This window comes from Chionomys nivalis, chromosome 8 (assembly GCF_950005125.1).
Source record: "Chionomys nivalis chromosome 8, mChiNiv1.1, whole genome shotgun sequence".
NCBI lineage: Eukaryota > Metazoa > Chordata > Mammalia > Rodentia > Cricetidae > Chionomys > Chionomys nivalis.
The window spans coordinates 66084518-66367554 of record NC_080093.1 but is presented as its reverse complement, the minus strand read 5'-3'; the positions used below and the strand labels follow the sequence as shown (position 1 = coordinate 66367554).

The following is a 283037-nucleotide window of genomic DNA, read 5'->3' as shown; positions in this document are numbered from 1 at the left end:
ACCACCGCCCGGCCCACTTTCTTCTTTCAAACAATCTTTTCTCAGGCAGGGAAATAATGTGAAAAGAAAAAAGGTGGCGAACTAGAGATTTTAGGGGACAGGCAAGAAGCAATGTGTGTGGGTGTGAGACGCTAGGGAGTGGCAAGAACTGTGGCAAACAGGTAGGTCTGGCCTAATGGAGGTGGCCACTACCCACTCCAGCCGACTGTGGTCGTGGGTAAAAGTGGGCCCAGAGCAGCAGGATTTTATTTGTTCCAAAGAAGTCAGAAGACTATGGTTGTCGACAAAGTCTTTAGTGTTGTTTTTTTAGTGCATTTTATTTTAGTGCGTGTGTCTGTATATGTGTCTGTGTGGAAGCACACACATGTCACAGCACATGTGGGGAGGTCAAAGGACACCTTATGGGAGTCAGTTCTCTCCTTCTACCATGTGGGTCCTGGAGACCAAACTCAGGCCTTTCTTCAGTCTTAGCAAGTGTCCTTGCTTACTGAGCCATCTTTTTGGCTCTTACATTTCCCTTTAGCTTTTTAATTTAAGATAACGGTAAATCTATGTATAGTTAAAAAAAATACAGAGAGAGCTTAAAGGGTGGCATCTTACAAAATTATTATATAGTTTCACAGTCTAGACATTGAGATTCCAAGGTCAAAGAGCCCTTCCATAGCTAGATTCTTCTTTTTGCCCCTTATAGTCACACCTAATTCTCTCCTGTCTACCACCCGTAACTCTGGCAACTGACAATAGAACAGTTTTATTATTTCAAGAATATTATAGAAAGAAGGTCTGTGATAGTCTGAATGAAATTGGCCCCCATAATCTCACAGGGAGTGGCACTATTAGGAGGTATGACTTGGTTGGAGTAGGTATGCCTTGTTGGAGGAAGTGTATCACTATGGGGGTGGGAGGCTTTGAGGTTTCCTACACTCAAGATACCACCCAATGTAGAAGACCACTTCCTGTTGCCTTTAAGTCAGCACGTAGCAGCTCCTTATCCAGTACCATGTCTGCCTGCACACTGCCATGCTCCCCACCATGACGATAATGAACTAAACCTTTGGAGCTGTAAACTGCCACCTCAATTAAATGTTTTCCTTTATAAAACTTGCCATGGTCATGGTGTCTCTTCACAGCAATAGAAACCCTAGCTAAGACAGGGTCAGAGAGCATGTTATCTTTTAGAACTGACTTTTTTCAGTGGGCAGAATGCTCTTGACGTACGCCCACGCTGTTGTGCAGCAGAGTCTGCTCCCTCCCTGTCACTATGGAGTTGTAGTCCATGGAGGTGCAATACAGTTAGTTTTCAGGTCATTCCCCCATCAAAGCATGTCTGCTTTGTTTTTAGTTTTCGGCTATTCCAAATGAAGTTGTCATGTGCATTTATGTACAGGCACAAATGCACAAGCACACACTCAAATGTGAGTGTGTGTGTGTCTGTGTGTGTTTGTGTATATTCATTTTCATTTCTCTGAGATAAGTACCCACGTGTTCAATTTCTGGCTCCCATAACGATTGCATGCTTAGTTTCATTGTCAAACTGTTTCCCAGTCTCTGTGGTCCCCAGTCACCGAGTTTCCTGGTCACTATGCCTTCTTCCCTTCTTCCCACAGTACACTATGAACAATGTTTCCCTGCATCTGAGAAGCATCAGTAGAACTCTCTTAGAATTCCTTGCTCTGACTTGCGGGGTGGGGGTGGGGGGTGGGAATCAGTCACTGAAGACACAATGCATGCTACACAGGCCACTATCCATTAGTCACTTAGTAGCAGTCTCAGGTTCCAGACCAACTGTACTGTAATGTTTGTCTTCAAGCTACCTGTCCACAGCAGCCCAAATCTACATCACAATGCCCACCATGCATCTATTTCTCTCCCATCATCCCACAGGTAATCTTACACTGTCATATGGAGGGTGCACACAGCACAATAAGATGTTTGAGGCCTGGAGAGAGGCAAAGAACACTTGCTGCTCTTAAAGAGGATGAGAACTTAGTTCTCAGTACCCATGTCTAGTGGTTTACAAATGCCTTGTAATTCCATCTCCAGGGTATCCCAGTGCCCTCTTCTGGCTTCTTTGGACATCTGCACCCACATTTACAGATAGAGACATACAGACATACACATACACACTCACACACACACACACACACATACATACAAGTAAATTTTTTAAAAGATACTTGAAGGAGAAAAAGAAATCAGTCATAACATTTACTACAGTATACTGTCTTTTTTTTATTAGTTATTGTTGATATTTTTTTAGTTGACCACTTTGTAAGCAAACTTCATCAGAGGTCTGTATATACAGCAAAAAGCAGAATCAGTGCAGGTTCAGAGCCGCCCACCATTTCTTCCCACCTTGTGGCCTTCAGGGTCTAGGAGGGAATATGGATAAGAGACAACAAATCTCTTTGGTAAAATATCTTTTGCTCATTTTCTGTTATTATCATTAGTGTTGTATTTTGGGAGTTCTTTACATAGTCTGGGAGTCAGACTGTAATTTGTAGATGACTTCTTGCCCTGCAACTTATCTTTCCATCCTCTGAACAATGTCTTGTGTAAAACAGAATATTTTAATTTTAGTGAGGTATAGTATATTCGTTTTTCTTATGCATACTTCTACTGTTAAATCTACCTAGCTCCACATCCTGGAGATTTTCTTTTTTTCCTAAAATCTTTAAAGTTTGACATTTTATATTTAAGTCCATGATCCATGAATCAACTTTTATATGATACAAGGTCTAGGTTTGAGGCTCATCCGTTTTTCCTTTTTTCCTCTCTATCTGTCTCTGTCTCTCTATCTCTCTGTTCTCTGTCTCTATCTCTGTCTCTGTCTGTCTCTCTGTGTCGCTCTCTCTCTCTCTCTCTCTCTCTCTCTCACACACACACACACACACACACACACAGACAACAGGGTCTCATGTACCCAGGCTGGCCTCGAGCTCCCTATGTTGCTGAGGTTGGCCTTGAACTTTTGATCTTCCTGTCTTGTCTTTATTTTCCAAGTGCTACAATTACAGGTTTCTGCCGCCACACCTGACTTTTGATTTCTTAGGCTAGTTCTAGTTTCATAGTCATCCTCATTATCAGCTTCCTCCACCACAGTGGTGCATTTGATAGAACTGACGCAGACTCAGATTGACACATTTTATCCCTCACTGTCCATACATTATGTGAAGATTCATTCTTGATGGCGTGCATTCTGCGCACTTTGACCTACGTAATCACATGCAATTTACACAATAGTATCCTATTCCTAAAATCCTCTATGCTTGACTTCTCCCCATCCTTCAGGCACTGATAACCACAGCTCTTCAAAAAAAAACCGTATTTTCATATGTTAACGTCATGTGTGTGTGTGTGTGTGTGTGTGTTTGAGTCCATGTGCCACAGGATGCCTCTGTGGAGTCAGTTCACACATTCCACCATTGTATGGATTCTGGGGATAGAATCCAGGCTGCCAGGCATGCATGACAGGTATCTTTACCTCAGAGCCATCTTGCTGATCCAACCACAGATCTCTGTATTGTTTCTCCACAATGTCTTATGATTAGAATTACATAGTGTGCAGTCTTTTCTGCTTAACTTCTTTGATTTAGCAAAATCTATCTGAAACTCCTCTTTCTTTTTGTGGATTGATAGTTCATCTTTTTTTTTTTTCCTGAATAACATCCTATTTTCTAGATAAAGTTTGCTTAACTACCCAGCACCATCCTGGATGCTCCCAAGTGTTGCACAAAATTGCAGTGGATATCCATGATTATGTCTTGTGTGAACATAAGCTGTAGCCTCTTTGAATAGATATGAAGGGGTGTGGTTCCCTATCCTGTGTCCTGTGGTAAAAGAAGGTTTAGCTTTGTAAGAACCCATCCAGCTACCTGCTCCGACTGTTCCTCCACCTCACGCTCCTCCTGTTGACAAATGGACTTCCTCTTGGTTCCCATCCTCCCCGGGGCTGGGTATTGGCAGTGATCTGGATCGTACTCATCCTCACAGGGACATAGTGGTGTCCCACTGTTCCTTTAGCTTGCTTTTCCCAGATGATATGTGGTAAGGAGCATTCTGTCCTGTGCTATTTACCTCTGCTTGTCTCCTTTGCTGAGTCTTCAAAGACTTGGGCCCATTTTTTAATAAGCTTGTTGACTTTTTTTTTTTGACATGGTATGTAGCGTTGGCTGATCTGGGCCTTCCTATGTAGATCATGCTGGTCTCAAACTTGCAAAGTGTTGGGATTAAAGGCACACCCCCCACCACGGTCTGTATCTTACTACTGAATGTTAAGGGTTCATTTTAAATATATTTTGAATAGCAGTTATCTTTTAGATGTTTCTTTTGCAAATACTGTCTTCCAATTTCTGGTTTATGTTCTTATTCTCTTGAAGATGAAGGATTGTTTGTTTGTTATTTTGACATTTATTGTTTTGGCCATGAATGCCCATGTCCCAGCTTTATTGTTGAAAAGAGACTCTTTTTATTCTCATCGAATGGATCTTGCACCTTTTTCACAAATCAGTTAGGTATATTTGTGTAGGTTTAGCCTAGGTCCTCTGTTCTACAACACTGATTCTCTTTATAGTTAGATTTTTAAAAAAAGAATTTATAGACTTTATTTTTAAAAATCTTGCAAATAAATTAAAAAAAAATCACACCAACATAAACCAGATCCAAAGTCTAGAACCTCAATGAACATCTATACACTTAGAATAGGCACACAGAACGGAAGCTGTGATGGCTCTCTTGGTCGTGGCAGTTGTGTGTTAAGTCCTAAGGTCAAATAGAGTGAGTCTTCGCCATGATCTGTGAGTTTTCCATATAAATGCTAGAATAAACCTATGTCTACAAAAGAGTTGCTGGGATTTTGATAAGAATCACATTAAGGAGGAGATAAAGTAGAGAAGAATTGATTTCCTTGGTCATTTGAGATGTCTCCTGGCTCCATTTATAGGGCCATTTCTTTTCTTTCTTTTCTTTCTTTCTTTCTTTCTTTCTTTCTTTCTTTCTTTCTTTCTTTCTTTCTTTCTTTCTTTTTAAAATCATTTGATAATCCTTAGCAAACAGATCCTGCCTATGTATTGTCAAGTTTTTACCTAAGTACTACATTTTTCTTTAGAGTGACTATAGATAGAGAATCAGCTGGGTGGCACTCAGGAGGTAGAGGCAGGAGGATCTCTGTGAGGTTGAGGCCAGCCTGGTCTACAAGAGCTAGTTCCAGGACAGACTCCAAAGCTACAGAGAAACCCTGTCTCAAAAAAACCAAAAAAAGAAAAAGGGTTCACATATTTGTATTTAGGGAGTTGGATTTTGTATGCTGTTGTATTCTGTGCTTAACTCAGTTATTAGTTCCAATGATTTTTTGGTGTTGCTGTTTTTATTATTTCTTTGAGATTTACTATGAAATTATGTAATTTGTAAATAGAGACAGTTTTACTCCCTCCACAACCTCTGAGCAGTTTTAATTTCTTTTTCTTTATCCTTTCTCTTCTTTTTCATATTTTATAGTGACAGGGATGCCCATTGCTTTGTTAACTAAGGGTAGAAAGAATGAATATTTTGCCCTTATTCCTAATTTCAAGGGAAGATCATTGAGTTTTCTAATGTTAAGGAAGGTAATAGCTATAAGGTTTGTTTTGTTGGTTTGTATGGTTTTGGTTTTGAAAGACAGGGTTTCTCTGTGAAACCTTGGCTGTCCTGGAACTTGCTCTATAGACCAGGCTTGCCTCAGACTCATAGTGATTTGCCTGCCTCTGCTTCCCAAGTGCTGGGATTAAAGACATGCGTCACCACTGCCTGGTTAGGTTTGTTTTTTAAACAAACATGGTTTATCAAGTTGAGACATCTAGTTTATTTAGGATGTTTTAAAATCATTCAGTTGGGTTTTGTTAGGAATTTCTCTGTATCGATTGATATAATTATATTATTTTCTTCTTGCATAACTGGAATAAATCTCATGTGGCCATTGCATCTAAATATTTTGATACTATGTTACAGTGTTTTGGTTTTTGTTTTGTTGTTAATATATTGTTTGGACTTTTGTGTCCAAGCTCATTAGGAAGATACTCTGGGGGTCCGGTTTATTATTAACCCCACAAAATGTGTCGGGAACTGGTTACACCTGTGATTCTCAAAGATCGTAGAAAGAAGGCTTACATTTAAAAACATGCTCACAGCTGGGCATGGTAGCACACAACTTTAATAGGAAGCAGAGGCACGTGGATCTCCTCAGAGTTCAAGGCCAGGCTGGTGTATGAAGCAGAAGACTCCGTCTCAAAAGCAAAACATACAAACAAACAAAAACACCCTCAAAACCATAAAAACATGTTAACAGCTTAATTTCAATTATTTTAAAATACCCTGGGAGTCAATAAAGGTGCCTGTTGGCTGGTCAGCCTTCTTGTATTTGTCCGTTATGGGAACATTCCATCGTGAGGTTGAGTGGAGGAGGGCATGGCCATCAACTGAGAGCCCTTGAGGGGCACTAGACATACTTTGGCCCCTATTCCTCCTTATACACCAGCTAGCTTCCCTTCCCTTCTGAGGTTTACAGATCTGTATAAACTCCAACTTATAGGCCCTATTGCTAGCTACAAACAGAATGGAACAGTAGTTCTTACCCGGGGGCCATGCTGTCTTCCATGGGAAAGGGTCATGTGGCAATATCTAGCAATAGTCTTGGTTGTCACCACAGTGACAAAGGGTGTTATTGGTCTGTAGTTGGAAGAAGCCATAATTCTGCAAAATATTCTACAGTCTCCAAAAGAATTATCTAACACAAGCCATCAGCATTGAGGAACATCCCTAGACTAGAGGAATATTTGCTTTAGCCACTTTAGCACAACCCTAGGGATGATGAGCAAACCTGCTGTGACAAAACACCATGGTCAAGGCAACCTGTAGAAGAAAGGATTTATTTGAGACTTATGGATTCATTAAACAGTCCATGGCCATCATGGTGGGGATCCTGGCATCAGGTAGACAGGCACAGTACTGGAGCAGTAGCTGAGAGCTCACATCTTGAGACACAACCACAAGGCATACACACACACACACAGAGAGATACATTTGAAGCCTTAACCCCACCCCCCCAATGACATACCTCCTCCAACAAGTCACACCTCCTAATCCTTAATAAATAGTACCACAAACCACAGACCACATGTTCAAACACCCACCTGTGGAGGCCTTTCTCATTCAAACTACCACACCTGCCTTGTTCAAGATGAACTTCAACCTGAATATCGACAGTTTAGGATGGCTTACATTTTCTCCCCATTATTCTTACAAATCATGCTGTCCAGAATGAGATACTTATTATTTACTAAGCACAGATTCCATTGAGATGGAACTTCTGGGTCCTAAGGCAAGGACTTTTGCAAGGCTCTTACTATATATGTTGCAAAATGCTTTCCAAAAAGATGCTATCTTGTTCTTTGGTCATCTCGCTGTATTCTCACCAGCAATGTCTATTTTAATGCTTCAAGGCTTTGCTAGTTCAAAGTAAAGATGTTCTAGAAGTGAAATACCTTCCTCCCGCTCCTTCCCTCCGTTCCCACCTCCTAGCAGCTCCAATCCCATCCACTATCCTCTAGCTCTGCCTTCTGAGAGTACACAGGGAATCCTTCATGGAGTTTCCACATCTCTAGTCAAACCAGGCACAAGCCGGTGGGCCTTTGTAGAGTTGTCTTAGGATTCCAGAAGCAGGATGAGATTTGCCTTCCACAGAGAAGCAGAGGGATAAAGTGTGGGAGTGTTCGGCTGCAGGTTGGGGTTCCTCCTGGAGATGAAGCCCTGGGCTTGTCTTTCTACATCTTCTAGATACCTCTACAACCACACCCTCCTGAGTTCCTCAAACCCAACTCAACCTCTCTCATCATTCTGATTCTCCTCCTGGGTAGCACAAACTCTCCTGCCATCTAAAAACCACAATCTGAAGGTCGCCCTGACTCTACCTGCTGTCTCTTTACACGCCTAATACAACATCCTATGGTTGGTCAGTGCGTTAGCGGGTGGTCTGGCCGTTTAGCCTTGTAAATTTCTATTTAGGCCTTTAGAGGATTCTAAGAGACAGGTACCCCATTTCTACAAATGATCACAAGCAGAGAAGGGGGGCTGGCTTACAGACTGGAGATGGCCACGGCTCTAGTTACAGTGTTGACTGAGTATAGGGCTTCAGTAGATAATGTAGGATCTTTCCCTTTTGGATCTTGCTCTATTTCCCCCTTTCTAAATGTTCAGGAGATACCTCTAGTGTAGTGGGGTGAAAAGAGGTGCCCACGGCAGATAAGTGGCCATCTTTTTCCCAGCTAGTGGTCCAGCCTGACCTGACCCCTGCAAAGAATCAGACCCATTCTAAGTGTGTCGTATTCCCACTCTGGGATCAGATACTGTGTCTACATGTGAAGTGGTCCACCCCAAGTCTTATATCCACCCTGCAGGGCACAATGACAGTTTGTCAGCATTGCTTGGAGCCATTTCTTAAAGGAGAAGGGAAGACAGAGCCATCCTATTCTCTTGTCCAACCACTTTCTCCCTTGACAAGTCCATGTCCCTTTTATTTCACACCTGCCGCATTGGTAATGCTTCTCACTGGGTTCTCTGCCTCCCACACTCTCCTGCCCTGCCCAAGTGTCTGTTTCTTAGATTCTTCATTTATGAAGATACACTTGGCAGAGGTCCCTCTATAGTCTGCCTAAAAGTGGGTCCTTAGAAGAAAGGACGTGAGTTTTGGTGATCCTCCTCTCCCTAGATTAAAGATCAGCTTTGTCACCAGTGCAAAGGATGAGGGGAAAGTGTGTTGAGTCCTGGCCCTGGCTGTCTCCCACATCTTCATGCTATAGATTCCCCTCCCTCTGGTGTCTGACTTCCCTTGGGTACTGGCTAGTTTTACGTCAATTTGAGACAAGCTAGAGTCATTTTGAAAGAGAAAACCTCAATTGAAAGTCCCCACCAGACTGGCCTGTGAGCAAGCCTGTGGGGTTATTATTATTATTATTATTGACGAGGGAGGGCCCAGGCCATAGTAGGTGATGTCACCCTGGGCTACAGCAACCACAAGCTGGGCAGGTGTTGAAACTGAAAGTCCCGGAAGATGCTTCTTTCTCACCCTGTGTCCTGCTTTCAACAGGAGGACACTGACTCCCACAACACCGGCTTGTGGCCTCCAAGCCCTGCCCCTCCACAGGTACAGATGTGTGTACTTTGCATGCCTGGCCTCTCAGCTATCATCTAGGTGGCTACTGACAACGGGCATAGCATGGGCATAGAAATATTTAGCTCGTCCCTCCCTCTCTAATGCCTAGTCCTATCCATCCCTGTTAAGGTGCAAACCACACTAGAAATAGGCAACATAGCCTTAGAATTTTAGAAATATTGTGTTGAATGTGGCTCTTTGAGAACTGGCTTGCCTGATGGGCTGTGAGCCACTGAATAAGGTCTGTGTTGTCAGCAAGAGAGAATGCAGACACTGGGAACCAGCGCTAATCCTTCCAAAGGCTTCGACTTTGATGCCTTTTGTCCTCAACGGAGGCTGGGGAATGGCATGGTGGCCCCACCTTCCATGCCAGTGGGCAGAATGATTTGTCATTATAAAGAGTCAGTTCAGCGTCGGCTGTGGGTGTCATCGCACGGTAATGTAGTTAGCTGAGCTCATAGCCTCAGCTTGGGGTGTTTGCAGCGGAAAGAAAGGGGAGCTTTCTGGAGGGGTTGTGGGGGGGGTGTGCCTCTGGGTGTGGTCGTGGTGAGGGCCTGTTCTACAATCCCGATCCTGCCTGCACAGGTGCGTCTGTCATCAGGTGATGTTATGATTTGCTTTTAAAAGCCACTCCACCCTGAAGGCGGCTGCCAGGTAGGCGCGCCCCAGGCATTTGTCTCACACAGCCTGGCAGTTCTGAAGTCGCGTGGTATCACAGCTCACCCATGGTGAAGGCTGTTTGCATGAGCTGTGTCCTTTGGCTTCTTCACAGTCCCGTGAGTGAGCAGCCCGTGTGCATTGCTCACATTTTGCAGAAAATGGGAGATTTGGCTGTTAAGCAGTTTGGCCATTTGAATGAGTGCAGGAGTGAGAATTACCACCCTGGCCTCCAGCAAGTTGCAGAGTTCTTGAGGACTGGCTCAAGGTCAAAGAGGAAGTTGCTGTGGAGAATCCAGGTCACCAGCCAGCGCAGCTTGTCTGTCTCTAAGGCTCGGGGTCAAGGCTGGAAGAAAGCCCCCACTTCACATGCCCATCTCCATTGTTTTTCAGTTTTACGTGTTTGATCAGAAGGTCAAGGCATTTGCCCACTTCCATAAATCTGTGACAGATTCATGACAAACAGGCTGTCCTGGGGTCCCAGGTCTAGGCTCCTAAGGGTACCTCTGCCAGGCTAAGAGCAGTATGGTCTTCTGGCTTAGGACGCTTTGCAATGATTCATCGCAGAACCCAAGACCTAGGCACAGACTCCTATTCAATGACCATTAGTGGAGACCATCCCCACCCCCACGCATTCCAAAGGAGGGAAAAGTGGAGCATACCTGCAAACCAGGCAAGTGAGTGAACAAATAAATCAGCGGTGAATGAGCGAAAAGAACTTGTCCGCTTCTGGATAACAGACGTGAGCCAGGCGCACAAAGACAGTGCCTTGTGATATTACTCTCATGGGCTCAGCAAAGGTTGATATCACAGAAATCAAGAGTCTACCGGAGGTTACCAGAGACCGAGGAGGCTGGGGGAGGGGGCAGGGGAGACTAGGGTGGCCAGTGAGCCAGGTTCCAGCGAAGCCGGAGTGAGCAGCTCTGTGACCATAGGTAACTATTACGTACTGTAACTGTTGACAAGTCAGAAGGAAGGGTGCCTAAAGGTTTTCACTGGGATTGGAGAGGTGTCTCCATTGTCAGGAGCACATCCTGCTCTTGCAGGGGATCAGAGTTCAGCTCTCAGCACCCACATCAGGCAACTCACCAATGGCCTATACCTCTGGCTTCAGGGGACCCAACCTCCACTTCTGGTCTCCTCATGTACCTACACGTATGCAACATATACACAGATAGACACACATATACATAAATAAAAGTTAAAAATAAATCCTTCTATAAAAAGAAATGCCTTTAAATTTTTTTATTAATATCTATTAATTACATATAATAATGGCTTTGATTTTATTTTCATATATATATATATATATATATATATATATATATATAGTATTTTTATGTTTACCCATTATTACCCTTTGTTTTCCCCCTCCTACTCCTACTGATTCCCTTTCTCTCCCCAACTAGTCCCCTCCCATTCTTTTGGTGAGCCTCTGGGTTTAGAGTTACTTAACAGAAGCGTAGATGAGGTATAGTTTACAGGCACTTGAGTACCCTACCCTTACAGCTTATAGCACTCAAGAAAATGTTTCTCCCTTCCTCCTCAACCATTAGCTGCCCAGAGATCCTCAGGAAAGCACTGGGCTCCAGGAGTCCCGCTCCTGCTCCACGTGGAATGTTTATAGGTCAAATCTTGCGTCTACTTATTAATTATCTATCTTAAGACAGGGTCTCAGTAAATAGCCGTGGCTGGCCTGGAACTGGTACACCAAGCTGTCTTGAATCCACAGAGATCTGTTTGTCTCTGCCTTCTAAGTCCCAGGATTAAAGGTGGATACCACCACACCCAGCCTTATGTCCTTTTTAAATTAATTTTTAGAGTACTTCAGACTTATTGAAAAGTTTCAGATACACCTGGTCTACAGAGCTAGTTCCAGGACAGGCTCCAAAGCCACAGAGAAACCCTGTCTCGAAAAACCAAAAAAAAAAAAAAAAAAAAAAAAAAAAAAAAAAAAAAAAGAAAAGTTTCAGATAATGTAGTCTCTCTCTCTTTTTTTTTTTTTTTAAAGATTTATTTATTACATCTACAACATTCTTTCCATGTATACTTGCAGGCCAGAAGAGGGCACCATGTGGTTGCTGGGAATTGAACTCAGGACCTCTGGAAGAGCAGTCAGTGCTCTTAACCTCTGAGCCATCTCTCCAGCCCAATGTAGTCTCTTGTGTGGCAACTCTACCAGCTTCTACAACAACTATCACCTCACCTGATACTTTTCATTTATAGCTACTGAGAACCTGGGCTCTTGCTGCCCAACAGGTGTGTGCGTGCACACACACATGCACACATACACACGTACACATACACACGTACACATGCATGTTCACACGTACACATACACACATACACAAGCACACACATGCATACGTACACACATGCACACACGTGCACGCACACATGTACATGCAGGCGCTTTACATTTATGCTCACCATCAATTCAAGGAAGGGCAAGGACGCAGACCTCTTCGCTATCCCCAGAGCTTGTGAATCCCTCCTGGGCCATCATGCTGATCCACACTAGAGACTAGCGTCTAATGGGCTGAGACCCCACCCTGAGGGCTTCTCCCTTGCCAACCTAACTGAAGTGTCTCCTGCCTGACTTTGGGGTATCCTCTCAGCCTGTGTTGGGGAATCTTCTTTCCTGTGTTCCCCTTCGGGGGAAGGACTCAGCTGATCAGAACTGGTGTGAGCAGCTGCCTTTGTTTGACAAGCAGACGGGCAGCCTCCTGACTAGAGCATGGACGTGTGTTCATCTCCCATATTTGGCCAGCCTGGCAGTTATTTCTGAAATCTGACTCTTAGCACCATGGGGATGACCTATGATCTACTTCCCAGCATTCACCTGCACTTATCCTGCTCCCTAGACACTCATCCAAGGAGCGGACGGCGTAGGTAGACACTCTGGGATGATCTAGCCTTGTTGATTAAGCATGCTTTAATTAATTTTATTGGCATGGTCTAGAGAGATGGAGCACATTTAAAAGGTAAGAGTGGTGAAAAAATGTTTAATGGTAACCGCTTTACTCTTGACGGAGGATGCTTTTAGGACTGGAAAGTTGCTGTCATTGTCTAAAGACTGATTTAAGATATACGGAGGGCTCTGAGTATTTCCGGGCCAAGGAAGGCTGTTTCTTTACTCAAGCAGTGACAGCTCAGAGGGGATGTGAAGAAGCAACTGGGCAGCTGGCTTGTCACGTGAGTGCTGCTTCCGACCTTTCCTGCCTGCAGTTTGGAAGCAAAGGGAGGGTAACGTTAGAAGGACATAGGGTTTTACAGTGATGTCTGTTGACACAGCAGGAATCCCGCACACAGGTCGTCTTAGGACCATTGCTAAGAAAGGGAAACTGGAAAGGGGGATTCAAAGGCGCCGTCAGAAACGCAACAAAGGCATCTTGTGGAAGTAGCTACCATTCTGAATAGCTATAAGATGTGTGTGCTTCATGTATTTAGCAAATAATCTGAACGGCCTCTTCCATGCCAGGTGCGACTCTAGGCATCAGATCTAGGTCTTGGGCTGCATCAGTCATGATGGTCCAGTTGTTCTGGAGCGTGATGGAGCATGGCGACATGGCAGAGACCGTAAAGCAGCTGTTCCCACTGCGTGGTAAAACTGAGTTCATTATGGCAGTACAGGCCTTTAATCCCAGCACTTGGGGTGGAGGTAGACGGATCTCTGTGCATTCCAGGCCAATCAGGGCTACGGAGAGACCCTGTCTCTAAAATAAAAAAGAGCACAGACCAGCCAGGTCCAAATCCAGCACTTCCATGGTGATCTTTGGCAAGTGACTTAACCTCTCGGTTTATCTGTGTGTTTATTTACCAAGATTACATGATTTTAAATATGTGGAATAGTTAAGAGGACATATCTAATAATGCTTTGCTGTTTTCCACCATAGCATGGTGTTCTCAAAGTGGCATTTGTTAATACTGTTGGGGAAAGAGCAGACTTCCAGTCAGAAGACCTGGACAAGCCCCTTAGTTCCCCATTTCTTATCTAGAAAATGGAAAACATTTTTTACTGTCTGTTTATTAAATAGGGATCCCGAAGAGTCACGGGGGTGTCATTGAAAAGCTTGTATACCATGTGTGTGGATTGCTTTGTTGCTTTTATTTTATGACGACAACAGTGAGGACCATGACAGCAATTACTGCTATTTTGATAAAGGGAGAGTTAAACCCACGTCAGCCTGTGCGCCATCACTGAGCTATGCCTCTGTCCTGCGGCTTTTCTTTGAATCCTGACCAGACCAGTTTCTGCTATGAGAGCTGGACTGTGCCAGGGGAAAAGCTGGGCTGATGAAATGGGCCCAACCCTTTGATTCCTCCAGAGACTGAGCCCTTGTTCTGCCCACTTTGCCTCTAGCTAGAACAGAGATCTGTGATCAGCCTCCTTTTCTTTCTGGCAGTTGTATCTGTCCGAGCTGCTAGATAAACTGATGTATTTCCAGAGTTACTTGATCAAGGACCCTGGCGTAGGGGATTTATCTGACAATTACTTGCAGAGTATTCAGCACGGGTCCCATAGTAATGAGAAGAAGCTGGCTGTGGGTGTTAAAGGTTGACACTTGTACGACAGACCAGCAAAAACTACATAGTGATTTTAAAAATTTAAGACCCTGGAGCCCGAGCCGGCTCGGCTTTAATCCCAGCACTCGGGAGGCAGTGGTAGGCGGATGTCTGTAAGTTTGAGGCCAGCCTGGTCTAGAAGAGCTAGTTACAGGACAGGCTCCAAAAAGCTACAGAGAAACCCTGTCTCGAAAAATTAAAAAAAAAAAAAAAAAAAGACCCTGGAGCCAGATAGATGGCTCAGCAGTTAAGAGTGCTCTTCTAGAGGGCCTGAGTTTAGTCTCCAGCAACCACATTGGCTGACTCACAATTACCTGTAACTCCAACTCCAGAGGGATCAGATCCCTCCATGGGTACCCATACACACATGCGTGTGTGCACACACACAATTAAAAGTAATAAAATAAATCATCATAAATTCAAGACCCTGGTATAAAAATGTCACTCCTTTTGAACTGTGATTCTTGAGTTACTGTAGAAAACCACTCATGAAAGCGTAGAGATATCAAATGGATGAGGAGCCTTCCTCTGAAGAGTACAGGGTGCACTGTCTTGCTACTGCCCTAGGGATGGGTGCTCTAGGTGCTCAAATTGGGAGGCTGAGCCCTACAAGCAGGGTAGGGGACTCTGTCAACTCCCAGCACTGCAGCAGGGACCTCCGCTAAGGTGGGGACCAGGTTGCAGCTTTCTCTGCTTCCTTCTTCACTCCCTTGTTGAGGTGACCAGGAAAAGAAATGCCCCTGTCCCAGCTCCAGGATCAGAGAGATGCAGGTCCACTTGGGCCCCTGTAGTTGGACTTTCTTTGGGCTGCCAGTCCCCCAGGAATGACGCGGAGATAATAGTCTACATTATAGGCAGGAATGACGCGGAGATAATAGTCCACATTATAGGCAGGCATTCCTTCCTCATCCTACCATCTGTCAGCCAAAGCGAAGGGAGATTTCACATTGTAGTGTTCACGTTCACCCAAGACCATCCAGGCTCTTGGCTAGTGACGTATTCTTTATGATTTATCTTTGGACACAATCGAATAAACCCAGATAAGGAAGCAGGCAAAGTCAGGGAAAGGCAATGGCCATATAACAGGAGATTCGATAACTCAAAAAGAGCCGCAGGTTCAGAGAGGGTAGAAGGTTCATGTTCTTTCCTTCAAAACTCCAAAATTCACTTTCAAAATCCCATGCCTAGAGGTTGTTTCTTGTTTTGTTTTTTAGGAGGAGAGGGACTGGGGGGGAAATCCCCCACCTAAAGGTTGTTTCTTGTTTTTATTTAGGGGGGAGAGGGGTTGGGGGGAAATGCACATGCGTATGTGTCACAAGAGTGATCCCCCCTTGAGAGCCTAGAGATTGTGTGCCATTGCTACAGTGGGAGCCATTCTTTGGCATCCCTCATATTACACCCTCCAACCATGCTTTTGGTGTGTGTCATCCTAACCTGTGAGCAGCTCAGGAGAGACACAGGCATTCCCCTGCCCACTTTCTAGCCCACTTTCTAGGCAGGGTTTTGACAAATGTTTTTTGGGGTGGTTGAATAAATCAGCAACCAGCAAAAACAATTCTTCCCCAAGAATATTTGAGAGGAGATGCTCGTCACATGTTCTGCTACAGCAGGGTCCATGGTTTGAATTGATGAATTTATTGGTCCATGAGAGGACTTCTGTGTCTCCAGTTGTCCCAGAGAAGTCCAGGGACAGAGGAAGTCTCTCTATCTGAGCCATGTGAAGGAACAGTGCCACCGAGATGAGAAAGATGGTCGGCAGTCAGAATCAGGGACTATAGTATTTTTTCTTGTCCGGATTCTAGTGCCCGTCCTCACCACTCCCTCATGATGGTGAGAACACCTCAAAGAGGCATATCCCGCTCTCAAACCATTCCTCTGACCCTGAAGAATGCCACCTTCCCAGTCATAAAGGCAAAGGCACCAGGACATCTTATTCTGAGGATTTGGATCATTTTCTAGATTGAACAAGCAAGGGCAGAATGAAGGAGGCCGTGTGCTAACAGCCTTCTAAAGTATCTGCTGGGCCAGGCTGTGGTGGCACATGCCTTTCATCCCAGCACTTGGGAGGCAGAGGCAGGCGGATCTCTGTGAGTTTGAGACCAGCCTGGTCTACAAGAGCTAGTTCCAGGACAGGCTCCAAAAACCACAGAGAAACCCTGTCTCGAAAAACCAAAAAAAAAAAAAAAAAAGAAAAAAGAAAGAAAGAAAGTATCTGCTGGTAACATCAGTTCTATGAGACATTACCAGGTGGGTCACAAACACGGGGTAGTCAGGCAGTTTTGGGTACTCTGAGTCAAAAACTCAGAGAATTAATCTGGTCATGGTGGTACATGCCTGTAAACCTAGCATTGGGGAGACAGAGACAGAAAATCACAAATTTCAGGCCTCCCTGGCTTATATAAGAAGATTGCCTCAAAAAAAAAAAAAAGTACAATCCAGTAAGTTATTTCATGTGGGACCCCCCCCCCGAACCTTTAAGATGTTAACACGCTCTGTGGATTTCTGAAAGAGGGCTATGAAATATAGCACCTCAGATTCATTTGTCCACAGAAAGCATTGCTTCCTTCCAAGATGACCAAGTAACAGATGTGTGGAAAATGTCCAACTTGTACCAGAAAGGTAAAATATTGCATTCAACACCTTTTCCAATCACCTCGAGTTAAGTGGGTCAGTAAGCATGGATCCATGGGTCCAGCTACACCAGAGTACTCTCCTTGGCGTTACTCCAGTCTTGCTCTACATGGTCTTCCCTCCCTTGCTTGTAGGATGCCTTCTCCACCATGACTAAGCTCAAGGTGCTCAGAAATCCATCCACCACCAGACCCGAACATCTCTGTTCCGTCAAGGAGTCCTGTGGAAGGACCAGGCCATACCTATGCCTGTTCACACTCTAGTGGGTGGGCAAGGGGCATCGTGCTTTATAATTTTCTAAGAGACCCTGAGGGTCAGAGGGCATAGGTAAAACACTTAACAGAGGCAGACTATTCCCCAAAGAGTGTGCTGTTTAGTGGGGAGATGGGGGTGCAAGGCCATTCCTGGGAAGACAAAACACAATGACTACCTTTGGAAGTATGGCTTGGGGTTTACAGGAGCCTCTTGCCATCTCCTGATTTCTGAATTATGTCTCAGCAAGTATCACTTAAATCAAGTGTTGGGAAAAACATTTCATTGTTCTGTTCTGTGACTTCAATTCTTAACCTGATACTTGTATGATTTGGTTTTAAAAACTAATAGTGACTGGGAACAGAGATATGGCAATAGAGGTAGAGCATTTGCCTAGCATACACATGGTCCTGGGCTCAACCCCTAGTACTGGGGGAGAGAGAGAGAGAGAGAGAGAGAGAGAGAGAGAGAGAGAGAGAGAGAGAGAGAGAGAGAAATCAACAAGGCAGTGGTGGCACGCATCTTTAGTCCCAGTAGTACTGGGGATGCAGAGGAAGGCAGATCTCTGAGTTCGAGGCCAACCCAGTCTACAGAGTAAGTTGCAGGATAGCCAGGTCTACACAGAGAAACCCTGCCAAAAAAAAAAAAAAAAAAAAAAGGAAGAAAGAAAAGAAAAGTAAAGAAAGCACACCTTCTTTCTCCAGGAACCCTCCAGAATTTCATAGCTATCACCAGTCTTGGCTTGCTTTCATTTCTTCCTTCCTTCCTTTCATGTCTACATGTATGTACATACATCATGTGCATGCCTAGTGCCCACAAGGCCAAAAGAGGATATTGGAGTTACAAATGGTTGTGAGCTTCCCTGTGGATGCTGGGAACTGAACCTGGATAACTGGAAGAGTAGCCAGTGCTCCTAACCACTGAGCCATCTCTCCAGCCCCCACTCTTGGTTTCATACTGAAGCAGTTATCCTGTTACACTGGAACTGTGTGTCTGAAGACAGCTACACCACCTCATCTCAGCTTTCCACGTGGCCTCTATATCCTCTCAGCCTTGCTCACTTGCCTGGCTGCTGGCAGCGCTCCTGTGGACCACAGGCTATTACCGTGCATGTCTTGGGTTAGTGGCTCATTGAAAAGTATTGCTGTGGTTTGGCAGATTCCTGACTTCATTCCTAATATCTTTTCCTTCTGGTTCAGAGGACTTCACCAGTTCAGAGTCCAAGATCATTGCAACCACCTGGGAAGAGTCAGTCTCTACAGAAGAAGCAAGGGGACTTGCCTGGAACCGGGGCTCGCAGGTAGGGAATTGCCTCTGGAGCATGGGGAGATGCAGCCTGCAGCATGATCCCCTCACTGCTTGTCCCAGCCCCTGCTTTACTGCATCTGTGCTGGGAGATTCAGACACGTGAGAAGTCTAAGGGGTGCACTTTCAGACCAATGATTCATGAAACGCTCTGAGTTTGACTTAAGCCTGCAGGGATTGGAAAAGTCATAGTTTTTCTGCCCAAAGATGAAGTTAGTAACCAGACATTTTTAGTCCAGCAACGTTTCAAGTAGTTTAGCTTCATGATCAGAGCAAAAAATGAGGAAGAGTGAGGCTTCCAAGGGGCTTAATATGTGGTTATGCGCAGTCTGTAATCCAGGGTGGAGGCCGTAGAGGTGTGGCACTGGGCCACAGACACAAGATCCAGAAAGCCCTTCCTCAGGCCACCCAGGGAGGCTGGTGGATAGATTCCAGAAGCCAACACGGCCACATTGTGGCCATGGCATGTGGCCAGTTCAAGTGTAGCCCGTTGGTCAGTGGCCCCTCGTTGTGACCACGGCCAAGCCTGGTTTTCATGCCTCCCTACAAAACCTTTTTCTACCCAGTGTTCTGCACCCTCAATTCTAGAGGTATTCACAAGCTGAAAGCCAGTGGAGGTGAATACTTGGTCCCCAGCAGGGACACAGGCCGAGCACAGTGGAGTCCATTGGGGACCACTTGTGGGTTCAAGTCATGAACTGGCCTTGGATCTGGTTGGTGTAACTCTCTCGGACAGCTCCCAGAGCCTGTAATTTCAGGCTTTGATGGAAAAAAACTGGAGTTCCTAGGATCAAGACTTCAAAATCAAGTAATCAGTCCCTGTCACAGACAGTGAAACTAGGTCACGGCATGTTTCGTCATAGGCATTGTTAAGCCTCCATGTAAAAAGTGACAATGTTTTACTTCGGATATGTGAAAGTGGCCCCTGGTGGCAGGAATTGCCATGCTGAGAAAGTGAATGTTTTCTGGGTAGCTTGGGTAGTGGTGCCCAGAGGAAATTCTTGCTTCTTCTTGGTATGAATATTCGCTCCTTTAGGGGAATAGTCAGACGGGGCATAGTATTTTATTGGGTCACAGGGGTGATTTTTTTTTTTTTTTTTGATACATGAGTCTCACTATGTAGCCTTGACTGGCCTAGAACTCTATATTAGACCAGACAGCCCTTAAACTCGGAATCCACCAATCTCTGCTTCTGGGGAACTGGGATTAAAGGCATACACCTCTAGGCTAGGCACAGGAGTGATACTTTGCACTGCACCTCTGACCTTTGTTGTCTCAGCATGGGGTTCTCTTTGTCCCCCCAGATCTCTATCAGCTGCTCCATGTTCACAAACTTTTTATCCAAGTAACAGGGCAAAGCTTCTAGTAGTTGGAGCTATCCAGACTTCTAGGTTGACTCCAATGACACGAGACTAATAGAGTTATTTTTTTGTGGGATCCCACACCCGGGAACTCACTGCTGGCTGAGACTCAAGGCCCAGGTCTTCCTGTCTCATGCTCAGGGAGTCCTGGGGTCTCTAAGGAGACTAGGGGACAGGTTCCCTTCGGGCATCACAGATGGATTTCCGAGTAACTGTACCTCAAGGCTCTCCTGTTGCCTGCTCCTCGGTGTTAGTCAACTGTTATTTTTCCCTTGAAGAACTGTCTCTCGTGGGCACGTGACCTGGGCATGAAAAAGACGGTGGGTGTCTAGGAACAGGCAACATCCTAGTCACAAGTAAAAACAGGGCAGACCTCATTAAATGAATGCTTGTCCCCACGCAGAGCTGGGACTCATCCCAAAGCCACCCTGCCCCTGTATCCTTCATACACTCAGGATGTTTATAGGAGACAAGAAGAGGTTAGGCTCTGTGTGGGTCACAGCAGCCTTGGCATCACTCAGAAGGATGGCAGTGTGATACTCACTTGCACACGGGTGCCAGACACCACGCCAAATGAGCTATGGCTACAAAATGAAATTTTGCTCTCTTTATACCAATTCAGCTTTGATTCTGAATCCTTAATTCTGCCAGGCTGGCAGGGATTCCCACAACTGCTGTCCTTGGGACACTCCTTTTCCATTGTATTTATTTATTTATCTGTTGAGATACAGCCTCTCTCTACATAGACCTGGTTGTCCAAGCCAGGCTGGCCTTGAACATACAGAGATTCAACTGCCTCTGCCTCTAAGTGCTGGGATTAAGGGTATGCACCACCACACCCAGACGGATATCCCTTTTCTAAAGTCTAGTGTATTGAGGGTGCCACATGATCTCCACTCCCCCATACCACCACTAAGATACCTATGGTCCAGCCACATTATCCACCGACCCCATGATTATGCTGTCTCCCTGTAACCTTTGCCACATGACCATTCTCTTGGGGCTGCTTCCTCAATGTTCATCCACCTTTGCAGTAAGCTTTCTTGTTAAGACTATCTTTGGATTGCCAGCCCCCAAATAATGACACAGAGACTTATTATTAATTATTAAAACTTGACCTTTAGGTTAGACTTGTTTCCAACTAGCTCTTATAACTTAATTAACCCGTATTTTTAATCTAATTCTGCCACATGGCTCAGCTACCTCTCCTCAGGACGGTGTGTCCAACTTGCTCTGCTGAAATCCGTGTGCCTAGAATCCTCCTCCTCTTCTCTCTCTCTCCCTGGAAATCCTGCCTATCCTCTCCTGCCTTGCTATTGGCCATTCAACTCTCTCTATTATGCCAGTTATAGCAATACATCTTCACACAGTATAAAAATATCCCACAAAACACCTCTGAGCCTCAGAACATGGTCAGGAAGCCAGGGGAGGGATCCTCACCATTATCCCCCCCACGCCTACCAAGCTACCCCACCCCATCCCACCTCCATCCCCACCCCTATCCAGGACTTTGCTATCTCATCTTTAAATCCATTTGCCTTCGTTGATGGCCCTAACTGAACAACCGGCATCCACCCTGAAAGGATACAGGGTTTTACAGAAGCTAGGAACAGCCATGAACGTAACGTCGGACTGTGTTTTCTCTTTGCCAAAGCTGCAGAGATGAGAAATGCAGGAAGATCTGCAGTGGCTGGGGTGTGGGAGGGAAACAGTTGCCCTCCTTATGCTTTGGCCTCTGCATCTATGAATACAGTGCCCTGCGGACAGGGGAAATGCAATCATAATGAACATACACAGATTTAAAAATTGTTTCCTAAACAATATAGTGTGATATCTATTTTTATTGTTAGATATAAGTAATCTAGCAAGTCATAGTGGAGTGGAACTCACTCTGAACCCAGCACTTGGAGCCAAGGCAGAAAGATAACCATGAGTTAGAGACCAGTGTAGGCTACAACAGATCATACATCCAGACATTGTCCAAAAACAACAGCCAGACAGATTTTTAAAAGAATCAAGATGATTTAAAGTATTTGGGATAATATACCATGGATTTGGGTAGGGGGAACTTGAGCACCCTTTGATTTGGGGGTACCTAGAGCCAGCAAATATTCTCCATATTCCCATATCCTCAGCGAATATGGAAAATGTAGAAAGAAAAAGATACAAATTAATATCACCAAAGAGTCTGTCAGCTCAGACTTTATTGCGACACCACAGACAAGGACACAGACATGGAGCACTGCCTGATCTTCGTTAACAGTAGAAAGTCTAGTGATTTGCCTCAAGAACGGCCCCTCTCAGCCCTGGCAGTGGCACCTCCGGGCACATGAACTGGCATTTTGGATCCCATTCCCTGCTGTGGGATACCTTGCTCAGCCTTGATACTGGGGGAGGGGCTTGGCCCTGCCTCAATCTGGTATCCCAGACCTTGACAACTCCCCAAGGAAGGCCTTACCTCTTCTGAGGAGTGGATGGGGGGGGATGAAAAACGGGAATGAGGGTGGGAAAAGGGGAGGGAGGGGGAACTGGGGTTGGTATGTAAAATGAAAAGTAATTTTTTTTAACAAAATAATATGAAAACAAAGACCCACTCCCCTCTTGGAATTGTGGTAGATCCAGGGGCTTACATGGCCTCCGGGGGTAGGTTTGCTCATCTAGAGAGGAGCTTGTCCAACTGCCTTCTTCCTGATTGCCACATGGTGTCACTGTTATAACTTGACCTTACATAGTCCAAACTCATTAAGTGTCCGTCCCAGCCTGGATTTGGGTTCTTGAGGGAAGTCAGTCCTGGGCCCCCCAGAGTAAAGCTATCTTAATCCAGGTAACACCCCTGCCTGCTTCCCATGTCTACCTAATACAGCCGGCCCAGATGTCTGCATCTGGACTGGTACCAACAACTAAGAGTGGTAGCCCTACAAAATGCAGCTGACCCTGTCACATAACCGTCATAGAAGAGTAGAGCTATGGGGCCTCAGTGGAGGAGGCAGGGCAGGAGTCCCGGAGCTTTTCTGGAGAAACTTCCACTCAGGTGAAGCCAGGATCTTTGACTATGCCACAGAAAATACAATATGATTTCAAAGTCAGAGTTTAGTGAGAAAGGATTTTAAAATGTATTCAAGGGGCTGGAGAGGTGACTCGGCAGTTAGATGTGCTTACTGCTCTCGCAGAGGACCAGAGTTCAGGTCCCAGCATCCAGATCAGGTGTCTCACAACTGCCTGTATCTCTAGCTCCAAGGTATCCAGCACTCCAGTGTGTCTTCTGAAGATACACACGTTCACATGCATATACATACATACATACATATACAAATAAGTAAAAATAAATAGTTTTAAAGATTAAATAAACTAGATTGAAGCATGTGTGTTATAGATCAGAAAGATGCTCGTGAGAGAAACAACACACACACTCAAGACACAAAGACAGGATCCTCAGGAAGGACAGGTATATATATATATATGTGACTATCTTAATACTAGTTATATAGCTAGTTATATGGTGTGATATTGGTGGCTCCTGAAGTCATTTTTCAGTGTTTCTTTTACAATGGCACTTATTTATAGGGGTATAGCCATGCCATGGTGCACTTAGGAAGGCCTGAGGACAATTTGTGATAGTTGGTTCTCTCTGACCATGTGGTTCTCAAGGATCAAATTCACTCATGGCATTGGGCTTGGTGGTAAGTGCCTTTACCTGCTGCACCACCTTGCTGGCTCTGTTCATAGCATCATAGCATTCATAAGGAGCTTCTTCTTCTTCTTCTTCTTCTTCTTCTTCTTCTTCTTCTTCTTCTTCTTCTTCTTCTTCTTCTTCTTCTTCTTCTTCTTCTTCTTCTAGAATGAGATTGTAGGGTAGCTTCTCAGATACATTGGCCAAGATTATAGTCTGGTTAAAAAAATAAGTCAAAAGGTCAAAGGACTCTGTTGTAAGAAGGCCACTAGGAAGGTAAAGTGTTTGTTTTGACTGTAGACAAGGCTCATAATCTCAACAAATTACTGTTTACAGCTGGCAAGGGTGGGGTTATCTGTGCTCAGGCCTCAAGTATGATTGATTGCTAATTTCACATTCTCATTTGAGAGCCCTATAAAACAAATTATTGCGGACGTGTGATGGCACGTGCCTTTAATGCCATCAGTGGGCAGAGACTCTGAGCATCTGTGAATCTGAAGCCAGCCTGGTCTGTGTGACATAAGTTCTGGGCCAGTCTATAATTCTGTCCAACGTATCTGAGAAACAACCCTATGATCTCATAGTGCTCCCTAGGGGTGGGTGGAAATGGTGAGTCAAAGATGCTAAGGTTTGGGACCAAGAATCCCCAAAGCAACCCTGCATTACGCTTGCAAACAAGGGGGAGGAACAAATCAACTTAGACGTGGTGGAGGAAAGATTATGAGGACACAGTAGCTGGGAAGATTCCTGGGCTGGTCTTTATATAAGCAGGCCCCTGGCAGTAGGGAAGAGTGTAAGCAGAGGCTGCATGTTGGTTTCCTGGCCACCCAGAACTGAATAATCACACAGAAACTATATTAATTACAACACTGTTTGGCCAATGGCTCAGGCATATTCCTATTAGCTTTTACATCTTAAATTAACCCATTCATTTCTATTCATCTGTGTATTGCCACAAGGCCGTGGCTTCCTGGTGAGGTTCTGACATTCTTCTCCTTAGGCAGCTACATGGCATCTCCCTGACTACTTCTTTCTCCCTGCATTCATTTAGTCCCCTGTGCCCCCCAACCTAGCTCTATTCTGCCCTGCCATAGGCCGAAGCAGTTTTTTTTTTTATTAACCAATGGTAATAAAACATTTTCTTAGCATACAGAGGGGAATTCCATATCAGAAGAATGACAATTTAATGGGGTAATTAAGGCCCAAATCCTATGAGGTCCTTGCTGTGGTTTCTATAATTTATATAGCTATTGCCAGATAGGCCAGCTCATCCCAACATTCTTATTCCAGTGACTTTAAACCACATTGTAGAGCAGAGGAATGGAGCAGGGAGTGCTGGGATGGGCCACAGTAGACGGGCTCACAGGGCGGGGGGTGGTAGTCTCCAGTCTCCCTGATTATAAGATTTACCTGTGTGTTGGGTAAGTGGAGCAACACCCATGCCCCCGTCAGTTCTGCAGCATCAGCACCTAGGTGCTTCCTCTGAGCAGGACAGAATCATATGGGCACTGGATAAACCATCCTTTTCCTGGCTGCTTTTCATAAGACAGTCTCCTGCTTCAAGTGAAAATCCTTCGTGTTTGAGTAAAGCAGTGTAGAGATAGGTGGCCAGGAGTTTTTTAAAAAGTAAAATTAATGGGCTTCACTGAAAGGCAAGGGTGTGTCCCATTGCTCTCTGCAAACATGGCTGCTGTGTGCTAGACATGAGGTCCAAGGCTGAACACATCTCCATGCAAAGCAGTTCTGTATACATGTTTATAGATGACCCGAGGGAACCCTGGAAAACAAGGCTCAGAGAGGCTGGACAGCCTACCCAGGCTCACACAGACAGGAGGGAACATGACGGAATTAGAAGCCTTCCTGTTCGATGCCACCCTAAACCCAGACCCATAACCACAGACTTGGGCCTGAAAGTGTATTTTGGTTTTCGTAATTAGAGCAGAAGACCCAGTCAACCCTTCGTGTCTAATTTTCCTGTAAACAGTAGGGTCTTAGAGAAAACTTAAGGAGATTTGATCTGAGTTATGAGCAGCTGCGTGGTCGGTCAGTTCTTCAGGTCCCAGGTACCCGGCAGCACACTGCACTCTCTTGCCAGCCTCCTTTTGCAACCTCCTGGCTTCTGCCTGAGGGGAAGAGTCAGCCAATCTAGGTCTTCTGACTCATTGTTTACCTCTGGCCAGAAGGCACTCTGAGGGGAGTGGAAGGGAGGCTAGAAACCTGGAGGCGCCTTAGATGCTGGCTGGAAGTAGCTAAACGAGTGGAGAGCAGAAAACCTCTCCTGTTTTTCCTATCTACAGATAATGACACTCAAAATGCTAGTGTCTCCCGTGCTTTTCTGGGTGTGCTTTCTAGCTCTTTTCTCAACTGTGAGAAAGCTACATTTTTTGCATATATATGTAGATATAAATACACTTCACATGTATACAAATACATATACACACACATATATACTTTTAAAATAATAGGCTATTTTAGAAATAGTTTTAGATGTACAGAAAAGTTTTGAAGACAATGTAAGGACTGAAGAGATGGACCAGCAGTTAAGAGCAAAAGACTGTGTTCGGTACAGTGCTCTCATGTGCACCCCCATACACACACACACATACACACACACACACATATATATATATACACACACATATACATAATACACACAATACATACATACACACATACACACACATACATACATACAAACAATATTTTTAAAATTATAGGCATGGGCCAACAGTGTCTGGTTTTAAAAACTAAAAAAAGAAAAAAAAAAAGGAGGATAAAGAGGAAGACAAGGAAGAAGAGGAGGAGAAAGACTGAATAGAAAGTGCCCAGGCACCTTGCTCTCCCTCTATATGGTTTCTGCTTTTGTGAATATCTTGAATTAACTGGTATGTTTGTTCTCGTCATGGAGTCCATGCTGGAGCCCTGTTGTTTCCTGCAGTTCAGCACACACACTAAGGCTCACTGTGATGCATGTGCTACGGGTTTGACAGGCCTGTCATGTCACATGCCCTTCATGGCGATGTCATATAGAATAATTCCCTGCCTTGACAGTCCCCTGGGCTCCGCCTAGTCATCGCTCCCTTCTCTGTCCCCATCCCAGACCCTGACAATTGCTAATCCTCTTTCAGGAACTCCTAAAGTTTCTTTTTGTATAATTTTTAAATTGGTAGCCAGTTGTGGTAGGACACACCTTTAATCCCAGCACTTGGAGACTGGTGGATCTCTGTGCATTCAAGACCAGCTTGGGTTTACACAGTGGGATCCAGGCTAGCCAGCTAGATTGCACAGTGAAACCCTGTCTCAAAAAAAAAAAAAAAAAAAAAAAAAAAAGATTTGGTATAGAATGCATACTGGCAGATATCTAGCTCTGAGAATTTGGTGAACACATACACCGCTCCATACCTGTGTAATCACATCCAAACCTAGGCTGATATCTTTTTATTTTTTTAAATATTTATTTACTATGTATACAATATTCTGTCTGTGTGTATGCCTGCTGGCCAGAAGAGGGCACCAGACCCCATTACAGATGGTTGTGAGCCACCATGTGGTTGCTGGGAATTGAACTCAGGACCTTTGGTAGAGCAGGCAATGCTCTTAACCTCTGAGCCATCTCTCCAGCCCCCTAGGCTGATATCTTGCCTGTCACCGGAATGTTCTCTCTTTCATTCCCAGTTAGTTTCCTGCCCAAGAGTGGCAGCTCTCCTGGCTTTGTAATCACTGACTGGTTGATTGGTTTTGCTAATTCTTTTTTTTTTGGGGGGGGGGTGTTCAAGACAGGGTTTCTCAGTGTAGCTTTGCTTGTCCTGGAACTCACTCTGTAGACCAGGCTGGCTTCGAACTCACACAAATCTGCCTTCTTCCCAAGCTGGGATTAAAGGAGTGTACCACCACTGCCTGGCGGTTTTGCTAATTCTTAACATCCTAGTAATGGGATTAAATGGTGTGTGTGGGGGGTGACTTGGTACTTGATTTTTGTGCTCTGCTATTTTTTGATTAGTTTTTAAATATTATTTCATTGTGGTAAGAACACAGGTACTATTTAAGCCGTTGTAGTAGCACATGCCCTAGGATATCCTGAAGAGACACAGGCAAGAGGACCATGAATTCAGAGCCAGCTTGGGCTACATTTGGGCTAGTGCAGTGCCTCAGAGGGTAACAGCTCTTGCTGCCCAGCTTGACAATCTGAGCTGAATCCTCAGAACCCACATGGTAGAAAGAACTGACCCTTCCATACCATCCTCTGGCATACACATCCACACAAACAAAGAAATACAGATATTATAATAATCATACTATAATAATCAGTGCTGATTGGGTCAGGCAGGATGATGGTGATATCAGGGCCTGAACAGGCAGAACGATTTTCCACCTACTTGTTCACTCGGCTATTGAGAAAGTGGGCAGAGTAGACACATCAGACTACAATACACCCTTGTCCGTTTCTCCATCACCCCACCCTGTTTTTCGTTTCCTCACTTTTTTTTTTTTAGTCTTGAGACAGTCTCAACTAGCCCAGGCTGGTTTTGAGCTCAGTGCTCAGCCAAGAATGAACTTGAACTCCTGGTGCTCCTACTTCACCTCCAAGTGCTGCGATTACAGGCGGCACAATTGCCACAAGAGGCAACTTCTCCTTTTCTTTCTTCTAGAACATTTATTTTATTTTTATCTGTGTGTGTGTATGTGTGTGTGCACGTGTGAGTGTGCATGCATGCATTTGGGTATGTGGGTGCCCACAAAGCCCAGAAGAGGGGGTCCAGACACAGTTACAGGTCGTGGTGAGCTTCCTGACGTGGGTTCTGGAAACCAAACTCAGGTCTTCTGCAGGAGCAGCAAGGGCTCTTAACCATTAAGCCATTGCTCTGGTACCCCATTTCTCCTTTCTGTTCTGTCAATTTTTGATTTTTCTTTTCTTTTCTTTTTTTTTTGTATTTTGAAGCTCTGTTGTTATTAGGTACACAGAGTTTTAGAAAATTTTATTATCTTCTTGATGAATTGAACCATTTTACTTTTTTTTTTTTTTTTTTTGGTTTTTCAAGACAGGGTTTCTCTGTAGCTTTGGAGCCTGTCCTGGAACTCCCTTTGTAGCCCAGGCTGGCCTCGAACTCACAGAGATCCACCTGCCTCTGCCTCCCGAGTGCTGGGATTAAAGGCGTGCGCCACCACCACCCAGCACTTTAACATTTCTTAAAAGATAAATCTGGCATGGGGAGGTAGAGCTCCCCTTTAACCCCAGGCAGATCTCTGAACTCCAGGTCAGTCAGGGCTACATAGTACCCACTCTCAACAATAAAAATAACAGTAAATCTATTGGTCCTCCTCCTCCTCATCCTCCTCGTCCTCCTCCTCCTTCTGCGACAGGATCTCATTGTGTAGCTCTGGCTATCCTGGACTCACAGAGATCCACCTGCTTCTGCCTCCTGATTGCTGGAACTAAAAACATTGTACCACCGTACTTGGCTGGTTAATTCTTTTAACTTTAACTTGTCTAAAAAAATATCTTTATCCCGTTTATATTTCAGAAAGATATTTCTCTGAGCAAAGAAGTCTCAGTAGACAGGTTTATCGCTGGGGTTGTGGCTGTTTCTCTGTCAAACGTTACCCCACTCTATTTCCGCCTACCTTATTCTGATACTAAATCTGCTATCATCCATCGTTCTTTTATTTTCTCTATAAATATTTTCTTTGCTTTTCTTATTTAATTTCTCACTAGCGCTAAGCAACTTATACCTTGGTGCGGTTTCTCGTTGTTTTCTGTACATATAACAGGTATTCTTGGCTGTGACATGGATTTACAGTTTAAGTGAATTCTGAAACTTTTTGGCCTTTATTTCTTCAAAAATGTCTTCTATGTACTGTCTTCCTCTGAGGACTCCAGTGACACACGTACTGACCCATGGGCAGCCACGCCACACCTCACCCATGATTCTGTGCATCTCCTTTAGTCTCTATCCTCTGTTTGGACATTTCTATTGCAGCCCCAGCAAGGACACTGGCCTTGGCCTCTGAGCATCGAATCCACCATTCTCAACCAGTGCATTCTTCATTCATGTGACTGCTTTTGCTCCTGAAAATCAGAGCTGGGTCTTTTTTTTTTTTTTTTTTTTTTTTTATATATATATACCTTTCGTGTCTGTGTTTGAGAGGTTCAGGCTTTCCTCTAACCCAGTGGACATATCAAATACAGTTTTCTTATTTCCATGCAGCTGAAGATTAACCCCAGGCCCTGTACATGCTAAGCAAGCACTCCTACTAGGCTATGCCCCAGCCCTGTGATAGCTTTTGTGAACTCTGGGTCAGTTTTGACAAGTTGCGTTTTCTTTTCATTGTGGCTCATCTGTCCCTGATTCTTTGCATGCCAGGCATTGCGAGCTTTAAGCTTTTGGGGAGTAGATATTTTTATATTTCTATAAATATTCTTGAACTCTGCTGTGGGACAGTTATTTGGAATAGCTCAATCTTTTCAAATCTCGCTTTGGAAGGTGGGGCCCCTGCCTTGTTTATGTGCGGGTTCATTTCCCACCATGGAGACCAAGCTCTTCTTGGTCCCCTGACAGATGCCCTGTGAGCTGTAGACATTTTCCACTCTGGAGGGTGGGAACCAGAACCATTCCCAGCTCTGTGTGACTCTGAGGTCTGTTCCATGTATCTCCTTTCAGATGATCTCGGTATGGGCACATGCCAGTCGGGACCTCTCTATTTCTAGAACTTTCTCTCTGTCCAGCCTTCTCCGTGCTAGTATTCGCTCTGGCCTGGGAATTCTAGCTGCCTTGGTGTCCCTAGACACCTACGTCCATCTCCTCACGGAAGGGAGACTGTCAGTCTTCACTCACCCCCTAGCTCCACGTCACAATCTCCAGCCCTAGGCTGGGGACAGCAGGACAGGTTTTCCTTCTCCGCAGGGCTTGCCGTCTCTCTTCCCCATCACCTTTAGCAGCCCCGTTCCTGTGACTGGGAACTCTTATTTATTTATCTATTTATTTTGTCAGTGAACTTCAGAGCTTTGTTGTGCAGAGAGAACTCTTTCCTAATTCGTAATTCTTGCTATGACATTTTGCAGCAGCTCAGGCACTCTGAAAACATTGAAACAGCCTGTCCAGTTTCTAAGACAGAAAGAAACTTGGTTTGTAACTAGAGATGAGCAAAACCCCTGGCACTTGTTCTGGAAAGAGTGAGGAGATCCTTCTAGGCCAAAAAAAAAAAAAAAGAAAGAAAGAAAAGAAAAAGAAAGAAAGAAAGAAAGAAAGAAAGAAAGAAAGAAAGAAAGAAAGAAAGAAAGAACAAGGGTGGTTTGGGTTTGGAGTGCAAAGGTTGTCTCTCTCTTCCCTCTAAAAGGTCCTGTGTCACAGGCATGTGCAGTCCCCTGGGTCTGTTTACAGTCTCAGATGCCAACCCCAACAGCAGTTAATCTTTCCAAGATCAGCCCCGCAGCTGTGGCAGCCCCGGAAGGAGGCTGGGATGTCTTTATGACTTTGATATCAAAGCAGCTTGGCTCCCAGTGATGTGGACTCGTGGCCTCCCACTATCCCACCACATAGTACAAGGTGGTGAATAGCGCAATAGATGGTACTGAGGTTTAGTGTAAAGAGGAATCCCTTCGTCACATTTTGAGCTCAGTAAACAAGTACACAAGTGCCGTCTGCTTTGGAGAAGGCAGCGAATTCTCTGAATACTCAGTGGACGAGCACCTGCCTGGGTTTGAGCCCTACCTCTATAAAAACAAACAAACACACACAGAGCACAGTTGGCAAGTTATTTGCCAAGCGAGCATGAAGACCCAAGTTCTACCCCAGAATGCACACTGGAAAAAACCGGGTGGAGTGGTACATGCTTTTAATTCCAGTACCAAGACCAGAGGATCTCTGGGACTCACCGGCCACTCGGCCAGCCTGCTTTGTGAGTTCCAGGACACTGAGAGAGCCTATCTCAGAACAACAACTGAAGCAAGCAACTCTCTCCAAGAAAACCAAACCAAACCCCAAGCCAAAACAACATGGAAGGCACCTGGAGAAAGTACTTGTGGTCCTCTCTGGCTTCCACACAAACCTGTGCACACACGTATGTCCTCATCTGTAGCCATATACACATAAACACACATGCACACAAGATTTTCAGTCACTGAGGGATGCTTCTGTTACGTTCCCTGCTTTGCACTGCATTTCCTACAGTACACAAATTGTTTTTTTTTTTTTTGTTTTTTTTTTTTTTGTTTTTTGTTTTTTTTTTTTTATTTTTCGAGACAGGGTTTCTCCATAGCTTTTGGTTCCTGTCCTGGAACTAGCTCTTGTAGACCAGGCTGGCCTCGAACTCACAGAGATCCGCCTACCTCTGCCTCCCGAGTGCTGGGATTAAAGGCGTGCGCCACCACTAACCGGCCACAAATTGTTTTAATACACCCTGAAAGTTCTATCAAAAGGCACAGGGCAACAATGCACTCACCAGAATTTCTATCCTTGAGGTAACAAGATAAAAAAAAAAAATCCAATTCTAGGAGCAAATCACACTTTTCCATGAATGACTGGCCGGTTTACCTTTGAATGGTTGACATGCTCACATTTAGATGAATATTCTGCCACATTCCTTGATTTGGGTTTATCTGACCTTTAAGAACTTTTCTTTGATATGAATAAAAATGGATGCTGTGGGCTGCCAAAGGCCAAGGCTCATAACCCAAAACAGATGGCTTCTCTAAGGGGGGGGTCATTTTGTTTCTTGATTCGATCCCTGAAAGTCTGGCTCTAGATGCATGTGAAGAACAGTATGTGAGAGATGGGAGAGACATGAGGTGACCCCAGCAGTGAGTAGTGAGTAGCTTTATTTATTAATGATTTCTGCCTCCCCCCCCACCGCCTCCCATTTCCCTCCCCCTCCCCCAATCAAGTCCCCCTCCCTCATCAGTCCTAAGAGCAATCAGGGTTCCCTGCCCTGTGGGAAGTCCAAGGACCACCCACCTCCATCCAGGTCTAGTAAGGTGAGCATCCAAACTGCCTAGGCTCCCACAAAGCCAGTACATGCAGTAGGATCAAAACCCAGTGCCATTGTTCTTGAGTTAGTGAGTAGCTCTTGTGTGCAACAATTCAGCCTCTTTGAAGTTCTAGTCCGAGTCATGAAACTGGGTCACTCTTCTATCTTTTAGGTGCCCGTGGGAGAGTTGCTGAGAAACTTGGCTAAGTTGTAGTTTTAAATTTTTCTTTTCTTCTTTCCCTCCTCTGCATGAAGCTAGCTGGTGGATGAGTTAAATGACACCTTGATCTCGACATGATATAAAAGTTTACTTTGATATAAATGGTGGTACTCACCCATGATCCAAGAACTAGGGAGACTAAACAGAAGGACTGCAAGTTCGAGGCCAACCTGAGCTACACATTTGACTTTGTAAGAAAGAACTGATAAGAGGTGGTGTCTAGTTGATGATCAATGCAGGAATGCGGGACCTGGGCAATAGCCCTCATGCCCGCCTCACTATGGCACTCAATCTCTGGAAAAGAATCAGGGCTGTTAACTCTCAGGCCTGTTCTAACTCATTTGCTTCCACTCTGCCCCTGGCTTCTCTTTTCCAGAGAGAGCATTGGAATGCCATGAGTAATGGTAATGATGCTATATGGGGAAATCTTTTAATCTTTTGAATTAGGTTGATTTATGAATAGAAGTCATTCACAGACATCTGGGTTGTATAGTTGCTAATAAGTTATTTGCTATACACCTATAACCGATGGAACCTGCCGGGAGACACAGGGCCTGGGGCTCAGGCATACCGCCTCACCAGGACTTTCCCAAGAAGCATTTAAAAAAATATTTTGCCTTTGTGCCTTCCCCATTTGTAAAACAAGGGGCTTAGACTAGTAGGTTATAGAAATACTGTGGCTCTAAGGGAGAAAAACACTTCCCTAATCTTCAAGTAAAACACTGATTTGAGAACATTATTAAATATTTACTATCCTTGATTTGAGTTCACTCATATCCATCCATCCATCTGTCCATCTGTCTACCTATCCATCTTCCCATTTATCCACTTATCCCTCTATCCACCCATATGTCTATCCATCTGCCCATTCATCTATCTGTCCATCTACCCATCATCTATATCCATCCATCCATCCATCCATCCATCCATCCATCCGTTTATCCATCTGTCTGTCCATCCACTCATATGTCCATCTATTTCACAGTATTATCTACTGAGTGTGGCCATATGCCAGGCATTGTAAGTACAGTGTTAAAAGCAGGCAAAGGTCCACACAGCTTCCAGGGAGGGAAATTATCAATCCCAGGGATGGTTACTGTGTCTAATACTAGGTGACCCTGTAAAAGAGCTGTTATTTGGGAGTCAAGGCCAGAGGGACTTCACGGAGATTTCTGGGGAGGGGCAGAAAGGCTCCAGGTTCCAGGTAGCTTTGTATAGGATAGAGCAGGAGATGAAGGCCAGGCCACAGATGTCAGAAAAATCCACACAGATGACATCTCTAAGCCGTTGCTTTGTCTGCTACTTGGAGTTTAGAAAGAAGGGGACTAGGGTGCCTGGGAAAAAGAGAGCTTTACCTGTCCAGGCGAGAGGCTGGTGTAGACAGCACACAAAGAAACAGCTCTGGAGGCAGGCAGTACCAGGGCCTTGATCTTGCCTTACATCTGCAGTTCATCCCCTTCTTCTGGGCTAGACCTTTCCTGGGAACAATTTTTCATGTATACCATGGGGGGGCATCCCCTCTGCCTAGCTGCTGTGTGGGTTAAATGAAATTGTAACTCAGAGTTGTTAACATGGACTTGGCCCAAGTAAACGCTCAGCGTGTGGCCACTCTCCCCCACTGCTATTTTGCTTTGCAGTTTGTTGGTCTTAATGGCCAGGGATACAACAGTCACATTTACATCTTCCAGTGGAGAAGCATTGCTGTGTGTCTTCAGACCTGTGCGCATTTATGAACCTACATTGATAGGTTTGTTTGTACCAAGATCGTGGGGGACACCTTTTCTGTGCCCCACAACACTTGCTTAGCAGATTGCTGCTGCTCTTGGGCCAACACCCTTAGGTTGCTCCTTCAGGGTGCTGTAGGCAGAGTCTGCCTCGGAAAGAAGCTGGGGTCCTTTGTCCTTCAGACCTCACCCCAGATCTTCTCTAAGGACACTTGAGGCTCCAACTGATTGCGAGCACAGCCGTGTTCCACACATTTCTACTCAATTCTGAAGCATAAAAGGACTTTTGTCAGCTTAATTAACGTAGAGCCCTCAGCAGACCAGTTCCTAAAATTTCTCCGGCCCTTAGGCAAATCTGCTTCTGGTGAGTGCCTGTCATCTGACGTTAAGAATTGCTTCTGATGGGTCATCAAAGAGATCCCTGGTTCTGGCCTTCTGCAGAAGAGACCAACCTCTGGTCTCGGATTCAGAGGGAGTTGCTGTGTGTCCCCCACTCCGTGGAAGATTCATTCCTAGTTGCTCTCTGATAAGAATGAGCAAGTTTAGAGGGTGCCAAAATGGTACATTTAGTAGTCTGTCTCAGATAGCAATGACTTCCATCAGCCTAAGGGAAGCCATGGGCTATGCTTCACTGGCCATTGCTGTTGGAAGGCAGCTGCGGAAATGGCTTTGTTTGTGTCATTTCCAGTGGGATAGAGGGGACACGAAGGGGCTGCTCCTGCAGTTCTCAAGCCAGACGACATATATAGGAACGCTCTAGTAATCTCATCCTCCGCTAAACTTTTTGACCCTGTTCACGGATGGAACACACCAATATATAAAGTCCTTGCTGAAAGGAAGAGCCTCCAGGTGGAATCACAGCAGTGCTGGGAACAGGCCATCTGGCTGAGAGATCATCACAGTTCTGGATCCCTGCTGCGTACTTTCTGGAAGGCCAAGTGCACATGTTTTACTCAAATTCTAGGCAGTTTTGCACATACCTGCCAGGGCTGGGCTGGGTGTCTCCGTGGCCGTCTGGGTGACCACATGGACACTGGAGTGATGTATATATCTCTCACACCCTCATTTTTCTCTACTCTGCCTTTGCCCACATTGCTTTTGGGTGAGAAAATGCTGAGTTGCTTGAAACTGTAGCCAGCTCCCTCATGGGTCCTCAGGTACCCATCCCTCCTCTTATGTGCAGGAACTGGCATTTAGGCAGAGACGGCTGTCATGGCAATGGGATGTATATAACTCCCTAAAGGCTTTAGATGATGTCCCATGCAGGGGTGACGGGCTTGGCAGAAAGGCTGCCCTGGGTGGAGGACAGAGCCTCCTCTCTCCCTGGGAGGTTTTGTTCTTCCAGGCGGTGTGCCGAGAGAGTAGGAAGATGTCCAAGAAGATCCAAGCTCAGCCTCCCTGTTCTGTGTTCTCATCTGCAAATAGCAGCGGTAACACCCATCACATCTACTGCTTACTGGGTTTAATGAGATGGCCTACGCCAAGCTCTGACACCATTGTATCCATTTTCAATTCTCAGCTTGTTATGTGGGAAAGACTGAAACCTCAAAACATTAAAAAGAAAGGACGATAGATGCCCGTTCATACAATAGATGCCCATACATACAATAGATGCCCATACATACAATAGATGCCCATACATACAATAGATGCCCATACATACAATAGATGCCCATACGTACAACAGATAGATGCCCGTACGTGCAATAGGTGCCCGTACATGCAATAGGTGCCCGTACGTGCAATAGGTGCCCCGTACGTGCAATAGATGCCCGTACGTGCAATAGATGCCCGTACGTGCAATAGATGCCCGTACGTACAATAGATGCCCGTACATGCAATAGATGCCCACACGTACAATAGATGCCCATATGCTTGTTTTATTCATGCTTGGGTTGCCATCAAAGACCACCACAGACTGCCAATTTAAACGACAGACATGTTGTTTTTCTCACAGTGCTGGCTGCTGAAAGTCCAGGGCAAGGTGCCGTAGGACTGGCTTCTGGGGAGGTCTCTCTTCTTGGCTTGCAGAACTCATCTGCTCAATGTGTCCTCATATGACCCTCCTCTGCATGTGCACCCCTGCTGTCTGTCTTTCTACATACGGACACCAGTCCTTCTGGATTAGGCACACATCCCATGATCTCATTTAACTTTTCCTCCTAATCTCCAAAGAGTTATTCTGGAGCCTAGGGCTTCAATGCAGATATGGGGAGACATACGGATCAGTCTAGAGCATGTATTTATAACTGGGGGAGCTGGTGAGTAGTGTGTTTGTTGTATGTGCACATGTATGTGTGTGCATATGCATGTGTGTGTGTGTATGTGTATGTCCACCTAGATAAGTGTGGAGGGTAGATGTTGGCATTGAGAGTCTTTTTTTCTATTGATTTCCACCTCATTTCTTTTCATTTAATTTATTTTATTAAAATAACATAATTGAAGAACAATTAGATAACTATCTATCTTATCAGATACATTAAAAACAAAATTAACACTCCAAATCATTACAAAACTTGCATGCCTGGCTTTCTTCCAGATGATGATGTGTATGGAGAGCAGATAGGGCCCACCTTGTTTGGGGGGACCAGCTCTCTCATTGGACTTGGAATGGCTGTTTTGACTAGACTGGTCAGCTTGGACTTGGAATGGCTGTTTTGACTAGACTGGTCAGCCAGTGAGCCCCTCTTCCAGTGTTGGGGTTGCACCACAACATGTGGCTCCATGTGGATGCTGAGGATCCAGACTTGGGCCCTTAGGCTTGCTTAGCAAGCAAGCTCCCCACTGAGCCCCATCTCTGATCTCATCATGCTTAATAGAAATACACTCCACTTCTCTTTCCATCCTAGGCTTCCTGCAAGTATGAAAGCAAGCGTGGGAGATTTTTTTGGTGGGTATGGAGACCAGAAACCACCCTCTGAATACAGTGGGTCTATAGATGTGTGTATGTAACAGTTATCAACAGTTCTAGAAGCTTCCTTTGCTATTTTTGCCATAAAATATCTTAAAAGAAAATGACTTTTTAAAGTCCTAGATGGAGCTGGAAAGATAGCTCAGCAATCAAATGTGCATACGGATTTTGCAGAGGACCTGAATTTGATTCCCTACACCCATAACAGGTGGCTCACAACCACCTGCTGCTCCAGCTCAGAACATCCAGCAACTTCTTTCAGCCTCCATGAGCACTACATACATATACACCCCCACCCCCACACACCTAATTAAAAAGAAAATAAAACATTGACAATAAAAATATAAAGCTTTAGAAAAATTGTATTTCTGTTAATTTTGACTTACGTCATAACTTCTCTTGATACTAGAAAATACAGAGTCATGGCAAGTACATAGAATCACAGCTATATAAAAAACAAAGCCCACATCCTACAGCATAGCACAGGAAACCAGGAGACTGAACTACTGCAAGGGAAAGCACACAAGCATGTTTTCACGGTTCTGTGTCAGTCATACTTGGGTTATAAAATTAAAAGGCAGCTGGGTGTAGTGGTGCGCACCTGCAATCCCAGTGTTTGGGAGGTGGAGGCAGGAAGATCAGAAATTTAATGTCAGCCTTAAGGTATCAAGTTCCAACCCAGCTAGACTACATGAGACCCTGCCTCAAAATCGTAAAAATAAAATTTAAAAATGCACTTAAAACAGTAGAGAACTGGACTGGAGAGTTGGCTCAATGGTTAAGAGCATTGCCTGCTCTTCCAGAGGTCCTGAGTTCAATTCCCAACAACCACATGGTGGCTTACAACCATCTGTAATGAGGTTTGGTGCCATCCTCTGGCCTGTAGACACACACAGAGACAGAATATTGTATACATAATAAATAAATAAATATTTAAAAAAAACAGTAGAGAACTGAGCAACATATTCAAATATAGCATCAGTGGTCTGTGTTAGAAGAGCGGGAGGGTTGGTAAGTGCTCTAACTCTGAGCCAAGGTCCTCCCAGTTCTCTGAGTGTGTCACACGTTCTCTAGGTAAGCATATTCAAGTCAGGACATGGGTGTGAAGGGATTTCAGCTCTCGGGGGATATCTGCTGGCCAGTGGAGAAATTCCATTGAAACGACAAGTGACTTGGATTATCCTCTCACTGTACCACCATACAGTGAAGCACCAGCTATCTTCAAGAATATATTCAAGGGGACGGTGGCGCACGCCTTTAATCCCAGCACTCGGGAGTCAGAGGCAGGCAGTTCTCTGAGTTCGAGGCCAGCCTGGTCTACAGAGTGAGTTCCAGGACAACCAGAGCTACATATTAAGACCCTGTCTCAAAAAAACCATCCAAACAAACAAAAGAATAGCCCTCAATTTCAAAATTACAGCTTTTCTAATTTATGCCCTTTCCCCAAATGCAAAATGATCCAAGGAATGCTTGAGACCATCTTGTAATTATCTAGAACTTGTTCAACCCACCCTACTGTACTTTACATTTTGAGGGAGGTGATGGTTTAGATTTTGGTTTCTCAAGACCGGGTTGCTCTGTAGCTTTGGAGCCTGTCCTGGAGCTAGCTCTTATAAACCAGGCTGGCCTCGAACTCACAGAGATCTGCTTGCCTCTGCCTCCTGAGTACCCCTGCCCAGCCCTACTGTACATTTTGATTGATTGATTGATTGATTGATTGATTGATTCAAAGGCTCCCTGGGAAGCCAAGGAAAGTGTTTGCCTGTCAAGAATGAGGGCCTGAATTAAATTCCCAGAATCTACATTTTAAAAAGCTAGGATTATGGAGTATGTTTATAATCCAAAGTGATAGGCTCCTGGAGAGAGACAGATCCCTGGGGCTCCATGGCCAGCCAGCCTAGCCTGCTTAGCAAGCTACAGGCCTGTGATATTCTGTTTCAGGAAAATGAGACACTGGAGCTAGAGAGATGGTTCAGCAGATAGAAGTACTTGCTGATCGAGCATGAGGATTTGAGTTCAAACCTCCAAGCCCCCACAAAAGCATCCACAAGTCCATGCTAAAACGGAATATGGGAAACAAAGACAGGAGATTCCTCCTGGTGTACACTGCAGAAAAACTGTCAAAAGATTCTGGATCGACTCTCAAGGTTGTCCTCTGGCCTCCACATGTGTGCACCTACAAACACACACACACACACACACACACACACAATTTTCCTGGGTTGCCTGCATTCTTTATTATTTTTCAATGAGTTTTCGTATTTCCCTGCTTACTACTGACCCGCACGGAAAGCCCCACACCTGGATGTCTGAGACTTTCTGCATTGGCTTTTGAAGAACCAAGGGCACGTATAATGATTATGGGAGGAGGGAGATGGGGCTCCCTGTGGTGCTCCATGCATGGGGGTCAGTATGTTTTTGGTAGAGGCTCCTGGTAGCTTTCTGTGGGGGTCAGGTTGGGAGTCATTCTGCCTGTATATGGCTCTGCTTTGGGCATCTGTGAGGACCAATGAGACAACTCATGTTTTCATTGTTGGCAGCACTGGGCTAGGAGGCTCCTGCTCTGCTTCTGAGAGTGCAGCCAGTCTGGATCCATGTAGTGTGTCCCCAGAGGTGACTGATCCAGGGAAGCACCCCCAGGAATCCAGGGGGCCAGAAGGTTCTCCAGTGCCCAGCTCATCACTGTCCTGGGAACAGGCGTGCCCCTCGGCCCCCATGCCCTTCACCGAGTGTCCCCCAGAAGGTTGCTTGGCAAGCTCAGAAGCAGCACCTGAAGATGGTACCCTTACCCATCACCCTAGAAAGGAAGCTTCCTCTAGTATCCAAGGGGACGCCTTAGCAACGTTTACTCCTAAAGAGGATGGCTCCACACAGCACACAATGGTCACCACAACCCCCAGTGCTGCAGAAGACACAGAACCGAAGGGAGAGGAACCGAACTCACCCTCCAGAGGCACTGGCCAATTGCCAGGAATTTCCCTAGTGCCTCCCCTGGAGGCAAGGACAGAGCTGCTGTGTGGAGAGAGTGACTGGCCTGGCGGTTTTGAGTCCCAAGAGAAAGCGGATATAGATGACTTCTTGCCCCCAGCGTCTGCCACTAAGGCCCCTGCTGCCACTGGGCTGGGGATGGAGAGCTCAGATGTCCCAGAGGAGTCCCCTGCAAAACTCGAGACCATGTTCCCACAAGATCCAGTCCTAAGATCATCTGATAAAGAAAGAGGGGGAGAGGAGGTGCTACCTACATATTCAGTCAAGAACTTGGAGTCTCTTGGAGGTCACCATCCTTCTAAAAGCAACTTGGGGGCTGAGCCTGGAGTTGGAGCGATCACTGCCGCCCAGGAAAGCTGCCAGCAGAAGGTGGAAAAGCAGCTGCCACAGGCAGAACGGCCCTCAGACCCACTAGATTTTGCCATAGCACCAGGAGATAGTGGCCTCTGGAAGGAGACTCGAGGAGACACCAGAGATGTTCAAAGCCAACCACAGACAGGGACGTCAGGACCTGGGCCCCAGCAGGTTGTCTGTGTGGCATCAGGTAACCAGCCGGATGGTAGCTTGCTTGGGAATGCTAAGGCCCTGCCATTTCCTAGAACAGAGGAAACACATACAGCCTCCAGTCCCGCTGCACAGCCTGCTGCTTGGAATTCTGTCACCGCAGAGGAGCTCAGCTTGTCCAAGGAGACAGATTCTGAGGCTGAGATGCCACTTTCTACAGTTCTGGCCACAGAACAGGTAGATACTGGGGTGGTGGAACTGAAGCCAGCATCAGATCTGGGAAGAACACCAGAAGAACAGCCGGAAGGCAGCCTCCAAGGGGCCCTTGCCCCTTTCTTGAAGGGGCAAAATGATACAGTCCTAGAAGGGCTATTGCTGCCAACTTTCTCCCACGGGGCTTCAAATGAAAGTTCTAGAAAGTCAGTGGGATCAAGTGATGGTCCTAAGGCCCCCGAGAATACTGAAACCAGAGTTGTGGCTAGAGAAGAAAGCAGATCACCGGGAGACAACCCTAAGGGACAAGAAGCCATCAGCGTTCTTGATGGTGCGGAGTCTGGGAATCATGGGGAAGAGAGGTCCCAAGCCTTTCACAGCAAGCTCCATCTGGAGTCTGACAAAGATGAGGTTGCAAAGCCACACAGTGACTCTCCCAACTTAGGCTCAACACAGCCACCCAGACAGGTGGTTGCTGACCGCAAGGATGGGCCCTTCTCTGGGTCAGCAGAGGCAGTGAGGCAGGTAGGTGCTGAATCCCATGTAACTGGCGCACCCACCCCACTGCACAAACACCATGAGGAGGACCCCATCCTGTCCTCAGCTTCGGCTGGAAATGCTGAGCACTCTCCTCCCCAAGAAGCCACCTGGGCAAGTTTAGGATCTCAGACCAAAAGCCCCAGCATGCTTCAGGGCAGTGCAGGATTGGGAACAACAGAGTCACTTCCCACTTTAGACTCTGAGAAATCAGGTTTCCTATCTGCTCCAGCAGTGGAGAAGGTACCCAAAGCTGGAGAGGCGGAGAACATATTGGAAATAAGAAAGAGCCACTCACCCTTGCAGAGGCTGGAGAAGGCCGAACCTGGACAGGAAGTCCATACTGAGGTGTCACCTCCCCTCAGTGGGAAGAACTCAGTAGTGGGACATGGACACACTATGCTTGGTTTGGAACTAGACTGTCAGGGAAGACTGTCCTGCCCAGAGGACAGCCTCCCACCACCTCCAGAGAACCCGCTCCAGCCATCTAAACTGGACCCAGAAACATCTGTCTTTGCTATTCTCTGTGAGAAGGCCCAATCATCTACAAACATGCAAGGGGCTTGTCCAAGTGACCCAGGTCTGAAGAAGGAGGGTACAAATCCTTCTTCCCCAATCCTAGTACCCACGGAAGGGGAGCCTTGCGTAGGTGCAAGCTTGCCCACTCATGAAGGAAAGGAGCAGGCTTCAGAACTTCCCCCCAAAGGCAGTCCCTGCAATACTCCAAGTTCAGCACTCAAGGATACAGATCTGGGAAAGGCACCATCAGAGCAGTCAGAACCGCCAACTCCACTGGGACAGAAGCTGCCTGCATTAGGAGAAAAAGAGCAAGGGGGCGTGGGCAGTGGCGGTCAGCCCTCGGAGATCCTGCATCCTGCAGAAGACACCGCTCTTACAGGAAACTTGGGTGGAAAAGAGAGTTGCTGTATCGGGCAGGGGCTGAGCAAGTCCCAACAGGAGCTGGGTGATATTTTGAAAGCAGGCAGCCAGCATGAAGAAGCACGTTGTGGGGACTTGGGTATTTCTGAAGCAAGTGATGGACTGCCCCTGCCTCAAGGCTTGGGTAAGACAGAGGTGGCAAGTACAAACATAGTGGAGGCCCCGCCTTGTCCACCTGACTCAGTAGCTCTCCTGGATACAGCGCACTGTGCTCCGGTTTCAGTGCCTACCAGAGTCACGCCCACCCAGGATGCCCTAGAGAGTGAGGCCTGTGATGAGAGTCAGGAAGAGTCGGCCCCACAGCTGGAAATGGAGCAGCTGGCCACCTTTGGTGCAGAAGCACAGGGGCCTCTTGGCAGTTTCCCCAGAGGGGCAGAGCAAGATGGTATTGGTGGATCTGTGGAGGCGAATGTTGATGCCGGGGAAGGAGACCCTGGGATGCAGCAGGCTTCCCAGGGACCAGACGCGGCTCCGCATGGTGGCTTCTTTCAGACTGATCAGCGCCTCACGTCTGGGAAAGAAGGTTACACCTCCACCCTGACTGAGCCATGCCAACTTGAACAGCTTGAGCCCAGCTGTGGGGATTGCTTGGGGCCAGCTGGAGAATCAGATAGCATTCCCGGAAGTACAGTGGATGTTCTGGCACATGGCACTGTTTCAGATCCACAGAGGCTCCTGCCGGCTCGACCACCTGAAGAGTCTGTGCCTGGTGTCCCTTACCTACATATCAATGGCACTGCCGGGGAGGATGCAGGAGATGGTAGCCTGAGATCCGTTTCCTCTGAAGGCCCCAGAGCACCTCAAGAACACTCCTGTCCCACAAAGGAGTTCCCACCTGCTTTGGAAAATGACACTCCTGGAAAGGTATCAGCTGTCTCCTTCACCACACTCTTGCAACCAGGAACTGCAGGTGAGGAAATCTCTGCAGGCGGGGCTGGTAGTGGTGGCCCTCCAGCTGGAACTGCTGAGGGACTGGTGAGTCTCATGCCCTACCTGGACAGGGTGACATCCCTGGCCAAAGATGAGCAGACGACAAAAGAGTTGCATGTGACTGCAGCTCCAGAAGCAAATGCCAGGCCCTCTGAGGTTGCAGCACCCACTGCCAGTGAGGATGCAGCAGGAGAGACAGGTGGTCACAGGGAGAGCGCAGTAGAACTTACCCCAGATCTGAGGGTTGGTGCATCGGGTAGCGAGGGTGCAAGCTCCAAACAGACCAGCATAATTACGGGTCTTCCTGACTTCAGAGAGCACATCACCAAGATCTTTGAGCAGTCTGTGCTCGGAGTCCTGGCTGCCGATCGGCCCCAGAGTTTACCTGGTGAAAAGGCAGGAGCATCAAAGAATTTTCTGGTTGAGGGACCCGGCATATCACCGAACCCGGAGAAGCTTCTAGATGGGGCTCAAGGAGTGGCTGCTGCCCATCTTCCTGTACCTCCTGCTGAACTCCAGGTGGAGAAGAAGCCAGAGTCAACCATGGAGGCTGAGATTTCTCATCTGCTTCCCCAGGATCCAGCATCCGAGAAGCTGGGGGGTCTGGCCAAGACAGCCTTGGAGGAGGACCTTCCAGGTGCCAGGGTTGAGGGGGAAGTGACCTGTGACCCATTGATGGTGACCAGGGAGAGGCTAGAAGGGACTGGGGAGTCTGACCAGGGAGCTCAGGCTCATTTGCAGCAGGGAAGAAGCAGGCAGGAGTCAGCATTGGGTCTTCGCTCCTCTGCAGCTGTTCAGGGGGTACCAGCAGAAAGAGCTCCTGGCTTCCCTGTGGCTCCTCAGAGCCACACAGAGGAGGCTTCTGTTCGAGGGGACAGCAGTCCTTCTGGAAAAGAAAACTTAAAAACACTGGCCAGCGATAGTCAGCCCAGAGGAGCCGGTACCGGGGCCTCTGTTCACACCGAGTGTTCAGGTAATCTACAAGGATCCACCGGTGCCCTGGAGGGCTCTTCCCCTCATGGAAGTCTTTTGACTGTGCCTGAATCTAACAGTGAGCCGTGGATCCCTGCCACACCTGGGGGTGAAAGAAGCCCCAGAGCTGCTGTCGGTACTGCAGAAATGCAAAATGTGCTGGCCTACCAGGATACCCCCAAACCCCTAGCCGGAGAAGCGTTGGATACTCCTCTGGGGCCTAGCAAAATGGCGGGAGCTGCTGAGGCAGCAGAAGGTGACATCACACCAAGCACAGCTGAGACGTGGGCATGTGTGTCTGGTGACCTCCTTGAAACAGGTACTGCAAGGATGCTTCCCGCTGTGGCGGGTGACTCAGCACTGCCTGGGAGCTGTCACAACCCAGGATGTGCCAACAGGACTCAGACAATGGAAGGCACAGCCACCCTTCAGGGGGACAACCAGGCCAGACACCAGCAGGACCAGGAAGGGCATGGGAAGACGAGTGTCTCTTCACCTCCAGAGCCCGATGGAAGCAAAGACGTGAAGCTGGACCTGTTAGCTCCAGAAGAACTCTACACTGGCAGGTACTTAGATGCAATGCCCCAATAGGTTCAGATCCGGTACTATCCTGACCCTGATGTCAGGGAATCTAATAGGAGGCTAGCTTCGTCTCTGTCTCAAAGGTTAAGTGGCCCTGCTTACCCTCTCTGGATGTGCTGGGATTCTGAGAGGCAGGAGAGGGAGGTCGGAGGCACAGGATCTATGTAGTCGACATGTCTTGTTCCTTTTCTTGTGTGCTTTAATTCTTCTAAAACCGCTGGAAAAGCGTGAAGCGTTGGTTGGCTATGTGTGATTGGGCGAAAGGCTCCGGGCAGTCATGTTCTCTGGAGTGCAGACACGACTGCTTTCAATTGTGGAATTGTTTAGGTGAAGGGGCCTTGTGTGATTCAAAACAGCTCCCAGCCTATTGCTGCCTAAGGATCTCTTCTCCCTGGGGATATTGGTATGGTGGCCACTTAGTGTTTACTGGGCAATGTGCTTTTGAAAATAGGATTTGGGGAAGAGACAACACTCTCCAACTCTCTGATCCTAGCCATCAATTTCTTTCCTCATATCAGAAAGAGCCCAGGGCCCGGCTCAGCCACCTTACCTTCAGTTCCTGAGACATGTGCTCCGCAAGCCTTTTCAACAGAGGCCAGAGAGTCAGGAAGACCAGAAAGGTCAGTGACCCATAGGCTTTTTTGAGTCTATGGCACCTTCCTCAGAAGCCTTGTTGATTTCACAAAGGACATCAGTGTTTGCCTATTTGAGAGTGTCTCAAGTAGCCCATGCTAGCCCAAATCCAATCTGAAGTCGAGGACGTGTTTGAATTCCTAATCCTCTGCCTCCACTGCCTGAGTGCTGGGCTTGTTGACATACACCACCATGCCAGGCTGAGAGCAGTTGTTTATGTGTGAGCTGTCATATGTGAGAGGCAGCCAGGGCTGGTGTGACACACCTGTAGTCCCAACATTTAGGAAGCTGAGGCAGGAGAATCATGAGTTGGGTCTGAGCTTCATTTAAAATGCTGCCTCAGGTGTGTGTGGGGAGATGGGGCAGATACCATTTCTCTGCTGTGTGCACTTCAGTCGTGGGCGGTGACACAGGGCAGCATTGTTGCCCAAAGGGGTGTTTGCTACACACACACACACACACACACGGGGGGGGGGGGGAAGAGAGCAAGACTTAGTGTGCTTAGAGATCTATGGTGAAGGCCATAATCAATTTCAGTACTCTGTCATACACACACCCCAGATAGCCCCTAGATGTCACACCCTAGTCCCCTAAAGCCTTGGCATAGACACTCACTAATCTAGCTGATGCCTTTGGAGGCCAAGCCTGGTCAACACTGCTTTCATCTATGAAGCAAGAGCAGCTCATCATAGCGGAAGCCACACTACAGAGATCGTCAGATTAGGAGGGTGGATGACAGATGGAACCATGTCACTCAGACCTTACCCCCTGCTCTACCCCAAGTGAGTGTCAACCTGTGGTCCTGCAGAAGCTGCTGCTTAAATTTATCCTTAGTGGATAGGGAGGCACTGTGGACATGACTTCGTGCATAAGCTTTGCTGAATACTTAGACCTTTGGTTGTTGTTGACGTGCTGTGTGTGTGTGGGGGGGAAGGGGGAGTGTGTCTTAAGAGTCTAAATTAGTACCTGTGCTATGCCTCTTATCAACAGCTGTGGGTGTTTTGCAAATTATTTGATTCATATTTTCACATGCTGGAAGAATGCATGGTCACCTGTTTTTCGAGTCTCAACACTTCCCCCAGCTGCCTCTGCTGCCCCACAAGGACAACTCCCATGACTCTGGGCCAGCACATGTGGTCTGAGCCACCCAAACAGATCTTCCGCGAACATTTGCCTGCGGCACTCACTGGCATGTATCGCTTGCATTCCAACTTTAGGTATAGGAAAAATAACTGTAGCCAGAAAATCTCTTCTGCCCCTCGAAAAACAGCATCAACACCTTCCTTCTCAGCATCCAGAGGCATGTAATCGTCTTCCTGGGCAAGCTCGGGGCCAGATGTAGAGTAGTCCCATAAATAGTTCATGGCTCATTGCTTTTCATCACTTTAGAATTAAAAATTGTATTTTCTAAGTAAATATAAGAAATTAGGATTTCTTTTCTACCACATCTGTAAAGCACAGGAAAAAGAGCTGGAGAGGTGTTAGAGCCCATCCTCTGCTCTTACACAGGATCTAAATTCTGTTCCCAGAACACAACCTGGAGAGCCCTGTGTGGCTCACAACCACCTGTAAACCCAGCTCTAAGAGCTCTACCTCCCTCTGCTGGCCTCCAAGTGTACCTGCACTCATATACACACCCACCCCATACTCAAAACACCCCACATATACATAATTAGAAGTAAAAATAAATCTTAAGAAAAATTATAATTGCTGGGCATTGGTAGCTCATGATTTTAATCCCAGCACTCGGGAGGCAGAGGCAGGCAAAGCTCCGTGAGTTTGAGGCCAGCCTGGTCTATAGGGCAAGTTCCAGGACAGTTCAGGCTACACAGAGAGGCCCTGTCTCAAAAACCCAGAAAAATAGAAAGAAAAAGAGGGGCTAGAGAGATGGCTCAGGGGTTAAGAGCACTAACTACTTTTCCAGAGGCCCTGAGTTCAATTCCCAGCAACCACAGGGTGGCTCACAACCATCTATAATAAAATCAGGTGTCCTCTTCTGGTGTGCAGGTATATGTGCAGGCAGAACACTGTGTGCATCATAAAAAATTTAAAAAAGAAAGAAAAAGAAAAAAGAATAATTATAATCACACCACTTGTTACTGTTATTTAAGGTTGTAGAATAATTTCACCTATTGAAATATTTAAGTTTCCCTCCCATCCATCTTATCACAACTCTTTGCAGACCTAGGCCCTTGTAGTCAGCACAGGATGATCAATTCCAGTCTTCACAGCCATGAATCTCAGATGTTGTTGTCCTCCCATTAAAGACTTCTACATGCTCTGGACCTTCTTGATCCAATGTGGCAGCTGCCATCTACCATGTGTTGTGTGTGTGTATGTGTGCATGCATGTTTAAGGTAGCACACATGTTGATGATTTAGTATTTTTAAAAGAGAGTGCAAAATATGTCATTAATAATTGCTTTTATGCCGGGCGGTGGTGGCGCACGCCTTTAATCCCAGCACTTGGGAGGCAGAGGTAGGCGGATCTCTGTGAGTTCGAGACCAGCCTGGTCTACAAGAGCTAGTTCCAGGACAGGCTCCAAAGCCACAGAGAAACCCTGTCTCGAAAAACCAAAAAAAAAAAAAAAAAAAAAAAAAATTGCTTTTATGCTGCTTATCTGTGAAATAATAATATCTAGAATTTGGGGGCATGTCAAGATCTATTATCAAAATTAGTTTCATTTCTTTTTTGCATCTTTTATGAGGTTCTCCAAATTTTAAAAGTCACATGTGTAGGAGGCCTGGAGAGAGATGGTTCAGTGGCTGAGAGCATTTGCTGCTCTTGCAGAGGACCCAGCTTTGACTCCTAGCACCTGCATGATGTCTTCCAGCTGACTGTCACTCCAGTTCCAGGGCATCTGGCACCCTCTTCTGACTTCTTCAAGCACACAGGCAGTACACACACATAGATGCAGACAAAACACTCACACATATAAAATAAAATATTAAACTAAAATGAAGTGATTACATTGTGGACTTTGCATGCATGGAGTACATCCCTTTGCAGATCATTAGGCTTCCTGACCCTCTTTGGCCCTTGAAAGAAGACAGGATGGTAGAGAGTTAGCCTGATCTGTACTTTGTTCTCTTGGGGGGAAAGATTCCAGTACAGCCCGCTATCAGCTGAAGCCCCCTGGAAAGAACTCTCCAGCCTGCCAGGGTGTGTGTGTGGCTTTTGACACCTCTTGAAGAGAATTTTAGGGAAGACATCATTTGAGTAAAAAGACCCTATAGGCTTAGGGGACAAGCAGAGGTCTCTGGAAGGACACGGACCAGCTCTGCCCAATAGAAATGTGACACAAACTTCAAAGGTAATCTTAAATTTCCCAATAGCCACATTAAAAAAACTAAATACACACAGGGGACACTTACCTTACTATTTTATTGATATGCTGGATTCTGATTTTGTTTTGGATTTTTGGTTTTTTGAGACAGGGTTTCTCTGTAGCTTTGGAACCTGTGCTGAAACTAGCTCTTGTAGACCAGGCTGGCCTCGAATTCACAGAGATCCGCCTGCCTCTGCCTCCTGAGTGCTGGAATTAAAGGTGTGCGCCACCACCACCGGGCTCTCTTGTTTTTTCATATTGAGCTTTTACTTAGTAGATGCTCACAGAATATCTCAATAGGGACCTGAAACTGTCCACTCTGAGGAGTCACAGAGGTCCAGTGGCTGCAGTCTTGGATGCTCTTAGATGCCATTCTAACAGTTTTCATGCTTGATCCAGAAGGCTGCACATTTCACCACAACCCTAAAAGCCCCCGTCTCTCTGCCTAGCAAACTCATGCCTATGGATCTACCACAAATGAGGAGGATGCTTATTCCTGAGAAAGTGTGTACCTCAGGGAATATATATGACTCTGACAAACTTCTGTCAAGGCAACAGGCATTGACTGGGGCAATAGGAATTGACTGGAGCAATAGGCATTGACTGGGGCAATAGGCATTGCATGTAAAGGTCCAAAAGGGCAGCTGTCTCTGGGAGATGGTGGATGGATGCTGACAGAAGCTGTGTGCTAAAAGTCATGGCCAAAACTCTGAATCCACACCCTCCTCTGCTCCTCATGGCTTACATAGGAAACCTCAGTTTGTCTGTAGGATAGTAATGGCAGCAAGTGCACCTGCTTCGCCAGAGGGTTGAAGGAGCTCACTGGCTCAAGTGCCATACTGGTGTATCCTGTGTGGGTTAAGCTCCTGCAGCTTTGTGACTAGCTTTCCTAGTATGATGAGCTCAGCCACCAAACATCTCTCTCCAGTGTGGAAATGATTTCTGGGATCTCCGTATATGCACCCGAGTTGAGGCTCCAACCTGCCAATTTCTGTTTCTCAGAAATGAAATGTTTGCAAGCTAAAATATTTTGGAAAGCAGCAGTGCTCACTACTATACCATCAACACCATGCCATCCAAAAATACACCACCACACACCACCCTAAAATATGATATGGGCTGAGAAAGACCCCTTTCTTACTCCCACCCTATAAAAGGAATGGCAGGCTGCGTTCCTGCTGCCCTACTCGCGGCCGCCTGGCTAGCTTGTGCCCCGAAATAACAACACACAAACTGTATTCTTTTAAACACTGCCTGGCCCATTAGCTCTAGCCTCTTACTGGCTAATTCTCACATCTTGATTAACCCATTTCTAATAATGTGTGTAGCACCACGAGATGGTCACTTACCGGGAAAGAGTCTAGCCTACTTCCATCTTGGGCCAGAGCTTCATCGTGTCTGACCTCACTTCCCTTCTTCCCAGCATTCTGTTCTGTCTACTCCGCCCACCTAAGGGCTGGCCTATCAACTGGGCCAAGGCAGTTTCTTTATTAACCAATGAAATCAACACAAAAAGAAGACCCTCCCACATCACCACCCAGAGCCCACAGATCTTGCCTGGCATAAGCTAATATTTCTTGAGATGGTTTTTTACTGGGATGCTTTATGTATCTTTGTTTTTGTGTGTGCCCCATTATATTCCGGCATCAAAATAATGGTTCAAGATGCACATCCAGTCACAAATTTCTACTCTCTTGTTAGTCGGTGGTGGGGAGCTGCTCCCATGGAATCTAGTGAATTCAGAAATCTTGCTGACTTGGGATGGCAGCACCTGTCATCTTCAGTATCTTAGACAAGTGCTCTTCCCTTCAGCTACAGCCCTAGTCCTTCCTTCAGTGTCTTAGAAGTGACACTTTTATCTTTTTTTGTAACAAAAGGACAAGTTGATAGTCTGATCTCCCACACTCATGTAGAAGTGGGTGCTACCTACCTACATCTACCTACCTACCTACCTACCTATCTATCTATCTATCTATCTATCTATCTATCTATCTATCTATCTGATGGAGGTGGTTCTTGTATTTTATCTGTTGCTTTCATTGGTTAACTAATAAAGAAAACTGCCTTAGCCCATTTGATAGGCCAAACCTTAGGTGGGTGGAGTAAACAGAACAGAATGCTGGGAGAAAGAAGCCGAGTCAGGGAGTCGCCATGATTCTCCCACTCCAGACAGACGCAGGTTAAGATCTTTCCTGGTAAGCCAGCTCGTGGTACTACACAGAATATTAGAAATGGGTTAGATCAATATGTAGGAGCTAGCCAATAAGAGGCTGTAGCTAATGGGCCAGGCAGTGATTAAAAGAATACAGTTTCCGTGTAATTATTTCGGGGTATAAGCTAACCATGCGGGCGGCTGGGTGCCGGGGACGCAGCCCCGCCGCTCTTAATACAACATCTATCTATCTATCTATCTATCTATCTATCTATCTATCTATCTATCTATCTACCTACCTACCTACCTACCTACCTACCTACCTTCCAGCTTACACTATTTGACTGGCACTACTGGTGACAAGCCACAGCTTGCATCTCTTCACCCATTCTGAGAAGTCAGCTCAGATAGATCATTTGCAGAATATTTCTGTACTCAGTGCAATCCTGATACGAATAGAAGTCATGGAGTCAAGATATTTTATGTAGAGCACTGATTTGATCTCACTATTGTTAGATCATTTTCTGTGTTGGTAGAATAGCTTGGGTTTGGCATTTTGATTGTGAATGTTTAGGCAAGAGGCTCTGAGTAAGTCTTGGACACTGAATTTTTACTTAATGTAAGGGAGGTGTCTTCAATTCAACATGGGAAAATGGTTGGCAAGGCATCTTGCCCAATTATTAGTGCATTTGCTTGTTGAGACAGGGTCTCATTGTGTAGCCCTGGCTGACCTGGAACTAACGTGTAGACTGGTATGTCCTTGAACTCAGAGATCCACTTGTCTCAGGCTCTGGAGTGCTGAGACTAAAGGTGTGTGCCACCATGCCTGACTCGATTATTAGTGTGTTTTAAAATAATCTAAGCGTGTTTCCAGATGCTTAGGCCCTGCATAGACCAAGGCTAACCACAAAGGGCAGTGGGTTGAAAAGCTGATGGAAGAGATAAGAGAGACAGCTGACTGCTTACCACGGAAGCCCTGGCGGGACCTAAAAGGCCACACCACGCATTTGCTCTTCTCCCACACTATGTTCCCACATGGTCTCTGATTCTTCCTTCTCTCCCCGTCCCTTCTAAAATTACCAGTGGTACAGTGACACCAGGTTTTCAAGTTTAAGAATACGGTTAGAGGAGGCCACAGCTGTGCAAATTAAGGAAAAAGAAAACCGCTTCCCAGCACCGTTTGCTCAGCTGAGAGCAAGGACAGCAGCGCACGTGTGCACACGCAGCCTCCTGGCTTTGATTTTATAGCAGTATCACGTTCTTCTAACCTGATGAACTGCTCGGAAGACACACCTACTCACGTCTCTGCTGTCAGCCTTAGATGAGCTTCCTTACTTTGTAACCGCTCCCATTTCCAAAGCTCTAAGGTAGGGCAATGAAAATCATACCTTTCTGATTGGAGTGGGGTGGTCTTGGGACCAGGCCTGGTATGCAGCAGGAACCTTCTTACAAAAGGCAGCTGCTGCTCCCCTGGAGGAACGGGGCCCACAAGAGTAGAAACTGAATCTGTGTGTAGTCATAAGCCCCATTGCTGTCTGCCCAGTGGGCCTCCACTCACCCCATTCTGCCCATAAGGAGTTCCTTCATGAACTTAGAACACAGATCAAAATGTCCTTAGAAGCCGGGAGGTGGTGGCGCATGCCTTTAATCCCAGCACTCGGGAGGCAGAGGCAGGCGGATCTCTGTGAGTTTGAGACCAGCCTGGTCTACAAGAGCTAGTTCCAGGACAGGCTCCAAAACCACAGAGAAACCCTGTCTCGAAAAACCAAAAAAAAAAAAAAAAAAAAAAAAAAATTGTCCTTAGGAAACTAAAGAGAATAGTCAGGATGGATTGGTGTTACAGCAGCCCCTCAGATACTGCGAACAGCCCTATGAAAGAGGCCAGAAGCCCTTTAACATGTAGCCTTCACGTTCTGTAGCTTTTGTGTTTCACAATGGAGACCAATTTCCTAAGAGATGAATGTGTCCTTTGAAAAGGTGCCAAGTTTCTTTATGAGGTGCCCAGTCTCCTCAGAGACTGGCTTCTGTCCGTGCGGGCTGTAATGGGAACACAATTACCTTGACTAACAGCTGTTCCCTCTTGGTAGCCCCTCTGCTCTGGCCTCTGCCCACACTCTCTCTGAACCCAGCTCCTCCATTGGAATGGCCAGGGCTGGTCCCAGAACAAGGTGGTCATTTTCCAAATTGCATGAGGCCAGGCTGACATAGCTCCTTTCGCAGCCTTTCATTATCATCAACAGGGAAGCTACACTCAGGCTGGAACTCGGGCCTGACTCAGGACGAAGGTCGGGGGAATCGACATCTTACATACCACCTGGAGTAAAACTCAGTGACTTCATGTCAGGCCTCAGATTAATAGAAACTGAGGCTCCAAATAGGGAGAGCCTGTGGCATAGGGCTAGAACTGGCCTCTGGTCACTTTAGCGCTTAACACGGTGTTTCTCCTGCATGCAGGGGCTGAACTTACTCTTCCTGCTAATACCAGTCACCTCGACACCCCCTTCTAGACTTTCCAGAAGAAGACTGCATGAGTAAGGTCAAGATTAGGACACACAGAGACAGACATCGGCTGAATTCAAGTTCTAGGTCAGGTTCAAGCTCTGTGGCCATAGGAGCTGTTGTCACCCGTTCTGAACCTGTTTAGTGACTGTGCCACCGGGCCACACAGTGAGATCTGTGATGTGGTTAGGATGAAGCGAGACACCGTATCAATGACAGCTGACGCTAAGTTCTCTATGTCAAATCTATTCCTTTATTTCCGTGCCTTCAAACCTAGCTTTGCCCTGTGTGTCTTCTCAACCCACAGTGAGGTTCTGTGTGTCCCTCTGTTTTTTTTAGAGGAAAAATGGAGGCTCCAATAGGTAACCTGGTCAGAGAGCTCAGACTAGAACCTTTCTTCTAGGAAAGCTCTTTATATCTCGAGAGTGTATTTTAAAATGCTGGCCATCAACCCAGTGGATTCTTGAGGTGAGAGTCTTAGAATCAGCATGTCCATTGAAGACGTCTGTAGTGATCGAATGTTCTATATCTCCCTACCCAATACAGTAGCCACTAGCCTTGTGTGGTTTTGTGTACTTGTAATGAAGCTACTGTTGGGAGCTAGAGAGCTGCCTCAGTGACTAAGAGAACTTGCTGGGTTGGTTTCCCACAGCCATGAGGTGGCTCACAACCACCCGTAACTCCTGTTCCATGGGATTTGACTCCTCCTTCTAGCTCCAATGGGGTACCAAGCATGGACATAGTGCTCATACATACACCCTGATAAAACACTCATCCACACAAAATAGAAATAAATAAACCGTCAAAACTGAGGCTAGTGCTGGGCAGTAGTGGCACAAATTTTTAATCCCAGCACTCAGGAGGCAGAGGTAGGTAGATCTCTGTGAGTTCAAGGCCAGCCTGGTCTACAAAATGAATTCCAGGACAGCCAGTTACACAGAGAAATCCTGTCTCAAAAAAAAAAAAAAAAAACAAAAGAAAAAAATTGAGGGTAGTGCCACTGAGGACCCAAATTGCTAGCTTAGTTTAATGGGGCTGGAGGCTTCTGTCTGAGGCAGCCTGCAGTCCATTGTTTTGCAACAGCTATATAAAGAGCTCAGTCTTCACCACTGGAGCTAGATGGGTTCTGTGAGTGACGTTCTGGAACTTTCTAACACACCTGCTGGTGATCAGGTATTAGATCCTTCTTCCTCACTACCCCTCACTACTATTTCCCTCCTGTTGCCTAGTTCTGTGAGCCGTGAAGACCAGGGCCTCCTCATGAATGCTAGGCAGGCGACCTCCCTCTGAGCCACATCTCACCCTATGCTAGTGATGTGTGGCTATGAGGTAGAGCCTGAGGTGTGTTTATGGTACTGCTGCCCAGTCCTGCAGGCCAGCAGGAAGGGTGCTAGTGCACTCATCTAAGAAATATGCCGGTCCCGAGATCTTGGCTTTGCTTGCTGACTACACACTCAGCCTGCAGACCTGTTTGTCTCTGGATTGTCTGCATTGTAGGGCAGCCCCAGGTCATTGGGGGCAGTTAGCGCACTCAGAAGGAACCCTCTCTGCCTACACATCTCCAGGGGCTGCATCCGCCAGGGCTCTTCTTGCTCGTTTCTGGGAGAGCCAGGCAACGGTGCTGACTTTGAGTTACTATTTCTGTGTTGTTCTTGTCCTGAGAACCTGGAAGGGTCCAGAAAAGGCTTAAAAGGCCTGATGTGCAGTATCAATAGACCTCAGATCACTGCATCTTCATTTTGACTCTTTTGTTTCCTTTTTTCTCATTCCCTCCTTCCCCCCCCTACACCCTTCCGGTTCTCCCTCCCTCCCTCCCTCCCTCCCTCCCTCCCTCCCTCCCTCCCGCCTTCCTTTTCCTCCTTCTCTCTCTCTGTCTCTCCCTCTTTCTTTCTCCCTTCCCTTTCTTTTCCTTCCTTCCTTCCTTCCTTTCTTCCTTCCTTCCTTCCTTTCTGACAGATCTCATTCTCTCAGGACTCACTGCATATCCCAGGCTATTCTCAAACTCATGGGACTCCTACCACCTCAGCAATCTAAGTGCTTGCATTCCAAAAATGATCAGCCATGCCCTTTCTTTCTTAATGCTTCTTGGTTATTTGGTGTTAAATACTTTAGCAGTCCATTGAGTTGCACATAGATGCTGAACACATTTGCAGAGAAGGTGCTGGAATGGGTCTGGTTACTGCTTTGCTTAATGTCTCTCATTTTGTAAGGTCAGTATGAGGGGGTTGGGATAAAAATATCAGGAGAAGGGTGCAGCCATCCTCTACAGAGGTGCATGGTGGCTTGGGTCAGCACTGGCTTCTTGGGCCAGATTCCCCATCTCTGAGGAGCACAGTGAGATAATGCAGGTGCTCCAGGTAGCAGCAAGAGTGCAGGGGAAGGTCCAGGACATGAAGCTATGGAGGACGTCAGACTCAGAGGCAAGCTCAGCTCCCACTCTCAGCTTCCAGCCCTCATGTTGGGAGGTAACAAGAATGCACCAAATCACAATGATTGTGCAGGTGAACAGGACTGGTTGTCTCTCTTGGTAAGAAAGGAGTGTCGAAATACGAAGCAAGTGAGCAAGATACAAAGCACACTGTCCAGTATCAGCTCACAGCAAACGGCGACTGTAGCTATAACAGAACAGAGGCCATCAGCTCCTGCAGGCTGTGTGGACAAGAACCCTCGGCTTTGAGCATCTGTGGACAGCAGCATTCCCAGAGCTGACTCAGCAGTTACCTAGTGAGTGTGCACATTGGGCACAGTCTCCTCCCCTTAGAAGGATGTGGGATCAAACACATAGGCAAGTGTTGTAAGTTTTCCGGCCACCTAGACTCTCAAAGTAATCACACAGAAACTGTATTATTTAAATCACTGCTTGGTCCATTAGCCCTAGCTTCTTATTTGCTAACTCTTACATCTAGAATTTAACCCATCCCCATCAATCTGTGCATCACCACGAGGTTGTGGCCTATCAGCAAAGTTTCAGTGCATCTGTCTCTGGTGGCTCCATGGCTTCTCTCTGACTCTGCCTTCTTCCTCCCAGCATTCAGTTTAGTTTTCCCTGCCTAGCTAAGTTCTACCCTACAGGCCAAGGCAGTTCTTTATTAACCAATGGTATTCACAGCATACAGAGGGGAATCCCACATCAGACAAGTTGTCTTGCCTGACATGGTGCATGTGTTTTGCTGGTGCCTAGCCTAGGGTTCAGCTGAGAAGTCAGGCTATCCCTGGGAATCTGTCTGTTCTCCAGGTGCCCTCTAAAAATGATAACATACCTGCTACCTGCCTGAGCTGCAGGTTGACCTTCTGCACAGGTTGGGAAGATGGATGTCAGGGTCCTTAGTTCTTGGACTAGCCATGATAACATTGACAGATAGTGGGTGTTGGCCTCTAGCCAAAAGGATATCCCACATCCATGTTTCTTCAGGAAATTAGGCTTGGGGGGCCTAGCTCTTGATTACCTAGTACCTGATACTATGTGACTCCCTAAGTGTCTACTGAATAATTAAATGTAACCAGCTCTCTGGTGAGTTTAAAGGCAGCCACGCCTGCTGCTGGTCTCTTCAGCCTTACACACGCTCTAGATGGTTTCCTCATCTAGAGCCATGTTTAACACTTGCAGCCTCGGAGAACTACTATGGGGGTTATATAAAAATAGACAAGTACTGGGGCTAGTGAGCTGGACCAGGGCAAAGGCACCTGCTGCCAAACCTACTCACCTGGACCTACATGGTTTAAGGGAAGAATGACACCTGCAGACTGACCTGTGATCTTCACACATGCACACATACATACACACACACACACAAAATGAATAAAACAGAATGAAAAACAGCATGTATAAAAAGTCTATCAGAGTCCCTGTGTGAACTGCAATAAGCACCTAAATATTAGGGGTTATTTTCATTGATACTATTCTTTTTATCGTCGTCATCATTTGGATCAACGCTAATACTATCCAGGCACACGAACGAAGCAGTAAAGACTGTTTTTACACAGCGGGCACTGGGAACTTGTTGACATTGACGCGAGTCTGCTCTGCATTCCCTGGAATGTGCCAGTTCCCTTTCACTCCCCCTACTCCTCCACCCTGCAGCCGCAACCCTCAGTGTTGCAATATTGTATTGGAGGCAAGGTCAAGTCTGCCGGCACTCACAGAGAAAGCATTCTCTTCCTTGTGGAAACCAGGGCTTTGGGGTTAACCTCTCACCAAGGGTGGCTGCAAAAGGCTACAAGCTAACATTAGTGGGTGAGCCAGGGCATAGCATTGGGAAGTGAGCCCTGAGCGCCTTAACTGTCTTGGCAGGATGTTCAGGGCTGCCAACCCACCCAGGCCTCCTAGAGAGGGGGAAGTGGAAAGTATCTGGCCCTGCCTGCTGGACACCTGGCAGATGATCAAGCAATGGGTAGTAAATACATCTGGAGCTGGCAGACAGGATTTGGGGGAGGGTGGGAGTGCCAAGCCTGGGCTTGACTGCCTTACCAGGCCACCTATGGAGGAGATCTTGAGGATTCCTCTCTGTCTCCTGCATCTGGCAGTAAGGATGCTGGCCTTCGTGATGGAAACTACTCTGTGACTGGCTCAACCATTCACAGTAGAGCTAGAAGGATCTCCAGGGACCTTCGGCCTCCTCATTTTGCAGATAAAAGACCTGAAACCCAGAGAGGGTATGTGACTTCTCTGAGCCTTTCAGGGTACCACGGCTGTTGAACGTGGTTCATTAGCTTCAGCCCTGCAGGCCTTGCAGCAAGCAAGCAGGCTGCCCCTCTGCAGCAGAAGGAGCACCCCCGGGGAGCATCTTAGAAGCTGGTATTCTGGATTGTTTTATGAACGGACTGGTAGTTTATCCAAGGTAATCTCGACCTTGGGTTGTTTCCAAGGAAGCTGCTCCTGCAGGTTCACTCTGGCCTTTTTGTAAACTAAGTAGGCTGGAGTCTCCATGCCCCAGCAGCTGGCTCTAGGAGCTTTTGTGGGAGAGGGTTGACACGCATGCAGATCCTCTAATTTACAGTGACGTGGGGAATATGTGGAATGTTAACAGGGGAGGCGAATCTCGCTTAGAGCTCACCAGGGAAAAGATCTGCCGAAACCTGAGCTTTCTCTCCCGGGCTGCGAGTCGGCAAGCAGCCCATTGAGGAAACCTCAGAGGACAGGACTGGCTGGCTCAAGTTTCCCTGTGAGCAGCGGGGCCATGGATCCCTCGGAGATACTGTGCTGTTTCTCAAAGGTCATTGCAGGGCTTGATTTGGTTTTGCCTGAAGATGAGAAATACGTCTGTGAGAAACCACCAAGCCCCACCCCAACCTGGAACCAGCGTTCACACCTATTAGTTTCATGCCAGTGGCTGGGACTCTGGACAAATGAGGTCTAGAAATGGCCCCAGATGGAGGAAGTCTTTGCTTTTGGAAATTGTTTTTCCGTTGCATTTTTGTATGCGGGATCTAGGGATGATGCAAATAGGAAAATGGGCCACTGGGTTTAAAGCCTATCCAAGGTCATGCAGGTCCTTCTAAGTCTCTCTCCCTTTGTTATAACCGTGTAGAGAAATGTGCAAACGCAGAGGTAGGCTCAGACTTGAAGACACTTAGAAGCAGCTCTAGCGGGTCTGAGATGCTGGCCAGAGCTACACACTTTCATCGAGTGTGTGTGTGTGTGTGTATTTAGAGAGACAGACATATACACAGATTGTGGTGTTTGCATGTAGTGTATATGCATATGTGGAAGCCAGAGGAAGGCACTGAGTGTTCTCTGTCATTCTACCCTATTCCTTTGAGACAGGGTCTCTCTCTGACCCTGGAGCTCACAGGCAGCAAGCCCTAGAAATCTTCCTGTCTTTGCCTCCCACAGTGCTGGGGTTATAGATACATGTGTGCCTACTCCTGGCTTGTTACATGGGTGCTGGGATGCACGCTGGTCCTTACGGTTGTACAGCAAATGCTCTAAGCCATCAAACCATCTCTCCATCCCTCTGCTCTCAGATTCTGCTGACCCTTTAGCCTGCCTTGTCCCTCCCACTACTCCTGGGCCTGATTTAAGAGAGGTGAGGCTCCCATGCAGCCTTCCCATTTCTCCAACTACCCAGAAATCCCTTCAGTCTTTGTCCAAGTAGAGATAGTCTTTTCTGCAGCTTGGCTCCATTTTGAGGGCAAGAACAAGGGTGCCCTGGTTTGTTGACTGGCATTTCATCCTCTGCCAAAGAGCTGGGGTGATCTGAGCTGGACAGATATGGGTTCATGTCTGTCGCTTAGTCACAGTAGGGCAGTTGTCTCTTACTCAGTCTCTTCTGGTCAGTTTCCTCAACTCCAAAATGGGTATAACATTGGTCCCTACCTTGTGAGGATTCAGTGTTATGGCGCATGGGAAGGGCTTGCTCAGGGCTGACCCGGGCACAGGTTCTGGGGATGTATGTTAGTGTGGGAGAGTGAGCCTTGCAGGGGCAAGGGCCATGCTGGACCCCTAACCTTGAGTACAATTAATTACACACAACTGACCCTCAACAGATGCTTTTAGGATGGTGTGTCTCGCCTAGCAGACACAGGTGTGTCTGGATCTTCCATCAAGAAGAAAACTGGGGGGGTGGCTGGAGAGATGGCTCAGCGGTTAAGAGCACTCCCTGCTCTTCCAAAGGTCCTGAGTTCAATTCCCAGCAACCACACGGTGGCTCACAACCATCTGTAATGAGGTCTGGTGCCCTCTTCTGGCCTGCAGGCATACAAGCAGACAGAATACTGTATAATAAACAAACAAACAAATAAATAAATAATTTTTTTTTAAAAAAGAAGAAAACGGGGGTTGGAGAGATGGCTCAGTGGTTAAGAGCATTACCTGCTCTTCCAAAGGTCCTGAGTTCAATTCCCAGCAACCACATGGTGGCTCACAACCATCTGAAATGAGATCTGATGCCCTCTTCTAGCCTGCAGGCAGACACACAGACAGAATATTGTATACATAATAAATAAATAAATATTTAAAAAAAAAGAAGAAGAAAACGGTTGACCAAGCTAGTTTATCAAACAGCAAGGTCATTATCAATAGAAGTTGTTCACTCATTCATTGTCTAACCGTTTACACTGGAGGCTTCCTACACAAAGGGCTTAGTCCGAGCCCTCTGGGCTAAGTCTCTCACCTTTAACACTGCTGACATTTTGGACTGGCTAACTGTGGCGAGAGGCGCTCTTAGGCATAGAAGGGTGGCCGCAGTATTAGATGTCAGTACCATCCCCCAAATCACGACACGCAAAATGTTTCCAAGGGCGGGAGCAAACTGTGAAAGCCTGAAGACCTAAGTCAGGTCCCCAGCTCCCATGTGAAAACACTGTGATCCCAGCAGTGGAAAGGCCGAGAGAGTCTAATTAACACTGATTCCTAGAGCTAATTGGCAGCCAACCTGGACTAATTGGTGATCTCCAGGCCCCAAAGCAAAATGGGCAGGATTAGAAAGATGGCCAAGTGGCTAAAACACTTAATATTCTTCTAGGGAACCTAAGTTCAGTTCCTAACACCCACATCAGGCGGCTCACAATCACCTATGTTTTAGGGATTTTTATTGCTGTGAAGAGACACCACGATCACAGCAACGCTTAGAAATGAAAACATTTACTTGGGACTCATTTACAGTTTTAGAGGTTTAGTTAGTTCATTATTACCATGGTAGGGAGCATGGCAGCATGCAGGCAGACATGGTACAGGAGAGAGAACGGAGAGTCCTACATCATCTTACAGGAAGTCAACTGAGACATGAACAGTATTCTCAGCATGGGAAACCTCAAAGTCTGCCCCCACAGTGACACCTTTCTCCCAACAAGGCCATACCCACTCCAAAAAAGCCACACCTCCTAATTGTGCACTCCCTATGAGATTATGGGGGCCAATTACATTCAAACTACCATAACCTATAACTCCAGGTCTGCTGCCTCTGGCTTTCAAGGTCACCTGCACTCATGTGAATATTCAGGCACTGATAGCACACGCCTTTAATCCCAGCACTTGGGAAGCAGAGGCAGGTGAATCTTTGAGTTCAAGACCAGCCTGGTCTGCAGAGCAAGCTCTCGGACAGTCAAGGCTACACAAAGAAACCTGCCAAGGCTATACAAAGAAACCTGTCTTGAAAAAATAAAATGATGATAATAATAAATTTAAAACATACAAAGCGAACAGCACTTAGGGAATGAGGAGACCTTTGGTCTCCACATGCACATACCTGTACATATGTGTGCATATCCCCCCAAAAGGCCCTGCAGAGCCACAGGTCAGGATTCTGATGCCCGAGACATGGCTCCTTAGATTAGGAACATCTCCTGGGAGCTTGTACAAATTCAGTGTTTCAGGCGTCACCTCAGGCCTGCTTAGTGGGCATCTGTATTTTAGCAACATACTCCGTGACTTTTCACCCACAGAACACTGCTACTCATGTGCTACCCCTATCTTGGCTGCACACTGAGATATTCTCAGGAACTCTGAAAATGTGGATGGCAGAGTTCTATGATACAGTATTTGCCTAGCAAGCTCAAAGCCCTAGTGTCAATTCCCAATACAAAAGAAAAAGTCTTGCCGGGCGGTGGTGGTGCACGCCTTTAATCCCAGCACTCGGGAGGCAGAGGCAGGTGGATCTCTGGGAGTTCGAGGCCAGCCTGGTCTACAAGAGCTAGTTCCGGGACGGGCACCAAAACTACAGAGAAACCCTGTCTCAAAAAAAACCAAAAAAAAAAAAAAAAGTCTTTAGATGTTTATTGTTTAGTTGAAGATGACATATACGCATTACCACTATGGAGAACACATCGGAACCTCCCTCACCTCAGTCCTGCCAGACCCGGAAGCACTGCCATCGCTGCTCCTCAGATGTTTTATTTTCCACCTGATACCACGTGAACATATGAATCTGTTTCTGGAGAAAGCCTTTTGCCTGCCAAGGCAGACAGTATGGCTTCTGCCTTCTATTTACTCAAGATATAGTTAAAGTTTACACTGGGCTGAGTTCAAGAATAAGAGCACCTTGACCTTGTGGGAGCTGGATCAATACCTTGGTACCATACACATGTTGGAGCAATACAGGTCTGAAGCGTGTGGGGTGCACTTCACGTGCCTATGAGGAAAACCCAGTGACCACACCTAGAACATTTGGACAGAAAGCTGCCTTTGAGGGTGTCGCTCCTTGTGTACTTTGGGTTCAAGGCTGATATTTCATCTTATCGTGGGTGGAGGCAATGGCTAAATGCCTTAGAAAGCCTGAAGAAATATGTCTTTCTGCCCTACAACCGTGTGTTTCTGGGTAGCAGTTGAAGAATGTGTCTTACGGCTTAACAACATTGCACAGACTGTGAGGAGTTAGCTCACAGAAGTTCTTTCTAGGGAAAATAGTAAAAAAGTTCCCTCAAGTGCACCAGAGACGGATGCTGTGTTGTGAGTGTGAGGGCTGAGGCAGAGCACTCTGGTGCTGGGTGTGCTATGATGTCTTCTCCAGGTCTGCAGAATATACAGAAAACTTACTAATGTCCTTCATTCCTGTGGGCTGCGGAGGAATTTGGGCTCTGCAGACACCCAGCCTTGTAATGTCATCACCCTAAGCCTGGGTCCTCCTGTGTCAAGTAGGGGTTTCTGCCATGCCTACCACAAGGTTCACTGTGAGGATTAAAGGAAGAAAGAAGTGGCATAGCGACCCCCACAGAGCGCTGGCCACACATCAGTGCTCACAGAGCTCACCTGGGATCAGGGCCCGGAAGATGTCTCAGTCAGTGGAGTTCTGGCTGTGTAGGCATGAAGACCTAAGTTGGAACCTCCATTACTCATGTGGAAGTCAGACAAGGTGGAGTAACCTGGTACTGGTGGGTGGAGACAGGCCAATTCCTGAAGGTGGCTAGCCAGCCATTCTAGCAAAATCCATGAAGTTCAAGTCCAGTGAGAAATCCTGACTCAGAAAACAAAGTAGAGAGACTAAGGAAGATGCTTGAATTTCTGACCTCCATACATAAGTGCACACACATGCGCACGTGCACACACACACACAGAGGCACGCATGCGCACACATACATGCACGCAAGCTTACCTGATATACAGTGCACTTCTGAAGGGAGAAAAGGTGTGCTTTGGTTCCATCGTGGTGGGGAATAGATAACAGCAGGCAGAGAAGGCCCGGCGGCAGGAGCTTAGGAAACAGAGGGTGAACAGGAAGTGGGGCCCAGCTATAAAGCCTCCCATTCTCAATGACTGACTTCTCCCAAAGGAACTTCACCTCCTGAAGATCAACCTGTCCAGATGGTCCCCCAGCCTTTGAAGCTTCAATCTGTGATTGTCGGGCTCCGTACTTTCAGGCCTCCAGCGAGGGAGTAGAGTATAGTGAAAACACACGACAGAGCAAAACTGCTCGCTTCACGGCTAAGAAGTTACTTGTTTGTTAGAAACGATGCTGCAGAGGGTTGACGGACAGCTGGTGCTGGTGAAGCCTGGCCCTGAAAGGCTCTCACCCCTTCACAATGTAACATGCATTCAGTTTGCCTGTCTGAGCTGCCAAAGTCTTAAGGGTTCCAGCACTGCTCAAAACCCATGTTCAAAGTCTCCTTTAAGACCCAAGGCAAACCCTTAGCTGTAAGCAGTGGCTTCAAAGACTTCTCGACTTCATGGTTATCGGTGGCCGTATCACTGCCCTATTTCTTGGTTCCTGTGTTAGTCAGTTCCTGTTGGTATGGAACGTAGAGTTCCAGAGAGCGAGGCCACGATGGTGGGAAGGTACGGTGGCAGGCGGCAGGAGCCGGACACTGACTGTTCATTTTTTTTTTTCTGTACACAGGAAGCAGAGAAAGCCAAACACCGTTTCAAAAACAAGAACTTCTATTGTGTTTTTAGTTTTCTTTAACTGATTATTAGTGGGGGGAGCTCGGAGATGTCTTCAAGTAATTCCAGTCAGTTATCTGAAACTCAGCCAATGTCTCCCCTCTTCTGGAAAATCTCCCAATACCCAACACTGGGTTAAAGATTCTCTTTCCATCTGTGTTGGGTGGCAGCCATCCTCTCCTGGAGGCAGGATTGAGCACAGAGGCCTCCACGCATATAACTTCAATCCTAGTGCCTTTTCAGGCCCTAGTGTTACACCTAGTCTGCTATGCGCTACGAGGAAAGAGAGAGACAGCGCTTACGTGTTCCAAAGGTTTAGTAAGTCGCCACCTAAGCAGGGCTGCAGGGCAGGGACTCGGGAGACTTTTTCCCCGACAGCCCCAAGCAGGGGCAAAAGTGGGGTTCATAACATAAAATTCACAAACATTTGTTGCCAAGTTGTCGCGGCCCCCCTCGTCCAGCAAGGATGACGCGACCACCGGAGCTCTTCTCACTGCAGTTTTATTCAGGACCTTTTGACAATTGTAAAATCTCTCTCTCTCTCTCCTCCCTTTCTCCTCTCCTCTCTCCCCTGGGCAAACCTCTCCCAGCCCTTAAGTAGGCCTGGGCCGCCAACCTCAGATTGCCAGGTGGGCACTGCCCATAGGTTCACGCATATGCAAGCAGCTGACAGTCGTTGTGTGATAATAGCATAAGTCAGGCTTAGTTGATATTAGAAGTTGATTATCACAGAGAGCACTCGCTTTTGGGATTGCGGAGGGCGGGAGCCAGCACCATCAGGTGCGACTCCACGCAGCTCTCTACATTGCCATCAGGTGTGGCTTCACGCAGCTCGCTACAGTTCCCCCTTTTTGTTTTGTAAAGCTACAGGCAAGAGTAGAGGTCTGATCTCTGTTAAAAATGGAACATGTGCTAGTGTCCGTCCAGGTGTCATTCACCCAGAGAACACTAGACCTGTCCGGTGTCTTTTTACAGAGGTGGAAGTTAGACACCAACCCACATGCAATCAGACTTGCTCTTCTTGAGGTTGATGTATGCTTACCTCAAGTGCAGTGCGCAAGCCTCGCATCCTGTGCTCGCTTCTATCTCTTTTAAGATAGCCAAACTTGGGGAGACTGTCCTGCTTCAATGACCGTGAAGGCCTGAATGATCATAACTGCATTGCAATGCTGTGAAACCCTTACGTGACAGACGCACCACAGGCATACCAGGGAGGCAAGCACCATTAAGCCTGTTAGGGCTCCTACTCCCGCCCACTCCTTCAGATGATCCATGGAGTGATCCAGGAGGATAGTCCTTCTGCCAGGCTGGTATCCATGTGTGTGGAATCTGCAGTCGCAATCGTCATCCGCAGCTTTTCCAGTTGTTTTTGAATTCACCAGACCAATTACCTAAAAGATATCTAGACAATTCTTTAGACAGATTAGCTGCATGGGTTAATGTTTCATACTGAATGCTGGTCACACACAGCCCTGGATGGATAGAAATGTCTGACAGACTAGGGTATGGACTTGCCTCTCTTAACATACCCCAGCTGCCATACCCCCGTGGCACATTCATTCTTGTCAGCTGAGTGCATGGAAGACACCTTCTCCTCGTGCACCTCTTTGGCTTCCCTAGCAGCTCAGCTGATCCTGCTTCTGCTAAGTGACCATATGCTGTATTCTCATGGGTTGTCTGATCTTACACAGGATTTAAAGATAAATGCCCATGACAACAGGCATTGAGATTGCCAGCAGTAGGGTTCCCAATCACCACTAGACCCAACCTCCCATTTGGGCTATGGTATTCTACCAACCCTTTGGCTAAAACAGTACACACAGGTACCTGCTCTTACAATAGGGCAGTCTCTTGATTTAAATTCGCTCTGTCGCAGACTCTTCAGCAGCGTGCAGAGCCTAAAACTGCCATTACCTTTTCCTTGCCCTGCAGCTACGCTGCGTTCTCGGGCAGCCCTGTGGGGTCTGTGCTCCAGCTTGTCTCAGCTCTAGCACTTGTTGCGTTTGCTGATACTCTTAGCACTGCTGTGGCATCCGCCAGGCTAGGCACCGACTGCTGAGGCAATGTGCCTTCCACCACAGCCACCTAGCAAAACTCTGCTCCAGCTGCCTTCTAACCCCAGCTGCATTCGTTCTGGGTCCAGACTGGTGCATGGAGTGGAGCAGAACTCAGGGAAGCAGGCTTGCTGCTCTGCAACCATTGAAGGGTCCCCACTTACACGTTTTAGGGAATTTGGGCGTTGTCAGTCTGTCTGGCTACTTCCTGCTGAGCGGGGACGTTGCATTCTTACTGCCATTTTCAGCTGCGCTTGGACACAGGTCGCGGCAGCGACTGGGGAGAGGCGGAGACTCTACCTCCCCACCAAGCTGGAAGGTGGAGGCATGGCAGCGCAGAACAGCCCTGGTTGGCTGCGCTTCTATGCCCTGAGGCACACGCTGGGAGTGGCCTAGCGTTCTGGCCTTGTTGGTCCTCAAGGCAGGTCCTGGATGTTTGCAGGTTTGCAGACCCTCAGCGCTGCTTGGCCTTGGAGCCGCAGCTGCTCACACTCCACTGCAAACTCAGGAGGTCTCGGTAATTCAAACCACATGAATCTAACTCCCTTCCTTAGTGTACCTTGTTCGGCGGCAAAATTCAGATCTCTACCAAGCTTGTCCCAGGATGACACGTTAAGATTGCCAGAGACGGCAAACCAAGGAGCAATTGTGTCACATTTAGTCAAACTTTTCCAGTGCGCTCCGTAACAGCTCATTAAGAGTCAGAAAAATCAGGTGTGATGTTGAAGCGCCCATTCTAAAATCCCATTCTTCCTTTTAGTTTTACTTTAAACCGTCCACTTTGGTCGTGGCTCTCATTACCCCCACTCTCCCTTCTACCGGCGAGAGTGGAAAACCCGCTTTTTTTGCGGATCCCCAGTCTTTACCTGAGGATTATCCGGTGCACCCCCTGACTGCAGCAAGTTCTGGGCTCCACGGAGAGAGGTTTGGAGGATCCCTGTACGCGGCACCACTTGTCTTGTCCCCGTACGGGCCACCAACTGTCGCGGCCCCCCTCGTCCAGCAAGGATGACGCGACCACCGGAGCTCTTCTCACTGCAGTTTTATTCAGGACCTTTTGACAATTGTAAAATCTCTCTCTCTCTCTCTCTCTCTCTCTCTCTCTCTCTCTCTCTCTCTCTCTCTCTCTCTCTCCCTCCCTCCCTCCCTCTCTCCCTCTCTCCCTCTCTCCCTCTCTCCCTCTCTCTCTCCTCCCTTTCTCCTCTCCTCTCTCCCCTGGGCAAACCTCTCCCAGCCCTTAAGTAGGCCTGGGCCGCCAACCTCAGATTGCCAGGTGGGCACTGCCCATAGGTTCACGCATATGCAAGCAGCTGACAGTCGTTGCGTGATAATAGCATAAGTCAGGCTTAGTTGATATTAGAAGTTGATTATCACAGAGAGCACTCGCTTTTGGGATCGCGGAGGGCGGGAGCCAGCACCATCAGGTGCGACTCCACGCAGCTCTCTACATTGCCATCAGGGTGTGGCTTCACGCAGCTCGCTACACCAAGTTACAATTTTCACCAATCAGAAATCAAAGATGAGGGACAGTCACTGTCAGCTGACATACAATGCAAGTCTTTCAGTCCAGCCAATCAGATTCATTTGTTCCTTCTGCTGTTAGGAACAGCCATAAGGTTGCTAGAGAAGGCTAAAGATGCACAATAACACTTTCTACGGTTTAGGGAGGAGGTTGATCAGCCATTGGAGAGTTCTCAGCCTCCCTAGGGCTTGGGGACCTGAACTTTAGTTCAGCCTGCTGGTAAAATGGAGTCTGAAGTCAAAATGGCAGTACTCGGGCCAAAGCGCTTTTGCCTGCTCCCTTCACAAAGGACGCTGAGGCTCCATCAGAGCTCCTTTGGTGGAGCAGAGCTTATGATAGCTGGCATGTCTGTATGCCCAACTCTGAGGCCTGTGAGTCTCTGAAAATAATGGGCTGAAACTTTGGGTCCCTGTGCCTAAGAGTTCCTTTGTGTTCATTAACATATCAAAAAGATAGACTTTGTGAATGCTCAGCCCTCTAGCAAGGAGTGAGTGTCTTCTTTGTCTAGGGAGGCTTGGCCTCTGTCCTGCATTGTGTCTTTCCTGTCAGTTATAGCTGGCCTTCCATGTTTGCTGATGTAGTCCTCATTACAAGGGTTTCTCGACATATAAAACTGTGGCATTGCTAGCTCAGGAGTACTGTAACCAACGAGGGGCCCTTGGTCCAATGGGAAGAAGCAAGTCCTTGGATAGAGTGGAAATTCTTTCCAGCTTCTCGCAGATTCTAATGTTGCTCACAGGGCAATGCCGGGCACTGATGTCCATTGGTATTCCGGGTATCACACTCCTGCTTCCTGTCTTTCCACTTGGGATAGAGCTTGTCTTTCCAGGCAGGGTCCTGCCTTTGACATCTTTAGGTCCGAACGGGCACTTGGGGTGGTGACTGCAGATATTCAGTGATTTCATCGGTTAATGGTGACTTCTCTGTTGGCTTAGTCTGAGTGCAGCTTTCCAGCCTGCCTCCTGTCTGCGTCCTCAGTCCATCAGATTTGTTCCTTCTCTGCACTGTTGCCACAGCAGGGTATTAACAGAAGCTGTAAACAGAGCAAAGCCTCCTTGGTAGACAGGACCAGGCCTTGTATTTCAGAAGACTCTGCCCCCTCTCAGTCTGTCTCCCTCTTGCATTTAGAAGGACCTCTGCGGTTTAACTGGGTTCACTGGGACACCCAGATTACCCAAATGAATCTCCTTATTGTAAGGTCAGATGATTAGCAGCTTAATTCCACCTGCCAAAAGTAACTCAGGGGAGGAGGGGTTTGTTTTAGTTGACCGTTCCAGGTCACGCTCCATCGTGGGGTGACGCTAAGGCCGAAATTCAAGGAGCTAGTCACGCCACATCCACAGTTGGGGGGAAGAGAGGAAACGAATGCGGCCTGTTTCGGCAGTAGTCAGTGAGCCACCCTACTCTTAACTGTCCAGTACCTCAAACAAGGAAATGGTGCCGCCCATGGCGGCCTGGATCTTTTTACACAAATTAACTGTCAAGATAATCCCCCATATACATGCCCACAGGCCAACCTGAGCTAGATAATTTCTGGGTTGAGGCGCTTCCTAGGTGATTTCAGGTCCTGTCAGGTGGACAGTTAAAACTAGCCAGCACATCCTGGTTCACAGAATATAGTCACAGACTGGGGTGGGGAACGGGACTAGGATAGGGACATCCTTGGCAGGGTGGGGGCTTGGGAGGTGGGGGCATGGGTAGCAGAGGAACCTTCCTCTATGATGAAGCAGCAGAAACTTGAACTAGGATCCTTCAGAAATAGCTGATGGCTCATTTAAGCAAATCAGTGGATTGGGGTCCTAGTTTGTGAAATGAGCACAATAATACAATACCAGCTGGGCGGTGGTGGCACACACCTTTAATTCCAGCACTCAGGAGGCCGAGGCAGGTGGATCTCCGTGAGTTTGGTGTACACAGTGAGTTCCAGGACAGCCAAGACTACACAGAGAAACCCTGTCTCAAAAAAAAAAAAAAAAAAAAAAACAAAAAACCGGTACCAATACACTCACAACAAGGGAGTGAACCCAGAATCTATTAAATGGTCCTCAAAATGTGACTCTTAGTAATAGTGCTTTGTTTGTTTGTTTGTTTTTGTGTGTGTGTGTAGCTTTGGGTTCCTCTGTGTAGCTTTGTTCCTGTCCTGGAACTCGCTGATCTCAAACAGAGATCCACCTGCCTCTGCCTCCCAAGTGCTGGGATTAAAGGCGTGTGCCACCACTGCCTGGCCAGGAGTAGTAGTGTTTTTTAAAATACAGAAAATATTTTTGTGGCTGCAAAATCTACAAATCCTACCAGGGAATTCCCACCTGGGCGCTCCATCCTAGGGCGTCTGTTTCTTTAAGGGGAGGAAAGGAAGTGTTGAGTCACAGCGAGTCTTCTGCCCTTTGGTCCCTGGGTCTATAAAATAGAGCAATGGTTTCTTTGACACAAACCTTAAAATAGGAAGCCTAACACCCACATACAGCCACATTCTCTTCTAAGTGGGGTCTAGAGGCAGTCATTTCCAGAGAAAAGGTATGGTGTGGGCAGGGAAGTACCACTTCTGTGTGTAAAGGGGATGCAAGCGAAAGAGTTCGCTTCAGACTCTAAAAGGAAAAACAAAACAACAAAAAAGCAAATAGAAACGTACACAGTCCCTAGAAATAAGCCTGCTTTTGAAGCTGCAACAGCCAACAAGCAAGCAGGGCAGCAGCTGTTCAAGGTTTACTTAAAGTTTCTGTGGCTAAGCATCCGGAAGGCAGGCAGAAGACAAGGCCAGAGTGTGGTTCCAGGTAGTGTCTTCACCCCACCCACTTCCAACTTCTTGCTAAGGTTTTTCCCGCTAGCAGGCAGGAACCAACTCCGCCCCAGCTCTGAACTCCAATCCTTCCTTCACACAGGGGAAAGCGCCGTGGAAAAAAGACTAACAGTAACAAGTTGTTGTGACTCAAAACCTCCTGGAAGAAGTCGGCAGGGCGTTCGGAAGCGGGCCTGTCCCTGGGTCCCTTGCCTGCCGGTGCGCTTCGGGCGGGTCCCTGGGTGCGTGTGGGCGCGCCGGGCTGCACATTCCTGGCCGGGGAGGAGAGCGCGGCGGGCGCCCCTGCGAGCAGCTGGCTGCGCTGGCCCCGAGCGCTCGGAGCTGGGGGAGGAGCCTGGCCCGGTCGCCGGAGCTCTCCCAGTCATTGGCCTTTTGTGCTGCAACTTTTCCCGAGCCCTTCGGGGAGCCTGCGCCCGCCCCGCGCCGTTGCCCCGGGAAAGTTTGCGTTTCCTGGGTTCACCCGGTGGGGACCGCGCCAGGCTCGGAGGACTCAGCCTGTCTGGGGGACTCTTTGAGAGTTGCGTCCACGGAGGAAGGCAGCTACGCGAGGGCCAGCCCCGATCGTCCGGGTAAGTGCGCAGTGGCCACGGCGGGCGCACGTGGGGTCAGGGAGGAGACAGACGACCCTAGGACCTTGGCCGCCAGACAAAGCCGTGCTAGAAGGGGCTGCGAAGTTTCTTTCAGCTTTCCTAAGAGGGACTTGTGTAGGAGCTGAAAGTAGCAAAGTACACATTGTGTTCCCTGCCGGCTGAGGCGTGTGTCTGTCAGAGAACTAGCGGGACCCAAGCGTCAGTCCCAGAGGTTGGTTCCCCTGAGTGGGCCACCAGGAGTCAACGTGTTGGGGTCCTCCAGGTTTGGAGCGGGGGTGGGGTGTCCTTGTCCAGGGGCTGCCTCTATGCCGTCTCCGCTGGCCTCTTTTTTTCCTATTCGTGTTGGCCACACCGGGTCTCTTGGGGGCACCTTTGGCAGCCACTTAGATGCGTGTGTATGAGTCTTAAAGATCTGCACAGGATTTCCTCCGAGTTTGAGACTTTTAAATTCTCGAACAGTTACGTCAGCACAGCCGAGTGCACTTCTGGGCTCCAGCGCGGCACGTGACCCAGCCTCGCTTCCCCCTAGGCGTCCTTTGGCTCAGCTGGGCTGCCACAGGGTTCTCTGACTCTGGGTGTCTTGCACACGCAGCCTCAGGAGTGTTGTGATTGTCTCGGAACACCCCTCTGTTTGCCTGCTGTTCTCCTAACTTTGTCCAGCCTTGGTCTTTTCTTAAAAATCGGCGACGGGGCACTGCTGCCTTCTGGGGTCAGATACAGAGACAGAAGTTTGTGGTAGCTGCTTGAAACAGAACTGAACATTATGGGAGGTGGTAGAAGCCTACTGAAGAGGAGATAGGGAGGGGCTTGCTGAATGGGCTTACATGTGCACCTGTGACCACCGGAGGTCCCCACTGAACAGCACATGGAAAACTGAGGGTCCCAGGGCAGACTGCTGCCTGTTTTAGCCCAGAGAAAAGTACAGTTCTCTTAGGAAGCAGAGAGGACTTCCCCATTCATTTCTCTGATCTCCTTGTGGAGGCCAAGTTTCAAAAGTACCTTCTTTCATAGGAAGCAATGACTTTGACTTCCATTCAGAACCACATGTAGCTGTCAGAGGTGAGTCTTCTCTCATGCTTTTAGGCTGACAGTTGGAAATTGGGAGACAGGCTGGGCTGGGCTGGGCAGTGAGTGGAAGGATTCCCATGGGTCTCCTCTTCACAGACCCAGCCCTGTCCTAGGCATTTCCCTGTAAGGAAACTTGGAGCAGGAAATAGGCCAGCAGCTGCCCCCTTATACAGTCACCAGAGTGGATTCGGTCACCGGCCTCCTCCTCCTTCGGCTCTCTCTCAGATGTTAGGTCCCGAGTTGAGTGCATTGCTGTGTGCCTGTAATCACAGCTATTTGGGATGGCGTGTTGGACGTTGGCCGGCAAGGCATAACAAGACCCGTCTTAAAAAGAACTCTGAGGTTAGCTCAAGCCTCAGACTAGGTCTGTGGAATACGGCCTGCGTGTATTCCAGTCATTCATATACAGGCATTTTTGCTTACGGGAGTCTGCAGGTCAAATGTTGGGCCCCTGTGAGACCTAGACAGAATTAGTCCACCTCATCCCTGTCTCTGGTGCTTGAATGCTTGGACTATTTAAACTGGAAGGAAGCTTGAAGATCAAAGTTTCCCGTAACAGTTTTGAAAAAGAATTGTCAAGGAGTCCAGGGTCTTATCCAGGGTCACACTTCAAAGTTGGGTTACAGTGCAGGACCCCGGACACCTGACCTGGTGCTGTTGGTGCTAGGTCCCGCAGGCAGCCTCACTGGTTTTATTTGGTATTGCATTGGTGTTATTTGTTTGTTGTTTCCATGGAGACAGACTCCGAATGAGGAAAGACACATCCAGTTCACAGAACCACTCCAATAAAGTGACAGGGCCCTGGGTGGTTGATGGCAGTTGAATTAAATAAGATGCTAATTTGGCCTTCAAGACTCCAAGGGTGTGTATAATGGGGTGGGGTGGCAAGCGTGTCTGTATCTGATGGGCAGACTTTGGTTGAGGCTGAAGCTCCCTGGAAGGGATATCTAGCAACACAGAAGGCTATATCTGGTTGTCGTGGTGACTGAGTGCACTGCAGGCATCTGGTGGGTGAGAGTCGGGGGCCTGCACAACCTGGAATTGCTACTCAGAGTACCAGTCGTGACCTACATAGAGGGCTCTGCCAAGGTCACAGGAATTCGAGAGAGAATCTTTAGGAGGGCGAGGAAAGGAGCCTATGGTTGCCAGGCTTCAAGTCATAGGTGCGGACGAGGGCAGCCTGCAAGGAGAGCTTGGTGGAGAGCATTTGCATGCGGATATATACCTGATTGTGTGTGTGTTTCCTGGGATTTGGTCCTTGGGTGGTTGGGGTTCGTCTGGCAGACTCTTGTTCATGTGCACGGATTATCAGAAGGTTTGAGAAGCCGGCAGCGCCAATGGTTGAGGCTGTCCAGTGGAGCACACCTAAGAAAGAGAAGGCTTCAGGGCCAGATCCCCTGATCTCTCCCATTGAGATCCAGGTCTGTGAAATCCAACCGGGTGACAGAGATTTTTCTGCCTCTGCCCCATTGAGGCCACAGTCCTTGGTTTATAACCTTAATAATCACTGCCACAGCAACTCCCTGGGATGACAAAACATCCCACAGATTATGAAATCATTTGAGAGAAATGAGAGGCGTGAAAACAAAGACCCAAGGAAACAAAAGTTTGCAAGGCAAAGCCTCTAAAAATAGAGCAATGACCTCAAGAAAATACTGCGATTGACTGCAGTGGAGGTTCCACTCCAGATATGGGGATGCTCAGCACCGCCCCCCTCTCTGCCGCCCCTGTGTACTGTGTTATAGGGTTTCAGCTTCTCATTTAGCTAATGGATTCAGTACTGCCAGTTAAGAGAGAGCAATGTTCCCAAGACTCGTTACCCCTGGGCTGGGGAGGGGCAGTGTAGAGACTCTAGGATTTAGAGATGTAGACCCAATCTTATGAGCCCTGTCTCTCCTCTTACAAGCTCTGTGACCTTGAAGGAGTCATCTAGGAGTCTTTTTTTCTTCTCTTTAATTAATGGTAGGGGTATTGTGAAGTAGGTCCCTCTGCTTCACAGAGCTGTGGATGCTGGTGAAGCCATGTATGTGAAGATACTGACAAACCGTAGAGTGCTTTGCAAAGGTATAGCCATTTGTGTTAGTATTTTTACCTTATAGTTAAAGGTACCTGTTTATTGGAGATTTCCTGGTGTCTCCTGTACTCTGTTCTTCTTCTTCTTCTTCTTCTTCTTCTTCTTCTTCTTCTTCTTCTTCTTCTTCTTCTTCTTCTTCTTCTTCTTCTTCTTCTTCGTTATTACTGAAAATGTAAGCAAGGGGTGTAACTGAAGGTCTCTCTCCTGCCTGCCAATTCCTGAATAATCACTCTGAGGCTTACTATTAATTACAAACTGTTTGGCCTATTAGCACAGGCTTATTCTTAACTAGCTCTTACAACTAAATTAACTCATTTCTATTCATCTGTGTATTGCCACATGGCCGTGGCATTACCTCACATCTTGCTTCTTCTGGAGGCTGCTGGCATCTCTCTGACTCTGCCCTCTTTTTCCCTATCTCTCTGCTTGGATTTCCTGCCTAGCTAAGGGCCAGATCAGCTTCTTTATTAACCAATGGTAATAAAACACATTCACAGCATACAGAGAGCCATCCCACATCAAAGGGGGCTACACACATTAGAAGCTACTAACTAACCTTACTATCTAGGCCCAAATTATTATGGGGACTCCCTCATGTTTTCCCTGGATCTGGCACAAGTAAAGGGTGTGTAACCTGATTCTGCTCACAGAGGGCGAATCTAGGCAGAAGGAGCTGGGAAGAGAAAGCCATTGCTCCCCTGGCTCACGTCTCTGCTGTCTTCAGCTCCATCGTTTCTCTCATTTGGGGTCTTGTCCAGTCCCAAATGAGAATACTAAATCCCCCTAAATACTAAATCCCCCAAGGTCTATGAGCCATCGCCGTGTCTGTGCCATTTAGACTTAAAAGCACCCACTCACCATTCTTACATTTAAGGCCCTTGAGAGCATGGGGGCATCAATCATACCTGTTCCTGGGGAGCACACAGTAAGAAGATCTGTCTAGTCAGCTTGGTAGCATCTTCTCCCTGCTTCCTGGTATTGTGCACATGGCCCTTTCTTAACCTCAGGCTTCCTGTGGCTTTTGGTGTCCAGCTCCCTTTTCCCCATGCTAGCTAGCTCTTCTACCTTGACTGAATTGTGTTCATCCCTTGAGGTTTCTGGCCTAGGAGTGTTTCTAGACAAACCTGCTCATGTTACCTAAACCCTAAGTCGAATCTGGTTCTGGGAGGTTCTGCTGACTCTGGGGAGACTCCTATGTGGGGTGGGGAAAAGTTCAGTTTTGGAAGGGATGATTGCTTGTCCTTGAGGGGGGCATTTCAGTTTATCATGGAGTGATTGCCTTCCAGGCTTGCTGTTCTGGCATTTGGAAAAGGTTGTATGTCTTTCTTGGTGTCTTCAGCACCGAAAGAGGCCAGGAAAGGGTCGATAAACTTAGGACCAATCAACTTTGTATTTAGTAAATTTCAGACAGGTGCCCCTTAAGTGAGTCGCTGTTTACCTGCAGAGTTGAACAGGAATATGATCCAGAGGTCACAGCAGCCAAGACAGACAGCTGTAGGCCCAAGCAAAAAGTCAGTGCTTTTAGCCGAAGCTGCTTCTAAGTCTCCGTTCCTCTTCCCAGGTTGTCCTGTGGTCTGCCATGTTTCAAAGTCTGTTTCCTTGAGGTCTGACAAGACCCTGCCTCATTTTTTTCTGTGCTCAGCACTCAGAGCTGTGTAGAATGTTTCTCTAGAAGTTCCTCACTGGCGCAGGGGCTAGATCCTCTCCCCTCTTGACTCGTGAGGGAAGGATTTACTTCAGTCAAGAACTCAGCCTTCTTGTGTGCCAGAGAAAATACTGAGTAATTTTACTGCTTGTGTGATTTTGGACCCAGAGAAAAATCTGTGATTCTGATACATTTTTATTTTGTTGTTAATTTCAAAGTTGTCTCCTGTCTGCATAAAAATACTGGAGGCCTCTGCCCTGCCTTCAGCTCATTGCTTATGAGTTGAATGCCTGTTCTCAGTTCAAACATGTTAGGGGGTGTTGGTTCTAGCCTGAATAAAGTGGCAGCCAGAAAGAGCCAGAGCAGACAGTTATGAACATCATCTCGCTTGGGCCACTTCCCTGAATCCGTATGATATTTATGACCCAATACTGCTTCCTGAAGACCCATGGTGAGGAGAGTGTCATCCCTTACTTGGGGATTTTATTGCATAGACCAGGCTAGCCTGGAACTCAGTATGTAGTCCTGTAGTCCAGGCTGGCCTCTGACTCACAGTCTTCCTGTTTCTAACTTCCTAATGCTAAGGTTACTGGTGTAAGCTCCCACACCTGGCTAACCTATGCTTTTAAACCGCGCTTAAACAAATCACTTGTCGTAAAGTTTTGCATCTTAACTATACAGCTAAGTGTTCAGCTCAACAGTGTTGATGTGGTGATATTGTTGTGTGGTCAGATCCCCAGTACTCACTGTATCAGTCTAATCTCTCTCTCTCTCTCTCTCTCTCTCTCTCTCTCTCTGTTAGACAATCATGTTATCACTACGTGGTAGCCACTATTCTATTTTTGCTTCTATCAATTTTAATATTTTTGTTATTTCTTTTTCCTTTTTTTTTTTGAGGTAGAGTCAAGTAGCTCAGACTGGCCTCTAACCTCTAACTCACTGTGTGGCAGAGGCTGACTCTGAGCCCTTCTTCCTCCTGCTCCATCTCCTGAGGGCTAGCCTGCACCACTGGTTTGTTTTCTTCTGTGCTGGGATGGATCCCGCAGCCTATGCGAGCTAGGCGGACACTCTCACAGCTGAGCTCCATGCTCAGTGCCCTTTCATGATTTTTCAGGTAATGCATTTTGTCCTTAGGTCGCAGCTTCAAAAACAGGGTCATAATAGTTTAATGAGCTTGCTTAAGATTACAAATGGCTAGTAAACTGTCCAGCTGGGTCAGAGCTTTACTCTGGGCTCCACTTGAGGTCCTTGCCAACTCTACCCAATTCCCAGCGACTCCTCCGTTTGATTTCCATGCTGTATCCTGGGAGAAGCAATGCACCTGTGTATTTGGTGCTGTGGGACAGCAGCCCCCAGCTGCGGGGGTGGGGAATCCTAACTTGAAGGACCTGCAGGTGCTAAATGAGCCTTGGCTCTGTGCTGCGCTTCTTTGATTAGGGAACAACTGTGTCATTATCCGCCTGACCTAGAAGGGTTTATGTCTTAGTCTTTTGAGAAACGTGGCGGCTGCTCTCTGCTCGTCCTGAGAATATCTCCTCCCCTGAGCTCCTCGTGAAACCCAGGCCTGAGTTCATTAACCAGGAAGACATGGGAACAAAAACAGCTTGGTTTGGAGGGATGGTTAAGTTGTAGATTCGGAGGCTTCCTGCCTTCTGCTGTCCCGCCTTCCTTTTCAGGGTCTCCTGGGTGGCCAAAGGCTGGGGTCAGCAGGTCACACTCTGTCTCCCATTCTTAGTCCTCACCCTTGAGGTTACTCCAAAATGTGGACCTGCTCCCCTGTCATTTTTCAGCCCAACCAGGGGGCTATCCCTCTAGAGCTTTTGGTTTCTGATCAGCTTTCTTTGGATTAGGTGGGATCCGTAACACCAAACAAGCCAAATCTTCATATTGTGGGGCGATGCCTGGGGTCCTGGAGAGGAAGGCCTCCGTGGCTCACTGCTCAGACTTCCTGGAGGTAGCTCCCCATTGGCTCTTTTGCACTTCCTGTTACTAGATGCTGCCGAGACCACCATAACCTGCATGGGATCTGAGATCTCAGGTCTGGAGCTGGAACAGCTCGGATGGAGTGTTCTGTCGAGCGTCTAGGGTGGAGGGATACCTTAAGTTCATTTTATGTTGGTGACACAGTAATGTGTCACAGTTAATGACACACACCGAGTTACACAGGAAAAAAAAAAGTTTGTTTTGATTGGTGGCTCTATCCGAGGTCAAAGGGATGCATCAGGTGATAGCCTCGTCGCCACGGCAACAAACCAGTGCAGGGCATCCCATGACAAGAGACTGGGAGTATGTGAGAGGCCTAGCCAGACTGACTTTTATAACAGATCCACTCTCAAGATAATCCACTAATCCATTAGAGGCCTAAATGGGTTAATCCACTCCTGAGGGCAGAGCCTTAATTACCTTACAGGTGCCATCTGGTGCCACCTTTTAACATGCCTGGGTGGGGACTGCACTCCAGCTGAGGTTGGCAGAGGCAAACCATATTCAAGTCACTGCGAGTATACGCTGTTGCTCTTTGTGAAGACAGGTCTGCACTGCGTTGAGCATGTCCTGTGTGCCTGTGAGCCTTAGTCCCATCGCTTGCTGCCATCTGTCTGCTGTCCATTCTTGATCCTCACTCTCCTGGTGCTCACACAGCCTGGGAGAAGGAGGAGTGTGTCCACCGGAGGAGGCGCACCTGGGCAGGGAAGGCAGGAGTGAAGGAGGACCCGCTGTGTTTGTGCCAACGGCACCTTTCTCTTTGAAACACATCCCACTGGCCAGGCACCCTGCTGGAGAGATAGATGCTTTCAGGACTGGCGCTATGAGTCTGTCCACTGCTGTTGCCGGGGTAACAGATGGGGAGACTGAGCTTCGGGCAAACCCGCTCTTCATTGCAGAGGGATGGTTCTGACTGAGGTAGTCTGCCCTTACAGTCTTTGCGGTCACTTGCTTCTCAAGAGGAGTTTTATTTCTTCATCAGCCAAGGCCCAGTACTAAAGCCCAGGGCTTTTCAGAAGTAGGCAAAAATAAATTTGAGGCTTAAAAAAAAAATTGAGTCCTTACAAGATGTGAAAAGCACAGGTCATAGTTGAATTGAGCAGAAGTTCAGCTTGAAATGAGACGCTGCAGTATATATCATCCTCTGTGGCTATGGCTCCTTATGGCTGTACAGCCGTCGCTGGTTGGTTCATTTGTTCTCTCATTCACACGTTCCCATAAACTTGCTTTTGAGCTCCAAGCTGAGGTTTGTCAGCAAAGAGAAATATTCTTGCTTTTGTCGCTTCGGGTTCCAAGTTCCCCTCTGGACCTGCGGTTTCTTCCTGTCTCCTGGGAAGTCTCATGACTGCTTGTGCCCCTCCTGAGCCCTCCCTGACTGTGCTCCAGTCAGGGCTGTGTGCCTTTCAGGGCTCCTGAAGGATGTCGGTGGTGGGAGGCCCAGATTCTCACTGGTATTCCCTTGCCAAATCATTGCATTCCCAAGACCTGGTCTCCACCCCTGTAAAGCAATATGGCTGCCCTCTTGTCGGGAGTCCTGAGGGATCACAGACAGCAGTTAGCAAAGCCCTGAGACATTGTGCAAATTTTCTCCTAAAAAAAAAAAAAAAAAAAAAAGTGGGTTTTTTTTTCTTTTTCTTTTTTTTTTTAAACAAAGGCCAAGTCTTCACCTTGCTAGACTTGCTTATCTGTTTGTCTGTCTCTGCCTCAGAATCATTCCCACAAACCCCTTTCCTTAGAGCCCTGTAGGAGGCATCTTCCTGGTCCCTCCCTCCTGGCTGGCTGTGAGATTTCCTGACTCCCATGCCCTTGGCCTCAGCTTGATCGTATTCTACAGGCTTGCCAAGGGAGGATGATGCCCTTCACACAGGCCTAGTGACTAGCTGTTCTTCTCAATGAAGCTGTTATGTTTATGTCGGTTTCTTTCCAAGTTCATGTACATCAGAGTGTTAGAAACAATAAAGCAAGCGTTCCTAGATTATGGTCAAAGACCATCACAGCCTTGAGTTTCACGCCTGACCCTAGGCAAGTTGATCTTGCTGGTCTAGGAATCTTAGTTCCGCTTCTGCCTGGCCTACAGGAATGCCAGGCCAAACTTGTCCCAATTTCACCTGCCAGATCTGGACAAAGAAAGCCCAGCTTGGTTTGCCCAGAGTCGTACATTAATGATACCGGCAGAAGCAGAGCAAGGGTTCTGTCCTCTTCACTCCCCAGAGGACAGATATTTGCCCAGGATGCTCAGGAGCGATGCTCTGGGAAGGCCACGCCCTGCATGTGCTCCAGGTGTCACGCAGCCTCCCCTCCCCCTCCTCTATCATACTAGCTCACAACTGGCCTATGGCTTCGGCAGGAGATTCGCAATCAGAGAAGCTTCCATTCTGCCAATCTTTGGCATGCCTTCTGAAACCCAGGCAGCAGAGAAGAGCTGCCCCGAGCTGCTAGGCTCTGACTGCGAGAACTCTTCCAGTTCTCTTCAGTGCAACCCAGTTTCTGGGGAGCCCAGCCCTGAGGTTAGTGTTCTACCTTAGCTGACTCTGTGATGCACGCCCACAGTCCCAGCTAGTCGAGAGGCCTTGGCATGAGAATGGACTGGTGTGGGCAACATGATGAGACCCCACTGCAAGAACGAAGTAAGATTCTCAACTTATGTTAGGAGAAAGAAGAAGGAACAGCCAGGGAAGAGCAGCGCTCAGTTGGTGCTTGCCTGGTGTACACAAAGACCTCAGTTAAATCCCCAGCTTTGGAAACCTGGCTCCATAGTACCTAAACTGTAATCCCAGCATACTGGGGGCGGAGGCAGGAGTTTGGGAGTTCAAGATAAGATCATTCTCGCCCACATGGGCAATTTAAGGCCAGCCTGGGCTACATGAGATCCTCAAAATAGAAAGAAAAAATTTAAAATATAGCAATGTCAACAACAAAGTGAAAAACTCCAGGGAAGCATGCTATTAGTCAGAATGATGTAAACTTATTTAAGTTGAACCGGACTTCCTTTAGAGCTAAGTAAATAATCTTTAACCCTTGTTAGAGATAAGTCCCTAATGACACAGGAAGTCCTAAGTTTTTATGTCTGAGGCTTGCAGTTAGGAACTTGCCAAGTCATTAGATGCTCAGATCACAAATAGTCCCTGATTGTTCCCTCTGCCACTCCCCCAACCCTAGGACATCTTGAGCCCCTTCCTCTGCAGTGGCTTGTGTCCTCTCCAGCCTGACCTGGCTCCTGGATAGTCCAGAGCTCATTCTGGGCTCCCTCGCTTCTTCTCTTTGTTATCTCTACAGCAGCATGACCGTCAGTTTTCAAACGTCCCGCCATTTGCCTGCAAATAGCTCTGTGACGCATCCGTCACCCTGAGACTAGAGGTTCCTGTCCTGCTCTCCTGACACTCTGAGGCTGCTCGGAGCTGGCTCTAGCCCCAGCCATCCAGTGTAGGCCCCCATCTTGCCCTCCCCACAGCCTGTGCTGCCCTCCAGAGCCAGACAGACCTCTGGGCGGCTGTCTGCAGGCCTTACTCAGGAAGGCTTTGTTTAAGTGCTGCTGCACACACTGCCGTTCCAAGAAAACTGTGAGAATAGTGCAAAGAACGCCCACACTCTATTCACCCGAATTCTCCAATTGCTGATCGCTTCCCATGCAGGCTCTGCCCGTCACCCCCTCGCTCTATGTGTATCTTTTACAATACCTGGCAAGGCTGGAACCTACCCGACATCTCCACCATGAAGCTGTCACTTTTCGTCTTGTGATCAGTTGGCATTTGGTAGAGGAGCCGTAGAGACCATGCTACCATTTGCTTCTTTGCGCCACCTACCTTAGTATTCTTCCATGTCCCCTGCCTGGCCTGTACTCACCTCTTCCATGATGGGCCCTTAGTGGTGGCATCTTTATTTCCACCATTCCTCATACAAATAAGACGCCTTCCTTCCTCCTTGTTCATTCATCTGTTCCTTGTTATCATTTCAGTCCATATGGATGCATGGGTTATTACTTTAATTCAATGGGTTGCGATCCAACACTTTCTGTATTTTCTATCTTTTATTAATTCTTTAACCTTTATTTTTATTCTGTGTGTATGGGTGTTTTCCCTGCGTGTATGTCTGTGCACTGTGTATATGCAGTGCCCTCAGAAGTCTTTGGATCCTACGAGACTAGAGTTCATTGTGAGCTGCCATGTGGGTGCTGGGAATCGAACCCCACTTTCCAGAAGGAACAATCGGTGCTCTTAACTGATGAGCCATCTCTCTAGTCCCTTATTTTCCTTTTTGAGGCCCTCTGTCCACACACAGGCGCACACATGCACACACATGCATACACATCTCTCTGCCTCGATCCCTGATTAGTGGATAATCTCCGATTGCGGGAGATTGCAGCTGCCTAATCCCGTGTCTCTTTTTTTCTCCAGCCCTATCACATTTAGTACTTGTAGATCCTCTTCTCACGAGAGCCTGGCTTGTCCTGCCTTGGATCTTGCTGTTGCTGTTTCTTGACTGTCCTCCCTGTGCTGGTGACTTCCTTAGAACCCTGGTCTTCCCTATGCCATTGCTACCCTTGCCCTCGCTCCTCCACATCACTCTTGTCCACTAAAGGAAGGGGAAGGAAAGCCAGTGGTTTTAGAACCAAACAGTAGGGAGAAGGGAGGGAGCTTTCATTTTGTTGTATTGTGCTGAGGATGGAACCTGACACGGAGCTGTGCTCCAGCCTGAGGAACCGTCTTTAATTTGCAAGGCTCTTTGCACACATTGGACCAATGAAGCCCTTTCCGTGTTTCAGCTGCTCCTAGAGTGTTCCGAGATCCTCACCAGATCCTTTTGGCCTGGAAGAATCCTGGGTTTCTGTGACGACAGCTTGTTCATCGGGTACCCCTTGTTAGGGTCTAACAGTGTCCTCCCAAATTCATACGCTAAGACCTTGTTTTAGTAAGTATTATCATTGCTTTGATGAAACACTATGTCCAAAAGCAACTTGGGAGGAAAAGGTTAATGTGTCTTACATATCTGAAGTCATAGTCCTTTTAGGGAAGCCATGACAGGAGCTCAAACCAGGAGGGAACCTGGAGAAAGGAGCTGACGCAGAGGCTGTGTGTGGAGTGCTGCTTATTGGCTTGCTCTCTGTGTTCTGTTTGTTTGTTTGTTTTTGTCAACCCAGGACCATCAGCCCAGGGGTGCCCCATCCATAAAGGTCTGAGCCCTCCCACATCAATCACTGATTAAGAAAAGCCCTACAGGCTTGCCTACTGTCTTATCCTATGCAGGCATTTTTTTCCGATTGAGACTCCTTCCTCTCCCTGACTCTAGCTTGGGTCATGATGACATAAAACTAGCTAGAACCAACGTGAAGGCTCAGGTGGAGATGTTAAGCGGTGGGGACTTGGGGACGTGGCTAGGTGTGAGGGCAAGCTTTCATGGATGGGATTAGTGTTCTGTGCAGGGAACCAGAGAAAGCTCCCTGTGCCCTTCCACCAGAAGAGGACCTAGTGAAACAGCACAGGCTGTGAGCCTGGGGGAGGACTCCCAGCAGCCCGCAGACCTGCTGGCTTTGATTATGAAATCCCAGCCTCCAGAAAGTCGAGAGATGCAGAGCAGTGGTTTCTAGGCCATCAGTCTTGTGACATCTGCTACATCGCCCTGATGCACTAAGATACCACACCTGAGAAACTATCCCTTGGATTTTGAATTTACCTTAGTCTGGATTAGCTTACCAGCTTGCAGTGTATGGCTGCATGCTATTCACTCAGGTGCCCCCAGGATGCTGATGGGGCACGGGTGTACTACGTGTGTGGAGCCTGCGGTGTCATTTGGCCTTTTCGCACTAGCACGTGGACACCGTCCTGTTGGGGATATTATTGGAATGTTAATCTCAGGTGTGTGACTTTTGTTTATGCCATTTGTTTAACTCTGTGAAACTGGTTCTTTGCCTGTCTAAAACACCTGATGGTCCTAATAAAGAGCTGGATGCCCAATAGCCAGACAGGCACGAAGATAGGCGGGACTGGGAGGCAGAGAGAATAAATAGAAGGAGAAATCTGGGAGGAGAAAGAGGAGCCAGAGACCAGAGAGAGGAAGACGTCAGGGGGCAGCCACCCCGTCACCCAGCCAGCCATGGGGAAAGAAGGAAAGAAGCCCAGCGGCAAAAGGCAGTCGAGATAATTTAAGGTAAGAAAAGCTGGCAAGAAACAAGCCAAAATAAGGCCAGGCATTTGTAACTATGAATTAGCCTCCATCTGTGATTTATTTGGAAACTGGGTGGTGGGCCCCCAAAAGAGTAAATATCTCACAATACCTTCCTCTTGAAAGGAGGGCCCTTGCTGCCTTGGTCTGTCGTAGTGATGCACAGACTTGTGGAAAAGCACTTGTTGGCACAAGCTTCCCACACATGCCAGCGACCACTCAACCTCCGCTACCTAGGTTTGCAGGAGGCTCGGCAGCTGATGGTAACAGCTGGTGGTTGAAATCTCTAACCAAAATTTGCCCCCTGAAAAATGTTTCAGTCATTCTAGATTCAGTGTTATCTACTAGCAGAATTTAGAAAGCTTTTATCGTTTCAGTCAGTAGATCTGTGAAGAAATGTGGGGCTTTTTTAATAAATAAATTTTTTAAAATAGTTTTTGAAACAGGATCTCCTTATGTAGTCCCGACTCTCCTGGAACTCACTGTATAGTCCAGGTTGGCCTTTTATGATTTTACTTTTATGTGTGTGAGTGTTCTGTCTGCATGCATGTGTGTGTACCACATTTGTGCCTGGTGCCCATAGAAGTCAGAAAAGGGTATTGAATTCCCCAGAATTGGAATTACAGATGGTTGCAAGCCACTAGGCAGGTACTGGGAACCAAACCCAGATCCTCTGCAAGAGCAGCTGGTGTGCTGAACCACTGAGCCATCTCTTCAGCCCCTGAAGAAATGTTTCATAAGAAGTTCTAACTGTCCAGAAATCAGGAAGGTCTCCGAGCTGGTGGTACAGTGTGAGTTTGATATATATACACCTCTATATAAGCACAGATATTTAGCAATTAGTTCAGCTTACTCGAGATGCACATACATGTGTATTTCAAATCATAATTTTGTTTTTTATACAAGGGGTTGCCAGACCATTACTGGAAGCTTATTAATACTCCAGCCTGTAGCCTGTCAATGCAGAGAGCTATGTAAGCAGCAGAAGGAGGGAGGTAAGTTAGTTTGTTTTGGTTTTTCGAGACAGGGTTTCTCTGTGGTTTTGGAGCCTGTCCTGGAACTAGCTCTTGTAGACCAGGCTGGTCTCGAACTCACAGAGATCCGCCTGCCTCTGCCTCCCAAGTGCTGGGATTAAAGGCGTGCGCCACCACCGCCCGGCTGGGAGGTAAGTTAGTAAGCGGAGTAAGGGGCTTGACTGGAGCAAGGAACCCCGCAGTTACGGCGCAGCCCAGGCCTTCACTCTTACATATGGAAAAGCTAAAGTCCCAAGCAGTCACCTGGCAGACATCCCAAGGTGGGGCTGCTCTGGAAGCCAACCCTCCTGACATCATCGACAGTTTTCGAATGTAATAGCATGCTTGCGCACTAATGTCATAACTGATCAGGATATTAGTCAAACTGTCACCCAGAAACTATTTCTGTTCAGAAAACTTAGGGAAGTGTCAGTGGTCTTTGAAAAGTGCCATTCCATCCTCTGGGTGGGTGGATGTATGTTTTTGGAAACGTCTCTCTGTGCCTTCATTTTCTCGGACGATGCCTAATGAATGAGTGTGGGTGTGTTTCTGTCTCAGAATGAGGTGGGCAAGTCTTCACGACGTTGGCGTGAACTCGGAAGTGGTGTTGCTCTGATGGTACCCATGTCACAAAGCAGTCACTAGGACAGGGAGCCAAGTTGTTCCCTGACACCTAAAATTTCTCTTAAATATATTTTCTTGTTTATGTTGACTATACTAGTGGTATTCATTCAGCATAGAACCAGAAAACAGGGCTCATGGGATGGCTCAGCCACAAATGGTATCAGCTGCCAAGCCCGGGGACCTGAGTTCAATCCCCAAGACCCATATTGGAAGTTGTGTTCTGACTACCACATGCACACACACACATGCACACGTGAGCACACACACAATAAGTTAGAATATAATTAAATTATCTTTTGAAGAATTAGAAAATAGATACCAAATCTATGAAGAAAAATACTTAGCTTGAGCCAAAGAATTCTGCTGTTAACACCTTGGTGTAGGTTTTACCTTGCTTGCTGGCCCATTTGTACTGTTGCTGTTTGCTTCATTGCTGCACACAGCCACACGAGGCTCGATTATGTGACCCATAGTTTACGTTTCCGGTTTTCAGTTAATCATGAAAATATTTTCACCTAGATGCCCCAAGCTCTACCAACATTCTTAAACCGCTGCAAATGAATCTGTTGTGTGGCTGTGCCTTAATCTGATGAACCGTTCCCCACCGTTGGACATTTTGGTCACCTTCAGTTGCTTTTGCTACTGTGACCACCGTCTCCTTACTCCCAGCCGTTATCTCCTAAAATAGTATCTTGGAAAGCCCATGGTGTGTTGAAGGAAGCTGAATCTTCTATGATGTGCTGCGTGTGCTGCCAAAACTCCAGGGCTGTTTTTCTCCTCTGACTCGGTGATATTTAGAAAGTCGATCATGTCCATAATTTTGGAGTCTCCAAGTTGTAATCCACCAAAGACCTATCCTGGCCATTCCTCCCCCTCCCAGCTGGCTCCTTTCCCTCCTTTTCCTTGTATGACCTCCCTGACCCCTATGTGTAGCCATGGGGCTCCAGTGGCTGCCCCAGAGGAATTGGAATTGTGGGTAGGACCCACAGGGAATAGTAATTCATGGGCATTCATATGGGCCTGCCCACTGGTATTTAGAATGTAGTTTAGGAAGTTTCCTGGGCCCACCCACTCTCACTCATACACACGCCAGGGGCCCTGTTGGTGCCTGACCATTTAGAAGCTTCAGGTCAATCCCTTGGCTTATGACCAAGTTCTGGTTTCTCCACCTGATCTTGTGTCCTACCCCATCCCCTTCTCCCCTCCGTAGCCCCCACTTTGTCTAAGCTCTAATTACAGTGACATTTTCCTGTTCTGCAGAATGTCAAACTCCTTCCTAATCGTGGTTTTCAAAGATAGGAATGGCCTTGCACTGGGGGCTACTTACCTTTCTCCTAATCCTCCATCTTGAGGGCCCAGCCAGGTGTGGTGATGGACAAGGTGGCTGCTGAGGTCAGGCTTGAGTTATTCAACCTGCCTGTGCCTTTATTTCTAAGTGGTAATAAAAACAACGTCCCAAAGGGGTTGCTTGACTACTGTGTGTGGAATCTGTAAATGCTAACCCTCCTCCTACAGGTTTCTGTACTTGCTTGTGCTTAGCCATGGATAGAGCACTCTTCCTGGACCAGCATATCTTTGGACTATCTGTATGAAGCCCAGATATCTCCTTCCTGTTATAGAGAGGGAGTGTGAGCCCTGCCTAGGGCCAGATGTTAATACATCTGCATCTCCTGGGAACTTCCTGAGTTTCTTGATTCTTTTTTTTTTTTTCCCTCCATAGCGCCCCTGGAACTGATGATGTCATCCAGCCAGCTGCTCCTGCAGACCTGGGACACCCACCCTTAGCTGACTCTTCCCATCATGGTGACAGTGCCAGCTCAGTCTCTACACATCTGACAGTCCAGAGGTACAGTAGAAACATGGCTGGGACTGCCTGAGCCAAGGTCGCATGAGTTCTCCCTCCATCTCTTCCTTCATCCCTCCACCCGTTTCTCACAGTGTCTGTCTACCTGTTCTAAGCTCAGTAGGTTGTGGCAGGGCTTAGCTTCTTCTGGCCTCAGTTTTACTCTGAAAGGACACTGGAAGCCCTCCAGAGAGTGTATTGCTGTTTCAGGGCCTGGTTTAGGGAGCTGGCTACCTGCTGACTGCTGGGACATCAGCTTGTCCAGCTGCTTGTTTTCTTCTGTCTTTGGGCGATGATCAGAGAACAGAGGAGTCAGCAGGGCGTGGGAAGAGGAGCCAGGTTCTTGGGCCTTTGCCCGGCACAGAGACCTGGACTCTCGGCTCTGTCTTCTGTCCTGTTGCCTCCTACAGTCCTTCCGTCTTCCTTGTCCTTCACACCCAGTTCTTTGCTACCCCCTACTTGGCATAGATTCAGCTTCACCTCCCCTTTTCCTGCAGCCTTTGCATTTAGACAAGACTTGGTTTGCAGCGGCCTTGAGACTGGGCTAACACACACACGCATACACACACACACACACACACACACACACACACGTACGTCTATATAAATAATTTCACAGAACACATTCACATCAACACTTGGGTCTCTGGATTAGTTACTTTTCTTGTTGCCATGACAAATGCCCAACAAAAGCAACTTGTGGGACAGAGGATTTGTCTTGGCTCACAGTTTGAGGGTCCATCCATCATGGCACAGAAGGCACAGTCACAGGACTGTACAGCAGCTGGCTACTTAGTGCCCATAGCCAGGAAGCAGAGAGGGATGAACCCCAGCACTCTGCTGCTTCCTCTAATGGCACAGGACCACCCAGTTAGGGTCGGCCTTCCCTTCTCAGTTAACCCATCTAGAAAGTCCCTCCTAGATCTGCCCAGAGACTTGTCTCCTCCATGGTTCTAGATTCTGCCAAGTTGACAATATTAACTGACATAGTCTCTGGCTCTCCACATCTTAGTTTATAGCCATAGTCTCCATCTGTACACATTTTTGATGTGGGATTCCTCTCTGTATGCTGTGAATGTTTTATTACCATTGGTTAATAAAGAAGCTGCTTCGGCCTATAGCAAGACAGAATAAAGCCAGGCAGGAAATAAAAACAGACATGGAGAGAGAGTAGGTGGAGTAAAAAAGATGTCATGAAGCTGTTGAAGGAGACAGATGCCGGAACCTTACCAGGAGGTCACAGCCCCGTGGTGATACATAGATTAATAGAAATGGGTTAACTTAAGATATAAGAACCAGCTAGGGATACACCTAAGCTATTGGCCAAACAGTGTTGTAATTAATATAGTTTTATCTGAGTGATTATTTAGGTCGGAGCAGCTGAGAAGCCAATGTGCAGTCTCTGTTTACACATTTTAACTTACACTTATGTCAGAAAAGCTACTGGGTTCTGCCAGATCTTGTGCAGCACTGGGGTAGCCTAGGTGAGCAGGACAGAAAAGGAACTTTTCATCCTGGAGCGTGTGCCTCAGGTCTCTTACTCTAAGGAGCCTTCCTTTAAACTCAGCTGACACTGCCCCCTGTGTCACTGCCCTCACCTGAAGTCTATCTCCCCCACTAGTCTGGGGGTCTTCATGACTCCTGGAACTGCAGTCCCTGATCTGGAATGGGAGAGGGGTGTGCTGGAGCTCGAACATAGATTAAAGGACAAGGACGCTCCTTGCCTCCTGACCTGTGTCATGTTTGCACTGACCCTTCCCTGGCTACTTCTCTTAGGTTACTGGTGATGGGCAGGCAGCTGGCAGCAGTAGAGAAGCCCTCTCCTCGGGGAGTCTGCCTGGTGTAGGTAAAACAGGAGTGGAGGGAGATGACAGGAAACCATAGCCCAGAACCAGAGATGCCCTGGCAGGTGAGCACCAGCCAGGGATTTCAATGTTCCCCTCTTCATGGGACTCAGCTGAGGTTCTTACTTACATAGAATTTAACTCAAGTGTGTGGAAGGTGCCTGTGAGTAACAGGTCACCTTCTTCTTACCCTCCTCCACTTCCTTGTCTCAGTGATGCTCCAACTTTCTGACCCCCAGAGTTTTTGGAAGACCTAGGGTCCTCTAACCATGAGTGCAATTACCTCTCTTGAGAAGCCAGGAAAGGATTTTCCTTACTCTGTTGGTGTTTCTGTCTTACAGTTGGGACAAGGGGATATGGGACCACCGAGGTCAGAAGGTGAACAAGGACATGGCTAGATAGCATACAGGAGGACTGAAGTCCAGCTGGGGGTATGGTCTGCCCTTCTGAGGTCCCCTCTCTCTACCCTGGGACCATCCTTTTGAACAGTTGTCCTGGGACACAGTAGGATGACTCTGTGCACCATCTTGAGTGGATCTGTGGATCCTCACAGGGCCCATGGATGATGATGGAGTGCTCTTCTGGCTGCATCTCACAGATGCACTGACTCAGGCCATACAGCAGCCATGTTGAGGCAGGTGCATTGGGCTGCTCAGCCGCCCTCCTAACCTCATTCCTGGCAGATGTCACCTACATCATTACCCAGGAGTGACCACAGAATGCAGGATGAGAAGGGAGGCCAGCATAGATACTCTTAGTACTGAGGACTAGGTCAGCTTCCTGACTGTCCTTCCTCTGGGAGGCAAAGCTAAGACTGAGGCAGGAGCCAAAATCAGGGAAGCATTCGACTAAAGAGAAGCCAGCGGGAACCGGAACATTTGTGCAGGAGGGTATCACTAGGTTGGTGGGAACAAGGCAGTCCCTTTTCAAACTGCCATTGGTTGGTTTCACTTTGGTCACCCAAGGTGATTAAAATTGTATTGTCATAAAATGTAACCAAGTCTCATTATTCAGCCCATATTTGTGAATTTGATTCTTCTACAAGACTTGCTGATAACCCCAGAGTCAATTTTTATGGCTCCTCCCCAGTCCTTTGCAGATGTATTCAGAGCAGTGAAAACATGGCAGTCACTCAACGTGAGCGTTCGCAGCTGGAAGATGCAGTGACACTATGCTTTCTTGACATTTCGTCTCTCGTGCTGTGAACATGGGACCTTTTCATGGTGCACTGGAAACATTTGGTGCTTTTGTTGATGATCTTGCTGTTGGGAACAACCCCTATGTACAATGTTGAAGTTCAGAGGAGCCTGATGTGCTCAGTGAAGAAAATATGGGGGTTCACTGAAAGTTTGTCTGGCAGGAGTTAATGCCATTGTGTGAGGAGGGTGCTAGTAGATCAGGGTGTGACCTTGGATGCTTTTAGATAGGAATACACACACACTGACGGTTGCATTTTGATAGATTGACTGATCAAAGTCTTCCCAGGGGCTCTCGGGAACCTAGAGCATATCCCCAACCCCACCCAAGTGGTTTGGTGTTGGCTGACTCATATCTGTGAATTTCATGGACCATTGCTGTGAATGGCAAGCAGCAAATGGACTCATCCCTGCCCACCTGTTGGAGTGACTAAGAAGCGTATCCTGGAGGGTGCAGTAGTGACTTTAACCTCAAAAGTGACTGTCTTCCCCTTCCGGCTTAGAGTAGGAAGGAGATAGAGGAAGATGTGGGGTGGGGCATGGCTTGCCTTCCTGCAGAAACAAGGCTTGCTGTTTGTCCAATTTGTGTGACGATATTTGTGGAGAGATACGAGCAAACTTTTCTGTCCTCAGATAGAGTGCCAGTGACAGACCGAAGTAAGGATACAATCAGAGTCCAAACTGGTGAATCACTGAGTTTTACTGGGTTACTTTCAGGAGTATGGGTGAGGGGCTACAGGATCAGAAATGACTCAAAGACAGCGGTGTCACCAGCGCCCACCCCAGCGTGGGTGACAGCTCATGAAAGCTGGGACCCTGGAGTACACTGCACAGCCCGCAGGCTGCTCAGCGGGTTGGAAAATGTCTCTTCTGAGCATCTTTCAGCTGTCCTTTCGGCTGTGGGTACTAGAGGACCGAGGAGCCTAGTGAATTCTGGTCAGTTTCAGGGGCTTCTGAAGCTTTTGAGTCGTTTACTTCCTGAGTTTTAAGGCGCTTCCCTGCAGAATGGAATGTTTCATCTTCCTTTGGAAGGACAGTTCTCAACCTGTGGGGGGCGATCCCTTTGGGAGTTAAATGACCCTTCCTTAGGGGTCACATATCAGATATCCTGCATATGAAATATTTATATTACTATTTATAACTGTAGAGAAACTATAGTTATGAAGACCAACAAGAATAACTTTACAGTTGGGATCACAACATGAGGAACTGTGTTAAAGGGTCACAGCGTTAGAAGGGTGAGAACTACGGCTCTAGAATATCCCAGTCACAATTGTTTTATCTTTGAGGAGATTGCTAAACAACAGAATTTAAAATAAAAAACTTTTTTAAAGTGTATTTTGTATTTTGGGAGAAGATCTCACTGTGTAGCCCTGGCTATCCTGGAACTATTGATTTAGACCAGGCTGTCCTTAAGCTCAGAGATCTAACTGCCTCTGCCTCCTGAGTGCTGGGATTAAAGGGTGTACACCACCATGCTCAGCTGGAAAAAAAAGTTCCTTTTAACTTGCAACTACTTTTTTAGATTTTTAATTTTAAAAAATTATTTGTGTGTATCTGTGTTTGTGCCACATGTGTGCAGGTTCCCTCGGAGACCTGAAGAAAGTTTTGGATCCCCTAGAGCTGGGGTTACAGGAAGTTGTCAGCCACCTGATATGGATGCTGGGAACTAAACTTAAGTCCTTTGCAAAAGCAGCAAGCACTCTTAGCTGTCAGTCACCTCTCCAATTCAAGTCAGATTTTAAAAAATGTCTTTATAAAGGTAAAGGATCAGCAAGATGGCTCAGTAAAGTGTGACTCCTACAAATTGTCCTTAGACTTCCACACTCATGCCATGCCATATGTGTGCATCTGCTTGCAGATCTGTGTGCATGCATGCACACACACACACACACACACACAAATGTAATAAAAATTTAGGAAAAAGTAAAAAGGGTATTTAAAGAAAATGGAGCCAGGCACTGTGGCTCATGTCTGAGGTCCCAGCACTAGGGAGGCAGAACAAATCAGTCTTGCCTATACTGCAAGGGATGCCTGCCTGCTCTGTGAGGCTGTCTCAAAGATTTAACAACGAAGTAATAAAAATCAGAGTAGGAGCTTGTGTAAACCTCCAGAGAGAGAAGAGAACCCCACTCAGGATTGCTTGCCGATGGTCTGGTATCTAATCCTCAAGTTTCTTGTGCTCTTCATGGGAAGGGAGCTGTTGCTCTCTCGGAGGTATTCCTCAGATGAAAGGAAGGCGACCTCTTCATGTCCTCTGTGCGGGTAGCACACTTGCTCCTGTGGTTTCAGTTCTGTTTTGGTTTTGACATCTCTGGGTGACCCAGAAACCTGGGTTCAAGTCCTCTAGAACATTTTACAAATGACTAGATTGCCCGCAGCCATTTGCGTTCTCGTTTGTTCCATATTTTCCCAAATAAATAAATAAGTAAGCCAGGATGGTTTTCCAAGTGAAGCCTTCTGGCTATGTCACTTATCAGGCAGTGGAACTGGCTATTAAGGTCACGGCAGGAATTGCTGGACTGTGTTCTTCCTGGTCTGGAACCCAGGCAGATCCCGAGAAGTCCTTGGATACCGTCGGAAAACTACTCACCTACCTGCTTCACGCCAGACTTTAGGTTGCATCAGAAGCGCCGGTGGGAGTCAGACTTGCCCCACCCAAATCTCTACTTAGAAATCTGAAGGGTTCCCTCCACAGAGATGTCCCTGCTGCTGTGCCGGGGCCCACATGTGGTACACACTAGGTGGAGACAGTCTTGTCCTGGTCACAGCAACTCAGGCCTGGAGACTCCTGGGCCAGCAGTTGGTGACTGAAGCTGCCTCTGACTTCTGTCCAAAGCATCTGGCATTGGGGAGGCATGGTGGTCTCAGTAGAATGTCTGCAGACATCTCTGTGGAGCTTAGGCGGAAACCCAGGATCCTGCTTCTCTTATTCCTTTTGTTCCCAAATCTTGTAGTGATTTTGTTCTTATCTGTTTGCACAATACAATTTTTTGTCTTGAGTGGATTCACCTGTCTCCCAAGGTAATCTTTAATAATCAGGCAGTTGCCAGGCAGTGGTGGCGCATGCCTTTAATCCCTGCACTTGGAAGACAGAGGCAGTGCTGTCTGTGAATTCAAGGATAATAATAATCAGATAGTTAATAACTGAATCAGAAAGTGGAGGAAGTATTTTTTTTTTTAATTTAGAAAAGGCATTACCAGTTGAACAGAATTCCGTTAACAGCTCCTTTGACTTTCGGGTCCACATGCTCTCTGCCTGTTGCACTAGGTGAGGTCCGCTTGTGTGTTTGTTTAGAATCTTTGTGTTCCCATCTCCCAGCTGGTGACCATGATATCACGAGATACCATGATATTGGCAATTGTCAAATAACGACCGTTTTGAATGGTTTATACTAGCAGTTTTTTTTAAAGAATATTTATATGTATACAATATTCTGTCTGTGTGTATGCCTGAAGGCCAGAAGAGGGCGCCAGACCTCTTTACAGATGGTTGTGAGCCACCGTGTGGTTGCTGGGAATTGAACTCAGGACCTTTGGAAGAGCAGGCAATGCTCTTAACCACTGAACCATCTCTCCAGTCCAAATTATTTATTATTATGTATACAACATTCTGTCTGTGTGTATGCTTGCAGGCCAGAAGAGGGCACCAGACCCCATTACAGATGGTTGTAAGCCACCATGTGGTTGCTGGGAATTGAACTCGGGACCTTTGGAAGAGCAGGCAATGCTCTTAATCTCTGTATACTAACAGTTTTGAGGTTAGTGAGCCACTTCAATCTGGGTTGGTACCCTTGGGCTTTGTGCTCCAATGCCTTTGACATCGGAGACCAGCCTCTCTTTGTTCTCTGCATCTCATCTGTGTCTTCTGTGTCAGGTGCTCGAGGCATAGAAGGAAACGTCACACATGAACAGGCGCCACCAAGGTGAGACTCGGAGACCTCTTCCGGCACGGCTCAAAGTCTCTCCTGTAGTTTGCACATGATTGTTGTTGATGACTTTTCACCCAGTTAATATTATCTTTCTGCTGAAGTTGTGCTTGGGTCAAGCTTGAAGATACCACCCTTCCTCCTGGGCTCCAATTTAGCTCTGTGAAGGGGGTATGGCTAAAACGAAGCCTGCTCTACCTCCCGCTCTCCGAAATCCACAGCTCAGCATGTTGGGGCTGTTTACACACGCGCCTGGGGGACTGGTGTTCATGTGCTGGTAGCTCTCATTAGCGGCTGGAAATATCTGGATATGTGGCCTTTCTCAGTACCTTTTTTTTTTTTTTTTTTTTTTTTTTTTTTGGTTTTTTGAGACAGGGTTTCTCTGTAGCTTTGGAGCCTGTCCTGGAACTAGCTCTGTAGACCAGGCTGGTCTTGAACTCACAGAGATCCACCTGCCTCTGCTTCCCAAGTGCTGGGATTAAAGGCGTGCGCCACCACCGCCCGGCCCTCTCAGTACCTTTTGAGTTGGGCTTTGGACATTTCCAGAAGTCGCAGCCCAGAATCACACTCCCCACCCCACACAGTTCCCATTCCGTCCGTCACACCACAGGCAGACTGTCCAGTGTTTACCGCAGCAGCAATTTCAGAGCCGTTTCCTTTGGGTCGCTCGGTCCCCACTTTCAGTCTGAGCTGAGTCTTTGGCCTTCAGGAATGCCTGCCCGGGTCTGGGAGTGATCATGTGTGCTTGGGGATTCGAGGATGAAAAAAGAGCCAAGCGCCTGTAAGGAAGGGCTGCGTGCTAAATGTGTTCCAGATGGTGATGTGGACTGGGAGATAAGATGCCCATCTGGCGCAATAGGACATGATGTGTTCAGCTCGCACCTTGGGAAATGTTATCACCCTCTTGTGACAGCTGGAGTCATTCTGGTCTTTGTCCTTGGACAGGGGCTTCATTTGGCAGCCCCAGCTGATTTTTGAAATGAAATTTGCTATCAGTTCCGTAGGAACTCTGCCAAGACGGACTCAAAAGCCCTGAACAGGGAATCAAAGGATAACTGTTGTGAACTGCCTCTCTCTCTGTAGCTGGGCTCTCTGACTGCGGGACTGCATGCCAGGTTGAATTCTCTGTTGTGGGTGGGTGGACACTGACTGCTGCCGAACCTCTAAACGAACCAAACATTGCATGGGACCTTGGCTAAGAACCAGTTCTGGGACCGCAAACCAACCTGTAGGCAGTGGATCCTAGCCAGGCAAAGATCTTGTCCGGCTGGGCTTAGCAGCACCTAGTTTGATAAAATCCTCTCTGTCTACTAAATCATGGTGGTTTAGGTCTTCTCTAGTTGTCAGTTAATTAAAAAAAAAAGATTAAATGAAAGTTGCTTCCAAAATTTAAACACCCTTCACGAATCTGAATTTGGCTTCGTTATTACTCTACTAGGGTTTGGAAAACACTAATGAATCCCTTACACAGGAAGGAAGGGGTCATGGATATTTACAAGCAGAAGGGACTCTGCATGCCTCCACCCACTCACTGGTTTTCAGAGGACAGTGGGACTGCTCTAGAGGTGACATGAGTCCATTTTGAATTTGCTCTGCCCTTCTTGTGCTGAATTTGGCAGGCACCCCATGGGACCCAGCACAGGCTGGGAGTGGTCCTGGGCAGCTACTCTCAGCTATGAAGTCCTTGCCTTCCTGAGAATAATGTCTTTAAGATGGTCACTGCTGGTCATATGGGACTAACAGAGACAGGAGCTGGCCAAGGCTGCTGACCAGGAACTCCTACGTCCTTCCTGTCCCTGATGTGGCAGCCAAAGTTCTCTGCAGGAAGCGGGGAGGGGAGCAGGACATGCACTTAAGGTCTAGATCTAGATCCAGGGAAGGCTCTCTAGGTGTGAGACTTGAGTTGTCATTCACAGTGCCACATGTAGAAGGCCCTGTGCCTGGCTGTTTCTCAAATCCCTGATGCTTGTTGGAACATGGTGGGATGTTCATGCTGCCTTGGGTTTCATTCATTTTGCCTGCAGATTCCATGGTCTGCTCTGCCGTTCCCAGAACGTAGAGTACTTGTCCTACTTTCAATGGTCCGAGACGTTGGGAAGCCAGGCGAGGGAGCGGAGGACCTGCTGCTTGTAGAATGTTCTTGAGTGTGTCCCACCCATGGTGGCAGAGACTCCTGCCTCCTCTGGGTTCCTGACCTAGCAGGACCATTCTCAGAAGGCCTGGTGGCCACTGTCTCCTCTTCAAGTGAGGACGTCATTGCTTGGTGACTACGTAAAGGCGCAAGGGCCTTCTAGATGCAGGGCCTAGACAAGCAAAGGCACTGCTTGGGAGACTCAAGGGACTTACCTGCGGTGTGGAACAGGGAGCTGTGGAGTTGGCCTGAGAGTGGTATTAGGTAAGGCTTGAGTTGGGTCATTCTGGTAGCTGTGAACCCAAGGGGATAAACCCAGAGGCACACACCCTTGGATACCCCAGGAGTTCTGCTCTGAGAGGAGGAAGGGTGACCTGACAGAAAGGACTGATCCGGAAGAAGGAGGTGACTCAGTGGGAAGAGGTGATCAGGGGTCCCGAGTCTCTGAGAACAGGAAAAATCCCATAGTCCTGACTTCCGGTGGGTAGGGTGCCAAGAGCACACAGAGAGAAGCTAGGGGCTCACAGTGCCCGCCCATATGTGGTAGTGAGTCAGCGGTTTCCCTGCTGGGGCCTGACTGTCTCAGTCACTGGACGGGCCAAGAACTAGCTTCAGTGGGAGGGAAGCCCCAGTCTTAATTGAGCTGTTGAGTCATTTGTTTGGTGCCTTTAGCTAATGGGAACTGGCCAGGCCAGGAAGGGTGTGGCTATGGAGGATGGGACCAGTGGGGGGAAGAGAGGAGGGAGCTGCCTGGTGACCCTTTGGGAACATGGCTGGCTTAAAGACAAGTGGGTTGTGCAGGCCACTGAGCAGAGGGAAACTTGGTATTGGGTGACCCTGGAAAATGCTCCGTGACATTCTTGGGAGGGACAGTTTTAGTTATAATCTAAGAACATCCTTGTTAGATCCTCGGCCGTGAGCTGTCCTGGAACCACAGATCTGAGGCCATCTTCCCTACCCTTCTAGTAACTTTCCTCCTAATCCAACAGAGTACCCATAGAGTAACAGAATTGCAGGCAGCACCCCTTTCTCAGTGTGCCTTTAATTAAATATTCTTAGGATGCGTGAAATGGAGGAAGCCGGGGCTGGAGAGATGGCTCAGTGGTTAAGAGCATTGCCTGCTCTTCCAGGGGTCCTGAGTTCAATTCCCAGCAACCACATGGTGGCTCACAACCATCTGTAATAGGGTCTGGTGCCCTCTTCTGGCTTGCAGACATACATGCAAACAGACTATTGTATACATAATAAATAAATAAATAAATATAAAAAAAAAAAGAAAGAAATGGAGGAAGCCCAGCCAGCGGAGTCTCTTGAGAAAGCTAAAATTTAGACTAGCAGTTTGCTTTTTTGTTTTTCTTTGAGACGGAATCTCTCAATGTAGCCCTGGCTGTCCTAGAACTCTTTGTGGACCAGCCTAGCCTCACACTCAAAGTTCCTCCTGCCTTACCTGAATGCTGGAATTTAAGCTGTATGCCATCATGCCCAATAGCAGTTGACTTTTTACTGATTGTGAGCATGGATAAATGCTGTCCAGAGCCAAACTCCCTGAAGGAGATAAACGGCCCCCAGCAGCTTGCTTTGCTCCTTTGCAGACATTCTTTTGTATTTTGTTTGAAGACCCAGTTCTTACTATGTAGCCTAGGTTGGCTTAGACATCATGATTCTTAGACCTCCACTTCCCAAGTACTGGGGTTACAGGTGTTTCCCCCAGGCCTGGCTTACCTCTCAATCAGCCTGCAGGGGATCATAAACTTTCTGGGCCCTTGTTTTTTTCTCCTGACCTCTGTGAGGCGCTTGAGTAACTGGCAATGTGGTTCAGCTCAGACTGAACTCCTGACATTCTGCCGTAGCCACTGGTCACCTGTGTGGCGGCCGATGCCTCCTGTTGGCATCTAGACTGGGTAATGGGTCACTGTGGAACACGGGGCAGATGGCTGCTTCTAATGTGGAAACACAGATCTTGGGGCTGAAGAGATGGGTGACACTTTCTGTCAAGCCTGGCCATCTGAGTTAGCTGTCCACTGACATCCACAATGTGTGCCATCACACACACACACACACACACACACACACACACACACCAAGATAAAACAGCATAGCTCTCACATCAAAGGGAATAAGAGACAGTTTATTTAGGTTCCCCCAAATTCCATGTTTCAGCATTGATGTAGTTTTATGATATTTCTATATAGTAACAGAACAAAGAAAGTCATGATACGTTGATGGAAACATCAGATAGTTTCCCCAGCAAACTAGGGAAATATGTTATAGGTCTCGGATGCTATCTAAGCTTCCGATTGGTGGAAGGAATCTGAGGGGGTCTGTTTATATATTCCAACAAGATTTATTTACCTCACAGTTCAAAGGATGTTAGGTCACACATAGAAGTCGGCAGTGAATGTCTATTTAGGAGGCTAAGATAGCTCAAGATAGTTTGGTTCTGGACCTGAAATATTCTAACCCTCCATAATTACTGTAGACTCTGTATATGGGTGGGGCTTCTTTCTGGGGACTTTAGTTAGCACCGCTGTCTTTACTCCCGGTGCTCATGGCCCATCTCCCCAGGGTAGAGAGACGGTACAAGTGCAGCCACAGTAAGGCATGGAGGTGCTTATATGAGCCTGTTAGGAAGTGGGCGAGGTGCTGCTGCCACACCAAGGATGGAGCTGCCCGCCCAGGAGGAAGGCCTCTTATGGGAACAGAAGAGGGTGGGCAGAGCCATGAAGGGAGGGAGGGGCACAGCTGGGGTTGCTTCTGGGGAGCCTACTAAACCTCCACAGATCTTTAAGTGCGAGTGAGAATTCCCTTACCTGGGCCTGAGGGTCAGGCACCTCACGCGGTGGCTGCTGTCTTTCAGGGCCAGGTCTCATCTGGAGGCAGAGCCCGCGAGGCTGGCACTTAGAGAGGGGCATGGTGACTCAGAAACCCATGCTCCTATGGCTGTTTGTCCCCCAGAGAAGATGTCCTGCACCGTAGACTACAAACCCTCAAACCCCAGCTCCACTGCAGGCTGGGTCTCAGGCCCTGTCTGAGTCATGAATTCCAGCCTGGCTCTGAGAGGCCCTCAGCCAATCAGCTCCCCACTGACAGCAGTGCGGCTAGCTGCAGAGGATGGAGGGTCCCTTGATTTGAAAACTGCTTCCCAGGCTGTAGATGCCATGCCTTTTGCCAATGGGGGATAGTTAGAACCTCTTAGGCTCCAAGCTTTTGGCTTTGGGCTTGTGGTTCTAGGTACATCCTACGAGACCCCTACATACTGGCAGGTTCTCTGGCCGTCCAGGAGGGGGCGACATCTACCAAATGACGACTACTTGGCTTTGTAATCCTGGCACTAGACAGGGACGTCACACAGGTTCCTGGGTGACCCAACAGCTTTTTCATTCCTCCCTCTCTCTCTCTCTCGAAATTTGGGGACAAATTGTGAAGAACTTGCAGAATTGTGTTTTAGTTTTCAACTCAGGATGTCAATGTGTGCCCCTTATGTTAGAATCCCCTCTCTATAAAAATCTTCAAGCAAACCTCAGGCAAGAAAAGTCCCTAACACTTGAGCAGTTAACGAATCCCCAGTTTCTCTGGAGTCAAATGAGGAAGGAACCAGAAAGTACTAGAGACTGTGGCCCCAACCGTGGTGGTGGCGGTGGCAGCCCGGGGAACAGTATGCTACGTCTTTAAATAGTCCACTCCACAAGTGTGGGTGGGCTGGGTGGGGTAAGAAAGGACTGATGAATGTACCATTAATGAGCCGAGTTCCATTTGGAATAATTGGCCCATTGTTTCCCCCGTGCCTCCCCATCTGCTGCCCATGCAAGTCTTGCTCCTCCGGCCTCAGAACTTAGTCTTATCTTCCGCCACAGCTAGCCATGGAGTCAAAGCCCCCACGACCTCCTGCCAACGCCTGGCCGAGAACATAAGCAGGTAATCTGCAGGAACCCCTCTGCCGCTACTGCCCAGAGAGAGCAAAGCTGGTGGTCTCTCCCCCTGCCCTGGGGTGAGCTGCGTTTAGGATGGCGCCCCGCAAGGCACTGACGCCATGTCTGTAATTGCTTGGCTTCAAGCTTGTCTTCCCGAAGCAGCTCGTTCTTCCGTAGCAGGGGGCACAGTGTGTCAGGCAGGGACTTCTAAGCGGCAGAACCGATAGCCTGTGAGGGAGGACGTTCCCTCGGCAGGTTTCCACAGGACCGTGGGAAATGCAGAACTGCGAGGAATGGCGAGTGTGGTGGCCAAGGAGGGAGCTGGAAGATCTCGGCTCTAAGATCATAGCCTGTCTTGTGTCTCTGTTGCCGTGGTGGTTATGTGACTATGTCAAGCTTATCCTAGGGTGACTGCTCTCTGATGCACAGTCTGAAGGTCGTAGAGCTTGCCTTCTGCTTCCTGGGTCCAGTGGGTATCTGTGAGTGCTACCTGCTTGTTCCACATAGGAGGCTCCCAAGCCTCTCATCAAGTCATGCTAAGCTGACTGTGCCGGTCCCCCGCCTGGTTATTTTCTGGATACTCCATTCCAGCACTTGTTAAGTCTTCATGCATCTGAGGGCCAGCGGCATGGACTAGAGCTGCTTTGACCAGGTACCATGCCAGAGACAGGACACAAATCTAGAAGACATGCTGCCTGGCCCTTGTGGAGCCTTGAGTTTTCTGGAGACAGAATGAGCCTTTAGATTAAGATGCTCTCCTGGGACATGAAAGCCCAGCAGGTTTAATTCTGTGTGGGCTGAGGTTACTAGGGAAGGAATAGACATTGCCTGGGGAGTATCTGCATGTGTGAGGACCCTGGGGGCAGAGAAGGCCAGACAAGGGAGCCCAACCAAAAGAGTAGAGCTGTAGTGGCGGAGCTTCTGCGGGGGCGGGTAGGTGGGAAGGGGAGTGCCTTGTGTCTCAGTGGGCAGGCCATAACTGGGGTCTTTTTCTTTGCTTCCTTTGGTAATGAGAGTTTTATTTTTAGTACAGTTTTGATTTGCAGAAAAATCTAGAAGATATAAAGAGACATTCCTTTTAGCTAACCCAGCTCCATAATCCTCTCTGCTACATCCTAACAGCAGTGTGCTAACGTGGCCATCACTGACCCTATGTTGATGCGGTCTTGTTAGCTGAGGACTTCCTTATTCAGAGTTCTGTAGTTTTTCTTTAACGCCCTTTCTTGGTCCCAGAGACCACTCAGAGCAATGTTGCCTTCAGTCTCCCTGGGTGCCCCTTAGCTGTGGCAGCTATCAGGCCTGTCTGTTTTGGTGACCTTGGCCGCTATCTTTCTTACACTTAGACTGTAGCCATGAGTTTTGGAGGAAGAAGATGGAGTTGAAGTATCATTTTCTCTTTTCTCTCTCTCTCTCTCTCTCTCTCTCTCTCTTTCTTTCTTCTTTCTTTCACTGAGGCTGGAGAGATGGCTGAGCAGTTAAGAGCACTGGCTGCTTCTGCAGAATTCTGCAGTTCAGCTCCCTGCAACCCACGTGCTGGGCTATAACTGTAACACTAGTTCCAAGACACCCACAGCCCTCCTCTGGCCTCTCTTGGCATTGCATGCACACGGTTCATTTGCATGCTGGCAAAACACTCACACAAAAAGAAAAATAAATCTTTTGTTTTTATTATTTAAAAGATTGATGTTTTTATTATGTATACATTGTTCTGCATGCATGTATGCCTGCAGGCCAGAAGAGGGCACCTGATCCCATTACAGATGGTTGTGAGCCACCATGTGGTTGCTGGGAAGTGAACTCAGGACCTCTGGAAGAGCAACCAGGACTCAACCTCTGAGCCATCTCTCCAGCCCCTTATTTTTATTTTTATAAGATAAAGCTGTGCCACCGTGTTTCCTTGGAAGTCAGAGGACAGCTTTGTGACACTGGTTTTCTCTCTCTACCTTCGCATGGGTTCCAGGGATTAAAGTCAGTCGCTGGATTTATGCCATCGGCACATTTGCTTGTTGAGCCAACACTCTGTCCTAAAGGTATCATTTTTTATAAAATGGTGGGTCCCAGCGTCAGCTGACTTGGCTACTTGGCTGAATGGCTTGCCTCGTCTATCCTGTAGCTTCTGCAAAGAAGTCATTCTGTGCAGCCCCCTCTGTAGTGTAGGGAGCTGGGCTCCCTTCTGTCAAGAGAGGAGGGTGCATAAGTTATTTATAACCCTTTTGTTCGAGAGGTTACTCTCTTCTCCCCCATTTCCTAATGTAGTCAATCACTTATTAATGTCAGTGTGGACTCGTGGGTATTTATTTTATACTTTGGGCTCTAATCCAAGGCTGCTATATTTTGTTGCACACAGCTTTAGCCCTGGGCTTCCTTGCCTTTCTTTAAAGTGTCTCCAGAAGCCCCCAGGCAGGACAGTGATGTGATCATATTTGCATTTTTAAAAGGCCTTGGTAGCTGCCTGTCAAGGCAGCAGTCACTCGAGGACTGATGGCTGATGTGCCCTGAGGCTCCATATCCTGGCTCAGCTGCACCAGATATGGCCGCCTGTGTAAGTGTGTCCTCCATCTCTCTTGTCTCCAAGAGACACAAGGCCAGGACCAGGATTCAGGGGTCCATGTAAATCACGTCTTTCCCCATCGGATGGGATTTCGAATGGCTCAACTCTGGTTTCAACAATACACAAATTAGCCCTTCATCTCACTGAAATGCAAGTCTTGATTCACCAGCCTGGCCAGAGTCTGAGGTTCCCTGGGCCACAGTGTGGGGGTTGTACCCCTGTTCTACATTTTTCATATAGCGTCTTCTGCTAGAGCCGGCTGCCTCCTGTGTCTTCATGATGCACAGGCAGCCACAGGCCTCACATCTGTGGCTTTGTTCCTCTATGTCAGGGCCTGGAAAGGTGCGTCTCCTTTGCTCTGTGGATGTTCTGTTCTTGCAAGCCTTCCAGGCACCTTCTGCAGCCTCCCGCTTCTGGGGGCATGCTGTCACAATCCCACACTCCGGGCTAAATGGCTTCCTACAGGAGCTTCCCCACTCCCTCGTGCCCACTGCTAATCATCTGGCTACATGTTTGTGCAGACCAGATGTGCCCTGAAGAGAGAGGAAGGGAAAACCATGTAGAGAGGACTTGGCGTTCTGCTGAGCAAACCCTCCCAAAGCCACAAGCTTCTCCTGGGAAAGAGATGACGGGCGATTGTTACGTCACAATTCTAGCCACGCTCCTGTCTGTTCCGACATTGACTTCTTGAGGCTTTCCCCTCATCTTTCATGCTGTTGGTAAAGCCACTAGAAACTGAGGCTAGGTTGGGAGCCTGACCGTCAGAATCTTCAGGAATGCAAGTTGGAAGCCCTCGCTCAGGCTAGCGCCGCCTGAGCCAGCCTTGCAGAACGTGAGGCCAAGAGCTTAGTGTGCTGGCACATAGGCCCCGCTGAGGTCGTCCCTGACCTCAGACCTGACCGCTCACTGTCCCTTCTAGGGACAGCTATCTCTTAAGAATTGGTGTCTTGAAAACCTGCGCCTAGGGCTGCCTTTGTGAACAGGCCTAGAGATAGCAGTCTGGGAAGGCAGCTTGGCTCTCCCAGTGAAGAAGCTGATTTCTTGGTGTCAATGCAGGAGGCCCAGAGAGCAGCAGACATGGGAAACACTGCCCTGAAGCACGGCCTATGGGCTTGCCAAGCTTTCTGATAAACTGTTCCCACATGGCCCAGATAGCTTCCATCCCTCTACCAAAGCTCCTCCAAGACCTAAGAGCTTTTCCGGGGCAAGAGGAGAGCAGGAACATCTTAGCTTCTCTCCTAAGCTGATGCTGGAGTTCCCTGGGAAGCACTCACTGCATGGCACGGTTTCACGCTCAGCCCTTCGCCAGCTCCCCACATCAGCAATCCAATTTTGTAGGCAGAGTCTTGATTAGGTTTTGTTGCTGGTTATTATAATGAAATGCACAAGGCAGGGTAACTGTGTAAAGAGGAGACGTGTATTTCATTAACCGTTTGGGAGGCTGACTGTCCAAATACTGTGTAAAGGATTCAAAAGAAGTGGATCTCCCACCCCCTTGCTGCTTCCCCACAGAGCATTGCATGCAAGAGACATGGAACCTGTTTGTCTGTCTGTCTCTGTCCCTCTTATAAAGCTACCTAGACTTATTCAGAATGAATGAATACACACACACACTATTATCCGAACCTAAGTACCTCCCAAAGGCCTCACCTCTCATTCCGTTTTCACTTTGTTCATGCCATTAACTCGTGACTTCGGGGATTAAACTCCTGTGCGGCTTTGTGGGGATGGACCAGACAAACCATAGCACAGCTACATGATGCTCTCATGCCAGGGGGAAGGGATGAATTGTTGGGGATGAGAGTCTCTGTAGGCTAGACCCTGTAGACCAGCCTGAGGTTTACTCCAGTGTTTTGTAAGCCAGGTTCCAGCCACTGCAATGTGGTATAGGGATGGGGGGTATAAAGGTAGGGAGACATGTCACTTGGCCTGTTTCTGAGCTATGTGACATTGGACTCGTGACCTGACCACTCAGCCTCAGTTCACTTGTCTTTGCAATGAGGATAGTAGCAACCACCTCGTGGGGATTAATGTGATCAGTGAATATATATGAGCCAAATAGCTCAGAGAGGTTTGCAGTGTGTATAGGTTCTTGGTGATGGCAAAGAGTAGAAAAAGGTCAACTCACATGCCAGCCCTGAGGGCATGGAGCAGTCCTCAGACCCAGGCATCAGATTAGGGAGACCAGAGAGGCGTGAGTGAGGGTACCTAGGCCATGAGCATAGTTGCAGGTTAGTTCCAGAATGGCAGGAGACTTGCAGCTGGGCCTGGTGGGTCACTGGGATCCAAGGCATTGAAAAAGGAAACCCATCTATTCTCTTCAAGCAAGGGAGAGTTCAGATGGAATTTAATTTGGGGTGATTTCTGGTAGGAGGGGAGGGTGGGGGCAAGGGGGAGGCCAGAGGTCTGAGGATCATATGGCTGTCGTCATGGTCCAGGCAGGAGACAGTGGCAGCCTGAACTGCTGTGATAACCGTGTGCCAGGGAATCCAAGTCTGCCTTATGGCTTGGCTTTTCATCTGTCTTCATCCACTCTTATGTCTGGGGACTGTTTCCTCTGGCCGAGCCTGCATCCAGGTGCTGGTGAAGTCATGGTAATCCTGCCAATGGTGGCTGTGCACTCCTGAGACTCTGCAGACCGTTAGTTAGTCATGTCTATGCCCCAGGGTCTCTCCCAACATCTCTGTAAGGCCAGCAAGATAGGTCAAGACTCAAGTCAGTCTGAGGTCACAGGACAATTGTCTGCATGTGTACAAATCAATCCCTAAGGAGCTAAGTATTCGAGAGGGCAAATCTGCATCTCCAGACAGCTGTGTGCTGGTGCGGCTAGGACATGGGGCATGGGGAGAATTACAGATTGAACTTCTGGGATGTTTTATGTAAAGAAGGTGATATTTTTAGGGCTTGGTAACACACACACACCCACACACACCACAGACACACATGCTGACACGCTCATTCACTCACTCTGCCCGCAGACATGCTCTCTCTCCGTCGGTTCTCATGGCTATTTCTGGCCCAGTGCTCTGGGTTTCTGCCTTGAGTCAGCAGTTCTGAGCTGCTTTGCCTGGTTTCTGCGGCGGCACTGCTCACGGGAGGGGGCGGGAGAGGGGAGTGCAGTGTGCCGGGCTGTGTTGATAGCTGGTGGGGCTTGGAAAGGAATCTACCTCAGGGTGAACAGGCTGCCTTGTCTTTGCTCTCACTGGAGACTTGGGGCTTCTGGATTGGCTGTTTACTGTGCCTTTCTATCCCGAGTGGCTTCCTCGCAGCCCCTAAGAATTCCTAGAGCCGGGCAGGTGATCATGCTCAGCCTGTTTTTCCAGTCTGGCTGGGGAAACCAGCCTTGCATCCATCCCGGCAGTATCCAGTCTCATCTGTTTACACCCTAATGTTTTCCTTAAAAGGCCTTTTATTCCTAATACAAAGTAGTCTCACAGACCAGGAGGCATCAGCGCCAGAGAAACTCAGAGGAGCCAGACACACAGCAGACATACTAAAACTCTCTTGAGAACCCAGACCTTCTTAGCGTGCCTATGAAACTTTCCGTTCTTTCTGTAAAAGGCTACCAAGGAGAAAGATGGCCAGCACTGGTTGCCTGTTTGATCCTAGACAGAAGCAATCACCTGGCCCAGGTGAGTCCATTGGCACAGAGAGAAACTTGACTTTATTTCTAACTAGGAGCCTGGACTTTGGAGGGTGGGGTTTTACTGAGCCAAACGCCCATCTTGGGACATCATGTTTGTTTGTCATTTGTGATCAGATGGGTAAAGTTAGTTCTAGCAAGGGTGTCTGGCAAAGCCTGAAGAAGATTGTTACCTGAGAGAAGCTGCTTAAGATGAATCCGCTGAAGCAATCAGATTCTACCCTCAGGAGTTAGGGAAATGTCTGAAACTTTACTTTGAAAAAGGAAGTGAAAAGACCGCCAGAGACTCAGTTTAACACACTCTAGAGCAGTGGTCCTCAGCCTTCCTAACGCTGTGACCCTTTGATAAGGTTCCTCATTTGGTGACCCCCAACCATAAAATTATTTTGTAGCTTCTTCACAACTGTAAATTTTGCTACTGCTATGAGTTGTAATGTAAGCATCTGATATGCAGGATATATGATATGCGACCCCTGTGGGCCCACAGGTTGAGAACCACTGCTGTGGCTTTTGCTGATGTCCATCTGTTAGTGCTGACAGTGGATGGAGATTTGGACCGTGTCTTTCTGCTGGTGTCAGAGCTGCCTGTCCCTTACTTTATCCTGACTTTTGCTGTGCACGTAGGTGATTTTTTACAGTTTCCTGGAAGTCTTTGGTTCTTTCATGCTCCTGTCTTCTCTCTGAAGCTGCCTTTGGTCGTCACCCTAGCCAGGTTCCACTCTTCACACAAGGCCTGCTTGTGCCAGTTGCTTTTTCTCAGGGACATTGGTAAGCTTTGAATCTTTGGCTAGGCTTTCTTCTGTGTACTTCACAACATAATGTCTCTTGGGCCAGCCTGTGGCTCTGCCTTGTGGTCGGTGGCATTGAGCATCTCCCTGACAGTCAGCAAGAGGCTAATAGAAAGACTGAGTAGTTGAGAAGTGATCATGTTTATTAGGGGCTTTGCAGACAAAAATGTGGTCCTGGTGGTACCCTTTGCTTCCTTGTATCTAACCTTGTTGCCATGGAGACATGGTGGCGCAACTAGTCAAACATCATCCCTTGTTGCTATGGAGACATGACAGGTGGGGCTCTCAGTAGAGGATGGAGCAACCAGACCTACCTCCCTAGGAAACTTCCTAGTTTTCTGATGTTGGTTTCCAGGGGGCAGCTCAGTAGCTCCTGGTGTGCCTGCTGAATACCGGATTGGTGGTAGACTATTGTAGAAGCCATTGTCCACCGTATACATTCAGTTCCCTGTAGAGGACATAGGAGAGACTATGTCAGTGATGTCATAACAAGAAAAGCTCTTCTCCCATGGAATGTTTTTTTTTGTTACTATTTAAATTTTTTACATATTAATTGTATATGTTGGTGTGTGTGGCATGCATGCATGCGCTGTGTATGTGTGTGTTCATGTGTGTGTGGGGTGGGTCTGAGGCTGATCTTGAGTGTCTTCCCCAGTTCCTCTCCACCTGTTGTATTGAGACTGAAACTCCAATGAGCTAAGAGCTCACCATTTGGGCTAGTTTGTTGGATGTTGCAGGTTGTGCTAAAAGAAACAGAACCTTGCCTAGCCTGTTCTGTAGCTGTGTTTACATCCTTAGCATTCTCTGGGCTCTTCTGTGATCTGACCTACTTTCCTTTCCCACGTGCTTGGGCAATTAGCAGCTCAGGGGTCCACAGCACGGCTGGGTAGGGAATGCTGTTAGGACAGATGTAGTCTTCCACTTAGGTTTATTTCTCAAAGTGTCAGAGGTACTTCAAACAGTCTTTGAAAACAAACAAATAATGTTTGAGACAGGGCCTCCTATAGTCCAGACTGGCCTTGAACGTGATGTGCAGATGAAGCTGATGTTGAATTCCTAATCCTTACTCCTCTACCACATGTGAGTGCTGAGATGATAGGCACTGGATAGCCTGACTTAGCTGTCTTTTTTAAAAAAATTATTTATTTTGGGCATGTTGGTGCACAGCTTTAATCCCCACATTTGGGAGGCAGAGGCAGGTGGATCCCTGAGTTCTAGATCAGCCTGATCTACAAAGCAAGTTCTAAGAGAGCCAGGGCTACACAGAGAAACCCTATCTTGAAAAACAAATAGGGGCTGGAGAGATGGTTCAGAGGTTAAGAGCATTGCCTGCTCTTCCAAAGGTCCTGAGTTCAATTCTCAGCAATCACATGGTGGCTCACAACCATCTGTGATGGGGTCTGGTGCCCTCTTCTGGTCTGCAGGCATATACACAGAATATTGTATACATAATAAATAAATAAATATTAAAAAAAGAAAAACAAACAAATATATTTGTATGTATACATACATGTATATGTGTGATATATAAATATATACATATATAAACACACACATCTGTTATTTTATATGTATGTGTGTCTGCCTGAGTCTGTGTACCACATGTGTGCAGGAGCCCAAGGAAGCCAATAGAGCACCAGATTTCCTAGAACTGTAGTTATAATTGGTTGTGAGCTGCCATGTGGATGTTAGGAATTAAACCCTAGTCTTCTGCACAAGTAGAAGGACCACCAAGCCGTCTCTCTAGCCCTAACGGGGTCCCAGACCCTTGCTGTGGACTGTGGAGCCTGGATCACATGGTTCATCTTGCGATTACAGATCTTTGTCTGGCTTACTGACAATTAGTAACGTGAGAATGAATTATCTGAATTACTATACATAGACCAGGCCTATAATATTGCAGGGGTGTTAGTACACAGTAGATTGCTAATTATTTTAGAAATGACAGAGGCATTTCCTGGTTTATCTGGCTTTCTAGACTCTCGTGGGACATCAGTAGGCTAGGTGGCAGTGAAGCCTGCCTATGTGGGTTTGGCTTACCTTCAGGGCCTTGGTCGCTGCATGTGGATAAGGGTCAAAGCCCTGTGCAAGGGCTGTTTGAGGTCGGCACTTATCAGTGTTTGAAAGTGATTGGCAGGGCTGGAGAGATGGCTTAGTGGTTAAGAGCATTACCTGTTCTTCCAAAGGTCCTGGGTTCAATTCCCAGCAACCACATGGTGGCTCACAGCCATCTGTAATGAGGTCTGGTGCCCTCTTCTGGCTTGCAGACATACATGCAAACAGACTATTGTATACATAATAAATAAATAAATAAACAAATAAATATATTTAGAAAAAAAAAGAAAGTGATGTGTCCTAGAGGGGAGATGCTCTGCTGTTCTTCAGAGGGAGGCCAGGATGGAGACTGTACCTGTGTCAGGGTGGGAAGGATGGGAGGAATAGCCAGCATGTGAAAGTCAGGAAAGCAGAGTGCTGAGTCACGTGTGCATTTTCTGAATAACTGAAGGTACAGGGAAGGACTAGGAACTCCACTGCAGCCTCGGCATTGACCTGGGCCTGGCCTGGGCCTCGGTGCATGCTTGAATAAATGAGGGAACAAGTGACTGGGAGACTGTCTGTGGCGTTTTAATGCTTCTTGGTAAGCCCTGGTGAATTTCCTACCATGCAAAAACATACGGATCTGTGATTTGACCTTGTGTGATTTGGGGAAGATGAGGGAGGTAGGAAGGGGAACAGGAGTAGAGTATGGAGTCACAGCCATTGAGGGAACTGGACCTGGGTCCAGCCTGTGTCTACAGGCCTCTGGATGCCCGTGTCTAGTCATCGTAGACTGCCGTTGGAGTTTCCTTGTGTGAGTCCAGGCTCTCTGTCGTTGCTGTTTGTGTTACCTATTCTTGGTCCCATCCATGGCTGCTGTAACAAAGGCAACATGGACTCAAGATCAAACAGCTAACATCTTTTTCTCATAGTCCAGGGCGCTGGGTGTCCCAGATCAGGGTGTGCACATGAGCAAACTCTTTGAGGCTTTGTATGGCTTACAAATAGCCGCTTTCTTGCAATATTTTTATGGGGGTGTAGGAGATTACATGACTCTCTTCTTCTAAGGGCACTAATCCCATTATGAGGGGCCCCGTAATGATGTTATCTAACCCTATTTACCTCCCATAGACCCCTTCCTCTGAGTTCCAGTATAACAGGGCTTAGGGCTTCTGAGGGAATTTCAAGAGACACCTGGAGGCCATTGCACAACGTTTTCCCTCCCCATTTCTTCAGCTTTGCATTCCCTGTGGGCTAAATTACCAAAGAATCAAGTTTAGTTCAAATGGCGGGCATGGTCAGCATCAGAAATCAATTACAGGTCTGAGTAGCTCTTCAATAGGGAAGCACACAGCACAAGTTTAGCTGTCAGTAACTTCCAAGGTTCCCAGCGCTCTCTGTTTCTACCATGGTTTGGGGGCATAGTTTTAATATCAGCGAGATGATATTATCCACTATATAATATGTTACTATATTGTAGCTGTGGGGTTGTTAGGAGTCAAACTAGAAGCACTTGACTGTAATGATGCCTTATTGTTATTCTACGCAGGGAAAGGAGGACCTGGTCCCAAGAGTCTATGGATTTTATTTAGCATAATTTCTCCAAAGCCCTTCCAGAATATGTTCATTTTTCTGTGTCAGTACTCACGGGCTGCTTGCCTAGGTATTTGGCTCAAGGGTGGTTAGCCAGTGAGGGGAGAAAGCAGGATTTGAACTCTGGTTTATTTCAAAGGCTTTGGGGCGTTCTGACAGCCCTGTGACTCTGCATGCCTTGCACAAACCAGGTTCTGGTTGTGGTTCTGTCACCCCAGCCCTGGGAGTCCCGGTAAACCAGTCAGACAAGGAGTGGCATAGGGAGGAGTTAATCAATGTGACTGTGTTGGGAAGAACAGATAAAGGGTTCAGTGACTTCAGGTCTGTCTTCCATGTGCTGACAGAAACTTTGATATTTTATAAGGAAAAAAATGAGTGGGCAGAAGTGGGGGGCTGGGTTTGCCTCACTGAGAGAGCCTGTGATCCTGGCCAGGCCAAGAGACCATTATTTCAGTTCTGCTTTTGCCTGAGGGTCTGAAGAAGTTGCTGTCACTGGCATCCCTTGAGGGGGACAGTCTGGCTCCCACGGGGTGCTTCCCTGCCACTCTGAAGGGGACTTTAGGTCCCATGAGGTGATTTCCTCCCCCTTTGAGAGGACAGTCTGAGTCCCATGAGGTGGTTCTCCCATTCCTGATGAACCTCACCACTATATGGACAGTCTCCTCCTTTAGAAGGGGATGTGTTCTGCATGCCACACCACTGCTTGGTGGCCCTTCCTGTTGGTCCTTTGTCGTTAAGGTGTTTACCAGTCAGTCAGCCCAGAATCCAAGGCCACTGTGGAAGAGGGATTTTAGAAGCAGAAAGTTAGAGGCAAAATAAAGCCGTTGAGGGTCAAATGGCGCTAGTGCATGCTGAGCATGACTCATTTTACCACTGTGTAATCTAACTGAAGTCTGTCTGTCACACACTTCTTCTCAGAAGAATCTGCATTAGCTACACACTGTAAGGTTCTTTTGGCTCCTTAACTGCAGAAAGAACCAAAAAGATTTTTTTTTTTTTTTGGTTTTTCGAGATAGGGTTTCTCTGTGGCTTTGGAGCCTGTCCTGGAACTAGCTCTTGTAGACCAGGCTGGTCTCGAACTCACAGAGATCCGCCTACCTCTGCCTCCCAAGTGCTGGGATTAAAGGCGTGCGCCACCACCGCCCGGCAAAAAGATTTTTTTTAAATAAAGATCCCCTTCCCCCTCCCTATGAATATGATTGGATAAATAAGTTGCAGGATCCCTGTCACCAGATGACATCACTGTTGACAATGAGTGATGGCCTCCCTGGGAGGTGCTGCCCTGCTGAGAGTCACCTACCCCACAAGACTGGCATCCTTGTTCGCTATTTTCATTTAAATACAGAAGGAAACCTCGGTGTTTCCTGGACATTTCATGTCACTGATTCCTGGAAGCAGTTTTGATGGGTGTTTTGACACAGGGAAGAAATGTGAGCCAGGGAATTCCGCTGGCCTGGAGCTGCGGAGCTTGTAGCAAGTAGCAAATTCTGTATGTGCTGACCTGTGCCGACATCTTTAGCCACACTTGAGGAAAACAGTATATTGGAGGAAATCTTAAGATGCTTTGGGTAGCTTTATTTTGGTTTTATTGTATGGTTGATTGGTTTTACGTTCATCTCATTATTTTGGGCCATAATGCATATATTTCTTAATAACAACTGCCTTGTAAGCAGAGGAATTATGGGAAAAGTCACATGAGTCTTTCCGCTTTCCCATAATTAGTTGTGTTTGAATTCAGTTGTTCAGGGCTCAGAATGCCAGCCCACCAAATGTGAGGCAGACAGGGGTGAAGGGGGTCCCCAAACCACTTACAGGGAAAGAGAATGTTTTTCAAGTAGCCTCCAGTGAGAAGGTCCAGAGATCAATCAAACGTTCAGAGCTAGAGACCTGGCTGCTTCCCAACAGGCAAATGGGGTCTGGCACTGGGTGTCGCCAGCACCTAAGCCAGCCTGTGTTTCTGGTCAGAGGTGAACCCACAGCCACCTTTCGCCTGTAAATTCTTGTTATATGGAGGTCCTGACTCCGGAGCACAGCCTCCATGGCATAGGGCTTGTCTGTAGAAAATTCTTCTGGTAACCAAAGACCAGACTACAGACCCAGTCCCTGAAGGTGGCCCTATATGCCTCTTTCTCTCCAATTTGCCTCAACCTCCGCAGACTTTGGTCAAACTAAGAAAGTGTACCTGGAGGAAGGCCTGGTCTTGGTGAGCTGGGAGCCAGAAAGCCATGCCAGGTCGCTGCCCCTGGGACAGACTTTGGTTCTTCCCCAGCTGTGCTATCTGAAGAAAGTTCATTCAGGTGTGCAGTCCTCAGTTTCCACTGTAGCCAGTTTTACTGGTTCCTGAAGCCCTCCTCCAGTCTGGGGGTGGGAGCCAGAGCAAGAAGGGACCTGTCCCCAACTCTGTCTGTTGCTAGACAGGGCCTCAAGTTGCCTGTGAGCAGTGCATTTACATCTCAAAAGACACACTACACTAGCAGGCGTTCTGGGCTAGTCCTGGAGGCTGCCGCTTGGTGTGTGAGTAGAGGGAGGGTCTTCGCCTCCTCCCGGCGTTTTCCGGAGCCAATGTCGGAGCTTTGTGAAGATGCGGCGTCTGGCCACTTGGTGGTGGTGACATCATCAAGTCCCAACACACAAGCTGAGCAGGGTCTTTAAGAGGGGAAGATCCTTTCCGATCACGCCAGTGCTTGGGCTCACACTGCCTCCTCTCAGGCAGTTCCACGCACACCGGCCACGCTCACGCGCACACCTAGGCGCGTGCCCGCCAGCTGCACTTGCGCGTGCACACTTCCTCGGTGCTCGCCCCCTGGGCCGGCTCCGGCCTCGAGCCGCAGCTCCTAGTCGCCGCCACCACCACGGATGCCAGCAGCTGCTCCCATCTGCAGTGCAAGCAGCCCCGGCCGCCCGCCGGCCCGCCCCGGGCTGGAGGAACCGCACCAGGACGCTGGCCCTGCCCGCGGCTAGCCTGCACGCCAGGGCTCAGCGAGGATGGGAGGGTCGCAGTCCCTGCAGCCAGCCCCAGCCAGTGACCTGAACCTGGAGGTTTCTGAGGCCATGTAAGTGCAGTGCTCTGCTTCCCGGAGCCCCCCCCCTGGGGTGGGGGGGAGGCTGCCCGGCTTTGTTAATGCTTCTCTCCCCCATGCGGTGCAGTGTGCAGCGTGAAGCCTAGGCTGGCCTGGGTAGCCTTACAAAGCTTTACCTGGTGGCTGCTGTTTGTAGTGTTTTGTGTCCTAGCTGAACTGAGTGTCTTGCAGCCCCAGGAAGCAGAAATAGCCGTCTGGAATTCGGTTTTGGTTGTTCAGCAGCAGGGTGCATGGTGGGGGCTTCTGCGCTATCGGCATCTTTTTCTCTGCACTCACTCCCCCTGGTATTTCCTGCTAGGGAAAGGGAGGCGTCAAGGAGAGAGGGCCTCCTCCTAGGAGAAATATTGTGCATGCTGGCATCTTTCTCCCCTGGGAACAGGTCTGGGTTAGCTATTGGCGTGGCAGGACAGATGGTGTGGAGCTTAGAGTGCGTGCACAGCTGGTCTAGTCCAGGCATCACCCTGTACTCCTGCTAACACTGAGGACAAGGCCGCTTGCTATTATTAGTATAGACAGCCAAACAGCCTTGTCATTGGTGGAGGCTATGCCTGACTATGCATCGATCCATGAATCCGATCTTTTCTCTAAGCCACAGTGCTAATGTGATCACAAGTGGCCTTTATGCCGATATGCGTCTATTACAGTTGCTGTTTCTGTTATGGTTTGCTTCATTGTGAACCCAGGCTTGTTTGGAGGTCGGCCTGCCAGGTCCCAATTCGACAAGTAAGGCTGCTGTCCAAAGTGGGCCTGCCAGTTCACTCCAAGGTCTGCTCCTCTTTTCCAAAGAGGAGACTATTTCTAGAGGCTTGAGGGGTGGGGGTGGCAGATTACTGTGGGTTCTTATAGTTGATATGTATATTAAAAGATAGCAGGGACCAGTATGCTTTGTGGAGTAGGGTTTGGGCCCCATGATGGGTGAGTGGGGGGATTCCACCCTTCACTGGTCTTCATGAGAAGCTGGACCCATGTGGTGATGTCATGCTAGGATAAACCGCGTGGTTTTCCAGGCCCTGCCTTTTGAGCAGCTAGTCACTCCGAGGAGCAGGTGTGGAAGCATCGTTTGTCCTTATCCGTAACTCGAGAATGCAGAATCTTACAGTGGAGGTGTGTTGGCCTTGGGAGTTTTATCATGCGAACCCGCGCCCTGCTGTCCTGTCCATTCAGGGGCGGTTGTTAGGTGACTGGTGGGACTCAAGAGGGGCCCAGTGCAGCCTCAGTTTTCGAAGTCCCTGAACTGGAAATTGGCGAAGGACACCAGCTCTGTCGCTGGCACAGCTGACACCCACCAGAGCACCGGAGTGACCAAAAAGGATAATGCGACTCCAGATTTGAGTGCTCTTCAGCCATCAAGTCCCCTGGTCGCTGCTGTCCCTACCTTCTTTCCTGGTTGAGTTACTGCCTTGTGTTCTGGAAAGCTGAGGGCTGAGTCTGGAGAGTCTCTGTTAGGTAGATGTAGTCCTTTTAGACAACAGGCTTTAAGAGTTTGTCCCAAGGGGACAGTGCCAGTAGAGTAAGACTTGAGGCCCAGTGGCCGCTTTCGGAGGGAAGCTGCTCCTCCAGTGTTTCCATGGTCCACTCAGTCTTGTTTTTATCACGGGAGACTTCAGAAATCTCTCCGGGTACAGTTGTTAAGAGGGTATATTTACTCATTCACGACAGTCCCACCCTCCATTCCCCAGCATATGTGTAATGGGGGAGGCTGTTCCTTTGCAACCCATCTGAGTAATGGGGACGCTTGTTTCCCCTACAGTTGTGCTCTGTCCAACCAGAAAAAAAAAAAAAAAGAAAGGAAAGAAAGAATGAAAACTATGCTAAGAAAGCAGCCCTTCCCTGTACAGACATGGCCTTTTCGTAGTACTTAGTGTGTATGAGAACCCATGCCCACGAATAATACAGAAGCGGCAGAGACGGGCCTCCACTGTGAGATGATGGGTCGGGTGTGCAGGGTGTGCTCCCCGCTGCCAGTCGCAGGCCGTGGCGGCAGGAGTCTAGAGCCAACATTCCTACCTAGGTGAGAGCGGGGTTCACAGGGGACCGCACATAAAGGTGAGAGTGAGAGAGAACTGGGACGTGACCCACGGACTTTCTCTTAGTGTGGGTGCCTGTAGGTGGTTTCCAGTCGACAGGTTTGTCTGTCTTAGAGAGCAGTGGGGCCAGGGTGGGGGAGGGAAACTGGGGAACCCGAAGGCATGTGTGAAACCGAGAGCTAAGGTTTAAGGTAACCCATGCAGTCCCACAGTGGGACACACACTGGCGGAGCTGCAGGATCTCAGGCTCCACCCAGATCCCAATCTCGTTTTTTAACCAGTGCTTATTAAAGATTCCTGCGAGGTTTGGGGTAGAGTTTGAGAAGCTCTGAGCCACTCATATCCCCTCTGTCCAGGTCTTTGTGAAACCCGTGGCTGCTGCTTTAGATGCTCCTCTCTGGGAAGGACTCACGGCAGCAATAACTGCTTCCAAATGGGAAATGGGTTGTGAGGAGGGGGAGACTCCCACCCTGAAGTACTTATTTCTCATCAAAGATGAATGAGGTCTGTTGATGAGCCCCATATTCCTCCTCCTCCTCCAAGGGGAACCCCTGGGGATGTGACTTCCTCTAAGTGAAGCAGCACCAAGCACTTTGTCATCAGTTCCAGGGACTTCCCCAGCTTAGCCCCCTGCCCCCAATCAACCGAGGCACCAGTGCAACCTGAGACAGTGGGCAGGGTTCTCTTACAGGACAGGCTGTTGGCGGACTCTAGAAAACAGGCTGCAAATGTGGGAAGCCATGGGACTCTGGCCCCCAGGAGCCACAGGAGCAAGAAGGAGTGAGGCTGTTACAAAAATTGGCAGAGGAAGGGGTACAGAGGGACAAATGAGGTTTAGGGGCTGTCAAAATGCTCCCACCAAGCCTGCAGACTTGAGTTGGATCCCTAGAGCCTACATGTTGAAGTAGATTTTACTTTGGATATTATTACTGGGCACACTAGGAGTCGTTCCCGCCCCCCCCCCCCCCCCAGTTCCCACACATTGAATAAGCTGCAAGTTATCTGTTGAGTGGCGTGTAAGCTTAAGTCCCAAAGGCTCCTTGTGGGTGTCATCTCTTCTGGCATGATTCCTAGATAGCTGCACCTTGGCTCTATGGCCTTGTGCCCAGATCCACAGGATTCTGGCCCTCCCCCATCTTGGAGGCTTGCTCCTTGGGGGCCCTAAAGGCAGTAACGTTCCAAAGCCTTCCCAGTAACTCCTGGGCTTGCAAGGGGTCATGCGAGCCCCTTCTGCTGGGGTCTTGGGTTGGGGTACCATGTTGCTCAGAGCCTAGGGTTTTAGGTATTGATCCAGTATGAACGACTCGGCAGGCGAGCGTTACATCAAAGTCAGGAGATTATGGGTCAGTGCCTCTCCAAGCTCTGTGTTTCTTTCTACTATCTTACAGTCTGTTTCTGTGACTATATTGTTCGTTGCCTAGGAAACTACATTAGCCTGAAATATGATTGGCTCCTCTTGTCAGATGGATTACTGGAGCCTGGGCAGCACTGCAGGTCAGCAGAGGGTGTGGAGCAATTCCGTCCTTGCTCCTAAAGCTTCACAGGGTGGACTTGGCATTGAGAACCTTTGTCCCTTGAAATCCAATTGTCCACAGGCTCCTGCTTTTGTTTCAGAAAGGGGAGAGACCCATTGAACACAAAGCACCGACTAAGTCAGACCTGCTCTCACACGCCCATCCTGTGTCGGTTGCGCTTGCTCAGATGACTTCGCTTTATTTATATTTGTGAATTCTCTTAGCAGTTGCGTCTGCAGGGCAGGTGGGTGCAGTTTGTCGGTGCCAGACGTGGGAACAGAGCTGGATGAGGCAGACTCCATGCCAGGAGGGAAGAGCTCTTAGCTTCGCTGAGGAGACCCAGATTCAACAGAAACTTTTGTGCACTCTCTGTCTGGTCTTTTTAAAGACAGTGTCTCATGTATTCCAGACTGGCTTCCAATTTGCTACATAGCTGAGGATGACCTTGAATTTTTGATCTTCCTGGCTCTACCTTCATAGTGCTGGGATTACAGGTGTGCACCACCCTGTTTATGGAGTGCTGGGTGTTTGGTCCTTCTGCCTGCTAGGCAAGCGCTCTCCTAACTGAGCTGCATTGCCAATCTCTGCAGGGCTGTTTTGTTTGTTATATAAATATATTAACCTTGTAGGCAAATTTTCTATATAAGGAAACTGAATCCTCTGAGTGGTTAAATCACCATGTTAGAAACTGTTAGGAGTCAGATAGTAAACAGCTCTGCTCCTACAGGGCAAAAGCTGCCATAGATGATATGTAACTTACTGTTCCAATAAAACTTTATTCATAACAAGCAGGCGATGGGTTATAGTTTGCTAATGTCTCATTGTAAAGATGATTGACACAAGGCTCAGACCTGAGTTTCTTGCCTTGCCCTTGGTCCAGGATGTGCTGATGGCTCCCTCATGCACGCCCTTTCCCCTGGGCACCATCCTTGCCCAGCTTCACGTCTCCTCTTGGGTTCCTCATGGAGAGCTCAGGCTTACTGGGTCCAAGAACTTTGACTTCTTTCTCCTCTCGAGCAAGACAGGGCTGTGTCCTGCTGCTCAGAGATTGGGAACCTGCTTAGCCTGAGCACCTCCTGATACAAACAGAAAGAAAGTACTGGAGAGGGTTCTGTGGAGAAGAACCCGTAGAGTTCTTGGTCTCTGCACAGATGGGGTCGGTTGGGGCCTTAGGGAGATGACAAGGACCTGGTGGGGGTTGGGGGCTTGCGGCTTACTCCTGCAGTTGTGAGGCACATCAAGAAGTTCTGCCACTTGTGAGGCAGGCAGGGAGCCTACACCTACCCTGAGTTAGGCTTGGGTCTCCCAGGCTCCAAGGCCATGAGAAATAGCTTCAGTATTTTCACCGCTCATCTTGTGGTGTTTTGTTTTAGCATCAGGCAGACTAAGACAGAAATCCTGGGGTGAACGTCCACACCCACCATTGTGTGCTAGTGCTGTCCACCTTGGAGCTTCTTGTCACCATGACTCACAGAGAACTAAGGGTTTGGGGGCATCTCCAAGGCAGAGAAGATTCCTCATTCACTATTCAGGGCATCTGGGTGCCCTTCCTCCCTGAGTCTGGAGCTCCCAGGTGGTTTTGGAGGACCATGTCCAGTCTTGGCCACTATATGCCTTTTAACCCCACAGATCAGACAGACTCTTTTGTGAGGTATCTGCCCCGTGTGTGCCAGAGCAGATCACAGTCGCTTTGACCAGGCCTCATTGGCTCCTCCCTCTCTGGGCTACCATTATAAACTGCAGAAGGTCGTGTGCGCAATCACAGCTGTCTAGCTACATCTCCTATGGCAGGTACCTTCCTCTCTGCCCCAACTCATTTCCCCTCCCCAGCTTCTTCTAGAAGGAACCTGCTTTCTTTCACTATAATTCTGAATCCTGCTTGCTAACTTGTGTAGCTAACTTCATGTATATTTGGCAATCCAGGTCATGCTGGTCTTTTGGTTTTTAATCTCTCTCTGTCTCTCTCTCTCTCTCTGTCTCTCTCTGTGTGTGTGTGTGTGTCAAAGTGAGTGAAGGTCAGAGGCCAGCTTGTGGGAGTTGGTTCTCTTCTTTCACCCCATGGGGCCTAAGGATCAAGTTTAAGTCATCAGGCTTTGGTGGCAGCATCTTTACTCTGTTTCCAGGCTACAGTAAGTGGGACGCAGAGCAACATAATGAGACAATTACTTCTTGAGCTGGGATGAGCTGTACACATGCCATAGGCCCTTGAGTCCCCCTAGAACCACAGCCCAGCCTGCTCCAGCAAGTCCTCTGTTAGGAGGCATCTTCTGCCACCAACCACTGTCCATCTTGAAATGCAGTTCCTACCTTGTTATCTAGGGAGCTGTTGAGGGATTCAGGGATGCACAGGCAGCTCTCAAATCTATGCCCCTCCCCACCAAATCGCCCATGAGAAGAATATGGAACTCCAAATGAACAGGGGCTACTCAGTGACACTCTACAAGGCAAGGAACACTTTTAGACTCTTCCTCTCCTAGCTGATTTTTTCTTTCTTTTTGACTTGAACATAAGCCTAGATCTGGCCCTGTGCCTCGCATTGCCTCGACTCGGTCCCCTGCCATGCCTCATCCCAACCCAATGCACACATCTTGCATTCCTATTGCTTGAGCGAAGCTCAGTGCTGACCGACTTCCCTGGCCCTACAAGCCCCTTCAAGGTCCTGTCCTTATTCCTTCCTGCTGCCTCCCCTTGGCCAGCAGGGTCTGTGGACGCATCACTTCTTCCTAGCCTGCTCTAATCTGCTTTTACTGGTTGAAGACTCCATGGTCTTGGCTCTTGGCTGCTGCCCTCATCCGGCCACCCAGGGCTTCCTCTCTCACGACTGCTCCATCACCATTGCCATTGTCCCACATTTCTGGCCAGTAGCAATGCTACATCTGAAGGTAGCAGCATATTTCTCACACTTCTGACACATGGGCAACTTAAACCACCTCCAGGAAAGCCTGGATGAGCCCAGACAACCCCATGGTCTTTCCACTCCTCACCCCCACCCCACCATGGGAGGAGTTAAGCTCAGAATCTCAGAGAGCTATCCCATTTAGAGAAACAGGAGGCAAACAGTATCTAAGGAAATGCAGAGTCAGTGCCTGGGTCTGAACTGGGAGGTGTAACAGGCAAAGCCAGGCGAGGTACAAAGGACAGAATGGTACCCTGAAAGGAAGGTCGCAGGTTTATAGGGCTCAGTGCCATCCTCGCCTTCTCCACAGAAGAGTCCCCTTGTCATAGACAGCTCAGAAGAGGGACCCCCCCAATGGTGTCTTCTCCCAGTCCATCAGCAAGTCTGTGCTGCTTTCTTTCAACTGTATTAAAAGTCACCATCTCCCAGAATCCCACTCAGATAAAAATGCTGCGTTCCTTCTAGACTGGAAGATGTAAACAATACAACACACGAGTGTGTCTGAGGATGTTTAGCTCTGTTTTGTATATTTGTATGAATTTGGCAATCCCATTAATGAATTTGCACAAGCCCATTCGTGCACTAGACTTGTGTGGCTATGTGTGAGGAAGCAGTTAACCTGCAAAGGGCCGCTTTTGAGTTCTCAATGTAATACTGTAGCTTTAGGCCTGACTTTAAAAATACTCTGCGTTCTCTGCAAATTAATGTTAAGTAACGGGGAAACAGGGCTCAGAAACATGATTGCCAAGGGCTAAGAGAGAAAGGGGACAGGAGATATTGAAAGAAGGACCTAGACCTTCAGTTAGACTGGGTGATTATGTTGAGGACATCTGTTTGGCTTGGTGACTATAGACTCTTGAAAATTACTAAGAGTAAGGGCTGGAGATGGCTCAGCAGTTAAGGGCACTTGTTGCTCTTGCAGAGGACCAGGGTTTGGTTCCCATCACCTGCATAGCAGCTCACAACCATCTGTAACTCCAGTTATAGATGATACAGCTGCAGATATTGATATCATTTTTTAAAACTTATTTATTATGTACAGTGTTCTGCCTGCATACATACCTCCACCCCAGAAGAGGACACCAGATCTCATTATAGATGGTAGTGAGCCATGATGCAGTTGCTGGGAATTGAACTCAGGACCTCTGGAAGAACAATCAGTGCTCTTAACCGCTGAGCCATCTCTCCAGCCCTAGATATTTTTTAAAAAAAAATCTTTATTTTATGTATATGAGTGACCTGTCTTCATGCACACCAGAAGGAGGGAATCAGATCCTGTTACAGATGATTGTGAGCCTCCATGTGGTTGCTGGGAATTGAACTCAGCACCCCTGGAAGAGCAGCCAGTGCTCTTAACCACTGAGCCATCTCTCCAGCCCAATAGATATTATTTTAACTGCTCCCAAAGAATATAATAAAAACCACCTGTGGGACAAGATTTCCTAGATAATTTTGTCTGCTGGGTCCCCAGGTAGGAAGATCTGTCTGGAGCTAGTGTCTGCTGAGGGACTTGTCAAAGCACCACAGTGCCCCTGACAGTAGACAGACTGGGTAGTGTTCTCTGGGTGTGCTCTCCCCTCCTTGTCTTGGGAGCAGTGGGTCAGTCTGTCTGAACACCCTGGGCTCTGTACCGCCTACTGTGCTGACCCAGGGGGAACATGCAGGTCACAGATATGAACCAGAGTGGCAACTGGTTGGAGAAACGGAGAGAAAACTCAGAACTTCCAATCAGAAGGAAAGGATACCTGCGCTACCCACTGTCACACAAACATGGTGACGATAACCACACGGCCCCACACTGGGAATAGGGCCAGAGAAAACTCACTGGCTACAGCCACCACCTGGCCACGGCCTTCTGTCCTGTCTGTGGAAGCAGGCAGCTGGCAGCCCAGGGCCTTGGAGTTTGGGGGCAGCTCCAGACGGTGTAGCCAGCTGCAGAAAGAACACTTTGGAAGTAGTCAGCAAGCACCACTCAGACACCTTCCTCCCTCCCTTCCTCCCTCCCTCCCTCTTTCCTTTCTCCCTTCCTCCCTCCCTTCCTGTCTTTCTTTTCCTTTTTCCTTGCATGTCTGGACAGGAGAGACCTGGGAAACTCCTTCATCTAGCCATTGTACGGCACACCGTCATCTCTCAGCAGCTGAGCACTGAGGTGCCACCTTCCATGGAACGCCCCTTCCTTTCTTACCCTTACATGACCCTTCTGGCCTCAGAACCAGGGACTCAAAGGCTCTGGGAAACTCCTAGAAGCTCCCAGCCTCCAGGCTCTTCCTTGCTTCTCCCTGCCTCTCGCTGGCTTCTCTGAAGCTTTTCTCTGGCGCCTGAAGATGCTTACTCTGGCAGTTGTCCCAGGCTTCCTGTGGCCCTCCACTTAGGGCAGGAGACAGGTGCTGGGATGTTCGCTGGCATTTGTGGACCAAGCAGAGGCCCAAGACTTGATGCCTGCCCTCCCTAGGGTATTCCCATCTCCTACCTGGGTTCCAGGTCTTGGTGGAGCAGACAGCTCCGAAGTTGAGGCTCAGAATTCCTGCAGCAGCTAGAAGCCTGTTAAGAGAGGTCAGGGGTCACAGAGTGGGAGAGGCGACTCAGAGGAGTCAGGAAAATCAGCTCTGGAACACAAAGGCGGTTATGCTAAACACACACACAGCTCTGAAACACAAAGGCGGTGATGCTACACACACACACACACACACACACACGGCTTGAGTGTTTGGGGTTTCTGTGACATTTAATCTGGTGGAGCACCACCCACCAATCACGGAAGACCTAATTCTTTTTGCTTTTTTTTTCTAAGTCCCTTTTATTTTATCTTCTACTTGCAACCAAAGCCACAGGCGAAGCCCAGATATACCTCTTTAGACACCACCAAACCACACACTACACTTAATGCACCTGGTCATGTGGCCAGCCTTGCTTAGAGCAAATGATTAAACCACTGGAACTGATGGTTAAAGCTGAGCATGCCCAGCTACAAATACAAAAGGGTGCCTGATCCTCATACCCACCCTGCGTTACCCCCCAGGGCATGCCCTCTGTGCATTTCCTCCCGTCACAGCTCCCCAAAAGACGAATGCTTACTCTGCCAGCGTCCCTGTACCCCAGGAAAGCTTAAGGTCACTCATACACAGAAATGTGCATTCAAGGAATCTCTTCTGGAAGAATCTGCCATGGCCTACAGGTGTGCACATGTTCTCCCTGATGCAAAACTAGCCTCTGGAGGAAAGAAGTACTTTCTTCCCGACCGTTCCAGGCACCTCCCTGTAGTGCAGAACAAGGAACAGTTAGCAGTTCCCATGATGGCCCCCACAAATGACAGTGGTAGGGTGGAGCCTTTGATACAGTTGTTTCTGAAGTTGCAGAGACGCACATCTGCTCCATATTAAGGAGACCCTGCTGAAGACTGAATTCATGTCAGTGGCCGGCAGGACAGAGAGCAGCTCCTGTGGTCGCCTCCTGTTGGACGCTCTCCCTGAGCAGGGACAAAGCTCAGTCTGGGGTCTTCTAGTCTAGCTCAGCCCACACACATACACACGCCCCCGCTGACACATGCCCACCTCCCTTAGAACCTTCTGCCCCAGTATCCTGAAGAGACATACAAAGGGAAAAATAGTCTGGCAACAGCTCAAGCTAAGACTCCGTGGAGATCCTGGACCCAGGCTAGTCATCTTTAACCCCAAATAAACTACCCACTCCACGTTCTTCTAGGGTACAAATCTGTGATCTCAGCTATTTCCCTAATGGGAAGGATGTCCGCTTTAAGCTTGCCAAATGAGACAGTCTGCCCGAAACTGTGGTTTTTAGCAAATTGCATGTTGCACAGAGACGATTAAAAGGACCACCGGAGTCCCCATGAGTCAGGGTGAGAAATCTTAAGAGGTTTTTTAGACAAATGATGTGCTTCTTGTGAGATGAAAACGATTTCTGTTTTTTTAAAAAAAGTGAAAAAGGAAGTCTGTAGGAAGTCTGTAGGAGTGGGATGGAGCTGGATGACAGTGTCCTCCTAAGCCTGGCATAACCTATAGGTGTGTCCAGAGAGCTAGCCCCGGAGGGAAGATAGTTCCAGAACCTTCCAAGCACCTCCCTGGAATGCGGAGCTGGGACAATTAGCAATCTTGGGAACACAAGAGGGGGAACCCCTGCATCCTAAGGAGTGTATAACAGGGTCAGCTTCTGTCTGGTTGCCCTGGTGATTCCAGGCAGCCTGGCGACAGGGCCCCATGGGTAATGGTACCTCCCCTAAGCAAGAGACCCAGGGAGAAGATGTGACGTCTTCAAGTTGTCCTCTGATCTCTGTGTGTGAGCCACGGTATGTCCCCATACCTCACTCATAAATAAATAAATGCGAAAATAGTTGGAGCCTATTTTATGCCAGTCTACAAACAGTTCCCTTGATCAATAAGAAGCAGGAGTTAAATCCCTTTCCCCTGGCCTTCCTATTTTTGCATATAATGAAAATGAAGAGATGGCTTGCAAAAGCAGCACATGAAGTGAAGCAGCCCATGGGTTTTGCCCAATGCCTGGAAATGCACATTTCTCTTAAGGCATTGCCCGTCATGGAGTAGTTTCCACATTCTTCTCTCATACAGAATGCAGCTTAGTCAACGCAACCTCTGACCCCTTATTACAGATTCTGAACTGATAAAAGTATAAATTAAATTACTTTCCTTGTGTATATTACACATATTAATCCTGACAGCTTTAAGGAATGCAGCCGTACAATGCTTCTTAGTTATAGAATTGAGCATCTGCAGATTTGGCTCTCAATATGGACAGACTGTTACCAGCCTTGGGCCTTCGTTTCCTGTGTATCAGGGGCAGGAGAAAAAGTAATGATGCTTGGAGTGGCTGTGGCGCTGTGTTTGTAGCTTATAGTGTACTCTACACACTGCTGGGTGGAGGGCTAGTGTTCACCCACTCACACCACCAGCCCTTACAGTGTTAAAACGGTGTAATTAGAATTAGCGTATCCTTCCTGTTAACACACTGGGGATACCTAAAGCAAGCTTGTGCTTCCAGTTTCTTTAAAAACCTGGACCTATGATTCCTGAGTTTACTGAACCCCTCTCGACACACACACACGAGAGAGAGAGAGAGAGAGAGAGAGAGAGAGAGAGAGAGAGAGAGAGAGAGAGAGCGCTAAAGCAGCTGTGGGTGAAGAGTCGTAAAATTAAGCACTAAATCCCACTTGAATATTTAGTAAGAACTGTAATCAGATAATCAGATAGACGCGCTGGCACTGCTGTATATTTCTCGAGATGGGACGGCCCACTGGAGCTCAGACCTGGAGAGCAGAGGATCGGGCCATCTATCACAGAGCTAGGGGTCGGGGTTCCAGGCCGAGGGAGCTATGAAGAGCCATGGTGGTGGGATGGAGGCTGGCCAAGTGCACAGGCTGGTTCCTATACTTGGGAGAAGCAGGTAGACAGGGAGAATAAAGTCCTCCTGGAGGCTTGGGCCGTGTGTGGCAGTAATGTGGCAACTCATTTGTTGGGACAAGTGAGGAGTCATGAAGCTGCTGGAGGACTTAACCTTGTCGGGGGTGAGGGGGCTAGCCCTCAGTTCAGACAGCTTTAGGCCATTCATGCTAACTGCTCTGAGATGATCAGCAGGGACAGGAGTGGGTGCTGATGTGGGAACAGTGACCACGAAGATGAGAAACCAGTGGATTTCAGACACACGAAGGAAGTGAAGGTTAAAGGTGCCAGAGGGAGGGCAGTGATCCCAGGTTATACTTTGGGCAAGTTTTGACTATAATAATTTATTATCATTTGGTATATAATTGATACAGGAAGAACATATTTTCATAATTCTAAGATATTCTCAGTCCCTTATATGCCAGTTTGTTTTAATGCAACAAAACCATCAGCGCCTTAGCCAGTGATTTAGGTATGATGGCTGATAAGTCGCCTTGGATTTCAATTACATGTAGTAAACTCCAATAAACAAATATAATTCCTCAAGCATCACTGTCTCAAGGCCAAGGGCCTTTGTGACAGTAACCCAAGAGAGCCAGACAGACACTCCCAGCTGGCCTGCCAGCAGCACTCGGCTGCTTGAGAAAGAAGTTAAGTGTAAATCTGACAACAGGACCTGGTTCCTGTTCTCATCTGCTGTCGTGTGCTGGTCGCCAGCGCGACCTTGTCTCTTCTCATTTGATTTCAGTTCACGATCTAGATGCCAAACCTCTCAGACCTAATGTGTAAAGAAAGCTCGGTGTGTTCCCAGAGACCAGGTGAGCCTAGGGGACAGAAGCACTTTTCAGCGTGAGCTCCCTACGCATGGCTCCGCTAAGCTTAGAGGTTTTCTGGACCCAGTGACATTGTGGGTGGGTGGAAACACCTGTCTATTGGGTGGCTTCTGACCAGGTGGGACATTACTGCCTTTGTCCCTGAGAAAACTGACTGATGGTAGCCTGTGAGAAGCTTCTGTCTTCCTGAGTTCAGTGTGATATATCCATTTATTTGCTCGTGTCTTGTTTCCAGTTTTTTACTTTTTTTACTTTTTTATTTATGTGTGTGTTGTCTGCGTATGTATATACACACGTTTGTGCTGATGCCCACAGAGGCCTGAAGAGGGCACCAGATGCCCTGGAGCTAGAGTTTAGGAAGTTGGGAGCTGTCTGATGTTTGGTGTTGGGAAATGAACTCCAGGCCTCTAGAACAGGAAGCACTCCTAACCATTGAGCCATTCAGCCCCTCTGGTTAAATTTCTAGCAAATCTAAATTTAAAGTAAAAATTCTGATTGAGGTACTGGGAATATAGATCAGTGGTTGGGCATTTGCTTGATATGTACAAGGCCCTGAGTTTAATAATAGTGACTTCTTCAAGGCAAAAATAAAGATTCCAATGTAAATTTACTTCAGCAAGGAGTTCAGCAACAAAATGAGATTTCTAGACCATCATTGTACGAAGGCAAGGAAATAAAGGGCAGTCTGAGTGCCTTTTTCTTTTTTTTTTATATTAAATTGTGTGTGTGCACATGCGTGTATGTGTGTGAGTGCGTGTGTGTGTATCCACAGTGCACATGTAGAAATCAGAAGACAACTTGTAAGAGTCCGTTTTCTATTTCCACCATGTGAGTTTCAGGGATGGAACTCAGGTCTTCAGCCTTGGCGGTAAGCACCTTTACCTGCTGAGCCATCTGATAGCCCTCCTCCTCCCAAGTCTTGACTCACCATCTGGCTTTTCTGCCAGTCCTAATGAGATGCAGCTACCAATGATGGGACCATGAGCCTGGGAGCCAAACTCTTGACATTCTGTGTCTCCAGTCATGGGGCCACCAGAATGGTGGTGCCTTTTGAGAGGTCCCTAGAGTGGGTAACAAAGGAATGTCTGCAAAGGATGTTTGAGCATGTGCTCTTGTACATGCCCGCCTGTGCCCATTGCCACACGGACCTTCATTCTGGAAACACTGCCTTTCCCTGGAGGCTGAGTTGGGTTTCCCTGTCAGAAAGGCTGAGCTCCTGTGATTCAGCTTTGCCCCCATTCTACAGGACATTCTCTCCACAGTTGTCCTGCCCAAGCACTGGCCACATTTTCTCTAGCCTCCCGATTTTCTTTCAAGACCAACTGAGTAGCTTTAGCCAAATAAAATAGAAGATGTCCCCAGCTGGCTCGCACAGTACATTCCCCAAGTTCCCAGTGCTTGCAGCATCAGAGTTACAACTGCATTGCTGGGGGCTCTCGGTTACCGTCTTCCTAGAAGAAAAAAATCCAGCCCGTTCAAGCAGAAATTTATCTAGTAAAGAATGACTGTTCCAAAAGAGGGCAGCAGCATGGTGGGTGCTTCGCTGTGGAGCCTAGTGAGTTTTTAGGACTATTTATGAGGTGAATGCATGTTCATGGGGTACCCCAACTACTTCCGGAATTGTAGTTGACTGATCTCTTTAGGATATCTCTTTCTCTGCTCCTTTCAAGCCCACAAAGTCGAGTGTGTTTGTGTGTGTCGGAATTCCCGTGTAAGTGATGTCATAAGGAGGTGTTTGCAGAAGCAGATCTGTGTATGTGTAGGGAATGATCTAGTGCCCTCATTTCTGGTGAAGCGGGAATGACCTATCTGCAGTCACCACCAGGATATTTAACCTCAGGAGACAAAGTACTAAATACAGCGGTTGTTGAAATAAGAGCAGCAGGCTAAGTTCCTAGCACCCGGCCGCCCGCACGGCTAGCTTTATACCCGAAATAATTACACGGAAACTGTATTCTTTTGAACACTGCCTGGCCCATTAGTTCCAGCCTCTGATTGGCTAGCTCTTACATACTGATCTAACCCATTTCTAATATTCTATGTAGCACCACGAGCTGGCTTACCAGGAAAGATCTTAACCTGCGTCTGTCTGGAGTGGGAGAATCATGGCGACTGCCTGACTCAGCTTCTTTCTCCCAGAATTCTGTTCTGTTTACTCCACCCACCTAAGGGTTGGCCTATCAAATTGGCCTAGGCGTTTATTATTAATTAACCAATGAAAGCAACAGATTAGAAAGAAATCACTCCCACATCAAGCAGTAGCCCCCAGCTACCTCTTATCATGCCTTTGTGAGGCTGTTTAGGGTCCCATGATTCATCTTTTTTTTTTTTTTTTTTTGGTTTTTTGAGACAGGGTTTCTCTGTAGCTAGTAGGAGCCTGTCCTGGAACTAGCTCTTGTGTAGACCAGACTGGCCTTGAACTCACAGAGGTCTCCTGTCTCTGTCTCCCTGCTGGGATTAAAGGTGTGCCCCACCGCCGCCGCCCAGCCATTGTGTTATATTAAATTGAGACTTTATCATGAAAGTTGAGGCCAGGGTTTTACAATAGTATATCAGGTGCACAAGTAGGAACAGGCTTCTGGGGATCCCCCCTCCCCCTCCAACTTCCCTCTAGCTTCACCACTCCTGTCTCTAAATAGCAATTATGGGGAGACTTTTCCTTATAGTTATTACAATCCCCATTTGATGGACAGACAATTCAGAGCTTTACTTAAGGCTGCACAGTTGTTCATTGAGTCTGGGAGGGGTTGTGGGGGGGCAGTCTGTTATCCCCTCTCCTTTCTGACTGCCTTTTGAGGAATTTTGTTTTCCTCATCTCTTGGGGTTGTTTAACTAAGGTCCATTGCCTTCTCTATGCTAAGACATAGGCATACGACTGAAGATGGACCAATTGAAACTACCTTCCTAGAATGTAAGCCTTGAGTTGAGGGCTGAAACATCCAGAAAATGGCTGGAGCCCTCATTTCTCTCTGCATGAGCTCCGTAACCTTGTTATAAATTCCACTTTTGCCTTGGCCAACCCAAAGCCGAGTCTGTCTCTCAGCTGTGTTCAGTTTATCACTGGCTTGAGCCCGAGCTGAGGGATGCCCCACCCCACCTGTCTGTGCTCTCTCCCTTTTTTGAACCCTCCTGACCTCTTCAGATAGCCGCCTGCATCTGAAAATGGAACCAACTCCGTGAGCCCAACAGGCCCCCGGTGCCGGGAATCTTTTTTTTTTTTTTTTTTGGTTTTTCGAGACAGGGTTTCTCTGTGGTTTTGGAGCCTGTCCTGGAACTAGCTCTTGTAGACCAGGCTGGTCTCAAACTCACAGAGATCCGCCTGCCTCTGCCTCCCAAGTGCTGGGATTAAAGGCGTGCACCACCACCGCCTGGCTGGTGCTGGGAATCTTGAGGTACATATGCCACCATCTGCATGATTTTTCTCTGGGTGATGATAGGTGTCAGCTTGGAAAATTCTAGCAGTCCGGCCTGCCAGTGACAGCTTTTGTTCATGGACCACAGCTCCTGACCGTCTGTCCCTCAGTCACTGCACTGTCTAAGAGGGATCTCAGTATTTGGTGATGTTGGAGTCATGTCCCACCTTCACTGTCTGAGTAGGATGATGTTGCAGAGTAAATGACTTGCCCAGACTCAGACTGAAGCGAAATCTGTCAGTCATTCCCTGGAAAGTTACTCATCTGGCCCAGTTGTCTTAGGCAGGAGGAAGAGGAGTGTGCGTTCTTGCCTCTGGGTGTACCTCTATGTGTGTGTCTTTGTGTGTGCCCATATGGGTGGGTGGGTGGGTGTGTTGGCCAGGGTGGCTTTTGTTGACAGGACTGTCTAAAGTTGTCATTCAGTGGAATCCTTCGATGAATAGACTCCAGGATGCAGCAGTTTTAAAAACACACACCAACCCGTCAAACGCTTACCCACATGAGATGCAAAGGAAAGAGACTGGTCTGGTGAGGGCTCAGCTTTGCTTCTGAAAGGGTTCCCCCTCTCTCCAGGGACAGCAGATGGTCTTTTGGACTAGACTCGCCAGGCTAATCTTCCCTGAAACGGGGCTTTTGGCTAAAGCCATGGTTTTAACTTGAGCTTGGTCTTGAGGGAATAGGGAATCAGAAAAGGGAGACCTTGGGGAGCTCACGGGCTCCACGCTCGTGGTGAGCGCAGTAGTGAGATGCTAAGGTTTATGTCATGGTAGCGCTCCATTTCAAGCAGAAGGTGGGGCTGATGTGAGGATCTTTCAGCCTTGCAGATATGTGTTCCCAGGGCCCTCCATCCAGTCCCTGATCACTGTTATGTTGGGAACTGCAATCTAGTGTTCTGAGGAGTTGGCCTAGATACGTGCAGATGAACCCCCTTCCTCAAGAGCAATACTTTTTGAACTAATTCTTAGTAACCAGATGGGGGAACCTTAAGTTTCCAGGGCAGGTATTATTTGGAATCTCTTGCTGGGAGGCAGGGCTTGCTGAAGGCAAGCCCAGGTATTGCTACACCATGGCTGCTATGAACGGGCTAGGGACTGGGTTAAATAACTCAGCTCCCTGCATCTTTCTTTACCTGTTTGAGAAGACAGAGTAACTGTGTCCTGATTTTTCATTCAGATTCAGAGTTAGGGCACTGTATGGTCTGTATGGGAAATGTCAATTAAATGTCCCGTCTTTTCTATCAAAGGACTGAATGAAATAATTAGTAGGGCTGGGTGTGGTGGCACACACCTTTAATCCCACCTCTCTTCAAATTTGACGCCGGCCTGGTCTCTCAAACAGTAAAAGACTTTAATAAAGACACCACCTGCCACAAGGTCCTTCCCCAGTCTGCAGTTTTCTAAGATAGAAGTATGTCCTCCATGCTGCATCCTGGCCTCAGAAGCTACTCTTGGCTTACCTGCCAGGTGTAGAGGTAACGAACTGGAGAAGAGTGTGAGGCACAGGAAGGACCCTTTGCACTTTGACTAGAAGCCCAGCAGGACCATGGGTGTGCTCAGGTGTGCTTGCCTGGTGCATTTAAAGCAGCTGTGCAGCCTTCTGCAGAAGTAAAATGCTCTGTGTTGCTGACACATTGCATTGCACGGTTGTTTCCTTGGGACACCAGGCCCCTGTCTAACAAAGCCCCTTGGATTATCGCCAGTAAAACTCAAGCAAAACGTAAGCAGTTAATAGCATGTTGGAAAACTATAGTACCTCTTTATTTAAAAACACTTGTTTTTTGGTTATATGCATACATGTTCGTGTGTCACAGATATATTTGTAATGTTGTGTTGTGTGTGTCATGTATCTGTGGCTCCTGATATTGGACTATTTTGTTATAATTTGACAAGTGAAACCATGAGGTTGAAGCTAAGCCACAAGTGTAGGGAAACAAGCCTTTGAACTTAAGTTCACATTTTCCCCTCTACCTGACTTTGTTTGCGGGGACAGTTCCAGAAGCATGTCATTGGAGCCGCTTATTTCATCCTGTGTGGAACAGGCATCTGTAGACTGCTCAGAGCACTGTAGAGGTTCACATTTAGTACATGTGTGCGTGTGTGTGTGTGTGTACTTGTAGCTAGGACTTGAACTCCAAGCATTGAGCGTGCCAGGCAAGTAAAAGCACTACCACCGAACTACGCCCCATATGCTGAGAATTGTTTTTAAACTGTAGTAACGCACCTGGGGAGCCCTACAGGCCCCCATTTCCATGACTAGGACAACCTGTCATTTCCATCTTCTCATTTGTAAATCTCATTGTGATGTTGCTTATTCCCCAAATACTGCCTGGTACTGGTGGAGGAATTGCCTTGTGCAGTTAGATGGCTGCTCTGCCCTGTTTGCCCCTCAGAGAATCGGTGATCACAGGATAGACCCTTAAACATGCAGAGCTGTTAGTAATCCCTCCCTTGGATATATGGGACTTCCCCTAACATTGTGTAAACAGGAGAAAGATCAGCAGGGATAGTGCTGCGGCTGGTATGGCCCAATCCCCGTGTCACGTTCACAAGTTCATTTAAATGGCCTGCTTGTTCTCTAGGATAGACTTTATTTAATAAGAACATAAACATTGAGCTTGCTAAAGACATTGGGAAGCCATAGATGTAGCGAAGGCACACTTTAGGGGTCGGCAGTTTGGGATTTGAGCTTTATTCTTCTCATTTCCTAGCTGCACAGCCTTGCAAAACCGCTTGCTTCTCTAGACTGTGCTTGTGTTGTCTGTGAAACAGGCCTGTTCTCCATCAGGCCAGCTAGTTGTCCGTTGTTGTAGTTACTTTGTTTTGTTTTTTGTACACCACCTGCCTAGTATGTGCAGTGGCGGGAATTGGGAATTGGACGCAGGGCCTTATGCACGCTAGACGAGCACTCTACCAAGTGAGCTATATCTCCAGCCTGTAGTTCTGAAGATGACAGATAGATGTACGTACACAATAGACCTAGGCTGGTGCCCGACGCATAACTGAATGTTCCACAAATGCTGGCTGTTGTACTTTTCATATAGAAGTGTCTGTGTGTGCATGCATGTGTGTTATATGTATGTGTATATTACAGTCTTGATTATAGCCTTGTGCTTAATGTCTTGTATTTACACATATATTGCACATGTACATATATATAACTCTTGTATTTTCTTACATGGTAAACATTTTCACGTCTTGATAAACAAAACATATTTTCTTGAAATCTGGAGGGGTTTTAGCAAGCTGCAACACCGTTTCTGTTTCTGATACATATTTGTGACAAATTAATTTCCTCCTTTTTTTCCATTATGAAAATGTGTGGAGTCTCAGCTGTGTAATTATTTGTGCTTTGCTAGTGGGAAAAAAAAAAAAAAGCAAACAGGCACATCGCGGTGGGACTCGAGCAGTGGGACTCTACCCAGCTGCTTTATTCTTGTGCACAGACTCGTGGTGGGCGGACTGCAGAAATTCTCGCTCTTGGAAGAGTTTTTTAAGCCCCTGGGAAGCTGAACAGGGAGGAAAGAGCGAATTTTAAAAGCTGCTGTCTGCCTCCTCTAATTAACTTGCTCTCTGCTTCTGGGAGGCAGTGTGGAAATATGCAAACAAGGCCAGCAGCACCAGAAGTGGCCCACAGTGGCCCATGGTGTTTTGATGCACACAGTTCATCGTAAAAAGATGATGAGGCACAATGAGCACGGTGTCCTCATGCCCTGCCCACCCGAGGCCCCGGGTGAGTGGTGGTTCTCTGAGCAGGTGTGCAGGCTGGCGGCTGCTGCAGTAGGAACCTCACTGGAATTCACAGCTGGGATGCAAGAGCATCTGGCCCCTCCTTGTCACTTGTGCCACTGAGAAAGACCAGGGCCCTTTGTGTTCCAAAGCCTTGAGTGCCTAGAGGTGCAGAAGCAACAGGACAAGCTTTTGTTGTGTGTGTCCCCCCCATCCCGTCCCCCCCCCCCAGCTTGAGTAGGTGGCCTGGGGCCTCTGAACTCAGGAGATGCTCACGGCATATTTTGCTAGGGGACCGGGGCAGCTTCCTTTTCTGTTGATGCCATGAAAAAGGTTTAGATCCCAAGAGATGCTAGCAAGAACATTATAGGCGGGAACTGGGGCTGTTTTTCCGTGGAGATGGCTTTTGGCTCCGGGCAGATGTGGTTCCCAGTGGAATGGACCCATTGGATGTGGGCAGCGGTGAGCAACCGTGGGGATTCTAGGCTGCTAGCTGCCCAAGGAGCTCCAGAAAGAGGCATGTTAACTCTGTGTTTTGTTGTGGTTGTCCCTGATGTTTATGCTAGGGTGAGGACACTGGTTCCCAGGACTACACCCCAGGCCTAGATCAGGACATTCATTCCTCTCTGCTGTTCATTTGTGTAACCTCCCTGTGTTTCCATACTCTTGAAACCTCACCTACCAATCTGCTGCTGTGCAAGTGTGGGTGGAGCTTAAATTTTCCCCATAGACAAAAGCTAGGTCTGTTAGCATTGATATGCGAGTGGGAAAGAAATCAGTGGCCTCCCTGTTGTGTTTGTGAGAATTAAGTGTTTGCTAGTGAAATCTGATACAAAGTTGGCTTTAGCTCCTTGGGTTCCATAAAAACAGTTCTGATGTTTTTGTTGATTTCTTTGAGTCCCAAACATGATACATAGTTGAGGATGACCTTGAACTTCTGATCCTCCTGCCTCAACCTCAAGTGCTAATATTATACAGACCCCTATGCCTGTTTTGTGTTAAGAGTTAAGCCTGTGGTTTTACGCGTGTTAGACAGTAACTTCCTAGTTAGCCCCATCTCCAGCCCTGATGTAGATGAACTCATCAAACGGCTCATTTCCTAGGTCCTAATCTAATGGTCTGCAGAGAGGGGTCTGTTGCTTGCTTTGCTGACACTCTGCTGGTCAGCTGATGGTCTTTAGAAGATGGTGACCTCTTCCAAGGTAACTAATTCTGTGACCCTGTGGAGCTGAGCATTTGGGAGCCTCTCACAGTGTTGGGGGAGGCTCCTGTTCACTGATACCCATGTGATCTAGTGTGCTGTGACATGACCTGTTTATAAATCTTCAGCCGTCCTATGTGGCCACCCTCCTGGTAGTCTCCTCCTTCCTTGCCAGGGATCAGCACATTGGAACTGTTCTGAGATGGGGGCCGCATGCTGCTGCTCCCCACAGAGTCTGTCCTCCCAGGTAAGGTTGGCCTTGGTCCTGTGGCCATCCTGAGCCAGTGAACTGCTGCCCTGTGTCTTAAGAGGCAGCAAGAGAACTTATAACTGGGTTGCCCATTCCTCTGACTGAGATCAAGTAGCTTGGGGCAGAAGGAAGGGAGAAGGCTTGTCCACTGACTTGTTACCAAGAGAAACTTTCCTTGGTGGGCTTTTGGCCCAGGTCTCTGCATAAAGAGGCTTCCTTTCAGGTAGACTTTCTTAGGGACCACCAAGGGCTATCGCCACACCACTGAGGAGTGGCTGGCCATGCTTTGTGGCTTGGTCTGGCATGCCCTCCACTGGCAGGCTTCCCGACTCTCACTCATTCACTCTACAGATGGTCATTCATTGCCTTCCGTTTTAGGCCCTGGGTACTGTGCAAAACAAGGCCAACCATCTGCATGGTGATTTCAGCCCAGGAGAAGAGACCAATAAATATCTCGAAGCACAGGGAAGGCAGAGGGTAGAAAGAATGGCAGACTGGGGTGGGGAGAGAGTGAATGCAAATAGAATTTACGAGATGAGAATCCTGGAGGTGGGCTGGCGCCATCGTGGTGAACATTAAAAACTGTCCATCTTTTAGCCTGACTCGGTGTGCCAGGTAACACACACCAAAATGTATCCACAGACCCCACTGGGTGTGAATTTGCCACTAGATGGACATGTGTCTTTCAAGCTACATTCAAAGAACCTATCATTTGATCTTAATGCCAGTGGCAGAGTTCCTGGGAAAAATGCTTTGAGGTGACCTCCACACCTGTCTCAACAGTTGAATTGAGTGTCGGTCCCAAATCTACTTGTCGGAGAGTAAGAAGGCCGTGCCTTCTCAGCAGAATGTCCACTTGGCGGTCTTACCTATGTTTCTTATCTCTCTCTTCCAGGAGTTCCGACTCGGAGGAAGCCTTTGAGACCCCTGAATCAACGACCCCTGTCAAAGCACCACCAGCCCCACCCCCACCACCCCCTGAAGTCACCCCAGAGCCTGAGGTCAGCGCTCCACCGGTCCCAGAAGAATCAGGTAACCAGATAGCAGGAGCCAGTGGCTCTAGGGGACAGAGTTGACGTTTAGACAGCCCACAGTGGTTGATGCCCTTTCTCTTGGCTATGTTTTACGCTTCGCTGGTTTTTAGGGCGTCTAAGGGTAAACATAGAGTGGGTTGTGCTGGGTGCGTACTAGAAGTGTTTCTGTTGATTGAGCTCTTACGGGCTCGGGGAGGTTTGAGGGTTGAGGTAACTGGGTGATGGACATTTGAGGCAGAATCTGATAGACCCCTTCTCCCATGTGAATCTTGACACGAGACAGCTCAGTTCACTCTACACTTGCATTCCAAGGACAACCCTCCCAGGCGGGGGAGTGCTTGCGAGCCCATGAGTAAGAAGAGTCAGTCAGTAGAGGATGACCCCTTGGACATTTGGGTTTCCTGATGGCTTGACACTTGCCCACATCTCTTGTCTCCTCGTAGGAGTTAATTAGCACCTTCACGTACAATTTAGATGTGGCCATTACTGGGGTCGGAACAGATCATCTCCAATGGATGCTGTTCTGCACGCTTCCCCATTATACCAGAGAAGCTGGTGCCACCTCTAATGGGAAGTTTAAGGTCTGAAAAGAGATTTAGCCAGGTAGAAATGACCCCACGGGATCCACATGGTTCTATCCTTAGACACTGCTCTGGCCTCCTAGGCCTCAGCCCTCCTCCATGGTGAGTATACACAGAGTCAGTTCCCTGCAGACTATGCGGTAGGTTCTGTGGGCAGTCACTTCTAAGGTCCACCTCCTCTCCTGGCCTAACCCTATCTTCCTGATGGCCTACTTTGTCTTCAGAGGAACCAAGAATAGAATGTGGACCTTGAGGCTGAGCACCCGCAGCCTGGCTGGAGACATCCCTAGCAGGGATGAAGCTGGCAGTTGAGGAAGACAGGCCTAAGTCTGGGCTTACCTTTGCGCTGGTCAGGAAGCAAGTGCTTTGTAACTGAAAATAACATTTTGGTCTTGATGTTGACGTTGTTTAAAAAAAAAAAAAAAGGATGGGATTATTTTTCCTCCTGATGGTTTATACAGGCCACTGATTTAGAAAGTATTCAAGGCCCAAGGTTTGGTTGAACAACTGGGATGCCTTGTGCTGGGGAGCAGAGCAGTTTTCACCAGATGGGGGCTTCACACTGAGGGCTGACAGGACTGGCGGAGCCAGAGAGCTGCTTGCAGTTCTGAGACTTAGTGTCCCTCCCTCTGTTTTGTGTCCTAACACAAAATGAAAAGGTACTTTCCACATCATGTTTATAAATTCACCCCTAATTCTTAGTGGAAAGTGGCTGAATAACACTTTGTAGACCTATAGCTCAAACACACCATCAAGGCATGCATAGGGGGAAGTTTCTTTTGTGACCCTCGGTGCATCTTCCGGGATTTCCTGCCCAGTGCTCTGACTGCTGCTTGGAGCTATTTACCACCACTGAACATCTGTCTTGCCCCATCTGAAACTTTAGATGGTTGAGTAATTATACCACACAAAAACAGACACAGCCTCCATTCCGTCTGCTTGGAATCAGGCGTTCAGTGGTCCGTACTGGCAAGTGTACACAGATTCAAAGGGCAGCGGAGGTAACGGACTTTGGAGAATGGATGCTAAACACCCTGACCTGGAAGAATGTTATGGTACCCCTTCTTCATCATCTCAACTTCCTCCAAGATGGCTTCACATCTTAGAACGGCTGTTCCAGCTGAGACAAGATTAGACAGTGACATAGCATCTCTTCTGTGGAGATGCCCGACTGGCCCTGTAAATTTGCTTCATATGATCATCTGCATTTTTTAGGTTGTATGACCCATTAATTTTGTACTTTGCTGTTGCTTCCTTAGATCCAAAGGTGACCCAGACAAAAACTAAGGGCCACTGGGTCCCTCGTGTCGAGAATGTTATAAGTCAGTAATTCCATTATTGGGATAAGTGGAGACGCTTGCTGTTTTCATCCTTTGAAACATGTCCTATTCTTGCATCCCCTTCAAGGCTGTCTTCAGAATAGCCCAAATCAGAACCATTCCATGCCACCCATGCTTGAAGCGAGGAGACCGACAGTGGCACAATGCATAAGTGGATCCATGCGTTCAGATGGGCTCCATCAGGACTGACTTGGGCTTCTTCTGTTCTGGAGAATGACTTGGGAAAGCTCTGAGGTCTCTAACGGACTGTGAATAGGAGCTTGGGTTATACACACTCGATGTCCATCCCAGTGCACACTCGATGTCCATCCCAGTGCACACTCGATGTCCATCCCAGTGCACACTCGATGTCCATCCCAGTGAACACTCGATGTCTAAACCAGTGCACACTCGATGTCCATCCCAGTGCACCCTCGATGTCCATCCCAGTGCACACTCGATGTCTATCCCAGTGCACACTCGATGTCTATCCCAGGGCACACTCGATGTCCATCCCAGTGCACACTTGATGTCTATCCCAGGGCACACTCGATGTCCATCCCAGTGCACACTCGATGTGTATCCCAGGGCACACTCGATGTGTATCCCAGGGCACCCTCGATGTCCGTCCCAGTGCACACTCGATGTCCGTCCCAGTGCACACTCGATGTCCGTCCCAGTGCACACTCGATGTGTATCCCAGGGCACACTCGATGTCCATCCCAGTGCACACTCGATGTCCATCCCAGGGCACACTCGATGTCCATCCCAGGGCACACTCGATGTCCATCCCAGTGCACACTCGATGTGTATCCCAGGGCACCCTCGATGTCCATCCCAGGGCACACTCGATGTCTATCCCAGTGCACCACTGGTTTTTGGAAATCCATAGGTCTGGCCATGATGCTTTGGAGCCTCATAATTTAGTCTGAAGTGTAGCCCATGCTGTGAATGAGTTGAGTCCAGTCTGAAATAGTAAGCATTAGAGCAAGATGGAAGCGCAGGGCACAGTGGTGCAGGAGCTCCCTGGGGTCAGATGTCAATGAAAAGCTCCCATTTGCCAGGCTCTGGCTTCTCAGTCTTCGTCACGGTGGTGTGCAAACTGTTAAAGAGCAGTAGCTGCCCAGGACAGGGACGGCAGCGCCAGCCACTCCTTAACTTCTTTTTCAACGAAGCAGAAAAACAAGCACACACAACCCCATCTCTTACTTAAATGACAGTTCATAAAAGAATGACCATTATTGAGACTTGAGATAGCCTGTGTGGAGAGGGGGTTGGAGATGTTGATTGCCGCTGAGTCACAATCCCTCAGAACCTTTGACTACGCCCTTTGGAGTCTTTGAACAGGGACTTTACACTTCTTTGAAAATTGCGGAGAGCCAGTCAGCATAGAGATTACAGTCAGGAGACCTGAACTGAGGACTGAACCTACAGAAAGTACCCACCTCCTTGGTTTGGGCTATACAAAGGATCATCTGATTCGTTGCACATGTTGGGAGCTGCCCCCCCATCTTCCTATCCATTCTGCAGACCTGTGGGGGGCACCACAAAGGCATGAGAAGGCACTGTGCGCTTGCGTGGGTCACCCTGGGGAGAGAAGGGTTTGTTCTGAAAACCATGGGAAAGAAAGGGCAGGAGGGGAAAATCTATTGTTTATAGTTTTCCTCTGCAGAATGCCTGGAATGTCACTAAGGAGCCCCAGGAACCACAGGAAATAATAGGCAAGACCTTTGACTGTTGAATACAAACATGGGTTTTCCTCCTGGAAACCTGTTTAACAAAGCAGTTTCTTACTGTATGCTGGATCCTGTGAGCATTTTTGTGCTCCATGGCACAGAAGGACACAATGAGGAATGCTCACCTTGCATCTGTCCCCAACTGAGGAGTCCAGTTTTCCATGTATAAATGAAGACAGTAGCCTGCATGTTCCGAAATTTCTCCCCTCTAGTTTCTGTAAAACACTAGGCAATGTCATCAGTGGGAAACGTACTTGTCTTTCACCTGATTAAATAATAGCTTTGGATTATGAACTTTCCCTGTGTTAGGCTTGTAATAGGACTTTTGTCTGCTTCATGTCCCTCTTGGAGAGCTAAGTATCCTTTATTTGAATAGCATTCCCATCCTTGGAGGTCGTGACCCTCCCTTCGTCCTGCAGCATGTGACAGACTCTGGAATGGGAACTCTAGCTTCCTGCTCTCCTGTGCAGCTTGTCTGTGTTGTGGCTGCTCGGTGCTTCTGGCCTCATAGGTGCTGAGTCGTTGCTGTGCCCACTGGCACCCAGCCGTGTGCTGAGCAGCTCTGTCAGCTGGTCCCGAGACCTGCAGCCCGAGCTGAGCCCCACAGGATGGTCAGGTAGCAGGAAGCAGATGATCAACCAGGTACATGGTGGAAGAGCTGAGGTGAGCTCCTTGCCATCCTCTCTGGGCCATCTTCTTGTAGTGACAAAGTTGTCTGCACATTCTTGCTGGCAGCCCTCCTAGCCTGGAGAAGTCTTGATGGTGATTGGAGCTGCTCAGTGGCCCGTGTGCCTACACATTTCCTCTTGTAGGAAAGAGACGGCTCTCTGGTCTCTGATTTTAGACTGTGTCTCAACGTTAGCTGCCAGCGGTGCTTCTGGGTCTACCACAGGAGGCTTGTTTCTGTATATACTGACGTTTGTTCTCATCTCTGAAAAACCCTGGCGTGACCCAAGTACCTGGTAATGAGATCTTGCCTTGAGAATGAGGTTTCTGCATGGGAATTTGAGGGGTCATGGATGTTTAGGCTGAGGACATACAAGTTGAGGATCAGGGCTTTTCAGAGCTGGGTCTGGGTACCACAGCATTTGGGCCAGGTGACTTTCCACTTCCTGATGTGAATGTGAATATGTACCCAGTCCCAACAAGTGGAGCTGTTGGGGACTCTGATGTGTAGCCTCACACATGTTCCCCATGTGTAAGGTGAGGAGCCCAGGTGGAGCGTGTTGGTCTCTTGTCCTGCGGTAGGTGTTCTGCAGATAGAGGATATCGTTGAGCAGGAGGTACATGAGCCCCCTGCAGCCAGTCCAAAGCCCCACTCAGCTCATGTCAGAAAGATGGTAGGAGGTTGTGGCTGCATAGACAGGTGAGGGAACCAGAGCTCAGTGATCTCAGTGACCCACCATGGTCGTGTTCACCCAGGGAAACTTAGGTGGGGAAACCAAGAATCTAGCCAGGCCCTGGTCCTCTACACACTGGTTACTTCCCTTTGTGACCCTGCTGGGGAGTCTTGATGCAGCTCCTTATCCATAGAAGTTTCTGTCCCACTTGGTCCTGCAGCTGTTCAATTCCAAAGAAATACACAGAGGTCTACATCGATTATAAACTGGTTGGCATATTAGCTCAGGCTTCTTATTAACTTTTATAACTTACATTAGCCCATAATTCTTGTGTGTGTTAGCTACATGACTTGGTACCTTTTATCAGCAAGGCATTCTTATCTTGCTTCCTCTGTGTCTGGATGACAACTGCAGACTGAGTCTTTCCTCTTCCCAGAATTCTCCTGTTCTCATTGCCCCACCTCTACTTCCTGCCTGGTCGCCTTGCCTATACTTCCTGCCTGGCTACTGGCCAATCAGTGTTTTATTAAAACAGTACAATATAAGTGACAGGGTAGAAGACCATTGTCCCACAGCATACAGCCACTGGCAAAATGCCACAAGAGGACCAAGGAATGCTCTGTTGATCTCCATTAGCCTGCTGAAAGAGGAGACCTTTTTCTTATTAGTGTGCTTAGGTGGTCGCTGTGCTTCCTATGGGCTTGATTTATTAGTCAGCTGAGAATCTGAGCATGTCAGGACGCCAAGGGTTCCCTCTAGCCTTTACATCCCTGTCCCTGAGAGAGCTCACTGTGCAGGAGGGACAGCTCTAGCCATCTCAAGTGTCACTTGGAAAACACTCCAGCAGGCTAAGAAATGTGGCCTCCGCTGAAGGTGGGGAGACTTCAGGTGGGTGACGTCAGTTGTCAGGACACTTTTTCCTCTACTTCTCTCTGGTTTCTGTTTAGCTGAAGGTATTTTACCCAGCACAGGTGTTATAGGCTTGTTTGCGTATCTGTTGTGTTGCCTAGCTCCGGTGTTGTAGACTGGACTGTGTACCTGTTAAATCCCCACATTAAAGTCCTCACTCCTGATGTGATGTGTGAGAGATAGGGCCTTTCAGGTGGTGATTAAGGTTTGTGGAGTCTTAGGGTGGTGGAGCCCATAACAAGAGGAGACATCAAGCCAGCGATGGTGGTACAAGCAAGCCTTTAACCCCAGAGACAGAGGGAGATGGATGTTTGTGAGTTCGAGACCAGCCTGGTGAGTTTCAAGACAAGTTCCAAAGCTACACAGAGAAATCCTGTCTCAAGAAACAAAAAAGAAAAGAAAAAGGAGACATCAAGGCTATATCTACTCAGAGGAAAGGCTATGTAAAGACAACAGAGCCAAACTTGACCACTTGAAAGCCAAGGATAAAAGCCCTAGGAGAGACCAGACTTGCTGACACCTCCTTTGTGGGACTTCGGCCTCAGAACTCAGGACAATGAGAAACACATTTCTTCTCTGTTGTTGAAGTCACCCAGTCTTGAGGCGGAGACACCCCAGGTTTAGGATGAATGAAGTCTTTATGCAGATCTGTGCGGCTATGTAGCAATCTAGTGGGAACCCAACTAGACATGCTTGCCTTACAAGTCTGGGCTTGCCCGTGGCAATGACATGGAAAGACCATCCCAACCTCGTAAAGGACCATGGGAAGAGCTGCCTGCTCTGAGAACCATTCTGTAAAATAACAACTCCTGACCAGGGAGAGTGTTGTCCTTCTGGGGACAGGAGACAATGTCTGGAGACATTTTGTCAGCACTAGAATAGGAGATGCTACTGATGTCTAGTAGGTCAGAGCTAAGGATGAGGTGAGGATTGCTACACCTAACAGGCTGGCTCCCTGCAATGAGGGATTGCCCCCAAGCATCTTTTGGGCTGAGGATAAGAAACTGCAGCAAAACTGGGTTCTTTGCCTGTGGTTTAATTAGGGAACAGCACTTCTGAATAGGAAAGCCAGTCTGAGTAGGCGCGAGGACGGAGCACATGTGAGGCTGAGTATCTGCTGACTGTTGCGTGATGCGGGGAAACTACTGACCTTTGAAGGCTGCCGAGACTATGGAGAAGATTCACAGGGAAAGCTTGGTACTGGAGGGTCTGTCTCCAGAGTGAAGGGCTGACTGAGGCCCCTCTCCCTGCTGCCAAAGTCCATGTGAGAGTACCTCTCTCCACCCCCCAGCATCTCTGGTCTTCCGCCTTCTGAACCAAATATCCCGGAGCAGCCACAGGGCAGGAAGAAGAGGTTGCTGCTGACAGGAAGAAGCTGTGCTTGAAGGCCCAAGGGCCTCAGAGGAGAAGGGAAGTGACATCAGAAGGAAGAAAGGCGGAGACCTGTTCTGAGATGGGAAGGAAGCAAGTGTGTTTGGAGATGGTAGGGAACTGGGACGGAGGCTGCAAATGCTCAGGGCGTGTGTGCCTAGTGGAGTTTGGGTTAGAGGAGAGAGGGAAGGCCCGGCGCTAGCGCTGGCTCCTAGAGTGACAGGCAGGGTTCCCCAGGTACTCGTAGTACAAGGGATGTTTATTAAGCTTTCTGAGGGAAAGTTTCCTGGGTTGGAGACAGGTAAGCAGGCCCTTTTCTGAGCCTGGGAGGTTTACCGTTTCCTTGTGCTGTCCTCTCCCAATTCATCAGCAGGGGATCCAGCTGCAGGGCTTGCCTGTGAGCAAAGTTAGGAAACACCATGAAAGGACCCTCCCCCACCCCCGCAGACAGCAGAGAGCATCCACAGCTCAGGGTTGGGGGAGGTAGGGTGCAGTCTACAGAAACAGACTGGCTTATTTGACTGTGAGCCTTTCCCTGGGTTGTTGGGACGAAGGATAAGACAGCTATTGAGAAAGTGAAGATGGGGCTGCTCTTCCAAAGGTCCTGAGTTCAATTCCCAGCAACCACATGGTGGCTCACAACCATCTGTAATGAGGTCTGGTGCCCTCTTCTGGCCTGCACGCATACAAGCAGACAGAATATTGTATACATAATAAATAAATATTTTAAAAAAAGAAAGTGAAGCCGGGCGGTGGTGGCGCACGCCTTTAATCCCAGCACTTGGGAGGCAGAGGCAGGCGGATCTCTGTGAGTTCGAGACCAGCCTGGTCTACAGAGCTAGTTCCAGGACAGGCTCCAAAACCACAGAGAAACCCTGTCTCGAAAAACCAAAAAAAAAGAAAAAAAAGAAAAAAAAGAAAGTGAAGACGTAGGACACCCAGGCCAGTTTGAATCTCATGTGACACTTTCACTTCCAAACTGTCCATTTATCTGAAACTCAAGTATAATGGCTTCCTGGACTTTAGCTGGAAGCTTACCTGGAGAGAGGGGCTAATGCATCATCATGTCTGTCCATGTGCACAGTCCACGGTCCATCCGCACTCTACTGCCTTTTCTGTTTCATGTTCTGCCTTCTGCAGGACAAGGTTTTCCCTTTTATGGCAGTACAGCTGGGAGCCCAGAAATCCATGCAAGGGCTGGTGGGTTTCCTGGGAGCAGTGGGGCTGTGAGATCGTTGGGCGTCCTTTGGCTGACATTGCTGTCCGTGAGCATGTTGGAAGATAAGGAGCAGCCCCGTTGGCTGACAGGGTTGGAGGAGTAAAAAGCTGGGAAGAGAGGATGGAGAACGGACAGGAGGCAAAGCGAGAGCAAGGCAGGCAGGCAGGTTGGTGGGAGAGCATCCAGGTCGTGTCTGGGGGCGCAGGTGGTGAAGGGCTAGCTCAATCCTGCTCAACACACCTCACATAAAGCCTTGCACATTCTTCTCAGTGCCTAAGCAATCAGGATCAGAGTTGACTGTGACCATATTTAATTTACATACCAAAGGTTGACCATTTTTTGCTCGCCTTCTCTGTTTCCTGTCTTGCTCCTGTCTGACTTCAACAGCATCAGCCCCATCATTATTTTTTATAATACCCCAGGGTTCTCCTACCCCGGGGCCTTTGCACACACAGCCCTTTCTGTCTAAGATACTTTTCTCTTTGTTTCGTGACTTTCCTGGTAAGATTACAAGCAAACCTGATAGAACACTGATGACAGACTAAAGTACCATTCCTCTAGAGTCCAGCGTGGCCTTACTTACAGAGCGTGGGTAACCCCAAAACAGCTACCTCGCAGAAAGTCACCTCAGCAAGGCTGACAGTTTCTGCATAGCTACAAAGATAGTCCTCTTTTCAGCTGGAGTTCCATGCTCTACAGTGAGACCATACCCAGCTTGAGTGTGTATAGGAAGGAGTGATGGGACTCTCAGGTTAGGGTCTAGTGACCCTCTGCACAGCCTTCTTCATGAGGACTGTCATCAGGCCTGATCTTGAGAGTCTCTTGTAAGTAGGAGTCAACGAATGCTTTGGTGGCCATGGTAATGGCTGATAGGCTATGAGGACAGTGATCTACAGCAAGTCTTTATCTCTTTTCTGATTGGTTCCCATTATACCAATGAGGGAACTGAGGGAAACCTGCCCAGGGTCTGGAGCCAGTGCTGCAATGAAACCGGGATTTGTTGCCCATACAGGATGCCCGTTTTCAGAGTTTATCAACCTTTGCTCTGCAGAGTGGGCATCTGGTACAGCGTGAGAAGTGCTATCAAGTGTCCCATGTCTTTAGGTGACCGCTTTGTCTCCGTTTCCTCAGGATGCAGTTCTGAGCCGCCCGTGGTTCCCGATGGCCCTCGCAGCGAGTCCGTGGAAGGAAGCCCTTTCCGTCCTCCGCATTCCTCCTCGGCGGTGTTCGATGAAGACAAGCCGATAGCCAGCAGCGGAACTTACAACTTAGACTTCGACAGCATCGAGCTGGTGGACAACTTTCAGAGCCTGGAGCCATGCTCTGCCGACTACAAGGGTCAGGAGTGTAAGGTGAGCACGCGGAGGAAATCCACCGAATCCGTGCCCCCTTCCAAGTCCACGCTGTCCCGCTCGCTCAGCCTGCAAGCCAGCGATTTTGACGGTGCTTCCTGCCCGGGCAGCCCCGAAGCTGGGGCCCTTGCTACAGATGCGTGTGGTACTGGATCCAACAGTGCATCCAGTACCCTTAAACGGACTAAAAAAACACGGCCACCTTCCTTGAAAAAGAAACAGGCCACCAAGAAACCCACAGACACCCCACCAGTGAAGGAGACCCAGCAGGAGCCAGGTGAAGAGAGTCCAGTCCCCAGTGAGGAACACCTTGTGCCAGAGACAAAGACGGAGCTGGCCACACCCGAGAGCACTGGGTGCACCTTGTCAGAAGAGACACCCCTGGAACCCACCCCCGTGCCCACAGCCAACTGTCCTTTGACTTTGGAAAGGGCCGAAGACGTCAACCCTCCGGTTTCTGGAGGTGGCAGAGTGCAGAACTCACCCCCTGTGGGGAGGAAATCAGTGCCTCTTACCACAGCCCCTGAGGCAGTGGAGGTGACCCTATCAGAAAGTGGGGGGCAGGAGGACTTGCCTGCCAAAGGACTCTCAGTGAGGCTGGAGTTTGACTACTCTGAGGACAAGAGTAACTGGGACAGTCAGCAGGAAAACGTCCCTCCCACCAAAAAGATAGGCAAGAAGCCAGCTGCCAAAATGCCCCTAAGGAGGCCAAAGATGAAAAAGACACCTGAGAAACTTGACAACACTCCTGCCTCACCTCCAAGGTCCCCTACTGAACCCAATGACATCCCTATTGCTAAAGGTACCTACACCTTTGATATAGACAAGTGGGATGACCCCAACTTTAACCCTTTCTCCTCCACCTCAAAAATGCAAGACTCTCCCAAACTGCCCCAACAGTCGTACAACTTTGACCCTGATGCCTGTGAAGAGTCCCTTGACCCCTTTAAGACGTCCTCTAAGACCCCCAGCTCACCTTCTAAATCCCCAGCCTCTTTTGAGATCCCAGCCAGTACCGCTGAAGTGGACGGGGATGGGTTGAATAAGCCCGCCAAGAAGAAGAAGACGCCCCTGAAGACGTAAGTTCAAGGAGGGAGGTGGCGAGGATTCAGAGTGGGTGTGCGTTGCTGTGACTTCTGGTCCTGCCTGTGCCTGGGAAAAGCCCCAGCCGCCCTCATCCTGCCCCTTGTCGCTGTAATGACACCATTTTTTGTAGCTGTTTCTGCAAGCAGGCAGGATACACACTTCCTTTCTGTAGCTGTATCATCTCCTTATCCCTGAGCCCACAGAGTCCTTGATCTTTCGCCTTAATAAATCAGGGACTTGAAGTTTTATGTTTAGCTAATGCTGACCTTTCAGCTCCAGGGGAATATGGGAAGTTCCGTAGAGAAGCAGCAGGCCTGGCTACCCTCCTGTTGGTGGCTGAACTCCTCCCTGGTTAGCATAGGCGTTGCCTTTGGATTGGTTGGGATATACACCTTTCAGAATCTACAGCATTTGTTTCTACCTGCTGATGTCTCTCTAACTCAGGGGCCACATAGGGCAGCAGGCTGTAGGAGGCCCCAGAAGGAGAGCTACTGCTTGCCCTCCAATGAACCTATTTTAAAAAATGGTCTCTTTGCCAGGCAGTGGTGGCGCACGCCTTTAATCCCAGCACTTGGGAGGCAGAGGCAGGTGAATCTCTGTGAGTTCAAGACCAGCCTGGTCTACGAGAGCTAGTTCTAGGGCAGGCTCCTCGAGCCACAGAGAAACCCTGTCTCGAAAAACCAAAATAAATAAATAAATGTCTCTTTGTTGCCTTTCCATTGGACATCTTTTTCAAATAAGACTTGAAAGTCTCTATAAGACCTGAAGAGATTGGTGCGACCTGGATGGGGGGAAGGAAGCCCTAGAATCCCTAGGAAGAATGGCTTTTGCCCACAAACACTTGCCAACGATTGTCCCTAGCTGTTTTGTGTTGGTGCCCAGCACTCATCCTGAGAAGTCCAACTTTGTCAGCTATAGGTCCATTCCTGAGGATCTATAAGCCAAGGACCATGTGTCTGTCCAGCTGCTACAGACATCCTGGCTCTCTTGGGAAGCATTGGTGTAATTTAATCAGGTGGGAGACTCAGCCTCCCATCCCAGGCTGGACTCTCTGGGTTTACTAATACAAAGTGACCCATCTGCACGATATCTAAGAATAATTCAGGTTCTGCTTTGGCCATAAGTTGTTCGGTCACTATCTTACAGTAACTGAAGGCCAGTTTGACTCCAAACATGAACTTGTTTTTAGCTCTGTTCCCCAATCAGACCCTTCATAGACATTCTATAAGATTCATATTAGAAACTTATTTTTAAAACTAATTTTAACTTTTACTGAAAATAGATTTTCCCTCCCTCGTACAATATACTCTGTTCACGGTTCCCCTCCCCCAACTCTTCCCAGCTCCTCCCTACCTACCCACTCACCCAAATCCATGTAGAAATTTATTTTAAGAGTGGAGTATTAATATTAACCAGGTGGTGGTAGTGCACGCCTTTAATCCTAGCACTTGAGAGGCAGAGGCGGGCGGATTTTTAAATTTGAGGTCAGCCTGGTTTGCAGAGTGAGTTCCAGAACAGCCAGGGCTGTTACACTGAGAAACCCAGTTTGGGGGTGGGGAGAGTGGAATAAGAACCCAGCAATGCTTACTACACTTCAAAGTCGTAACTTCTCATCTTTAGAAAGAGAGTTGCCTGGTAAGCACTCCCTTCTTCTGACCCAAGATAGTATAATACATCCCCAGTCATTTTTCCCCCCTTTGTTCATCAGAGCTAAGGAGGTTGGGGAAGCTGACCCTGTGTCCCACTGTCACCCTTAGTACATGTGGGCCTGTTGGTTTGGAAGACTCTCCTGCGGAGGCAGAGCTCTTAGGTACCAACCCTCTGGGTGGTCAGAAGCTAGAGAGGAAGGCTGGACTGTGCACCCTGGAGCAGAATCCGCCATGGATGGCTGCCACATCCTAATCCACTAGTGCCCGGTGTCTGCAGATTTATCTTTTTGTCAGTTCCTTCTGTCTGTCTCTCTTCTTTGTCTTTTTGTCTTAGGATGGTTGAAGATGTGATGTCTGTGTGTTCTCTGTTGTAAGTAAATTTAATGCAATCTGCCTCTTGCATCCAATGTGGGGCTTGTGCTCGCAACCCTTTTCCTTTCTTCTCTGTGGTGGCTGCTGTATTTCTGTATAGATCTTGGCAGTGATGGGTCAGGGCTCCCCTGCAGTCAAGGTTACTTATCTGTTTCATCATGATTAGCACGAGACTGCTTGGTTGTGAAAAACATGGTTAGCCAACAGCTGCCTGCTTGTCTGTCCGAAATGGAAGCCTTCCCCTGCCTGTCATCCCCCCCAGCCCTCGTATCTTCCTCTGAAATCCATATATTGGTTTTTAACACCCAATTCCATTCTTTTGTTGTCAGTTGGGCTGGCGGGTGATTGCGTTCAGTAGCAGGATGCTTTCATATTTAGCGCTGCGTGAAGCCTGGGGCAGAGACCGCTGAGGCTGTTTCTTGTTATTGCCGAGGCACTACCATGTGGGATCTTTCAAATTCGTGCTTGTAGAAACCGGAGGGAATGTGGGATCCACTCGGAGTGGAACCCATGGCTGAGAACCATTGCCAGAGTGCTTTGATTCATGTTCTTAGTTACTTATGTCTAGACTGGATGCTAACATGTCTCATCTATGGGTATCTCTGCCATGTATCAATGCACTGGCCACTCGGATGCCTCTGGTCCTCCATACCCTAGCCAGGGCACAGCTTGGGGCTCTGAATCTATGGTGCCTTGGGGAAGCTGACCTGGACCCAGGCTTCTGGCAGCCTTCAGGAGAGCATGGAGGCTCCCAATTCTGTCCTACCCAAGCAGCCGCTTTAGTATTTTCAAGTCATTTAGCAACTATAAAACAACTATATATTTATATGCATGAATAAATATATGCCTTATGTTGGGACTGGACTGTTTTTGATGGCAAATGCCATAAATGCTGTAAAAAACCATTTATGGTATTTTTTTATGATCCAATGCCATTGTTGGAGTGTTGTATTTGAGAGTACACAAGGAAGGAACTTGGGTATCAGATTTCTCTATCTACTTAATTAACAGGGAAAACAGAGGAGGGTGGTGGGATTTTAATTGAGGGACCCTGCCTCCTCCACACCTAAGCTCTAGCTTTGCCTGGTTCTAAAACCATAGTGGGGAGAGCTGGACGCCAGTTTGCAGGTCGAGGGCTTTCACTTTTGATTTTGACCCCAAGAACATGCTGACTAATGGACCAAATAGTACTATTTATGCTCAAACTCATCACTTTCTCCTGGGGTCAGTTTGCCCCACCTCCATCACCTTATGTGAAGGGGAGAAAGAGGAGACAAGAGGATGGAGTCGTTACCCACAGCTGGGGAGACTCCTCCTCAGTCAGAACCCTACTCAGGCTTCCAGAGCAGAAGAACCCACTGGGCTCCGTGTTCCTGTGAGCACAAAGGGCTCCTGCATCCCCACAGGATCCAGAACTTTCTGTTTCCATGTAGGCTCGGCTGGCTATTCATTAAGAGCCGTGTCTCCTTGCCCATGAGAAAATTGAATCTGTTAATTAGTCATGAGCCTGCAGCCCTTCCCCCAGCCTTAGCTGGCTCAGAAATGATTCCCCTCACCACAACGTCGCTGCATGATAGTAAGAACGGTTAGTTAAATTTAGCTGCATTTTTCTGGGTCAGCTCTCCAAAGTGGCTTCTTGTTAAAGGTCTCTAGTTTGATGGGTCTTCCCCTCGGGGGCAAAAATAATATCGGCTAAAAAGTCAGAACGAGCTTTTGGGTAGGCGGGAGGGCTGGGTGGTTGCCGGGTGCTTGGGAATGATCTGTGACCCCGTGTTTACATTTTCCGTTTTATTTACAGTGACACTTTTAGGGTGAAGAAGTCACCAAAGAGGTCCCCTCTGTCTGATCCGCCTTCTCAGGTACAGCACTCCTTTGATCCCTTGAGTATTACACTGCTAACCAGGAAATTTATGCTGCTTTGTCTGTACACACACACACACATACACACACACACACATACGCATATACACATTCCTGCACAGATGCACATGCGCCATGCATACATGCAAACCAAAAAACAGGGAGAAAAGAGTTTTCCTTTTTTTCCTTTTTATGGCATGGAGTGTTTTGATCTACATCACTTTGGTAGAGATCAAGGTGTGTGCTGAGAGGAATTAATTGAAAATGAGGGCTAGATTTTATAGCGGGAATTCTTTTGTTTTTCCTGACCGTTTAACCTGCTGAGAACTTGCATCAAGTTGAGATCAATGGACACAGAGTGAGAAAAAGGACGATGACTCACTATGTATCAGGAACACCAAATTATGCCATCAGAATTAGAGTAGAAGATGGGGGACGTTTACTCTTAAGAAGCTTGGGCTTAGAGAGCTGGTTCAGCAATTAAAGGTATTTGCTGCTCTTGCTGAGGATCCAAGTTCAGTTCCCAGCACTCACATGGTGGTTCACAACTGTCTGTATGAGGGTTCTAACACCCTCTTCTGGCCTCTGTGGGTATTGCACACACATGATGCACATATAGACACACAGGCAAAACTTTTATATACACAAAATGAATCTTTAAGAAAAAGAAGCGGGGGCTTGAATTCATTATGAGTCTATTTCCCTCTTAGTGGTGTTTCTAACAAGCTCATGCCATGCCTTATAAACCTCCTCCTAGACCAAGGAAAATAATCCTCAGGTAGGCTTGCTACCATTCTGGGTTATAAGATAAGTTGATCTTCATGTTCAAACCAGCTTCAGTTGCTGACCAGGTGGAAGTGAAAGAACATACTAGGACCTTAGCCCAGGAATAGGAGACTTGAGGGCCAGCTGTAACTCTCTCCTGGGTTCTCACTGTATAGTGGCAGTAAAACCCCCTTCTTTTCATAAGAACTGGTGGGAGAACTGTTAGATAGTGCTGATGGCACAACTGTAAAACTGACTGGGGTGTCTCAGATAATCAAGACAGAGACTTATTTATTGTTTTTGTTTGTTTTTTAAAAGATTTATGTAGACAGAAGTTTTTGTCCTGCCCAGTCCCGCAGCTTTTCAGTCCCAACAAAACACATAGAGGCTTAGAAAAATAATAAACTGCTTGGCTTGTTAGCTCGGGTTTATTATTAACTAGCTCTTACATTTTAAATTAACCCATAATTCTTATTTATGTTTAGCCATGTGGCTTGGTACCTTACTCCATGAGGCACTCTCATCTTGCTTCCTCTGCATCTGGCTGGTAACTGCAGACTGAGCCTTTCCTCTTCCCAGAATTCTCCTAGTCTGGTTGACACCCCTATATTTCCTGCCTGGCTACTGCCCAATCAGCATTTTATTAAACCAATATTAGTGATAAATCTTTGCAGGGTATAAGAGCATTATCCTACAACAGATTTATTATTCATAAAGTGTTCTACCTGCATATATGCCTGCATGCCAAAAGAGGACACCAGATCTCATTATAGATGGTTATGAGCCACCAGGTGGGTATTGGGAATTAAATTTAGGACCTCTGGAAGAGCAATCAGGGCTCTTAACCTCTGAGCCATCTCTCCAGCCTGTATTGTTTTGTTTTGAGACAGGGTCTCACACTAGTTCAGGTTAGCCTGGTACTTAGGACATAGCCCAGGCTAGTCTCAGTCTCTTGAGTGTTTGGATCTCAGGGGTGAACCACCATACTGAGGCTTTTTGTTGTTGATTTTCAGTGCTGGGTATTGAGCCCAGGACTGTGCACATACAAGTTAAGCAAGCAACATACCATCAGGCCACATCCCCTTACAAGAATGTAAGAGAAAGGGTCTTACATCCTTGCCCAGTCTGGCCTCATACTCCCAGCAATCCTCCTGCCTAATTAGGGTTACAGACAGGAGTTACCATGTCTAGCTTTCTTTTTAATTAATTTTGGTAAAGCCATGGTCATTCTCTAAAATCAATCATCAATAAAGGAGATCAATAGAGGAATGTTTCTTCTGGGGACACTGTGGATCAGAGTCCCAGGAAAACAAGTAGAGGGGTTTCCCAGATTTGAGGGGCATGGATTCTGAGACTGGGTCAAAGAAGAGGCTGTCTCCTCTCCTCACAGGACTCCACTCCAGCTGCCACGCCGGAAACACCCCCAGCAATCTCTGCGGTGGTCCATGCCACAGACGAGGAGAAACTGGCCGTCACCAGCCAGAAGTGGACGTGTATGACAGTGGACTTGGATGCTGACAAACAGGACTTCCCACAGCCCTCGGATCTGTCTAACTTTGTAAATGAGACCAAATTCAATTCGCCCTCAGAGGGTAAGCAACTCGGTGGCCAGCCCGACCCACACCTTGCCTTGGAGAATACTGTCGCTAGGGGGCAGAGAGCCAGGAAAGATACTTGCCAGCCAGGTAACCATCACCCGTGTGACAACCTGTACACCTCCTGCTGTATGCAAAGCTAAGGCTTGAGAGCTGCTGCCCCTTGACCACATGATGCCTGCTGAGAACCAGACTAGTCCCCTCTAACCCAGATCCTGAAACCTCACTTGCTTGTTCTTGGCTGGATGACTTCTGATACCTTCTGTAGTGTTGAAAGACACAGCTCCAAAGGAACCTCAGTCGCATAGAACTTTGGCTATAGGTCAACCCGCCTATGGGTCTTTTGGTGCCATCATTGTTCGTATCCCCCACAGATTGGTCAGACAATATGGTCACACAGTTTAACCAAGCCTGGAGCCAGAGGTTTTCCCCAGATTTGCTAATGAGGACTTGATTGATTTGGGAAGATCCCAAGCACTTGTATCTCAGTGTCTTCCTTTGTGCTGTGTATTCAGTTTCTGCTTCCTCTCTGGTTGTTTGACTTGAATAATTCATGTATCTTAGGGCTGGGGTGTACTCATTTGGTCGTGTGCATGCATGAAACCTTGGGTTAATTCCCCACACCTATAATCCCAGCAGTCTGGAAGATAGAAACAGGAGAACCAGAAGCTTGCTCTCCCTTTCCCACCTTTGCCTGTCTCAACCTTTGTCTGGATATCCACTCCTTTCCCTGCTTGCCTTTAATGCTTGATTTGGGGGATCTTAGCACCATGATGAAGATGTGTGTGCATTTCTTGTTCATTCCTGGGCTGTTTGTTTACTGAAGGCAACAGTTCTGATTCCTTTTCATGTCCCCACACTAACTACTATGAACATCATAGGTGCTAAAGATGGGTTTGAGATAAAAGAAACGCAAGGCCAGGGTACATAAACAGCTGAGCATAGGCTCAGTCAGCTTGAACTTTGCAGCAGCCATCACCCGCATGAAGTATAGGGACCAGGAAGCCTAATGTCCCAGAAGCAGCGAGGACATTTGGACACAGGCATCTCACTTCCCACTTGATATCATCTCCAGTTCCCTGCTGGCCCACCTCTCTTGAGCTAGATTAAAAAACAAATCTGAACACCAGAAAAAGCCTTTAGAAACAAGCTTGGGCTTGTACTGAGAATTAGACACATTTGATCTGGGAGTATGTGTGTTGACATGTGCTAACACAGTCACTAAAATTTCTGACAACTGTTTCTGCAAAAATCCAGCAAATAGGGAGGGCTTAGTGAGCTGACTCGGGGAGTAAAGGTGCTTGCTGTGCCAGTGTGAGACCCTGAGGTCGAATCCCAAGAACCCCTGTCAAAAGCCTGGCGTGCTGTACACGGCTCTGTGATCGTAACACTCCTGCAGGGAGCTATGGGCAGGGACAGGAGACTCTCCAGAGGCTCCGTGGCCAGCTAGCCTGCGGTATTTATCTGAAGAAACAAGACAAAACAAGAAAGCCCACCTCAGACAAGTGGAGAGCAAAGAATGGCAAGGTTGCTCTTTGACAGCTGTGCATGCACTGTGGTGTGCACACACCCACATACATGTAGACTATACACACATATGTACACACACATCACGAGAGAGAGAATTCTGAAAATAGGCATATGATAGTTTTAACTTCGAGACAAAACTGTGAAATCTGTCTCCTTAGGAAATGACAGTAAAGATTTGATTATTGGAGAATCCACCCACCCACATGAAGACACTATGGCTTTAGGGGGCATTGGCTTTGCTGTTACCACTTCTGTAATGCTTTGGATGGAGAAGCCTCTCTTTGGGTCTTCCCTCTTGTTCTCTTAGTAAGGACAAGTTCAGCACAGCAGACATCTGCCGGCGCGGATGGGGTCCTCAGAGTGAGTCAGCTCAGGGCTGCAGCTGCAGGCAAGACTTTATCCCTCAGAAGTCACCACAGGAAAAGGAAATGTTGGGTTGGATGTCATAATTACTATTTGAACACACATACACAGCCATGGTAATTCTATAGGAGGGGAGAGGAAAGTGGGGGCTATCATTTTGCACGCAGGGCTTCATTTCCTCTGGGCTCTGTGGCAGATCCTGTAGTTCCCCACTTTAAGACAGGAAACAGAGGCGATCTATGCGGGCACCTGCTTGGCTTCATCGTTACATGCTGTTTGATGAAAGGAGACCAGGCTCCCTGTCCTCATGTGCATGGGTGCTCACATGAGCTTCTCTGCATCATGTGTTTATGGGTGCCCTTGGAGTCCAGAAGACATTTGATCCGAAGAGCTGGAGTTTCCGGAGGTTGGAGTTTCAGGTGCTGGGAACTGAATCCCGTCCTCTGGGAGAGCAGTGCCTATTCTTACCCACTGAGCCATCTCTGCAGCCTTGAACAATTGTTTTTTAGACCCACAAATCTGCATAGTCACTTGGCCTCGCTACACACAACTGCATCTGCCCCCTCTGCCCACATCCAGCAGAGGGCAAGCTGTCTGCCTGGGTGGGCACCAAGGCTGTCTCATGACAGAGACTGAGAAGGGGGCAGGAGAAGGTGAGTGTAGTCTCCTCATCCTCCTCCAGGGCTCTGTCCATCTCCCCTTAAACATCGCTTGAGTTTAAAGAGAAATGTTAGGTTGAGCAGCAGTAAGTCTGGCCGTCATTCTTCGGAGTGTATGATTAACTGCAGGACTTCTTGTCACACTTTGTCATGTCACCCAGGACAGTGGCACTTTGAGTTTCGTTTTGTTGAATCAGCAGGCACAGAGCAGTTCAGTAAGCTGGACTTAGACTTCATTCTAAGAAATGAAGATGCTTCGTCCCCCACCCAGGGCTCTTCCCTAGTAAAAGCTCTAGTAATTAGATTCTGGCAAACGGTCCATTCCTCTTTGCTCTGTGATGCCACGGGGTGAGGTCATTCTCCGAAGTGGTCCTTGGATACAAGAGGCTCCTTTAAACATAACTATGGACCTCTTCAGTGTGAAGTAGCCCTATCCTTCAGTGACTCAGCTCCCCCTGAAGTTGTGAAGACAAGTGCCACTTGGTGCTCATGGTGGAACTGTTCCTAGCCTGCCACCTGCATGTGGCCTGGTGTGAGAGGGTGCTACTTGACTTTATCTGCATGCCTGCTCTCTGGGGGTCAGAATTTAAAGCAGAGGAGAAGTATTTCCCCCTCCCTCCCTCCCTCTCTCCCTCCCTCCCTCCCTCCCTCCCTCCCTCCCTGTACTAGGAATGGTTCCTAGGGCGCTGTACATTCCAGGCAAGCACTCCCACTAAAACGACATCCCCAACCCTCTTAATTTTTCCCATTTTTAGACAAACGTCTCCTCATGAAGTTGCCCAGGCTACCTTTGAACCCATCTCTATAGCCCACGTACTCTCCTTAGTAACTGTGATCACGGGCCCTCAAGAGAGATCCCTAAAACATCAAAAACATCAGATCTCAGCCCCGAAACTACCAGTAGAACTGAGGGAAATGGCCAGCTGATGAAGCAACCCTGGAGAAGTTGCCTGTCCTGGGGGTACTGAATTCACAGAGAGGGACAGGTGCAATACAGTTCCAAGATGTCGCTCTGCTATGTTATCCTATGTACAGCCCTTGAGAGTTAAGAAAAAAGCATTTCCCCAAACTCTATCCCCTCCAGTCTGAACACAATAGAAGTGCATGGGTCCCCCATTGCAGACCTGTGTGTTGTGGACACATGGCTTCATTTCCTTGGCACTCATTCATATTCCTAAGGGCAATGGCTCCCACCAGGAGGATGATCACAGACTGACTGATGATAGCTGAACTGTGCCTCGCTGGAGGCTGGGTCCCCCGAAACTCAGCACACCCCCTGCCGGGCTAGGTCCTTCAGTCTCCCCGGTACTCATCTCGCCTTTTTGTTTTCAGAGCTGGACTACAGAAACTCCTATGAAATCGAATACATGGAAAAGCTTGGCTCCTCCTTACCCGTGAGTTCCTCCTCTACCCTGGCCTAGCAGCTTCTGTGGGGTTTCCAGCAAGGCTGCACAGGGTCCTTCAAACTTGTCCCATTACATAGAAACGTCAGTCCCCGTTCCTAGACTCATCGCCCCAGGTCATGGGACTCTAGTCTGACCACCTTACCAGTAACTCTTGCTCCCTTTGAGCCACACATTGATTGTATAGTCAATGCCCAGATCCACCTGCGCTCTCCTCTTGGTCTTGATCATGGATGGGCTCTAGGTTCTGAGGCCACCGCAGCCCCCATAGACTCTGCTCATGACCCTCCTGACCAGCCAAGAAGAAAGACACTTTGTCATTTCTGGCCAAGCCCATTGCCCTGTCTCTTTCTTTGGGGGTCTGTCTTAGTTGCTTTTCTGCTGCTTTGATGGAACACCATGAGTAATTTGGGCTTATGGTTCCAGAGGAGTAAGAGTCCACACTAGCAGAGCCGAGGCACGTCTTGAACAACAAGCAAGATATGGTATAGGATTTTAAACTCTCAGAGCCCGCCTCCAGTAACATGGCTTCCTCCAGTGAGGCCACGCCTCCTAAATCTTTCAAACACCATCATCTGGGGGCCAAGTATTCAAATGCCCAAGACTGTGGGGGACATCTCATTCAGACCACCACAGGGCCTCAGTGGTGGCGCTCATCACTGGGGTCAGCATGCTGTCTTCTCCCACTCCTTTGTGAGGACTGAGAGCATGGCTGGCTAACTCTGCATCCTCAGCACTGCCAGGAGAGGGCACAAGCAGCACCAGCGGGCTATTCCCACCTTAGATCTCCACGGGTCCCTCTCTCTCACCCTGCTGGCCCTTCCTGGTCACCTCCAGCTTTCTCCTCTCTTCTGGGAGCGAGAGAAAACTGAAGGCTTGCTTGTTTCTTGTCAGTGAATGCTCTCTTCACTTGGATGGCATTCTCAGGCCACTGTGCCCAGCTAATGGACGTGTGACTTTGCTTCTTGCAGCAGGAAGACGACACTCCGAAGAAGCAGGCCTTGTACCTTATGTTTGACACCTCGCAGGAGAGTCCCGTCAAGTCTCCTCCGGTCCGGATGTCGGATTCCCCAACTCCATGTTCGGGGTATGACTTCTATGATGAGAGAGTTATGGCTTAGGCCAGAGGCCCCCAAGTCCTTGTCTACCTTCCCCACTGTTATTCTGACTTCATTCCATTGCATGTCTGCAGGTAGCCCCTAACCCAGTCTGCCCACAAGGGCACACATGCATTGCCGCTATTTCTGAGGGCCCTTTGAATGAAGATGAAGCGGCTGACTGGCAGTACCCTCTAGTAGACAGACAGACAGATACACACACACACACACAGTGTTCATACTCAACTCTTCTTTGTCATCTATCCAATAGGAACAGTGTGCTACAACACTGAAAACTTAAGTCCCAGCTCTGTATCTGGTGGGAGTTACTTGGGTGTCCTATGCCTCAGTTTCCCTGTGTAAAGTGAGAAGAATAAAGTGACCTCTAGGGATTTGGGGAGATTAAAGAGGACTGTCTGTCCCGAGGTTAAGTGGCAGACATAGAGAACCTAGCTTCCAGGAACTAATATATGGAGAGCCTGTGTCAGAGTGCCTAGCATATGTACCGTGCACGGCAGACATTTCTTATTAACGCGGATATTAATGTTTGCCTGTGCCAGTGTCCACATTCTGAATGGTGCAGCCTTTGACTGGGAAAGTATACGGCATTGCTCTATTATTTAGGTTGTCCCATCCATCCCTGGATGCTTTCTCTGTGCTGACCAGGACTGGAAGCTCAGGCTTTGGTCTCTCAGACTTACTGTGGGCCTCGCAGACCCAACTCTGTCCAGATGGCAGGTGTTAGGACAGTGATGCCATCTTTCCAGGAGTGGCCCTGTGTGGCAGGCACTGTGTGGAATGCTTTGTATTCATGTAGCATCTGACTTTATCTTCTCAAAGGTGCCTGTCTCCATTTTCTAAAGAAGGAAAGCGGGAGTGATACCCAGCCTCCTTCCAACAGAACACAAGTGGCTGGTCCCTAAACTCCAGAGCTCAGTCCCCTTGCCAAAGGCATCTGTATTGTGTCCTTCCCTTGTCGGTTGGCCCTTAAACATGGCTGGACTGTAGCCTGCCTCTAGGTGGATGGCTACTGAGGTCCAGGCCTTTGTCTTTCCTTGGACACAGACTTGGAAGGGACGATTTTGTGGGATGTTGAGAGCTTCCTAAGAGACTTCTGTGAGTCTCCAAGGAGATGATTCTAATGATTGACTTCTTTTCCTCAGGTCAAGTTTTGAGGAGACTGAAGCCCTTGTGAACGCTGCAACAAAACTCCAGCATCCTGTCACACGAGGCCTGGTCTCCAACCAGGAGCCTCTCTTGCAGGTGCCAGAGAAAGCCTCCCAGAAGGAGCTGGAAGCCATGGCCTTGGGCACCCCCACAGAGGCCATTGAGATTGTAAGTGTTGCCTGAGGGGCTCTGAGGCTCCGCCCTCTGATGAGGTCATTCCGTACTTGGTTGTGGGCCCCACTCTGATTCTGGACCACAGCCTATGAGACCCTGCATTCACAGCTAGGGAAAGGCCTTCATCTTCCCCATGGTGGCCGTGCAGTTCTCAGTCAACTGCTTTATTTTGCTCAGATGTGTTTTCCATTTTTCCTCCTTGGAACTTGCCTGATAGACAAGCTGGAGCTGTGCTCAGCCTCTCTATCCTGTATAAAAAAACAAGGAAGGGTAGAGGAAGGATTGTCCGACCTTCTTTGGGGATCAGCTGCGTGTATCCTGGGTCTCAGTGATAGGCGATTTCTCTTGCTCATGGTCCAGGGCTTCAACGTCTCCTCACCCAAACCCTCCTGAAGCCTTGCGGGACCCGGGCCCTGAGATGAGGCCTCATTGTCCCCAGTCCCTGTATGTTATGTGTACTCTCCCTAGAGTGTGTAATATCCACATGAGAGACTTCCACGTGTCTTAAACCAAGTTGGCTCGATTGTATATTTTTTCTTTCGCCTTCCTCCTAGCAATCTTCATGCAAGTTTGAAACTGTTTGATTTGGTGTGTTGTTCTATATTAGGCAACTTGATCTGTCTCATGCTACAGACATTCCCAGAGCACCTCCTATGCCTACGGCAGTTGGACGCTGGGTTGAATACTGGAAACACAATTAGTGAACAGCTGAAGGGTCTAGATGTGAATCGATCTCGCATATATATCCTGTGTCAGACTTGGCCGTAGTTCATCCCCTGCAAAGTTGCCCTCCGGTTTGGAAGTCTTTCTAATCTACGAGGAGTTACCTTTTTGTTTGAAACCATCTTTTCACTACTAAAAATGGCCCTTCCTCAAACTTTACATCCCTTGATATTTATCCTTGGTGCTGTTTCTTTGATGAACCTATGTTGGCATTTGAAAACCTGTCAACTAGCTTGCCCCCCACTCGTGGAGATTTTCAGATAAAATAGTAGTGGTTATGTGGCTTCCACTGCTCTGGCTCGGAGACAAGGTGACTTTGACCAGGGGAGGGCTCCTGAGGCGCAGCTTTTGGGAGGAGGAGCGGGGCCTGCCAGTCTCAGTCCAAATGGCAATCTGAGTATTGGCCACTAATTGATGTTCTCTTTAGCCTTAATGCAGCAATGCGCAGTGTGTGGGTGTGTGGTCCTTGCTTGAAATCAATATCTTTCTACTCTCCTCTATTTTCCATTTCCCTCTCTGCCGGCCTTCAGACAGCTCCGGAGGGTGCCTTTGCGTCTGCAGATGCCCTCCTCAGCAGGCTGGCCCATCCTGCCTCTCTCTGTGGTGCACTTGACTATCTGGAGCCTGACTTAGCAGAAAAGAACCCCCCAGTATTTGCTCAGAAACTTCAGGTTTGTAGCCCCTCTGTGACCTTTTGGGAGTTTGTCTAAACCTCAGTAGAAAATGAACCCCCGAGCCAAATTCTGAGCCGAGGGAGAACTTAATGAGGCGGTACTGGGAATGTCCTGTTGAAGTATTTCATCTCAGACACTAGTATATGTGTGTGTTAGAGCCGGGATGCCAGAATTATACAAATTGTGTGATTATGTACTGAGCAGACTGTTTCTATTTCTATTGTGAAATTGGCCCCAATAGTCATTTTTCTGATGTATTGATAGCCCCACAGGCTGTGTTTATGATTTATTCACTAAATCAAAGGTATCAGGTCAGGCCAAGCTGTTTAAATACATAAGACAATCCCAGATTCCCATTGAGACAACATCTGGAACCCCGTCTTATTTCTAGAATACAAAACAATTATCTCTATCGCGGAAATTTAACAGCTTAATTTGCGATCCCCTTGGCCTAGGAAGTGAGGCCAACCTAGAGAGACTGTTAGCAAGCCTCTTGAGAGATGCCTGGCTGTTGACAACAAGCGCTGGTCAACGTTTAAAAAAACAAAAGGAAAGAAATCAAAAACTGCCGTAGAGTAAAAACTGCCATCCTGTTTGGACAATTGGTTTACATCCGACTGCATGATTCTTCTTGACACACCTTCAAAGGGGTGGGGTTTTGTTGTTGGTGGTTTTTTTCCCAAAAAGGAAATGAAACCCCTGTTTCATGATCTGCTGAGGTGCTGGTTGTGAGAGAAAGCTGAGCGTATGTTTTCCCACGATCGCTGTCATATGCATTTATGTGGCACATTCATTCCTGGATGTGGAAAACCTTCTGTCTGTCTTGATGCCTCTCCCTATGGTCTGCTCACCCCCTACCCCTCGGGCAGGAGGAGTTAGAGTTTGCCATCATGCGAATAGAAGCCCTGAAGCTGGCCAGGCAGATCGCCCTGGCTTCCCGCAGCCGCCAGGACGCCAAGGTACCCGTTTGCCGCTGCAGTGCACTGCCTCCTGGGAATGCTGTGTGTGCCGCGGGGTCCCAGGGCTGCTTTGCTAACCACTGGCCAGGCGGGTATTGTGGGTGTCCCATGGAGTGTGATTTCTCTGAAGCTAAAAGTGTGACTCTTGCGCAAACACTCTGAGCACATGTGTGGGGCTGAGGGAGTGCAGCCGGGCAGAGGAGAGTGGGAGAAGCCCCCACAGAGCACAGGGAATAAAGGCTTTGAGCGAGTTATATGGCAGGCTAGTTATATGTAAAACTGGTTACTTCACCAGGACCGGAAGAGAATCCCCCTCGGCATTCGATCGGCATTCGATGCCCTTAGTCTCTCTGTGGGATAATTTGTAACTTTCCTGTCTTCTGGAAGTTTCTATCTAACTTTACTAAGAGGCGCTAAGTAGGAAGTGAGAACAAGACTTGCTCCAGACATTGGATGGTGATCTAGACGAGGACAGAGACGCAGTTGTCATCTCAGGCTGCGGGGCACACCCTCTCTGTCACAGCGCCTCCTCTCTGTCACTCTTGCAAATACAGAATGTCAGCACGCAGAGAAGCGGCCTATCTCAGGAAGATCCTTTTTTTTTTTTTTTTTTTTTTCGAGACAGGGTTTCTCTGTAGCTTTGGAGCCTGTCCTGGAACTAGCTCTTGTAGACCAGGCTGGTCTCGAACTCATAGAGATCCGCCTGCCTCTGCCTCCCGAGTGCTGGGATTAAAGGCGTGCACCACCACCGCCTGGCAGGAAGATACCTTTTTAGGTTTCTTCACAGAAGGGGTAGCAGGCCGTTTGGTTCGCAGACCTGAGTGTGCCAGCCCTTGATTTTTGCGTGGAATGTGACGTTGATAAGACATTCAGGGTCTTCCCTCTGCTTCTGGGCCTAGGGTAATGATTCCTAGCAGTGTGGTGATGATGTGCAGGTGGCATCTCACCCTCAAGCTGCCAGTGAGCTGTGACCTCAGTCCCACTCTCTGCCCACCCTGAGTTTGACCAGCCCAGTGAATTTGATGTTGGACCAGGGCAGAACCCCGCTTTGTTCTGTAGTTTGAGCCTTGAATGAGTTAGAGAACCTTGCTGAGCCTCAGTTTTCCAGTCTCTGAGATTAGGCTGATTTGCCTGTGGTGGGGAAGACCATGTTTGTGGACGGTAGCCTTGCGCCTGCACATCCAACATGCCGGTGTGCCGTTAGCAAAAGGGGCTGCTACGAGCTAGCACTTGGCTTCCGTTTGCCATTCAGATATTCCACAGTGCTTCTCCTGGGAGAGCAGAGCTAAGTCTGATTTAGAATCGGGGCCGCAAGTCCAGAGTTCGCCAGCCTGTGGGGGCCAGAACTGGGGTCACCAATGGACCAGCCTGTTCATCTCTATCTTGTAGAGCAGATCATTTGAGGCTCTCCCAGCTGCGGAATAGGAACAGAAATCCCAAGCGCCCACACATAGATCTCCCTAGCTAGAGCCCAAATTAGGCCCCTCCTGGAAACTGGAGGTGGTCGTAGTGTGGATGTCCAGACTGGGAATAGTGGAACACAGGGCAGGGACAAGAAACAAAACTCAGAGGCGTCTTTGTTCTTGTTGCCAAAGTATAAACTTGAGCTGAACTGCCACATAAGGGAGATTTTCAGAAAGCAAGCGCCGAGGACCCAGCTCCCCACCAGCCCACAACCCAGCCCTGCCAGATTTATTTCTTGATCTTTGCAGAATAACTTTAGGATAGAGTGAATTGCCTAAAGTTTGGCTGCTGTGGGGGCTGGAGAGATGGCTCAGAGGTTGGGAGCATTAGCTGTTCTTCCAGAGGACCTGGGGTTCAATTTCCAGCATCCATATGGCAGCTCACAACTGTTTGTAACTCCAGGATCTGACACCCTCACACAGACACACATGCATGCAAAACACCAATGCACATAAAATAAATTTTTAAAAAAGTTTGACCATTGTATACACGGTGTATTCCTGCCCCGGAAATTATTAAAGTAGAATTGGACATATTCTGATAAGTAGTTCAGGCCAAGTACAAAACCTTCTAGAAGGAGAGTACCTTGCCTCCTACGAAGATGCCAGAGCTGGCTTTCAGAAACTAAGAGCTGACATCCTGTCTCTGGCAGCCTCAGAACGTGTGTTCTGGTTTTGCTTTCGATGGCACCGCCACACAGACTGCAGGCTGAGAGGAGGAAAGCCCTCTCCACCCTGCTGTCCTTCAGAAGTGAGAGCTGGGGAAACTCTGTCGAGGAAGAGCTGGCGCCACCTTGGGGGCGGGGACATTTCCTATAATAATATAGATCACTTTTGAAAAACACCTGGAGATCACAGAACATGGAAAATAGATGCTCTGACTGGAACCAGCCAGCCTCTGGGGGATCCATTGACCTCATTCTGGGGATTCCCCCTGTGACCTTCTCTTCTGTGTCTGTGCTTGGTGGCCCCTCTGCCCTGGAGTCTCAGACATGGGTGATGAAGTCCCATTTTCCTGACACACCTGTCTAAACCATTAATCACTCTGAGTTCGAGGCCAGCCTGGTCTACAGAGCAAGTTCCAGGACGCCAGGCCTACACAGAGAAACCCTGTCTCGAAAAACAAAACAAACAAAAGCCCCCCCCAAAAAAATCATGGATCACAAAAAAATGGAATCATTTGGGAGGAAGAGCATAATTTCAAGGGGATGAAAATTGAGAGCATCTTTGAGGTGGATGGTGCCAGTTCAGCTTCCATAGAACTGCAGCGAGCAGTTTGTCCTCCTGCTCAGAATCAGTGAGAAACGGGGTAACGTCCCTAGGAGCTGGGGATGGTGTCGGGCTGTGGCTTGCTTTCTTTTTACTTTTTATTATTTTAAAAATATTCTTTGAGAATGTCACACATGCATACAATGTATTTTGATCATGTTTGCCCTTCCAGCGCCTCCTGGATTGCCCCCCTCCCCTTCTCAAAGTCATGTTCACACACCCCGTCCAGCTTTGTAATTGAAAAAAACTATTTTCACACAGTAACTCCCCCTCCCACTCCCTTTGGGCTGTGGTTTTCTTATTCTGTTTCTCTCACTTACGTCCATTAGTCTTCCAAGAGATGAGACTGAGTAAGCCCTCTCAATACGTAATGCAGCAGCCCTGAGTTCTCTGGCCTTCCAAGGTATGGGTCGCCGGGCATACTGGCAAATTTTGCACGCATCATCAACTGGTTATAAGCTCTAGACCAGTTGACCTGGATAAGGGAGCCAAGATGGAGATGGAAGACGGAAAGATGTGTTCAGGCAACTTAGGAACATGATCATCCAAACGACAAGCTTTAGATTGGGAACAGTCCCCACACGGTGGGCGAGCCTGTGTAGGATTCCCTCAAGAGACCTGGCTTAGGTGAGCAGGTACCTAGGGTTGACGGGAGCTGGAGCAAGAGTGGGGCATGTATTGTTGTCAAGCCACTCAGCATCCAGTCAAGGGCAGTGAATTGTTAAGGATCCCAGCATCATTCATGGGCATCTCATCTCACAGAAGTTACTCTTTCCTCCACCATTCGGTGCTTAGTCCAAAGTTGGGACACGTCCCTGGAAGCCACAAAACAGTCCGAAGACTGACAGAGGACTAGTCGGTGGACTTCAGTTTGCTCCCCAGCTTCAAAATCTGTGATTGGAGCCTATACTTTAGCCTGGGGGGCTGAGTCGTGACGTCATGGGCAGGCACAGCTATGCGGTATCTAGTGATGATACCTTCCATGGAGTGGGACTGACTGAAGTGTGGGGCCAAGTCTCCAAGTGTCTCATCTGGGCTTGCAACGGCCTGTGCTTGGAAACCGCCTGCTGTCCGATTTGGATGTGTAGCATCCGGCCGAGGTCCTTCTCCTGCCTGGATGGTGCCGCATGGCCCAGATACCTCCTCGAGACCTCAAGCCTTAGCTTGGCTTTCCTGGTGCCTGACTTCACCTGTGTGGCCCTGAAGTCCCAGACCCGAGCTTGCCTCCTGCTGCTGTGGGAACAGTGCCATGATGACAATGTCCTGCCCCCAAACCCTAAGGCGAGGACCATAGGCCTGAGCGCATGGCCCAGGAATCTGAAAGGGAGATAGTGACCTGAGGAATTTCAGTTTCCAGGACTCAAGGCAGCATAGAAGGTTGAAGGTGGCAGCGAAGATCTGTGCCTTTGGAACTGGTGGCGTTTGGGCCTGCGTGAAGCAGCAGGTCTAAGTGCGAGAGAAACGGCACTGGGTATAAAAATAACTGATCCTAAAATATTAGTGAGAGACCAACCTTTACTTTCACTTGGAAACATTCATGGCTTGAAAGGAAGACCTGAAGTGTGGGTCCTGAAATTGATCATCCCACAGATAACTGGAGGAGGCGGGGAGTCGAGGTGGTCCCGAAACTGTTCGCTCCCTGCTTGAAGATGCCAAGAGGTTGTGGATGAAGGGTAGCGCCTGGGGTCTGACTCCTGCACCCGTTTAGAAATCTTGTTTATTTGTTCACCCCGTCCTTGTTTTACAAAGGACATCAGGCATGTTGACCATCTCTGATGTATTCCTTTGTCATATTTAGCACCTTCCCTGTGTGATATGAAATTCATTTTCATTATTTACTACTTTTTCTTTCGTACTGCTATGAGCTGCTTTACTTTGAGGTAGAATTGAATCATTTGGAAAAACCTTTGGGCCCAGCCTCTCACATCCTGCATCTGTCTTCAGAAGTTCCGGACTGAGTTTAACAGCTCCAACATCCTATTCACTTTGAAATTTTATTTTTTTCTCAGGTTTTAAAACATGTACTTTATGGGGTTTTCACCTGCCTGATTGTATGTGCACCATGTGTGTACCTAGTGCCCATAGAGGCCAGAAGAGGGTGTCAAATCCTCTGGGATTGGAATTACAAAGTGAACCAACATGCGGGTGCTGGGAATTGAACCTGAATCCTCTGGAAGAGCAGCTACTGCTCTTGACCACTGAGCCATCTCTTAGCCTCCTCCTAGCTCCATTTTTTTAAAGAGCACATTTAAAAGTGAAGAGAATAGAGTTTGTTTTTCTTTTTAAGTTCTCTATATAATCTTGTGTTTGTGAGCTTTTCTAACTGCAGCTACTGAGTGGTGATTTCTGGCTGTGCTTTTCCGGTTACTGCTGGGACGTTTCCTTCAGTGAAGCAGTATCTTTCCAAGAACAGAGCTAAACCCTTCACGTGGAGCCTCTGCCCTGCTGCCAGGGGCTGGTAGCTTGTGCTCTAGGTAGATGTCCTACAAACAGACTTCTCTGGGACCAGAAACTGACAAAGACATTCGTGGCATCCCATCTGACATGTGAACAGAATCTCTGTTCTGGTTGACCAGGTCTGTGTGCTCCTAGCTCTGACAGCTGATCATGTGAGTCACTTGACCGTGAGTCCGGGCATTTCAGGGCAGGCATGAGCAGTGAGAATCAGGTGGTCCATGAGTGCCATTTGAGGATAAGCCCAAAGTCTTGAGGGTAGGCCGGGTCAGTGAGTCACTTGAGGGGTAACTCAAGATCTCCAAGGCAGTCAGGGATGATGAGCAGGTCCAGCAGGTGTTTTTCCAGGACAACTAAACTGTTGTGTGCTCCTTGCATGTGAACACTAATGGTTCTAAATTGTCACCTCCAGTCCTATCCATTGCTCTTCTACCTGCATTTTCTATCTCCCTTTTTAGGCCCTTACCCCTGGTACTCTAGTGAGGAGCGGTATGGCTAGCAGCAATTCCTGTGTTTATAAGCGTTCTGCCGCTGGGCCTTCAGTTCCACCCCTTCCCATGTCCACTGAAGCTCTCATCTTCTCTGTGCATTTCTCAGCCCTCACCCTCTTGTCTCCTCGCCCCTGTCTGTAAAACTGAGGTGTTATGTTTAGTGCTCAGTTCTTCCTCCCGGTTCTCCAAGGATGGAGCAGTCCTGCTCTGCCCATTCGGCCACCATCGCCTCCCACTGCAGCATTGACCTGTATTCTAAAGAGGGCGGAAGCTTTGGCAGCCATGCCAGCACCAGGAGGCTAATGCATAGGACTGAGAGTGGTTGATTGGATGTTTTTGTTGCCATGGAGATAGGCTGACAAGCCTGGCCATGCTGGTTGACAATGCTCCTAACACTGTGCTGCAACTTGGTTAATGTTCTACATAAAGGAAGAATAGTCATGTACCCCTTCTTATTAATTGGGTGGGGTAGGGCATCGATCACCTTGCTTGCTGTAGACTTCGTCAGGAAACGCAGATATTGTCATTGACCCTAACTTTCCTCTTCACCGTTATAAAGCAGACCTAATGGCAGCATCTCCCAAACCCAGACAAAACTGATACACTAGTAGGCTTCAAATTTTGGGCAGATAACATCTTTGTAAAACTGAGCCATATGAAAAGCAAATTTAAATGTGGGCAGGTCACAAAAATGATCTAATCTTCAGCTATTCAAAACCAGGCAATATAGACCAGCATTCAGAATCTCTCCAGCAAGACTTTATTTTAGAAGTGGGGCCAACAGAATAATGGCTGGTCTTTGCTTACAGTGCCTAGTTGGCCCGGCATCTGATAAATGGCCGTGATAAGCAGACCACAGACAGGCTGAGCCCCCAGGGCTCCTAGTTACAGAGGCTGCCATCTCATTAGCCCCTTTGTGTGCCTGCATATGCGCAACATGAAGGCTTTCCATCCCCTGGACCTGGCACTACCCTCATCCGTGAGTCTTTGCATTTTCTCATGCCTCCAACGCCCTTTGTTTCAAAACCATACAGCCGAGCGGTTGAGTGCGGTTCTCGAGGCCATGCATGCAACCCTGTCTGTCGTGCCATTAGTGGTGACTGTCCTGTTTCTTTCTCTTTTTTAATGAAAACCAAAACCACCCACAGAGGGAAGCTGCTCACCCACCAGATGTCTCCATCTCCAAAACTGCCTTGTACTCCCGCATCGGGCCCACCGAGGTGGAGAAACCTCCGGGCGTTCTGTTCCAGCAGCCAGACCTGGACTCTGCACTCCAAGTTGCCAGAGCAGAGGTATGAGACCGGTGGTGTCAAGGGCCATCCATATTCTTGACGCTGGGATAGGGCCTGAGTCTACTGGCTGTCAATAGCCGTATTTACCCAGGAAGCTGCTCTTTGGAGACAGACCTTCCTCTAAGCACTGCAAGCTGGCTGGGTGGCACACGTGGGTTCCGGTCTGCCTAGTTACCCATGCTAACAGGTGCTGTAAACGATACCTCCCCCCACCATGGTCCTCAGGTAATCTTTATTTCTCCTGCTTGGAGAATTCCCTGGATGGAATCTTGGTTCTATGTGAGATGTTTTCATCCTGTGTGTGTATGATGTGTCCTGGATTTGGTCGGAACTGAATGCGCTCATCTGGGCTCTGCCTGTCTTCTCTCCCTGACCTTAGGTTATCTCCAAGGAGAGAGAAGTCTCTGAGTGGAGGGACAAATATGAAGAAAGCAGGCGGGAAGTGATGGAAATGAGGTCAGTGGAACGCAACTTCCTGCTGTGACTTCATGGCGGTTCGTGCTGAGGTGTCCCCACCTCCGGCAGGGTCTCCTATAGAAGAATTTAATTCTTTGTTATATTCAAGGCTCATATTTTCGCATGGGGCTTTTTAAGAGATTTTCTTCTAGTTATTTTATTTTGAGACAGGGTTTTTCTGTGTAGCCCTGGCTGTCCTGGAACTCACTCTGTAGATCAGGTTTGAAGTCACAGAGATCTGCCTACCTCTGTCTCCCAAGGACTGGAGTTAAAGGTGTGCACCGCCAATGCCCAGCTCATTATTCATATTTATGTGTATCTGTGGTGTTTGTGCCTATGAATGCAGATGCCCTTGGAAGCAGAGAAATCAAATCCCTCCCCAAAGTTGGCGCATAGCTGAGAACTACCTGATATGGGTTCTAGAAACTGAACTTGGCTCTTCTGGAGTAACATAAGCTCCTAACTGCTGAGCTGTCTCTTTAGCTTCTACACGTGTTTTTAGAATAACACTGTACATGAGATAAAGAATCCATTCAGATAAATGTGTGGAGAGGGAAAGTGTCTCCCCCGATTCCAGTCAGCTTGCGTTCCTGTGTACCTTTCCAGCAGCAAGCAAAACACACAGAGCAGTGGTTCTCAGCCTTCCTAAAGTTGCAGCCCTTCAGTACAGTGCCTCATGTGGTGCTGACCCCAACCGTAAACTTATTTCATTGCTACTTCATAACTGTAATTTTGCTACTGTTGTGAATCGTAGTAAATATCTGATACGCGATCCCCAAACGGGTGGTGACCCACAGATTGAGAACCACTAACCTGGATGATCACAGCCTGTGTCCAGGTCATCATCACATCTTCCTGAAACCTCATTCTAACTCTAGTTCTTCCTGCTGCTTCCCAGTACTTCCCACTGCTTCCCAGTACTTCCCACTCTCCCCCCTGCTTCCCGCTGCCACTTTCCTGATGACTAGATTGACCAGGTAAACCCTGCGTCCTCAGAGGATTGCTCTTGCGTCGCCTCCTCACTATTCATCCGGGGAAGTTGCCAGGCGTGGTGACTCGCACTTTTAATCCCAGCACTTGGAAGGCAGAAGCAAGCAGATCTCTGTGCATTCAGGGTCAGCCTGATCCATATGCGTTCCAGGCCAGCCAAGGTTATAGTGCAGATCCGTCTCACCAATCCACCTTTCAAAAAAAAAAAATATTATTTTTAATTTAAAAATGCAAGGGAATAACTAGTAGCATCGTATTTACTTTAAGGAGCACACACGCTCCATCAGAGGAGACAATACAGAGAGAATGTTAGGGAACTTCAAGAGGGAACACCAAGAGAAATCAGGAAACGCTTCCTGGAGAGGAAAACATTTGAATTAGACCCTGAGAAACAGATTCTGTGTGGCTGAAATAGAAGAAGGAAGTAGACAACCTGGGCTACACTTGGCCTGAGAAAGCCTAGATCAAGGAAGAACTTGTCTGTCTGTCCATGTTCAGCCTCTGTGTCTGTGAGCTAGATCGAAGGTGGTCAAGCTGGTGGAGACGGTGAGACCTGGCTGTTGAAGGCTCCAGTCATGAGGTGGAAGATGGGGCCTTTGTTCCACATAGTGGGCCGTGGAGATGCTGCAGGGCTTGAGCAGTGTGCTGGATTGAGGGCTGTGTGCCAGGAAAGCAAACCTGACGAGAGAAAGGAAGAGTACAGAGGGTGCGAGCCTTACCTGTGGGGTGGAGATTGGCACCATCCTGTTTCCGCAGCTCAGCGTGCCTCTGTCTTTCTTCCAGGAAAATCGTGGCTGAATATGAGAAGACCATCGCACAGATGATCGGTGGGTGTCGGGACGGGGTGATCAGGTCCAACTGTGGGGTGTGGGGAGGGCAGTGGGGGTGGGGATTGGGCGGCAAGGCTCAGGGCCAGCTCCTCTAAAAGCAGCTGTAGTTGTGACTGTACCCTGAAGATACCCACAAGAATGGGCATCATTCACCTCATTTACCTGGCCGGGGTACTCCACCATGTCGGGACAGAGTCTGGGTTTGGCCACTGGGATGGGTGGGGATTTCGGATTTTGCCTGCAGGAAAGCATTGAATTAAAATCCCTAAACCCTAATTTAGTTTAGAGTCAAATGATTAAATATCCATATACTTTAACCAACGGATTTAGGGCTAGAATGAAACCCGTGGCAACTCCCTACCCAATACCCTTCCTCTCTATAATGAATGTCTTGGAGACAATCCAGAGTCCAGTTTTTTATAGTAATAGTCTTGGGGAACTGGTGTTCATGTTGATTTATGTCTAGCTATCTGTTTATTTGCTTAGGTTTGTGATAATCCATTTTTAAAAATAATTTTACCCACCCTAAGGATTTGTGGGGTAAACACGCAAGTCACTGTCAAGCCAGTGCTCATGCTGGACATGCACGGACAGGTCCCCTAGGAGAACCCCTAGCAAATGTTTGGCTTTTTGAGTTCCACCTATCTGTAACTTATTTCAAAATAAACAGCACAGTCATCCTTGAAGTAGCAGGAAGGCCAAAGGCTGAATGGCTCCCACTCTCAGGAGTGCAGCTGTGGCTCACATTAGTGAAGACTTCACCTGGAGCCCCGAGGCTCATGCAGCCCTGTCAGAACGAAATGTGCTCACACATGGATGAGATAAGCACTTTCAAACTCTGAAAGGGTTACCAGACCCTTGGGGCGCGAGTGTCCTTGAGATGCAGGTGTGGTGTTGAGGGGGGAAGGTGCGAGCTTTGGCCACAGCCAGCTTGTTGCACACAGCTGGGGACTCGGAGAGAAGCAGGAGTCCACCCTGGAGGACTCCAAGCATAAAGGACTTCTCTGGCTGACCTCAGGGCATTCTGCCATTGTGGTAATAGGTTACTAAATGCCAGTGCCTGCTTCTTGGATAAACTGCAGCTGTCAGAAGTTAGAACATTTCTGTCTTCGACAATCGGAGAAGTGGGTATCAGGGGCATGGTGTATTTCCTATTTAGACTCTAGAACAGTTTTCTCAAGAGAACCCCAGAACAGCTCAAAGAGACTGCTGTCAACATCCCCAGCTTGGGAGCATCTTCACTTGGAGAACAGCCCTACTGTGTGTAGTCACTAGCCCTACTCGCCAGCCTCTTCCTCATTCACTTTCCAAAGCTTTTCTAGTTGAGAAAAATCGCATGTCAGTTGCTATGGAGGGTCACTGGGTGAGATCACTAGATATTCCCGGGTCCACATAGACAGCCTGTGTGACATGAAGGAAGATGGGTGGACCAGCTTGCCGTCTAGGAAAGCAAATGTCTTCACTTAAACACCCCCGGGTCTTGTCTGGATCCCGTGTTTCCATCCCGTTTTCATTCCATCTGCCCAGCAAGGAGAACCTGGGCCTGAGAGCTCGGCAGTGTAGGGCCAGAGTGAATGTGGAAGCGTCCGAAGTAGACGGTGGTTCCTCTGAGCCCTGCTAGCCCTTCCTCCATGTGGCTCTCCAATGTCCCACGTCTCCTCATCCCGCCTCACCAGCTCCTCTGAAGAAAGTGTGCCTTGTTAAAAACTCAGTACTGGATCCTTGGAATTTAGGACCAAAAGGAACCCCCGTGCTTTCTGCATTCAGATTGTTGCGATTTTTTTGTTTCTGCTTTCCTAACAACTGCCCTGATTATCTGTTTTGCTTCCATTTTCTGTTGCTTCTTCCCCTTTGCTTGCAAAACAAGCAGGCAAGCCCGGTAAGTAAATGCTCCCCATCCCCACCCTGTCTGACCCTACCCACCGCGACCCTTTGTGTTTCGTTTTTCTGGTTTGGTTATTTTTGCTTTGTGTACTTGCTGCATCCTCCATCCAATTTACTAGGGATTTGCCTGAAAACGCCAGAAAGCCGTAGCAGGGTTGTGAGTGTAGTGTGCCTTGGGCTGACACTGATTTCCTGACTTTAAAAGCCTAGCTTCATTGGTCACGCAGAAGATTTGTGCTGCGTTGCCATTGCCTGGCTCTCCTGGGAACTGGGCAATTCTATTTTTAAAAATGACAGAAGGAAAGCTGAGGTTAGGTGACATCTTAGATGCAGGAAATCGGATGGACTCTGATAAATGGCTCCTTCAGCCCATCTGGTGAAATGTATCCGTGAACACAGATCGGCTCAGAATGGACATTGTACTCCATGATGGGAATAAAGGAAACAGCTAAAATCCGGGCAGTAAAAGGTAGTGGCACTCGCAAATGCTCTCTTTTAGGAGTGTGGATGTAGCAAGTAGATTACGCGCGTTAGAAAGCTCTCTGTATTTAAAAGGCAGTGCTTCCCAGGTCATTGTGACACACTGTCCCACCAAGTCAGGGATGATGTTTCTAGGGACAGGGATATGCTATTGATAACAGGCCACTGATTCCAGACAATTCCTGGGTGCCAAGATCTTTGTATTCATTCTCTTTTTTAGTCTCCCCAAAAGCTATGGGCTAGAAACACTGCCATCTCCTGGTTCTGGCTAGGAGACTCAGTGAGTTAGAAAACCCCACCCAAGGTCACACAGCAAAGAAGTATTAGAGTTGGGTTCAAATCTGGTCTGTTAGATTCCAAAGCCACTTTTGGCTGCTGCTGCGAATACTAAGAACCCTGGGATGACCGGGGTGGGCTGGAGGAACATTAGGCATCTCCTAGGCCAGTGGTTTTCCAGGCAGGGCCCTGGGCCAGCTACATCTGAGTCTCTTGTTACTTGTGCAGACTCCAAACCCTGCTCTTACCTGCTGGGTCCAAAAGCAGGATAGACGCATCTGTTTGAATAGCTCTCCTGCCGGTGTTAGTGCATGCGCGCATCTGACAGCCACCTTGATTTGTACACAAGGCTTGGGAACTACAAAATAGCAGAGCTTTTTAACATGTTTCTGTCTTGGAGCTAAAATTCAGTCCGTGACCCTACCAATACACACAGCAGTACTATGCCAAACTTAAGACACAGCAAGATGCTAGCCTATCAGAAACGGAAGGGGAAATAGCCCAAATCCGCACTTGCTGGTCCTGGTCGGAACCATCCAGGTCCATCATTGCAGGATCAACAGTCTAGGTCCATCATTGCAGGAGGGAACAGTTCTAGGTCCATCATTGCAGGAGGAAACCATCTAGGTTCATCATTGCAGGAGGTTCAGGTGGAATTGAGTCATGGTGATGCTTTTGTCTTTGGATCTGAGCCTGGGCTATGCTGCGTCTCAGTGAACCAACACTGTTGTCTAAACCCTCTTTTCGCCTGCTGTAAGATGGGGACAAGAAAACCTTGTACAGGTCACTGTGCGGCTGCCCTTGTTTGTGCACCATGTGGGTCACATGGCAGCATCACTTGTATGGAAGGGTTTTGTGTGCTCAGAGCAGTAACCCCAACAGACCCACTGTCAGCGCCTGAGGAGAGTGGTCAGGTTACTTTTAGGGGCTGTGTTCCTTTGTCACTGCTTCTCCCAGACACCTGACAGGCAGGCTCAACTGAAGGGAAGATTTTGACGTTTGCCTAACAGTTTACAAACAATCCATCCATCGTGGTGGTGAGGGCATGCAGTTCATATTTTGGCAGACAGGAAGAAGAAAAAAGAGATACAGGAAGAAGCAAGGGCATGACCAGTCCCTAGGACCTACTCCTCAGTGACCTACTTCCTCCAGCCTTGCCCCCACCTCCTCTCTCTGCCACCTCTAACACCACCACATCATGAATGCATTCACAAGCACATCCAGCTGTGCTCATCTGTGCATTTCTCAGTCTCTGACCAACCTGCCAAAATTACCATCGTAAGAGGCGGCGGGAAGCCTTGTGTCCCAAGCCTGCAGTGGGGAATGTTGGAGTATAACAGAACCAGAACCCACAAGGGGCTCAAGCACACATGCAGACACAGGCATGTCTTTTCACACGACAGATGGACAGGAAGTGGTGAGAAATCCGAGACCAGTGAATGGGGAACCCTTGGGAGTTTCCCAGGGCTCCTGCGCTCTGGGGCAGGAGCTGCCTGAGGTAGTAGGGGTGCCAGGGCCGGATCAGGCATGTGGAGTGCAGCCTAGGTTTTATTCTCGATCTAAGAGGAGGTTTTTACAGGCGGATTCTGAGCAGAGGGAGAAAGCGTCACCTGCAGTTGGTGCCGGCAGCTGCCGCTGCTGTACAGCCAGCTCTCAGCCAGTCCTGGGCAGTAGGTAGCACCCTCCCAGGTGACCTGGGAGTGACAAAGATCTGCTGGGCTGCCTGTTTTCTCCTGGGAGCTCTTGGTGCTGCGGATGGAGGCTAGGGGGTGTCACAAAGTCAGCTGTCACCAGGAAAGTGAGGCGTGCCTTGCCTACTCCGTCTGCACCCAGGCTAAAGGCTGGTGCACAGGTTGGAAGCCGCATTCATGTCAGAGACGGTTTGTCCCTTAGTGTAGAGACATCTGACGTCATTGTGGGGTGGCTGAGGGCCAGAGGGATGGGCGGGAACAGAGCTGTTGCTCGGGCTGGTACCAGTAACTGAACTGGGACCAAGTGGACCTGCTCCGCCTTGCTGAGAAATGGACTTTGCAGATACTGCCTTGGTTTGCCGAGAGTCCAGGCCTTGATACCATTTAGGGAGAATTACCCCTAGGGCCCACCACAGCCCCTTCAATCATCTCCCCAGAAATACAGTAGTAATGTGTTCTGTCTGACTCAGTGTGGATCGGCTTAGTGGAGGACAAGTAGACTCGCGGGGTCTCCATTGTAGATGTGCAAGGGGCCACACTGATCAGGTTAAATATTGACTTTGACCTACCCCACATGATGTGCCACGGCCCCAAGTCTTTGTTATCAGGTCTGTGAGTTTTGTCCCATTGGAACCCTCTGGGAGGGGAGGGCTCCTTCCAAGGAAACACTTGCATTGCACTTGAGTAGACCTAGTTTGCGCTGTCTGACTGCTGTCTCTCCTGCCAGAGGATGAACAGAGAGAGAAATCGGTCTCCCACCAAACTGTGCAGCAGCTGGTCCTCGAGAAGGAGCAAGCCCTGGCTGACCTGAACTCTGTGGAAAAGTCTCTCGCTGACCTCTTCAGGAGATATGAGAAGATGAAGGAGGTCCTGGAAGGCTTCCGCAAGGTATGTCTGCCAAGCCCTGCGGAGTCGGGGTGGGAGTGGGGAAGCAACAACGGTTGAGGGTGCGAGGGGGGTGGCGGGAGGGGTGAGAATCCAGGAAGCCCATCCCCAGCCAGGATGTGAACAGGACCTCTGTGGAGGTTTAAGGAGTCAGATTTGGCTGTTGGGGATGCTCTGGTGTGCCCCTCAGTGTTTCTTCTTGTGGCCCTGCCAATACCAGAATGAAGAGGTGCTGAAGAAATGCGCACAGGAGTATCTATCCCGAGTGAAGAAAGAAGAGCAGAGGTACCAGGCCCTGAAGGTGCACGCGGAGGAGAAGCTAGACAGGTAACTCACTATTTACATAGGCCAGGTGCTCCAGTGGCTCTCTGACATTGGCTGGCAAAGGGGTAGCTAATCTTTATGACTTGGACTAAGCACTCATTCAACCACTGCCCGCTGAGATAAGGATTCTGTTGTAATGTCGGGGGCACCCAAGACAAGGGTGGGATTCTTAGTTTGCCTATGTTCAGGCTCTATTTAGTGGGGCTGGACTCAGACCTAGGTCTCTATTTGGACGTGGGAGGAGGGAGAGGTCCATGAAAAAAATCACCTACGGTGCTCCTTGTTCTAACAGGGCCAATGCAGAGATTGCCCAGGTTCGAGGCAAAGCCCAGCAAGAACAAGCAGCCTACCAGGCCAGCCTGCGGAAGGAGCAGCTGCGAGTGGACGCGCTAGAAAGGACGCTGGAGCAGAAGGTAAGAGGGTCGGGGTCAGGTACCCATAGCTGTGAGACCACTCGCTGGCTCTCGCCAGTCTATCTGGTAATGACGGCTGGGAAGTTGGGAGCAGGGCTCCAAAGCAAAGCCAGAGCAGCTTCCATGTAAACTCATGCCTGTGACCATACCTGTATTAGGTCCAGTTTTTTTTTTTTTTTCCTTTCTGCCTGTCCTGGGATGGCAGCCCATATGGTGTTTTTCCACGTCTCATTCTTCACAATACGGCATTGTGAAGTATCTGTCAAACACTGTCGGCAAGCCCGGCATTGCCCTTGAACCTCTTCACCTATCGTTCTTACTAGGGAGTAGGTGAGGAGCCCACCAGTCCTCTGACAGGATGGGCAGCAGCGGGGCCAGGCACGTTCAGATGTCCTCTGGGTGCATGATCAGTGGGTGGACCTCCTGAGGCCACCGCCTAGGTTTCCCGATTTCCAGTGTGGTGCTTAGCCTACTGGATGCAGTTTCCCCGGATGTCCCAGTGAAGACCTCTGCCATCCCAGAAACATTCTAATTTCATGTGGTCCAAAGCGGGCAGGGTGTCTAGGTGAGTTTCAGTAACCTTTGCCCTAGGTACTGGCTCTGTCCCGCTAGGTGCTATCAGAGAGAGCCTGGTGATGAAGCAGCTGCTCGCACACTCCACCAGCTATACGACCTTGGCGAGCCTTTTTCTCTATCTCATTTCCTTGGTCCCCTTTAGTCCTGAGAATACTTTAGATGAGAGAATTTCCCTGATATCAAGTGTGATACTAACCCCACCCCCACTTAAAAAAAGAAAGAGAGGGGCTGGAGAGATGGCTCAGAGGTTAAGAGCGTTGCCTGCTCTTCCAGAGTTCCTGAGTTCAGTTCCCAGCAACCACATGGTGGCTCACAACCATCTGTAATGAGGTCTGGCGCCCTCTTCTGGCAGTCATGCAGAAAGGATATTGTTGTATACATAATAAATAAATATTAAAAAAAAAAGAGAGAAAGCACTTGTGAAATCCTATTTAGCCCCATCTTCTGAGGATGCACAGAGTACTGCTAGCCATCAACCACACGAATTATGTTTTAGAAAGAAAAAGCTAGACCAGTGCCATCTGCAGCCACCTGGGACTTCTGGGCTCTGCTGGTTGTCCACAGCAGTCACCATAAAGACAGGACACAGCTGCAAACCCACGCATTTATTCACTCTGACAACCACCGAGCATCATTGTGGGGTTACTGTTGAGTCTTTGTATGTTTTTATAGAAGGGGAATGTTCCATTAAAATAAAGACCACATTCCCCAGTCAGTCTGTGTGTCTGGGAAGTTATCAGTGTTCCCACCTTATAGAATCCATTTGAGGTGCTGTTAGATCGCCACACTGTGTTAGTTCCTGATGCAGTAACCAGGGTGGATGTCTCCGAGGCCCTTGGCCTGATCAGAACTGCAAACAAAAGTGGTGGTGCTGTGTTTTCTGGTAGATTGAAACACACAGATGTAAACAAGGGAATGGCGTGGTTTTGGATAACAACAAAGACAAGATATATCTGCAAACATAATTTCATTCTGAACTAAGCTCCTGGAGGAAGGCATTAATCATGGTGTTTGCCACTGGAGGGCAGCAGATACGTGTAACAAACAAGGCTTGTAGATACATGTAACAAGAGTCTCAGAAACATTCACCAGGGCAGGTGGGGGTAAAGATGCTGGGCCCATTGCCCCAGGGGTGGCTGAAAGTGCTGGGTTTCACCTCCTCCTCTCTGTGTGGACCTCCAGGGCTTCTGTCGTGAACTGCTGCCTAATAGACATGACAACAAAGCTGTGTAGCTGCAAACACAACTTGAATCTGTGTTCCTGGCTGGCCACATCTGTTTCTGTTTGTGTAATCTCTTATGCCCAGCACTTAACCTCTCTGAGGCTCAGTTTCCTCAATGAAAAATGGCGTGACAATATCTTCCTTTGAAGGGCCAGTGTGAGAACTGAGGGGTGCCACGGTAGTATGTGGGATGGTTTTAGCTTGGTGATTGGCATGTGATATTCACAAGATGAAGATAGGCATTCGTGACCATCAGGGTGGAGGTAGTGGCCAGGGCTTCCTCTTTACTCTTTTGGCAGGAGCTGGGCCAAGGCCTGGCTGCTGGAAGACAGGGCTTCCTCCCTCTCCTCCCCCCAGAAGCTCAGGTTTCTCCCCTGCATGGGCACGGACTATGGTGTGGAGTGCTGCAGTCCTAACCCAGGCACAGCCATGGACCAAGCTGGGACAGTGCTGCAGGAGGTTCTAAGAAAGGGGCTGGTGGAGGCCAGCCTTCCTGAGCTTCTCAAAGGAAAACTAGCTGTGTTAGATGCAGGTTTTCCATCCTCAGGGAGGGCCGCTGGGCACTTGTGCATGAGCAAAGACAGCCTTGGGCTGCTGGTAGCTCAAGACTTCATGGAGAGCCATATCTGCGGGCTGTCTCCCACCTGGATCCCATTCCTACAGGACAGGAACTGCTGCCCTGATATCTGTGCCCCTGTGTGTAGCTGCCTTTGACGGAGCTTCAAGAATGGGCAAAGGGTGGCTTCTGCTTGAGAGTTGTCTTCCTCTGCCTTGACTCCTCCAGGACACCTATACCACCACGCCACCTACTGGGCATCTTTTAAGTAACGTTAGCGGTCTTCCAAGTTGGTCTTTGTCAGGAAAGCGGTGAACCAATGCCAGCTCTTCCTCACCCCCAGACCTCAGCCACCCTCCGCTGTGGCCTGCTCCCTGTGTCTTCCCATTTACACAACCCCACACTTTTTACCTCCTCTCATTCTCACCTACGTATTAAAGATAAGGAAGTCAAGGTTCAGAATGGCTGTGCAATTTGCCCAAGCTCCCCAGCTACATCAGCGCTAGGATGTAAACTCTGTCCACTTCCAGTTATTTCCTCTCATTACTAGCCTCAGGGGAGACCGAGAGACTGGGTAGATGCTGTCCCCCACGAGGAGACCAGTGTTGCCTCTGATTGACTGGTAATAGTTGTTGTTGGGGCAGGGTCTCACTGTGACCTTGGTGACCTGGTACTAGGTCAGGCTGGCCTCAAACTCATCAATATCCTCTTGCCTCTGCTTGGCGAGTGCTGGGAGTAAAGGCGTGCACCGCCACACCTTGTAGCTAAATGTTTTTCTCTGTCTCGCCTGGTCCTGCGGGACTGGTTTCTCTCCCGCCCATCAGTCCCCACAGCCACTTATGAAATAATCACTCAGAGGCTAATATTAAATGTAATTGCTTCACCTATGGTTCAGGCTTATTACTGGCTAGCTCTCTCTTTTCTGCTAATCTGTGTATCACCATGTGGCCGCGGTGTTACCTCTGTTCTGACATCTTTCTCCTTAGGCTGCTGCTGCTGGCATCTCTCTTCTTGGGTGGCTGTCTCACATTCCTCCTGGCCCCACCCTTCTTCTCCTATATATCTGTTTGAATTTCCTGCCTAGCTGTATTCTATCTTGCCATAGGTCAAAGCATTAATTATCGACCAATAGAAACAATATATTACAGTATACAGGAGGATATCTGCACCACCACTCCTGGCCTTTTTTTCTTTTCTCTTTGGTGTATATATGTACATTTTTGTTGCTTGTGCGTATATTATTTTAGGGCTACCCACTTTGTATTGGGTAACCAGTTAAGGGAGCTCATCCATGGAAGAAGCTAATTCTTTTTCCAGCAGTTGTTAGTTGCCTATAGATGTTTGTCGAGGGGTGGGCCCCTTGAGACTTCCCCCTTTCATGTTAAAATGTCTAACTGATATTGTCATTGTTTGAGTCTGTTGGCCACATAGTTGGGGTATCATGGGTGTAGCTCCCTTGTCATTTTTAGGAGACATAGTCATGCAACATGGCTCTTAGGATCTTCCCACCCTCTCTTCTGTGATGTTCCCTGAGCATTAGGTGGCAGGAGTTATAGATATATCCTTGAGGCTGGACTTCTCACAATCCACTGGTCTCTACATGATGACCAGTTGTGGTTTTCTGCAATGGTCTCCACTTACCACAAAGAGAAGCTTCTTTGAGTGAGAACTACATTTCTCATTCTAAGGCTGTTTTGTTGTTGTTTTGTTTTTCAAGACAGGGTTTCTCTGTAGCTTTTTTGGTGCCTGGAACTAGCTCTTGTAGACCAGACTGGCCTTGAACGCCCAGAGGTCCGCCTGCCTCTGCCTCCCGAGTGCTGAGATTAAAGGCGTGCGCCACCACCGCCCGGCTCTAAGGCTAAGTTTTAGAAGGCACTTAGGAATTATGCTGGTTTAATCCAGCGGTGGTAGTAGGGTCTCTCTCATCTCCATGACCTCACTGGCCCTGGGCAGTTGGCTAGGTTTCCAGTACCAGGCATGATGTCACTCCTATTGAGCAGACCTTAGTCCATTTAGAGAGCTGTTGGTTACTATCAAGATGAGTGCCACTATTGCAGCTCAAGGGACATCTTGCTCAACTGATCATTGCAATTCATAGTTGTCGTAGCTGGAAAGAACTATTGATTACCGCCCTCCCTCAGAGGCTTACGCAGCACTCTCTGGTGCTAGGGAAACCAGACCAGCAGCAAGGAGGCTTTCAAGTTGGTTCTCTCAAGACCTGTGTCTGAAGCGAGTGGTGTCTTCAGGACAGGAATTCACCTTCAACCTCTGAGGGACCTCTGAATCCTGTTGTTCCCCTCTCCAGCCCCCCTCAACCACGATCTCTTTTTACTTTCCTGGTTTCTGTAGTGACTCTGTCCACCTTTCCTTTTGAGACAGGGTTGATCATTGGCCTAGGGGAACCTCCTCTGTCTCCCTCTCGTGTGCTGGGCTTATAGGTGTGCACTGCCACACCTGGCTTGCTCTTCCAAAAGTCCTGAGTTCAATTCCCAGCAACCACATGGTGGCTCACAACCATCTATAATGAGATCTGGTCCTCTTCTAGCCTGCAGGCAGACATGCAGGCAGAGTACTGAGAATACTGTATGCATAATAAATAAATAAATCTTTAAAAAGGGTCCCGGGGTTTGAATTCAGACCCTTCATCTTAGAACACAAGCACTTTGACGACTGAGTCATCGCCTCAGCCCCGTGACTGGCTTGGTAGCCTGGGACTCACTATGTAGATCCGGCTGGTCTCAAACTCAGAGATCTGCTTGCCTCTCTTTGACAAGTGCTGGGATTAAAGGTGTGCGCCATCACGCCTGGTTGCCTTCTTTTCCTTTCTGGTATGCATATGTCCACTTCTGTTGCTTGCGCGTGTATTATTTCAGAACCCCTCTCTTGTTTTTCAATTTCAGAACAAAGAGATAGAAGAACTCACCAAGATTTGTGACGAACTGATTGCCAAAATGGGGAAAAGCTAACTTGGAACCAAGCGCTTGGACTTGGCCGTTGCGTGCAATACGACCGTCGGCACACTGTCGCCCTTCCGATTCCGTGGACAGGCTCTCTTCTCACTTTATATGCACTACTGTGTTCCCTTTCCAAGTAAGGTTGGTTTGACCGTATGCAGTGCCGAGACCTACCGGGATTCCTTGCTATCTGTTTGCATTTTCTAGTATAATTCATAGCAAGTTGACCTCAGAGTTCCTGTATCAGGGAGAGTGTCAGATTCTCTTATAAAAAAGACAAATTGCTGACCTTGGCCTTGTCCTTTGGTGAACAGCATCTGATGTGACATGAACATATGCAGCCTGCATAGGGACTCTTGCCTTAAAGAGTGTACAATTGGTCCACATTTGCTGGTTGGTTTGGTTTTTGTTTTTTAAAAAAAAATGCATGTTTCAAACAAAATTCTCTATTGTAAATAAATTTTTTTCTTTGAATCTTAGCAACGAGTGTGGCTGTGAATTATTTTCTGGGAATGGCTGAGTCCTTTCTTGCCTTCATTAAGTCATATTAGGTTTGGTCTCTGCCTCTGTCTGTGCCCCCTTCCTTTCTCCGCTGATTTAAATAGCATTTCCTTCATTATCATGTCTGGGTTTGTAAGAGGAAGCAAATGAGAAATATTGACTCGGGCTTAAATAATTAAGTGGATTTATTGGATTAGCTTAGATTTCATTTTTACAAAGCCTCAGCCATTAGGCAAAAATCCGTTTCCTTTTATTGTGTGAAGGAAGTAGGAAGCTGCCGGACTTTCTTTCCCGCCCCTTGGTGCCTGACCAACCCTGAAACATGACCTACTCCTCTACATGGGGGTAGGAAAGACCCAGGGACATCTGATGGGAGGCAGGTAATTAGCCACTTAGCAACCTGACTAGTCGCAGCCACGTTCCCGGATGCCCCGACCTGGACCTGTGATCTACAAGGAGACCTAGGGTAAAAGATAAAATGGGGAGATACGGAGGAGGAGGAAAAAAGTTGGTTTTCTGGGCTGCTGGCACAAATTCCTACAAACATAGCAGCTGAGAACTGCAGAAGTTCCAAGTCAAGATGAGGTCGGGGCACGCAAGGAGGACCCATTCCGTCCCTCCCCCGGCTTGCCGTATCCTTGGCAACACTCCCACCCCTCAGTTCACACACCACCTTCTCGACCTTTTGTGTTTCTATGTCTCAAACGCTCCCTTGTAGTAAGTGTTCTCACTCCAAGCCTCTTTTTCTTATTTTGAGACAAGGTTGCTCAAACTGGCCTTGGACGCATTCTGCAGTCCAGGCAGCTCTTAAATTTACAGTTCTTCCGCTTGAACCTCAGACTTAGCTGGACTTACAGGTCTGAGCCTCCATATCCAGTCTGCTATAAGAATACCATGATTAGACTTAGAGCCAATTGCCAATCCAGGGTGATCTCATCTTGAGATCCACACTTCCATCCGCAAAGGCCATATCTAGGGACGGCCATATTCACAGGGAGCAGGCACTAGGGAGTGTGCATGGATTTAATTTTCTTTATTACGCCATGTATTGGTGTTTGAGGCAGAGGGCATCTTTGGGAACTCACTGTGTCACATGTGGAGGCTTAGGGATGACCTGCGGGTATCAGTTCTCTCCTTCCGCTGTGGGGGTCCCAGGGATCAGATGCAGGTAGGTCGTTGGGACTGACCGTGAGAGCCGGTACCCACTGGGGCATGTGCACCGGCAGAATGTGTGGTGTGAGTGAGTGTAAAAGACAGACCCGAATGCCTGCGTCTCGGCTTAACTGTCCCCCTTCTCCCCCAGGCACAGTAGCTATGAGTCACTCATTGTAGAGGTCCCCACTACTGTCAGAGTGTCTAGGAGAGAAGATGGAATAGAAGTCTCCGCTGTGACTTGCAAGGTGGATGAAACTCCCCCAGGCAGCAGGAGAGGGAGACAGACTGACTCGTGGTGGGCCACGGGCCTAGTGGCAATGGACCACATCTTTGTGTCCCTCTGAGTCTTTATTCCATTTCCTCTGTATGTGGGCTCCATTGGCAGAGCTCTGGCCCCACTGAGTGGGGACAGGGAACTGCCTCGCTCCCCCTGCCTGGCCCTGCCAGGGAGGACCCAGAGTCCGTACTCGCTCTGGTCACATATATCTGTTCCTTTCCAGGATCCTCACCTCTCTGCTTTCTTTTTTATTTGTACCATTTAATAAAACATTTTCATCTAGGGGGCTGGAGAGATGGCTCAGTGGTTAAGAGCACCGCCTGCTCTTCCAAAGGTCCTGAGTTCAATTCCTGGCAACCACATGGTGGCTCACACCCATCTGTAATGAGGTCTGGTGCCCTCTTCTGGCCTGCAGACATATACACAGACAGAATATTGTATACATAATAAATATTAAAAAAAAAATTTTTTTTCATCTAAAAAGATGTCTAATACAGGCAAGGAAAGCATCCTCATCCCCAAACCCAGAAACTACACGTATTGTGATTTTTTTTTTCTTGGCATATGAAATATTTACCTAGTTTTTTTTTTTCACTGTGCTGCTTTTAAGATACTTCTTCATCTGTTTATGTGTTTATCCATCATCCACCCAGCCTCAGGGGTCTATGTTCCAGCTTATTAACTTTTTTCCATGTAATACTGTAATGTGACTCTCATGTAAACTCTTTTTTCTTAGTAAATTTTTTTTGAATTTTATATATATATATATATGCTGTTCTAGACAGCTTGGCATTATATATAATATAGATAATATGTGTAACAACATAATAATTATATATAATGCCAAGCTGTCTAGAACAGTGGTTCTCAAGCTTACTAATGCTGTGACCCTTTAATACAGCTTCTCACATTGTGGTGACCCCAACCATTAAATTATTTCCATTCACCATATGGTGAATCATAATATAAATATCTGTGTTTTCCAATGGTCTTAGGCCACCCCTGGGAAGGGGTTGCGACCCCCAGGTTGAGAACCACTGGTCTAGAATGTCATCAGAACAGTGGTCTCCTTTGGTGTGGATGATGACACGGTGTTGTTCAAGTCACGGAATGATTCTTCCATAGGAGCTTCATCAGAGATGACTGACGATGTTGCTGTATGTGGACAAGACCTGCTGGAAACTTTGTGGGGTTTATGGCCCTACGCTGGACCGCCAGGTCAGGAGCTGTTGACAGGACTATCAGGACAGAGCGTGGATGTGTTTTGAATGAAAAAGTCGCCCATAGACTCAGACATCTGAATACTTGGTCCCCAGCTGGTGGCGCTGCTTGGCGAGGTTATGAGAAAATTATCTCCATCCTTTTCCTAGGGTCGTTTGTCACCTATATAGGGTTGGCCCATATCTCTTCTGGGGCCCTTGGAACATCAAATAACAGACCATGATATCCCTTGTTTTGGAGTGATACCTCAAACAGAAAAAACAGGTTAATTCTTGAGCTTGCCTTTGCTTCCCCTGTAGATGGGAGTTATGTGTTCATTTTTCCAGAGGGGCATTTTTTTTTTTGCTTTGCTGCAACATCTTTTTTTTTTTAAATATTTATTTATTTATTATGTATACAATATTCTGTCTGTGTGTATGTCTGCAGGTCAGAAGAGGGCACCAGACCTCATTACAGATGGGTGTGAGCCACCATGTGGTTGCTGGGAATTGAACTCAGGACCTTTGGAAGAGCAGGCAATGCTCTTAACCACTGAGCCATCTCTCCAGCCCCCCTGCAACATCTTATTTTGGAGACAGGGTGTGGCTAACGTCCCACTTGCATAGATTAACATGACCTTGAACTCCTTGACCTTAACCTCTTGAGTGCTGGGGTCATAGGTATGTGGCATCATGCCTTGCCTAGCTTTCTATGTCTGTGTATTTTATTTCCTCTTCCTTTTAGTAGACCAGCTCTACTTTTGAGCCCTGCTTTGAAACTCTGGGAGCTGATAGAGGCCACTGTTCTTTCAGATAAGCTTACACAGAAAGTCTATGGTGGTATGGAGGTTTGAATGAAATAACCTGCATTGGCCCACAGGGAGTGGCACTCTTAGGAGGTGTGGCCTTGTTGGAGGAAGTGTCTAACTGGGGATGGGCAGAATTTCCAACAATTTCTTGTAAAGGCCATTGTACCATTTGACATTTTGTACTGTGTATTCATGTGAAGGTGTGTTCTCCGCATTGGTGATTATAAAATCTAAATATTGACCAACTCTGAAAAACATTGGAGATACTTTAAATCGTGCAGTATCAAGTTTCAACCAAGATCTCATTTCTATGTGAAAATAAGTGTGCCTTCTCACCAGTGTGCAAACTTGTTTTCATCCTTAATAAACGGTGAACTATGTCTACCAAACAAGTGTTTCAAAATAAACTTCTTCGTGATTTGTTGCTGGTGGATGTCTGATTTGTATACCATTTATATGCCCATGTACACAGGGCCTCCTCTGCCCGATTGAGTGGGATTGGGCAAGTTGATTGTGGTTGCAGTGAAGGAGGAAGTCCACCAGGGGGAGCTGCAAGGCATCTTTAAAAAGACACAGAAGACATAGAAAGAGGGAGGCAGAGCTACCCTTAGAAGCCAGGGCTGAGACATTTGATCCTTGCTGTGGTTCAGATGAGTTTCAGGTTTGCCTGTGTCAGGCATGCTTACAGAGTGGTCTCGGTTCTTTTTGATTCACCACAATCCAGGGGACCTGTCTAATGCTGATGTCCTGTGGCATTGTTTATAGCCAAGGTCTACTTGTGAGATCCAGGTCAGCTCCAGGGCTGTCCTGTTGCCTCTCCCAACAGCCAAGAAACCACATTGAAATCTCTCTCTCTCACTATCTCTCCCTTCCTCCCTCCCTCTCCTTCTCTCTCTCCTTCTCTCTCTCCCTTCCTCCCTCCCTCTCTCTTTCTCTCTCTCTCTCTCCCTCCTTCCTTTTTATTTTTCTTTTTTGAGACAGTCTCATATAGTCCAGGTTAGCCTCAGATTTATTATGTAGCCAAGGATGACCTTGACTTCTGATCTTCCAGTGTCTGCCTTCCATGTGCTGGGTTACATGTGCCACAGCACCCTGTTCTATTCAGTACTGGAGACTGAACTCTGGTCCGTACCTTTGGAAGTGTAGGAGGTTTGTTGCTTAGAAACCTTCCAGGGTTGGTGACTGTGCTGCTTAGTTTTACATCAACTTGACACAGCTGGAGTCATCTGGGAGGAGCGAAGCTCAATTAAGAAAATGCCTCCACGAGATCCAGCTGCAGGCAAGTGTGTAGGGCATTTTCTTAGTGATTGATATGGGAGAGCCCAGCCCATCGTAGGTGGTGCCATCCCTGGGCTGGTGGTCCTGGGTTCTGTAAGAAAGCAGGCTGAGCAGACCATGAGGAGCAAGCCAGTAAGCAGCACCCCTCCATGATCTCTGCACCAGTTCTTTTTTTTTTTTTCTAAAAATAAAATAAATGTTTTATTTGGAAAAAGTTGGCTTCTTACACAGGTTTTAAATCTCTATTTTCACCCTGTCAATTACAATGGTATTTTAAATGCATTGAGAACAATTCAGTGTCTTATCTTCTCTGCCTCTATTTAGAAGATATCGGGTTAAAAAAAATACAGTTCCAATCAGGTCCATTCTTCCTCCCACCCTTACACCGAACCCATTTCCTCCATTTCTGGTAACTGAAAACGGTCACGAAAGCTAAGGTTTGTAGAGGTAAGACTATGTCCAATCATTCTAAGCATGATAGAAGTTTCTCCTTAAGCCTTGGTGTATATGGCAGGGAGGTGGGTACTTACAGAACCAAGTGAATTCAGCAAACTTCCTCCCTCCCTATTTTATCTTTATAGGCTTCCCTGGAGCCAAACTCTGGCCCTCTTGGTTTTGCAAATACTGAAAAACAATGTAAAAAAACAAACAGCACACACATTCAGTTCGTACTGAATATCTCACATACAGTTCTAAGCTAGAATATAAATGGAACTATCAAAAATCAAAGAAAAAAGGTCTAAGGAGGATTCCAGGGTGCTAGTGGGATGTGGCTCAGTGGTACAGCATGTTCTTAGCATGCCTGTGTCCCTGGGTTCAATCCTCAGAACCACCAAGCCCCCCCAAACCCACACATACTTGAAGATAACAAAAGTTCCATACCATAACTAGGGTCTTTGAAAACCCAAGCTGTAGTCAGCTGAGGCCTGTCTATATTAAATCAGACTGTGTTGAATAATGTTTTGTAGATTTTAACACTAACCTTTTTGCTATGACTTCTAACCACTCAATGTCTCTGAACAGGAGCGAAGGCAGCAATTTGGTGACAACGTTCTAGCGCTAGGCTTGTAGCAAGCATCTGAGAGGAAGCACCCAGCAGGTGACAGACAGACTGTGGCTACGGCAGCCAAGATGTTTCCAGAATTTCATGCTTTAAATTTCTTAAATATATACCTAGCAGGTACCTACGCCAGGCAACTATGATGCTAGAAAAATACTTTAGTCAGTTTTTTTTATACACCTCCAACTTTTAACTATTATTTCTGTCCATAAATGTTCCAGTAACAATTCTGACAAAGCATTACAAACAACAACAAAACAAGATTAAGGTTAAAGTTACCTCAAGCAAGTTAGTTGTTATTTTTCCTTTTAAAACGACATTTAAAATAGATGAATTCAGCAGAATGGTTTTAAAAGTTAAGGCTCTCTAAAGAGTTCTAAAACTAAAACTTAAGGCACATTATAATCTCCATGACACTGTTAAAAGCTAAGATTAAAACAAAACAAGAAAAATCCCTACTTCTTTCCCATATCCTTTGCCAACCACTCCCTACCTGAAGCATAGTAAATTTTAAATTCCGGCATTGGTAAGGAGTGACCAAAAACAAAACAAAACAAAACAAAAAAATTTCCACCAATGAACACCTGGTAGGTTTTCTGCACAAATGTCCACTGTCTGCATTGAGCACCACTGGTAGACTAGAGGCCAGCAGAATGGTTTCAGATGTCTTGGGTTGCACACTGCTCAATTCATGCTTCAGTTCAGACAGGACTCTCTTCCTCTGCAGGGTCCCCGGAGCTGTTCTGCTGCGGGGATGGTGCTTCTTTTGTTACTTCCTTTGGCTTCTCATCAACATCTGTGCTGGTCTCGTCCTCTTTACCTTCCTTTTTCTGCTTCTCCTCTGCTTTCTGTTCTTTGGCCACAAGTCGATAATTGATGCCCATGCCAATGAAGAGATAGATACCTGCGATGATGAGGATCACACCACAAGCCCAGTACGTGTATTTGTAGTCTCCATACATGTCATTGAGGCGGCCTAAAAGTGGTGGCCCGAGGAGGACCGGACAGCACTCCACAATGGTCACCAAGCCCACAGCACTGGAGAACCTCTGGGGTCCAACGAGGTCCATCAATGTTTCAAATAATACAGAGCTGAGCCAACCAAAGGCAAATCCAAAGACTCCCGCGTAGATACAGAAGCCAACGTAGCTTGTAGACAAGGGGGCTAGCAAATGGCAGATTCCATTTGCAACGACAGAAGCAGCAAAGAAGTACTGGATCCGAGGTCTGATCCACTTGGTGTTGGCGGCAAGTCCCATGGAAGGTCTGGCTACCATATCAACAAAAGCCAGAATGGAAAGGAGGAAGGCTGACTTCTCACTGGAATAATGCTGACTCTTACCGTAATTACTAAGAAAGACCAAAGGAGTAAAGAGTCCAAAAAACATGACCACATTTCCAGACAGGTACAGCAAAAAGCCTCTGTGGGCAAACAGGGAGAGATCCAGGAACTTATTAACTGTTTGCAAGAATGATGGCTTTTCCCCTTTGGGGCTTCCTCCAATGAGATCTGTATTTCTGCACCAGTTCTTGCCTCCAGGTTCCTGCCTTGTTTGAGTCCAAGTCTTGACTTCTTTCAATGAAAGACTATGATGTGGAAGTGTAAGCCAAATAAACCCTTTTCTCTTTGGTTTGCTTTGCTCGTGATGTTTTGTCATAGCAATAGAAACCCTAACTAGGACAGTACCCATACCTAACTGCTCCCTGGCCTTCGGTGTATATATACACCCTATGGGGCATATGGGCCAACCCCTGGACTGCTCCTTGCCTGGCTCCAGGCTTATCTTCCACTTGGTCACCTCTCTTCACTGGGGTTGCCTGCTGGGATGCTGCGCTGACAATGAGAGGCTGCAGGAAACAGCTGTGCTTGCTCCTCCCCTACCTGCCTGAGGGACTGAGCGGCATGCTCCCAGCCACCTGTCTTCTCCTTTGCAATGCTGAAGGACCGCATCAAGACAACAACACGGAGGAATGAGACTGAAGATAGGGGCAAAGGTGGCCATCACCTTCTTCCTTCTCTCTCTGCTTCCTAGAGGGAACTTAATGATCCTCCTGACTCAGCATGTCTTCTGGTATAAGAGGCTATTCCACAAGCCCAGCTGTCTGTGTTCCCTGGAGGCATACGGGGCTACTGTCAGTCGCTTGCTTGCTTGCTTGTTTATGATAGACTGGTCTCAAGCTCCCTGTATGATCAAGAATGGCCTTGAACTACTGCCCCTACTTCCCAGTTTTGGGAGAACAGGCCTGCATCCAACACACCTGTTCTAAGGATTCTTTTTAATTTCTTATGAGATAATTCACCTGACTTTTTTATGGTGTAGTTGGAGGTTTATTTACTGCTTTGACAGGGCTGTGCTTCCCTCTCCATGTTTTAGTTTAGGCGCATATATGTGGGGGGGAGGGGTGGAAAGGGTGTGTGTGTGTGCATACATGTTTATTCGTATATGTATGTGTGGGGGAGTGGAGAGGGGATGTGTGTACACAGCACATGTGTATTCATATATGTATCATGTGGGATGCAGAGGGTGTGTATGTACGTGTGTATTCATATATGTGGGAGGAGAGGAGTGTGTACACAGTACATGTGTATTCATATGTGTGTTGTGTGGGATGCAGAGGGTGTGTGTACATGTGTATTCATATATGTGGGAGGAGAGGAGTGTGTGCACAGTACGTGTATTCATGTATGTATTGTGTGGGATGCAGAGGGTGTGTGTACATGTGTATTCATATATGTGGGGGGTGGAGAGGAGTGTGTGCACAGCACATGTGTATTCACTTGCATGAACAGCCACCTCTCTGTCTTCATAGACTGGCTCTATGTGGGAAATCCTTCACCAACAAGCCTCAGCAGTGGTTCTCGGGCCTCACCGCCCATTTCTAGTGATGTACCTTTGCCTGAGCGTGTGCACACAGCTTCCCCATCACCCCCATCACGGGAGCTGCCATGCTCTCTGTAGGAGCCGCTCACCTGTGTGTCTCTGCAGCATGGCAGGTGCGCTGGTTCTTTGCCCCCAATCCCTCAGGAGCCAGGATATGCCAGGTGAGACAAAAAGCAGCCCCTGGACATTCACCCAAGGCCAAAATGCTAGTTATGCGTCCTGTTTTTCTTTTTCCCTCTCCTAGGGGTGGCTCATTGTCATCCCCAGCAAGTGGATGCCACCAAGAAGAATTTCCAGGGAGGGACCTTAGAGCTTTTCCCATTTATGTGCGTTTGTTTTTGTCATTGGCGTACGTGCTACTCAGCTCCTGAGAAATCTGTGGAATATGCACACCGAGGACTCTAGGGGTGAGCTGAAGGCTCTGAGTCCTTGAGTTTAGTTGTTACAGAAAGTGATCAACACAGCCAAGGCCAAAGGTTGAGCTCTCAGGGATGGTGAGGGATTGTGCCATGGGACACTTCCCCAGTGTGGCCACTAGGAGGTGCTCAAGGATTTTTCTCTTAGGCAGTAATGTCCCAGAAGTGGTAGGTACCCAGAGGATAGGTGAGATTGTCAGGAGGGTTCGGGTTCCTTTATTTCCGATAATACTTCTCCATTCCAGAGAAAACTTACATGTGGGGAAATTTGGGCAAAGGGGAAGAAGAAACATAAAGAGGGCAGATCTGTCCTTCAGAGCTTTTGTGAGGCACTTCCTTACACACAGAGATCACTCAGTCACACCGTGACCTTGGCCCTGGGCTGGGAGGGAAGCAGCCAACAGACTCAAGGTCCGAGAGCAGACTGTGAACTGTGAGGGGGGAGTGGGTAAAGCTCCAGAAAAGGCCATGTAGCTTGTTCCCTGGCAAAAGAACACGACCTGGTTGTAAGTCTTGCGCTTGGAGACACTAATGTCTTGTCAGAGTGCCTGGTTACACTATCCATCACTTTCCCCCACATCAAGAAACACAGTATCAGCTGGGCGGTGGTGGCGCAGGCCTTTAATCCCAGGACTCAGGAGGCAGAGGCAGGTGGATCTCTGTGAGTTTGAGATCAGCCTGGTCCACAAGAGCAGGTTCCAGGACAGGCTCCAAAGCTACAAAGAAACTCTGTCTCAGGAAAAAAAAAAAAAAAAAAAAGAAAAAAAAAAAAAAGAAAGAAAGAGAAGAGAAAAGAAAAAGAAAGAAACACAGTGTCACCATTATCAATAACACAGGAATATGAGGGGAAATGTGTATATACATGACACAGCTACTGATGTAGTATTAATGAAGGTTACTTTTGGACATGGAATTCAAATTACTTTTACTGTCAAAGCATTTTGGTGGCCAGGCACCTATAGCTCACCCCCAAACTTGAGAGGTAGGAACAGGGGGATTGCAGCCAGTCCAGGCCTAACTGAGCTGTGCAGTTAGCATGAGGCTATCTAGGGCTCTTGTCTCAACTCCTTTCCCTCTGAGTTTTCCTGCCTCTGAATTTGTCTCCTCTGTGTATTGGATTTATAAAAGAAAAATTAATCCAATAATGCTTTGCTTCTGGAGTGTAGAGAAGGCCACATTCTAGCCAGGAGCACAGACTCTCATCTGGCCCCTGTAAGCCCTGCACGTCCACTTGAAGCCTGTTTCTACCTGGCCACACACTAGGGAGAGTGGGCAGATCCTGATCTGGGCTCCTAACCCCTGCCTGTGCCCTCAGCCTGTGTCCTCTGTCACCAAGCTCTGCCACTGAGCATCCCTTCCTGACCTGTTCTGATAAGCTTGGATGACAGAAAGCAACAGAAGATTTTTGGACCCCACTTCAAATCTGTGCTTCTTCTAATTCTATGCATCTGAGCACACGAGCGGTGTCTCTGAATCTGCCTGCCTCCTCAACCCTCACCCTCTGGATTCTGCCTACACTCCCTCTGCAGAGCACTTGGGTCTGTGGAGGGCTCTGTGAGCGGCTATAACCTCCTATAAAGCACAAACCATCGAGCACCAGCTCCTACCCAGCTGAGCCATAACTGACAGGATCAGCTGTGAGCTGCCCTGGGTCCTCCTTTACTGCACTCCCAGTCTCCCAATCCAAGCAGCACCCCAGAAAAGAATGCGCCCCCAGGAGCTACTCGAGCAACTAAAGATGCTCCTGACACACAAATGTGAATGCCGTGCTAAACATATACACAGCACCTACATAAAAACCTCAGGTCCATGTCTGTACAGAGACATACATATATGCATGTGCACATATATGAGAAGGCATGGGCTCACATGCAATGCTCATTTGTATGTGAGATCAGAGCTGTATATCCAATTCACCAATTCTAGTAGCTCTTTTTCAATACTTTCTAGGGGCTGTGTTTGGTTATCAGGCTCCTGGGATGGGTATAGACACTCACAGGACCCTCCACATAGCCAACCTCTGCAAAGGAGCTGAAGGTGGAATCCAGAGGGCGGGAGTTGAGCAGGCAGGCAAACTCCGAGATGCCTCCAGCGTCCTTGGAGGTTTATATTTTCTAGAACATAATTGCTTTCCTGCTCTCCTTTGTAATTTGCCCGACTTCCAGAGCGGCTGTGACAGGAGCTCACGAAAGAGCCAGTCTTTGGCCTCACAAGCTGCCTGACTGACTTCAGTTTTCTGTTCTCACCAGGGTCTCTCTGGTTTCCGGAATGATGATGGTCCAGAGATTTCCTAGACCAAGGTACCTAGGGAACATGGCTGAGGGGGACTTTGACCTTCTACCCTGGCACCTGATATGAAAAGTCTTGGTCACATCCTTGACTTACAGGCAATTCTTAGGGAAAGCAGAAGAAAAATAAAATCACCCATTAACAAAGTTAACTCCTTGGGGTAGTTTCAATAATGGAAAATGTGATTTTTATTGAAATATTGTTTTGTCAAAACATTTCTGATTACAGAAAGCTAGAAACAGAGTACCCCAAATGGCAGAGGTAGGTAGGACCTTAAGTTTCCCCAGTGGAAGGAACTAAAGCCTGGAGGATGAATCCTCCGGGTGACTCAGGCGCTGGAAGGATATTGATATGGTCCCCTGAGCAAACATAGCACTGCTGCCTCCAGAGGTGAGGCTGGATGATGAGTTGTCACTCACAGTGTGCCTTATGACAGCCTTGTCTCCCCTCAGCAGACAGCCCAAAACCTCAAGCTGAGATAACACCAGAACTCAGAACAGGAAGTCCTTGGAATCTGACTGCTGTTGCCATGGTACCCACAACTACCCCAGGAAGTCAAAGGCAGGCTCCCCCAGCAAAGTATCTCATCCCACAGGGAAAAGCGGTGAGCCCCAGATGTCATGAGAGCTTTCAAGATTCAGGCTCAGAAGGTGCCCAGCCTCCAGCAATCCCATAATTCAGAGTTCAGTGCAACGATCGTTCCTCCGCTCCACGCGCAACCTTTGTGAACACCCGCTCCCGTGGGCAACAGGACTTCAGAACTGTGAGTGGGACTGGTACCTCACCCACAGCAGAGACCAAGAGCTTGCCTAGTGGTGGGAGGGGCTTGCATGTAGCTCCACCAGAGCAGGGAGGCACGGCACAGGTTCCTGGCAGGTAGCTGAAGGAGAATCACAAAGAGCTTCCTCACAACTAAAGCCCACCAAGCACACAGCTCCCAGTGAGACATAAAAAATAACAATACATTTTGATGCCCTTGAGATGCCCTGGGATTCAAGGCCAGCTAATCAGATACTTGAGTAGAAACAGGCGTTGCACAACAGCCTCTCAACTGAAATGAGCCTTCTGTGTGGGGGGGTCCAGCAGGGGCATTCCTTTCTGTGATGACTAGCTCTGCATGAAGTCCACACGAAACCCCCTCCTCTTTCCTTAGATGTCTCTGGGCCACACTAAGACTCAGAGCTCTTATCTAAAACAGTAGGCAAGGGTTTTAGGCTAGGGAGGTGGAGGTCATTCTGACTTCTATGTGGAAAACAGGACAGAGAAGCAGCTCTGTATTCCCCAGGTTGTGGGCAGACACGTGGAAATCCAGCCTTGAAAGAAAACGTGTGCACATGTATGTATGTCTGTGTGCATGGACTGCACACGCACATGTACACACACACACGTGCATTGCTGAGGACTCAATCTAGGGCTGTGCACTTGCAGTGCTACCATTCAGACCCGTTCCCATCCGGGATGCTTTGATGTACAAGTTTTTAAATGGGAATCAGTCAAAGAAAATAGAGACACATACAACATGCTTCCCATACCTAATTCTCACTTAAATAATTTAGAAAATATTAACAACGAAAAACCAGATGGTATGTTGAGAATGCCGCATACCTGTGAAGCCCACGGGGCAGACACGTACGCATAAAGCTTTGGGTTCCCAGCACTGTGCGTAGCAAGCACCTTCACGATGCTCAGGGAACCTCAGCAGCTCAACAGGAGACGACAAAGTCCATGAAGGAAAAGGGACAAGGTAGAATAACGCAAAAGCTCTCCCCTTTGATGTTGCCAGTTTCACAGAGCAGGGATAAGGCATAACCCAGAGGTCATATATCTATTTCCTAAAAGTTGACTCAGCTCATACCCATAGGCCAGCTCTCAGCTTGCAGAGAGCTCCTTTGGCCTCATGAATAGAGCTATGGGTTGTAAAGCGGAGTAATCCACTGTTAACAGTTAATCCTCAAGCTGCTGAGAAAGCTGCTGACAGTCTGTTCCTATTCTCCTAGGCTTACAACTTTATATTTCTTTATTTCTACATTTTTATTTCTGGAATATACATTTTATTTTTTTATTTTTGGACTCTTCATGAAGCCATCTGTCACCAGATTAGCAAAGATCATACACTGATAAGCCTAGTACTTAAAAATCGATGCTAGGAATGCAAATTGTGGCAACCTTTGGTCAGGTGAATTGGCATTCATCTATTATAATTAAACAAGTATAATTCATAATTCCATTAGAAGATCTGGTTTGTAGAAATAAATGCAGCAGCATACAACGATACATGTTTATATATTTGCATGTTTGTGTGCCTAGGTAGATAGCATACATGCACATATTAATATAAACTACCAGCCTTAATAATGTGTGTGTGCTGCTCTTGCTGTTTATGGGAATAGAACACAGGAAGCAGCTGCAATGACTAATGATAAGGAACTATTTTAATGAAGAATGAAGCACCCGTTTATGAAATACCGTGTAACCGTTGTCAAATTTTCTTTTTCTTTTTTTTTTTTTTTTAAGATTTATTTATTGTATACACAGTATTCTGCCTGCATGTACATCTGCAGGCCAGAAGAGGGCACCAGATCTCAGTACAGATGGTTGTGAGCCACCATGTAGTTGCTGGGAATTGAACTCAGGACCTCTGGAAGAGCAGCCAGTGCTCTTAACCTCTGAGCCATCTCTCCAGCCCCTGTCAAATTTTTCTTTGCCTGCTGTATTTGTATTGATTCAGCTGCTACTTTTGCAGTGCTTTCTGTTTGTTTGTTTTTAATGTGCTTAATTTTAAAGGAAAATCTAATTCTGCCTGCTCACATGGGATGGAAATCACGCGAGGCGAGGACATTCCCGTCTTCCTCTCTACTATACCTCAGAAACAAGCAAACCTTCCTGAGTTCACATGCAGAAAGGTGCCTGGAGAAAGAATTTGTTTTTTGCATACCATTAATCAAATTAGTTTCTGTTGCTTGTCACCAAATTGCCCCAATTGCGGTCAGAACCCGCAGAAGAATGCGGGCACTGCCAGTCCTCTTCCATGGCCCTTAAGCCAAGGTCGTCACAAATCTTCGGGGCTCCAGCACAGCCCCGACTCCACCTGTTGTCGGGGGCTGGTGGGGAAAGCCTCCCCTTTGTCTCCTGAGCCAAATGAAGAATTATGTGCTCACCCTGATTGCAGCCTTCTGTTGCCCTCCATCCTCTCTCGTTGTCAAGAGGATGAAGATCAGCGTGTGCTGCCCCTCTGAGCTGCTTTTCCAGCACAACAGCATAGATCTATCCACAGATAGGCCTTTGAGAACCCAGGCCTGGGGATGGAGCTCCAGGCCAGAGCTCTAGCGGACTATGAGGCCCTGTATTCAACCACAGAACAAGCTAACAGCAGAAAGCCTAGGTACCACCTTGCTTTGCTATGTGACCCACATTTGAGGCTTTCTTTTTATTCCTTTTATGGTAAAATAGAGATTCTTTAGCTCAGTCTCTGCTACAGTGTTCTGAGGAGATGCTGCAGGGACACATTAAAATGCTCAGCTTTAACGCTTTTGTCTTCTAGATATTCATCTCTTTCCTTCCGTGTCATCTCCACCATCATCCATGAAAATGTCGAGTCCGGTAAGTAGATCCTCTCACCAGAAGGCAGGTAATGGCAGGGCTGGAGAGATGGTTATTGATGCAAAAACCACAACTCTCACCTCAAAGCGGGATAAGGGATAGTTTATTCTGGAGGCAAATATAAATGAGCTTGGCTCAGGAACACAGATTTAGGTTACTCTGAAGTTCATTTTCTGGCATGGTAACAAATTCATGACATTGTACATTAACAGAACACAGAAAGTTATCAGGTCAATAGGTCACACCAATGTGGGGAAATCTCTGCTACAGGTGTCTGGGTTAACTGATGACATTTTGAGGTTGTCAATATATTGCAAAATGTTCCACCTGACAGTCACAAAGATGTGCCAGACAAAGAGGCAGGCGAGGAATGACTGGAAGTGGACCGGAGACCACCCGAGATAAATTGTCATTAGGCTCTGGACCTGCAGCACTCCAACCCCCCACAGTCATTGAAGCTGTCCGTCATCAGTGAATCAGCCTCGCAGACTTTTCAACATAAGGCATAGTTTCTAGGAAATTTTTTTTTCGGTTTTTCGAGACAGGGTTTCTCTGTAGCTTTGGTGCCTGTCCCAGAACTAGCTCTTGTAGACCAGGCTGTCCTCGAACTCCCAGAGATCCGCCTGCCTCTGCCTTCCAAGTGCTGGGATTAAAGGCGTGTACCACCACTGCCCGGCTTCTAGGGAAAATTTCTTTCACGGGGCTTAGTCAATAAAGTGCTTGCCATGCAAGACTGACGGCTTGAGTTTGATCCCCTAGCACCCATAAAAACCTGAGTGTGTGTGTATGTGTGGAGTACCCCCAACGCTGGGCAGTGGGAAAAGACAGGAGAATCTTGGGGCTTGCTAGACAGTTGTTCTTGCTGAACTGACGAGCTTGGGTTCAGTGAGCGACCGTTATTCAAAAACTAAAACAAAGGGTGATAAAGAAAGATACACAATATCAACCTCTCACTGTGCACATATGTTCATGTTCACAGGCATCACAATATGCTCACACACACACACACACACACACGCAGCATGGAACGGTAGCAGCACAGGGTTACAGTGGGATTCCCATGTTTCCATAAGGACCAGGGCCTGCACCACTGAGGGCTTCAAGCTTGACTGGTCGACCGCAGGGAAGGGCGAGTCCAGGCAGCACTGTCCAGAAACCAGAGAGCAGCCCCACCACTGAGCTGACCCTTGTCAGCTCCTCATGACAGCAAGGCCATAGCCAAACTCAATCCACAGCTTACGGTCACCTACCTGGGCAATGTGCAAAGACACACTTCCTGGTCTGTTTCATTTTATCCTCTTAATAATTCTAAAACTAAGGTGGTATCACCATCTCTGTCACCATTGTTGTCACTGCTACCACCACCACTACTAATATCATACCATCATCACCAGCACCAACACCTCACCACGCATTACTGCAACGGATATCACCATGACCACCAAAATCACTACATCATCACCATCCTGGCATTGCCATCAGTCCCATCACTATTGCCATTAACTTTAATCATCTTTCCTATCTCACTTCACCACCCTAACTACTTACCAGCAGCACCAGCACCAGTATCATCATCCTGACTATCGCTGTCACCACCGTTGTCACTACCGCCATCATCACCAGCACACACACCACCACTGCTATTGCCATCATCATTGTCACAGTTGTGGCCACAATCCTTATCGTCATCTTTATCACATTCTCATTTAAGTTAATCTGCAACTTAAACGATATCTGAGGGGCTCAGTCGGTTAGATGACTTGCCCATCAGTAGGTAGCAATAATAGGAATTAGAGTGGGATCCCACATCCCATATTTCCACTATTCTCTGGGTGCCTGGATGGCTTAGGACCGATGACTTCCATTCCCATGGATCCCTTGTGGCGAGTTTTCCTTGCTATGTCTTTGAGTCATCAGTCTGAGGATTGGATGCCTGGTGTTCTCTTCCATCAAGGAAACTGTATGGACGTTCCTAGCGGCACGATTCATAACAGCTAGAAGCAGGAACGACTAAGTATCATCAGCTGGGGAAGAGATAAACAAATTGTGCTATTAATCACACAGTGCAATATCATTCAGCCTTGAAAAGGAAGTAAGCGCTGATACATGACTGAACCTTAGAAACATGGTAACTAAGAGGAACCAGACACGAAGAGCCAGACATTGTGAGATTCCACCCTTACAGTATCCAGCGTGAGCAAAGCCGGCATCAGAAAGCATCGTAGTGGTCACCAGCAGTGGAGGGAGGGCGATGCTTGGGGAGCTGGGGGATACAGGGTCCTTTGGTGAGTGATGAAGACGTTCTGAAGCTAGATAGGTGGTGGCTGCATAAGATTGTGAATGTACTGAATGCCCCTGAGCTGCACACTATAAATGAATACGATGGTGAATTTGTGTTGTGTACTTTACCAAAAAGAAAACTCTCCATCCATAGCATCCTTCTGACTGTGTTAGGGTAAGGGCTCAAAGAACAGGACTTGAACCGTAGTAATATGCCTACTTGTGGATGTGGATTCTTAGCTACATCTGGTCTTTTTGTCCCAGGCAGCTCTTGTTCCAGACCCCAAATTCCAAAGTACTTCATAGTTTGAACCACAGAACACTCCACCCTTATCTTGAGAAGATGCCCTATGACAGATACTAGCCAGGTCTGAGAGTTCACCAGCAGTTTAGAATCTGCATTGATTTTCTTTGTGCTGCCCAGTCAGGGAATGCTGGCATTTGGGTGACGTTCAAGGCCCTTCTCTCTGATCCAGCAGCGCAAGACTCGGCTGGAGCGCCGGATTGTTGGTGCAACCAACCGGTGGCGTTTTCCCCAAGATCATTTCTGTGGGGACCTGCTGGCGCTCTCCCAGATGTGCAATGTTTTGAACATAGACCTTGACGAAGCTCTGAAGAACCCAGAAAGGTAGGAACGGTTGAAGGACCATGGCAGGGGATGCCAGCCCAGAAGGGCGGGGGGGGGGGGGGTACTTGATGACTAGACCACACTGGCTATGGGTGGTCCAGGCATATCTAGTGGGAAACCTCACTAGGGGATGACGCATAGGCACGGAGAGGGTCTGAAGTGACTTCTTGCTCTGACAAGGTCTAGCAGTGGTGGCTAAAGAGCAGGTTTTCCTTTACATATGAACTTCGGACTCCTACCAAAATCTAAATTCATCATCCACAGACCAAATGATCGCTTGAAAAAGTGCTATGGCTAAGTGTCTTGGTGTGAATTCTGATGTGAATTCCTATGAATTCCCATTTCTACACAGGCTACCATTCCCTTTCCCTCTCTTAGTAAGAAGCCTTAGCATCAGGCTAGACCATCACTTCTCCAAATTGCCTGTTCTACCTGTCCAGAGGACACAGCAAAGGACCTCAATGCCTACTCTCGGGTGCTGTGCTCTGGCTTGATGCCACTAATCTCTGAACAGGTAGTCCTGTCTCACGTGTTCATGGTTAAGTCGGCCTAAGCAAAGGCTGCCCCCTGCCACCTCGGAGAGTATCTGGCATGGAAGATCTGATGAGTGACTGCTCAAATGTGACTTTCAACCTGTGGCTAAGGCTCGCTTTCCTCGTCTGTGGAAAGGTGATGATGGAAACTCCCTTGAAAACTAGATGGATGATTAAGTCTAGTGCATTGTATCAGATTGTGCCCTAGAAATGCTTAGTATTTTTCCTACAAATAATGGACTCCGAATAAAGCGGATGGTTATCTCGGTGGAGTCGGCCAGGGTGTGGGGAAAATGGGTTTTCTTTCACGAACATGGGATTGCAATCCTGTCTTTGTAGTGGGAATCTATCCCTGGAACTGTGAGAAACTCTTGGAAAGCACCTTAAAGGTTCTATTTTTTTCCGTTTTTTATATTGATAGACAACAATTTAATAAGGTAATAAAGCTAATAATTTAGGCAATAAAATAATAGCTAATAATGTGTACCTTTAGATACCAGGAGACTTTCTGATATCATGTTCCAAGTCCAGTGTGTGTGCGAGTGTCTGGAATTGTCCTGTGTAGCATGCACGTGTCCCCAGAGCACACATAGCTCCCCAACCCTACCTGATCAGTAAAGTCCTGGCCTGACCTCTTGTGTTGTAATTGTGACTTCTCCCACATGGGGTCATTGTCAACTTTGACAGGAGCCAGATCAAACTGTAGTAAACATATCGCATCAAGGGTCACTCAGCTCCAAGCTCCCGTTTATTTTGGGTCTGTAGCTGTGCCTTGGACAGGTCAGTGCCCTGGGTGCCACCCAGCTGGCCAGTTCTGCTTGTTGTGTCTGTGGGTTTCCAGGGTGTGGGGGACGCTGAGGCTGCTCACTCTTAGATTCCGTGCAGAGCTCTGTGGATGGCTTAGAGTGCAGAGTGAGGTTGGGGGCCGAGAGACCCGGCAGTATCGACTCCTTTCATATAACCATAGGTTCTTATATACAAATCGAATATGCTCTCTTTTGTGACATTATTCATGGAAAAACCTTGAACAGACACCCTCGAAAATAGCTCAAGCAGTCTTGGGGGTTTCTGGCATATATGGATACACATTGTCTCTTGCCCAAAGAGGCAGCATAGAAGAGGTGCTGCCCAGCCAAGACCTATAGGAAGGGCCTCCCCACTATGGATCCAGACACTCTGGGAAATGAGCCTAAAACCCTTCCTGATCCCTGGCTGTTGTTCCTGGATGATGGTGTCCTTTCATCCTGTCTGCAGTGCCAAGTCAATCAAGGGCGGGAAGAGAGGTGCAGATGTCTTCATGCAGAAAGGTGAAAATGTCCACAGGGGACCCCTGGATATTTTATCAGAGTACAGCTCTTGTGGGGAGATGAGGGACATAGGACTTGAGTTATAGGGGAACAAAAGAGCAAACATCAGCTAAGTATAGGCTTAACGGTAGGCCCTCAGGCATTCACCCTTACTCTGCCCAGCCATCTTTGTTTTATAGGGGAAAGCTCTGAGGCCAAGAGACAGGTTCCAAGGTCACATGGATAAAAAATGAAGGGACTTGGACCCAGGTCTGTGTAATTCTTCCCAGTAAGCCAAATTGGAGTCTTCGACACTGAAGTATCAAGCTGGCATTCCCATGTGTGGCTTGTTACCGAAGACCTGTATACCCCTGAGACAATTTCGGAATTCCCTTTTCTCTTTCTCCACCATGGGCCCCAATCTGGGGAAAGAAGTGGCAGCCTATGAGCACATGACCCCTGCTCCCTGCCACATCTTCCCAGAGCATTTTCCCTCCTGGCGAGTGAAGAGAGCTTTGTCCCATAGACCCTACCAGTGATCCTAACATCAGCCTACTTCTGGAGGTCTACAGAATCTCAAGTAAATATAAACTTGTATGTTATATACAAGTTTACTGTACACACTTGTACTCTTGTGTTGTAACTGTGACTTCTCCCACATGGGGTCATTGTCAACTTTGACAACGGCCAGATCAAACTGTAGTAAACACATCGCATCAAGGGTCACTTAGCTCCCGGCTCCCATTTATTTTGGGGTCTGTAGCTGTGTCTTGGACATTCAGTGCCCTGGGTGCCCCCAGCTGGCCAGTTCTGCTTGTTGTGTATATAGCTTGTATAGTGAACAGCTCTCACACCCAGGAGAGGCAGCGTGGCCGTTTTGTCATCTGGCACCTCCTGGCTCAGCTGGCAATGGGGATGTTTGTGCAGTAGGTTGAGCTCATGGGCAGTGCCCTTTCGTTTCCAAAACCAAGCTGTCCCATTTAAGGTGACAGTCTGAACTCTTAACCCTGGCCAGCTCTTCTCAGACATGTCACCTAAGTGACTGAGGGAAGGTGTGAGGGTAACTGGGTCCAGTCCATCACTCCTGCTGAGTAAACAACCCAGGCCTTCCTGAGGTTGAGTCATTTGCAGCCATCTCTGTCCTGGAAAGGGCGGCATGCTGTCACTATTATTCCGGAAATGGGCTCCTGCCCAAACCACCTCCATGCACCTGGCTCCTGAGGGCTTCTGAATCACTGGTAAACAGCCTTGCCAAGTGGATGCCGGGGCACACAGACCAGATGTGGTCTCAAGTGTCCCTTGGCTGATTGGCTTTCTTGGGACGATCATCCTCTAACTGACTATGTGACTCAGGTTTTAGTTTGTTTCCACACTCTGCATGTAGGGCACATAGTGTCTGTGTAAAGTACTATTACTGTTGCTATTCATACTCACTGGACATTGACCAAACACCTGCACGGAGGCTTGTACCAGGGCCACAGCAGTAAACAGACACCCTGGTGTTGTGTAGAGGACCCAGGAATAGACAGGCAACCAGAAGACATTGCAGAAGTTTTAGAGGGGCAGACTTGGGGATCTATGGGGCTGGGGTTGCTGGGCCAGAGAGAGCAACAATGGAGCTTTTCCTAGAGAATTAGTAAGAGCCCCTTGAGAGAAGAACTGCCAGTCTCAGAACAACTGAAAATTAACCTCACAGTCTACCCCAAACCCTGTTCCTCCACCCAAGTTCTTGTACATGGTGGGGGAGCCCTCAGCACAGGAACAGGACCTATGAGCATGTGGTGGCTGCATTCGAGAAGCCAGAAAAGGCTGCACTCAGAGCAGGAGGCACAAGGTCGTAGTGAGGCAGGAGCCTGTAGCTTTGCTGATGAGTCTGTGGGAATGCAATGGTGGGTCCCCAACAGGAAAGACAAGACCAGCTCTGTACATTGTGTGGGGCATGGCAAGGAGAGGATGCGCTAGAGGCCAGGACACTGGCATTGTCTGGGCCTTGACTGGGTGGACAAGAAGTTGATGGGGGAGAATCTTCTGTTTTGTGTTAATTTCATTGGTTAAATAAAGAGACTGCCTTAGCTCTTTAATAGGACAGAAAATTAAGTAGGCAGAGTAAACAGACAGAATGCTGGGAGAAAGAAGCCGAGTAAGGCAGTCGCCATGATTCTCCCACCCGACACAGACGCGGGTCAGGATCTTTCCTGGTAAGCCACACCTCGTGGGGCTACACAGATTATTAAAAATGGGTTAATCGAGATGTGAGAGTTAGCCAATAAGAGGCTGGAACTAATGGGCCAGGCAGTGTTTAAAAGAATACAGTTATTATTTCAGGTAAAGCTAGCCGGGTGGCGGGAAGCAGTCCACCGTACCATACTACAAGAAGTAGCCTGGACAAAGGTTGAACAATGAAGGTAAAGAACATTTCATTAGATGGAGATAAGTGGTTAGAAGTGACAATGCCCAGTTGGCTGGCGTGGGTACCTGGGGGTCCCTGTCCCGAGATTAGAACTGGGGTAGAAGAACAGGGTTTGGGGTAGACTGTGAGGTTAATTTTCAGCTGTCCTGAGACTGGCAGTCAATGCCCTAGAAAAGAACACTCTACGCTCTTCTCCAACAGGTATTTATGGAGTACCTACTGTATGCCATTTTAGAGTTTCAAGTTTTAGAGACTTTCCAAAGGAAGTGCCATTCCACAGGCAGGGGGAGCTTCAAATACCTCCTTGGTAGGTCATGCTCACCAGCAGGAACAGGGGTCAGTGTTTAGAGTCAGCCACGTCAGGAGCTGAGGAAACTCACACAAAGAGGAAGACGTTTTAGGAATGGATGAAGTAAGGATCGATGAGGTAGGGATACTGGAATGATGTGTGTTGTGGGGATGGAGGTTGTAAGGATAGATGATGTAGGGGTACTGGGATGGTGTGTGTTGTGGGGATGGATGCTGTAAGGATAGATGATGTAGGGGTACTGGGATGGTGTGTGTTGTGGGGATGGATGCTGTAAGGATAGATGATGTAGGGGTACTGGGATGGTGTGTGTTGTGGGGATGGATGCTGTAAGGATAGATGATGTATGGGTGGCTGCTGTGGAGATGGATAATGTCAGGACTGATGGTTTAGTAAATTATACAATAGGATGCGTTGTGGCCCAGTTTCTGAACCTGCCATAAAATACTAGCATATAGTTGGTAAATAGCAATAATCATACACAGATCACACAACCAAACTAATGGTGAAGCCGAAAGCAGCCAGACAGAGCTACATGGCCCCCGGGTTCTATCTGGTGCAGATATATAAGGTTGGGGATGTTGCCCTTCTTTCTCCAACTCTTGGCTCACATAACAAGTTAAGACATATAGAATCTGTCTCCCACGCCTCTCATAACTATTACGGTTAGCAAGAAATTGACTTATTATTAACCTCTGGATCTTCTGTTTGTGTTTTTCCCTCAAGATTATGTATTTCAAAATTCCAGAAGTTTTTCGCTGAGAATCTCACAGACAGTAGCATCCAAAGCGGGGAAGCAGGTGAGTTGTCACCAGTGGGTTCAGCCAGAACTGTGCTGACTTTGTGGCTCCTCTATGGTCCCTGGGGAAGGGAACCAGCCATGGGCAGGTATCTGTTCTGCGAACCACCATTCTCGTGAACCACAGTGTCTCACGTGAAACAGGTGCCTGCGAGCATTCCTCTGTGTGTGAGGAGTGGATCCGTGCTCTGCATACACACATGCATGTGGCACAATAAAGACAAACACACCGGTGATATTAGGTAGCCTTTGGAGGAGTCTACACAGAACGTTCAGGACCGGCAGCTGGATTTTTGTCCCTTTGGGACTTAGCCAGTCATGATTGACATTCAGCTTCACACTTGTTCCAAAGGCCTTTTCTGTGATGGGAGTATAAGTCAGAGTAGGGAGAGGCCCACTGAGCCAGGTGAGGACAGTGGGAAGACAGCTGTAGTGGTTTTTTTCCTACCTTTTGTTATGCTGGAGGCTGAACCTAGGCCCTCATGTGTGCCGGGCATGCCCTCTACCACTGAGTCACACCCCTACTCCAAAGTCAGCCCTTTAAAGAGCTGTTTGGGGTTAAACCCCCCAGAATGGTTGCCTGAAGTCAGACACACCTCTTTTTCAAGGGAAAGCTAGCAATTCATTCTCATCTGCCAACTCTACTGGATCTAGAGAAGCAGTTTGATTCCTTTTCATGGTGAGGAGAAAGAACACCGGGATTGATTAGTGATGTCTGCCTTGTAATGGCCATCTTTGAAGTTGAGATTGTTATCCAGTGAAGGAACATGCTGGATCTATAATTCTGTTCCTTTCTATAATCACCCCACATATATGGGACTGTTTTTTCCTAACCCAGCATAACCACACTGCTTGAGGTCATCCAAAAAGATCTGAAATGCAAACTCTGTTTATGAACTCCAACATAAAACAGTATCGTAAGCTGGTGAATAACAATGTCAGGAAGGAGAGATAGGTACCCTAAGTCACACCGTCCAACTAATGGCAAAGCCAAGAAATGGCAAACGGCCTTCTAGGTCATGTCTGGTTTAGAACAATTGTCCCTTTCACCAGCCCCTCCCCCAGCTCTCTGCTTACAGTAAGAGCTGAGTCATACAGAGTTCTCCCCCCCCCCACGCCTCACCTTGGCCTGGCATCCTTGAATTATTCACCTGCCTTCCTGTCAAGATCTCCTCTTAATCATCCATGAGAGACATGGGTCGGATGCCCCCACACAAAGCATCCCACAGTTAGCAAAGGACTTTCTTTCTTCACAGTGCCATTTTACTTCAGTATGAAGCCCCCAGAGAGAGTCCCTAAAGTCCCTTCTGAGCTATTTCCAAGCCCTCGAGTCAGAGAGCAGCTTACATGGCTTGAAAATCTACAGCTTTGTCCCCAACCCTCAGAACACCGATATCATTGCCATACCATTGCTCACAGAGTCCCCCTCAAAGCGAGCAGGCGTTGGCCCCGTACTACACTAAGGCCTGGGAAGCCCCTCTATCTACTGAGTAACTATGGCCATTAGGAGGAGCCGATGCATCCTCAGGTGGCAGTGTTCCTAACTGTGACTCAGCGTCATTTTCTCTACCCAGATGTGATTCTAGAATGCCTCGGCTACAAGTGGGAACTCCACCACCCGCAGATTTTTCAGTCTGAGACCTTGGCCAAGCTCTACCTGACAGCCCTGATACAGAACGCAAAAGGCCCCCCAAAGGACCTGGAAAAGATTCTGAAAGGTAACCTCCCAGGGGACCTGTGACGAGAGCCGCAGATCCCTCAGGATTGAGAGAACATGGTTGTTGATTGGCACACGGTCATCTTCATTAATGTTAAATCACGCTCTAGGTGTGAGCTCACCATGTGTCGAGACTGCCCCCTCAGCTATGAAGTGAGCGATAGTTCTTGTTGTATGAGTTTGGAACTTAGAGGAGGTAATAGGTGTGGGGTTCTAGAATAATACCTGGCATGGAGCAAGTACTCAGTGCATCTCTATTAATATCTTTGTAACAAACAAATCTTATCCAGCCATGTAAAACACAGAACCTACCTCCTTCTTAGAGGAGACAAGATGGGCTATGTTGACTCTCCCGAAAAATGTTCTGGAAGGAAATCACAGTTCTGAAATCTGACTTGTTTGCCCTGTTCGTGCTGGTTAGAGGTTTATGTGTGCGTTTTTCCTTCTGTTCCCTTCTCTGCTGTTCTGTTTTTCATTTTCTCAACTTGTCACCTTCCAAAAAGAATTTAGGTCACTTCTTTTATTTTCTCTTCTTTGCACCCCAACCACCTTGGCCCTCCTCCTTCCTAGTCCATATGTCTTCAGCAGTTACAACACGAGCTTCTTTGGACACCAGCCTGACTGTCCTCCAGACTGACTCATAAGCAGGTGAACTGGAAAATCCATGGTCCCCAAAGCTAGCCAGCATGCTGGTCAGAGTGGGATTGCATCCTCAGGCTGTGGAAGCAATGCCTTGCTGTTCTGCAGCCAGCCAGGCAGCCAGAGTCACTCAGTGGCCCTCCCCGAGCCTGGAGTACACTCTCCTACCTGCTTATACCCATTTGACCAAACAGCATCTGAACCGGCATGGAGCCAGATATGTAAAGCAGCTTCTGCATCCCCACAGAAGCATGAAAATCGGAGTCCCTTCTTGTGATGTCTTTTCTGTTCCTAAGCATTAGCATTTGCCTCACGTTTTCTAGAACAGGGCCGCACTCCTCTACCTTCCCAGAGCTCAGCTCAGGACACTGACTGAGCCATGGATGGAGACTCTGATGGCTTGGAGGGGAATTCCATTGGAAAGTAAGGGAGCCTGCGGTGGGGAAGAGGGCAGCGCTCATGTTATCTTTCATGGGTCCAGAACTGTGTCACTAAAGACTAGGTCCCGCCCCTCTATCCCAACACCCCTGCTAGTCACAAGGTCTAGCTGCAGATCTCAAAAAGGGTATAGTAACAAGAACTCCCTGTCCATGATTGTCGCTGCTTTCCTCATAACCACACACACTGAGAAGTGCCAGGACGCGCCTTTCCAGGATGTCCCATGGAACCGCCACCACCTTCTCGATGCCTTTAGAAATAAGCAGGGCCTCTGTCCCAAGGTTGAACACTGATCTCACAATCATTGCTTGGGTCCTGTGGGGAATGTCTGTGCACTGTCCTGGAGCTGGCATGGATAAGGCTTCTAGAAAAGTTCTGGAGAGCCGAACTCTGTAGTTTCCATGGCTACTCATCCTCTTTCCACCTCACACTGATGAACCACTGAACTAGGAGCTAGTGACGATTGTTTAGAATGACACGCAAAGGAAACGGTCTCTTCTACTAAGCACACTCCAACCTGGTCTGATTTCCACAGGCCTCAGGAGCAGGGTTAGTTTCCTATCTGTCTGGGTGTTGGTAACCTAACCTGGAGGGAAGGTCAAGCCTGTGTGTCTGGCTCACACTCCGGCTTAGCTGGTACCGTCCTTTCCTGCAAGAAACATAGGCTGTTGTGCTTATACCAGGCAGCTAGCGGGATGTAAAAACACCCCAAAATAATGATAAAACATGGTAAGCAGCATGAACCGTCATACTAGCCAACCCCTCCTGTGTGTCTACTGTGTGCGAGGCATTTGTGTGTAATGTCTTTTGCTTTTTGCAATGGGGGGAGTAATTGGTAAGAACATGCATCAGGAGACCATGCAATCAGGCTGAGAGGAAAGTGATCCAGAGTTAGGTAAAACCTGGCACTTAGAGGGTACAGAGGTAGGCAAGGATGGTGCCTAGTGGGTACATCATAAGTAGTGGGTACTTCCTGAGTGTCAGAGGGCTGCGAGGGGATGCTGAGAAAAAGGGACTTTTGTTGACACATTTTTTCTGAAGCTCCACTTCCTCTTTGGCTCCCACCTCATGCGATCTTGAGCTCTGTGGTGCTAGAATCTATTCGTTTTGTCTATTCAGCTAATATTGACTTAGGGCCAGTGTGTGAAGAACCATGGCACATCCTGAGGATGGTGTGGCTGGTGAACCGTCAATGTATCTGCCTGATAAGTGTAAGATTAGATCCATGGTGTAACAGCAGGTTGTGGTAAGTTGGTCTTCGGAGAAGAAACAGACCATATAGTTGGAATAACAGTGCTGTCTTCCCTATGGGGTCAGCCAGGGAAGGTTTCTCTGAGAAAGGGACCTATGTGTAGGCCCCTAAGGAAGGAGAAAGACAGGGAGGGAGTGCCTCACTATTTAGGAGACAAACCCAGACTGGTAAGTTTAGGATCTAAGAAGAAATTGGAAGCCAGGAAGCTCCTGGGATCATAGGTGAAGCTCAGGCCTCTGTACCGAGGGGAAGGGATGATCTTGGAAACCTCCTCTGAGAGCCTCAGTTTAGAACAGCTCCAAGAACATGGACTAGCTAACAGTGAATTAGCTGGCCCATCCCTTCACCCAGAACTCTTGGGTGGCAGGGGGCAAAACCTCGAGGACCACTATACGGGGCTTGTTAGATGACTCATCAGGCAAAAGTGCTTGCCACCAAAGTCCAACAATTAGAGTTTGGTCTGGGACCCACATGGTGGTCCTACACATGTGCCCCAAATACAAGGATATAATAACATTTTGAGGAATTTTATTCGTTTGTTTGAGAAAAGGTTTCTTTTAAAAAAAATATTTATTTATTATGTATACAATATTCTGTCTACATGTATGCCTGCAGGCCGGAAGAGGACACCAGACCTCATTACAGATGGTTGTGAGCCACCATGTGGTTGCTGGGAATTGAACTCAGGACCTTTGGGAGAACAGGCAATGCTCTTAACCACTGAGCCATCTCTCCAGCCCCCGAGAAAAGGTTTTTCCGTGTAAACAGTCCTGACTGTCCTGGAACTCACTTTGTAGACTAGGCTGGCCTTGAACTCACAGAGATCCACCTGCCTCTGCCTCCCAAGAGCTGAGATTAAAGGCGTGCGCCACCACCACCTGATGTAATAATACTTTTACAAAGAAGAGAGCCGCCATGTGGCTGCCACAGCCCCCTACTCAGCCTTCAGCAGGTGGTCCCACTTGCTACTTGCTCTGCCCATGAAGCCCAGGCACCAAAACTAATGGCTGAGGCCCGCTTTGCCCTCAAATTGCTCACAGCCTAGATGAGGGGAAATGGAAGAAGGACAGAGGGAGGGGCACAGAGCAAGACGTTCTATACACACCCAGCAGGGTGATGCAGAGCTCAGTCACCCATTCTATCAATGCTAATATTATGTGGGGGGAGGGGGCTGGGAGAGAGTGGCAGAGGAACCTCTGTGCCACTCAGCAGCTACATGTGAGTCTCAAACTATTTCGAAATAAGTAGGTACCTCTAAAAGGTATCCACCAAACAATCGAACTAAAAATACAAATGACATGTGCCAGGACCCAAGCTATGTGCATGGTGTTGGGGCCTCATTCTCCATCTTCACACTACATTTTCTTCACTAGCTCAGGCACCTGAGAAGATCAAAGAAAGGTCCCCTGTAAAGAAGATCATCATTTCCTTGAAGATCAATGACCCGGCAGTCACCAGAGTTGGTAAGGTAACCCGTCCTCACATTCTGAGAAGGCCACCGTACAGTCTTCCCAGAGACAAAAATGAACAGCAAAACACAGCAGACATGAGATGCATGCTCCTTCTCAAAACTACTGAGCAAATGAGAAGCCAAGGACAATGGCACTAGGTTTCGATCCTAATACATGAACTGGCTTTGTGGGAGCGTAGCCTGTTTGGATGCTCACCTTCCTGGACCTAGATAGAAGTGGGAGGACCTTGGTCTTCCTGTAGAGCAGGGAATTTGGACTGCTCTTCAGTATCGAGAGGGAGGGGGAGTGGACTAGGGGGAGGAGAAGTGGAGTGGGGATAGGGGGAGGGGAGCGGGGGGAGGGGGCAATATGTGGGAGGAGGGGGAGGGAAATGGGAAACGGGGAGCAGTTGGAAATTTTAAGTAAAAAAGAATAAAATAAATAAATAAATAAATAAACAAACAAACAAACAAAAAAAAACTACTGAGCAGGGACTGGAGAGATGGCTCGGTCAGTACCAAGCCTGCTGCATAAGCGCAAGGACCCAAGTTCAGGTCTCCGCACACAAGTAAAAGCCAGAAGCAAGCATATCTGTAGCCCAAGTCCTGGGTGGGATCAGGGAGGCAGACATAGGTGAGCCCTGATCAGTGTCCAGCCCGCTGAGCCAAAGTAATGAGATTCAGTGAGAGGCCCAGCCTCAAAATAGATAGGGTGAAGAATGATTGACAAGACACCTGACAGCAACCCCTGACTTACACACGCGTACACACATACACACACACACACACACACAGAGAGAGAGAGAGAGAGAGAGAGAGAGAGAGAGAGAGAGAGAGAGATAGAGACAGAGACAGAGACAGAAAGAGACAGAGATGAACAGTGCCGAGAAAGAAGGACCAAGAAGGCTGGGATACTAGGAAAAACAGAGGAAATCAGAAAGATCAATGTGGTCACTGGTCAGAGGACAAGATACATGAAGGGAAAGATGTTCAGGCTTCTCAGACCTGGGGGAAGCTACCTTACTGAACTCATGCCTGTAGGGTATAGGAACATCCATGGACCTACCCTTTTCCCAAACAGCACTTGATGTACTCCCCTACCACACACACACACACACACACACACACACACACACACTGGTCCCCGTTGGCTGGCTTCCAGCAGCAGTAGAAGGTTCCTGCAGAGTGTTCAACCTTTCCCCCAGGTTTCCCAATCAGTCATCTGTGTGAGCACAGCTTGCATGACACGCTGTGATGACACAGGTCTGTAGGTATGTAGGTCAGGGAGCACTACAGATAGTGCCCTGGAGCACCAACACAGCTTGTGGTCCTCATAGTATACTTCATCAGCATAGCAGTGCTCTGTTGGCACATGTTGTGTTTAAAGGAGGCCGGGTCCATCTGACCTCTAGCCATAGCTTTTGGTTTCTGTCCTGGAACTAGCTCTTGTAGACCAGGCTGGCCTCGAACTCACAGAGATCCGCCTGTCTCTGCCTCCCGAGTCCTGGGATTAAAGGCGTGTGCCACCACCGCCTGGCTGGCAGTCTGGTTTCTAAATCACTAAGTTACCCTGGCTCTGTCCAGAACGGCCTGGCCTCTTCTGAAGTTCTCAGACTCCAAGGAAAATCCATCACTCAGCTCCATGTCGGGGATCTAGAGAAGAAAAAGTCCACCTGCCTGTATGTAGCATTCTTCACAGAGTCAAGTAGACACATTCCTGTGGGGCCATGGACCCCAGGTTCGGGAAGACAGGCTGGGGGACATGCTAGCCTTGGGGTTATCTGACACGCAAACTCTGAAGACAGGCTCAAAGGAGGATCTGCCTTCCTTACCTTCATTCTCGGCTTCCTTAGGAGGCTGCAGGTCGAGGGGGTCATCTGCCTAGGTAGTCTACACCCAAGTCTGCACTCACCATTCCTCCAAACATCTCCACCCACTCCCTGCTGCAGTAGTGAGACTCCGGGGTGGGCACACAAATCCCACACTAATGGCTCCCGGTCTGCCGCTGCCTCCCCAGCCTTCGCCCTGGCCCTGAAGAACCTCTACATGAACGAAGTGGAGATGAACGTGGACAATGTGCTGGGCGTGCTGGCTTCTGCTCACATCCTCCAGTTCAACTGCCTATTTAAAAAGTAAGGATAGCAGGAGGGACATGCTGTGCGATCTGGGAGTATTCTTTGCAGCTCATTTCATGAAATGTTCCTCTTCCTTGGAGTTCCCTTTGTACCAAGCATGACTTAGAACCCAGAAATAGGCATCGACACTGATGTATTAGGTGTTTATGATATCCCCCATTATGTTTGTGTATGTCGGTCAAGTGATTCTTGATTCCCAGGAATGAATTACAAGTGGGGAGATCCTACCATGGGAAGAGATTTTGCAGGTATGCAAAGTGACTTCCTTCGAACCTGGTTCTCTTATCGATTTTACCTGATTTCACCTAGGAATTAAAACCTTTCCCCATTAAGTACACACACTCCTAAGCTGTCTTCCTTACTTCTTCCTGTCCTCAGACCTTTCACTTCAGATAAAACCTTGTTTTATTCTTGAAAATATTTTTTAATTGTGAAGAATGTTGCATCTAGGCATCGTAAATTTTTTTTGAAGGGGAAAAATGGAAAGATCGGGCCAGCGAGCACCCCAGATGGTACAGGCACGTGCCACAGCCTGGTGACCTGAATTTAATCACCAAGACGCACATGGCGGAGGTAGAGGACTAACTCCCTCAAGTTGTCCTCTGACCCCCACATGCGCACGGTGGCATGCATATTTCTCTCTCGCCCACCAAGTCGATTAATGTAATTTAAAATTCGTTTGTATGAATGTAAAGATGAAGATCAGATGTGGCCATATCCCAGCGTCCACTTTGGGGCATGGCCTTCTTGCCTGGGCTGCTGATTGGTCTGACTGCCCAGTAGGTGAGCTCATGGAGCCTGAGGAGGACCAGGAGAATTAAGATCCATGTTAAGGCTTCTGCATCCTGAAGTCACCTGGGTCCTGGAGCCTGTATCACCTGAGACCCTGAGGGCATGTCTCAGTACTTCTGCCTTGAGTGACATAGTCCAGTGGGGCTTGGTCACCAGCCCCCAGTTATCAAAGTGCTCTTTCTGCAGACTTGAGAGCAGCTGTGTGAGCAAGCAGTGAAGACCGGTTTAGTTCTGCAGTGAGCTGCCCATTCACGACGTGCCTCAGTAGTTTGTGTCATAAACTGTAAATCCTCATGCCCTAATCGCTGCCTGGGATTTGCTGAGGGCTAGGGGACAGTGGCCCCAAAGCCTGGAGACGGTGCGTTGGCCATGGTCAGACACGGTTCTTGGCTTTCTGTATCTCCCCATCACTCTCCCCGCGCACCCCGCAAGCAGCCCTGAGAGCTGGCAGTATTCCTGATCTAGCTGTCCTAGTGAGGAGGCTGGGGCCGGAGAGACACAAACTTGCTTCCAAGGAGAGCAGCCAGGACCTCAGACCTGCCGTTCTTCACCACGCTATCCCACTTGGCTTGGGTGAGGGAGCCATGTTGTCACTTCTAGGGCCCTGGCTGGGGGTTGGGGTGGGAGGGCCGCTAATTCCGCCCTCATTCATGCCTCTGCTCCTCCCAGAACTGTTTCTTAGGCTTCTCTGGGATGCCAAGGAAGCAGAAAAGGACCAATGGGCAAGCAGTTGCACTTGCAAGCCTATGGCTCAAAAATCCCCACAACACAGGAAATGAGTCAAGCAGGGTGGAGTGAAGTCAGCAGCTCACAAATGTTACTTACCCAGGCTGGATAGGATTGGCTTCAAGGACAATTTGTGCCTGTGACAAGCAAAGGCACTCCTGAAATCTCCCTTTTAGCATATCTCCAAGTTCCCCTGTGTGTTGACGCCTATGAACGGGTACCTGCGTCAGGTGGAAATCCCTGTGTGGGATTTGTCTTTCTTGACTGTCCTGTTCCTTCTCCAAGTTGCAGGGATAGATACCTTCTGAATCCGTTTGGTCCTGAAGACAGGCCTGGAATGGACTTGTGTGGCTGTCTGATTCCATATGCAACTGTGATGCAATTCGGTCCAGAGACCTAGGTGGTCTGCCTGGCTCATTTAACCTCCCCAAGCCCCAGTGAGTTTTTGGGCTATAGCTGACAAGTTCATATTGTATAGCCTAGGCTGGCCTTGAACTAGCAATCTTCCAGCCTCAGCCTCCTGAGTGCTTGGATTACAAGGAAGTACCATAGCTCCTTGACAAACGCCAGTTAGTATAAGTGAATGAATATCCCACCCAAGCCAAGAGAAGACACCAGCTGCCCTGGAGAGGACGGAGATTCCTGGGGAATCTGGAAGGATTTCACTTACTAATTTTAGAGGCCACACATTCAGATTCAATTCTACCTATGTTTCTGAGCCATTACCCCATTCCCGGGGTACCAGAGGAAGTCTCAGGTCAGGTTCTCCAACTGTAGCTTCTCAGAGCCTTATTGGGGATACAGATGCCCCACAAGCCAAGGATTCTTTAGGGGCTCAGAGGTCAGGGCTAACCTGCAGGAGAGACACTAAGAGGGGTTTGGGGTCTGAGAAAGTCCTCCAGTACGTTCGTATGACCAGACTTGCAGGGCCATGTAGTTGTTCCTCATGGGAGGCGAGGCCCCTGAAGTCAGAATTAGTTGGTGTGTTGTTTTGCGGTTGTCTGAGGAAGCTGGCCTTGGCTATGCAGGCAATGATGGATGGGAGGGTCAGAGTTTGCCTGAGACTTCCCATCCTCCTTATGACATAGCTGATACCCACTTTAGCTCAGCCTAGTCTCATGGTTCTGAACCTTCCGAACGGCGCAACCTTTTAATACAGCACCTCATGTTGCGGTGGCCCCGGCTGTAATATTATCTTGTTGCTACCTCATAACTGTAATTTGCCACTGTTATGAATCCTAATGTAAATATCTAATACTCAAGATATGTGACACCCGGGGGTCGCCACCCACAGGTTGAGAACCGCCGGCCTCACTGGTTCGTGTGACAGCCGCGGAAGCACAGCTCGCTTACTTGGATCGTTACTGAGCAGCTGTTTCCCAGGCCCACGTGTGGGGAGGGTGGCTTTCCTCTTGAAGCGGGCCTCTAGCTACCTTCAGGCTCCACCCACCACCATCCTAACTCTGACACTTGGAAGCCACCTGTGTGAGCATTAGTGTCAAGCTCCTGCCTCCTCCAAGGATGAGCCAAGAAGAGCAGGTCCTCTGTTCTCCTGCCTCCTCCCCTGCTTTGGTCTGCGTGTCAGAACAGGAAGAACTGTAGCCATAACGAGCCAAGTCTCTTGACCTGCTCATGAGCCTGGGCACATGAGGCCTGCCCCAGGTTCTTCAGATGACCCCAGAGAGCTTAGCATTCTAGGTTGGAGGTCAGGTCGGGCCTGCCGCACAGCTGAGCCTGTGTTCGAGAAGCTGATGGTGTGACTGATAGGGGTTGGTTAGTCATGAGCGTGGTACGCATGAGTACGCATGCATGCATACATGCTCACGAAGGAGGACAACGGTGCCCCCAGGTCACTCTTACGGCTTATGGTCACTCTTACGGCATGGTGACTTCAGGCACCAGATGAGACGCTGCAGCTTACCCCGGCTGAGGTCCTGGTTCATGAGCAATCACCCTGCTAGCTGCTTAGGTCTGAATCAGACACTCTGGAGGTCTTTTGCGGATGGGATCTGTGCACATGTGTGTCACCTGGTGATGCCGCACAGGCTCTCGCACTGATGTCTGCGCTGGTGCCTGGACTGGGATCATAGATGAGTTGCTGTCACAAGACGACTCAGGGTAGCTGGAGCAGAACAGGAAGGAAAAGGTGAACCCGGAGTTTAGGGTGATCCCGGGTCATAGAGGACCTCAGAGGTCCTATCAGCAACTTCCTCCACTTGGGTTAGTCAGCAGAATGGGGGACCGGAAGCATGAAGAATGGTTAAGCAGGAACCCTCTGCGGTGTGGGCTTAGCACTTGGGGCACTGTGAGAGGTTGGTACTGAAGGTGGAGCTGAGAGGAAGAGAGGACCTGAGCTAGGCTCAGAGAGAAAAGAAGCCCAAGAATCACGAAGATGAGAACTGATGGTTTTGCAATCTTAGGAACCAGGAGTGTTAAAACAGAAGGTAGGGAATTCTAATAGGCCCCGGCGGAAATGAAGATATTCTAAAAAGACATTTGTGCCTCTCAGTCTGTCAGACTACAGAAACAATGGACTTCAAAGAAACGAAAATTTCCTCAAAGAATCTCATGCCAAGAAAAGAAAAAGGTGCCAGCCGTTGGGGTGAGGGAATCTTGTATCCCTGAAAAAGATCCCACACAGTCCTGAGAACTTGTCACACAGCCACACAACCATATGGGATGAGCCTAAAGCCCAGGCAGTGATGTGTCCGTGGTGGGCAGAGCCTCCCAGTTAAACTTTAACGTCACATTGGGACCCCAAAGACAGACTTGGGGTGGTATGGCTCACTGTATCTCATCTCTCTTTCCCAATGTGCCCACATAAATAAATAATAAATTTAATTATTAACAGAAGAAATCTCTTTTTTCTGCCCTCTACTTTTAATTTGGCTCTTTTAGTTGGCTTCTTGAGGCTGGGTGGCTGCACCTGGCTTGGGACTCAGACTGTGACCCTTACGTCTGATAACAAGACTACTGTAGGCCTAGAATCAACTCAGCACAGGGTTCTCCTGTCCTCACGCCCAGCCCTGAGGGAACAAGTCTCCTGGCAGTAGTGAGGCCATCCTAGAACACAAGGTAGAGGGCAATCTGGTCATAGCCAGGTAATTTACTCATTTGCTGGTTATTTCTTACCTCATTCTAGCAAAGGCTTTAAAATCAGTACATAAAATAAAAACAACCGGATGCCTTTAATTTGCCTTTTTTTTTTTTTTTTTTTTTTTTTTTTTTAGGGAGAAAGAAAAACAAAGACAGATAAACTGAAACTTGTCTACCACAGCATAGGTGCACCATACACTCAGCTCTGAATGTCCTAGCCGCTAAGCTAGAGGCAACTCCAGGAGTGACATGGAGTTAAAATTGCCTATCAATCAAGAGAAAGAAAACAGCTCAGAGAGGCGCAGCTGTTGTGGGCATCTTCAGGGTTCTCAGTGATTGCTAAAGAGAAAATGGACAGCGACTCTGTTCTTTTTCACGTTGGCAAAGGTGCCACAGCAAAATAGACGTCACGGAAGCCGTTCTCTGGAGGCATGGGCTGGGGAGCCCCCTACTCACTGGACACTCTGGCTTCACAGATGGATATGTTTAGACTATGTGGGGCCAGTGAGACGGCTCAGAGTGAAAAGATGCATGCCACCAAACCCCAGAACCTGAGTTTGAACCCTAGGAACCCCCAAGATGGAAGGAATGAACTGACTTCTGCAAGTTGTCCTTGAAATCCCAAATGCATGCCTTGGCCTTCACACACCTGTACACTCAGACACAGAAACGTCATCCATAAATGCAAGTCCCCGATTAGACTTTAGGTGAATCCCGGCTGGTTTTACTCTAACCACGGGGTGTTAATGAGCCCCAAAGATGCCCTGAGAGCTGCGGCTGCTTGCCCTCTGTGCCCTCTTTGGTAAGGCGAGCGTGCCTCATGCCTGGAAGTGACCTAACATCAGATAAAACGGTTAAGGGACAGATACTTCCGAGATGCCACCTTCTACCTCCAGCTCGCTTTGGTTTCATCCTTCCCTCTCTCTGCACGTCAGTTCTGTCATCCCTGTTTTGCCTTTCTGATTGGCACTTGCTCCTGCCACTGGCCTTCGCACGTGCTTTTTCCTCTCTCAGAATACCAGCCCCTCAATCCCAGCCCCAATCACTTCTTTGTCCTGCTGTTTCAGGTTCTAAATTCCACTCTTTCCGTTTCCGATCGCTTTTCTGATTAAAGTACAATCCGATTTCCTCTTTCCTGCATACCCATGGTACCTTGTGCTTTAGCCTTATTAGCCCTAGGGTGTCCAACCTTTTGACATGGAGACACCATGTCATCTACGAATGTGTTGAGCTGCAGTTTGGACATATGTCTCCTAACCCCTAGCCAATTATAACAGCATGATAATCTGTTCAAGTGTGTACTTAATAAATGACATGTGTCTTCCCATTGGCCATTAGCTATGTTCCTTGTACACCAAAGTCCTGGGCCAGTATCAGGCACACAGTGCGTGATCAGTAGATAGAATTTTGGTTGAAGAATCGGTCAGTGGAAATCAGGCCTGGTTATGAGAAGGAACTGAGATATTTATCAGAAAGGTACTGTTATAATCTGTTTGTGGACAGGAGAGAATAATATTTGAGGCTATCTAGCAGTGTGTCGGGAAGAAAATGCCTTGGAGAGGAGGGCACCCAGAGGCCATCTTGGCAAAACTTCTCTGGCTCCAGGTCATGATGCTACTTTCTGCTAAAGAGGCTGCTCACTTGCCATCTGATCTCCCTCTCTTAGCCCGGAGCTCTTAGAACAGGCCTCAAATTCCTAAAATAAGGGCTCCCTTCCCTTCCCGGTGAGAGGTCTCTGCCGCCACCCTCGAGCTGACCTAAAGTCTCTGCCCATCCTCCTTTGACAGCACATGGGGCTGTCAGTACCAACAGTTTTCTCTCCACAGGTGTGTCACCATGATGTTGAACAGACTCATGCCGAGCACCATCAAGAACTTCTATTTGGCCGGCTGCAAGGTGAGGATGGTGGGGTGGGGTATACGGGTCCTGGGATGCCAGAACTTTAAGAGCACCCGGGCCCTGGATGTCATCCATGAGGCTGAACTCTAGCATGGCTACTCAAAAGCACCAACTCAAGAGTAGAAATACTTAACTTTAGAAAGGGAAGGAAGGAAGGAAGGAAGGAAATTAAAGATGCATGAGCAAGAAAATAGCTTGAAAAGCCTTAATCTTGGGATTCAAGAACAGTTTCTAGATGACCTTTTCACCAAGGCAGCAAATACCTTCTAGAACACAGCCGAGACCATGAGTTCTTATCCCACCTGGGTCCAATCAGTCACTGTTGGGAACAGTAGTGCGATGCAGCTCTCGCTATCAGAGGGCCGTGGACATGACAAGCCACTGCTCAGGGCACTAACCGCTGAAGGCCAGTGCTGATTCCCAAGCCTTCCCTCCTGATTCCAATCCCCTGCCTCGCATCTACCGCTCACTGACAAGTGGCACACCGTGGGATTTCAGGGCAACAGTTACCCATAGCCAGCATGTCATGATGCTGTATCTAAGAAATATACCAGTGTCTGCCAAAGAACCACCTAGTTCTCAGTCACTCCATACACAGCACTAGAAAGTCACTCTTGGTAACATCCTTGTGTTCTGGCTGCCATTTCTCAGCAAGTCTTTAGCCCAGAAAAACCCATGTCCTTAGGACATGCAAGGTCTGCCAAGACCTTCTCAACCCATGTCCTCAGGACATGCAAGGTCTACCAAGATCCTTTCAAGATCCCTGGTTCTAGGAGCCCTTTTCACATTTCCTTTTTTCCCCTCTCTCATTTTTACCAGCTCTTTGACAATTTTTTTTTTTTTTTTTTTTTTTTTGGGTTTTTCGAGATAGGGTTTCTCTGTAGCTTTGGTGCCCATCCCGGAACTAGCTCTTGTAAACCAGGCTGGCCTCAAACTCCTCTTTGACAATTTTTTACAGTGTATTAACCATATTCACCCCATCCTCCATCTTCTCCCACATCCTTCCTTTTCCCTAACCACCAAAATTAGTGTCCTCTGTTAGCTTGCTTAAAACCCACTGAGTACAGTTTGTGCTGTCCTTACGCTGTTGGAGACTGGTTGACTTACCAGGGGTCACAGATTTAAAAAGTCTCTCTCCCAGCAGCTATCAACAGCCAATAGCTTCTAGAGTGGGACTTGGTGCCCACCTCCCCTACAGATCCTGTCTTTTCATTCTTGCTTCTAAGAATGCATGCTGGCGTAGCCTCTGAACTCCACATGGGTTAGGCTTCTTTTTTTTTTTTTTTTTTTTTTTTTTTGGTTTTTCGAGACAGGGTTTCTCTGTGGTTTTGGAGCCTGTCCTGGAACTAGCTCTTGTAGACCAGGATGGTCTCGAACTCACAGAGATTCGCCTGCCTCTGCCTCCCAAGTGCTGGGATTAAAGGCGTGTGCCACCACCGCCCGGCTTGGGTTAGGCTTCTTTAGACTTGCAGTGGAGTCACTGAAGGCAGCCCAGGGTCTTCAGCACACAAGCCTCTGCTCAGGCAGTCTGAACAGTAGCTGGACCAGTTACTAAAGAAGGCACCTTGGAACCTCAGTTTCTCCATCGGTGCCATAGGGATAACTGGGAACTGACCTCACAGAGAGTGGTTTAAATCGATGGAGTTCAATCCTCTGATGGTTGTGACCATGCTTCACCACCCCACCCCTCCACACTCCCAACCTTCCCTCACTCCTACCCCGGTCCCCACCCCAGTAGAGTTTGTGTGGAAATGGGGCATATCTGCACGCAGTGTCGCTGCAAGCCAGCAGAGGGGGCTGGGAACCAAGCATGTTTTATCCAGCACCTTCCTATTTTGCCTCCTCAGTACAAGGAAGAGCAGCTCACCATGGCCTGCGAGAAGTGGCTGGCAATGAACTTGGTACCTCTAGTGGGGACACAGATCCACCTCCGGCACATCCCCATGCATCTGCTGCACAAGGTGCTGAAGTCCCCCAGGTCAGAGCTGGTGTACTACCCGCAGGGTGGAGGTGGGGAGAAGCAGGTGCTGTGGGGGACAAGGAGCCGTCCCCCGTCATGGCCAGACCCACATCTCTGTGGACTTGCCATTTAGTTCCCAGTTCTCCGCTCTTCTGAATAACCAGGCCTTGGATGGGAGCCAAAACTCGGGGTATTACATGTGGAGTCAGGTTCTTTATGCTCTCCTAGGTAAGGACCTGCTGATGTCAGCTGTCTCCTTATCTGACTAGGTCAGAAAAGCAAAAGACTATTGCTTAAATTATTTTTTAAAAAAAGAGGAAGAACCCGACAACATTCTTTCACATTTTATTATGGAAAATAACAAAAGGTAGAAAAAGAAAAGAAAAACTTCTCACCCCAAACAAGATTACATATCTAGTCCCTTACTCCTCTACTGAAGGCTAAATATCCAACTGCCTGTTTGGCCTCTCTGTCAAAGCTAAATACCCGCAACTTTCAGAGGCCCCTGTCCTTGCTGCCCACCCCTCTCCTAGGACAATGCCTTCAGAACACATGAGAACCTTGGGATTCCTCTGGATACTACTTTGATCTCACCTTCACCATGAGGCCAATTCTGTTTCCAAACTGAGTACTCCACAGTGCCTGTACCAAGGCCAAGCCTCCATCATCTCTCGTGGCCCATGGCAGGACCCGCTAATGATACACCTACCTCCAGTGTTGATCTCGCTTCTGGCTTTGATCTCCACAAGGAACATCTGGTTCTACCATCTCACGGTCTGACACAGTCACACACGGACCTTCCTCGGACTCTCTGCAGTGGTGTGGCCACCCTGTGCACGCTCCCTTCCGCCTGAAATCCCTGTCCTGACCCGCCAAGCTCTGTCTCCTCCTTTCTCCAGCTGTTTAGGGAGCCGTGGGCAGCTCTTGGCTTTTAGCTGATTCCTAATGTTTTACCAACGTTCTCACCTCAGCTACTGGCTTTCAGAGCGTATTTTTATTCATCTCAGATTATTTTCTTACGTTATACTTCTAGAAAAGAAATTGCCAAGATGAGTGGACTGTCTGTTTTGAATTCCTCTTTTAAAAATATTTTATTTGAAAATTTTAATCTTCAGGAAAAACAAGAATAGTGCAAAGAACCCTGGCTTCTCAACTTGCAATAGCTCACCTCTAATTACAGTCATCTTTAAGCTGTGCACAGCCACGCTGAAAATGCACTGGGATGCCTTTAACTTCCCTGACCTCACAGCTACCACACAGCCACCGCAGGGTGTCCATTGATCACTGTGTGATCTCTTTCTTGGCTGACAGGGCTGCCATGCCAGTATGGTTGCCCAACACTGTGAGAAAGAGCCACATCATACTTACCACTCTCCGAGGAAAAGTTCAAGATTTGAAGCTTGCTTTCCACTGAGTGTGGATGGCTTTACTCTACCACAGAGTAGAAAAACTCATCCAAACCCCTTTCACTCCCAGGTACACCCTTTGCCCTGATTCACCCACCTTTGTGTTCTGTCCCTGTTCTGTTTGCCTCATTATTTACATATATGTGAATACACACACATACACACACTCACGCACCTCTCTGAGCTGGAGTAAGCTACGTACAAGTGCTCCTTCATCCCAAATGCCATTAGGGATGGTTTCCTAAGAAAGAGAATCTTTTTTAAAGATTTCTGTATTTTTGTATTCTATCTATATCTATATCTAGGTGTTTTTCATCTACATGGACATTTGCACACCAGAAGAGGGTATTGTATCTCATGGGACTGCACTTATAGATGGTTGTGAGCCACCACGTGGGTACTGGGAATTGAATTCAGTACCTCTGGAAGAGCAGCCAGTGCTCTTAACCTGTGAACTATTTCCACCCGTCCCCCCGCCCCAAGAAAGAGAATTTTTAAAACTATAATAACAAGGAAACTTGCCATTGGCACGATACTTGGATGTCACTGACCTAGTGACATTGCTTTCTCTCCCCCTAATTCAAGGCTTAGTTTCAGACCAAATGTTAGGTTGCCAAGTATGCTGGTTAATTTTTATTGTCAACTTGACACGACCTAGAGTCACCTGGGAACCGGGAACCTCAGCAGAGGAACTGCACAGATTAGATGGGCCTGTGGCCACGTCTGTGACAAATGTCTTGATTGATACAGGAGAGGCCAGCCTCTGTGGTACCATCCCCAAGCAAATGGACCTGGGCCGTGTAAGAAAGATAGCTGAGCGCGAACCAGGGCAAGAGAGTGAGAGAGTGTGAGAGAAAAAGAGCGAGAGAGAGAGAGAAAGAGAGAGAGAGAGAGCCAATACGCAGTGCTCCTCCATGGGTTCTGCTCTTCATGTTTGAACTCCTGTCCTCATTTGCCTCACTGATGGACTGTGACCTAGAAGTGCCAACCGAAATAAACCCTTTCCTTCCCCGAGTTAGTTGCTTTTGGTAACAGTGTTACATCACAGCCACAGAAAGGCAAAGAGAACATCAGATCTCTTTCTTTTCAGATGCTCTTGGCACTCACAGACAGTTTCTAAAGACATGCTCCCATTGGGTGACTTTCAGAGGTGGAGATCATATTCTACTTTAAAGGAATATTCACAGTAAAACGAAAGAATGCAGATGTTTGTAGTGTTTATGTGGTAGAAAGTATCCTGATCTTAGAAATTCTGTGTCAAGGGGGCTCAGAGATGACTCCATGAGTAAAAGTGCCTTCTCTACAGCCAAGAGAACTCGAGTTCAGATCCCAGCACTGCTGACAAACTGAGCATGGTCCTATGCACGCCCGCAACCCCAGTGTTGGGGAGCGGTAGAGATGAGGGGATCGCTAGGGCTTGATGGCTTCCTGGCTAGAAGAAAAATGTGAGCTTCACGGTCAGGGAGAGACACTGCCTCAAAGGAATAAGGCACAGTGATGACAGAAGAGGATACCTGATGCCCTTGGGTGACCTCTGTTGGCCTCTGTGCGTGTGTGTGTGTGTGTGTGTGTGTGTGTGTATGCGTGCGCGCGTGTGTGTATGTGGGTGTGTGTTGCTCCATGATGGATCATTAACCTATTCCATAATTTAGATTTAATTAACCTATTCCATAATTTAGATTTATCATGTGACACCCAATGCCCTCAAATGAACAGAGGAAGGAGGGCGGCAAGGTAGGGTCTGTCATCTAAGAAGATTCCCAGCCATTTCAGGAGCAGCAGGGTGCCGGTGGGCCCCAGGCACTCTGCTCTAGTTCCCTATGTTTTTCTCACTCTTGTACCCACCACCCTGCGTTCCACCTTCCAACAGAGCAAAGGTCAGGACACGGAAGAATTTGTAAACATGGCGTCCTTAGACATGACATAACACCATCCATCCCTCCCTCGGGAAAGGCTGAGCTGTCCCACACTGGTAACGTTTGACTGAAAAAGACAGGAGAAAAATAACATCTGACCACAGCCAGAACATGGGTGATGGCACAGGCCTGACAACATGCTCACCCGGCAGGAAAATAGTTCCGGTGCATGACGTGTCAAATGTCTAGACTCGCCAACCTGGCAGACGCGGGGTGGAAACTGGGACCTGGCCTTCTGGCCCTCTGCAGGAGGCACCTGCGCAGATAGGCCAGGGCTTACTGCCTGAGGGTCTGCATCCCCGGCTCTCACAGCCTGAAGTGGACAGAGACTCGGTGGCCCAGACTCCTCACTTCCTCTCTCAAGCTGGTCTGGATCTCCAGGAGCCAAGGCTTCACAGCAACCCCATGCTGGGAGGGTGGAGTCAGACGGATCCCAGAAGGCCAGTGGTCATCCAGTCTAGTACAGCCAGTGAGCGCCAGGCCAGTGAGAGGCCCTCTTGGAACATAGGTAGAGAGAGAGTGTTTGAGGAAAGAAACATGTAATGTCAGTTTCTGGCCTCTATACATACATGTATGTACATGAACAAGCGCATAAGCGCATACCTCAAAATAGACAGACAGACAGACAGACAGACAAGTAAAGAAAGAAAGAAAAAGTAAATATGACCAGACTGGAGGGTCTCTTGTCAGGGCATTTGCTTAGAAGGGTTGGCACCCCGCTTCCCACATCTAACCCAGCAGGAACAGCTCCTCCAGTAACTAAACACTTTCACCAGGTACCATATGTACTGCCTGTTCGCCCTTCCAGTGCCCCCAACCCCGACACTAAAGAGCAGAGAGCTGATAGAAAGTTCTGCTGGCTCCTGGGCCCACTGCCTGCCTCCAACATGACATCCTCTCCTGCTCATCCTGGAAATGAGGCCTCTCAGAAAGAGGTCAACCAGGCCTGGGATACATGTCCCGAGAAGTTGTGAGAGCCCAGAGCGCACGTGCACACGCACACACAAATACACACACGCGCACACACACACACACACGTCCAGGGTTGGAGCATCGCTGGGCTACCCACGGTCACTTCACCCTCAGCCTGTGAGAAAGACACAAGGATCAATGGTCTTTTCTCAGCAGAAGCCTCTACTTCTGGGCTGTCCAGCATTTCCTCTCTGAAAGTCCCTTCTCCTTGAGCTCACCTCTTTTCAGTTTTACTTTCCACTTTGCAAACTATATACAAATATATACTGTTCTCCTGACCTCCTGGGCCTCCGGGCGTAATCTGTTTGCCTAGAATGTGGTTCTCAGTTCATTTTCCTTGTAGAGATCACCACCAGGTGACCCTTGTTCTCCTGATTCTAATTTATGAAAACCTCATTCCAAGTTCTGTCTTCCTGGAAACCCCAAGGGCTATCCAGTTCCCAGCTACAGAAAAGGGTACCCTACAGCAGGGAGCCCAGTCGCTCTGTTTCCAAGACCCCCTGCTTCCTATCTGTAAGCCAGGGAAGCTCAGAACCTCATGAGTTCCCTAAACAAAAGACACCGTGAGATGGTGTCTCAGCGGGTAAAAGGTGCTTGCTTTGTAAGCCCGATGCCCCGAGTTCCATCCCCAGACCCAAGTAAGAAGCTGGATGTGGTGGTGCACATCTATAACCCCAGCACTCCTACTATAGGATGGATCGTGGAGACCTAAAAGCTCAAGGGCTAGCCTGGGCTACAGAGTACAGCCAAAACAAGGGAGCTACTGCCTCAGCAAGATGGAAGGTGAGAGCTGAGTACTGACAGCTGTTCTCTGGCCTCGCATAGATCAGAACATATGTACACTTACACTCACATACACCATGGAATGCACACACACACACACATACACACACACACACACACTTGTAATATTGTTTAAAGAAGAAAGACACCCCTGTCATCCTTGTCACACCTGTCCCACACTATGACATGTGTGTGATGCTGCACTGTCGTACATGGAACTTCTGAAGCTGGTCCTTCTCTGGCAAACAGGAACAATGCCAACCAGTTACTGAGCATTGTCAAATACAGAACACTCTGAATGGGTCTCCAGAGGGCTCATCCTCACAGCAACCCAGTGTGCTGGGTCCTTTCACCGACAGTTTTCATCCCGTGAGATGGAGATTATGGGAAATGAAGGATCAATCAAAGCTGTGTGCCCCGCTTCACCCCACGCAGCAGGTGAGCTGGATTTGAACCCAGGTCAGAACTCCCTCGGAGCCATGGCGGTCACCAGATTCTAGTACACCTTTGAGACCCATTATCTTACTGATTGACGGTCAAGACCAACAAGGATGCTGATCTTACTGCTTTTTATTGAAAATGTTAAAATTTTGTATTGTATTTATTTGGGTGTGTGAACACATGTGCAAGCGTGCATACATGTGTGCATGTATATATTGTTGAAGTCGGAAAGGAAGGAAGGAAGTTAGGAAGTTAGGAAGGAAGGAAGGAAGGAAGGAAGGAAGAATGAAAGAAAGAAAGAAAGAAAGAAAGAAAGAAAGAAAGAAAGAAAGAAAGAAAGAAAGAAAGATAGATCAGAATATCAGGTCAGGAGTGGTAAAAGACACATCTGTAATGCCAGCACTCAGGAGGCAGAGGCAAGTAGATCTCTGTGAGTTTGAAGCTAGCCTGGTCTACAAAGTAAGCTCCAGGCCAGCCAAAAGTACATAGTCTCAAAAAAGCAAAGCAAAACAAACAACAAAATATTACCAGCAAAGCAATTCACCTCTTTCCCCAGTGAGATTCCATTCCTAAAAAGAAGGGAGTGACTGGGAGGTGCTTGTAGGCTCCTGATCATGCGAGTGAACTCTATTTGCATACTTGTACATCCACAAATAATGCATTATACTGCCTTCCAAAACAGCATCCTTACAGTGGTGGTGGGGGGGTACCACAACCTACTCGCTGAGACCGGGCCATGCACTCCCTCCCAACCCCTGATGATGTATTTAATTGGATTTTCTAATTCTGCATGCTGTTCAGGGTCCTATGGAACAAATCCACAACCATCTCTTTTCATTATTTTTCTAAAGGTCTTTCATTTTATTAGTTCTTTGTTATAACAAACAGAGCAGCAATGGACATCCTTGTTCATGGCCTGTTCATGTGGGCGTGGCTTTCTCTATGGTCAGTGTTCAGAAAGGAGGTCTATTGTTTATGTGCAGCCTTTTCCTTGAAAAAATAGAATAAGAAGTCAGTGTCTGGTGCATGGCCATGATTTTCTCCTAAAGAACGCATATCAGTTACACTGCAGTGGCTGCAAGCAAATACCAGGGAATTTGCACGGTGCAAGGCGGGAGACTGAGTTCCATCGGCATTGAAGTCTCCAAAGCGCTTGGATTGCAGGTTGGACATGCCTAGAAATGCTTTTAGAGACTGATGTCCTAAATGCAGAGACCTCAACTTCAGCAAACGTCTTAATAAAAGCCAGGATGTGATGAACCCCAGATGACCCCTCCTGTCACTTCTGACTTGTCCTTGCTAAGAACTCAAGAAACTTTCTAGCCTTAAAGGCTACAAGTGTAGCATCTACTCGAGAAACCACACAGTTTGCTCCCCCCACACCCAGCTGACTAAACTCTCTATGGGGACATGGCATCTGCCTCTAAGAAATGCCTCCTCTTCCCGCCTTGCTGCTGAGGCCCAGACAGTGACCAACTTGGTTTTGTCTGGCCTGACTCAAGACTCTGCATCTGTAGGTGGCCTGGAAACCTACAAGGAACGCAGCAATTATACCGTGTCCAGAAATAGTGTGGGAGGCAGGAGGGTGGCATTTGCGTTGCTCTTTGAGACATGATCTAACTTGGTTCTCACCTACAGTGACCCCCTTGAGATGGGGGATGAAGAGGCTATGACATAACTTATAACGAGGTGTTCTGCCCGAGGTCTGACACCAGAAGTATCCGTGGACTTAAGAAGTGTCTAAACAGTTCCTTAAACAGCTGAGTCAGCAGGGCCTAGAGAGGGCCGCAGTGGCTTTGGATACAGTGGGCTTTTTTTTACTATGTTCCGGCTGTCCTGGAACTCACTGTGGAGACCAGGATGGCCTCGAACTCACAGAGATCCAGCTGCCTCTGCCTCCCGAGTGCTGGGATTAAAGACGTGTGCCATCACACCATGTGGCACAGTGGGTCCCTGAGGAGACACCTCCTGCTGCTGTGGCCACAGCTTGGATTATGAAGCCAAGGGCCATCACTGTCATTTTGAGGAAGACAGACACCGCCCTAAGCACTTTATCTGTGTGTGGTCAGCACGGTCATGGCCTCAAGGATGCCCACATCATCCCGAAACCCCTGACTATGTCCGAGTGCATGGCAAAGGCGTGTTGGGGTTGCAGGTCAAATGAAGGCAGCTAACAAGCTGACTTCAAAATTTGAGGCTACCCTGGGGACATAGGGGTCAGCCCAAGAGATGCAGGAAGACTCTTACCACGTGTGCAAAGGAAGAGTCAAAGAGAAAAAGGAGACTAGAAGATGTTGCATTGCTGACTCTGCCAAAGAAGGGCCCAAAGCCAGGGGATGGCAGAGCTTTCCAGGTACCGTGACAGGCAGGGGAAAGATTCTCCCAGAACCTCCAGGAAGGACCAGCCGATCCTGTTCACACCATGATCAGAGCCCGGTGAACTCCATTTTGTACTTCCGACCTCCAGAACCATGATGAATCGGTGTCCTCTTAAGCTACCCTGTGACAGCTCCTGTGACAGCCACAGCTGGACACTTCCACGATGAACTTTCCCCACCAGTCTTCACCACTGCCGTTCTGAGAAGTGGCTAGAACTGCCCTTTCAGAGCCGAGAGAGCACAGCCATACCCTAGAGGTGACAGACCCATGTCTGGGTCTGAGCCCGGAACCGTGTGACCTAAGAAAGTTATTCATCTCAGCCTCCAGACAGGCCAAGGTCCAGTGGGACCAATGAGACACTCACTCTGCCCGCACAGTTTAGCAGGCGAGAAGGGACAATGGCTGACCGAATAACCTGACTTCTTAAGATGAGTTTCTGTGTGCGCTGTGTCAGAATCAAGACTAACGCGAAGAGCCACAATGAACACAGACTGAAATGTTAAATAAACGCAAGGCTGGGACCAACTTCAGCAGCTCTCAAAGCCGGGGGCATCTCTCTCCTTTCAGAGGCTTGTGTGCTATGTGTTACAGTTAAAAATTGTGACGACTTGAGAACGCAGCTTTCGGTGAGAGCTCGCTAAACGAGAGCATTTCAGTAGCAGCATGGCAGGTAGCTGAGAGTTCAGGGCTCAGCCTCGGTTCCTAGCTCTCCCTCAGCTGAGTCAAGTCGCCCTGAACAAGTTACTCAACATCTCACTGTCCGAGGCCACTTAGAGACTCTGGCTGGCTGTGTCTCACCCCCAGACTCGTTTCTACCTTTCCTTTCTCTTCCAAGTGGCCTTTCCCTCCTAGTCCTAATGTTTCTTCTTTGTCTGCCCTTTCCACCAGGTTGTTCACCTTTAGTGAGTTCCACCTCCTGAAAACCTTACTCATGTGGGTTTACCTGCAGCTGAACTGCAAGGTCCAGGCGATTCCAATCCATGAGACCATGCTGGCATTTTTTAGCAGGTAATGCACCTTAACGTTGACTGACAAAACGTATGTATCTTGGTTTAAACCATGTTAATGAACTGATTAATCGTTCACTTATTTATTGTATGGGTGTGCATGCCATGGATGCTCAGGGAGGTCAGGGGACGGCTTGCAGAAATCAGTACTCTCCTTCCACTGTGGGAATTCCCGAGATTCACACTCAGGTCGTCAGGCTTGGTGGCAAGCGTCTTTACTCACTGAGCCATCCCTCTATCTTTCTATCTTGCTTAAAATATTGTGAGGGAAAAAGATGTCGGTAATATGATTTTCATTAGCATCATCTGGAGAGTGTAGGTGAAGCCTGTGGTGACGGAAGGCTTCAGAGCACTTAGAAGAGACGATCACACGCAGTTATTTTGCTCTGAGATATCCACATGTTTGGGGGACTGGTGAGCCCAGTGACAACCCTGACGCACAAGGTAATAATAGTTCAGGAAAATGACCATGCTACACTAACCTTAAAACATCAGGCCAGAGGTTTTCGCTTCTACTTTTATAGATTGCATAGAGAATTCTGGGTTTTCTGGAAAAATAAAAGCATTTGAATGTGCAGAGTTTCCTAGCACGAATCTAGCTTCTTATACTGTAAAAACTAGTAATTAGAGTGAAAATACTGAGTGTCCGTTGAGTGTGTCTTACCAGGCACTCCCGAGAAAACTTTCTACTCATTACCTCTTTATTGGCACAATACTGAAGGGCTCTTGTTCATTTTAATGTCTCTCTGTGTCTCGTGTGTGTGTGTGTCTGTATGTGATGTGTGTGTGTGTGATGTGTGTGTGTGTACATCGGCGTAATGTGTATGGGAAGTATGTGTGTGCACACAGGTTTATGTGTGAGTGCAGGGGATGCGTGTGCCACAGAACACATGTCGAAGCCAACCTTGGGTGTTGGTCTTCACTTTCCACCTTGTCTGCGACAAAGTCTCTTGTCTGCGGTTACATGCAATAAGTGAGCTGGCCATCAAACTGGGTCATCTCCGGTCTCTGCCTCCTATCTCACCACAGGATCCCTGGGTTACAGACACATGCGCCACCCAGCCTGGATCCTCATGGATTCTAAGGATCCAAACTCAGTTCCTCATGTTTGCATGGCAAGCCATTCCGGCTCATGGGCAAGGGTTTCCATCCATGGTTGACTGGCTCTGTTACCCATGGGCTCGGGTTGACACAGAGCCTTGTGGTGGGTACGAAGCTTCTCACTTCATGATGACCAGGAAGCAAAAACAAAGTAGGGATTAGAGTTGTGCTATCCCTTCCTAGAACAGATATTAGAGGCCTCTTTTCTTCCTGCTAGGCCCAAAACTGAAGGCTTCTCCATCCCTAGTGGCCAAGTCTAACCCATGAACTTACGGGGAATATTTAAGAGCAGACCATAATTTATTTTAAATATGAACTCATATCCATACATCCCAGATGGTGGGTGAGTGTGGTGACCATGTAGCCAGAGACCATCCCAAGTCGTTATAAGGAGCCTGCTCTAGAAAGCTGTGGGGAACCTGGCTGTCCTCTCTGGTCCATGTTCCTACAGGAATAGAAATCGGGGCCTCTTCGCAGGATGAGGCATGTTCTTTGTACATGGGAACTTAGCAGATAAGTATGTCTTCATATATTAACCTGTTTAAGCCAAACTTCATGCAGCTTGTTTTGAAACATCTCATCCATTCCCGGAACATCCGGGCGGCGTGCTAACTGCAAAACCTGCTCTTTTCTTGTCTTGTTATTTGGGGAAAGCTTTACTGGTGGCAGAATTGTGCGTGCTGTGCTCTGTTTCTATATAATTTGCTTGAAACCCAAATGTTTTAGTCCCACCTCCCCTGGTCTTTTAATATCCCAGAGACACTCTTTCCAATGAGTCATGCCCACCAGGGAAAATTACCACTTGGCTGCAGGTCAGCTCTTGTCTTCGCACAGGGAGATAGGGAGTGAGCTATCGTGTAGTGACTCACTGGAGCTGTGGTAAAGGTGTGAGGAAAGTGTGCTCGGAGGGAGTGGAAGTGCGGGCCCCTCCACCGAGGATGGGCTTCGTGGGGCTGGCCCATGGGTCTTCTTCCCAGTGTCTAGTGCACAGAAACTTCTCTGGATACTGACACACATTTAACCCCAAACCTCACACTTGCATCTACCCAACATTGCCCCAAACCCTAGATCCTTCCCTTTTCCTTGGGACTGCAATTCACCTGTCTCCATGTCAGCTCACTGGCCCAGCCTAAGCCCTGAGGACAGCATCTTCTACTGAGGCGGTGAACATACTGGCGAAATCATTTGAATGACTGTGATCTTAAGCCATCTTCTTGAGAAGAAATGGGCACTGAGGACCAGACATTATGGAGACCTCCAGCGTGAGACTGTCAGAATGTGGCAACAGTGAGACAAGCTGCAAAATCCTGGAGAGCAAGGGTGTGCCTGCAGCTAGCCAGGGAGGTGGCAGAGCTCCAGCCGTGGGAGCAGTCTGGCCGGCTAGGCATCCTAAGGGAGGCTAAGAATAGTAACCACTGCAGCAGTCACGTGACTCCATCCTCACCTGTTCCAGGCTCATCCTAAGAAAGGCTAGAAGCAAATATAGATATGTATGTCTGAGTTATTGCTACTCCATTTTTTTCCCTCATGGACTTGTACAAAATGTTTCATTCATTCATTCACCAAATAATTCCTGAATGCGTACCATGCTCCTGGTACACTCACAGGAGGATTCTTGACTTAGCCAGGTGCTTTTATTGCTAAGTACACTGGTGTAGGAAGGGAGCCTGTGCTCCCACATAGCACACTTGGGAACACACACATGCAACACACACCCACATACTTGCACATGTGCACACACGTGCACATGAACATACAGACGGACAGACAGACACACCTTGGCACCTTATAGGCTGTTTCTTCCCAGTGATTATTTTGGAAAAATAGACAGGCTGTCCAGGCTGTGCAGAATGAATCTCAACATCTCCTTATAGGAAAGAATGTGTAAGCAAATGCTTCCCTCCACTGAGGAAAAGCTCCCATTCCCTCCGACTAACTACAGAATCCGGGAGAGCTGCTACACTGTGATAAAACACAGACCGAAGGAAACCTGGAGAGAGAAGGGTTGACTTCAGCTTCTAGGTTATAGGCCATCCTGGAAGGAAGCCATGCAGCGACCACAATGGAGAGCTGCTTACTCACTTGCCTGGATTGCGCTCCTACTCCACCCAGGGCCACTCACCCAGGGGTGGCATGGCCCGCAGTGTCCTGGGTGCTCCCACGTCAACTGTTAATCATGCCAATATGACGGAGGCGATTCCCCTACTGAGGTTGTCTATGCCTAGGGGAGTCTAGTTTGTGTCAAGCTGACAGTACCCAACCAAACAGCTAGTAAAGCCCATATGCTTGATAATGACCAAAGCAGAAAATTTCAAAGTCCATTTAAAATATTATTTATTGCTGGATGGTGATAGTGCACACCTTTATGCTGGATGGTGATAGTGCACACCTTTAATCCCCCTTGGGATGCAGAGGCAGCATTGTCTACATTGTGAGTTCCAGGATAGCCAGGGTACACAGAGGAACCCAGTCTAGAAAAAAAAATATAAATATTATAAAACCTATTTATTTATTTATGTGTATGGGGGTTTTGTCTGAACATACATCAGCCTGTACCACATGTATGCAGTGCCCGCAGAAGAGGGCATGAGATTTTCTAGGACTGAAGTTAAAGGAAGTTGTGAGCTGTCATGTGGGTGCTGAGAATCAAACCCAGGACCTCTGGAAGACCACCAGCCAGGGGCCTTAACTGCTGAGCCATCTCTCCAGCCCCTGAAGTGTTTATTTTGGAAACTAAACTGTAGAACATTTGTGTGGAAAAGTACACAGACCTTGAGAGAATTTTTGCACTGAACACACCTGTGTGCTCAGGCCCAGCATACAGCATTACGTTCTCTCTCCTACAAGTCTTTGGTCTGCATGCCACATCGGCCATGACTCCAGTAGGGCCTTGGACCAGAGACCCAACCCTGGCACATGGAGGTGACCACGCTCATGTCCCAGATGAGAGTTGAGGAGAGTGACCCATGACGCCCTTGGCAGAAGAAACTGAGCAACGGTGGCATCTTTGGGCCACTGTGGAACTGTATTATTTACCCCGTGTTGGGGTTAGGAGTAAAGGGGCCATTTCCTGTAGCCGCCTCCACGGGTCACTCTGTCTAGGGTTTGTAACCCGCCTGGCTGGCCAGTTATTCCAGGGTCACGGAGAGGCACCACCTGAAAGGCATAGGCTGATAAGGGGAAGGAGGCTAAGCGTATTTGTCAAAGCCTCCGTTTATTAGAGTCATGGTTACAGCTTATATAGCCCCTGAATGGGGAGCTTGGGGGGCTGGAGCACGGGGTCTTGCCACGTGGTCCACGCCCATCACGGAGTCTGAGAGGTTATGATGGGTCGGGTCACGATTCCTTGGTCGGGAAGTCACAAGGTGACACACCTAGTTGCCTAGATAGTTTGGAATGTGAGGCAGGTTCTGCTAAGAGATAACTCTCTATTAACAGTTAATTTGGGTGTGGGATAGGCTTGGTCAATAAGACTATTCTCAATACAATTGAGAAGTAAAGCCCTCTGCAAAAACTCCTCACGGCGGTGCTTCCTGTAAATTTTGGGGGGACACGGCTCCTGACAATTTCCTGTCTGTTTGACTCCATAAGGTGTCCAGGTCTTCTGTCAGGTGTTGTCCTGGAAACAAACAGTAACTAACACACCCAGGTATAACATCTTCAAATTCCTCTGTGGTACAGTACGTGTTGGGATCCTCGCGTCTGTACCTGGTGGCTTGAGTTTGAAATGCAGGGCCAACAGTGCTATGAGCCTCACACTGACTCATCGGCAAGGGAAGCTGACTCCAGCAGACAGTGGGAAGGGGGAAGTGAGAACGCTGAGGCTGGAATGATCTTTAAAATTACAGTCTGTGACCTTGGAAGGGAATTTGCCTCCCACACCTCCTTTCAGGAGGTCTGGGGGGGAACACACCTTGAAAGCAGGACCCAGAGGTGACCAGTCTGTGTTTGAGTTTCCAGGACCTGTCTTCCCTAAGGGGTCAGTCCCTGGGGGTTGAAGAACCTTAGACAGTTTGCTCCTGAAAAGTAAGCAATGAACCATCAATGAGATCTGGGAAGTGACTGGGAAGATAGGACCTGGAATTCACTGGTATAGCCAGGCAGGAGGTCCCCAGACTTGTTCCTGTTGTATGATGGTGGATTCACGGGGGGGGGGGGGGAGGTCACGCAAAGATGGGGACAGACCACCGAAGTCTAATAAACCAGAAGCAAACTTTATTCCAGGAAAATAAAAATAAAAAATTAAAAAAATAAATCTCCACAAAAAAGCTTATCAGTGAGCTGAGACCACAGCCAGAGATGGATTTGTAAGGCTGTGGCAAAGGCTGGTTTTTGAACTCCTCCTTTTATAGCAAGCATTAGGCAATAACAAAAGAATTTTTGCAATCTCAAGGTAAAACTCGGGTACAAATTGCCCTTCTTTGCAGTTTCCATTAACAGAGATTTTCAGTTAAACTAGCGTTTGTGTTCAGTCCATTGTTTTCCCCTGGCACTCCCTGATAGTGCCTACCCCGGCTCTGCACCTCTCGACACTGCCAGTTTCCCATAGCAGGGAAGGGTATGGAACAATATAAAACCCAAAAGTCAAAAGTCACGTACATCCCATCATTTAAAAGTTAACTCAGCTCACGTCAATTTCTGGTCATGAGTGGCCGGGGACGGGGGGGGGGGGGGGCGGGGGGACGGGTGTATCTTAAAGCTGATCCTTGGTTTGCAGAGCAACCCTAAATTTGCGCAGAGCTGCTTCAGCCCCACAAATAGAGCTATGGGTTGTAAAGCAGAGTAACCCACTGTTAACAGTTAATCCTTAAGCTGCTGAGAAAGCTGCCGACAGCCTGCTCTCTTTCTCCTAGGCTGACAACTTTATATTTCTTTATTTCTACATTCTAATTTTTGGAATCTACGTTTTTATATTCTTATTCTTGGATTCTTTATATGACATCTGATGGAAGTTTGCTGTCACCACCAAGACAGGTAGAAAGGTGCTAGGCTAGACCTGTGTGATGGCATAGACAGAGGATGTCTCCAAGCCATAGGAGAAGAGTGAGGTTGATTGGTTCCAGAGTGCAGGTCACACCCCTCAGGCCCTTTGAGATTTTAGAAAATCAGAGGCTGCCAGGTAGGTGGATCTCTGTGTGTTTGGTGATGAATGCCACCAGGAGCAGCGCCATGTCCCCAAGATGCCCGAGTCCCAGGAGGACTTAGAAGGTACAGAAGACTTTGCTGAGTTCCAGCAACTGTGCCAAGTACGTGTCAAGCACCATCACCTCAGTTTCTCCCACTCATCCAACCAGACACATGTGATTCTTGTCTCCACAGAAGAGAATTAAGCTCAGATGGGTTCAGTCACATGACTGACAGGTGACCAGGTCAGGCAGGAGTGGACCATGGTGTGCCTGACTCCAGGCCTCCCATATTGGTTGGTTGATGGGCTGACCATGGCCTCTCAGATCAGCCATAGCAGCATGTCCTCGGCACTTTCCCAGAGTTATGGAACTCAAGTTCTTCCCCAGTTCTCTGAGACAGGATGCTTGTCCAGAGAGGGCCTGGAGGACAGTCCTTCTGGCCCAAGTACTTTCCCAAAGGGAGGACTAGGCTCTGGGTCTCCTCCAGCACTCTTCCCACTCCCAGCAAGAGTAGCAAGATGGGTACCTTATGGCTTCTGTGTTTGAGGACGACACGCTTCTTTCTAGGCCTGGCCTCTCCCTGCCGTGGTTGCATCTGACTCTATTTAAGCTGCAGATTACTGAGACCCTTATGTCAAGAGCAGTAGGTGTGGGTCCCCATGAGCACATCTTTCCCTGGGAATCTGACCTTCTCTACCCATTCCTGTCTTTCAGCCTGTGTTGCAATTCATCAGCGTTAACATTGGCACAGGGCCTCACAAAACGGTAGCGAAACCAGGGACCCATAGCTGGTTCTTGGGTTCGTCCTAATTCTACCAGCAATGCTTTGAAAGGCCTAATTTGGTTCTTCCTGCAAGGGCCACATCATTAAGGAGTCAGATGTTTGATTCTGGGGTTCAAAGCCTGGCCAAGGTTCAATTTTCTGTGAGATGCAGCTGACAGAACTTACCTTGTCTGTTCCAAAGATTTGTGAAACTCGAGAAAATGTAAATTCCCTGAGATTGGTTTATGTTCCTGTCAATCATTTAATATGCATAATCTAGGCACCTACTATGTGCACAGCTCAGAAGCAGAGGGGAATGTAACCACTCATCTCTTTGTATTGTCTAGATGGTCCCTGCTTCCACGCTTCTGCCTCGTCTAGTCCTGCTGCAGAAACCACTGGTCTCTAGGTCATGGCTTTCAGCAGCTCATACATTCCAGAGAGTTCTCTGAAGGCTTTCTGTTCTTCTCTTCCAAGCTTTCCCAAGAAGTGCTGCTTTCTGGAGCGAGATGCAGGACAGACCTGGATGCCACTCTTCCTTTGCCTGCGTCTGCATGGCATCACCAGTGGTAAGTGTCTCCACCTAGGTGACTGTATGCAGGGGGATGAACCCCCAGCAGATATTGTCTCAGACACCCCCCAGAAGCCTCAGGAGATGTTGCCGCAGGAATGCTCTCTGGGATGGTCACTCTCAAGATGTATGTCTTCCGTCTCAGTCATCCCAGCTGTAAAATGGGGGATAAGCAGAAGTTCTGTATATAGCATGATGGGCAGAAAGGGCCCTCACAGTTTGCTTTCTGTTGTTGTGATGAACAAGTTAGGAGGGAGAGGTTTATTTGGGTTACACTTCCAGGTCTGTTAGGGAGAGAAACCAGGGCAGGAACTCAAGCAGAAACAGAGAAAGGCACCATGGGGAAAGTTGCTTACCTGCTATTTCCAAGGTTCACATTCAGCTAGCTTTCCTATAAGGCCCAGGTCCACCTGCCTAGGGATGGCACCACCCACATCAGGCCCTCCTACATCAATTATCAATCAAGAAAATGTCCCCACAGACAGACCCACATACCAATCTGAGGGAGGCAAGTCTTATGTCATGTTGACAGCCAAGCCTGGCTTCACACTTGTGACTCCTGCTTTAGCCTCGTGAGTATGAGGATTGCAGGCGTGTGTCACCACCAAAAGCACCACCCCCCATCTCTTTCCTTTGTCTTGAGACAGAGTATCATATACCCCAGGCTAGCCTCAAACTCAGTATATAGTCAAGGATGACTTTGAACTTCTGATCCTCCTGCCTCCACCTCCCGAGTACTAGGGTTTCAGATATTTCCCCACTCATTTGTGTGGTGCTGAGGATCTGAACCTGTTGAATTATGTGTGCTAGGCAAGCACTCTACCCCTGAACTGCAAGACACACCCATCACCCAAGGCTGTCTAATTGAGTCACTGCTGCTGCAGGGGATTAGCTTTTAGGTAACTTGTTTGGCATTTTGGGAGAGAAACTGACTCTCTCTCAAAGCATTCCTCCGGAGAAGGAAATACAGGCTTCCCAGATTCTGTACTGTGGATCCAGCTCCTTCATCAACTGGACCTCAGTCTTTAGAGGTCAAAGTTCGCTGCAAAGCCTGCTCAGCCTGGCTCTCTCCTTTCCCCCATCTGTGAGCTACTCTGTCTCTGGTTGCTAACATGCTCAGGCTAAGCATATTAACCTCAACTTTATTTCCTGTCCCCCACCCCTGCGGTGAATACTGAGCAGAGTATGAGACCAGAAGAGTTCACTGCCGTTTATTGGCTTTAGAATTGGCTGGACTGATGTGGTACAACAGGCTCGGGGGTGACACTTTCAATTCCCCTTTATGACACACACTGGGACGTTTCCTACGGACTAACTCAATGTTTCCTTCACTGTATACACCAGGGACACATTTTTTTCATTTGAATGCATTTAAGAAGCATTGTTCAATGACTCCCAAAGCTCCAGGTCTATGCCCTAAGCTAGGCTTTTGTTGCCTGGACCTCGAGGAAAGGTGACAGGATTTGGAAAGAGGAGGAAAATATTGTCCATATGTTCTGGACAGCTCAGGAAGCCACTTGCTGAGAGAGCTGCCCCTAAAGGGACTTTTGAGAACGATTTCAAAGCCATTCCCAGATCTGTGGATGTGGTAATAGCTGAAACCCTGGGAGTGGCTGATGCCACTCTGCTTCTAGATGTTCTAGTGACATTGATAACATCATTTTAGCCCCGGCCCCCTGCCAGGCAAGGATTGCAGTCAGGAGACTGGAAATGCCTGAACCAAGGGGATGGTGTGTTCTGTAATTTATGAATATCTTAGGGACTCTGGGAAAGTGTGGAGGGAAATAAAAACAGAAGCTGATCAGTGGACAACTCACAAGAGTCTGCTTTCTCCTTCTCCATCATGAATCCTGAGGATTTGAACTCAGGTCATCAGGCTTGACAGCAAACTCCCTTTTCTCTGAGTTATCTCAATGACTGCTGGGTTTTTTTGTTGGTTTGTTTTGTTTTGTTTTGTTTTCTGAGACAGTCTCATTTTACCCAGAATGGTTTTGAACTTGCTATGGCTGGTCTCATGCTTCTAATTCTTTTGTCTTTACCTCACAAGTGCTGGGATTACAGGCGTGTGCCACCATGCCTCATCAGAAGCAGATTTTATATATATGTGTGTGTGTGTGTGTGTGTGTGTGTATATATATACATATATATATACATATATATACATATATATATACGTATATATATATGTATATATATATATAATTTTTGATTGTATGGAGTGGAGGGTGAAGTTGCCTGCAGAAGTCAGAAGAGAACATCAGGTCCCCCGGAGCTAAAGCAACAATTGAGCCGCCTGTTGAAGGTGCTGGGATTGAACTCAGGTCCTCCAGAAGAGCCGTAGGAACACAGAGCCACTTAGCTATCTCTCCAGCCTTGCCAGAAACAGTTCACAGCCTAAGTAGCTGTTTCCCTTCTTCTCTGTAATGTTTGTTGATAATAACGTCAAGAAGATGGAAAAACCTTGGCAGTGTGTGGCGGATTGTTCAAAGGGAAAGGCCCTGCCTGGCCTGTTCCAGGGGCTTTGATGTTCACCTTCTACTTTAATGTCGTTTCCTGAGAACCCATGGAGGTTTATCTGGCAGTGATTGCTCTGGCAGGGTTGTTGAGACCATGTTTCTCTAAGAATCATAGAACTTAAATTGTAGAATTATTTAATTTTTGGTACAAAGTCTCACTATGTAGCTCTGGCTGACCTGGAGCTCACTATGTATACTAGGTTGGCCTCAAACTCACAAAGATCCTCCTGCCTCTGCCTCCCAAGTGCTGGCCTTAAAGGCATGAGCCACCACATCCAGCTAACTTAAACTTTAATAAATAGTGTATAGTACAAGACATTTCTTATTAAATTGAAATTGCTCTTCAGTTTGGAGTGATTATTTTATTCTTTTTGAAGTTTCTTTGTATAAGTGTGTGTGTTATGGTGTGTTTATGTGTGTGTGTATCCATGCCCATATATGTGTAAACAGGCAAACATGTGCCTTTTCCACCTCATATATTGAGGCAGAGTCTCTCACCAATTGGGCTGGTCTAGCTGGTCAACTTGCTCCAGGGATCTCCTGTCTGTCTCTGCAGCTCTGGGACTACAGTGTCCACCCAGAACTCTAATCTTTACACTTGCATGGCAAGCACTCTGACCACTGGGTTACTTCCTTGGTCCTGTACATTGTTTTTCTTTTAAAAATAAATTTGGGGGGCTGGAGAGATGGCTCAGTGGTTAAGAGCATTGCTTGCTCTTCCAAAGGTCCTGAGTTCAATTCCCAGCAACCACATGGTGGCTCACAACCATCTGTAAAGAGGTCTGGTGCCCTCTTCTGGCCTGCAGACATGCACACAGACAGAATATTGTATACATAATAAATAAATATTTAATAAATAAATTTGGAAGGGGAGGGTGGGAGGGGAGGAAGGAGGGGAAGTGGGAAAAATGGATAGCTCAATAAAAGCAATAAAAAATTAAAAACTTGGGCTGGAGAGATGGCTCAGTGTTAAGAGCATTGCCTGCTCTTCAAAAGGTCCTGAGTTCAATTCCCAGCAACCACATGGTGGCTCACAACCATCTGTAAAGAGGTCTGGCGCCTTCTTCTGGCCTTCAGGCATACACACAGATAGAATATTGTATACATAATAAAGAAATAAATATTTAAAAAAATTAAAAACTTAAAAAAGTATAAATTTGAAGTATGTATTAAAAAAATAAATGACTTTTGCCTGCAACCATAGTGAGTCTTAGATATTGGTCTCCCATTTTAACAACAAACATGTAAAAAAAAAAAAACCTAGCCCTTTCTGCTTGCCTGAGGGCTCCTTTTTCTTTCTGTAAGTCAGACATTTGAGGTTGTGTTATGAATAAGCCTGTAACCACTTCCCCTTGTGTTTCTTTAAGGGAAGGATCTGGAGGAGTTAAGGAACATTAATTTCTTCCCTGAGTCCTGGCTGATCCGGGTTACAGCCAACCATTATCACGCAGTGAGTTGGCTGAGCAAACCGTCTTGCCTCTTCAGTTTTGCTTTTTCTGGACATACGGGCCTCATTTGAAATCTCTGGGCCTCTTGAGGTCAGGGCATAGCTGGAGCTTCCTCCAGGGGAAGGGGAGAGGGTGAGGTCCCACATGGCCTCCAATCTGGAAATTTCGCCAGGGTTGAAGAGCTATGGTCATACCTTCCTCCAAACCCATGCCCTAGTAGACACAAATATGAATGTGCTTTTTATGGAAACTGTTCAAACTACAGAGAAAAAAACACCCTCAGACCACCCTCCAAAGACAATAGCCCCTGTCAACATGCCATTGTCTCCACCGCCTTTCAGTGAGGAGCCCATTCTCCGTACTAGTTTTTTTTTCTGTAGTTTGAATTACTTGCTTGTAGGAGATTCTCCTCAGTAGAAATGCTGGCCCTATGGCATATGTACAGCTTTGTCCCTGGTACATATTAATAAATGTTGGGACCAAGCGACTCCGTCCCCAGGAAGAAATACTCACCCTGCTGTGCACACACTTGGCACCATGGAGCATTTAAATCTCAAGCTGCTTTTGTTAACTGAGTCAGGAACAATGACATCTCATCCCTAAATATTCATTTCTTTTCTGACGGGCAAACATGAGTGTTTTCCACGTGTCTGCTTTGTGGATTGTCCATACAAGCTGCCCTGTTTCTTGCACATTTCCAACGGCGCATTCTCAGAGATGAAGCGGGGCAGTGTTTGAGTTCTGAAGATGCATGAGTCACGAGTTAAAATTCAGTCAGTTCCACAAGTACTTATTGTGATGTTGGAGCCAGCCCTCCGAGTGCCCTTCTCCCCGCATGTTAGAGGGCAGCTCTGTGGAAAGTCCTTGCTTCTCTGGGATATAATTCAGAACTCTTTTCTGAAAGTGGCCAAAGAGACAACACTGAGAAAGTTCCCAGCTCCGTCTTTCTGCCCCTTGGCCCTGCCCAATCCTTCCTTTCATTCTTGTCTGTCTGTAAGGTTTGCTCCTGAAGCCCACACCTCACTTTCCAGTTCTCTGTGGAATGTCACACAGGGGCCTGCTCACTCTTCAATTCGTGAACATGGTCCTTCACATGATGATGCTGTTGGCGGGCATCTTTTATTCCCCTGCTCACACTGCTTAGCCATTTCCCTCTCTCCTCTACAATACTCTGGAAACACTGGGAACAGTACTTGTAGATGGTAGATTTTCAGTAAATGTCTGAAGCTAAAACCTTGGGGCCTAGAGATCCAGGAGTGGAAGGATGGGAAGTGACGAGGGGTGCTTTCTCGTGCATCAAGTAAGCTGTGTATACTTCCTTTTCAGCTGGAGAGTGGGGGCAACATGGCCCACCTGAAAGATCTTTCTACACAAGCCATGAGGTTTGGGCTACTCTTTAGGCAGGTACTGAAAACTCGACCCAGTCAAGGGTAAGGGATACCCCTTCTATGCTGTGCGAAGGGTCTCCATGGGACTACCTGTGACCACTCTGACCTCTGGTAGTAGAGCCATCGTACTCCTAAGAGATCCAGTTCATAAAACAGAGGACTGGAACAGACCAGTCAACAATCTGATATGTGTGATCCAAATTTTCCCACTAGGATGACCGATGGTCCCACTTTTCCCAGGATGGAAGAGGTTTCCTGGGAGTTGGAAAGTTTTCTTCCTAAAAGCAAGAAGCATCTGGGGAAACCATGAGCTAATCATCCCCCCACTAGCCCCCAAACACACACACACACACACACAGACTGACAAGTATGAAAGGCTCAACAAGTCTCCAGCCTAGGTTGTCAGACCTGCCTCATTCTGGTAATTGGGTGAGTGGATCTCAGTCAAACCATAATTGGCCAAGAAGCATTTCAGTGCTCAGTCACAGGACAGGGCCTGGGGTTGGCAATTGTGCTCTGTCTTAGGCTTGTTACAATAGACATATGTTTATATTTTAATGCCACTTAAAGGTAATTAGCAGGGATCTTAAAAGAACTCATGTTTCAGGGACTTGGGACCTACGTCTAGCTGATCCAGTATCTGGTTGCAGCAACCCACCAAAGTGGATTTTTGTGGCACGTCTCATAGGTCCATCATGCTGGAACAAAACCCACTGCCGCACATGAGTCGTTTAAGACCATACCTAACTCATTATTTCTCCCAGGTAAATGTTGGAAGAAGTTAGTAGCTGTGTCTGAGCAGGGACAGTTTGAGTGAGTCACTCAAGTCTGGCAGCATCCTGTCGCCTTTGTGTACTGACGGCATCTCCCTCTCATTCCTTTGCTTCTCTTTCCCAACGTAGGAATATACCACTTACTCGGAAAGGATTTCTATATATGGATACTTCTTTGAGATAAAGGGAATCAAACATGATACTACCTCTTACAGTTTTTCTATGCAGGTAAGAAGCCAGAGCACCAGAAAGGCCCACCCCTCATACAGCCACTCAGGGGCAGCTGATTCATATGGGATTAAAGGGAATCGAGGAATCATTAGTCCATCATTCACATAGACCGTGTCATAAAGCTCCGTTCACACTCCTGTATGCGATGCCATGAGATTTTCACAGCCAGCTAGGGAGGTCGGTAACCATAGTAGACGAGGCTGTCCACTCTGAGTGACTTCCCTTTCATGCCGTCATGTGGCTTCTCGACAAAGTCAGGGTTCAGCTTGTCTGTCCTGGGAGTCAAATCATCCTCAGTCTGTATATAATGGCTGATGTTTTACCCATGGTCATTCTTTGAAGAAGCAACAGGTAGTGCCTACATGTGAGAGAGGAGATGAGTCTGTCTAGAGTGACACAGGACAGTGTATGTGACATCTGGGGGATCAGGTGAGGGAGTGACGGCTCAGTGTTCTCCTGGAGCCCTCAGGAGAGGTTGAAGAAGAGCATTTAAGGGCAGGGCGAGTTGCATCTGTTATAAGTCCCATGAACCTCCTGCCTTTAAGATGAAGACAAGAGGACCAACCTCGGAGTATTAAAGGTTCTAATCAGGCAACGGGCTTGCAACAGGTTTGCCATAGAAAGTATTGTATATATTTTATTTTGGTTTTGTTTTATCTGAAATTTGGTAGTTAGGGACGGAATTCAGGGCCCCGTGTATTCTAACCATACGCTGTACCGTGGAGCTATGCTCCCAGGCCAGTGCTGAGCATATTTAGCAGTGAGGGAAATAACAATAATGGGGGCACGGTGAAGGACTGCTGTACTCCATTTAGGATTTGCTTACAAATCTCTTTTCTAAATCCCAAACTCTCTGAGAAACCATCTCTCATGTGACCTTTTGTTTCTGCTGTCAGTCACCATGCTCAGAGCCTAGGGGAGCTTTAAATGGTTGAATAAGAGGGTGGATGAATGAATGAATGAATGAATGAGTAAATGATGAAATCTGAGTTTTAGTACCAGTGTGGTCACCACCTCCCAATGTGTCCCCACAGCGAGTCCTTCTCTTCCTGGGTCCTCCATTCTTAGTCACCAGGCCCTCAGGTGTCTTTCTAACTGAACGGAAGAGATGAATTATGGAACACTACCGTTGACCCTTCTGTATACACTGTTGGAGCTTTATCCCAGCAGAACAATAAGGAAGCCTGATTTCGATGGCCAAGCCCTCATCCACTGAAAGTGGTTTGCATATGGAGAGGTCTCAGATGTCACAGGGTTCCAGCTTAATTTCCTCAGGAAATTATGCCGTTTGGAGAATGGCCTCATGCTATCTGTATGGAATGAGACAGGAAGGTTGTATGCCAGGAACTGTTTGCTAGCTCTGGTCACCCTGGCCACAGCGTTACTACATAGGACGGACCGCTCTCTTCGCAGAGAATAAGACACACAGACTTGGAGTGCCCCTCCCCTATCTGCGAGCACAGCGCCATCAGCCTGAGAGCTGAGCGCCTGGTGAAGTATGAGATCAGAGCCCAGACGTTGGTGGACGGCAGGTGGCAGGAGTTCAGGACAAACCAGATCACGCAGAAGTTTGGGTTCATCAAGCCAGGCTGCAAAAGCCATGTGAGCATCCCCCTTGTCTGGTTTTTCCTCTTTCTCTTCTGTTTTGTTTTTAGCTCCTCCCCTTGCTCACCCCCTTTTGGGCATTCCTATCTTCGAGTTACCAGTGATCTATCAGAGGATTGTTTTCAGATTCTTAAGGATGAGCACAGTCTAAATGATACCAATGAAAAACCTCCTAAAACGAATGACAGTAGTTGTGGATGACAAATCAAAACCAAAGGCATAGCAGACCTATCTTGTAAATGTCAATAGGTATTTACATATAGACCTAAGGTGTCACAGCTCATCAGTTCCTCTGAGATCCTTCCCAGGCCATCTGCCTCCCACTGGCTAACCCAGGAGGCCAGAACCCCCGTCAACCCCAGGGCGGTACCAACATCTAGGCAGACTTAGTACCTGCTTGGCATTTGGTAGCTACAGTCCCCAAATAGCCAGAGGTTAGACACAACAAGGGACTCTTTGGGCTGTGGGTTTGAGGTTGGGGCTCTTACTGCTACCCTATTGGGAATGATGCTGTGCCACAAACCAGGGTCATTCTGGGTTCAGGCCTTGGGGACGCGTTAGAATCACCTGGGGCTTTGAGCTGCCCCGTTGGTGATCAGGAGACCACACAGGTGGTGAGAACAAAGGCTGCCCAGGTGGGGCCTGGATTTAATGCTTCTGAAGGCTTTCCAAGGTGTTTCCTGGGGTGGGGTGGGGCGGGGCGGGGATGAAAGGAGGGAAGACTGGAATCAGGTGACAGCACAGGTGTGGCCTTGGGACGGCTCCTAAAGATTTGTACACTTTACTGTATCTAGATTATGTCTAAAATGTTGTTTGTTTATGCTCTCCATGGGCTGCTCCGCGGTAGCCAGGGTTGGGAACCAGGACCTTCTGCGGCTGTCTTTGGCGCAGCAGCCTCATCCTGAAAGTTTCACTTGTTCTGTTTCGTTTCTTCTCCCAGGCCTTGAAAATCCAAACCGTGGGCATCCCAATCTATGCCAGCTTTGCATTCATTTTCCCAGCATCTTGACAGTTTTCAGAGAAATCTATGGGATCCCCCGCCCTGATCGACCTGTCTACATAAGAGAAAATAAAATGACATTAACGAGGGGAGCCCAGGGTTCCGCCGTCTGTGCCTGTGAGCTCCACCGGGTCTCTGCTCAGGCTCTCCCGTAATAGGTTAGCAGTAATCTGTTTCCTTTTTCATCCAAAGATATGACTGGGGAAAACTCATGTTCAAGTTTGCTCAGGCTGTCGACAGGCTAACCTTGCAGCTGCATGGCTAAGAGCCTCAGCTACTAAGGGTCTCACACAATGTCCTGCAGTCCAGGGACACATCCATCCATCCCCTCTGGATTAGAAGTTAAACCCTTCCCTAAGAGAGAGGGGTTGTACAAAGGGTCACCTTCGGGTGTGTCCACCTCTCCGAGGTAGGTGTTATCTTTGAGAGCATTGAGAGTTGAGGGTGTTCTGCAAACAATGAGGGAGCGGACATTCAGTCTGCTGGCTGCCGAGGGATGATACACAGTTGAGGGAGTTTTCTCCCCAACAGAGAATCTCGGGAGGTGGGAACGTGGAAGGTAGACCTGGGGGAAGAGTCAGAGCTAAAGAGATGGACTTTGGAAGCCTATTTCCAGGTCTGTCTGCTCCCTCCTGTGTCCCACACTTCCACACTGTGGTTCCCATTCAGGTCCAGTCAATGGGAAGTAGTAATGGGAGCTGGGGAGACAAGAGAGGAGAGAAACTGGGGTAGCCATCACCTCCGGGCTACACAGCAAGGGTTTGATAGAGTTGGAAATATGGGGGAGAGGATATTGGAAAACATAGCCTTTACAGTTTGACTTAAGGTGAGGACCAATGAGACACTCACTCAGGCACAGAGTCTATGGGGTATGGAAAAGAAACTCACTATAGCAGAGATGAATGGACCATCATGAGGTGCACACTTCTACAGCCAGTGCTCATATCAAAACATAGTGGAGGGCTGGAGAGATGGCTCAGTGCTTAAGAGCATTGCCTGCTCTTCCAAAGGTCCTGAGTTCAATTCCCAGCAACCATATGGTGGCTCACAACCATCTGTAATGAGGTCTGGTGCTCTCTTCTGGCCTGCAGGCATATATGTAGACAGAATATTGTATACATAATAAATAAATATTTTTTTTAAAAAAAAAGCATAGTGGAGTCGGGCAGTAGTGATGCACACCTATAATCCCAGCACTCAGGAGGCAGAGGCAAGCAGATCTCTATGAGTTCAAGACCAACCTGGCCTACAAAGCAAGTTCCAGAGCAGGCGGAGCTATTACACAGAGAAACCCTGTCTCAAAAAAATAAATAAATAATAAAATAAAATACGAAAACAAACAAACAAACTACATAATGGTCAGGTCTTGGATGCTCTAGCCAGCCTCTCCTAGGCTCCCTCACCCCAACAAACACTACCCAGACTTCCGACACCACCAACTAGTTTTACCACAGAGTCCAGTTGGCTATTTTACAAACAGAAACACCCCTCGGCCATCGTCCTAGCTACTTTTCTTGCTGCTGTGACCCAGTACCTAACAAGGAAAAAGTGAAGTAAGAAGGGTCCTGTTCAGGCTCACAATTCAGAGGTGCTGTCCCTCATGCAGGCGAGTCAGGTCATCTGGAGCTGGAGGCGGCTGGTGATGTCACCTCTGCAGTCAGGAAACAGACAAATGCTGATGTTCAGTCTCCTCCTCTCTCTTCAGTCGGGGCCCCCAGCCCATGGATGATAACACCCACATTTAGGGTGGCTCTTTCCTCAGGTGACCAAATCTAGAAACTCATTGAAGACACCCAGAAGTCTGTCTCATAGGCGATTCTCGATCCTGTCAGGTAGTCACAGGTACCCATTGCAGTCACATACCTCGTCCAGTAGCAAGCGAGAGGTTTGACCACAGTTGCCTGAAGGTGCAGTTTTACCAGACAAGCATGGTTGTTTCGCTCCTTAGAAAACCAGTGTTGCTTAGTAACAGGTTGCTGATGAACAATGAGAGACAAAACACAGAACGGAAGCGACCACCATCACCAAGGAGCTTGGCAGGGAGACCCTCGGGTGTAGTTTTGGGGTCTCTTTGGAGATTTGGGATTTTTTGATTTTTCACTCCAAATGGGTTATGCATGCATGGTGCAGGAGATCTGTGGGTATTGCTAGAAAAGACTGAAGTCTAGAAGCTTCCATTCCTCCTTAAGGATCCTCACTGTACCCCCCCCCACACACACACACATACACACATTTGTCTTTCTTCCCAGTGCTCCCCTCCCCCACAAAACAACAGGTTTAGGAATCTGCTTCACCACCCTGGGTGAAAAGAAGAAAAGAAATCATCCTCTAATACAGTATCCATACAGTCTCCCCCACATGAGAAAGTTCCCCCACGGAAGAGCCATTGGCTCTAATGCTAAGATCTGCTCCTGTCCACCAGAGGGCACAGTTGACCTCGAACTTGGGAGTCAGAATTCCAGTGACTGAAAATGGCAACCATTGTCCTCGTTAGTATTAACTGGTAACTTGACACTGTCTAGAATCATCTGAGAAGGGAGTCTCAGCGGAAGACTGCCCAGATCAGACTGGCCTGCACACATGTCCATAGGGCATTGCCTTCTTGTTAGTTGATGTAGAAGGGTCCAGCCCACTGTGAGCAGTACCACTCCCTGGGCAGACAGTCAGTCCTGGGTTATGGTAGAAAGTTAGCTAAGCACGAGCTTGTGAATGAGCTGGCAGGCAGCATTCCCTCTACAGGTTTGGTAACAAGGTCTCCCTTGGGTTCCTGCCCACGATGATGCACCTGCCAGTGTAAGTCAAATACATCTTTTCCTTTGCAAAGTTGCTCTGAGTACTAGCAACAGAACTGAAACTAGAACACGCACCTTGCAGCACTGGGTCCTCCTTGCCTACTGGTTGAAAATAAAACTAACACATCTGGGGTGAGAGGCAAGGAGTCCAACCATACAGCCTCTGAACTTGGGAAGTACAAGCCTTGAGACACACACAAAAAAATCTCAAGAGGTTCCCACCAGCTCTTCTTATGAGTGGAAGCTTCATAGACTCTGATTTTACGACCCAGGGTTACAATGCCCAAAGCAGTGGGTGTGGGCACTGGGCAGTGTTGCATCCTATGACTCTCTGCTTGCTTCTCTTATCGTTCATTTCCCAGGCCCTAGAGAAGGAAAGATTTGTCCTTGCAAGTTAGCTTCAGATCCGCTTGGTGCATAACAACTTTCAGGTTCCAGATGACCTAGATTTGGCTCCCAACTCTGCCTCCTCCTAGCTGTGGGCCTCTTAACTGGGCAAGTCAGCTAAACTCTCGGCCTCAGAATCCAATCCGACGCTGGTGACTTTGTCAAGCACCTAAACCCATTGCAAACACTCGATAAACTTTATTCCTGTTGCTTACTTGCTGCTTGGAGTGATTTGGAACTTGGAGGTTGAGACGGATGCCATGTAGGCTTGGACACGTCCTCCTTGGGGCCTGATGCAGAGTGATGTGGTTGGACCTGGGGCTCCCTTGGGTCTTTCAGGCTGCAGTCACAGGTGGTGATGGTTGAGAGTAGAGGAGAAACTGAGTCTGTGAAGCAGGCGTGGCGGTACTAGGGAAGTAAGCACTGGCTTACTTTATCGTGGGCTTGACAGAATGAGATGAAACTGAGGGTTGGGAAGATGGATCAGTGGGTCAAGCACTTGCCACACAAGAAAGAGACTTGTGTTTGACTCCTCAGAACCCACATAAAAAGCCAGATGTGCTGGTGGACACGCCACCACTGATGAGGAGGCCAAGGTGGGAAATTCTGAAGCTAACTGTCTCAAGAAAAAAAAAAAAGAGAAAAAAAAGGTAGAATTGAATATGGCACATACCTTAAATCCCAGAATTTGGGAGGCAGAATAGGCAGATCTCTGTGATTTCAAATTAAGGTCATCCTGTTCTACATGGTAAATTCCAGAGCTACATATTGAGACCTTGTCTAAATGTCTAAATAAATGAACAAACTAATGAATGAGGATAAATAAACAAAGGTAGAGAGCACACGTACACGGGGGGGGGGGAGAGGGGGAGAAGAAGGAAGACAGAGGAGGGAGAGGAGAAGACAGCAGAGTAGAAAGAGTAAGAAAGACTGTTCCGTGGCTCCTTGTTTATTTATATTTCTTTTAGGTCCACCTGCCTCTGCCTCCTGAGTGCTAGGTGCTAGGATTAAAGGCACGCACTGCCGCTCCAGGCTTGCCTGCCTCCTTTCTGAAATAGCATCTTATTATGTAGCCCAGGCTAACCTGGAGCTCACAATCGTCCTGCCTCAGGATTACAGGCATGAACCACCACACCTAAGTCTCTCTCCTCTTTTCAGAGGTTTTGTGTCCTACAGACCATTATGTCTTGCAGTACCAGAGGAGAGAACAAGCCCTTGTAAACCTAGGACGGGCAGGGAAGCGCAGGGCTTGCCAGCTCTCAGACGATGGGTGGACGGCTCAGGGCAGTAAGGAGGGCCAGACTGGCTCCTCTTCTCCCGCAGGATGGATGTAGGGTGTGAGATTTTGATGCATGGACCAGAGTCCTTGCCAGTTGACAGTGGAGGAGCTTCTTCCAGGGAAAGAGAACACCCCCACCCCACCCCCAGGAAGCCCCAAAGAAGGGCTAGCCAACTGAGCTACTTATGCGCACAAAAATGCCATCTGCTTGTCCTGCCCTCCAATGTGGTAGCCACAAGCTAAGTGCAGCCACTGAGTGTCTAAAGCATGATTACTGCAGCAAGGAAGCTGGGTTTTGACTTCTCTGCCATCGTACTGATGTAAGTTTAAATAGCCATCGGTGGAAGTCAACGGAGTGTGCTCAGCCCGGAACGTGAACCAGCGCTCCTTGATGCCGCACGCTCCAGGGCTCAAGACCCTCTGTCTTCCTGTACAAACGGCACCAGTCATGTCTCAGGCTCACTTTGGACCACCCCAAAACCTCGGCTGAACTACTGTGAGGGAGGACACCTCCCAGGAGCCAGGAGAAACCATACCCCAGGCCAGGGAAGCAGAGCTCCGTCTGTATTGAAATATCACTGGTACCCTTGCTCCCTCTATTTGTGTGTATTTGTATTTTAAATACACCAAGATAAAACAGACTAGAATGTTGCCTGGGAGTCATATCCAGTAACCAGTCACACGCAGCTAATGGCTGCCACATGGGCAGGTAAGGAGCAGGAGATCAGGCAACATTGATGCTCCTCATGATTCTTACTCATGTAACCTTTGTCCTCTTGATCCTTGATTCCACAGATAGATGAGCTGCAGCCAGGTCAAGAGTTAGTGTTTCAAAGGTGAGCAAAAGACACAGACAGGCCTTGCCATTATGAGCCCCAGTGTCTGGAAAGGACAGTTGTGAAGGCTGTGAAGGTACTGAGGAGGGCTGGGTGCACTGACGGAGGAGGGGCAGCTCTTTGCAACTATAAAGCAAATAAAGAGACCTAGACCCTGTGGGGAGCAGGCAATTCCTAAAGGAGGGTCCTCCCCAGGCAGAGGGTGCTTAATCCAAGATCATAAGTAGGAGTGAGAAGCAAAATAAGCTAATGGGAGGATGTGGGGAACTTGAATCCTTATGCACTGCCGACGGAAATATATAAAGTGAAATACGAAATGTAAGTCATGGTTCCTCCTAGAATGATCTAGGTACACATACCCGTGAGAAACTAAAGCACATGTCCACACAGAAGCTTGCACGTGAATGCTCATGGCAATAATATTTGTAAGCTCTCAAAGAAGAAAAAGCCTAAATATCCTACTATAAGTAAAAGGAAAGATGAAATGTGGGCAAGTCATATAATGAAATATTATTCAGATTGGGGGCATAGCATGGTAGAGCATGTGCTTAGCATGTTCAGGGCTCTCTCTGGCTTCATCCCTGGCAAAAATAAAGTAATGGGAGACCTGTGCCTAGTACGTGGATGAACCCTGAAAATAGCATACTGAGTAAAAGAAGCAGTCATCAAAACCACATCTTGTGTGATTCTGTTCATAGAAGAATGTGTAGAGTTTGGGCATGATAGGTCACACCTGTAATCCCAGTTCTTGCGATAGGGAGTTCAGGACCAGTCTTAGCAATATAACAAGTTTTGAGACCAGCTTGAGCTATGTAAAACCCTATCTCAAAAATATACCAACAAGCAAAAGGGAAGTGTTAAGAGGCAGGATCTCCCTAGACAGAAGGGCCAAGGTCAGGAGGTAAGGGACTTAGAGACAAGAGTCAAAGGAGACAAGTTTCTGTTTGAGGTGAGGAAAGAATGCTACAATGAGCGTGATGACAGTTGCTCAGCTCTGTGAGTGTGCTCACTGCCACTGACCTGTGCACTTGGATGGGTAAGTCCTGGGATGTACAAATCCCACAACACAGAGCGATGGAAGAGCAAAGAGGAGGAAGGTGGGAGTTCAGCAGATTCTGGTCCAGATGACAGCACATGCAGGGAAGCCGGGTACCTTCAAAACACACATTCTTCCTGGACGGCCAGGGCTATCAGAGTGCCCTGTAAAGGAGAACCGCATGCTTCAACCCAACCTCCAGCACAGACTCTCTGGTAGAGTCTTCCAGTCCGGCACCCTTCAGTGGGATGCAGTCGGATGCAGATGCCAGAGGAACCCTGCAAAGGATCTCTCAGATTAACTGGTCAGAGTCATAAACAAACCATTGGTTCAAGTCCCTAAACTTTGGGGGGTTGGTTTTACTATGTATGCCCTGCAGAAGTTAATGGCAACACACTCATTTCATTAAGTAAATCCACTTTCAGAATGTATATGGGGGTTGAGCATTGTGGCACATTGCCATTTAACCCAGCACTTGGAAGGCAGAGGCAGGCAGATCGCTGTGGATTCGAGGACAGCCTGGTCCACCAAGTGAATTCTAGGACAGTCAGGGCTACACAGAGAAACCCTGGCACAAACAAATAAATAACTAACTATTAAATAAATAAATAAAATGAGTTATGGCTGGGCACAGTAGCACACACCTTTAACCCCGGGACTTGGGAGGCAGAGGTAGGTGATTTTCTTTGAGTTCAAGGCCACCCTTGGTCTACAGAGTGAGTTATAGTGTACAGCCAGGGCTGCACAGTGAGACCCCGTCTAAAAGGACAAAAAAAAAAAAAAAAAAAAAAAAAAAAAAGCACCATGGTACTACCTTTGGAATTTGTTAATCGGACAGCTTTTAAAATGTGTAAATGTGGGGCTGGAGAGATGGCTCAGAGGTTAAGAGCACTGGCTACGCTTCCAGAGGACCTGAGTTCAATTCCCAACAACCACATGGTGGCTCACAACCATCTATAATGAGATCTGGTACCCTCTTCTGACATGTAGGCATACATGCCAACAGCACATTGTATGCATAATAAAAAATAATTTTTAAAAATAAAATGTGTAAATGTGACCTCCCCCAAATATGAATATCTCAAATATTTTAATATGAGATGATAGGTCCACAGGTGTGTAACTCTTCCCTTTGTTATGTGAAATCGATCTCTAAAACCAGTGCGATCCTTTCTCTTCCCACCTGTAGTGAGGAGCCTTTCTGACTCTGTGTTTTTTCTGCTAGGCCCTGCTCCCCTGCGGTTAGCCCCTCACATGAAGCATTTACAGAGTTTGATCCGCCCATTGTCATTGTCAGAACTGATCCTCAGCAAAGCAAACGTGACCTCTGCTTTGCTTCTTTTCACAGATTTCCTGATTTTCCACCCAGACCCACATTTTCCCCTGACCTATTTCTCGCCCAACCTGGTTCGTTTTCAGGGCACACTTGGGCAGGAGGCAGGGGGACACTGTCTCTAGAAGCCAGGCCAGGAGGTTGCAGGGGATGGCAGCTGGAGCCCTGGTTGTCAAGAGGGAGCTTCCTGCCCAGTGATTAACTTTTCTTTAATTCTTGAATTACTGAGCAGTTCAACCTGCCTGCTGGCCCAGCAAATCTGTGTGAGCCACTGAATAGCTCAGTGTGGCCCAAGTGTGCTTTTATTCCTCCTTGTCTACATATCCTTGAGAAAAATGCAGAATGCCACTCAGCACCATTGAATGCCATTTAAATATTGAATTAACACTGCCTTACTAAAAACAAGTCAATGTTGACTTAAGAGCCTTGAGGAGGGCTCTGGCACAGTGCCAAAGAGACAAAACCATTTGGGGTTGGTTTTTTTTTTTTTCCTTGCTGTTGGCTCAATACTGAGGGTCCCCTGGACACAGAACATCTCCCTAGGTAGTAAGGAGGTTATGTACTTCTGGGCTAATTGAGAAAATCATTGACCAAGCCACATGTTAGACACTGGGCCAGCAACCTTTGGACCGTCATAAAGGCTGAGGGGTGGGGGTGGGGTGGGGGCGGGGTGGGGGTGGGAGCGTTGGAGCCAGCTGTGGCCTGCTTGACTCTATTCTTCTAATGTGGGTCACTTCTTGAAGTAGGACAGTCTGCAGGTGTTCTCTTTGTGCTCAGACAAAGACTGGGCTCCTAACCCTTAGGAAAACAAAGGACTGCCCCGGGGCGGGGGCTGGCGGAGACGTGAACGAGAGGGAAGCTGCCGGTCTTTGCAGAGCGGCCGGGCCTTGGCCTCCTCTGACTGTTAGACTCTGTTGGGATCCTACAGCCCGGTACCCCCCACATCACTGCCACACCACTTTCTGGCCCGGTGACTTTTGGCAAATTGCCTAACCGCTGTGATCCTCACGGAGCCACTGTGAGACTAGTGAAGGGTGAACCGGGGGGAGGGGTGTGGTAGGAAGAATAATGGCTTCCAAGGCACCTGCGGCCCCGATTGCTGGACGCTGTGGCTGCTGCCTGGTGGGATAAACAGCTTGAGCGCTCCACTCTCCGACCCTCCTTTCCCCATCCCAAGGTCAAAGGGCAACCTCAGGCGCCCACACCTTCTGGTATTTGAGGTAGAATTTCACAGAACCTGGAACTCACGCAGGAGGCTAGATTGGCTGGGGACAACCCGCCTCCATCTCTACAGCGCTGGGATTACAAGTGTACACCATCATGCCCAGGTTTTTCACATGGGTTCGGGGCAACCACAGGTCCTGTGCCTGCAAGGCAAGCACTTTATGGCCTGAGTCATCTCTCAAGGCCCACACAAGGGTCTTTTGAAAAAAAAATTATTATTATTTGTGTGTATATGTGTATGTCCATGTATGTGGTCATGGGGATTGTCAGCTTCCCTGGAGCTGGAGAAGCAAGCAATTGTTAGCTGACTGATGTGGGGTCCGGGAATCAAACTCTAGGGTCCTCTTCCAGAACCTTGTGCTCTTAACCGCTGAGTCATCTCCCAGTTGTCTAAAAGGAAGGTACTTGGAGGCTTGAGAGACAAAAGAGGATATGAAAACAAAGGCCGAGATGCAGGGATGTGGCCTTAAGTCAGGGAGTGTGAGCCACTCCTGGGAATTTCAAGAAGCAAGAATTGGCCGGGCGGTGGTGGCGCACGCCTTTAATCCCAGCACTCGGGAGGCAGAGGCAGGAGGATCTCTGGGAATTCGAGGCCAGCCTGGTCTACAAGAGCTAGTTCCGGGACAGGCACCAAAGCTACAGAGAAACCCTGTCTCGAAAAACCAAAAAAAAAAAAAAAAAAAAAGAAGCAAGAATTGGATTCCTGCCTAGAGGACCAGAAATTTTGATTTGGCGCAGTGAAACTGATTTTGAACTTCTAACCTCCAAATTTAAAGATAAGTAATGTGTAAGGTTTTTTTTTTTAATTATTTATTTGGTGGCCCAGGTGTCAGCTTGTGAGTAGAGGTCAGACATGTAGGAGTGGGTTCCCTCCTACCCTGAGGAACCCAGAAGTCTAACTCAGGTCTTCAGGCTTGGTGGTAAGCTCCTTTCTGTGCTGGGCCATTTGGATAACCAGAGCACGTTGTTTTTAAGCTTCTAAGTCTGTGGTCATTTGTCCCAGCAGCTGCAGGTAACTAATGCAGACCGGTGTATGCAGTTATGGAAATGGAAGGGTTTCTGTTGTGCAGCTGCAGCAGGTGATTGACAGACGCCAAAGCTGTGGGTATCCATGAGCCATCAAAGTGTCAGCTTATCCATGCCAGCTTGCTTAGGCTCTCTCACCAGGAGGTTAGGTCCCTGCTCCCCCGGGCAGAGCTGTGGCTTACAGCTGGCCTATGTCTGCTACCTAACCCTGCCAGGCCACTGGATTGGAGCCTGGGCTCAAAAGAAGTGGCTCTGAGTGCTTCCAAGGGACTCTGACTGCCTTGCGAAAACAAGCTGCACTGTTTGTGAGCTCTGGTAAGAGGATGAGACATAAAAAGGCACGTGCCCACTCCCTCACACAGCACAATAGACATCGCCTGGTGCGTTCTGGCATCCTGAAGGCTACCTTTCGAGATATTTAGCAGACCCCATTATGATAACTGTACAGATGGCTGCAGAGACAATGCTTCCTCATGGGCAGCCAGAGTCACCAAGGGACATAAGCCAAAGACACAGAGTTCTCCTAAGCTCACCCAAGAACTAACCGAATACGTCACTGTAGAGTAACCAGGACCTTAGCCCTTGGCCTAACACACGTAGGTGCCCGGCCACTGGTGTGTGTTTGGCACCCTCAGGCCTCCACAGGGCCTGCTGGTAGGCATTTCTTTCCAGGGCAGACACCTGTTTCTCAGCAGATCCGCTGTCCTCGGGTCGCTGCGCAGGCGGGACCACGCCCCTTTCAAAGTGTGGCTTAGTCACGGGCGTTCCTGTGTGAGTCCCGGGGAGGGATGTTTTCAGTTCTGAAGACTTTTCTGTCACATCCCATGAATCTGCTTAAAGAGCCGTGAGGAGCTGCGAGCCATCAGGACGCTTGTTCTGGCCCTATTCCTCCCTCTCCCTCTCCCCCGCCCCCTTGCTGCTCTCTGATTGGAGCTTGTTCACTGCCGGCTTGTGGGCTGCAGCTCTGTGAACAGGGGGTCATGCCTGCCGAGCACCTGCACTCATAACCCTGCACAGCGCCCAGCAACACACAAAGGTCCGCTAATTAATTAGCTGACTCCCCCAGCGTAATGACTGAGGATGGAGGCTGGAGGTCTGGGATCTGAAAGCCACATGCAGCCTGTCTCTCAGTCCACGGCTCACTGAGCTGGAAAATCTCCCAAATCAGCCGAGTGGAAGAGGCACAGAAGGAGATAAAGGGATTTTTCCACTGTGGTGGCCGGAGGAGGCCAGTGGAAAGCTCTGGAAGAGTGCATGTGATGCTCCCCCCAAAGGACAGCCCCCTCTTCCCTCAGGGTACCAAGGAGCTCCTTTGCTAGCTTCTGTCTTCCTCTGGGTCTTGTGGCATAACCCAGGCTGCGTGTCCTGTGCTGGCCCCATCCTACCCCTTGTCCCTCCTCATTGAGCTCCTCCAGGCACAGGTAAGATTTTTGAAAAGTTGTTCCTGGCTGCGTGGTGCTTGGGTAAAGATCCAAAATGAATCTTAGCATTGTTATAGGTTTCTCTTTGACCCCTTCCTCAAGAAGAAACATTCTGACTCATTCCAGAATTTTAGACATTGTAGCACCAAAGGCAGGGAGAGTGGGGCCAGAGGAGGCAGAGAAGAAAAAAAAAACCAAAAACACAGAGAACCTCTTTGAGTTTATCCAAGTCAGGCTTCCAAATCTCCAAGTTTCTAGGTCTCTGAGTGCTCACAGCCTTCAGAGGGGACGCTGGTGTGTGAAGGGTGAAGGTCATTTACAAGGACGATTCTGTGAAATGGAACTGGAAGAACAAAGGCTTCCACAGTACAGGCCCACTGATCACACACTTCCAAGCGGTGACATCCAAACACCACGACGGGGTCTAAACACTGACTACAAATACTCCACGAACGATGTATAATAAGTGCCAGGGCCCCGATACCAGTCCGCAGAGCAGCCTTTGAGTGCCTGGTATAGATGAGAGGACCGGCTGCTTGCTGTTCAAGGATAGAATTCTGAAAATGTTTGGTATTCTTCAGTGCCTAAATTCACAGCCCAAGTATTTCTCAGCAGAAAAGAGAAAAGAAAGTCAGCGTGGCTCACTACCCACCGATCTGGCTGTAGGGCCACCAAAAGGGCCACTAAAAGAGCCACCAAAGCCACCACCTATGGCAGGAGGCAGAGGTGACCCTGTTGGGTTCTTGATGATTGCTACCAGGGGGAGGAAGCCATAGGAAAATCCAAGGCCAGGTTGATTTGAGAACTATGGACAGAATTCTGTCCTTCAGAGTTGTCTCTGGCTGGGAAGAGTTGTCTCTGCCCCATGAGCTCTGAGGTCCATGACAAATATTTGTACCGAGATTTTGGAGTTGTGACACTTCAAATTTGCAAAATTGTATTGGAATTTAGGCTGAGTGCTGGCTATGAGGCAGACTGCCGCTTGGATTGTTTCCTTTACTGGCCCTAGTACTTCTCCGGGAAGATCTCAAGCCCTTCAGACCTGCGTGTTTTGACACAGGTGCTGGTCCACAGACCAGCTGGCTTCAGCACTCAGCTACAGCATCGCATCTTCTCCCTAGTCCATGAACTGGGCTATTTATGACTCTTCAGGAAAGACCCCACAGTACAGGGCTTCCCAGAGTCCATGGCATTGCGCCATGAGATCAGGAATTTATCTACACGGAGAACATCATCTATAGCCGGGTTCTCAACGCTTTAATTCAGGTCCACATGTGTGGTGGCCCCCAACCATAAAACTATTTGCATTGCTACTTCAGAACTGTAATTTTGCTGCTGTTATGAGTTGTAGTATAAATATCGATGCTTCCTTGTAAGCGACTGTGCTAAAACAGGAGTTGAGAGGAGATACCATTCCTTCTAAAATTGTTTCTAATGGCAGCTCTCTAGCATATTCAATTAGTTCTGGTTTGTTTTTCATAAAAATGAATGAAGTAGAGATTCAACAGTCTTCTGGGCCCACTTTTTTTTCTTTTTAAACACAGGGATGGCCTTAAACTCAGAGCCATCCTTCCTCAGACTCCTAAGAATTGGGATTAAGGACGTATACCACACCATCCAAAATAGTACTAAGTAGTATGTTTTTACAAATTAGGTTGCTTGAAACCTGAGTTTAGTCCCCCTAGAATCCACATGTGCATCCTGACACAGGTGAGACATACATGTAAAATGAATATGATTTTTTAAAAAATTACGAAATTTTTGTACTTTCTATTTTGTAATTTCTTTCCTTAATCACTTCTTATCCCTTGGATTTTCTGAAATTCTTTCAATTAAACTTTTTAGCATATTCAAAAAAAAAATCTGGGTTTTCCAATAGTCTTAGGTGTCCCCTGTGAGAGAGCTATTTGACCTCCAAAGGGGTCACGACCCACAGGTTGAGAAGCACTGGTTAGGTCAACAGTTTTCAGGCTTGACCAGCTGCATTGAATTGGTGGAGGACCTGTGATAACACAAACTTGTGGGCTTCCAACCCCAGCAATTCCTGCTTGGTGGAGCTGGGGTGGAGATGGGAGACTGTGTGTTCAGCAAAGCTGCAGGTAATGTCATGGCTGCTGGTCCCTGGACCATGCTTTGAGAACCTGGTATACAGTAGATAGGATGTAAGAGGATGCAGGGTGGGGCATTGCTCTCTGGGGAGGCAGCCTGGGCAGGAGGGAGCTTGATGGTGTGTATTCTCTCCATTCAGAGGATTTCTCACTGGCCCCTTTTGCTGACAGATTGTTCTGGCAGACAAGACTCCAAATCAGCATAGTTTCATGAGCTTTGGGGTATTGTAGCTCAAGAGCAGGTGCTTGGTTGGAAAGGTGGCTCAACGGTAGAGAACTGGCCTAGCATGATTAAAGTCCAGGGTTCAAACTCCAGCACTGGAAGAGGAAAAAAATAGAGACACAGTACTAGAATTCTTCTTCTGGCTAAGCACCCAGTCCGGTAGCAGACACGTGGCAGGCATCTGCTGCTTAGAGTCTTGGATTAACAAACACGTTAACCTGGACCATCTAGTGGGTGGGAGAACACATCCTAGTATTTCCCTTCTTCCCTGGACACCATACCTTCAGCGGTGAGATGTGCCCGGCCAGAGACACAGGGAGAGAAAGGGAGGTCCTGGAAGATGAGATTCCACGGGGACACACGCAACAAAACAAAGGAACCAAAACTCCCTTGGTGCAGGTGGACATCAGAAGTGGATTCTGAGCAATGGGATGCAGCTCAGTGGGCTGGGGCCCTCGGCTCCTTTGTGAGCACCGAGAAGGAAGAAGTTCTGCACACAATGGGTAGCACCTCATTCTGCTGGACAGTTGGCTCTCAGGTGACACTGGGACACGAGACACAGCGGGTGGGGCTATCTATTGACTTAGGACCACCTCTGACCTGACCCCACTTTAGGACTCTATACAGGAAACAAAGGAAAGCTTGGTGCGTTCCACATCTAATCTAATCTAGATTTGATAATTTCGTGTCTGTTTTGAAAGAATATTTACGGTTTTGCTTTGAAATTTATTCTTCTGTAATAATATTTAATAAATTTAATCATTTAATCAATGATACTTTTCTTAGCAACTCTGTAGAACTGGGAACTTCTGTGACATGATCTGTTTTATTCATTTCAACGTCCCACAGCTCTACCTTGGTTTACCAGCTAAGGGACTTGTTATAGGCCGTATGCGGAGGTTTGCATCTTTATTAATTCTAGCATTTGCATTTCCTCGCTTTGGAATGAGCAAACTTGTTTTTCTAGTATTCGTTGTTCTCAAAGTCTCCTAGGAGCAATCTTTGGCTTTTCCGTACCTGCCTTAGGTTTATTTCTGTTTCTGTGATGAAAAAAAGAAAAAAAGAGAAAACAAAACCAAAACAACAACAACAAACAAAAAACTGTCAAAAGCAATTTAGGGGAGAGAGTGTGTATTTTCGCTCACAGTCCTAGGTCCATCTCTGTGGGAAAGATCAAAGCAGCAGGGACTCAAGCAGCTAATTTAGTCACCTTCAGAGGCAGAGAAGGTGGGGAGCAGGCTTGTTGTGTGCTGATGGCTTCCTCTGCTCTTCCCTAAATTAGGGACGCTGCATAGGGAATGCTACCCACAGTCAGGAAGGTCGTGTGTGTGTGTGTGTGTGTGTGTGTGTGTGTGTGTTGGCCGCTCCCCCCCAACACCCCCCCTCCGTCCCGTCCGTCCCCCCCCCTTAAGGAACACAATCATGATAACCTCCTACAGACATGCCCGAGGCCAACCTAACCTAGATAATCCCTCATTGACATCCCCTCCCCCCATGATGCTAGAATGTACCAAATTAACAATTAAAGCCAGCCACCACAGCACCTAAAGGTTAAAACATTCCTGCCGTGGGCTCACCTTCTATAACCTTGAGCACAATCATGATCTTCTTCTTGAAGTTCAGTTGTACCACACCCTCTCTTCCTCAGCATTGATCTCTTTACTCGGTGTAATTTTTTTCACCTTCAAAGTGCCATATAATTTATTTGATTTACCTGCTCCTCCCACCCCAGTCCTATGTACTCTATACATACAGAACATAAGTGGCAGAAGGTCCAAGTTTTGTTTTTTTCACCAAGTACCTGGGCACATGCCTGTCACTTAGTAATCAAGTTGAGCTGAATATCCCTGATGATTTAGAGAAGAGTGGGACTCTTTCCTTATCTTACCAGGAGCCAGGAAGAAGACTGGCCTCATCTGCAGTATACCTGGTGCCTAGCCAAAATTTTGCCTTAAGGTGGGGAAGGTCTAAGGACTGCCTGAGAGTCCAACTTTGGGTGTGCAGTTTTCAAGGACCCTCCACATTAAATTCTTTACCTTTGAAACTAAGATGAAGTCCAGAGTGACCAGGGGGAGGGCAGAAGGGAGCAAAGATTCCAGAGAGATTATAAAGTAATGAGTGGGGCAGGGTCAGAGGACACTGGGGAAGAGGAGGAGGCCTCTACCAGCCAGAGTGCTCTGACTCCCACTGAAGCAAGTCCCCACAACCCTCAGGACAGAACTCATAAGAAGGGTTAGGTACTAGAGTCTCCCTCAGAAAGCTGGTCCTTCTGAGCCCCATGGAACATGTCATTGAGCCTGAAGTCAGAGGTGGATTGAACACCTGAGATCCATGAGCCTGACTAGCAACTAATTCTCAGGTAACTGTAACCGTTAAGTCAATGTGAAGTGCTACCAATCGTCTCTTTACCCAAGGGGCCTGGTGCTAGGGCAGTCAGAATGGTTGACAAGAATCAACTGTCAGCCAGTGTCTCACAACAAAACAGCAGTTTTGTGTCTGTAAGTGGATGCTGGCCATCTATGGTCAGAGCTAGAGTGGGAAGTGTGGGGAGATGGAGCAGCAGTCTCATGGGAGGGGCAGGTAGAGGAGTCAATGTCATGCTCTCTACTGTCATGCTCTTCATTCTTATGCAGGCTTCTCGCTTGACTGTAAATGGCCAAGGACATAAATAGTCTCTCATTCGCTCCTTAAAAGGCTGACAGAGTCACTAGTCCACGTCACTCATGAAGACTCCCATATAGGGCAGTGAACTGTCCTGCAGCTGGGACCTGTGAAACCTTAAACTTTAGACAAGATGGAATTTCCTTAGTTCAAGCTCTCTTAACGACACCTGGTGCCTCTGTGACCCAGAGTTGGCCCTGATGGTCAGAGAGCCAGCCTTCTGGAACTCCTAAAAAATGCCTGAGGCCTCATAACACAGCCTTCCCTTGCTCTCCCCTGCAGCAAAGTTCATAGGCATGGTCTGAGCCACCCCTACGTCTGTGAAGCATCCCCTCCTTGCTCTCCGGGCCATCACAGGCTTTGCTCCTCATCTTTCAAGTGTGACCAGTGATCTGGGAAGGCAGCCACGCTGCTGGTTATCCTTGATGTGCCTGAAGCACCTCACTTTGTGGTGGTCTACAGTTTACTTAGCACTTCTGACTGAGGAGTCTGGACCAGAGGAGAGCACCTCAGTCTCCCTGGCAGCTTGAGGAATTGTGGGAGCCTCTAGCACCCTCACTGGGATTCACTTGATTGCCTTTTTGATCCATGAGACCATGGTTCATTCCTCAACTACATCTTCTACCTCATTCAGCAGGGAACATTATTTTTACTATTGTTCCTCCCATCCTACAAAACAACTCAACAACGGGACATGGAAAGGGGTTGATGTCGTGGCGGGAGGACAGGGTATGAAGCGGCATAACAGCTGCAGCAACGGTGACATCACCTTCGTGTTAATGACAGTAACAAAGATTAGTTATTTGAATTTACTGTGGCAGGCCCTGTGATGCCAGCCTTTCAATGTACATCATTGGGGTTAATCCTTAACCTTGTGAGGTTCTGCCTTTATCTTCATCTTACACAGGAGAGGGAGCCTAGGTATCAGGGAGTGGTCCTGGATGGCACAGCTGAGCGGCAGCAGTGCTGAGGCTGAGAAAAGCACCCGATGTCAACCTCTGGATTCCACACCCCTGTACACACACACACACACACCACTCACACAAAGAGACACCCTCACATACACAGAGACACACACTCATATATTCACAAGGATGGACACATACACACAAAGAGACACATACAAATGCTTTCTCTCTCACACACACATTAGTTGGTAAATTAATGGATACTTCTGCTGTTCTTTTAAGTCAATGAAGATAAGTTTTTGTCCTAAGGAAAATGAAAAATGATTTGGCCACAACATAATTATGTATGACTGAGTAGGTAAGACCTCAGATTTTTTTTTCTTGGTTTTTTGAGACAGGGTTTCACTGTAGTTTTAGTCCTGGAACTAGCTCTTGTAGACCAGGCTGGCCTCGAACTCACAGAGATCCGCCTGCCTCTGCCTTCCTAGGCTGGGATTAAAGGCATGCGCCACCACTGCCCTGCTTTGCCCCTCAGATCTTAAAGAAAGCCTTTGGTCACATTTTCTGTTTCCTCCTTGCCTCGTCTGTTCTACTGCCTGAAATCCCCCCACTGCCCCACTAGCAATCCATTCTATTTGATTGATAGGTATTGTTTTTGGAAACTTCTGTTTTCGGTTCTTCTTACCTGAGAATTATCTTGTTTGATCGTGCATCTTTGGGGCATCCAAAGCTCTTTCCCTAACATCTGTTCTTCAGTGGTAGATGTGTGTGTGTGTCAGAGAGAGAGAGAAAAAGAGAGAGAGGGAGGGAGGGAGGGGGAGGGGAAACAGAGCGAGAAAGAGAGGGAGAGGAGATTGTAGAAGTCTGAGTTTTCGCCTCTATCACTCACAACCTAGTGGTAGAGATACAAAATGGACCCTTAAGCCACAATCAAGATAAGAACTCTGCACAGTGTGACACTGGGCTCATAGCTGAAGAATGTTCCAGACAAAAAATCAGGTACAATTTAAAAGCCATATTTTTGGAATGGCTGGAGGGCAAATGCTTGTGTGAAGGAGGAGGAAGGAACATGACCTCATCCACTACCTTTAACTGACTCTTCTGAACAACCAGCCCCAGTCTTGCTACCCAGGTAGAGGTCTCACCTAGCCGCCCTGACCCCTCTGGTTCTTGTCTGCCATGTTGCAGACAGGATAGCTGAAAGCACAGGAGAGACCTGTGACTTGAGAGCTTTGTCAGTTACTGCCTTGGTATTTCGGTACACATCTCGGGTCAGCAGTCTACGGCAGCACCCATCGTGGGTCCGCAGCCTACAGCAGCACGCATCATGGGCCGTAGTGTACAGCAGGACAGACACATCATGGGTCAGCAGTGAGAAGAAGCCCCCGGAGCCTGCCCTCACGGATGCTTGCACTCTTGGAGAACTATTGAACTCTTAGATCCAATGCTAGGGCAGACATTTTATTAGCTACAGATTGAGGAGGGAAAGTGGACACCCTTCCTTAACTTGTGGTGGCAGCTCCTGAGTTGCAATGGGAGCTAAAGGGGATGAGGGGGTCCTGGAACAAGACCAGAGGATGAACTAGAATTCAAAGGGTCCCAGGAGTTTGGCTGTGAGAGCAAAATCACATCAGAGACCGTCTAGCAGGGTCTGCCTGGGCAGTGTGGGAAGTTCATTTTCCCTAGGCCCCTCCAGATTATTGGATCCCCATAGGGCTGTGCTTTGGGTAAAGGATTCTGAGTCTTGCAAAGGGCCTGCTCTTTGTAAGAATCTAAAATCTGTCATTTAAGGAGAAAGGAGGAGGGGTCTTTGGCCATATGCGTAAGGGGTGGGCTGCACATGCCAACAGTGGTTGTCTTCAGCCTGTGATTTTTCGTATTGAGAAACAACCATGTCTACTAAAGACCCAGAAGGTTGTGCCAAGTTTAAAGGGCAGAGAGAGCTAACGAGAGGGACAAACTCCTTATCAGGTATTCCCACCAGATGATGCTGAGAAGCACTGGACGGCACACCAAAGGAAGAATGTTTAAATAGCTATAACTAACTTAGTTCTCTGGAGGTACAGGCAATTGTACATTTTAAAGTACACTTTGCATATTTTTCTTAGTCCACTCTCAATTATAATAGGAAATCAGAGACTAGCTAACGTGTTTTTTAGAAAAACCAAGATGGTTGATTTCTGTTCATGGTCTAGAGGCTGAGAAGCCACCGTTGTCTTCTGGACTTCTGGCAAGGCTTCACGCTGCTATCCATAGTGAAAAAGCAGAAGGAGAAGTGAAATGGGCACTTCCAGGAAAGAGGGAAGGAGACAGGAGCTGACACAGCTTCCTAATCATGAGCTCTGGCAACAACGAATCCATTTCCTCAAGAGCAAAAATGAATAGACTCGTGAGGGCAGCTCCCTCGCGTACACAAATACCCTGACACCATCGCATTGGGAACCAAGCCTCAACATGACTTCGGTGACCCCACCTACACTCAAGCCTATAAAGCCGTGTGTGCAGGCTAGGCCCGCACTGTTGCCGAGATGTACCAGAAATCCTGTTCACCGTCAAGCTCCCACCCCACACTGGGTGTTATTGCGAGAGCAGGCCAAGTGGGAAGAGAAGGCTTGCAGGGACAAGTTCCCTGCCCTCTCAACCCCAGGAAGCCTGAGCGACTGATACCCAGATGTTTCCCCCCCCCCCTCCCTAGCTAGGGCAGTGTCAGAAAAGGGCCAATGGAAACTTGAGGCTTTCCCCTACTGATCTGTAGTAGTAACAAGATGATCCCGAGACCTCAATGCCACTGGAGGCCACTTGGGGTGCAAAATGAGTACCCCTGCCCTTTAAACTGAGAAGATATCTGCTGGAACCTAGCGTGAAGATCCGCATTTGCCCAGAAATAATGGGGCTCCCGCACACCTCCTATCCACCTCCCCTGGCAGTGGAGGCCACGTAGAGAACTTCGAAATCCATCCCAACCCAACCCAGTTCAGGGCATTTGTCTCCCTGCCAGAGTGATTTTTCAGAATACTGCAGAAGGGCTGGAACCCAAAGTTAATAATGTCTAGGGCCTCATAACAAAGTATGTACCCAAATGTCTAAATTTCAACAGAACAAAAGTTACTCATTGTTTCAAGATTAAAGATCTTTACTTGAATGAAGAAAAAAGAAGAAAGGATCCAACATGAGATGACACAGATTGGAACTGCCTGACAGAGACTTCAGAGTAGCCATTCTATATGCCAGTCAATCAACCGCAAAAGTGCTGTGACGGAGGTGTGAGCAAGCGCTACCTAGAATTCTCATCCCAGGGCTGAAGGGATGGCTCAGTGGGTAAGAGCACTAGCTATGCAAACATGAGGATCTGAGTTCGGATCCCAACACCCACCTAAAAAGCCAGGGGTGGCCTCATAGGTGTGTGTGACCCCAGCATTTTGGAAAGTAGAGGATTGCTGGGGCTTGCTGGCTGCCCCAGTGGGAGTCTCCGTCTAGAAGACTAAGGCAGAAGGTTGATAGAGCAGCCTATCTGGTTTCATTGTTTAGCTTCTTCACGCGTACAAGCATGCGCACTCCCACACATGTGCACATATACTTCACACACATACACACATGCATATGAAATGATCAATACAGAAACCAGAGACTGTTGAAAGAAGAGCCAAACAGAAACTTCAGAATTGAGAAACCACAATATTACTTTCAGTCTCTGAAACACCTGTCATAGATAAGGGAGAACGAATTTATTTCAAGTCGTGGTGTCTGAGAGTTCAGTCCGTGATTTAGTAACCCTGTGTGTATAACATGATTCATATGGCTCATGATTCTGTAACCCCACATGCTTGACATGCCCCATACAGTCCGTGATTCTGTAACCCTGCATGCACACATGGCCCATACAGTCCATGATTCCATAACCCCATGTGTGTGGCATGTCCCATATGTGGCACAGGGAGTCCCCCACCTGGGGTTGGGCAGGAAGCATTCTGTTGGCGTTTTCCTTTCCTTCTTTATTCCGTCCAGGCTTCCAGGTCATGGGTGGTGCTGGCCATTTTCTTTCTTTCTTTCTTTTTGTTTGTTTGTTTTTCGAGACAGGATTTCTCTGTGGTTTTAGAACCTGTCCTGGAACTAGCTCTTGTAGACCAGGCCGGTCTCGAACTCACAGAGATCCACCTGCCTCTGCCTCCCAAGTGCTGGGATTAAAGGCGTGCGCTACCACCGCCCGGCTGGTGCTGGCCATTTACAATGTGAGTCTTTCTCATTGCTTACCCTTTCTAGGAATGCCCTTGCAGACACATCTAGAAGTGTGCCTCACCAATGTCCCAGCTGACCCGACATCTGCTCAAGCAGATGATGAAGACTAACTATAGACATTAACAATGACGAAAACAGAAAACAAAACAAATGAAAGAACCACCCCTGAATGGATAGATATAACAATGGAATGAGAACAAAAAGAGAAGAATCATGATTTTGAAGATAGGAACTACCAAATCTAAATAAAACAGAGAAAATAAACTGAAAAATAAAATGTATAGAACCCAAGGGATACATAGAATATAGGAAAGAATTATACCATGAGAGCCCCAGAAGGATGGAGAAAAGAGAGTGGGACCAAAATTGAAAAAGAATAGAGTGGTTTTGTGTCCCTAGTTTGGCAAAAGATGTGAGGTGGTACAGTCAAGAAGGCAGTTGAATTATAAATATGAAAAAGCACAGCAATCCACGCTCAGAACCAGTTTCTAAAAGCTGGAAGCAAGTAAAATACCTTGGAATCATCAAATACATATTTAGAATTTAAAAAAAAAATCACATAACACCAATAAGACATTTAGATAGCAGCTTAGACAGCAGCAGATTTTTCCATTAGAAACTCTGGGGGTCAGAAGGAAGAGGCATGTTTTTTGATATTCTAAAAGAACACAGTTGACTCGTAATTCCCTAGCCAGTGAACAAATCAGGACTGAAGAGCAAGAAAGACTTCTCGGTTGAAGGAAAGATAGGATCACTTGTTGCCTAGAGACAGGCTCTAAAATATAGACAAAGGAAGCTCTCCAAACACAAAGAATGATAAAAGGATACCTATGAGGATAGCTAATATGAAAGTGGTAAGACCAAATCTGACAAAGATGGGAGGGTGGGTCCTTCACACATTGCTGATACAAGTGTGAAGTGGGTCAGCTATTTTTTGTTAATTAATTGAAATAGCTTTATTTTCTTAATGAACTCACAAATTGCATCACACAGACTACTGAAAGCACTCAAGCTGTTGCCCAGCCCACACCCTGTAGCTCAGTGAACTTCTCTACACAGGTGGAGCAGTCATTCCGATGCAATGGAGTTTTGCTCCGGACAAAATGTAGGGAAATGATTATAATGATTTTTTAGGTCAGGCGGTGGTGGCATATGCCTTTAATCCCTGCACTCGGGAGGCAGAGGCAGGCAGATCTCTGTGAGTTAGAGACCAGTCTGGTCTACAAGAGCTAGTTCTAGGACAGGCACCAAAAACTACAGAGAAACCCTGTCTCGAAAATTCAAAATTAAAAAAAAAAAAAAGATTTCTTAGTTAAAAACAAAAACAAAAAACCAAACCTAACCCTATACTTATGTGACCCAGAAGCTTCACTCTGTGTACTTACCACATAAAAGCAAAGGTAATGCATGTGACTATTGATAATTTTTTTACTTGTAACAGCCCCAGATTGGAAGTAACCAAAATATAGTTCTTTTTCTTTTCTTTTGGTTTTTTAAGACAGGGTTTCTCTGTACCTTTGGAAGCTGTTCTAGAACTTGCTCTGTAGATCAGGCTGGCCTCGAACTCACAGAGATCCGCCTGCCTTTGCCTCCCGAATGCTGGGATTAAAGGTGTGTACCACCACTGCCCAGCCATAAATGTAACTCTTAAATCTCTGAATAAGTGAATGAACAAACACATTGTAATATATTCAAAGTATGGAAATACTAATTATCAGTAAAAAAAAAAGAATGGGCTATTAACTCAAAGATTTGGATGGACCCCAAAATAGTTCTCAAACACAAGAGATATTTGTAGTGACGGGTGGATCTGTATCTTCACTGTCACAGTCACACACAGTGCAACAAATGGAATAAAGCTATCTAGCTGCACACATTGTAGCAATGCCAATTTCTTGGTTTAGATACTATGCTACAACTGTGTACCTATAACTATTGGGGGAAATGGTGAAGAATAAAGGGTGCTTCTTTGTACCCTCTTTGTAACTTCCTGCATGTTCAATTATTCAGAGTTTAATTTTTTTAAGAATATGAAGTAGAATATATTATTTGGTGAAATCACTTGTCCTTAGTTAAATGGATCTGTGTAGAGAGATATCTGGAAAGATATTTGCCAGAGTTAAGATGGCCTATGAGGATGATTTTCACTGTCTTTGTGTTCTGTGTATCATCTGGGTTATTTTCGACTTAAAATCTAAAGTGATTAAGACCCCTGATGCATGCTGGGAAAAGAAAGGGGAATGGAAAGAAAAGTACTGTGTCTTGAGCGTGAGGGAAGGAGTGGTGGGGGCTATGGCTAGTTGTGTGGATTTGACACTTGGGGGTTTGTCCCTGGTGTGAATATTTACTCCTTCCTAATGGTTACAGCCTCTCTGGGGAGTCCAGTAGCACCAGTTGCTTTCCTGACCCTTGTTTGGAAGCATATAGATAGATCTGCCTCACCTCCATCTTCTTCACCATGGGCATGCACGGGAGAATGCCTCTGAACTCAGTTCATTTCATATTCTCACTCAGCCAGCAAATAGTGAACACACAACAGAGATCCTCTTGAATTTTTTTTTTTTTTTTTGAGCTGACCTCTGTGCCAACACAGGCTGGGATGCGCCTTCAAAGATGCTGTTTCCTGAAACTGTTTTGCTCTAAGACAAAGCATCACTAAATATCCTAGGCAGGCTCCAAATTTACAATCCTCCTGCCTCAGCCTGCTGAGTTCTGGGGTTACTGGCATGTGCCACCATGCCTTGCTTCTTTGGGATACCTATCAGTGAGGTCTGTCTGCCCATAGGGAAGGGCCTGTGCAGTAACAAGCATATTAGTCATTCTGCAAAGGACAGACAGAAGGAGACAGTCTCTGGGTCACAGGGACAGCTATTTCTTCTCCAATCTCCTCGACATTCCTTTAGGGATTTGCTCTTTCCATTCACTGGCCATTTATTCAGGTGCTTAATTCTCTCCCGGAGTGCATTCAGCTATCACTTTGGTTATTCAATTGCTGATTCATGCAATTAGCTAGTCTTTTGTTCACAATCAGACTCACTCATCCAATACCTATCCCTCCAACCCTTCAGCCATCTCTCCTCCCCTCTATCCCTTCATCCCCCTCCACTCATCCATCAACCTGCTTACTCACCTCGCATCTATCCTTTCATTTGCTCAGCCAGTAATAAAATCATCTAGGCAACCCACAAATACATATAAACTCCAAAGTCCAAAGCTCTTCCAGCAGCGAGGAGAGAGAGGCGCTAACATCCGTTGCCAGGTTACCATACGCCAGGTATGTTGCTGACCTCTTAACATACTAGACTGTCACTTTAGTTCCAGAGGCAGTTAGCAAGCTTTCTGCCTACAAAGGAGGAAGATAATACCAGCGAGACTGGATGGCCTGTCTAAAGAGAGTCAAGAGCGGGAGACTGAGCCAGGGTTTCATACCAGACCTCTCTGGCACTTCAGCCGTGTTGTCTCCAGCTTTTATTTGATCTGCATGTTTACCAAGTGCTTTAAAATTCCCATGGTACCATGACCCCTGGAGATGCCTGTGTTGGCCTATGGGCAAGGGAGAAAAGCGTGGCTCAGGGAAGCTGTGAAGATGCTGAAGACCACGAAGCAGCTACACAGACTCGGGACTTGAACTTGGGGCTTCCGACTACAAAGGTTTTGTTCTTTTCACAGTACGGTGTCCTCCAGGAATTAGCTGCCCCAGGGCAGCAGTTACAAGCGGCTCTCACCCGGGCTTGTGGGGGGGAAAAGCCGTGGGTTCTGGTAGTGCAGGGTGACAGTCGTGTGCTGCGGGCCTGGAGAGCGTTTCTGGAGGAGGTACAGTAACCTAGACCTGAAGGACAGTGGGGGACGTTGCCAGGAGAGGCGAACACTGCAAAAGAGGCAGGAGTGCAAAGTCTGCTTTAAAGCTGTAACTGGAACAGAGACAAGCATTGATGAGGCTGGACTGGGGTGGGATGGAGCATTCGCTCCCAAACTGCCTGCTCAGACTCCATAGGATTCATTCCTCTGCATTTATTATGCATGCATGTATGTATTTATTATGTATTCCCCTACATTTCCCTAGGGTAAATCTCCTACCTAGTGTCAGGCTTATAGGGCCCCTATCCCTGTCACTCTGCCTCCGGGGCATTCTGCCTCTGACATGTCTGTGGGTGTTTAGATGTGCTGGTTTCTCTCCGCGATGACTCAGGGATCAACTTTTGTTTCAAGGAACCGTATGGGCAGGCCTGCCACTCCCTGGCTGGCCTCCTGCATCCAAAACAAACAGTCTGGCGGGCAGCATGTGGGCAGTGGAACGGAGTGCAAGAGGGCATCTCAGGATAAGCAGGAGAACTTCCAGAGAAACGAACTCAACTGTTGTTGGGAAGCAGATGAGGAAGCCAGGAAGCAGACTGCGTAGAGGTCTCACATGACTCGCGGTCCAGTGGATGTCATCATTAAAGCGCTTACTGGCGCTTACTGTGTGCCAAGCGCCATCTTCCAGCCTTTCAGCAGCAGATTGGTTTTCCAAAGAGAACACAAACTGGATCCCAGAACTGAATTTCAGGGAGTGGCTCACAGCCACACAGCCAGCAAGCAGTGGGCTTGAACCTCGCGTCATGGGTCAAAAAGCTTAGATCCCAGAGACATGATGATCGTTTAGGTTTTGGTAAAAGGCCAGTCACTGTCATAATGTTAAAGCAGTTTTCCTAAGTAAAACTTACTAACTCGTGTGTGTGTGTGTGTGTGTGTGTGTAATTCAGAGATCGACATTGGAGGCAGTGTCTCCCACTGAAGTTGGTGTTAGTGTTAACTGACTGGCTAAACTGGCTAGACACTGAGCTCTGGGGCTGTCAATCTCTACCAGCTTTGTGCTAGGGTTACAGACAAGGAAACCATGCTTGGCTTCTTTTACAGGGTGCTAGGGATCTGAACTGAAGTCATCTTCTTGTAAGGTAGGCATTTTAACCATTGAGTCTTCTCCCCAGCCCCTACTTACTATCTCTGTATGACAGAAAACCTAACTAGAGGCAGATCCCAGGTATGAGGCTTTCTCAGTACTGCTGCTGGGTTGCCATACCGGATTTAAAACTATACCGATGTCTTTAATGGACTCATGTGAAGAACAAGAGAGAAATAAAAGAAATTCTACCATTAATTTTGTAATAGAATCCTCTGATGAGCCTTTTGGACAGGTTTAATGCTCCACTGGGAGCCCATGAACCACGTGGTACTTACTACCTGCGATGGAGTTCAGGATACAGGACTCTGGTTCTCAGCCCTTTGTTGCTGGGCTCACTGATCCATCAGGAGGATCTCTTCTCCCAGGAGCACAGGGGCTATGCAGTTCAGTGTCTGAAGCTGAGAATGAGGGTTTGGAAGTCACCCGGGGCTGCTGCCAGAAGGGAACCCTGAGTAGTACCCAGTGCTTCTTCCAGTGTGTCGCGCCAGTGTCCTGTCATGTTGCCCTTTATGTTCTCCAGTCAGTCACCTCACCCCAAAGCCAGATGTGCTCAAGTCTTGCCCAGGTACACCCTAGTAGCAGACCTGTCTCCCAGAAACAAGCTACCAGCCCTCTATCTTCCCAGTACCTGCCTGGGACACAGCACTTGGGCAGAGTTTCGTTTTGTTTTGTTTTTATTTGTTTGTTTTTCCTAAGACAAGTTTTTTCCACTGTCCTAGAACTTGTTCTGTACACCCGGCTGGCCTTGACCTCAAAGATCTGCCTGCCTTGGCCTCGGAGTGCTAACGTTAAAGGCGTGTGCCACCATGCCTGGCTTTCTTGGGCAGAGTCTTAGCCAGGCAGTTAAGACAAGGCCCTGCTAGTGAGGAAATCAGAGTCTCCTGGCTATAGGGTGAAGTCCGGACTACAGTGTAAAGTAGAAGTGGAATGGGGGATGCATGCAGAGGGGAGACGGCCCCCTTCCCCAGAGAGCTCAGGAGGATTCCTCCAAGGAGTGAAGCTTTCACTGAGATCTTTGTCCCTTGGGGGCAGAGATTTTTTTTTTTTTGTCTGAGGTTAGAGGGTGGGGTAGGGCTGGAGGGAAAAGCCATTATGGGCAGAGAAACCAACATAAGAAAATAGATTCAGGAGAGGAAACAACCAAATATCTATCAGCAGATAAATGGCTAAACACATTGTGGCACACCCATACACTGGGATGCTATTCAGCAATAAAAACTTACTGATATATTTAATTCCGTTACAGCTCAAATTGATGAGCAAAAGAAACCACACACATAAGAGAACATACTGTATGACTCCACTTATAGGAGGCTCTAGAAAATTAAAAATCATCAATAGTGATTAGTGGGAGCTGATGGGGAGCAGGAGGGGAGTGGTAAAGGGTAGAGGGAGGGCGGCTTTACACTTTGGGGTGTCAGATGTGCTCACTATTCCGATTGTGGAGATGTTCTCAAAGGGTGTATTTTTAAAATGAACTGTGCTGCTTTACTCCGTAGATCTGTGGGGTTTCCTGCACATCAACCATACTCAGTAGAGTTCGTTTCAGACACTGGGCCTTGTGCAGACTAAGCCTGGGGGCCATTTATCAGACTGTAGCAAAGCCTCTGCTGACTCAGACAGCAAAAGACCGTTGTGCTGAGCTTGCAACGGTTCTCAGCCTTCCTAATGCTTGCGATCGCTTAATACAACTCCCCGAGTGGTGGTGACCCCCAACTATAAAATTATTTCCGTTGCTGCTTCATAACTGTAATTTTGCTACTGTTATGAATCATAATGTAAATGGCTATGTTTTCTGATGGCCTTAGGAGACCCTGCTGAAAGGGTCGCTTGACCCCCAAAGGGGTTACGGCCCACAGGTTGAGAACCACTGACTTAGCGCTTCTCCTGGGAGCCACAATGCTCTTTTAAGCAGAACAGATGTATAGAGTTTGTATATGAAAGTTGGCTCTAGAAGAGGCTGACATGGGGTTCAGGCACAGATGGCAGGGCCCAGCTCAGTGAGGAATAGTGAGGTAGAGGGGATAGATAGATCTGCCCGATGGTCAAGAGTCAGTTGAGACAGATGACTCAGTGGTTAGGAGCACTTGCTGCTCTTGGAAAGGGCCTGGGATCCGCTCCCAGCACCCACTTGGTGACTCACAACATCTGTGACTGCAGTTCCAGGAATCTGATTGATACTGTCTTCTGTCTTTTTTTTTTAATTTGTTTGTTTTTAGTTTTTCGTTTTTTTTTTTTTTTTTGAGACAGAACTAGCTCTTGTAGACCAGGCCTCGAACTCACAGAGATCCACCTGCCTCTGCCTCCCAAGTGCTGGGATTTAAGGCGTGTGCCGCCACCACCACCCAACACTGTCTTCTGTCTTTTATGGGCACCAGGCACATTCATGGTGCACATACATATACACACACACGGAAAAGAAACAGTAAAATTATTAAAAAAAAAAAAAGTCAGCCCTGACAATACTCAGTACTGACTGTGGACAGGAGGGGTAGGAAGGAATCGAAGGAGGTGACCAGACTTCTGTTTGTTGACCGAAAGGTGTTGGGACTGCCGGGAGAATGCTCAAGGAGATTGATTGGCTCTGCTGGGCAAAGTGCATGGTGCCAGCAGCTGCCTCCCTGGCTTCTCCAAGTACTAACACCTGAGAGCCTTCAGCTTTCTCTGCCCTCGGGCCATGAGGCTCAGGAACACATCTGTGAGAGCCCCCTTTCTTCTCCCAGCCAGCCAAGAAGCTTCACCACTTCCTCCTGCTCCCCCACCCCTTCCCCCGTAATGCTGACACATCAAAATCAGACCAGCTTTGCTCAGCGAGACCTGACCAGAGCGCTGACACACGTCACAAGGAGAAACCTACACTCAGGAGTGGGAAGCCCTCGGCTGCTCTTTGCCTCTTTCTTTTCTTAGCTTCAGGGTTTTGTTTTTGTTTTGTTTTGTTTTGTTTTTTCTAGTCTACAAAGCAAGGCCAATAAGACCCTTGAGTCTCAACCCAGGCTGTAAATGACAATATGGGGATATTTTAAAATCGATGGGACCACAGTAAGGTTCTGTTATGCACCCACTAGAAGGACTAAAAGAGAAAGGTCAGTAACAGCCAGGGGTGGTGAGGTTGTGGAGAAGCTGCAGCTCCCAAGCTCATGCATTGCTGGTGGGAAGGAAGTTGGTGCAGCTCTCTGAGAGCAGCATTGCTGTTTCTTGTTGGGTTTTGAATGTGACTTCAAGAGGACGCTGAGACAGATTACTGGGGGACTAAAGAATTTAATAGAAGAGTTATTAATTAGCTCCGTGAACACATAGAAGGACAACCATGGCAGGAACTCTGAAGCTCTGGCATCCAGCACCCAGCATGGGACAGTGTGACAAGGTCTCTCAAGAGAATTGGAGCCCATCCCAGCACTTGGGAGGTGGAGGCAGGCGGATCTCTATGAGTTCGAGACCAGCCTGGTCTACAAGAGCTAGTTCCAGGACAGGCTCCAAAGCTACAGAGAAACTCTGTCTCAAAAAACAAAACAAAAAGAACAAAAAACAAAAAAACCAACAAACAAAAAGATTTAGTTCTGACACCAAGAATTGGAGCCCATAAGGCAAAGGGTGAAGCCTCTTCTTACCCTTTTTGAGGATGGAGGATGGGGGATGTTTACAGCAGGAGGCTGCAGCCAGGCTTCTTTGATATAGATAGATAGATAGATAGATAGATAGATAGATAGATAGATAGATAGATAGATAGACAGACTACTTCCCAGGTGAAACCATGGTACCAGCAGGCACGTCTGATCTGTAGATAGATAGATAGATAGATAGATAGATAGACTACTTCCCAGGTGAAACCATGGTACCAGCAGGCACGTCTGATCTGTAGATAGATAGATAGATAGATAGATAGATAGATAGATAGATAGATAGATGATAGGTGTCTGTGAGCTGAGGAGAGCGGATGCAAGCAGGGGCTCGATCTAACATCAGGGTCTCCCATTTCTCAAGATGATGAAGATATTATTAGTGGATGACCTGCCAAAGCCACTTCACCTCCGGGGGCTAAGAGTACAAATGTCCACAAAAGAGCTACCTAAGAAGGTTTGAGGCAGCTTTAGTCACCATAGTTCCAAACTGGAGCCTCAAATGCCCCACAGTAGAAGTACAGTAGAAGAAGCAATTGTAAGCTATTCACTAAGTGCAATATCATACAGCAATGTGATACCCAGAGACATTTTTTTTGTGTCAAAGAAACAATGTGGAGCAAAAGATTTCAGGCCATCAAAGACTACACTGACAAACTGTGTCGATACCATTCTGTGAGGTTCACGAACAGGCAAAGCCAGGGGCTCTATGACGACAAGAACCAGAAGAGTGGCTGTCTCCAGCTGTCAGAGAAGTCTTGTAGGATACTGGAAGTGTTTCTTGGGTGGTAGGTACAGTTTATTGAGTTTTATATTTAATCATTTGAGACTTTTAAGTTATACCCCAAACAAATTAAAAAGAAAGAAGGAAAGATGGTATTGTGAAGAGATGTGGCTCTGTTTGCCTGGCAGGCATGAAGTCCTGGGTTCGCTCTCCATCACTACATAAGCCAGGTGTGGTGGCACAGACCTGTTGTCCCAGCACTTAGGAAGCAGAAACAGGAGGACCAGAAAGTCATGATCGTCATTGGCTACATAGGGAAATTGAGGTCAGCCTCAGCTACACGAAACCTCACCTACTCAAAGCAAAAAAGTAGCCAGGGATTCAGACCACATTGTGTTCATGGACCCCAGTGACTATGTGATGCAGTAGAGACCGTGACACTGGCTGGAGCAGTCTCCGTGAGCTCTCTTCTCCAAGGTTGCAGGACCCCCATGGGTATGGCAGTCAGCAGCTGGGGATGTTCGGGAATGTGAGACCACAGCGTCCCCAGGAAGTAGCCCTCTTTCATCCTGAGTAAGTCCTGCATGAAGTGCTCATGCAAGGATGGCTGCTCCAGCTTGGGGCCCTCTGGCTCTGTCATATGACCACTGTACAGACTATCCAGAGCCAACTCTTGCGGGTACACCTGCTCTTGGCTCTGGGCCAGGCATGGCATGCCATCTCAGACCTTCGAAAGCCCCGCTGAGGAGGCAGGAAAGCCTTGACTCAAACAAGCCTCCGTGGGGCCGGGTGAATAATGGGGAATGGAATTCACGGTTCCGCTTCTGGTTCTCACAGCTGCGGATGGGAGAGATCACCAAGGGAATTGAAGGTATTGTTCGGCAGTGACTGCAGCCCCCATTGTTGGATTCTGATTGCAGCTTTTGTTTCGCTCGAAAGAACAGTTATTAAATGCCAGCTGGGAACAAGGACGTGTTTACGTGTGGCGCGGTGAGGGGAGTTGGCGGTGAAGGAATGCCGGATTTAGAGGGTTGCCTTTGCTGCTGGCTGAGGGCGGGCCGGTTGTCAGTTGTCAAGGAGGGAGCAATCTGGGAGTCTTTCAAGTTTAAAAATGTTTCTCAGGGAGTCACAGGGGATGATGCCGGTGACACTCTCAGAGTCGAGCCTTAGTGTCTCTTAGGCATACGTGCTTATTTGTGTGGTTGTGATAGCAGGATGCACCTGAGAGGACAAACCAGAATCCTTAGTATCTGGAGTCCTTCCATGTCCTCCAGCACTGCTTCTACTTGGCCCTGCTCTCTAGATGTGCTAAATAACCCAAGAGCAGAGCTGCCAATCCCATGGCAGTCTCCCTGTTAACTGTAGAGTCCATAGCAGCCCAAGAAGCTGGGGTAAACTACTTAACTTAATGGTTCACAGTGGTGGGGGGGCCAGTCTGTGAGCCAGACTTTACGTGTGTTATTTCATTTAAGACTCCCTAGGAAACCATAAAAAGAAGAGCTATTATCCCCTCCATTTACAAAGAAGCAATGTTAACACTCAGAGAAGTCAGGTAATGGGCCAAGATGGCCCAGCTGGTCAGTGCGGATGGACTGTAGACCCAGGTTCCTTGTGGTCCTTTCCTAGGGTGGGATAAGGCAGCCATGGGATTGTGATAAAAACAGCGTTTTTCATGTTCTCTTTATTGGGAAGCAGATCATAGCATGCATTTACCCCTCTGGTTTTACTGCATTTACTCGAGGTTTTAGTTCTCATTGTTGAATTCTAATGATCACTTCTGGTAAATGGTGAGACAGATAGGAAAAGCCGGCGACCTCTGACTGCAGCTGGGGTCTGGTTGTAGTGGGGCAAGCACGTGGCAGTGATCTAAGGAGGATTTCCTACAGGCTGAAGAGCCTATGATACCAAGATGGAACTGTTCCCAGCTCCCAGAGTCTCTCTCAATTTTCTCTGACAAGAGCCTTCACCTTCAAGAATGTTCTTTACCTTAACATAGCAATGAGCAATTGAGACATAGCTGTATGGTGAGCTTGAACTCAGAAAACCTTGCTTTTCAGGTCTGAATGACACATTGGAGCAAGAGGCCACATGCTTGGCTAACACAGCAGTCTGAGTGCTTCAATTTTCGGGCTTACCCGCATCCTAGAATCACCAAGTGTGGTCAAAGGAGTTAGACTATGACATAACTAGATGTCTCATGTAGCTAGAAGCTCCTAGACCCCAGAGATCACAGAATGACTGGGGACTTTGGGCACTCTAGTGGCACTAGGTGATTTTACGTCGCACCGATCCAGATGTGGAGGGCTATGCTCTTTCCTGGTTGCCTGATGGTCAGCAATCCGGAAAGACTTAATTCTGCTCTCTACAGGTATCTGAGCTGGTCACTGGCGCACGCTCTCTCTTCTCTGTGGGTCTGGGATTCTGGCTGGTTGCGGACCCACTTGGAAATCTGACTATTCTCGCTGGCACCTGAGCAGGCACCAACCCAGGATAGTCCCTTCACATTCATTCTCGGAGCAGGGCTGTGCTGAGCAAGGCGTGGCATCTGAAGGAGACTCCAGCCACCTCATTTGTAGTCTAGGCAAGTCCCTTAACCCGACCAGCCCTGGGTAATTACCAGGAACCTTCCTCCCTATCACTAGCTTGTTGCCAGGTGTGTGGGTGTGGCGGCGAGCCAGGAGCCAGCTTCACCACTGTAGCTGCAGAGGCAAAACCCTGATTCTCTCCTGGCTCTACTTTTACGTTTCTACCGAACTTTAAGGAAAAGTTGTGTTCTTTGTTTTTTTGTTCGTTGGTTTATTTTTGTTTTTTAACTCTCTGATTCCGAGTTTCCAGAGGGAACACAGGACAGAGCTGGGTACAGAGAGCGTTCCTTCCCTGTTTAATCCTTGCCCCACCTGGGCCCTGACTTCTGGCTAGACAGGGATTTACTTAAGGAATTGTTTCTGCGGTTTGACTTGGGATTCTGACTCCAGTAGGAAAGGAGGCTTGTGACATTGTTTAGCACACGTTTCTGTTCAAGACACTCAGAGAGCAGCAGTGAATTAAACATGGTCGGGGGAGGGCTTCTACTCTAGTGGTTCGGGAGACAAATATGACCAGTGAGATATGTATGCAATGGTCTTCTCAGGTTTGTAGAAATAATACATGAGCACCGCAAAGGAGAGGAAGTAAAGGCGGAGAAGTGAGGGGTGAAGTGCTCCCGAGGAAAGGAAGTCAGAGATTGTCAAAGAGGGGATGACATCCAGTCACACCATCTGCGATGGGACCAGTCTCCTGGCTTCTCTACTCCAGTCTCCTTGGCTCTATCAGAGGGGCCAATGTCTTGCCCTAAGTGTGTGGAGAAAGAAGCCAAGGTGTATTTGGAAGAAAAGGCCCAAGGGCATTATCCATTTGCAGTGTGGTGATGATGGGCCAGCGATGCTTCAGAGGGGAATCACAGAGTCTTGGATGGAGATTGGATCTAGGAGGTATCTCGGCATGCCTCGGTTCTTTCACTGGGCCCTCTTTCAGACTCTAATCTTGGTGGAGGAGTAGTTCACATACTTAATCTTTTTTTTTCTTTAAATAACACTGAAAGTACTGTTATGTAATGAATTGGAAAATGGGGGGCAGTGGAAGAGCAGAGAACCTTCTATTGCCTACACTTGCTTCCCCCCTCCACTTTAATTTTTGCACTTAGAGGCAGATCAGGAGTTATCAAGTTTTGGCTGGCTCCCAGT

General features: G+C 47.9%; 3 protein-coding genes across 8 annotated transcripts; 2 read left to right on the top strand and 1 right to left on the bottom strand.

Annotated features, from left to right (window-relative positions):
• Window positions 1-71249: 71249 nt before the first annotated feature.
• Tacc2 (transforming acidic coiled-coil containing protein 2) lies at window positions 71250-183802 on the top strand. 5 transcript variants are annotated; one of them, XM_057779553.1, is made up of 18 exons: window positions 71250-71477; window positions 87785-87910; window positions 136776-136912; window positions 146521-147820; window positions 151647-151707; window positions 153864-154158; window positions 157953-158014; window positions 158995-159110; window positions 160284-160455; window positions 161715-161855; window positions 162728-162817; window positions 169643-169786; window positions 170166-170242; window positions 172016-172059; window positions 177121-177281; window positions 177499-177605; window positions 177895-178015; window positions 183270-183802. In XM_057779553.1, the coding sequence occupies exons 4-18, from the start codon at window positions 147435-147437 to the stop codon at window positions 183333-183335; spliced, it is 2043 nt and encodes a 680-aa protein (XP_057635536.1). In that variant the 5' UTR covers window positions 71250-71477; window positions 87785-87910; window positions 136776-136912; window positions 146521-147434; the 3' UTR covers window positions 183336-183802. The 5 variants fall into 5 exon arrangements, with proteins under 5 accessions (XP_057635536.1, XP_057635538.1, XP_057635539.1 ...); XM_057779555.1 differs by lacking the exons at window positions 71250-71477; window positions 87785-87910 and adding an exon at window positions 114166-114583 and having other exon boundaries at window positions 153864-154065; XM_057779556.1 differs by lacking the exons at window positions 71250-71477; window positions 87785-87910; window positions 162728-162817 and adding an exon at window positions 114166-114583 and having other exon boundaries at window positions 153864-154065.
• A 4923-nt stretch (window positions 183803-188725) lies between these two features.
• Window positions 188726-191507, bottom strand: LOC130879903 (monocarboxylate transporter 1-like). Its single transcript, XM_057778728.1, has 2 exons — window positions 191485-191507; window positions 188726-191150 (listed from the first exon to the last, which is right to left on the bottom strand). Exons 1-2 carry the CDS (start codon window positions 191505-191507, stop codon window positions 190304-190306), a joined length of 870 nt encoding a protein of 289 aa, XP_057634711.1. The 3' UTR covers window positions 188726-190303.
• A 6273-nt stretch (window positions 191508-197780) lies between these two features.
• On the top strand, window positions 197781-248571 carry Btbd16 (BTB domain containing 16). 2 transcript variants are annotated; one of them, XM_057779542.1, is made up of 15 exons: window positions 197781-197798; window positions 201546-201697; window positions 206960-207033; window positions 208607-208750; window positions 212452-212541; window positions 214546-214660; window positions 221104-221173; window positions 223024-223154; window positions 231922-232041; window positions 239508-239599; window positions 243485-243567; window positions 244892-244969; window positions 245856-245954; window positions 247371-247559; window positions 248503-248571. In XM_057779542.1, the coding sequence occupies exons 1-15, from the start codon at window positions 197781-197783 to the stop codon at window positions 248569-248571; spliced, it is 1524 nt and encodes a 507-aa protein (XP_057635525.1). The 2 variants fall into 2 exon arrangements, with proteins under 2 accessions (XP_057635525.1, XP_057635524.1); XM_057779541.1 differs by lacking the exon at window positions 197781-197798 and adding an exon at window positions 198772-198840 and having other exon boundaries at window positions 201549-201697.
• The last annotated feature ends 34466 nt before the right edge of the window (window positions 248572-283037 follow it).

Coding starts and splice junctions, on each gene's coding strand:
- Tacc2 (XM_057779554.1), top strand. CDS start 114,516: ATGGGAGGGTCGCAGTCCCTGCAGCCAGCCCCAGCCAGTGACCTGAAC. Junction 160,456..161,714: donor CCACAGAGGCCATTGAGATT/GTAAGTGTTGCC, acceptor GCCGGCCTTCAG/ACAGCTCCGGAGGGTGCCTT. Junction 177,606..177,894: donor GCGGAGGAGAAGCTAGACAG/GTAACTCACTAT, acceptor TTGTTCTAACAG/GGCCAATGCAGAGATTGCCC.
- LOC130879903 (XM_057778728.1), bottom strand. CDS start 191,507: ATGCCGCTCAGTCCCTCAGGCAG. Junction 191,151..191,484: donor CCGCTCAGTCCCTCAGGCAG/GTAGGGGAGGAG, acceptor GACTCAAACAAG/GCAGGAACCTGGAGGCAAGA.
- Btbd16 (XM_057779541.1), top strand. CDS start 198,772: ATGAAAATGTCGAGTCCGGTAAGTAGATCCTCTCACCAGAAGGCAGGT. Junction 221,174..223,023: donor TCTATTTGGCCGGCTGCAAG/GTGAGGATGGTG, acceptor TTGCCTCCTCAG/TACAAGGAAGAGCAGCTCAC. Junction 223,155..231,921: donor AAGGTGCTGAAGTCCCCCAG/GTCAGAGCTGGT, acceptor CCTTTCCACCAG/GTTGTTCACCTTTAGTGAGT.